At 42.3% G+C, this 288,358-nt stretch overlaps 5 protein-coding genes and 1 long non-coding RNA gene across 21 annotated transcripts; 3 read left to right on the top strand and 3 right to left on the bottom strand.

Annotated features, from left to right (window-relative positions):
• Positions 1-46,913: 46,913 nt before the first annotated feature.
• On the bottom strand, positions 46,914-48,579 carry FOXD1 (forkhead box D1). The gene has a single exon (XM_062612446.1). The coding sequence runs from the start codon at positions 48,475-48,477 to the stop codon at positions 47,224-47,226; it is 1,254 nt and encodes a 417-aa protein (XP_062468430.1). The 5' UTR covers positions 48,478-48,579; the 3' UTR covers positions 46,914-47,223.
• Positions 48,580-56,194: 7,615 nt separating this feature from the next.
• Positions 56,195-62,377, top strand: BTF3 (basic transcription factor 3). 2 transcript variants are annotated; one of them, XM_062612444.1, is made up of 6 exons: positions 56,195-56,218; positions 56,506-56,574; positions 58,460-58,573; positions 58,792-58,993; positions 61,418-61,474; positions 62,010-62,377. In XM_062612444.1, exons 2-6 carry the CDS (start codon positions 56,506-56,508, stop codon positions 62,054-62,056), a joined length of 489 nt encoding a protein of 162 aa, XP_062468428.1. In that variant the 5' UTR covers positions 56,195-56,218; the 3' UTR covers positions 62,057-62,377. The 2 variants fall into 2 exon arrangements, with proteins under 2 accessions (XP_062468428.1, XP_062468429.1); XM_062612445.1 differs by lacking the exons at positions 56,195-56,218; positions 56,506-56,574 and adding an exon at positions 56,651-56,675.
• A 14,477-nt stretch (positions 62,378-76,854) lies between these two features.
• Positions 76,855-87,935, bottom strand: ANKRA2 (ankyrin repeat family A member 2). 2 transcript variants are annotated; one of them, XM_062612443.1, is made up of 9 exons: positions 87,856-87,935; positions 86,721-87,122; positions 84,521-84,679; positions 83,160-83,225; positions 81,698-81,795; positions 81,385-81,510; positions 80,927-80,993; positions 80,750-80,830; positions 76,855-79,712 (listed from the first exon to the last, which is right to left on the bottom strand). In XM_062612443.1, exons 2-9 carry the CDS (start codon positions 87,019-87,021, stop codon positions 79,657-79,659), a joined length of 954 nt encoding a protein of 317 aa, XP_062468427.1. In that variant the 5' UTR covers positions 87,022-87,122; positions 87,856-87,935; the 3' UTR covers positions 76,855-79,656. The 2 variants fall into 2 exon arrangements, with proteins under 2 accessions (XP_062468427.1, XP_062468426.1); XM_062612442.1 differs by lacking the exon at positions 76,855-79,712 and having other exon boundaries at positions 79,986-80,830.
• Positions 87,936-87,963: 28 nt separating this feature from the next.
• UTP15 (UTP15 small subunit processome component) lies at positions 87,964-97,376 on the top strand. Of its 2 annotated transcripts, XM_062612441.1 has the most exons (12): positions 87,964-88,170; positions 88,693-88,785; positions 88,870-89,054; positions 89,673-89,851; positions 90,641-90,766; positions 91,268-91,403; positions 93,172-93,256; positions 94,550-94,699; positions 94,936-95,037; positions 95,240-95,373; positions 95,817-95,875; positions 96,383-97,376. In XM_062612441.1, exons 1-12 carry the CDS (start codon positions 88,081-88,083, stop codon positions 96,598-96,600), a joined length of 1,557 nt encoding a protein of 518 aa, XP_062468425.1. In that variant the 5' UTR covers positions 87,964-88,080; the 3' UTR covers positions 96,601-97,376. The 2 variants fall into 2 exon arrangements, with proteins under 2 accessions (XP_062468425.1, XP_062468424.1); XM_062612440.1 differs by having other exon boundaries at positions 88,693-89,054.
• A 13,940-nt stretch (positions 97,377-111,316) lies between these two features.
• ARHGEF28 (Rho guanine nucleotide exchange factor 28) lies at positions 111,317-229,308 on the top strand. 12 transcript variants are annotated; one of them, XM_062612450.1, is made up of 36 exons: positions 111,317-111,357; positions 131,433-131,580; positions 133,460-133,744; positions 147,653-147,836; positions 149,151-149,331; positions 152,692-152,764; positions 156,615-156,661; positions 158,794-158,854; positions 178,057-178,187; positions 179,047-179,321; positions 181,394-181,535; positions 182,818-182,929; positions 185,119-185,199; positions 186,059-186,098; positions 186,948-187,071; positions 188,388-188,520; positions 188,902-188,957; positions 190,228-190,279; positions 190,863-191,010; positions 191,144-191,265; positions 192,111-192,251; positions 192,718-192,968; positions 193,899-194,021; positions 194,417-194,534; positions 195,341-195,595; positions 196,265-196,341; positions 197,003-197,181; positions 197,863-197,957; positions 198,825-199,007; positions 201,998-202,126; positions 202,837-202,904; positions 206,302-206,340; positions 206,427-206,474; positions 208,213-208,692; positions 211,610-211,910; positions 228,208-229,308. In XM_062612450.1, exons 1-36 carry the CDS (start codon positions 111,325-111,327, stop codon positions 228,366-228,368), a joined length of 5,076 nt encoding a protein of 1,691 aa, XP_062468434.1. In that variant the 5' UTR covers positions 111,317-111,324; the 3' UTR covers positions 228,369-229,308. The 12 variants fall into 12 exon arrangements, with proteins under 12 accessions (XP_062468434.1, XP_062468435.1, XP_062468433.1 ...); XM_062612451.1 differs by having other exon boundaries at positions 133,460-133,747; positions 202,843-202,904; XM_062612449.1 differs by having other exon boundaries at positions 133,460-133,747.
• A 24,745-nt stretch (positions 229,309-254,053) lies between these two features.
• Positions 254,054-283,187, bottom strand: LOC134160348 (uncharacterized). 2 transcript variants are annotated; one of them, XR_009963524.1, is made up of 3 exons: positions 283,045-283,187; positions 264,715-264,787; positions 254,054-254,295 (listed from the first exon to the last, which is right to left on the bottom strand). It is a non-coding gene; the product is annotated as an uncharacterized LOC134160348 (long non-coding RNA). The 2 variants fall into 2 exon arrangements; XR_009963523.1 differs by lacking the exon at positions 283,045-283,187 and adding an exon at positions 271,280-271,597.
• Between the last annotated feature and the right edge of the window lie 5,171 nt (positions 283,188-288,358).

Below are 288,358 nucleotides of genomic sequence, written 5' to 3'. Positions count from 1 at the left end.
ACAAAAGGAAAGTCAGGTATGAGACATGAGGTGTTCATTGCATTCGTCAATTAGTAATAGAGTGAATTACATGTCTTTTGCTAATAAAATGGGTACATTGCATCTAAGTAGATCTATACATACGTGTTTGTTTCCAGACATAGAGATGACAGAGAGGAATTGTCGTGCACTTTTTTCTCATGCAGCAGTTTCCCAGGTGGAAGTATACTATTGAGCCTTACAGCTAACATATTGAAAAGTATTAAGAGGATTTAAGGCTTCCATTTATCTTCATTAAAACCAGTTTGAGTCTGAAAGCTGACTTAAGGGTAATTTTTCATATCAGGACTGAGAAGACAGAGGTTTCACCTCAGCTCTTCAGGTGACTTAGATAGTGATTTCAGAAAAATCCCACAAGTTTGGGGCATGAAAAGTGAGGTTAATAGCACATATCTCACTTCAAAGTAGACAGCATTTCAGGAAAAAAAATCAATGAAGGAATAAAATAGCATTGCAAGTGAATTGAGTGAAATTATTTTGTCTAGTGAATCAGAACCTAAGTAGATGGATCTAAGTATACTTAATCTGTATTGAAGTTTTATAAGCTGGGAGAGGGTGTGCAGCTCATACAAAACCATGGAGCGTTTTATTAAAAAAAAAAACAAAACAAACAAACAAACAAACAAAAAAAAAACTGCTGTTTATTTTGAAGTAAATACTTCTCAAAAGCACATGTAAAAAAGTAAAATAATGAAAATTTTCATGTCAGCCACTACTTGGAAAATCACATCTTTCCTGTATTTTTAACAAAAATTATACATTTTCACAGTCATGTAAACAGAACAGTGTAGTGTTGTCCTGCTGGATGAAGGTAAGGAGGAGGAACAATGTCCTCTGACTGCCTTTCCCCCTTCATGCTTTGCTTAAAGTAGCACTGTGTCCCTAAGGCCACCTGGAGCACAGGGTTGGGTGGGAAAGGAACCAGGAGAAAAACACATCCCTGACCCCTTCAAGTCAATCTTGAAAGCAGCAGCAGCAAGCAGGAGTGCCCATGGCAGCCTGCATTGGGTCAGAGTGCAGCACAGGGCACTGCAAAACTGCCCCCTCCATCAAAGCTGCCACAGCTGGTGGCATGGAGAGTGCAGGGGGAAGGCATAGCTGAGGGGGAAGCTGAGGGCTCTCTGTTGGGTCTTTAGCAAAATGAAAAGAGTGTTCAGTTCTTTTTTCAGGTGACAAATAGTCTGTGGATAGATGCAGCTGGGAACAGGCACCCAGCAGAGATCATAAATAAACACTTTGTTCCAAACCTCTGGATTTTTGATCTTTTTTGAAAGAGGGCAACAGGATATTGCATTTTTGCATTCAAATGCTCTGAGAGCACCACTGTGCCTGATGTGAGCACTGCACAATCCTGCCATCATTTGCATGTTGTAGATGATGCCCCAGCTACAGACTAGACTGTTCCAACACCCCATGGGTGCTCAGTAAGTAACACACATGTTACATCCTAAAGGAACCTCAAGAGAAGTAAGGCCAGAGTAAAGATATCTTGAAATGGTCTAAAGTTAAAGGGATCAGAAGGGGGCTTTTGGACAATGCAACTCACAGTGTTTCGGAGACTTTCTGTCTCCATTTTTTCCTCCTTAAAATGGATACAATGACACAGACTTCCCTTGCCAAACACTGTGAGATCTACATATGAAAATGCTCTTTGGGAATTAGGTGGTTTTGTTGTTGTTATTACTGCTGTTGTTTGTGCATTTGCACTGAAAGTAAAATTACTGTGCAAGGCCATCAACAAAAAATCTTACTACAAAATGTGAATATGTGATTAATCTCCAAAAAATAAATTCATATGCTCTAAGTTAACCAAAATATCTTGCAGAATTACATCAGACTCTGCAGACCACACTGCAAAATTCAGACCCCATTTTTTTATTGATTCACACTTTAAACAAATCTCAACTTTTATTTCAACTGCTTTTCAGTAATGCTGTGAAAGAAGCCAAAACACCTTCTCAGGGATTATGCCAAGCAGTAGTTTTGAACAGGTCTGGGGCAATAGTAAATGAACTGTAACTAATCATTTTCATCTTATCGCCTACAGAGTCATTGCATTGGAATGATGTTTGGCTAATTTTCCAAAGAACACATTTGCTATGGGTTGTTCTACATAGCTGTCAGGAGAAACAGTGAGCCAAAACATACTCTGTCAAGGGAAGTGTTTGGTTGATGAAATTATAAATAAGTCATCAACCAAAAGTCTGTTAAAATGAATTGTCATTAAATGTTTCTCTAAATACAGTGTTTAATCTCAAACTCCAAAATAGGAACTGCAAGACTGTCTTTCCCTACCTCATTCACAGATCTCCCCTTTGAACACATCATGAGAATATTAAGTTAGTTAATTCAAGCTATATGTGCATGCGAACACATGCAGAGAAGCAAAGACTGTGATATGTTTTACATAAAGCAGGCCATTGTGCACTGATTATAATGTGTAAAGAGGAAATATGTTTATACCACAATCTATTCTAAACTCAAATAGGCAGCAGTACTCTGTGTTTATAAATATAAATGCAAAACCTATGTTAAAATAATGTTAAGGGTCTGGATTCTAACCACAAAAGCCAGGAAATTCAGAGCAAGCCTTGGAAGTCTGGGCCTGATACCGATTTCATGCTCTAGCCATGTAACTCTAGTGTCCTCAGCAACGGCTTGTACTGGAGAAAACACAATCTGTTGTCTAAGACACTCTGGGTATGGCAAGGCTTGTGCAAAGTATTATCATATTTAGGTGTCTGAAGGCTAGATACACAAAAAATAGGCTAGGTACACAAAAAGGATGTAGGCAGCTGTGATGGCATCCCCCAGGGCTTCTCTTAATCTAATGAAGTGGGCTTATGCATATGTGGGTATGTGCAGGGGGCTAAGGATGAAAATGTGCAGTCTTGGCACATCCTCAAAACTCTCTTTTGTCGTGCAGGACACATGAAGAATTTATGGAAAGCTTGGAGCAAGCTGAATATTATCATTTCTCATTATGCAGAATTTACAACATTATACTACAAGGTTTTAAGGAGCCTATAGCAAAGGAGCACAACCAGGGATGTCCCCATTGAGATAGACAACTGAAATATTAATCAAGAGATTTCAGTGAGAAAGAGGAAGAAAATGATCTAACCCTTCGCAGTCCTGTGTGGAGTTCTAGTACACAGTCATGACATGAAAAGAAATTCTGATACAGGCAAGAACAAGCATGTGTCATTTCACCTAGGTGAGGAAGGGACACAGCAATAAGGAACAGCTGGTCTAGTAGCCACCTTTAACTACAGGAGCACATGTGGCTCTCTTCTGTTGGTAGAAGAAGTCACCCACACGGTGCTGTTGAGACTTTGGAGTAGCTGATAAGGATCCCTACTGTTACAGTGCATTTCATGTTTTACCTTTCTGCCGCTTTGTTCTTCAAAATTCTAGATGTACATCCATTAGCAAAACTAGTTTTGAGTATCAGATTTTCCCTAGCAATAAGGCTGGTGCTCTGCTGAGTGTAGCAAAACCTTCCTTGAGGGATAATCTTCTCTGAGTGTCTTTTAGACAATGCCTTGTGGAGTTCATGGGTATTCGTAGAACAATCCAGTATTTATCTGGAAAGGACAGATAGATGGTTAAAACAAGTCACCAAGTCACAATGGGATGTCTGTCAGTAAATGTACACCCAAGACCATGGGTGAAACTTGGAGATCACTATTTGCTTCCTGGAAAAACTCTGAAAGGGCAACTTAGGTAGAATTTAGGCATTAAAGGGAAAGTGAGCTAACTACAAAAGCACATTCAACTGCTTTGCTTTTAAGGAACTGTAGATGCCTAACTGCACCAGCCATGTGGCCCAGGTCCCATATAAGCTCTGCTCTCATGGTGATCAAGGACCTCTGCCTTGACTGGCTGAATCTGCCTAGAAGGAAGAGTTAACACCCACCTTTCTAATGATACCTGGTGATTGGTGACCCTCCTGGAAGAAAAGAACTGCAGACCCTTTTAAGCCTGAGGTAATCTGCATTCATGCCTTCCCATGCATCCAATGCTTTCCTGCAGACTGCTCAGCTATCCCTTGTGTTGGACCTTTCTTCTGGCCTGGAAGGTAAACAGCATAAGCCAGAAAGGAAAAGATACAATGCCTACATCTGTGTCTTAATAATAGCAGCACTCTGCTGGCAAAGCTGACTCCCTGGTCCAGCCTGGCCTCACAAACCTCCAAACCTCCACTGACAAATATAAAGAGCAGAACTAACAGGCTTCAAAAGCAGGCTGTCCATCTCATTTCGTCAAAAAGCAGCCCAGTGCACAGACAGTGTGAAAGAGAGGAAAAGAAGTGTGGTGAAATAGTGGTGGATGCTGGTAGAGTCCCAAAACACATCAAAAAGAATGAGTATACCTAGAGGAAATATTTCAATAATGGGTATGTTTGCTTAGATGCATATCATTTTCAAAGGAATTACGAAAGGGGATCATGTTAATGCTTCTGTTCCCACTTAATGAAAATGATGTTTCTGGTGTTTCTCTTTTTCTGTACTGTCCATCAAATAATATTTAATGAGACACAACTTCAGCTGCAAATTCACTGACCACCTTTCCACAAATAACACTGACACACTTTATGCAATCAAGGACCATTACGAGACAGTCCTAAAGTTTGTTACTGTAGAAAATCTGAAAAAATGGGCATGTGTCATTTGCCATTAATTCTCGGTTTATTTAAACCCACACTCTCTTTCAGATTATCTTATTCATTGCTCAGTGTCCTAAGTACAGCGGTCCAGTGCTTTAAAAAAATTTAAAAAAATCATGAGTGAGTATGGAAAATAAAGGATTGGGACTGTAGTCTGAATTGGCATACTCTAATGAAAGCCAGTTATCAACTCAACTAAAGTAGTCGTCCATGGGCAAAAAATGACAGGAGAAAACTCAGGATCAGTCCATTGTTCCTACCCCAAGGACAGCAAAGAAAATGCCAGGAAACTTGTTCTTTATTAAAAAGCCATAACAAGACACACTGAACAAATAAGTGCAGATGAGAGCATTACTATATAAGGCTGGGTATAGAAGCCAAATACAGAGATAGAAACCCTGCCTCCCACCAAACACACCAACACAGATCATCTCAAAAGCAACGGGAAGGTCTCAAGTAAATCATGTTGTCCAGCTAGACACACTGATACAAGTAGAACCTCAGCAAGACAGACATCATCCCAAAGGAATCATATTCTTGTCTTTTTGTGAGGAGAGTATGTTTGCATATATTGTAATTGTTGTTAATGTGTCCTAAGAGATCTATATGTAATTTCTGTTGCATCTAGATGGAGTTGTTTCTTTAAGCATGTACTGGAGTGCTGAATTTTTTGATACAAAGAACTCAGAATCAAAACTAAATAATTCTTCATCTAGACTTAGAAAAGGTTTTAATTACAAACTTGTATTTCTCTTATCAGGTTTGTCTGACAAAGATTAGATATAGACGTTTAGGCTGACAGACCAGTAAATATTCTCAAGCTAGAAATCAGCAAGTCTGATTGTCTGTCTGGAGACCCTGGAAATTTCACTCCAATGCTCATCACCTGTGCTGAAAGGAGGCCACAAGACCACAGTCCACAAGTTGCAGAGATGGCTGTCTGACATCCTCTTGGTTATGGTTCTCAGGCTTTATTCTATTTGTCATGGTCATATATTCCAGATATAAAACTGGAATAATTCCATTGGCAATTGGCTATGTTACTGGGTCAGACTAGATCTGCATCTTTGAAAAGTGATTTAGGCTCCTTCTGCATGGAGCCTTAGTTGGTAGAATAGAGAGTAAGAGAGGATGTTCAGACTCATTTATTTACTGCCTGCTCCTGATAAAGCAGTTACTAGCCAACTTCACATACGGAAAGTAATTAATAAAACTATTTGCATAAGAACTAGCTGCAACTAAAAATGATACTTAACACTTCTGAACTGAAAAATATTTATAAAGAGCTTGGCGTTTTGACAGGTTATTTTAATAACAGCCACACACCTGAATCCTTATCAAGTCTGTATTTTTTCTATTGTTTCACCATCACTTTTTTAAGCATTTTCCACAAGTTATTTGTAGATAGTTAAATTTTATATGTCAGAAACCGCTTTGCAATTTCTGCGTCATACCCTAGATTACTTTCCTGTGGAGAAATAGCATAGGTTTTGTTTGTTGATAATCCTCCTTGTGATCATGATGTAGGTCATATTTTCTTGGACTTGCAGGTATCTGGCATTTCAGAGTGGATGAATGCCATCAAGACAGCTCCTTCACCAAAGTAGAGGTGCCACTGTGTTAAATTTGCAGTTTAGGCTGGAGGTAACTTCATGCTGCTCAAAGGCTCAGTTGGAGAAGAAATCTATAATTCACAAATTCACTGAAATCACTGAGACAGAGGGAGATTACACAGGGTCCATTCCAACATGGAATGTCAAGGAAGGTTACATGAATTTTGGAGACAAGACGTGTCTTGCACAGCGGAATAGACAGCGAGCCTTAGATTTTGCCCTGCATTTGCTCAGCTGTTCAGGCATCTCCCACAAAGTCTCATGAGGTATATAAGGTCTGAGAGTTCTGTTTGATCTCTGTGCTCATGCAAACTTTGAACTTTGTCCAGGCTGATCACCACGGTACCACTTGCAGGTTTTGCCAAATAGGTACACTTCCATGAGCAGCTGCTGTGTGACTACAAAATCTTTGCCCAGAAACACCAGAATTCTAGAACCCTGAGTGGTCTTGGGGTTCAATATGTCATCCATATTTAGTGAACTGACACAAATTTCAAGCAGCTCACAAGATACTGAGGTGTTTAAAGTAATTATAGATATGAGACAGGCTGATAGATTTTGTGTTTTAAATTATACTTTTGTACAGAAAGTGGTCATACCAAGCCATAAATTATTCATAATTTGGGATATTTTTTACTAATTTGTGTGGTTCCTTTTTTTTTTTTCTTCCATAGAAAGTCCGAAAGGCTCATTTTTATAGCTGAAAATGCATCCAAAGCTTGTAGAGGTAGTCCCTGTCTTCAGACAACATGGTGCTGTCTTCATTTCCATTTTCCACACTAGTTTCACTCTTTTCTGTCTTTGATGTGGCCGCTGGCACCTTGGAAGCAAGGAAGCTTATCTCAGCTGTTGTGTGCCAGCAGTTCATGCAGCCACTATACCAATAGCATACAGCTGAAAGCTAGGGTTGGAGAGCAGCTGGAGGGGTGTGAGGGGCGTCCTGAATTACATCCCTGCACAGCCTAACTTCCAATTCTGAAACCAAGAGCACAGCAGTTAGCCAGAAAGCTTTACCACCAGACTCAAATAACATCCAAAAAAATGGGATTTACGCGTATGTCAGAGACTGATTGCTGCTTGTCAGACACCCCAGGGTAAGTGATTTTAGAGCAATTTCTCCAATTACCAGCCTTTTTTGTTTGTGTGGACCACCATGAGCAGACACCCAGAAATCTCACCACTCCATTAAGGACTTGGCGTAATATACACGCTTGCATACATACGTAAGCGCATGCACACACAGAATTAAAAAAATACCGTAATGCCTGCAATTTCCTACTTCATTGACTGGATTACTTTTTTTGAGACTGGTTAAACAGACGCTGTGCTGGTGGTTAGTGATTATCATTTTTCTGCATTGTTAGGGTACTTGACATTTTCATTCCTCAGTGACTTCAGTTAAAAACAAATAGATCTACCTGCAGCCCACATCTGATCACCAGATGGTTTCTGTGCCTATGAAGCTCCCATCTCCAAGTGAATTCAAATGACCTCACACATACATCTTCAAACATTGCTATCTGACCACAAAAATGTATGGAAAACACAACATCTGTACATGTCTGCATCTTAAATCCCAGTTGTTTTACAAAATACATTGCTTGTCAACCTAAAGTCTAAAGTCTCTTAATGATGTGCAGGGGGAAATGCAAATGGTAGCCTATGAGTTTAGAGGTGGGTTGGTGCATTAGACCATTTCATTTCAACCAAAGGTCAAAAGATACAAAACTATTCATTTGAATCCACTGAAGCAAACAACTAGATCCCATTAAGTACTCCAAATGGTCCCCAAAGCACAGCTGTGTGTGACTGCATGTCTATAGGTTGTGTGTATTATTCATGTAGCAGATGCATCGAAGCAGTAAAATAAACTTGAGATCTTATGAAGCCATCACTAGAACTGTGGAGCTGCTTCTGCCTATGTAACAAAGCATGATCAGGAGTCATAAAGCCTAAGATCTAGTGTTATTTCAGGGGAATACCTTGTCACATCAACATCCTTGTACACGTAAATCCAACAGGACGGTAAACACAGGCCCACTCAAACGGCAGGATGAAAAAACAGATGGTATATCACAAACATTTTTCAAACTACAGCAGATTTCTAGGCCAATTAAATATGGTTAGCTTTGAATAGGAGAGGAAATAGTTTTCTTTGCTGTTAAATGTCAAAAAAAGAAAAAGAATCCTTGAGGCATAAAAGCCCAGTTCATTTTTGGAAACTTGCTAAAATTAATCAGCCCTGTTGTGAACTTTTAACCAAAACAAAACAACAAAAAAGTAGAACTATATAGGGGAATATCACTGGAAACACAGAAGTGGGGGAAAAGAAAAGATTATGAGTTATACAGTATTTAAATGAGTAAGAGCTTTTCCTCAAGATGCCTTAACCAATCAGCATGGAAACATCTGTTTATTAATCTTCACAGAACATGAAGTTGACAAAAAAACGAAAAAAGTTGTTTTACTATTACTACACTCTTTTAAATTTAAGTGCAATAATGAGAAGCCAGGCTAAGATATTTTTTATGACAAAGTCAATGTGCAAAGCTTACATTTTAAACTTCTTTCCTTTTTTTTTTTTTGCTTTGCTTATGAATGCTTACGTTTTGACACCTGAGAACTGTGATTTGTCTTCTGTGAAATTCATTAAGATGACGGCTTACCAAGGGGGAAAGACCAGTATAAGTTATTTGTCCCTTCTCCTTTTGTGTGACCTCATTTTTAAAGGGAAGAAATTACATTTGAAAGCCGTCAGAATAGCAAGCCACCCCAAAGTTCAGGCATGCCAAGTTTCCTGCACTGATGCATGTTTAGCTCCTTCAAAAGCCTTCACCACACAGCAAAGTCAATAGCGTCCATCAGGAAGAAAAGAAAACACTGGAGAAATTTGGTTAATCTATCCTAGTAGACGAGGTCATGACAGGACCACGTGCATAAATAGCAGAGGTATTATTTTCAGATGCAGATGTCACAAACAGGAATGGGCCAGCTGGGGAAAGGCTTCCTTCCAAGTCCCCTGAATAATGGCAGCTTTTGGTTAGGGAGTGGATGGACTGGGATGTCACCCTTTTCAGTCAGGGTCAGCTCAAGGGAAAGTGGGAGCAAATAGTCACACCACAAAGAAAATCTTTTCCACTACACCTGAGGGGCAGTAGTGCAGAGAAAAGGGGGAAAAAAAAGGGAGAGGCTGCTTTTTTTACCTGCATTTGTTTTCATTCTCATTGTCTTCTTTTGTCTGAAGAAGAGATGTGTATGAATACTCAGCTTGCCGTTTGTGGTGTGGCTTTTTAATACTGAACTCAGATAAGATCCTCCAGCATATACACATAACATCTACCCGATTGCCACGCACTTGAATTCCTTGACAGTGTATGGATTAACTGCATACTCTCTAAACCAAACAAATGCAGTCAGACCTGAAAGGTTTTTCAGTGATTCTGTGGCATCTGACATTTTAACTTGTTTGCACTTAGATTCTTTTCATACTCTGGACTTTCAGCAGCAATCCACAACCAAAGCATTTCCACTCCGTTGAAGCTGCTGTTGCAAACACTTTTTGCGTTGGTTATCAGATGTGAAAAGAGGATGATATAATTGAGTCTGCTTTAAAAAAAAATCAAACTGACATAATATTGCTAGTAACTTGACAGCTTTATGTAAAGCCGTCCTCAGAAAACCCAAGCTGATCACCCCACTGAAGACAAGCAGAAGTTAGGGAGAAGGTTTAGGCTCTAGGACTCCTGGACTCAGCCTTTCAGAGGTTCGGTCATATTTGGCTTGCCCTTTGACATGACCCAGCCTTAAACAATAGCTTTGTGGGTATGCTAAATGGCCACATCTTGCCAGTTGCTGCCAAATTAATGAGCCCATGTCATTTTTAGTTTACAGTTCAGTCATAAAGCAGCCAAGTGGAAAATGAGGCAGGGACCGTTAAGGAGTGTCACGCAAATTTTCAAAGAGTATGGTCCTTAATTCCTCACTGCCCCTTTCAGAAGTCTCTAATCATCGTTCTCTTTCCTCCTCTTGCTTTCTTCAGATCCTCTAAAAAAAACCCTCACTGTGCAAATGAGACTGGCCAGAGAAACTAGGTGCCAGTGGCTCAATGGAAGAGCGCTGAGGAGGAGTAGAATGCAACCTGTACTCATGATTTGCACAAAGCCCAAAACAATCAGAGTGGTCACCTGGCCTCCCCATCTCTCAGTGGGGGGCTATGGGCAGGGCACAAGTGTTTCATACTGGAGAGGACAGAAGCAAAAGGGAGATTTCATGTAGAAAGGGATTCTATCCAGAAAAATGTTCTGAGAGAAGCACAGAGTAATTTTCCATTCCTTTACATCATTTACAGGCAGGAGAAACTTTCTCAATGAAACCTAGCTTCCCACCCTCACTCTCAAAGCTGTTTTCTTGGTCTGTGGTTTGATGAAAAACCCAAAACTTAGTTCAGAGTTGAAAAGCTCTCTGCTTCAACCCTTCAACGATACAAGTCCTGTGCAAGTGGTTTTACATGCTTTCAATCTGAAATGACACAAATCTTGCCAGCTTTCCAGTTTGTCTTTGAAATTTTGAGCAGCTTTGCTCTTCCCCATTTCACTCAGCTCCCACCTGTGGTTTACCTCCTCCAGACTGCTGTACTGGCATACATTTTCATTTTTAATCCTTCTTCTTTCATAACTTCTGTCTCTGCTTCTCAGCAACTGTGGACCTCACCCTTCTACTCCACAGACGGCACTTCTACCTTGAAGCTGTCTCAGCTTCTCTAAATTCAACTGCTGAATTTTCCTGTGTGTGGCCTTGCCTGGACACACAGGACTCTCTCCTTCACAAATGGCAGGGATTCACATTTGGGTTATCCTCAGGCAGCCTCCCTGGTACCCTATTCAACTCAAATCTGTCCTTGCTTTTAAAGTCCTCCTCAGACATGCCTCAGGCTCTCTCATGCAATTTGTCTCTTTCTGTTCCTCTTCTTGCTCTTCCCGATTGTCTAGCACTCTGTTTCCTGTGTCCCTCCAGGACGTAAGTGTATTCCTTGAAAATTTTTCTAGGACTATTCCTTTGAACAGTTCATGCTGTGCTCACACCCTTTTGGCACAAGAGGAGAAAATGGATTTGCTAGCAGGAATATTTGCAGAAGCAGCAAATTAGAAGAATATAGGTGAGATATTCTTGGAATATGAATGCTGGAGCCCTAGATACAAGTACTTGTGAAGAAACTCAGTTCTAGGACGTATGTTCTTCCAATCGGGAAGCAGAGTGGTTGTCACATGACCTCTGTGCCCATCCAAAATTTGAAACACATTTCACATTTTAAACACAGAATTTTCTCACGGAACTTCCTGCAAACCAGTTACAGGCCCTGGGTTAGATTGTGGTGCTCCACCACATCCCCTAAATAGAGAGCATTTCAAGGCCACACAGGAAGAATCAAAGAGATTAAGACTGTCTAAGAAATATTCTTCCCCAGGGCTGCTCCCTATGTGTGGAGGTGAACAGTTTGCATCAACTGGTAAGAACAAAAAGATTTAGCACTACAGAAGAAGTTCCTCAGACTACCCCTGGCTGTCTTGGGGTGCACCCGAGGTCATCCTTCTCCTGATCTGAGCAAGGTGCCCCAGAAGCAGGTATGATCCTGACCTCCTGCTGCAGCCAGAACCCTGTCACAACACCACACCCCTCTGAATCTGATGCAACCTCTTCCAGTTCCCATCTCAGCCTTGTTGCTAGCTGTTTCAGACATTTCTGAATGAAATACCATTAAATTGTCAGTAACCTAACCTTTTCCTTCTTATAGGACAGCCCTTGTGGTTGCTTGAGCAGCAAGCAGATCATCTCTCAGCCTTTGTCTTGCTGGGATAAGCAAGCTGAGTTCTTTTGCAAGATCAGTTCTCTTTTCCCCTAAATACACTCCCAGTAAGCCCTTCTTAGCTTCTGTTCTCATTTGAATTCTTCTTCCTGAAACACAGGTGCCCATAAATGCACATTTTATTTCAGGGTTCCCACTGGTGCCTGATTGATTAACACTGGTCTCTTTTTATCTAAAGGAAAGGCTTCTTTTGACAAACTGTAACCACACTAGACTTATTCTTTAGTATATCATGCTAATGTCTATTTTCTTTTCCTATTATTTTCAACTGACAAGCTTAAATTTTATCACAACAATCCCTGTTTTTTAGCAATAAACACATTATCTTACAATTTGCATTATTTCTATTATTTCAAACCCAAAATAATTCTGGTATTCTTGTCATATATTCTTGCTCACCACCATACCACCCTTCTGTGTTGATAACAAATCCCATTAGCACATTTCCATGCTTTCTACCCTGTCATTAATTCTGTCCTTAATGAAATGCTTAAACAAATTTAGCTAAAGATTAATCCTTGAAGAGGTCTCTCAGTAACTTTCAGCCAGTCACATGCTTCCCTTTTCCATGTAACTCTTTTGGCTGTCTTGTTGATCTCCCACTAGTTCCCATATCTTCTCCACTGATAATTTCATATGTGATAACATGTGACATGCTTTACTGAAGTTGAGATTAAACAGGTCACTCTTATTTCCCTGGTTTAGTAATGCAATTGACTGCTTTGATTTCAGCAGTTTTCACACACCCCCCTGCACTTCTGGCTCTGGCACCTGCCTCCTCACTGCCTCGCTTGGTCTTGCGAAAGGCCTCAGCCTAATGTGTTATTTGCACTTAACAAAATGTTAATGCCCCAACACCTGTTCCAGTGCCTCACCACCCTCACAGTAAAGAACTTCTTCGTGATATCCAACACGAACTTCCCCTGTTTAAGTTTGAACCCATTACCTCTCGTACTGTCATTACAGTCCCTAATAAAGAGTCCCTCCCCAGCATCCTTGTAGCCCCCCTTCAGATACTGGAAGGCTGCTATGAGGTCTCCATGCAGCCTTCTCTTCTCCAGGCTGAACAGCCCCAACTTTCTCAGCCTGTCTTCATACGGGAGGTGCTCCAGTCCCCTGATCATCCTCGTGGCCCTCCTCTGGACTTGTTCCAACAGCTCCATGTCCTTTTGATGTTGAGGACACCAGAACTGCACACAATACTCCAAGTGAGGTCTCACGAGAGCAGAGTAGAGGGGCAGGATCACCTCCTTTGACCTGCTGGTCACGTTCCTTTTGATGCAGCCCATCGGTTGGGTTTCAGAGCTCCGAGCGCACACTGCAGCCTCTCATGTTCATTTTCTCACGTACCAGCACCCCCAAGTCCTTCTCCGCAGGGCTGCTCTGAATCTCTTCTCTGCCCAACCTGCAGCTGTGCCTGGGATTGCACCGACCCAGGTGTAGGACCTTGCACTTGGCATGGTTAAACTTCATGAGATTGTTATTAGCTCACCTCTGAAGCACGTCAAGGTCCCTCTGGATGACATCGCTTGCCTCCAGCGTATCAACCAAACCACACAGCTCGGTGTCATCTGCAAACTTGCTGAGGGTACATTAATCCCACTGTAAACTGCTGCTGCTGTGTGTCCTATGGGGAAGCCCTCTTTCATCAGCGGCATCATTGGCTTTGTAGAGCACTGACAAGGGGCCAGCATATTGGCTCTTCCAGAGGGACAGTAACCTCTGGCATCAGAGCAGAGTGAGGTGGGAGCTGTAACTCCTTGAACAGTTAGAGCAAGAGTTGCCAGAGGAGCAAAAAAATCCAAAACAAACAAACAAAAAAAAACCTCACAAAAAGATCTGTATTATTTGCCCAGAGGAAGATTGACTTTTTCTTCATTTGATACCAAAGACCTTGCTCTCATTGATGATGTCAACAGGCCTGTTGCCTTGATCAAACACTTCTCTGTGTATCTAAATTTTAGACTAGTCACATGTCCAATAGGATGCAAATTTTGACTTATAAAGTTGCAGATAGAGCTTTTAAAAAGTCAATATATCTTTAATGACAAAAGCTCATGCTCAAAGTACTGAAGAGCTGTCAGTGATACTGTATTTTCTCTCAGTGGGTATTTTCTCTCTTACCTTATGCCCTTGACAACTCTGCACAGCAGGTCTGAAGCTACCATGATTAGTTCCTTAGGATCTAGACTGGCATGGCTAACTGGCTGGGCATTCAGCTGTAACCTAAGCAGCTAGATTTGCTTTAATCCCATGAAAAGTAGACAGGAATACAAATGTGCCAGATTATCAGCTGAGGCGAACTGGCTCTGCATCACTGGGTTCAGTGATGCTGTGCTGATTGAATCCATATAAAAGTTTGGACTCAATATATCCTAGAGAAACAGTCTTTCACAAAACTATTCAGTGCAAAACAACGTTGTCATTGGAAGCCTGAAAATGGTGCAAGTTAGAATTACTCGGGTTCTTTGGTGTGATATTTAAGAAGCAGTGCTTGAATTCCAGGGATCTAGAGGCCAAAGAAACTGTTCCAAGTTGGATTTGGTAAGCATGGGGTTTTGTTTTAAAGCCCATTAGTCAGGCAAGTTCAGTCAAAAGTTGTATGTAGGATTATTAGCTCTTGTGGAGGGATTTTCTCATTTGTGTTGGCTCTTCAGATCCTGTGGAAGCCGTACTGAGCAAAACACTGAACAGCTGAAGATGGTTGTGCTGGAGGCAGGGTTTTTCTTTCCATGCCTTCCTCACTGTACATCCGTTTGCTATTGGAATCCCACAAGAAACAAATTCCGTTCTTACAATCATAGTTTGGGAAAACAGTTCAGAAAAAGGAAGGGAAAAGTCCTATGATGAAGTCTCCTTTCTCCAGCTTTCTTAGTATTAAAGACAATGGACCCCGTGGTGTCTCATACACTAAAATACAGTAAATAAGAGAAAGGACCCAGCAGTAATGAATAGTGTAGTCATGCTAAAAGAATTTTCTAATTCTAGAAACTGTGAAATGATCACACAACCTTAACTCTGCCCCTTGAATATACTGTTAGAAAACCCCTACCTACCTGATTACTTATTAACCCTGTCACTGAAACACAATTGTTAAATTAATTAAAATATGATCAAAGCCAGAAAAAAGCAGTGTGTGAAGAGCAACATGTAGCCCTTACAAAACTGGGAGCTTGGCCTCATGTAAATGAGGGCAACCTGCAGGGGCCAGACAGCTCAGGAACCAGCAGAGGCTCCCCAACAGCATGCTGAGGCTCCCTGTGACCGACAGCACTGGAGTAAGAAAAGATCTAGAACAATTACAAAACTTCAGTCCAATTGGCTTGCATGTAAAGACTGTAAAGACAGGACCCTTTGAATGTAGGGCAAGCTGTGAACAGTGTAGCCTGGCAGGTGAGCTACCTGAGTGACTCACAGACCAGTCACATTAGGTCCTCCACAGATAACCCAGTGGCAGGAGAGTCATATGGGAGTATTGCCTTGCTCTCCTATCCTTCGCTGAGTGTCTGTTGTAGGTATGAAACTGTATGGACTTTGGTCTGACTCCATAAACCTTGTATTTTGTGCTCTCATTACTTTATCTCACATGCACCTGATAGGTTGGGTTGGGGCCTAACCCACTTCAAGTGTAGCAGGTATGCTAGAAAAGGAAAGCTAGGCTTCCTGTGTCCTCCTAGCCAGGGAAGGCAAAGCAGCTAAATGTATTTTCCTGCCTCTGACACCATGGCTCCTCTGCTTTCTCATTTTATTTTCAAAAGCTAAGTTCATATCACTAAGCTGTCTTTTCATTAACTTTTCTCTAGATTGGCCCAGGGCTGCACTGCTATTCATAAGCAATGCTGTCATCACTCTTACAGAAGTAAAGAGGGAGCAAGCACCTCTCAGCTCACACTCCCTCTCCCTTCCTCTTCTGCACAGGCAGTCCCAGCTTTCAGCTGTACAGGCTTCCTGAATGGCCTGTGGGTGTCTTTGGGAAGAAAACTCAACCAACCGTTTTGAGAACAGCTTAGGCACAGGAGCCTCTATGAATCTCTTCTGTGCCATCCTCTGCTTTTGTATTCAGCTACAAGTGTTATTTGGCACTAATACTGCAGTGGAAGTTACCTCCACTTTATTAATGTAATTTCAAAGCATGTGGCTCTAGAAATAGATTTATGCCTCCTACACATCAGTGTCTCTCAAGGCATATCTGAAGCCAAAGCTACACTTCAAAGCTGAGTTAAAGGTGCGTGTGAATGCATAAACATATGTGTTTTCCCATTATTCCCCAAGCTCCACAGTTAACTGTAGTGACAATGCCAGCACCATCGTGGCAAGTCAGCATGCTGTCATGCAGTGGTTCAGGGCAGACCCTCTCACCAGATGAGGAGCAAGGCTGCACTGTCAGGTTATGACACCTGCAGCAAATCCTTCTCCTATCCCGAACAAGGGACTCCAGCTTCCTGCACTCCCTTTGGTTTGAGGCTTAGACTTTGGCTCACCTGGTTGTTTTTCTTTTTAACCCACTCTCTAGCCAGCATATGTTGGATATCAGAAAGTTTGGAGCAAGTTGTCTTATGTCATGATTTCACAAACTGCTGGCAGATCTAGCACAGAAATGGAGTCTAGAAGTGAAGCTGTTGGGGTAAGTGTTGATAAGAAACAAAGTGAGTAAGAGAGAAGGTCTTCTTTCTCTGGTTTACAAAAGGTTTTTCTTACCCATTTTTTTTAATAAATTAACAACTGAAGGATGATGTTAAAAATTTGTATATCAAAAACGTTAATAAAACCCCACAGATAGATAAACAAAAAAAAACCTTTCTTCTCTGCTAGCCTTCTCTGTACTCACTAGTAACCAACCCTGGTTACAGACCTGAAATTGCTGATTAGCATCTAGGACTTATACAAATACACAATCCACAAACAAGACTGTCAGTGTATTCTAAGCCGAGAAATGTTAATGATTATCATGTCTACAGCTTGAGTTAAAATGAGAAAGCCATAAATGCAAACCTCTGATAAGGCAATGCCCGCATCCCATTGAACTGGGAGTTTTCTACTGGGCACCAAGGTCTCTAATCTTGTTACTGAGTGACACAGACAAGCTGCTTACAGGAGCGGATTTAACTTAGCAGGACTAGATCTGGTCAGTGGTTGCAGCAGCACTACCGTAACTTCTTGTCCTGGTCAGCCAGTGGTGTACTAGACCTCCCTTTCAGGTGTAACTCTAAAGCAGTGTTATTTTTCCTTTCTGTTTACTTTGAAAATCCAGCAGAGCCTATCTAACAAGAAACGGACATCTCTAAATTACGGTATGCAGCTCGTATGTACATTGGTGCAAACCATGTGTTTGCTTCAGCTACATCAGGCTGTAATAGATGGGCCTTTCATCAACAGCACGAGAAGCAGAAGAACCTGCCAAAGTCAGAAAGGGACCTTTGTCTTCAGATCCCAGACCTTTAGTGGTAACATGTGCCATTGCCTCAAATACTGTAACTGAGGTACCCATCTGCTCTGTAGTGTGTTGCCACAGGTGTAGTTTGTTGTTGTTTCTGAACTTTTACATATGCTCATCTAAATAACCAGACAAGTGTCTTTTTGTTTCACAAATGTTGTGAAGTCAGTTATTTTCCCTGCAGCTAGTGCTTTGTATAGCAAGAACCTCATGCAAAGCTTTACTAAAGTATAAACAAAGATCCCCAAAACTTAGATTGATCACTCTTGCAGTCACTGAAGTTGAATTTGGAATTCAAGCCTTAAAATACAGAAGTTGGAAAGCATGAGATCTGCTAGAAGAGAAAACAATAGCCAGCTGGATGGTATCACCACCGTTGCCCTAAAAATTATAGCTAACTGATTAGGATGAATGATTACAGACAGTGAAAGAAAAATGTAAGGAGTAACTACAAACTTCAGATAAAAGGTGTAATCGCATCACACTTTAGGTAGAAATTGAGCCCTGCAGTATTTTTGCAAACGTTGGCCTGTGTCCAGGGAAAGGATGAAAGCTCTAAGCCCCAGTTTAGAGGTTTGAGAGGTCTCAGGACACTGCAGAAAGCCAACAGCTGCTGCTGCAGGAATATTCATTCCTTTTCTGCATGTTAAGTCTGGAAAGGAAAAAAAAAGTTCAAATAACACAGAAGTAAAATGGAATAAGCAGGCATAACTCTGCATGCAGTAAAGCTTTGGAATGCAAAAGGGCTGCCTTGCAAAAATATGGATAAGGAGAAGGAGATATAATATTTTCCAAGATGAAAAAACAGTTGCAGAAAACATTTTCTACTGTTGCTTCTAAAATCATAACTCTGAAAAACAATAATTGACTGACTGCATGGAAACTATATGGGTTTGTGTATTGGGTTAGGGTTAGGTTAGGGTTTGCTAGTCAACACATTGCAGTGAATTAATTTACTTGCGTGTTTTTGCCATTGAACTACAAGTGAGGAATGCATTTTAAAATTACTTATATCTCTTAAACCTATAAAATATGTACCACATGAAAACTGAGAAGAGCTGTATCTTCAATTAAGGACTCTCAATGGAATTGTATTGTTTTGCACTGGGCGCAGCTGGGAATTGAAAATGTCTTCAGTGGCACAAACATCTTAATTATCAAATGCGAAAGGGTTTCATTACCAATAGTATTTGTCAGTATTTGTCAGTTTATTTACCAATAGTATTTGTCAGTTCCTGAGTAACTAATGGCTATCCAAATTTAAGCAGACAGATGCTGTCCCCATACTGCAAAATCAGCATAGGTAGAAGAAAAATGACTACACCTCACATGCTTGCTCTTCTTTCTTGTGGTCTGAGGACTAGACCATGACATCAAGCAGCAGTCCAACAATTTCCAAGCATGTGACTCCCAGCCACTTGCAGGAGCTGATGTGGGGTTAGTGGAACTTGCAGTTCTTGATTTTGTGTTTTTGGCTGTCATCATTGCAAAGACAAATTTGAAGCTCTATACAATCCAACTTCACAATCTCTTGTAGATTATTAGTAAGAAGGAATGGAGCCAGCTTTTGGGAGTGGAGCCACCAGTGAATGCACAGTAGCTCCTGCATATAAACCCGCAAAGTAAGGCCTGGCATAGGGACAATGAGAAATTCAACAAGGCAGATATGAGAGATATACAGAAGAACCAAATCAGCCAGTACCAAGGCAGCAAATTAAGAAATATAGAAAAATAAATTGCAAGAAAACATACAGAGAAGTATCAAGCGTACTGCGTTAGAAACAGCTACAAATATGTACTCTTCTAAAACCAGTTTTCTTTGCAAATTAATGCGCTAGTTTCCATGGAAATGTTACACAACTATGATAGGGAGGGAGAATGTACAGAACTTTGTTCTGTTTAGATACTGGAGCATGAAAAGTGCATTAGTGCATAAGCCTACAGGTTTTTATGGCTGAAAGCGGAGTCTTTCCTGCTTCTGGCTGGGGAAAAATCTTGAGGAAAAAAGTACGAAAAACAAGGCAAGGATAAAGTGATCCTCTTCTGGCATCATTTCTCTTTTTGTAACCAGCATCCTGGGGATTTCCTGAGCCAGAAGTTGCAGCCAAGCCATCATGAACAATCCTCTCTAGAATGATTTTCATCTTCCTAGCTCTTTGGAGCCTCTTACTGGGGGTTTGTTTCTGCCACACTTTTGCCACTGAATAATGCCTTCTGTGAAAGAGTCCTTGGTATAACTGATTTTCAGTCCATTACCTGACTGCCATTATACTTTGCCCTGGAAATTAAAACAGCTCCCTATGATGAGATGATCAGTAGATAATATGGAGGAAAGCCCAGCTTCTTTATTTAAAGAATTATTCAACTAAAGGAAGTCTCATAGAAGATTTTAACTTTCTCTAAAACATCAGATTCTCTGTTCTACAAAGGAAAAAGTGCAATTATAACACTCTGTAGCAGATCCCATGTTAATAAGTGTAGAATCCTGAAGATGGGCTGAAGCACTTCAGAAGATATTAAGACAAAAGTTATTACATATCTTCCAGTTACAGAAGACTAAAAAGAATAAAAAGAAAAAAAAAAGACAAAGAAAAGACAAAAAACCCCACCTGTAGTTTAATTAGGATTCTTTTTATGTCTGTGAAACAAATCTGGACTGGGTAGATTTTTTTTTTTTTTCAATATAGCCTCCTGAAGAATGATGATTTTGTGTTGTGGATTAGTCAAGAATAAAATACTTATAGAGATATTAGCCAGTTCAGTGTGAATTATTGTTCATACGTTAAGAGAACTAAAGACATTTTAGTAAACAGATTTAGTGAGAGTTGGAGGTGGTTTAATACGCAATAGACATGATTTATAAAGTGGATGAGGAAATCATATAAATCATGTTCTGTGCACAGGTAAAGCAAGTACTATATTCAGTGAGTTCACACAATAAAACACTAATGTTTCTGTCAGCAAACTTGACATTTAAGCTGCACAAATGCTACGGAATTATCAACATAAAGCATGCTTAACAAAATCAATCATCTAGTGTAAAGTTTAGAGAGGAAAAAAATGTACAACTGAAGACAAAATCTCTACCGCTTAGTATTGTGGACAACATTTGTAAATTCATTACTTTTTCTCTCTTGCACCTAGAATGTCAGAATATTTTTGAACTTATTCACTTAATACACAGGATTTCTTTTCTTTTTTTTTTTTACTGGTGATGCCAGATGAAGAGATTGAAAGTGTTTCAATGTAGAGCATCCCTTCTCCTTTATCGGTTTGCTCAAAATTCCAACAAAATACATTCTTCAGCCAATAGCTGCATACATCTGTCTAAAATCTGAATGATTTTTGTGCGTGCATGTGCTCATGTATGTGAGTAAAAGTGCCCACGTGCACAAAAGCCAGTAGGAAGAATGCCTCTGTAAAAAAAAAAAAAAAAACAAAACCAAATAGTATAATACCATCAGGTAAAGTTAACATTCACGTCTGAATACAGATAACTGAAAAGCACCCCTTTGCAACAAAAGCTGAAAGAGCCTTTACATTTAATACAAACTTAACTAAATATATGTTAGAAATTAAATATTAAATAATGTGTGTAGATTACTAAACCTGGATATAGGTGTCCCACACCTATTAAGTAGCATAATAAATGGAAACTGTTGCTATTAGTAACCTGTTCTGATGCCCAGTGTACCTTGTATTCTGTAGCTGAATTCTGGACTCCACCTCTGCATACCAAATGGGTGGAGATGCTTAATAATGCTCAACTAGACTCTTTCATGGTCATAAGAGCGATTTATACTTAACTCTTTATTAAGACCTCAAAAAATCAGGTTATTGTCACTAACAAGAAATAACATGTAAATTATTGACATCTGTTTTCCAGTTCACAGAAGAAAATACCAGGTATATGCTGAAATTATAATGCACTTTTTCAGTTGGTTTTTGATGCTAACATGGCAGAGTAATTGAAATATTATAATCAGACAATCAGGATCCTTCACTGAGGTCTGGCTGGCTGTTGCCATCTGTCCTGTGGGGAAGCAGAAAGGGTGAGATTTCAAACTTGAGCCAATAACAAGCAAAGTGGTAGAGGTGATTTCTTGGGGACTCAATCTTATGACCAGTTAAACAAGGCAAGTCTGAAAAAAAATGTCCCCCTGATTAGGAAGGTCATTCAGACACCAGGATGCCTCAGAATGACCTTCAGAAAAATGGGAACATGGAGCAGAAAAAGGACACAGAAAAAGGCTGGAGTATTACCTTGTGGAAGGGATGCTCCTGGGACTCAGAACCCTGAGATCTCCTTTGGTGACCCAGTTTCCAGCACTTCCTCTCTCCAGATATTTCCCAAACTGTAACATATTTCTGTTGCTTTTCAACTCCAAATGGAAGATAGCTAACTCACTGGCAATGACTCCAGAGAAAGTAAATTCTAACACTAGTAGCAGTAATACTGTCTAGACTTGTGATCCCAACAAATTGGGATGCTCTTGATATCTCCTGTTATCCGGAAGACAATGCAACACAATTCCAAATTTATGAATGTTATTGTCAAGAGATTGTAGTAAACATAGAATCATGGAATAGTTAGGGTTGGAAAGGACCTTAAGATCATCAAGTTCCAAACCCCCTGCCAAGGGCAGGGACACATCACACTAAACCATGTCACCCAAGGCTCTGTCCAACCCGGCCTTGAACACTGCCAGGGATGGAGTATTCACAACTTCCTTGGGCAACCCGTTCCAGTGCCTCAACACCCTCACAGTAAAGAACTTCTTTTGCTTATATCTAATTTAAACTACTCCTGTTTAAATTTGAACCCATTACCCCTTGTTCTGTCACTACAGTCCCTAATGAAAAGTGCCTCCCCAGCATCCTTGCAGGCCCCCTTCAGGTACTGGAAGGCTGCTATGAGATCTCCACGCAGCCTTCTCTTCTCCAGGCTGAACAGCCTCAACTTTTTCAGCCTCTCTTCATAAGGAAGGTGCTCCAGTCCCCTGATCATCCTCGTGGCCCTCCTCTGGACTTGTTCCAACAGTTCCATGTCCTTTTTATGTTGAGGACACCAGAACTGCACACAATACTCCAGGTGAGGTCTCACGAGAGCAGAGGAGAGGGGCAGGATCACCTCCTTTGACCTGCTGGTCACGCTCCTTTTGATGCAGCCCAGGATACGGTTGGCTTTCTGGGCTGCGAGCACACACTGCAGCCGGCTCATGTTCATTTTCTCATCAACCAACACCCCCAAGTCCTTCTCCGCAGGGCTGCTCTGAATCTCTTCTCTGCCCAACCTGTAGCTGTGCCCGGAATTGCTCCGACCCAGGTGTAGGACCTTGCACTTGGCATGGTTGAACCTCATGAGGTTGGCATCAGCAAACCTCACAAGTGTGTCAAGGTCCCTCTGGATGGCATTCCTTCCCTCCAGGGTATCAACCGAACCACACAGCTTGGTGTCATCGGCAAACTTGCTGAGGGCGCACTCAACCTCACTGTCCGTGTCACCGACGAAGATGTTGAACAAGACCGGTCCCAACACCGATCCCTGAGGGACACCACTCATTACTGGTCTCCAGCTGGACATTGAGCCATTGACCACAACTCTTTGCGTGTGGCCATCCAGCCAGTTCTTTATCCACCGAGTGGTCCACCTATCAAATTGATGTCTCTCCAATTCAGAGACAAGGATGTCGTGTGGGACAGCGTCAAACGCTTTGCAGAAGTCCAGGTAGATGACATCAACTGCTCTACCCCTGTCCATCAGTTCTGCAGCCCCATCACAGAAGGCCACCAAATTGGTCAGGCAGGATTTCCCCTTAGTGAAGCCATGCTGGCTGTCACCAACCACCTTGTTGTTTTTCATTTGCCTTAGCATGCCTTCCAGGAGAATCTGCTCCAAGATTTTGCCAGGCACAGAGGTGAGACTGACTGGTCTGTAATTCCCTGGGTCATCCATTTTCCCCTTCTTGAACATGGGGGTTATATTTCCCTTTTTCCAGTCATTGGGAACTTCACCTGACTGCCATGGTTTTTCTACTATGATGGACAGTGGCTTAGCAACTTCATTTGCTAGCTCCTTCAGGACCCACAGATGGATTTCATCAGGTACTATGGACTTGTGCACGTTCAGCTTCTTAAGACAGTGTCAAAACAGGTCCTCTCATACAGTGGGCCTAAGGTCTTCATTGTTACATCCCCTGCATCTGCCTTCCAAGACTTGGGTGGTGTGGTCAGAGCACTACACACACACATCTGCATATCTCTCTCTCTCTCCATATATATATATATATACACGTATGCTTAGAAAACAGTTAAAGTGGGCCTAAACATATACAGAGTATACCCAAATTATGATATACTTGGCAACAGTCAACCATAGCTGTTTATAGAAAACAGTGCTGTCTGAACTAGTCTCCATGTCTATATAGGTCCACCACTGTCTGTGGAGCTAGAGATGTGGAGCTGTGAAGGAATCTGTGGAGCTATCTGAAGGAATTACACAAGGCAAATAATCATCAAAGCAATCTGACTGAGGAAAATTGTCTAACTGATGGTAAGCTGCTTCACACTGTGCTACATTATGTTTTACCAATCAACTGCCTCAGTGGTTAATATGAATTCATTGAGCTCCCCATGGATTAAACAGGCTAGAGTGCATTCATCCTGTCCTTAAGCAGAAGGGAAAGATTTGTTTCAAATGTTGATTTGCAACATGTCAGGAAATGTTTTCTTCAATTAAGTAATCTCATTTTAACGTGAGTTCTGTGCCAGAAAAAGAAACAGTACAACTTTTCTATACATGCGCTGTAGTTGTATGAGGGGTACAATCTTATGATTTCTGGGAGGCTGCTTTTGAAAGCCAAGGAATTTATATTTGTAACAGGATCAAAGCTACAGAAGTATTAGACAAATTCTGCTTTCCATTGGATCTGTATACATCTACCATAGCAAATGCATTTTCAGCGGATGTACACAAATTTAATGATCATAACAAAAAGGCCGTAATGCAAATCCATGTATTTCATATTTCTTTAGTAAAGTCAAAGCAGCCCATAGACTTTTCTTCACACAACCTTCGTTATTTATATTCCTTATATGCAGCTTAATTCCTCACAGAAGTTTTATTCCTCTGATCAGAAACTCATTGACTGAAGCAAAAATATTCACATAATTATTACTGAAAATATAATAAACATGTCTTCCCTGGTCTATATTAATGAGAGCAGAGATACAAGATACTCATGCTCCTAAAATGGATCAAAACAAAACACCACCACCACTATCAGCCAAAAGAACGCCACAGAAAAATAAGCGTTCCTATTTTAAGCAAAGATGATTTTTGGCTTTGTTGCAGGGACTTTAGCATAGCTAAACTGAAAGTAATTAAAATATTTTCACAGGGCTTTGTGATGACATAGCTGACCAGGAATAATGAATGATTACTGCCATAACCCACCTAAGAGGCCAAGCAGCACACTGTTATGCTGCACAGCAGACACCCTCAGAATTCGAGGAGAGGGCAGCTTTGCTTCTCTCTGTAGCTTTGCTTCTCTCTGTAGCTTTGTTTACCTGACAACAACGGCTTGCACGGAGGAAAAGGGGGCTGGGCTCATCACTCCGCTGTAGCACACATGGAACAGCACACCAGGAGTTTGACCCTGAAGGTAGGGAGACCCAGGGAAGTTGGGAAACCTTCACAAACATATGTTCCAAGTCGTCATTTTGCCCTTTGATAAGTTTTTAGAGAGCACAATCTAGGTTTGAGGGGCTTTTTGCAAAGGAGGGAGAAGTTAAGAGGTATGAAAAAGCAAGTGTGTCAGGCACTTTGTTTCATATTTTCTCCAAATAAAATCATATGTGATTTTCTGTTACTTATAATAAAAATAATAAAACAAGCATTTAAGAAAAGTGCAGATAACCTAAGTATCTACCATACCTATCGATTTGCCCTTGCTGTCACTCAGGGGGGAAAAATGCCAGAGAAGCTGATAATCAACTGGGTGCTAGACAGCCCACCAACCAAATCTGATTAACTCTGTTGGAAGCTTTAGAAGCTGGTGGTCTGATCCATCCCCTGCTCCAAGCAGAATCTCAGACATACTGCAATGTCCTTTGCAGAGTCAATGCTGAGCAAGGTTTATGACACACCAGGATTCCCCACTGCTGGCCTTACAGTATCCTTGGTGTAATCCGACTGAGCCCAATCCTGGGTGAACATTATGTATCCACTGGTGCTTTGATTCAAGTGCTTCATCCATAGTCATTCTGTAAACACAGCCCAGGAAACAGGCTCAGGAATGGTCCCTGACCCATGCATGTATTGATACAAGTCTCACAGTTTGCTGTGGCACACAGTAGGAAAAAGCCTGATGGTGTTGCCATATGGAAGAAAAGATATGGTGGCCAGCTTTGACAGGCTGTGAAAGTCCAAGGTTTCCTCATATGTTTCCCAGTTCTGGAGTTTGCTCAGATGCCTACATGTGGGCAGGTATTAAAACACTTTGGATATGAAATAGATTTGAATTCAAGTGCAGGAAGAGGCTTGCATTCATATGACAAGCTAGGTATGGTGGAGTAGCCAAGACATCTTCCAAGAATGAATGCAAGTATTAGTGAGAGCATCTAATCAATCAAGTTATTACTAAATATGCAATTACTCAAGCACAAAATTTCAATGGAATTTTAAATGAAGGTTAAAATTGGTATTGGAAAAGTTTTAGATTTTCTAGACCCCGTGAGATCTTTGAATTTTAGAAAAGTAACAGTTTCTTCATGTAAAAAAGAATTAGTCCCTGCTGGCTACTGAATTCAAGTTGGTACCAGTGCCCTGTGCAGGTAATCTGTCTGAAGTAACACCCTTCCGTGATTCTGATTTGCCTCCAATTGGAGGAAGCTGAGCAAAGTTGGTAGATTTTCTTCTTGCCTGTGACTGGCTGTTTGGCTGAGTTTAAAGCTTTATTTTCCCTTCTGTGCATAGAGTTTAGGTTGCTCTAACCTTTGCCATGGAAATGCTGCATGGACAAAGTGCTGTTTTGCACAGCATCACACAAGATCTAGGTAGAATCCCATTAAGCAGCTGGCAGTGAGCAGTGCAGGTAGTAGCACAGATAGGGCAAGGCTGGTTATCCTTTAGCAATTTCATTCCCCAACAAGTTCCGGTGTTTTGTTCCAGATGAGCTGTTGGGTGCAGAAGGTACAGTCCTGTGAATTTCACCACATACACACACATACCCTTTGACTTCATTTGCAACACTGACACCCTGCTCCTACAGTTTGCAGAGACTGGGATTTTGTTTCAATGGTTTTAACTGGGCCACTGCTTGTTCTCAGTTTCTTATTGCTTTGCTCATGGGTTTCCAGCTCCTCTCAAGTAAGTTGTATCCTCAAAGGTGGATTTTCCCCTTTCCTGTGCTGGGCCAAAGCATCCAAGTGACCTTTAATTTTTATTTTTTATCTTCTACTCTCTCCTTTTTTTTTTTTTTTTTTTAGCTTTGGCCTTTTTTTTGTTTTGTTTTGTTTCTGACTTGCCATATGTGAGATAATTGTGCCCACAGGAATTCCTTTCAGAGTGCCTAAGCACAAAAGAAAAACACCCAGCCAGCTCTTTCTCTAGAGCAGTGCAAACATTTCCTTAAACCTAAGTGTCTCAGGAGGGGCATTGACAGAAGGCTCCTTTCACACGGAAAGCCCGCTCTGCACTGAGCTGACGGTGAACCCTCAGCCTTTTGATGTCACTGATGGAGCAAAAATTTTGCCAATAAAAGCAGTCACGTTCTTTGATTCCAGCTTTATGACAATGGAAAGGAGGCCAGGGCCAATTGCACCATGGTGGGGTTTCTTAATGGAAAGTGCAGTGGGAACCAGTCATTCTCTGACATCTTTGCTTCTTCAACTGCCGTCCCCCTGCATTGCGCTTGGGGAACGAAGAACTGCAGGCTTTCCTCTGCCGTGATAGTTTTCCCTTACTAATAAACTACCCAGTAAGAAGCCCTGGACTAATACTGGGAACTTGCACAACTTCGGGAGGGCAAAGCAGATCTAAAAACCACCTATGTGATTTGATGACCACAAGGAACCATGTTAAGAAAATGTCCCTGTGCTCTGGACTCATCTTATTAAGGGAACAAATCTGATTTCTACTTTGAGCTCTCTTCCCCTGGGGACTGAACTGCTAACCCCTTGGTTTGAATAGACAAGTTATGTCTCTGGACAACGAAACATGAGTTTTAGTCTGATCTTCAGCAGTTTCCAAGAAAATGAGTAGTGCCCTCTCCCAAGCACAGTTGCACATCAGGATGTTCCTGTCCATCACTGCACTAAGAACACATGGGTTACCAGGTAGCTTATCAGGGGGTCATTTTTCCCAGGTTCAGCACTGTTGTACTGTGAGGGAAGGAGATTTTGAGACTGAATCCGACTTTGTGGGAAAGGCAGCTAGACATTGCCCTTTCTCCCTTCCCTGCTCTGTAACTGCCAGCAAATGCCTGAAACTTGTGCTCCAAAGCAAGTCCGTTCCATGGACCACTGCGTAACAGTAGTGATGCAGGGACATCTTCTGTTTCAGTGGCTAAGCCAGCTTTAAAGAGGAGCAAAATCAAAGTCAGAAGCAAGGTAAGATAATTTGGCTGACAGGTAAAAAAGAAGGAGGAAATGCCAACCATTGGGAAAGAAGCTAGCAGAAAGACTAAGTGTCTCCTCCTTGTTCCACCAAGCAAGTCACAGGACATGCTACAGTGCAGAAGCCCTAGGGGCTCCTTCTCTCTCTGCTTTGGGATATGAGGCTCAGCAACAGGCATTGTCAGTGCAGTTAGCAGTCACAAAAGTTGGCCAGTTTTTCGAGGACCTTTGATGGGCAAGGAGGCAAACACATGAACCATGCCCTGAGCAGTACATTCCTGACTGCACCTCTCAAGAAAGCTATAGCCATAGAGGATATGATGTTCCTGCATAGAAGACTTTTGCAGCACAGCCTAAGGTACTATCAAAAAATCTGAAAGAGCACAACTGTGTAGGAGGAACCCATGCTTTAAGCTGCACTTTGGACGCTATGTTTTTATTGCTTTTTTTTTATAAAAAGTTAAAGATTTCATTAGAACTAAGCATCTCTAACATTTGCAGCTGTAGAAAACAGATCTCAGAAGAATCCTTGCAAATAGACTATACAGAAAAGAAAACAACAATTTATTCCTCTTCATCTGAGAAGGAATAAAACATCTCTCTCGTGGAAATCACAGCACTTCAGATAATTAAATTCTTTTAAAAGTGCATAGAAAACCAGTTGCATTGAAATATGATTTATTATTTGGCATGTGTGTGAGGCGAGGGTACTAAATGTCCTGGGATTTGGAATTTTTATAGCATGGAGTCAGATTAGTATAGATAAGTTTGATATATGTAGCTTTTATTTAGGGGGTGGGCCGGGGTTGGGGAGACGATAACTGCAAATGTTCCCAATATGCCATTCAATTTATTTATTGTAGCTCGAGACCGGAATTTATAGAGTGCTATTAAAATGTCTTGGTTGTGTTGGATCTTGATTGCAGCTGGATTTGCCTTTATTTTTATATTTTTTTTTTATAGGACGAAGAAGAGTGTGGCTGTGCATCCCAGCGCGTGAGCGGGTTTATCAAATACAAGGCAGCAGCAGCCGGAACAACAGGAAATCGCATGACAGAGCCCTGCTCCTGGTTGGCAGAAGCACGTTAACCTCTCATACATGTCACTGGTTTAATACTCCAACTTTGCAGTAAAAGCGTCTTCCCTGAGCCCGGGTTCATAAAAGTGTTAGTGGTCCTTGATGTTCCCAGCAGAGGATATTAAGGAAAACACAGCCCTGAATAGGTCACATTGATTGCAGTAAATACGGAGCAGGAGGGTCAGCACCATTTCCCAGCCCAGTGCCAGTGTTACAGAACTGAGCAGCTATTCATAGCCACTGGACCCTCTCCAAGCCGTGAGTGTAAATTTACTCGTATCATCTTTGCAGAGAGGAACTGTGGTCCCCAGTGCCTCCCGCCTGATTCAGATAGACTGTTTATTTGTTTAGTCCTGTAATGATAATATCCACAGGGCTAGAGCCACACAGGGAGGATTAGGAATTCCTGGAGGAGAAGCCGTATGTTTATTACCATGACAGCCCCGTGTGACACAAGCCAACAGTTACTTGTATTTGTTCTCTCTGAAAACCTAGAGCTTACAGACTAGGGGTGAGGGTGTAGGATCGATCTCGCAAAGGCAAGGCGAAGAGGTTTTTTCAGGGAAAGTGGTCGGATTAGCGTGCTGAAAACTCCTTCCTGGGCTATCTGCAAACAGCTCTGTCTCAGGGTGTTTTCAAATGTAAATGACCGGAGGGGGAACATCAGCGATTGAAGTCTTTCTTATAGTGATAACTCCCCCAAACCTGTGTGTTTAGCCTGCCCTTCAAGAACATTTAATAGGCCATGCAGCTGAGATTTTAGCCTTTTCTAATAGAAGCCCTCCGTTTCTTAAACAACAAACCAAAAAAACCACCTTCAAGAAAGATCTCACATGTATGTGCATAAGCACAGAGAAAGGGGAAGAGGGGCCAAGGGCGAGGAAGAAGTTTTTTTTTCTTTTGCTTGATTTTTTCTTTTGGTCTTTCCCCCCCCCCCCCCTCGATTTTATTTCCTATTTTAATAAATATTTAATCATGGAAAAGGAGGGAAAGGCCAAAAGTAACAAAGAACTGTAGGTTGTTTAGATTGCTCGCGAACTCTCTCTTTGCAGCTGACCATTGCTACATGTAGGTTAATTTCCACATGGAACTGGAGAAACTCTATCCCCGGTTTGTGAAGTATGGGTCAGCCGAAGCATGTTAATCTGTTTAGCATGTGTGCTTCGTGGAGGTGCCAGACCACCACCGTGCAAGAGCAGGAGCAGCGGCAGCAGAGGTCCTTGGGGGTAGTTAATAAAGACTTTAAGGGAAACAAGTTTATAAAGGTTTCAGTTCTTGCACAGTGCCAGCTTTGGACATTTCAGGCTTCCAGCCCTGCGGACCAGAAAGCTGAGAAGAGTTTGGGCTGTTTATAGCAGCCTAGGTGGGAGAGCGCCGGTGCCGCAGCCTGCGCTGTCGAGGGCAAAGAGAGGACAGCCTTCATGCTTCTTCTCCCAGGGGACAGGGGGGAAGCGGCACCAGCCAAGAACCCCCAACACTCCAGGGGCACCCTGAATCCCCCGTGGCCCAGCACACAAGGTCGACCTTTGGCCACCCCTTCACCGCTTCGGGCAGCCTGCGATTTTTTTAGGGACCTCGATTTTAATCTGCGCCCTTCCCAGTGCAGAGCCTCAAATCCAAGTGGAGGCTCGGGGCGTCGTGCGAGCCGCTAAAAGAGATGATAGCAAATAAAACTTTATGAGTCATTCCTATAGCCCCACACAATGCAGACTAATCAACGTCTCGTCTCCCGCTCGGAGATGAGCTGAGAGGCATGTGGCGCTCGTGCTGACACTCCGCTTCTTTCTCATCATTTTTTTTTCTTTCCTTTTGAAATGCTAGACACTTATTAAAGCGTTTTTAAATAATCAAAATATTTGCTGATGAGTATTTATTTTGACAAGGGGTTTGGTTTGGCTTTCGACTTCCCGTTCAACTATATAGACTGCAGTATTAATTTACTATGAACCCAAATGTGCTTGAGATTATTCTGCCTCTGCTCTGGATTTCACTCATTCGGCAGAAGTTTCTCTGGGAGATGAAAAGTGTAGCCATGAGCACATCTCTCTCCTTTTCCCGGCGTGCTTCGCCATGTGCTCCTCAGAACCAAAGGGAGCTGAGCGTTGCTCGAGAGGAAAAACGTACCACGCGCAGATACATCCCCTCGTAGTATTCAGAAAGCAGGGGCATCAATGAAGTCCCGCGGTGTCGCCCATCCGGCGTTCAAAGCAGAGCGGCCCAGCGGACGCTACACGTCGAGGATCAGAAAAGACCACGAACAGGACTGCAGGAGGCCCGGCTCCCGGGAGGCACCCCTTCACTGCCCGGGCACCCCGACCCCTGCTTGGAGAACCACCCCTACCCCCCGAGCTGGGCAATCCGCGCCCGGTAAGTCTCTGCCTCTCCTCCACGCCTGGGCGCTCCTTTCTGTTCTTTAAAGAGCTGTCGGCGATAGGACCGCTAGGAAGGGGCCAGGAGGAGCCGCAATAATAACTGTCAGCCTGGGGAAACCTCTGCCCACTTTTCCCGCAGCCGGGCGGACAGGCTCCTGGCAGTCCTTCCAGGAACAGACACATGCACTATGTCCCTTGTTTCTCCTGCGCTAGCAGGAATCACAGAATCATAGAATCAACTCGGTTGGAAAAGATCTTTAAGATCATCAGATCCAGCCTTTAGCCCAGAAGTGCCAAGACTGCCACTAAACGATGCCACTGAGGGCCTCATCTACAAGCCGTGGCAGAGGCCACTCTCATGTGTTTCCCGCTCACAGCCAGGCTGGGTTGGCTTCTCTCGATGGTGCCAGCTCCCCCCGAGCGAAGGAGCCCACCAGCACCAAAGAACCTCCGTTCAGCTTTCCTGCCCGACCGTGACATCTGCAATATGTTACGTTCCTGGCAAAGTTTTTTTTCTCTATAACATTTTGGCCTTTCGTAAGGTTGGTTGGTCTGGGAGTTGGTTGGTTGGTTTGATTGATCGTTCGTTTGTTGGTTTGCTTTACAATCTTGCACGTATTTTTTTTTTCTCAGCGCTCTTTTTTATTGATGATGAAGGAATTGGCCGGAACCTAACCCGCGAGCTGGTTTGTATACCGGCGCTCCTCACCACTCACTCTTACCTGGACTGACTGAAGGTATTTTCCATCATCATGAGAAGGGCGGTGGCTCTTGCCTTAATCTCGCTGCTGAAAGCAGCTTCACACGCCAGTAAAACACAATTTCACGGAACATCGAGCGTCCTTTGGCCAAGATGTGCGGGGAGAAGGTGTCAGCCATTCCAGAACAGGATTTCCTTCCCACTGTACTCTTGAGGGGCCAACAAGCACGCAGATATTTAAAGGGATCACTGGAAAAATAAATGTATGTATTAAATAAAAAGGTTTTGGTACCGAACTACGCCCCACTCTACTTTTCTCGTTGAAACCCCTCCCAAAGTGTTATTTCCTTGGGGACCGTTGGGTGGGAAGGCATCCCTGGTTTAACACTGACTCTCAGAGTGAGAAGCCCCTTTCCACAGAGGGTATTAAATGCTCTGAGATACCCTTGAAAGCAGGGCTGTCCTTCTGGAGGGGGAGAGGAGATCTCCCCTCAGCCGTGTATTGCTTCCGCCCCGAGCAGGCCTCTCTGTTCACGCAAGCCAGGCACGGCTCACAGGAGGTGGGGAGGTCACGGCGACACCCTGCCCGTTCAAGCCACCAAAACCCTCTTTAATGCTCTAATGCCTATTTTTTTTCCCTGAAGGACCCAGTCAGAGCTATTCCGTTTGAAGCAGTGCCTGTACAACCTGACCGCAGGCCAAGCTAGAGTCCCGCAAGAGGAAGTTTTGGGGAAATGTGGATATTATTAGCTTGAAATGTGCTCCTGGTCGCAATCCCTGGCGTCCCCCACCCGCATCTCTGCTTCTTTTGGGGGAAAGCACTGTCACTTTCACTTCGGTCAGTAATGCCAAATCAGGAAAATGAGGTGGCGCCTTCACTGGCTCATGCGTAATCCCGATAGTTGAATGACGCCTGATCCATACACCCGTTGTTTTTGATACCCCGGTCTTTTCGGAGGCCAGAAGCATGGCAGGATTGCGTGAAGATAACAGGCTGGCCTTCTAGTGGCTGGGCAAGCTCAGCCTCCTTCAAGCAGCCTGACCCCTAGCCTGCACTGTCAATGCAGCAGCGGCTGCCGGGGGTTGCGTGGACGGGACAGGTCTTTGTCAGGCCAACCCTCACTGAGAAGGACAAACACCGGGCGACGAGGGGTTCTTCGTGCCGCTGCGGAGAGGGTGCCGAGGCGGGGGAAAGCCCCAGAAGCGGCGCGGAGTGGAGGGGCCCGGCTCAGCCAGCACACTCAGCGCCGAGAACAGCAATTTCGCGGTGGCACCTGGAGGATTCCTGCGAAGCCAACGGGAAGCACTCGTGTGTTTCAAGGGAGAGCCAGGTCGCCAGTGCTGCCGGCACAGAGCAGAGGGGAGCAGAGCCCGGCTCCCGTGGAGAAGTGTTGGAGGAAGGGATGTCCGCACCACTGGCCCGTCGGTAGTACCTGCACTTCCAGTGGAGTACCTACCCGGTCACCGTTCTCCGGGATACCCATCTCCCTGCCGAGCAAGGCTGTTTGGAAATCAGCGCCAAAAGAAAACCAAACCAATGAAAAAACCCCACCCTCAAGATCAGGATATGAAATTAAGCTACGGCAAGACGCAGAGCAGGCAGGCATCACTCACTGCCCGCCGTGCAGAGAGCCTGCAGGTTCACGTACAAGTCTGGGGCAGCTGCAGCCCTCTCAGCAAGCCCACAAGCCGCCTTCCGTGGGCTCTTATCTGCCGACCGGCTCCAGAACAGGCGCTGCTGCCGGGTCCCGCCGTCCTCGGCTGTGCCCACAGCCGGCAGACAGCTTCCGTGGGCCTTTCCTCGCTCCCTCGGCCGCCGTGGGGCAAGGGTGGGGGAGAGAGGGCATATGTGAGAGCAGGCCCGGGAGCACTTGCCGCGGTTTCTGTATGTCTCTTAGGCCAAACGGCATTGGAAAATAGAATAGCCAGGGACTATAAATTCCCTCGGCGCGACGCGGAGCAGGCTTCCTACTTTAGAAGCTCTCTCCATGTAACGAGGTATTTGGGCTGCCTTCGAAATAATAAATCCCAAGAGCAGACAATAAAATTTACTATCACAGGAGTAACAGAAGCCTAAAATATTCCTAACATGTTCCTTGAGCAAATAACATAATCCCTGGCACACTGGAACACATGGTTTGCTTCAAACATGTTTCATTTTGTCATCGCATTGAGTGTACAGTATTTCTCTTTGGGTGCAAGAGTGATTGATATCTTTGGAAGAATTGTTTGTAAGAACATGAAAGTTGCCAAAGCAAACACGTTGGAGGGAAGTGTGCAGAAGGGGAGCAGAAGTATTTGGAGTAGATCTGGGTTTGGGGAGTTCACACAGAGGTGAGACAGCCAGAAGTAGAACAAATAAAAACATTCTGCACACTTCATCTAAATAAATTATATACAGAAATTGCCCTTTTGTAGTCGGCAGCAGCACGGTTACCACACTTCCCTCATGCCCCTATAGAATGTGGGCTAGAAGCCAGCTTTCTTCAGGTAATGATTTGTAACTTTTGCTCCACTTGAATGAATCTATTAATATTTAGATCTCCCTAATTCTGCTCCATACAAGCTGTCAGCATTGTTAAACAAAATAATCTATTTACCTTCTGTTGTACGTGCCCAGAAGTGGCTTGCATGGTTCGATGATGTACGTTGATAGGTTTTTCTTATGCTCCAATGCACTGGCCAAAGGCAAAACTTCACATATTTTGATCTTAAAAATAAATAAATAAATAAATAAAATTAAAAACTTATTAGCTAGCGCAAACTTTGGGGTGTTAATTTAATAACTTCCATTCCTGACGGACAAATATTTATTTTACTTCCCCTTTTATCTCTTTCTGCCATCAACATCTGGGGAAAACAATTGCTCTGGCTGGTTGAGATAGCCAGATCACAAGGGAGATGGCAGGGATTGCGTGTTTTTAGACACGTATTTCAGAGGCAAAGCCCCCCCCCCCCCCCCCCCCCCCCCGCCAGATCTCCGACCTTCCGAAATCCCCCCTAGTAAAGCCCATGAGCCTCCGCGCCCCACTTTTACCGCGGCAGCGGTCCCCGGGGCCCTGGCCGACACCCAACCGGGGTGGGAGGCGTGGGGCTTCCTGCATCAGCCCATTGCCCAGTCACTTTCTGGACTGCTTTTATCCAGAGCACTCTGGGGCAGCGGGGGGGAGGAAGGGAAAAGAAAAGCTCCGTACACCCCGGAGAGTTCCCAGTTCCCGCAGAGGGTCTGACCCTGCGCACTTCTCCGCGCAAGATTTTCGCAGAGGAATGTATTTCAGAGAAGCTTAACCTATCTTCTCCTCCTGCCATCAGACTCTCCAGCCCCTAAGCATCCAACCCCCCCACTTTTTGCCTTCCTGCCCAGGGAGGAAGCAATGGCATGAGTGCACAAGGGAACCCCGGGGCAAGGGTACGGCCAGGACTCGCAGAAGTAGAGGAGGGGATAGGTACCGCGGCACAGGTTTCAGCTAAACCTCCCAACCAGGAGCTCTGACCCCTGTGCTCATGCTACTTGCAGGAATTCTCCATTTGGATTAAAAAAAAAAAAAAAAAAAAATAAATCCCAGTGCTTACAAGGAAAGTTGCTGTGTAACGCCGACGAGGAAAACAATGTGAAACATGTAAAATGTAGACAAATAGTTCAGCCACCTGCTGATTCCGACCGACTACCAGGCACACAGTTGCAGCTCCCCTTGGGTCTGGACGGGGAACATCCTCAGCTCTCGTCTGCTTATTTTCCGTTAGAGAGCGGTCACCACCATCGGGGCTTCCCCTGGAGCTCCAGAAATGCACATACTGGTCCTGGGAAGATCCTACACTCTTAAAATAAAGAAAACTCTAAAACTGAGTAAAACTCATGAAACTTTCAGCTACCCGTCACGCTGTTCTTTGATACTTGCAGGCCTGGGATACTGTCCTGACTGATTTTTGGGCACCTCCGGAGTTGTGTGTTCAGGTGAAGGGCCCCAGAAGCTTATCCGTGCTGGAACTGTGAGGGCAGGGGCACAGCTCATGAGCAGGGACAAGCAACAATGTGGGCCTTGCGGGTGTCCCTCGCCCCGCGGACACCAGCTGAGCGGGGGTTAAATCCTCTGAGAGAGTCGAATGGACAGATGCTCTCTCTGTAACCGAGCAGATCTGTCCTCTGAGCTGGCCTCTATTTCGAAGGGGAAAAAAAAAAAAAAAAGAAAGAAAAATAAGAATAATTTAAAAATTAAAAAAAGAAAGTAGATTTTATGTCCCTTAGGGAAATATTTCATTGGTTTTGTCCTTCGGACTCATCCTGTTGAATTCCCTGAGATTAGACCCATAGCGACTTACAAGGTGAGCAGCACCCCTCCTGGCAGGGGCAGAGGACACTGTTTGAAAGCGGCAGACCCGGGACACGGAGAGGGTCACCCCGTTGCCCAACCTGCCTGCTTACCGGCTGTTTTTCACCGCAGGCCATGCCGCCCGATTGCTGGGGCAGAGCGGAAGACCCTCCCGATACTTTCCCGTTCCCCTCCCAGCAGAGTGACTCTGAGAAAGTGACGCTGGAAGAGACGGGAAGATGCCACTTGTTTTTCTGTGCCTGACACTCCCGTAACTCTTTCTCCCACGCCAGCTGCTCAAAGAGGCCTCTCGTGGGGGAAGGCAGGGAGAAAGGAATGCAGACACCTATCCTTGGTAGATACAACTGTTTCTCCCAAAGAGACCCATGGGGTCCTTCTTAAAAATAAAATAAAATAAAATAAAATAAAATAAAATAAAATAAAATAAAATAAAATAAAATAAAATAAAATAAAATAAAATAAAATAAAATAGTAAATAAAATCTGACCCCAACTTTACAGCCCTCTGCTGACACGTGGTGTGCTGCAATCAACAAAAAACACGGAGTGAAGTCCGACCGCCAGCTCTCCTTGTACGGCACCGTACAAGGGCACCGATGGGGCAGCAGCCCCCTCCCCGGGCCCTTGTTTGCTGTCGCAAGAGGGGTGCCCCCCTCCAGCTGAGCGCTGTCTTCGGCACCGGCTGTCATGGGCTCATTGCTGGCCCAAGTCATGAGTGCGAGCACTGTTCAGACACTTTCGGTCAAATCTACCCGTACTTCAAAGCATCTGGGTGTAGTGGGCTTATGTTGATGAAAAGAGCTTTTTCCCCCAAATGTCCCCTTCAGCACTCATCTTTTATTCCCGTTTATGAGGACAAAAATCCCTCTGTCGTGCGGGGAAGAAGCTGCGCCGCAGATTCGTGAGGTGCTCAGGCTGCCTAGCGCCCCGCCGGGGCTGTTCCCCTCCCCGGGAGCGGGGTGTATGTCTTGAACCCCGGCTCTGAGCTGCTCTCGGTTGGATACAAATGTGTGTCTACTTGTTTGGGTGCTCGGGGTGCTTCCAGCTCCGAGCTGGAGGCCCAGGTCACCCCAGGGGGAGATTTTCAGCCTCCCTTCCTTCACCCCAGTTGGATACTGCCGCTCCTGCCCCCCCTGCGGGCGATGTTTTGGGGACAGGAGTCACCCCCCTCAGATGACCTTTCCCTGCCGGCTCTCCTCCCGTTTTTTACCCCACCAGTGCTTTCCGACACCGTCTCGCAGGGAGGGCAGCAGGGCAAGGTGACAGGCAGCACAGGCCTGCGAGCTGCAAAGCCGGGGCCGAACAGAACTTAGCGCTTGGGGAGCGAGACTTCGGCCTAGCGCCATTTTTCTAGCTTCGTTTTTATAGCTGCTTTATCTCCTTCTCTCCACCCCCCGTCCCCCTTTTCTGTTTTCGAGATGGGGGCTGGGTGGTGGTGGAGGGAAGTAATTCTGCTGAACAGAAAAGCCAGGCCCGGGCAGGAGTTTCTTTTGACCGCTCAGGGTGATCTATCTATCCAGACCCTCTAATTAGAGGGGGATCCAGGGTGGCATTAGTTTCCAAACATTTTAATCGAGCTTTAAGCAGAGCTCTTTTCAATGGCAGGAGATAAATGTAGCAACTGTTACCGTCCGCGTGAATGGCCACCTCCCATGGTGGGCATTCAGCCTTCCTTTCACAAGCCCTAAGCAGTTTAGTCTATGGACCCAGCAACACTCCACATATCTTCTAATTAGTCTAATTAGAAAGGTGGATTGATAGATGCAAGGAAGACACAGTTAAGTTAGGAAGATGCTCAATGCTGCCAATCTGCGCCAGGGAGCAACTTGTTCTCTGTGGGAAGAAAAAGGAATGAAGGAAAAGCAAAAAAGAGGGAGGGAGGGTGGGAGGAAGGAAGGGAGGAAGGAACGGTGGAAGGAAGGGTGGAAGGAAGGGTGGGAGGAAGGAAGGGTGGAAGGAAGGGTGGAAGGGTGGAAGGAAGGAAGGGTGGAAGGAAGGGTGGAAGGGTGGAAGGAAGGAAGGGTGGAAGGGTGGAAGGAAGGAAGGAAGGGTGGAAGGAAGGAAGGAAGGAAGGAAGGAAGGAAGGAAGGAAGGAAGGAAGGAAGGAAGGAAGGAAGGAAGGAAGGAAGGGTGGAAGGAAGGAAGGAAGGAAGGAAGGAAGGAAGGAAGGAAGGAAGGAAGGAAGGAAGGAAGGAAGGAAGGAAGGAAGGAAGGAAGGAAGGAAGGAAGGAAGGAATCCTGACACTAAGGACAAGTCCTGAGGAATCCGACTGGCAGGATCTGCTGTTTCTTAATCGAGGGGGACACATAACTGAAGTGCCTTTCCTGAACTGAAGTGCCTTTCCTGGCCGGCATTGGCTGCTTGCCGTCCCGGGCTGGAAGCTCCCCCCGCTGCACGGCCCCACTCTGGCCCCTCCAGATCGACCCTGGAGCGCGGGGCCCAGGGATAGCACACGCGTGGAGGGGAAGGAAGAGCAGAGGGAATGCACCGAGAAGCCCCTTGTTTCCCCGGTCCCCACCTCTGCCCTTCGCCTCCCAGAAGGTCACCGGCGAAAGAGGAGCCGGGTCACGGGGGGACCCCTTCAAGGCTGCGTTTGTGCAGGGGTGCGTGACAGGGGTCTGCTCGGGGTGCAGGGGGCAGGTGGGGGGCTGGAGAGGGTCTCCGCCCCACATTGCAGCCCACCACAGCCTCCTCGCAGTGAGGATGGTGCGGAGGGAAGCAGCGCGGGTGGCTTGAGGAAGGCTGAACCTTTAACTGGGCGATAAATCAGGGAGAGGAGCACGGGGCAGTGCGCTCAGGTGTCAAAACAGAGGAAAAGTGGGGGTCGGCCGGCACGGCCGCCCTCGCCCCCTCCCCCGCTAATCTCACCCTGGTAAATCTCCTGCCAGCCGACGCGGGGGTGCAGGTTGAGGCAAGGCCGAGAGATCGCGGGTCCTTCCGGGCCACAGGGAGGGACAGGGCCTCCCATGGAGGGCATTCAGCCTTCCTTTCACAAGCCCTTGGGGTCCTTTCCTCGCCACGGCCCGGGAGAGTTTGCCCACAGGTGGGCTTTCCCCTTCGCTTTTTTTCAGCCAGGCCGGCAAAAAAGAAGCCCACAGGAGGAGCATGGCGGGGGTAAAGGCCGCCACCACTCATTTCGGCACCCTGCGGCAACTGAGACCGACTCCTCCCATCTGTTCTCCTTGCTCCTTGCCCCCCTACCTGCCTTTCCCAGCACTTGCTCTCTCTCTCGCAGATTGGGATTATGGACCAAATTCTGAGCTATTTCGAACTCAATGCTTAGCTCGGGAAAAGCAAGGGGTAGGGTTTGGAATTAAGACCCAGCCTGTCAAAGTCCCTAATCAAACTGCTGGCGAAAGGGGATTCGTAAACAAAAGGAAACAATGGAAGTCCCGTTAGATCATTTTTCTGGACATTGTTTATGGTCTGGAAGGGATCAATCGTTTCAAAATGTTACCAGTAAAAATGATCCTGTGTGGAATGTAGCTAATCCTTTTAGGTTCCTGTCAACTGTTTCCACTCAAGGAATCCGATTTTTCAAATCAAAGGTGCAGAACTCAGTTGCCGAGGGATTTATAGCGCTGGCACCGGGCTCCCAGCCCTCCTCCCCCAGCGCCCCACAGTGCCTCCAAAAGCCCCTCGTGGATGCCGAAGGCAGGACACGGCTGGGCCCTGCGCTGTCCGGGTCGCTGCGGGTTATCAATCCGGGGCGCCCCCTCAAAGGCAGCTACGGTCTGCTCTGCCGGCGGGCTGCCGCGTACCCAGGGCAGCCGAGGCAGGCCGGCAGCGTACCTGGGCCTGAAGAGGGCCAGGAGCCGCCCGTCCCTTCCGCTGGGCTCCCCGCAGCGCCCGCGGCTCGCTCCCCGCGCAGCTGCTGCGATGTGTGCCTCTCACACGGGCAAATCTCCCGGTCTCACAGCCGCAGGCGCAGCAGCAGCTCCTGGGGTGGGTTCAAAGCTCTTGTGGGGGCGCTGGGTCCGGCTTGCCGGTGTGTTAGCAAGCTGTTGCGGGCTTCCTCTGGCTGGGGAGCAGGCAGGAGGGAAAAGGAGTCTGTTTAAAAGCAGAGACGTCCGCATCACTTGTCGGTAGCTCCGCTCCTGTGCCTCGGTCTGCCTCACGGGCTGGCGGCCGGGACCGCAGTTCCCCCGGAAAACACATCCCGCTCGGCAGATATCTGAACACGCGGGGAAGAGCCACCGGGAGTCGTGCTGAAAGCTAGCTAAAGAGGTCAATTTCTAAAAGAAGGGCTGCCCTTTGGCTTCTCTTACGGAAGCGGGAAGCAGAGGGGAGGAGGTCTGAGGTTAGGTGTTAGCGGGGCCGTCTGCTGCCGAGCGCATGCGGGACGGTACGAGGATACACACTCGTGTGCTCTGCCCCACAAGCAGCGCCGTCTGCACGGGCTTCCAGGGGGCGGGGAGGATGTTTGATAGAAACCACCGAGCGGCCCTCGGCTGGATTTTGTGCAATCAGAGGCAGGCTAGAATCAATAGTATAAATTATTTTCCAGGATCCTTAATTTCCTACCCTATTCACCTTCCGGAAAGCCACTCACCTGACATACCTGTCCCCCTCGCTCCGCGCTGGACAAGTTTTTCTCTTCAATGGTTCCTTTAACCGTGAACTATTAACCGTTTCTTTAACAGTGAACTATTACATATAGCCATATTACAGGTGGAATTACGTATACACGTATATTAGAAAGCTATCGGTTTCGTCTATTGGTTGCTGAATGAGCAGAGGTGCCAATGTTCATTTTACGAAAAGAAAACCCGAGGAAAACACCTCATTTATCTTGACTGCGTGTATTTAATGTATTTCGTGTATACAGGTCTGCATGCTCTCTCCCGTAACGAAAGCTGAGAAGCAAACCTACGTCCACCGCGGTAGGAAGAGCCGTATTGTCGTGTTTTATCAGGACCTTACGAAGCGTGGGCATTTGACAAAGCGATTACCTGCAGAGTTACAGATGGGCGGGTCTGCGGCAGCACCCTGTCCCGGGTACACGCGCCTGGACGTGGGCACGCGTTTTGATGCAGGCAAATGGTTTTCTATTGTGCGGAAGGGAGAGAAATACCTTCGTATTTAACCGTGGATAAGACTTTCCTAGACTCAGACAACGAACTAATGCAACAACTGAAATCTGTATTTATCCTTTTGCTTCCAACATAAATTGTAGAATTTATCATCTAAATATGGGGTCCCGCAGACTTCTGCATGCCGTTTTGCTCCATCAACGAAAGGGAAACTTAGAATCAATTCAACAGGTCTCTTGTGATTTGGAGAAAGGGCAAGTTTAATTATTTTGATTAAAAAAAAAAACCAAACCACAACTTTCCTGGTGAATTCAGCTCAGCTATATTATTTCTGAAATTGGCCTGACACTGCATTTTTAAAAAGCAAAAATTAAAAAGTCTTTCTCACAGTACAGTACATACTTTTTCCCCTACGTTCTGGGCACGCCGAGGCCTAGTGGAGAGTAGGTTTCTCCTCTTCTCCGAGGTGCAAGCCACAGTGGGAGCACTGTCGCCCATTGCCGCGGCAACCCGTGGAGCCGGAGCCCTGTACCGAAGGCACATCTTATTACGAAGCGCATTTTCCGCGGGGTTCCCACAGTGATCCCCGCTGAGTCACCGCCGGGTGCCTCCCCGCTGCTTGGCGCAGAGCACGGCCGCGGCAGCTCTGTCTGTCTGTGCAGCTGCGCGCATACAGCAGTGCCACCCGCACTGCCGTGGCCTCGCAGCCTTCGCCTCTCTCTCCTCGTCTGGGCCCTTCAGGAGCTGCTCGGAGAGCAGGGCCTGGCGGCAGGGGGGGGCTGGGGGTCTGCGTGGCCGGCAGCCCGCAGCACCCCTCCGGGCGGGCACCGGCGGCGGGTCACGGCGCTCTTCTGCAGGAGGAAAACAAGAACAAGGGTTTTACCGATCTGGATCTCGCCTGCAGGTCTCCGCCTCCCCAGAAATCGATGGGGACCTATCTGCGCAGGGAGGCAACAAACACATTTGCAGCCGCAGTGTGGATCCGAAAGCAACTTTTTATCGTCTGGCGTGCCGTCTTCCTGCACGCACTTACATACACACACACTTGTGCACAAATCTCTTCTCCGTACCTCTGTCGCGCTTTGCAGTGCAGGAAGGGTCAGGGAGTGGAGATCCCACGGCGGCTGCTCGACGTGGCTCTCATGTTGAGGACTGCGGAGGTGAAAGAATTTGAGGAGAAGGGGAGAGAAGCCCTGCAGTCACCTGCGGCAGGTGCCCGGAGGAGGTGGCGAGCGGACACCTACGTACTCGGGAAGCACCCGGCGGCTGGTACCCGGTGGCCAGTGGCTGCCGGTGTGCGCGGCCCGGCGCCACGCGGAAAAGGAAGCTGACAGGGAGAAATTTCGCTCAGGATGAGTAAGCCGCTGGTAACAAACTGAAAAACGGATCTGCTTTGGTTAGCAAGTCCCAGAACAGAGAGCGCTTGGCCACGATAATTTCCATTATTTCTGTCAAATACAATATTATCAGAAACTACTGAAGTACTCACTGTAAGTAATGAGGGAAAGTACTACATACGTAGGAGAGCCTCCGGGCCGTGCCAGAAGACTATTAAACCAGATCCACTTTTCAAAATATTCCCCTCACAGGCCTCAGTCTCTGCAGGAGTGACAGTGAGCTCTACTCTCGCCACCAGCGCGGCAAGAAAAGGGCGCAGCCGAGGGCAGGTGAGTCCCTTGCCTCCCCTTTGCCCCTCCAGAGTCGAGAACAGAGCTGGCTCTGAATGCTTGAAACCAGCCTTCAAGGACGGAGGGTGCACCGGCCGGCACCCCGGGGGTGCCTCTCGCTGCACCAGAAGAATAACCAGGAGCGAATGTGTGGCCCGAAGGAGCTGAAGGTAGGGAAGGTTTGGGAAGAGACCAGCTTCAGGCCCGGGGAGCCACTCACGGGGGCCCCAGGGCCAGGCCGGACCCCTGGGGTGCGCTGCCCTCCTCAGCCTTCGCCACGGCTCGGGAGACCCGGCGCGATGTCAGGCCCCTCTGCACAAGGCGGGGGGAGCGCTCCGGCGGGAAGGAAGGGCACAGTGTGCGGACGTGCAAAGTAATCATCTTCGATACAGGGGAGAGAAGGAGAAACTTCTTTTACAGGGGATATGGGAAGGGCCCTAACGCAGTCCTGCTTGAGACAAACGTTATACAAGATGTTTGAAAAGAAACATTTTTTTTTTAAACCTAATTAAAAATATATAAATCACGCAACAGAAACAAAGAAATATGTGGAAGGAAACGTTTCTGGATGGAGACACTGTGTGTGGTATAAAAAGCGATTGAATACATAAGGGCTTCATTAAATTCCCAATAGATAACATTTGGTTAAATCTATCCCTAGATTAAAACTCTGCATAATAGCACCATAAACTAAGAAGTTTCTTTTTGTGTGGTCCTTCTGGAGGAACTGATTGAAACATTGCCCCCTCATAGAGCAATCCCCTCCCAATTCAGTTCCAGCAATTCGTCTCTCAGCCCTACGGGGATATGATGAGAAAAGGAGATGGGTTAATGAATCCACACTTTGTAGGTGGGAGGAGGAGAAGGAGGCGACACCATCCTGTTTGTCCCACCAGATTGTTTCTTAGGGCCCAGCCTATTTTTGAGGAATTGTTGATCCGGGCTCCGTCCCTACGAGGACTACACGTCCCCTCTGTTCGCCTGGAAAGCCCGGGGGGGGAGGGCGGGGGAGGAGGTGAAGGCTTGAAGAGAGGGTATGGCTGGCCGTTTGCATGAGAATAGGTCGCAGCGGCCCGGCGGTGCTGCCAGCCCATCAAAGGGCTGCGGGGCCGGTGCCCTTTCTAGCGGTACCTGCTCTGGGGCACTGGCGCGGGTAACCTGGACCGCTGGGCCCTGGGGGCAGAGCCTGGGAGGCTTCCTCACGGACTCGGAGGAAATAAGCGCAGGGGCCTTCCCCCAGCACAACAGACCCCTTCCCAGAGCCCTCACCTCAGCGCCTGAACAAAAAAAATCCAAACAAACAACAAAAGAAAAAGCTACATGAGGTATCGCAGTTAGCTCGTGCCAGCTTCCCCACCAGTTCCCAGGTGAAGGCCTGGGATGCAGACTATTGGCATAAAGCTCGGAAGGAACAAGTGGCAGAGTTTCCGGCATAAAGCATGGAAGGAACAAGTTTCCTTGCCATACAGCTTCGAACACGGCTTTTCTCTGAGGACATCGGAGGGAAGGGCGACGGGCAGGCTCAGACCCCGGGCCGGGCCGGCCTCCCCTCTGGGGAGGTCGCCGGTCTCCCCAGGGTTTGCTGCGACGAAGCCAAGAAAAACAAACACCGGGTCGCCGGAACCTGCTCTTCCCGCTGACTGTACAGGGACGCCGCAAGGACTCACATGGCCTTTCGTCTCCGGCCGCTGTTCCAGCAACCAGACCGACGGCAAGCAGCATCCCTCCTCGGGAGGCCCGGCAGCGCCGCGCTCACGGTTACAGCCGTCTCCTCCCTCGCAAAACCTCCCCCTTTTGATTGATTTTAGTCTCATCTCCGAGGGGTGCCTAAGCAGAGCTTGGTACCCCGCGCTATCCCAATGCCGCAGCCCGGTGCATGCGGCCAGGCCCAGGGAAGCGAGTTAACCGGTCCCTAGTGAAGAGGATGCGCCCCACCCCAAGGGTAGGTTTGCGGCACCTCTGTGATCTTTTCCCCTTTAGTTAGAAATTCAACTTGCCTTCACTTCCTTGTCCTCTAAGGGACCAGGGACAAACGAAGAGGCACTCCAGCTGCAAACTGCAGATGGAGCCTAGCAGAGATGTTGCGCCCAGTCTTCCCGCTTATTGAAAACCAGTGATTCAACCCTGGGTTGCTACAAACTAAACAGAAAAGCATCACTTTTCTATCCCTGATAGTATTTAAAATCAAGGCGATGAGGTTTTTCGGTATGTAAAATCAGGTAACCACACAACCTTCCCCTCCTCACTCCAAAGAGCACTAAAAGGCACCACTTTTTTTTTTTTTTTCCTTTTCACTATAATTCACATAATTTATCCGTGAATCTACTAAATTGGTATAAATATTCGTACTTGAAAAGCTCCGCCCTGATTTGAAAATTCGTGTTCAGAGTCCACAACAAGCGATCACACGCCTGCTGTTAAACCCTGCGATTCAATCTTCATGCCTAAGATCCGAATATTTGAAGATGGCTTTTATGTTTAAAAATAATTTTAGCCTATGAAATAGGTATCTATCGATCTTTTACAGGTTAAGATAAGAGTTCACCCTCAGAAAAGCAGCCTTCACGGTTTGTTTCATACACTTACACATCCTTACATCATGCATCTAATCAGCTCGTCACATGAGGATATCCCAACGCTCATTTTATATTATGTGTATTGTAAAGTAGAAACACATGTCCCTGTTATCGTCACAGAAACATAAGTGTCTTGGTCAAATCTCTCCGAAGTTCAGTACAAGCTGCTTATTAGCAGTATTTTAATTTAGGCCTCTTGGAAACCAAATTGTGATGCAGTTGTAATTTAGAACACACCCAAAAGTATAAAAACAGTTTTAAACCGTCTTTTTAATCAATCCCCCGATTGGTGCCCTAAGGAACTGGGATTTACTCCCCCAAGAAAGATTTATTTCTATTTATTCCCTCTGCTGTCCATTATTTATTTATTTGTTTGTTTGTCTTTCATTCTCCGCTATGTTTAACAATGGTTTGACTGCAAAGCTCATATTCTGATTTGCTTCTTTGCGGTCAAATCCAGTCATAACAAATTGCAAGCTTTATAATTCCTTAGCTATTGTACTATTAATCCCCAAGAAAAAAATACCAATGCCCCAAAGAAGGAAGAAGCATTAAGAAGGGAAGGGTCCGAAGCCAATTGTTTGGCTGGGCTCCTCTGGTCTTTGGGTTTGGTTTTGCACTTCTTTTTTTTTTTTTTTTGAAAATTAAAAATTTTATTTTTGAAATTGTGTAAAAATTTTACATTAAAATGGTACAATAATACTTGCCAGTAATTTTTAACAATATTCCTTGTAAAGAATACGCATAAAGTACAAAATAAAAAACTCCATAAGTCTATTATAATACAAAACACAGGTTAAAATAAGAAATGATAACCTTGACTTTCGTCTGTGTAAACATGTTAATCTTTTCTTTTATAAAAGTATATGAGACAAGTGTACTAAAATGAAAAAGTATTGCTTTGCTGTCCTCCCTCAAGCCTTTTTCTTTTTTTCCTGTACATCACTGTTTTCAAGTTCCTAGACCTGAGAATCTCTGAACTTTTAACGGTTTAGAGACGTTATTTATCACCATTATTTTTGATTTTTTAAGGAATAACGAGTAACTTTGCTATAGCGTGACCGCCTGCCCGTGCGGTCAGCCACCGCGGCGGCTCCCTCCCGAGTCCCACCGCGAAATCCCCATGCAAAGCCCGCATTCCCTCCGGACGTCGTCTGCTGGGCGTCCATCCGAACGGCAGAGAAAGGACATAGATACCCCAGATCCTACCTTCGGAAAGACTCCCACACCCTTAACAGTTAGAGATCCGTGCCGCGAAGCCGGGCGCGGCGGGCAGGGCTGCGGCAGGGGGCAGGCCGCCCCCAGAGCTCCCCACCGAGCGGGACAGCCCCGGCGCCGCGGCCGACTGGGAAGCGCAGCTGCTGCCCGCGCCGGGACCAGGACCCTGGGCGGGCCCCGCACCGATGATGCTCTCGATGGAGAAGGGCGAGCGGGCCAGCGCCGCGCCGCTGCCAGGCTTGGCGGCGTGTAGCGAGGCCGCCAGCGCCGGGCCCAGCGGGTGCGCGTAGCCGAAGGGCGTCCGTGCCAGCTCCGCCGCCGGCAACAAGGGCCCCGGCGGTGCGGCCGCGGCGGCGGAGGGCAGCGTCGCGCCTGGAGCGCTGCCGGGTGCGGCAGCGGGCTGGCGGGGAGGCGGGGAGGAGTGGTGGAAGGTGAAGAGGGCGGAGTGGGGGTGGTAGGGCTGAAGCTGGAGGCCGTAGCCACAGCCGTAGGGTCCATAGGCGCAGGGCGGTTGCTGCGGGGGCTGGGGAGGGGGCTGCGGGAGGAAGGCGGCGGGATCCACGGCACGCAGGAGCAGCTCGGGGGCCGGGAGCTGCTGCCGCTTGAAGCGCTTTCGGCGGCGCAGGAAGCTCCCGTTGTCGAACATGTCGGCGGACTCCGGGTCCAGCGTCCAGTAGTTGCCCTTGCCCGGATTCCCGGGCTCCCGGGGGATCTTGACGAAGCAGTCGTTGAGGGAGAGGTTGTGGCGGATGCTGTTCTGCCAGGCGGGGAACTTCTCCCGGTAGTAGGGGAAGCGCCCGCTGATGAACTCGCAGATCTCGCTCAGAGTCAGCCTCTTCTTGGGGCTCTGCAGGATGGCCATAGTGATGAGGGCGATGTAAGAATAGGGCGGCTTCACCAGGCTGTTCTTGCCACTGCCGCCGCCTGCCCCGCCGCCGCTGCCGCCCGCCCCGCCGCAGCCCGCTGTTGCTGCTTTCTGCGGGTCGCCCCGCGAGGGGGGCCGAGCGCCGCCGGCACCGTCCCCGCCGGCCGCCCCAACTACACCGCCGCAGCCTCCGCCGCGCACGGGCGACCGCGGCAGCAGGGCGTCGTCGTGGAGGTCACCCACATCCTCGTCTTCTTCCTCCTCCTCCTCGTCCTCCGCGTAGGAGCGGCGGTGGGGCTGCGGCTCCTCGTCGTCCTCCTCGTCGTCCTCCTCACCCACCACATCGATGTCGGTCTCCTCAGCCAGCGCCGTCGCCTCGGACATCTCCGAGCTCAGGGTCATGGCGCGGCGGCAGGGCAGCGCATCGGTGGCGGCCGGCGCAGCGCGGCGGGCGGGCGGGAGCCCTCCCCGTCGCCGCCAGACCCCCGCGCCGCTCCGCGAAGAGCCGCCCTGCCGCCGCCGCCGTGGGCAGGCGGGCCGCTCCGAGCCGCGCCGGCCCCCAGCGCCGCCGCTGCCGCGCCGCGGGAGAGCTCCCGCCGCCCGCTCGGAGGCGGCGGCTGGTTTGGGTTTTGTTTCGGGGTATTTTTTGCAGCTGTTTGGGTATCTGTACCGCTCTCTTTCTTCCTCTCCCCTTTTTGGGGGGTATTTTGGGTTTTGGAGGTTTTTTTTTTGGTTGAAGCCGGGGCTTGGAGGGGAAGGGGTGGCTGTGCTGCAGCGCCTGGAAGTCGATTCCCCCTTCTTTCTCCTCACCTCAGCCCCCAGACATTAATGGATGTGGGGCCGGAGGGAGCGTGCCTAGTCCTGGGAGGAGGAGGGAGGGGAGGAGGCTGGCGAGGAGGGAGGGCGCAGGGGGCGGTTTGCCGGGGCTTTGGAAAAGACAGTGAAAAGGCTGGGGCCGAGTCCCAGTTGAGGGCAGCCTTCCTCCCCGCCTTATAGCGAGGGGGCCATCACATGGCTCCCGGCGTCAGAGCGCGGCGGGGAGAGCGGTGGCCTCGGATGGTGCTGTGTGCCCCCACCGCGCGAGGCGCCTCGCAGCCCGCCCCATGCCCCCGCCCTCAGCCCTGCAGGAGGGGCTCGGGGCGGAGAGGGGCCACCGGGGCCGGCCGTAAGGGAGAAGAGGGGAAATAAAGACATTACCCGCCTTCCCCCACCCCGCCCCGGGTGGATATAAGAAAAGTTAGAGCCTCTTCCAAAGTGCTGGAGCATCTTCCCAGGAGCGGTCTGAAGGGTGCAGGGAGCTCTGCGGCTTCCTGGGCTTTCCCCAGCGACCGGGTCCCGCTTCCCGTGGGAAGGAGGGGAGTTAAAAAACAAAAATCAGGCCCGGGAGGGAGATGGTGAGTTAATAAACTTCAGGCTTCTGCCTGCGGGATGATTTAGAGACATCTCTCTCCCTCCCTTCCTTCTCACCCTCCAGAGTTTAATTCACTTAAGAATGAAATCACATAGCTCTCGAAGTCGACCTCTCAAGCTCGCCTCCAAAGCACACCGCTAATCTCACGGTTTATTTGTAAGGTTATTGTTTGTGAAGGGAGAGAAGCAGTTCCCTTCATTATGGAAAACACTAACAAGAATTATCGTTATCTCTTTCACGTGCAAAGGAAGACAGTTCACCCGCCTTTAAACTGTGAATTCTGCTCTAAGTGTAGGAGGAACACCTCAAAGAAAGCGACACAAAGAACTGCTTTCTAATCAAGTCCACCGTTCCCAGTTTCAGGTGATACATGCAAGGACAGCAGAAGAGCGAGGACCCCCTGTATGCGAGGTGTGGCAGAGAAAGGACAAAACCAAACTTAACAGAAATGCAATCACCGTGGTCTTATAAAGAAAAGCCTTAAAAATCCCCATCCCTTCCAGTTCTGTTAGGATAACCCACGATGACGATCCGATTGGGATGGGAGGAAGAGGAGGAGAGCATTTCGAACTCCGGTAGAAACCGGGGTGAGAAGGGCAGACTGATGCCTAGCGTCCTCACTGCTCAAATCTCGCTGCCCAAACAACTCTCACACACCGTTTTCTTGAAATACGTTTTCGATATATCGTCCTAATTCAAAGGACCCAAGCCACCCTCTTTCAAACCCAGTTCCACGGATTTACAACATAATCCTTTCTACTATTTCCAAATAATCCTATTTACATTTTGTTCACTACTAAATCGTCTGCAGGAGAATACCACCAAATGTTACAAAAAGGGGCGGGGGGGGGGGGGGGGGGGGGGATGAGAGGGAAAGGAAGAAAAAAGAAGTCCGAAATTCGTAATGGGACTACTAATTTTTCCTGTAGAAAGATTGATAATATCACTCGAGACTTACATCTCATAGGAAGTAAAATGCCCCTTTGAATTAGTTTCGAGTTCTAGGGCAAGTTACTATACAGAAGGCATAAAGAGAACTTTTCCTCTCCAAGAATTTTCTCATCGGTACAAACAGTTAGTATTTTTCCTTTTAACTCCTTTTTTATTCGTGTTATTCTTGCTCTTCTTCTGGCCTGAAGGTTTGAAATCATCTCAAAAAACAAACCCTCACGCTCTTATAACGGAAGAACAGTGAAGCTCAGAAATTTATGGGGAAGATCCGCGGTAGCAGCAGAGCAGAAGAGCTGCATCTGCCCGCGACCTACTGCTAAGCCCCACGCAGGACGCATCAGGTCTCACTGACCGTGGGACACCAGCGGGTCTGCGGTAGGACCGGCAGCACGGGAGGGCCCCCGGCTCGGGTCCTCTTGAACGCGGCCGGCGAGGGGGATGGGGACGCCCTGGCAGACCCGGCCAATATAGCAAGCCCTCGACTGTCGCCGCAGAGGGGTCTGAGGGGCTTGCCTTCTTGGGGGCAGCTGAGCTAGCCCCAGTGAAGACAACTGAGACCTGGTGCATCTTCCACTCGCTCCCGTCCCAGCCCGGTAGGTGCCTTCTTAAATTGGCAAGAAACAAAAGAAGGCAGGCGAGCAGCAGAGGCACAGCCGTAACGGCTTTCCCCTACGTCGGACCACGCGGTCGCGGGGTTTTGCCCCGGTCCCTGTCCCGCGGCGGCTCCGCTCCTCCCGGCGACGGTACGCTTCTGGCGGTGCTCTGCGCGGACGGTGGATGCCACCTACCGGTAGGGAGCGCCGGGACACGTCGGGTCGGCCGGCTCCGGGAAGCCGTGTGCCAGAGCAGGGTGCCCAGCGTGACCCTCTGCCCCGACCAGCTCCCGGAAAGGGCAGGGGCTGAGCGAGACCCCGAGACCGTAGGGAAAAGCAGCGTTCTGGGGGGACATGAGAAACTCCCACGAAAACGGTGTAACTTCTCCGGGCGCCATCGCACCAGGGCTCTGTCGCCCTTCTTGGGCCATACACACCCATCCGCGAAACGGCCCCTAGGACCTCGGGGGCACTAGTCCGTGGTTTCTCTGCTTGTGAACGATATAAATATAACACAGGCCTAAAACCACAGTAGCACAGAAACAAGATGTGAAATACAGGTGCACAGATAGGGTTTATTTATTTTTTTTTTTATCGCTTGGGCTCACTGTCATCCATTATAAATTTTAAATTATGCACTACACACAAAATTCCTGCATACTGATACAGAACACTCCACATTCTGTTGGTGCTGTGGATGCATGGGATCAAAGCACTCTGGCAATTGGTACAAGCAGTTCTGCTCTGCACCCAATCCCTAAATTTACTTTTATAATTTTTATTTAAACTTTTTATTTCTACTCTTTAAAGCCAGTGCTAGTGGAGGGATACCCGATTTTCAAAATAGAGCACTGGCCATCACATCTGGTATTCATCATAAGGACAAATCATGTTTGTTTAGGTTACATTTGATTTTATGACTCCACTGACTATTGGAAAACTTTCTAACATCGTCTGAATAAGCCCTGAACTCTTTGTTGTAGACAAGCTCTGGCAAATAAGGAGGGAGATCCTGTAATTCATGTCTCAGACATTTGGCATATTTTTCATTTAATTCTGTAGTGATGCAAGTAATATTGGCAAGTATGCTCTTTGTTTACTTAGAAATCATTGGGGACAGGATATACTGTGATTGAAGTTAAGAGAAGATTGATTTTTCCATCTGAAACTAGGGGGGTGGTGGGCTCCTGCCAGGCTTGAACAGAAATAACAGCTAGTTGCTGCAGGAGGAGGAAAGCCCTTGCCCTGTTCAGCCTTCCCACCCCTGGCCCACTGCACTTGCATCCTGCTGAACACTAACCTGGGCCAAAGGCAACCTATGAAGCCAAAGGCAAAACAGATAATAAATCGCACCTTCACAGCCACCAGGATATTGGCCAAGGTGGTGCATTGACAGCTACACATCTAACTACTCAGGGTTAAAAATATTTCTGTATTTTCTGTGGCTTAAATTATAAAGTTCTCTTGAATTCTGTGCATAGGAATAAATTGGTTTGAGTCTGATGTCTGCATAAATTTGAGATACCATCTTCACACACAGCCAGTGAGGAATATTGTGACTTCTGACTTTTACCTGTTCTCTAGAGAGATTTTAATTTTTAACAAAGACTAACACTAAAGCCTTCCTTGGTGAGCCTTTACCAGTCCAATTAACATGAATTCCCAAGTATTTGGCAAAGCCTATTTGAACCATGTTCAGTGAAGGCAGGACATTCTTTGTGTAGCACTTATCGGACTATTCGCTAGTCGGCCTCTGCAGGGTGTCATAAACAGAGAGAGGCAACCCACCACTCATGAAAAGCTTGGAAGGTGGCTTGAAGCCCATGTATTTTGGGTTGCTGAGTTTAAGACTTACAGGCATGGTGACAAAAGGACACCGTTTGCTGAGGAGTGCTCTCTTCCCTGACACTGAAGCCTATTATGGATAACTCCATACAACTCACCAGCACATGGTACAACACTACATTATATGAGGTGAAAACAGCACTGCAATTAAGATCAATCTTCCCATGCTCCCATTCAATGTTTAGATATGTTTAGTATTTCTTAAAAAGTTCTGAATTATTCAGTGAGTCCTATGTTTAGACTTTCTAAGATTATTTCTTTTCCATTTATATTTCTCACCACTTTTGCTTTTGTACCCCATGATGATACCGCTTTCCTCCCCTAAATTACTAACATATATGCGTACTTTTCCAAATAACTTAACACTTTTCCCCTTATGTCCTGGTGCTGAACACAGCATTCTTTTGAACAAATGTTTTTGTTTTTTTTTTTTTTTTTTTTTTTTTTTTAATGAGATTTTAAATATCACATTTCCTCCACTGTCTGAAAATACATTGTGTTGTTTGTAGTCACTGGCAATCTGGACAAATAATACTTCACTTTTGCCTAATCACTTATGTATGACCTGTGATTTCTTTCCTGAAAATGACACTAACAACACCTTTTCTCAATGTACTCTGCTATTGCTTATACACTGGCCATGTCTTTTAGAAGACCTTTTCCACTGGCATTTAGACAGCAAATGCTGTCATTCTCCTACCTTCAAATTTCCACATAATTCAGGAGACAGTTTTTGTGAGTAACCAATTTAATGGTCTCTTTCCACCCTTATGCTGCTTCCGTGCAGCTAACAAACTTTGCTTTAGCAATGTATATTCTTTGATCATTTTGAGATCTTAACTTTCAACCTTTTTCAGAACTGAAAAGATGCTTACTGAGCACAGGCTTCATTTCAGTGCTACGGGCTTTGGATCTGTTTCATTTCCTTAGAGAAGTTCTTCAGCTACACAGAATCCAGGTTTAGGTTTATGTTTCCCATTATGCAATTACAGAAAAAGGGAAAAAGAAAACAAGCCAATACTACTTTAGCATTCTAAAATACTTTTTCTCAGATGCAAAGTTTGTCTTTTGAAAATCTGTTGTTTGATCCAAGAAACGTAACCAAATCTTACAGAGTCCTTTAAGCTGCAGTTCTTGAACTGCTTCAGTTGATTCCTGATACAACTCAGTGATGTGGTTTTTCAACATAATTTGTCTTCACAATCTCACAAGGGAATATGAGATCATACCTACAGCCCGATTAATTCTAGGCTGAAAACTGGGTCAGCACTTTCTACAGCTTCTACCTTGGAATGATCTTTCTGCAACTCTTTCACATCAGTATTTCAGCCTACAAAAATATTTTGCATGTTAGTAATCATTTGGCCTAGTAATCCAGAAATCTTCCTTAGATATTGTTGGCAGACTGATAAATCTGAAGTGGAAATATTTATTGCTTTTACTTTCAATAGCCAACAGTTACTCAGGTTTGGTTTAGGTTTTTTATTTATTCTTTTTTTTTTCTTTTTATCTTGGCACTATTCTCTTTTGCTGCAGGTACATTGCCAGTTTCATCTTGCAATAAGTTTATAAACTTCACTTTAAGTTCAGAACAAACTCTGTCCTCCCCAAATCCCTCCTTCTCCCAAATATATTTTGTTCCTTTCCCTCCAAATTAGGTACTGGGTTTGCTAGTTCAGATACAGTAATATGGGCTTCCTTCCCCCTTCTTATTTAAGCAAACCAACTTACTACTCCAATTTTACAGATAGGGTGGACCAAACTTCTGCAGGTCCCCAGGTCATCCTTTATAGCTGTTTGATTTAATTTTCAGCCATGATGTTGTTCTGTTGGGAGGTACAGGCTGCTTTTCAGCAGCACCTCTTTAATCACCACCAGCTGGAATAACTTTTGGTTGATCATTCATTCTCACTAATTACAAAAGTCTCAGTTTTAACAGCAATCAAAATTTTCTGCACAAATTAACACTCAGCTACAACGTAGTGAAAACATATCATGAGAGCAAACACACACATGAAAAGCACTGCCTTGGCAAAACCGTGGCTCTGGAAATTACTATCATGGGAGCTTTACCATTAATCAGTAGAGAAGGAAAAATTAATTATTAACATAATCTTACAGAAACAAGAACAAAGGTAGCAGTTCATTGAGGATATTCCAGAGAATAATTGGTTTAGAAGGCATTAAAATACAGGATGAGATGATGGCAAGGTTGGTAGTATTATACTGCTGCCAGGAGGCCAGTTGAGGTTGGTTGCAGTGATGATGGGGGCAGGACCACAGAACAACATGACTTCCCCTTGTGCTGCATCACTTGATGAACACTGATAGAAATGTCAGGCTTCTTTCCCCCTAAATCTGCTCCTGCACCTTGCTATGCAGCACAGGTCAGAAGCCAAAGATTGCTAAGCTCTCTGCATACTAAGAATGAGAACCCATACGTACGAGCTCCCGATATCTAGATTAGTCCCACCAGGCTCCTTTTGAGAGAAAAGACTGAAGTACATTAGTAAACCTGGGGAGGACTGAAATTGTACACTGTGAATTACCTCTACCCTGAGGAATATGGTTTACAAATACTCAAATGCAGCAGCAACTGCTCAAGTTAGGCCTTGAAGGCTTACATTTGATTCTCAAAAGTTAGATAACACAGGGACAGTACAGGCATGTTAGTTAAGACCTTGGTGATGAAAAACACTGCTGCAGAAAAAAGGCTCTGCGAGAACCAGCGCTCAGCAGCCAGCAGAAAACCTGCTAATGCAACGGAGGATACAGAGCCAAAGAAAAGAACACCCGAGGTGAAGGTAAATAAAACGAGATCAGAATTGCCCCGTGGGCAGCGGTGACAGACAGCCTGCCTTAAAGAAATCAGCCTCAGCAGGCTGGCTTCGAGCAGGGCAGCCGGAAAGAGGATTGCCCCCAAACCCACACGTGGAACCCCTGGGCCAGAGATAGCGGGTAAGTTTGTGCTAAGAAGACAATAAGGAAAGCACAACCCGTACACGCCTTCAAGGAGTGAAAAACCAAACAAGGCAACACTGAGGCCACCCGCCATCGGGGAGTGAGGCCCCGGACGGCGGCAGGAAGGGCCGCACAGCGAAGCCAACCGCCAGGCCCCAGGCGCGGCTGGACCACACAGCACCAACAACGCCCGACCGCGGGAGGCGCCCTCTACCGACCCGGACAACTGCGCATGCGGAGTACGCCTCGCTGTACCTTCCTTCCTTCCGGCCGCCATCTCGCTTCAGGCAGCTCCGCGTGTAACGCCCAATCCCGCGCTTGGCCCCCGGTTCTCGTCTTTTATCCCTCTCCGGCTCCGCCGCTTCGCTTCCGCTCTGGGAAGGTATAAAGAGGCGGCGGGGGGTGACTGAGAGCTGTAGGTCGGCTGATGCGTGGTAGTGGTAAGGGGAGGTGGTTACGGGCTGGGCTCGAGGGGCGCTGAGCTTCCACTCAGGTAGGAGCGGGTCCTTTCCTACTGCTGTGATGTGGTAGGGTGCCCTAACTTGTGGCCTGTGGGGCTGGGCACGCACGTTTGTGGTGAGGGGCAGCTGTAGAGTCCTTTGCGCCCCCTTGCCCTCACACCGACGCCTAGCGGCCCGCCAGTCACGGGTGCTCTTGTTGCTTCCACAGATGAAAGAAACAATCATGAACCAGGAGAAACTCGCCAAGCTGCAGGCTCAAGTGCGCATCGGTGGCAAGGTAGGAGCCGAGTTCTTACCCTGTCCTCGGGGCTGTGTGTCTGCGCTCGCATGCCAGGCCTAGTATGAGGGATCCAGAAAACCGTGGTGGGAGCAGCACGCGTATGTTTTCCTTGGCTGGGAGCTGTGCTGCTGGTGCAGGGATCTCCGGAGTCAGTTCTGTAGAAGTTGTGTGGAGTAACTGAATCTCCAGCCTTTTCAGCTTTACTGTAATATATTGTAATATATTTCAGCTTTGCTGTAACATACTGCAATATATTGTAAAATATTTCAGCTTTGCTGTAATATATTGCAGTATATTGCCCTTTTGCTTGTATAGGTGTGTGTGGTTTGAAATATGTGGGTTTTACAGTAAATAAGTTTGGGCATAGTTTTTATAACATATTGTAGAGGTTATGTGCCAGACTCTTTGTCGGAAGGCTTTAATGTGCCCATGGCTAATTCTTGCTTTTAGAACGAAGTTAGAAATTCCGTGCTTTCCATACTTTTGCAGTTGTAGACTAACATGTTCGAAAACCTCTCCATTTTGTTATGATACTTGAATATATGTAGCTGTGTGACTACTTACAATATGAAAATAAAGTATTCGTAATATAGTTGTATGGTATAAACATTTTAATTACAGTCTCAGTTTTAAGGCAGGAATTTATGGGGGTTTTTGTACCTGAGGAAGTGTACTCACAGTATCTTAAAATACAAGCTGTTCAACAGAAGTCTTGCTGATGGGAATTCCAGGAACTGTCTTGATTTTATTTTTTTTCCTTTAGCTGGAGAGTTAGGCAGCAGTAAACCGAGGCTAATGTAGTAATTAACTGGCCTGGTGATTTTGCATATTCTTTGTATGGGCTACTGGTTAAGTAGAGAATTTCTGTGTTCTGTTAATGATTGTATGCATGTTACCAGTGTGTGTTTATTGACTGTAGAGGTTTGTAATCTTTACTGTGTAAGAGCATGCTTTCAGATTACAGTTCTTGTAGCTCCCTTGTCAATATAAGTCTTCTAGAGGCATTAGGGAAGTGTAGACCATACTGGTGGTGCTGTCATTCAGTTTAGCATTGGTGTGTGAAATACTTTGAATGCCTGAAGTTTTTTTTTTTTTAATTTGTTTTATAACTGGAAATTATTAAGGGGATTCTTCATGACATTGTCACCATATAAGTTGAGATGACTGTAGAGGAGTTTTCAGACGGGGAAGGAGTCACTTCTTGTGTGAAAAGGTTGCACATTGCCTTTTACTGGAAGATTTTAATGGTGTTGCAAGTCTGCAGATTTTACAAATAATCTAAAGATGATATTTAGGTGGAGGGCTGTTGCAGTGCTTTGTTGTGGGAAGTTTGAGGTTTCTGTGTAGAACATACCTATAGGTAATGCCATGTGTTTTTTTCCAAGTCTTTTTAGAGGAGTGGCAGATGAGTCTACTATTCTGTTGGTGTGACCTACATGGTCTTTGACTATTACAAGAATTACAACTACAACTTAAGAAAGATGATAAAAAAATAATAAACTTCAGAAATTACGTACACCCATGCCTATTTTTCATTGTTATTGCTGTGATAACAGGCAAGGGTAAACTTGCAATTTTTCTTGCAAGGTGCTGCAGAAACCCCAAGAGAATTGCAGAATAAACATTCTCTGGTGCACTGCTTCCTAAAACTTCACTCTTGTGACAGACATGCAAAGCTTGCCTTCTAGCAAGAGAGACTGCTGCAGTGCAGTTGGAGGGGTATGGTTGCATGCACTATAACACAAAAGTAGAACTTTATATGGTAAGCTGATTTGTAGATGGCTGCAGAGTAGTTATACAGTGCTGAGGATTAGAGTTTGTGAAGAACTATTTAAGTAGTAACTTGTAGCTTGCCCCCCCTTTTTTTTTTCTTTTGGCAAAGGGTACTGCCCGCAGAAAGAAGAAGGTTGTCCACAGAACAGCTGCAGCAGATGACAAAAAACTTCAATTTTCATTGAAGAAACTGGGAGTCAACAATATTTCTGGAATTGAGGAGGTAATTGCTTCCCATGAAAAAATACTATTTTCAGGAATAGAAAAATTTATCAGTACAAGTATTCCAGGTAAATAACGACCTAAACTTTTCTGTAAATTATCAGTAGGTATTTATGGACTCAGTTGCCTGTTAAATTGAAAATATCTTGCTAAACTGCTTCAAATCTATTTTTGTGTGTGTATTGTTTTGTGTTTTGGTTTTTTTTTTTTTTCTTGCAGGTCAACATGTTTACTAACCAAGGAACAGTCATTCACTTCAATAACCCTAAAGTTCAGGCATCTCTGGCTGCTAACACTTTCACTATAACGGGCCATGCTGAGACAAAGCAGCTAACAGAAATGCTTCCTAGCATCTTAAACCAGCTTGGAGCTGACAGTTTGACCAGCCTGAGGAGATTGGCAGAAGCCCTACCCAAGCAGTGTAAGTTGAAACTTGAATGCATTTCATGCTGGCAGCTGACATGAGGCTTATTTGTATAGCAGCAGTGAAATTCAGTGCACCCTTGCTGTCTGTAAGCATATTATAAAATACTTACAAAGAAATGGAACTCTTGCATCTTATTTATAGCTCAAATCTGATGAGTATAACCAAGTACAGCAGGGGCACCTGTTGGTGTATCTTGCAGCTGGTGTCAGACTGGAAAGCTGTAGCCAGACTTTATTTCATGGTGGCTTACTTCTTGATCTGCCATATTGTGGTTCATTAAAGTTCTGCCTTGTTCATTAAAGGTAAGTAGATGAGTTCTGGAAGAGTTAGGGTTTAAGAAAAAAGAATTTGAGTGTGTCAGTTTTGACACTTTGAATGGAAACATAAGTAATGAGAAAGGGACTTGAGAACAGACATCTTGCAACTGCTTTGCTGCTTCACAGGTGTGGTGGAGGTATTTCTTGCACGGGCTTCTGATCACTAGGAGGGAATTGCACAGTATTTATAAGGAAATGCATTATAATTTCTGTGTGTAGAGCAGTGTAGAGAACAGGACTGGCATTAAACTAGATACACCAACTTCCTAGTTCATTCTAAAATTAGTAAAAACACATGTGCTTTTTCTTCTTAAAACTGTGTGGGAAAAGTAGAGGAGAGATTTAAGTATATAGTGTTTAGAAAACATGCTGCTGCTACAGAGTGATTATTAGGAGTGAAACACAGGCTTGTTGGCACTGGAAACACTCATTGGGTTCTGCATGTACTGTCTTCTTTCTGAAATATCTTAAGCCCATTCCTTTTAAGGTATTGAACATCCTAAACAGAAAATAGAAGCGTATTGCAGTGTCCAGTTTCTGGTAGTTCTGAACTTGCTTGCTACATTTTTTCTTCCTGTACTTTGCTGCCAGCTTGTATTTCCATTCCTAAAGTTTAAGACTTTCCTTCTGTCAATTTCCACTGAAAAAAATCTGCTAGAAGTGGTCTTCATGAGGTGGGCTAAACTGCTGCTTTCCACATGGAGCTTAGGTCCTTCCTTCCTAATGTTACCTCTGTGGCTTTCTTGTGGCAGTAGGGCTTGAAATGTATAAAAAAACAACCTAAAATGATCTGCAAAGATCTCTGTTCTCATAACAAGGTGGGTTATATTCGGGGTAAACTAAATCTTGCAATTTAGTATTAGGTAAGCTTGTTTAAGTGCTTGCTTTGTATGATCTAGTAAATGGCTATTCCTTGCCAGTTTGGGTGGTTGCCAAGGTAGTCTCCCAAAACTTTCCATTCAGCATTGTCTGCTGGATTTGAAAGGCACTGAAAAGTGAAGTGTCTGTGGTGATTGCATTTGCAGGTGTTAAAGTAATCTTAGTATGATACTGGATGAGAGACAATGCAGATGGTGTAGAAGGAAACAACAGGGTCGCTTCTAAAATGTGGTATTTGACACTGAGATGCACTTAAGCTGTAACAGGTTTCTGCTGTTAAAAAAACAAAAGGAGAGTTAGTGGCAACATTGTCCCATGCCCTTTCACACCAAAGGTTATTCATTCTTCTGATTTTTGGTTCTCTAGAAGTCAGGATACAGGTCTAGTATAAACCCATATGTTGCCTCATGCTTTTCTTGAAAACTGAGAAGGATTAATTAAGATAAAACTGAGGTGATGGAGAGTACAAGACAGCTTACCCTTGGTAGTACAGCTGAGAATAGCAATGAAAGTAGTGGTGTAGGCATTTGGGGACCTGAGATATCTGTTCTTAGTACTATACTGCTGCAGTTTAACAGATGCTCATTGGTCTGCTACAGTAGGTATGGTTAAGTCTCAGTAGCTCTGGCAGACAAAGTGGGAGTAGTTAAGAAACAGCTGAGTTGGCAGAGATGTGGCCCAGAACACATGGTTACCTCAACCACATAAGTGTAAAATTGTGCATCCAGTTCCATGTTCCTCTGAGCTTGCCTGGGAACAGTAATATGTTTAATTAATGTGTGACTGCCTGCACCTTCACAATTACACCTGAGTTTTCCTCAAAGTCCTAAAATACAGGATCCTTTATCTTCTTAAAGCTTGATTATGTAAAACGTGTGAACCTGGAGTAATCAATAAACCAAGCTGCTTCTAATAGAAATTGGTAGAATCACTTGTAGCTGAAAATTATTACCATGCAAGGCACTCAGGATACCTAGATAGAAGACTACTAGTAAGCTGGTTTAGCCTGCATCTTCTCATTACCCTCCTGGGCTGTTTAAGCATTATCAGTAACAAAGGAAATGTGAACCTGCTAGATTAGTTCAACATTTTTATTCAGTCCAGGAACTGAATAAAGTATTGCAGTTCAGCTCAGAATCCTTGATCATGCTTTCAGAAATACAGTTAATCAAGATGCCTATGGTGAGCTTGACTGATGCTTATTAATTGCATGCTCTTGCAGCTGTGGATGGAAAAGCACCACTTGCTACGGGTGAAGAAGATGATGATGAAGTTCCAGGTAAGAACAAGCATGCAGTGGAGGAAGAGAAGGTGAATTTTCCTGAGAGATAATATGTAGTGCTTGGGGCAAGCACGTTAAGAGTGTTGACCAGTCAGTTGCTGTCACTGAGTTTCTGTGGGCAGATTATTTCATTGTTTCCAGGCAACATGAGAGATTTGTTGGTTTGAGCTAGCATTTTTGTCCTCTATAGAAGTAATAGCTGTGGCTAAGATGATTATTTAGTATTAAGTAAGAAGGGTAGGAAGAAATTACCTTCTCAATGTCACTTTGCTCAGTTGTGATTATAATGAAGTTAAATGACTCTAGAATTGTGCTTTATAATGAACCATGCAAAACTTGGTTGAGAAAGAAGAAAGAATCATAAAGCTCTTAAAAGTTGCTTGTTCTGATTTTTTTGTAAGCTGAAGCTTCTTTATGTTGTGAGCACTTGATATGAAGTAGAACTTCAGATGGGGGAAGTAAAACAAGTCCAGAATATTTGGCAAAGTGAAAATTTGTCAGATTTTAATTTCAGTGTTCTTCTTTTCCCTAGATCTTGTTGAAAACTTCGATGAAGCTTCAAAGAATGAGGCAAACTGAACTAAGTGTCACTTTCTAAATAAAGTTAAAACCTGAAAAGGCAATATGGAGCTGCTATTTTATATTGTGACTGCTTTGATTTTATTTTTATTTCCTGATGATATATCAACATCTGTGATATTTGAAAACTCCTTGAACCTGCAGCTCTTTAGTTACTGCTTGTACACAATATTATTTTTGTGGCCTGATTGAACAAACTTATGCTTTGAAATAAGTTGGATTGCTAATGAATCTCTGCCTAGACACAGTTTTTGAGTAACTTGTATACAAGTTAAACATCATCTTTACTGACTTTTGACATACAATAAAAATATAAAGAAATTTTCTGGTGTGGCTTTTGTGTCAGAAAAGTAGGAAAAACTTTTCCATAATTGGTCTGAAATGGCCTTGCTTTTCTGCAGAATATCCTCCTTTTGCTGTTAAACTGTCTTCTAAACTTTTCCTGTGCATAGTGGAGCATTTTGGACTGAATATATTTGGAATAATGGACCTGTTTGCAGGTCAGTTACATATGCTGTAAGTCACTTTAATCTACTGAACTTCACAAATAGGTCTGTGTTCTAGAGACAAGTGTCGGTGGTTTAATATAACAAAATGTGCAAGTTGAGGGAGACCTTTGGCCTTAAACAGTGGCACCTTGGAGGAAGCAATGTTAAATCTTCAGTAAGTTTAATAGGTACTTGCAGGTTGTAACTATTTAATGAATTAAATAATGCTTTCCTGGTACTTTATTTACCTGAAAATGTCAGTTACATGGAGGAAGTATAGGAAGAGGAAAGCCTTAATAGAATTTATAATGGCTCTTAATCAAGCCTGTGAATCTATTAACTAATAATTATGTTTGGATGTTTCAGGAATATGTTCTTTCTGTTGCTTTTGTGTGTTCCAGAGGAAAAGAGAATTTGGTTTCTGGGCATGAGAAAGATGTTTTTAAGTTCCAGTCTGACCTTGGCATAGTTGGAGCTTCCAGGGGTGAGGGCTAAACTTTGGTGTTAATGATGAATTGGATTGTTTCCGTAACATAAGCTATATCTAGGGCAGAAGAGTATTCACCAAGGCTGTCTCTAAATACTTCTGGAAGTGGAAATTCATCCTTGTGAGGTGAAAAATTCAGGTTAAAACTTTGCTGTAGCCATAACAAAGTTCTCCTGTGCCTGGAAAAAGGTGGGGCTCTTTGATTTGCCAGGCATGTTTGTCATGGTGTAGTTACTGTTGGGAAACAGTGGAGGAACTTGTTTGAGCTGTGCACTTCCTGTGCTTTGATGTAAGACACTGATCTGATGTGAGCGTGACATGGCTGGAGCCAAGTGCAAGAACTTAGAGTAACAATATAAGTTTGCAAGTACTTTATCAGTAAATTACACTTTTAGCGTTTAATTAGTTGAAATAAAAAAGTGCTTTCATTGACTTGTGGCCGTAAGATAGGAAAACTGCAAATGTGAGTTTTGAAATTAAGATGGTGACTTGAAGCTAATTGCCCTGTAAAAGGTAAAAAAAAATTAATTTTAGAGAGTTGTTTACCAACTTCTGTGACATGTTGAGTCAATAAATGGTGTGCTGGGTTTCTTTTGAGAATCAGTAAATGCATTGCCCATTCTGTGACTCAAATATGTAAGTCCTCAAAGATAGTTCCTTTAAGCCACTGTAGATCTTGCTTATGAAGTGTTTCATACCAGTTTCTGTCTCATGAAGTGACTTGGCATCTTGCTTAGAGATGTAGGCAGTGTTAGCTTTTTCACCACTTGCAGACATACTTGGTGCTTAAATAATATCCATGGTAAAACTGTGTCTTTGAAATGCAAAATAATGCTAATACAGTGGTAAGCAGTCACGTGACAGGTCTGTGTAAGTCTCCATGCTAAGTATGCTCCCAGTCAGGAAATACTGGCATATCTCTGTCTCCCCAGACTGTGACTTGAGGATCAAGATATTATCAAAATGTGTTCTTGATTATAGCAGATTCTAAGTGGAAGTTCGTACTAGTCTTCATGTCTGACACTTAAATGCTCAGTCCTGGACTCAATGCTGTGATTATTTTCTCTTAAAGAGTTTGGTTATGGTCTTCCTAGTCTATCATTAACTGCTAGAAACTCAAACCAGCTGTGTTGATGTTTCTCATTAGATTAAACTTCTGTGTAACCATATGATAATTACACCATTATGGATTCATATCTGTAGTCTTGCTCAAGGAAAATACCTGTGTGTCTCCATTTGAAATATCTTGCACAACTGAGAAAAGAAAACAGATGCCTGCACTGAAACAAATGCTTGCTTGAGCTTTTTATTTCTGAAAAGCTAAGGGAATGTTCTGAACCTGTCACATTGAGCAGCTTGACTCCAATGGAGTAGAGGTTTGAGATTTTTATTCACCATTTTTGCAACAGATCTTTAGAAATATCTGGCTTGTTAATATGCTTTAAGGGCTTTGCTGTGATTTAAAGTAAGTGTATGCTTATAAAAAAAAACATCAAAATCTGTTTGGAAAATGGTGGAGCTACCTTAATAATACAGTCTGGTGCATTGTCATGGGTTAGGCCCAGCCGGTAACATGGCACTATTACAGCCACTCACTCATTGCTCTCTTTCTTCCCCCTGGTAGGATGGGGAGGAGAATTGAAAGAATGTGAGCCCCATGGGTTGAGATAAGAACAGTCCAACAACTAAAGTATCATACAGCACTACTACTACTAATGCTAAGGGAAATAACAAAGGGAGAAAGTATAGAACTAAGGGGGGAGGAACCCCCCCCAGTAAACACAAGTGATGCACAATACAATGGCTCACCACCTGCTGACTGATGACCAGCCCAACCCTAGGAGGAATCTGTGCCTTCTGGGTGACTCCACCCCAATTTATACACTGAGCATGATGCGCTGTGGTATGGAATACCCCTTTGGTTAATTTGGGTCAGGTCTCCTGTCTCTGCTTCCTCCCAGCTTCCTGTGCCCCACCTCACTGGCAGAGCATGTGGGACTGGAAAGTCTCAGGTAAGATCAGGGTAAGCATTGCTTAGCAACAAATAAAACATCAGTGTGTTATCAGCACTGTTCTCAGACTGAAACAAAACACAGCACTGCACCAGCTACTAAGGAGAAAAATAACTTACAGCTGAACCCCAGACATGCATATGAAAATAAAAAGCTCCACACTATGGTTTTAAAATAACACTGTTGTTAAAGCTCTAGAAGCCATCTTGAGTTATTACACGTTTTTTTTTTAAAGTCTCTTGAGTTTGAGGTTGTGTCTTTAATGTTCTCAGTGAGAACTCCACAGTAGTAATGCATATTTAATATATGTGACTAAGGAAGATCACTTGTTGGTTTAAAACGTTCACAGATCAGTACCTCAAATACCAAATTGGTACTCGTATATCTTACATGGATTTGCTGCAGGTGTGTGGGAAGCTCATGTAGTTTCCACTTCTGTGAAATTTTGTGCTAATAATGTATTTTGCAGATAGAATATCATATAGACACTTCACCTTCCCTGAAGTCTCCCTGCTGAAAACTTAGATGTCACATTATGGTACAGGTAGAGGTCATATGAAATGAAGGTAATAGCTTGTATTTGTTGTCAGAGGTCATGGAAGAGCTAAAATTAAGATGTGACCAGAACACCAGCTGGGAAGAAACTGAGTGTTTGTGAATGTTACGGGTGGTGGGAACGAGTTGGGGAAGTTTCCCAGGGAGGTGGGTGGGGTGATTGAGAAGCCAGAGTGTGGAATCTGCCTGATTATCCCGTTTGTGAGAGTGGATTTGAACAAGCTATGAAACAAGAGAGTTAACACTCAGCACAGATAGCCAAGCCTGCAGGGAGATCTGTGTAGATGATGACTAGATTACAACTTAAGTGACTGGCAAGATAATGTTATATGTGAAGAGAGGGTTTCTTAAAGCTAAAATACTGAGTTAAAATATTAAGTTATAATATTAACAAGTACTCAACTAAGTCTTGCGCTAATACCTGCAATGTGGCTCCTGATTTTTCTAAGTTGAAATAATCTAAGCAGATTTATAGTTTCAGTTGCATTCAGCAATTTGTGAGCGTTGCTGAAAATGTTTGTCACTGGATGTGATGGTCGAAAAATCCTGAGCTGTAACAGGTACTGGGCTCTGTGAGGAAGTCCTCCTTACAGAAAGGGAGCTGACTGTGCAACTGAGCCAAGCTTACTTAGCTAAAGTAAATAGTCTATAGCATGAGGGAGTATGAGGATTAGCTTGACTGAATTGAATTCAATAACTTTAAAGATAGATTAAAAAGTGGATACATATAGAAGCTTTGAGAATCAGGAGAATAACTACTTTAGTCTATTCTAATCAACTTTAAGCTGACGTTTCTTGGTAGTGTAAACTCTTTGCAGTCTCAACATGAAAGTCCATGCTCTGTTAATATTCTGCTTTGTGCATGGATTATTATTAGAGAATAATGTTCCTGAATAGAAGGAAGACAGCTTGGCCAATACTGTTGCTGGACTGTCTTGCTGTAATATGTTGGGTTTTTGTTTTTTTTTTTTTTTGAGAAATAGATTTAACAGATGTAACTTGCATGTTGCCTTTACATTGCAGTGAAGGTATCCTGGCAGTGAAAAAGCTGTTCTGATACTGTTTGTGTGGTGTGTGGATTAACAATACTTCTTACACATGAGCTACAGCCCAACCTTTTGCATTACTAATGAATTTGAGCAAATCAGAGCAATTGTTGGATGAGTCTTGTAATGGTGTAAAGCATTAATGATTTTTTTTTATAGCATGTGTTTGTTATGTCTTAGGTAGGGAGAAGGCAGTGTTCAGGCCTGACAGTGTTCAAATCAAGATTGGACAATGCCTTGGGCACCATGGTCTAGTGTGAGGCACACTTGCCTGCACTAGGAGGTTGGAATTAGATGCTCTTAAGGTCCTTTGTAACCCATAACATTCTGTGATTTGATGGTAAGGCAGAATTCTCAGCATCTTGCTGCTATTCAGATACTGGGGTGGTTGAAAGTCAGTTTGATATGTAACACAATGCTTTTGCTTTTGATATCAAGTAACCAGCAGTTGCAACACTTCTGACACAGCCAGGGATTTGATGTGCTATGCAGGATATTGGCAGATAATGGTTGAAGTATTTGCTGCACTTGAAATCCCTATTCTATATTTATAAAGTATGTGTAGTGCTTTGTTTTGTTTTTTTTTTTTTTTTTGTTTGAGTACTACCCTCCCAGTTTTCAGGAGACACCTGAAGTTGGGTTAAAAAGGTCTTTCTCTGGTTAGACCTGTAGAGCTTATGGAGTTGCACCTGAGATAATGCCTGGTGGGTTTATGCTGGAATCATGAAGATTTAAGTCATGTATATCTGAGCAGTCTCCTGCTTCACAACCAACACGTAACTTGTAGCAAGTGTTTGTACCTGCTTCTTATCAGTAGGTTTAAAATGATGCTATAAGGTTAAACAAGATTTGAAGATGCTGAAAGTATCTACTGAAACAGGAGAAATTCTGGGTTAAGCTGCAGCTCCAGGTACTGTGGCTAGTCCTGCTATGCTTTCCTCTTACATCCAGCAACTGCATCAGACAATTGTAGAGATAACTGAGTATGGCTTGAGGGTCAGATCTTCTGTTGGCTCTAGTATTCTGTGGGCTGCTGCTCTGCAATGAGTTCCTAATAACTATGTGTAATAAGGCTCCTGCCATCTTTAAGTACCCAACTGAGATCCAGAAGGGCTTCCTTGCACTCTTAACTTATTGTCCTGGGTTCAGCAGTAGCAGTCATTTTTCTCCTTCTTGGTAGCTGGTACAGTGCTGTGTTTTGACTTTCGGCCTGGGAACAGAACTGATAGCGATGTTTTGGTTTGGCCAAGGACTTTGTGAGCCTCATGCTCTGCCAGGGAGGAAGGGAAGCCAGGAGGAAGCAGAGACAGGACACCTGACCCAAACTGACCAAAGAGGTATTCCATACCACAGCACGTCATGCCTGGGATGTAACTGGGAGTTAGCCGGAAGGGCTGGGAGACAGCAGGGTTGGAGGAGGTATTGGTCGGTGCTTGGTCGGGGCTGGGGGGGGGCAAGTTATTGGTCAGCTGGTGATGAGGTGTTGTATTCTCTTCCCTTGTTATTTCCTTTATCATTGTTATTACTGGTGGTAGCAGTAGTGATTTGTGTTATACCTTAGTTACTAAACTGTTCTTATTTCAACCCGTGGGAGTTGCATTCTTTTCGATTCTCCTCTCCGTCCCTCTGGGAGTAGGGGGAGGGAAAGAAAAAGGGGGGGAAGTGAGAGAACGAATTACCTGACTGGGTTTAAACCACGACAATTCTTTTTGGCGCCCAACGTGGGGCACAAAGGGTTGAGATAACGACAGATCTGACTGGATTAATAGTCACTCATCACAGTGACGATTTATTGGCTCTCAGAGTTGTTTCTCTTGATCTCACAGCTTCAGAATGTTGTAACTTACGTAGAGCCGGTATTTGCTGTGATAGTGTTTATCAAGTGTGGGGCCTGGGCTAAGGTTCTTGTCTCACTGTGCTTTATGGCAATGGCTTGTAACACGGGCGGGCTCCAGCAGCAGGGCGGGACGGACGTGGCCGTGGACTTGTACCTGGCCGTCCGGCTGCTCTTCACCGTCCTGGCCCTCACCCTACTCTCCATCTTCGTGAGGCTGCGGGGAGCCGAGGGGGAGCGGCCCCGGGAGGCGGCGGCTGCTGAAGCGGCCCGGGAGAGCGGCCCCGGGGACCAAGCGGCGGCGGGAGTGGGGCTGGAGGCCGCGAGGGGACGGCTGCCGGTGGAGGAGGTCGGGGCGGTCGAGGAGAGGAAGGAGGCGGCTGCCGAGCAGCGGGAGAAGGCGGCGGAGGAGCCGAGCCCCGCGGAGGAGCCGAGCCCCGCGGCCGAGCCCAGCCCCGCGACGGCCGAGAGCATTTCCCGGAAGCCGCCCGCCGAGCCCCAGGAGGACGCAGGAGACCACGCAGCATTTCCCAGCAAGGCAGAGGAGGAAGAGCTGGACTCAGGAAAAGAGAAGCTGGCGGTGGGAGAGCCGGCAGGCACAGCAGCTACACCAGCCCCAGTGACAAGCACAGCAGCTACACCAGCCCCAGTGACAAGTACAGCAGCATCAACTGAGAGTTCTGAAGGTTTTGAATGGCCTTTGGGTGTCCTTGGGACCTGCCTGCTGATTGTGATGGGGATCAGCATGTTGGCACACACACAGACTGTGTTTTACCCACAACCATTTTGTCTGATCTCAGAAGTTAAGCAGAGTCCGGTTTGGGTCTTGTCTGGGGTTAGACAACAATACAGGGGGACCAAGAGGTTTTCCCCAAGGCTGGACAGCCAGGAGTGGCAGGGTGTGTGGGACAGTATGGGCAAGTATCTACTCCACTGGGCCCCCCCAGTGCTTTGGAAGCACCGGAGATGGAAGGCAGCTGTATGGAGTCCCCAGCAACAAGCTGCAGAAACTGCCTAAGGGGACAGTGAATTATTTTGAGCCTGGTGGGCCCATGGCACTTCAGGCCATCAGAGCAGAGATGCAAAAGAGATGGACTCATGATCAAGGACTTAGCAATGGACACTATTGCCCAGGTTATTCACAAGCGTGAACACTGCACACAGTCTCTCCTGCTCTGGAAGACTGTTACAAGAGATGGAGCCTGACATGGACCAGATGGACGCAGCAGCTTTATAGGGACTGGTCCATGCACTAAGATAAGAGTGCGCCGAGATAAGAGTGATGGTATATTGAAAATGTGGGATCTGAGCATGACGTGAATGGTATGGAATAAGGGGTGGATAATGTCCTGGGTTCAGCAGTAGCAGTCTTTTTTCTCCTTCTTGGTAGCTGGTACAGTGCTGTGTTTTGACTTTCGGCCTGGGAACAGAACTGATAGCGATGTTTTGGTTTGGCCAAGGACTTTGTGAGCCTCATGCTCTGCCAGGGAGGAAGGGAAGCCAGGAGGAAGCAGAGACAGGACACCTGACCCAAACTGACCAAAGAGGTATTCCATACCACAGCACGTCATGCCTGGGATGTAACTGGGAGTTAGCCGGAAGGGCTGGGAGACAGCAGGGTTGGAGGAGGTATCGGTCGGTGCTTGGTCGGGGCTGGGGGGGGGGCAAGTTATTGGTCAGCTGGTGATGAGGTGTTGTATTCTCTTCCCTTGTTATTTCCTTTATCATTGTTATTACTGGTGGTAGCAGTAGTGATTTGTGTTATACCTTAGTTACTAAACTGTTCTTATCTCAACCCGTGGGAGTTGCATTCTTTTCGATTCTCCTCTCCGTCCCTCCGGGAGTAGGGGGAGGGAAAGAAGGGGGGGGGGGGGTGAGTGGACGAGTGGGTTTAAACCACGACACTTATGACAAAGATAATGTAAAGATGGCTGTGTGGGCCAAAATCTGTGCTAGATCTGTGATGTCAGTGTTTGACAGACATCTGTGGCATCTAGCAGTCACAGTAGAATGGTTTTGGTAATGCATGTGATGACTTTTTTCTTGTCTCTTCAGTATTATTGCATCTGCAATACTAAAACCAGGAGCAGTGGTAGCCTCATTAGAGCCACTTATGGTGAGTGACATGGCGTGATACATAGCAGATGAGTGAGTGGGAACTGTGTTTACAATATGTATGAACAGCTATGTATAAGGACTGCTGCATTTGTGCTGCTTTCTAACATTGCTTTGCTTCACCTGTGCAGGTTAGTCAACTCATGTCTTGTTGTGTTATGGTTGGGAGAGTCATCTGCCCCCACCAGGTACAACGCATATGCATATGGTAAGAAGCAGCTACTGTCTCAAGGGTCCTGATCCTGCAAAGGTAACATGATCATGTATGTTTGTGGGATTCATACCTAAAGTAAAATCAGCTGAAGTGAAAAAATGGAACAGTAGTGGCAGCAGAGTGTCAGGCTTTTTGGTTTGATGTGCCTGTTACAAGTTTTTGTCCTTGGGAGAGTTGGTCTGCAAAGCAGCAGGGAGGAGTTAATGTAAAAAATCATGTATTTCTCTTTGGGTGCTTTGCACCACTTAGTGTTAGGAATCAGAAGATGGTGCAGTTCTTCCTGGTTTTGGGAAGTTCCTAAACAGTGTGAAACCAGCATGGCTAGCTGGGGTTTGCCTTTAGCATATGCTGGGGTAGCATTTGGATAAACAACCCCTGTGTACATCAGCAGCATTTCATGCTCCAGTAATTCCTACCTGGGGGTGATAATCTTTAAGATTTTTTTTTTTTTTGCATGTGTTTTACTGTTTGTAGAAGCTGGAGTAGCCTACAGTTCTGGGGATTCTCTGAGTCGTCTTCCACCAGCACATAAAATTCAGGCTTGCTTAGATGTGACCTTGTGCACGTATTACACTGGTGTCTAGGCTGACCTCTGTCAGGAGCTGTAGGCTGGCTGGATCGTCATTCTGCTTTAGTGTCAGCCCTCTTACATTTGTATAATAGACTCTCCACTCATGTTATTTGTCCCTCATATTTTACCATTGCCCTATTTTAATTATGTGTACTTTAAAGATTAAGTGCTATCGTTTGTTTCAAAATGTGGAATTGCTTTTATGTTTGCTTTTTCAATTATGTCCTATCTTAGCAGCTCTCTAGTTTCACCAGGAAATACAGTATATGTTACAGACAAACTGTGTCAGCAGGCTGTGTGTTGAATTTCAAGGGGGGCTTGAGCTTTCAAGGGTACCAGTATAATTTGTGTGAGGCTGTGGATCTCCTTGAAACCTTCACATTTTATGTGAGCAGAAAACCATAATGATTCCAAACAAAAGCCCTTTTTTGAGGCAATGGCAACGCTATTATGCCTGTGATCTTACCCTATATTCATGACAGACATTATGCCACAGATGCAGAGTAGCTAGGCGGGCTGGTTTTTGTGATGCAAAAATAATACAATCTAGGCGTAACCTAATGGCTACAAATGCAGGGTACAGGGATTGATAGGATTTAGCCAGAGCTTGCCTGTATTTATTTTTGTCCTGTGCTAGAAGCCTGGCTAAATGCTGGCACATCAAATTTGCCTGCAGATTGCACATCATCTTCTGTCCTCTAGTTGACAATAATACAGAGAGTTTGAGTCAAGCTATTGATTGAATTGATAGGTCCTCCTGAAATACTTGCCAGTGGTATATAGTGATATATACTTGTTGTGGTTTAAACCCAGTCAGGTAACTTGTTCACTCACTCCCAGTGAGTGGTACCGAGCTGACAGCAATCGAGGTCCGTGTCCCCCCCCACCGGGGTTCTCCCCCACTCCCGGAGGAACGGGGAGGGGGATCGAAAAAAGAAGTGCGACTCCCACGGGTTGAGACAAGAACAGTCCAGCAACCAATGTACAACACAAATCACCACCGCTACTATCAACTACAACAATGATAAGGGAAAATAACAAGGGAGGAGAATACGATATCACTGGCCAAGAGAACGAGTCCCACCCGGAAGCCCCTGTCCTTCCGGGTAACTCCCAGTTACCCCCCACCCCGGGCATGACGTGCTGTGGTATGGAATACCTCCCTGGTTAGCACGGGTCAGGCGCCCCGTCTCTGCTTCATCCCAGCTTCCCCTCCTCCCTGGCAGAGCGTGAGCCTCACAAAGTCCTTGGTCAGGGTAAACATCACTTAGCAACAACTGAAAATATCGACTTCACCAGCACTGTTCCCAGGCTGGAAGTCAAAACACAGCACTGTACCAGCTACCACAAAGGAAAAACATGACTGCTACTGCTGAACCCAGGACAATACTATAATTTGTGTGAAAATGATACTGTCTGTATTTTCTATTTATGAAATACAAATGCTGATGTTCTAGACAGGCTTGGGCCTGTGAAAAGCATGTCATGTGGTTGGTTTTGCCGTGATTTGATTTCAGTGTTAAAAACCAGAGCATATGCAGTTTATTGCTGTAATGAATCAGAACAATACTCCCCACAATGCAGGTCAAGATTATTCAGAGATTACTTAGGTTTCTTTTTGCAGGAAAAGGGCGAGTTGTACAGTGCAGTCCCCCAGCTGTAATCCACCTTGTTGCTGTGCCCAGTTTACAGTTGGGCTCTGCAGCCTTTCCTGCTGATTTTTGTATGCATGGTTGGCTTCATCACTGCTCATCTGTTGAAGAATGACTGACATGCTTTACAGTCATGTATTCCTATAGAGTTTCTAGCTTAATTTGGTGGCAAATCACCCTCAACAGAAAGATCTACTCAGACGTCATTCCTAGGATTAACCCCTCACAGTATCTTTGATCTTTAAAGTTCCAAGTGACTGGATTCCTAATTCACCCAGTTGTACATTCAGTGGCAGACAGAGCAGTGTACTTTCTGAAAGCATTATGTGCTGCACAGCAGGATATGCATGCAAGCGGAACTGCTGTAACAATACTAATGATGATTATTGTAGTGATGGTCTGTGTCTGCACTGCAGTGATTTACTGTTGTTGTAAAGGAAAAAAGGTCTGGTCTACAATGTTCAGGAAAAACTCTGCTGGAACTCCCCTAACAATCAGCTTCTTAGTGAAAAATGCAGAACAGACTTAAGTCTCTCATGCCAGTAAATAGCTTCTTTCTCTTCTTTTCTATCCCTTATCCTTTACAGTTTCATGAGGATATGGAATTGCATCTGGTTCACGCTAGGGATTAGATACAGGTGTGACTGTGAACTGCTTAGGTTGAAAAGCTACCTGGAATTAGGATAAACTTTCGTGGTCCCTCTACTTCTGACAGTTTTTGTTCCAAGTACTGCTCTAACACAGCCATGGAAAAGTAGCTGCAGTTCTGGCCTTAGTTTACAGCTGTCTCTTCAGGCTGCAAGTTAGGTAGTATCATCAGGATTTAAAGAAGTGAGTGTCAAGACTGTTTAGAGGTTACTGAAAGAACATAGGACCAAGGGCACAGTAAAGCAGCTTTGGAAATCCAAAACTGATGAATGCTGTAAGTAGAAGTTTGTCTATGTTGTTTCTTAGCCAAGTAAGATTAAGGCTCAGAGGCCGACTTCCATTTCCCTGTGTTTGAGTAACAGTATTACTTTCTACAGGAGTACCACTGAGATGTCAGCTGCTGGGTTCTCTGAAAGAAGTGTCACGAGGGAAGCCTTGTATCATGGCCCTGAGACAGGGTTTGCCTCTGGTTCCACAGCTGGGGGCTGTGTGGACCTTGGAAAAGGTAGAGAGCAGAGGGGCTATCTTTGATCTGTTGGCCCCCTGCTGTGGACACCAGCTCCCTGTGTGGCATGAGTAGGTGTAGGACACTGTTGTTTGGGGTTTGCTATTGTGTGTGTGTGGTTTTTTATACCAAGGAAAACCCACAGGCAGCTAAAGGGAGATGGGGCTTTACCCTGGGAAGGTTTGGCAGGAGGCTGCTGCTTTCTGTAACTGTCTCAGAAATACAAGTGGGGAATTCAAAGAACAAGACTGATGAACAAAGAAGGCAACAGAGTGGAACCAGTAACAGCCCCAGGGAAAACCAGAAGAGACTGGGGAGAGTGTTACAAAGTGCTCATCAGATTTACATGCTAATAGTAGGGCTAACATTGTACATGATTAACACCTCACTTGATTGAATCCTGTCTGTATGAAAATGTATAGATTTAAAGTTACACTTCTGTCACCTGACACTCAGGGGACAGAGAGGTTCTTTTTAGGGATCCTTGGCAGAATGGTAACAGCACTAAGTTACAGTTACAATTAAAGCTTTTTTTTTTCTTTTTTCCTTAAGATACTATGATTAGTATAGCACAGAATTTATGATTAGAATGGTACAGGATTTCTCCAAGCAGAATCAATGTAGTACATCTAAGTGGCATAATACAGAATCTATAACACAATTTAATTTACAATTTCTAATCACCTGGACCATCTGAAGATCAGGTGTTAATACCTGGTTTGCTGTATCAATATACAATCATTATCTAGCTTCAAATCATACAAAAGAATGAGTCACTCCTTGGAGGAAGTAGAAGACACAGTGGAGGTGTCCTGGGCAGGTCCTAGTCTCACTCCCTGTCCAGCAGCAGTTCTGGTCCATGTTCCCCGTTAGGACTTGTGTCTGATTTTACAGACGGTGCACTGGTGCTGTTACCATCTTTGTTCTGTGTCAGGGTCATCAACACCACCAAGCTGTCTGGGTGCCTGGGACCTTCAAGGACAGTAAGGACAGGAGTAGTCGGCCTCATGCCCATGAACCAAGGCTGGTAGGAAGGGGAAGGAGAAATCTGTTTCCTTTGTCTACTTGGTGCACAAGACCTTCAGGGCCTGAAAATTATGGGAAAGGGAATGAATACATGATGTGGTTGACCCCAGAGGATGGCTGCTTCCCTCATAAAATGGCACTAGTTACTCTAATGTCAGTTATGCTAACTGCATTGAGTAGGGTTTAGGAGAAGGGTGTGTACTGGTCACAGTTCCTTTGAGAATCAGTATCTTAACTTCTTTTAATCAAATATTAACAATCTGGTTATTCACTGTCTCTGTTCAGTTTCTTAGTCACTGCTCAACTGAGAGAAAGTAGAAATTCTTTGAGCAATTACAAAGTGGATGTGTAAAATTTTGTTCTCCGTGGTGGAATTTTTGCTCCTGTACTGCCCTCAGTGAACAGAGCTGCTTGCTTCTTCAGCTTTCTTTTATTTCCCTGCAATACAGATAAAGCCTGTCTGTCTTGTACTGTAAGGTTTCTGAGCAGTTGCAGCCAGGGTGTTAAATCTGACAAATGTCATACCCACTGTATTGCAGTGTTTGTTGTGTACTTGCCCTGTTTAAACCAGAATACCCTGCAAAGTCAAATGTGAAGGAAGAATGAGACAAAGACTTTCTGTAGCTCTGAAGCATTTGTGTTATTACTACATGAAACTGCTAGGCAATCTGCTTTGCAAGGTGGAGTTTATGACATCTGTGATTACATGCTGCATACTGAATTTGGTAAGAGTTAACTGGGGAAAGCAACTTGCTTGCTAACACTCTGAAATATAGTATGCTGTCATTTAATATCAAATGTAAAATACTGACACTTCTTTGACACTTCTGTAAGAAATTACATTGTCAAGAGCTTTTGGTAGACTGTTTAGAGAGAATCAACTTGGAGTTAAGATTTTGACTGCCCCTGGTCTTTGGGATGCCATGGCAAGGAAGCACTGCTTCCTTCAGACCCATGGCTGTGGTTCTAAGGTAACTCCTAGTGTCATCTCCCTGCCATGAAAGGCTACAGAGATGGTTCACTAAAACAAAATCAGCAAGCTGGTGTTTCAGAACAGTTACCAATGCTGAATCAGAGGCTTTACATTTTTTACCACTATAAACAGAGAAAACTGAATACTGCGAAATATTTACACCAAGAAAAACAAATTTATTGCTGTGCCTCAGAGAAACATGAAGTACGTGGAGTGAAGCATGCTGTTAATATTGCATAATCAAGTTGTCTGGGCTTTTTTGACAGTGATTTTTTCCAGTGAGTAAAGCTTTTTCTTTGCATTGATTTTTCCCCCCTCTGCTCCCAATTTGCTAACTCTAAGTTTTCCTCAGGGTGCCTGAATCATAGCTTATGAAATACTGCTCGCTGTTCCCTGCAGGGCCCTCACAAAGAGCCACAGAAAACTTCAGTTCCAAGTTCACTGCCTTAGCATACTGTTATGCTATAGAAAGGGCTCTTAATGCAGTGAATGGCTTCTGAAAGATGATCATTTTCACCCCTGTGCCCACTTTTGTGGGATGTGTGGTGATGACTATCTGACAATCGCGTGAAATTCTGCAGCAAAAAGAGGGAAGAAATTTTATATTTTGCTGTCTTAATCCATGTTCCTCTATTTCAGTATCTCTGTGTATGATACATTATCAGGCAATAGTTTAGAATTAGTCAGTTTATTTCCTATATATTAACTCAATGCTTATTGAAGTGGAAGACAAAATATAAAGCAGATACAGAAGGTTCATCATTTAGAACAAGTATTTTCCTGTAACACAAATAATACAAAAAAAGCAAATTCCGGTACTTACACACACTTGTATAGCATGTCCATACACAAAGTGTCTTAAAAAATAATCAGAAACAGGTCAGGTTATGATGTTTCCAGAAAAGATGGTTTGCATTATTTTTGCATTGCTTTTCAACATGGAAATTCGGTATTTGTTTTTACATCAGCCATTAAATCTCAGTATTTATAATATGCAATTTTTACAGTAATGGCTACTTAATGTTATTTTAAAATTACTCGTAGGAAGACACATTTTTCTAGACTTTAATTACGAAACAATTCCTTACGAAACAATTCCCTACCTTGCTTTCAAGGCATGCTGGATTTACTGTTTCTTTCACCTGATTTAATCATGCATGATACAGTAAAACTGTTGTAAAACTGTACATAAAAAATACAAGTGTTAAAGTCTGGGAGAGAGAGAATAGTCAAAGGCAGCAAGGATTTCACCAGCATCAGCAGGTGAATTACATTTTCCTGCTTCACCTCCCTTCACCTTAGGTTCATTACATTTCAGTTTTCAGCTTCATGAAAGAAATGAATCTCTGAATTTGCTGTTGCACAACCTTTCAGAGGTTAATTTTGGCCCAATTTACACCTTCTATACACCGATGTTTCAGTAAAGTTATAGAGAAATCTGGTTGGAAATTCAGATTTAATCCATCTAAATCTGGATTTTTTTTCCTTATGTTTTCTCCTATTGCATATCTAGTCACCTTGAAGTAACAAAATTATTTTGAGTTATTTTTCTGGTCCTGGCTCAGAAGAACTCGGCTGGATTATGCCCCAGCCTTCCAGTATCCTTGGTCAGGATCATATTGCACATACTTTAAACAGTACTGATTTCCTTTGTGTATGGAATATTTTCAAATAGAAACATTACATGGAGCAAGGATGAAAGGCAGGGGCTAGGGGTGCATGGATGTGCCTGGATGTGCCTGGATGCTAGACCTCTAGTGGACACAATGGAGAAATGCTTATGAAAACATGCAAACTCTCCATAGAGGTCTGTATGTACAGTCAGGGAAAAAGCTTCTGAGAAGTCTCTTCCAGAAGTTTATCTATTATTTGTTCAAAACTGATACCTGTCCCATTACTCAGTGCAGGGGACTCAGAAAATCAGTGCACATTGCCTAATTTTTAAACTAATCTTAAAATCATAATTGCTGTTCTACTTGAACAGCTGTCAGGACATTCTGCCAAAGGAAGGGATGAGAGGCTGGGTAGCAGCCCTGCAAAGAGAGTTCTGTGGGTTTGCATTGATGGCAAATTGAATGTGCATCAACAGTGTGCCCTGGCAGCCAGAAGGGCCAACTGTGTCCTGGGGTACATCAAGAACAGTATAGCCGGCTGGTCAAGGGAGGTGATTGATTGTCCCACTCCAGACTGCATTAGTGTGGCCCCACCTTGAGCATTCTGTGCAGTTTTGGATACCTCAGCATAAGAATGACATCAAGCCATTAGAGTGTGTCCAGATGAGACTGACCAAGATGGTGAAAGACCTTGAGGGTAAGACTTCTGGGGAGCAGCTGAGGTTACTTGGTTTGCTCAGCTTGGAGAAGACTGAGGGGTGACTTCATCACAGCCTACAAGTGCATCAAGGGGCAGCAGCAGAGGGAGAAGTGCTGATCTCTCCCTGGTGACCAAATGGAATGAAGCTGTGTCAGAGAAAGTTCAGTTTGGACATTAGGATAAGGTTCCTCAGGCAGATGGTAGTTGGTTGCTGGAACAAGCTTCCCAGGGAACCAGTCATGGCACCATGTCTGTCAGAGTTCAAGGGCCGCCTGGGTGACGTTCTTAGTCATATAGTTTATTTTTAGGTAGTCCTGTGAGGAGCAGGGAGTTAGACTTGATGATCCTTATGAGTCCCTTCCATCTTGAGATATCATATGATTCTACGATCCAAAGGAGCACACTTTGGCTGAAGAAGGCTGGAATGCAGTAGGATTTGGCTTGTCTTCCTATACAGCTGATGGCTGCTTTCAGCTACTGAGGGGAGGGTATTTAGGAGCTAGGAATTCTGCACTTGTAATTTGGCTTAATTTTATCAGAGAAGTTTCTACCTAGGATGCTCTAGCCTAGCTGTTTCAGGACTACAACAGGAAGGGACATGGGAAGAAATCAGGTAGGAATTAAACTACCACCACCAAAGCCCTTCAATTTACTACCGAATTAAAAATCAGATAAAGCCAAAAGCTTATGCAGTAGCATTAACTGGAGATCTTGAAAACAATCACATCTGGTGCATATTTTATTACTGCTAATACTAAAGATGCGTATCTTCTGTGGTATCACACCTCAATTATCTAAACAAATTTCGTCCTGGGAACATGAATCAATGACATGAAATGGGACACATGTCACAGTGCCACCCACTGCACTCAGTGTAAACGTTTAGATGGTCGAAACTGCTTATTCACAAATATTTTCATGCACAACTGACTTTTTCTTCTAAAATTATGTAAAATATTTTTAAGAAAAGGATGACATTGTATAATTTTATGAACGACATGAAAAGAAAGACAAGGAAGAATATTAAAAAGCTTAACTAAAACCAGCAAGTAGTTGAACTGAGGTAAAGTTAAAAGCAACTAACCCTTGTCACTGATTATAGGGCTAAAAAGCAGTACAAATGTCCAAGCCAAGAACTGACACCAGCAAAAGAGCCAACCATTATTCCTTGATATTTTGAAGTAGCTGTAATAAATGAGACTCAATAACCTGTTGAACTAAAGCAGAGAAAAAGATTAAGTTAATCAGTGTTCAATGTTTTTTCACATTTTTAGGGCTGTACTATTTTTTCCTGGTAGATGCCAGCTTGTCCTGTACAATCATTTAATAAAAAACGAACAGGAATAAATTCACTGTGGGAAGAGAGTTTGCATCCCTTCAGAAAATAAAAGCCTCGTATGTTGCAAAACCAATACACCCGGTAAGAGAGATGATAGGGTTTTGAGTTGATGATGTGTTCCCTAGTTTGAAAAGGCTGATAGTATACGGGAAACAAATTTGTAAGCCTATAAATGGAAAGTAGGCAAAATGTTTACTAAAAACTACTTCTGTAGAATGTTTTGAGACTGAACTCTTGAAGTAGTCCTATATCTAGACATTATTAATGTTACTGCCACCCTAAAAGTACAGGGCCCTGGTTGGAGAAGCTATACATGCAGTGCTGGGCTTATTTCAGAATGCAGGTCATTTCTGTAATGGCAGGCATTTCACAGCTTTCAAAATGAGGGCAGCATGAGGAAAAAACATGAAGAATCCCTTCTTTGCCTCTTTTTTCTAGAAACAAGTCAGGTAGCCTAATTCACTGATCCTGGCTGTTACTGTTTGTCTCCAAGAAAAACTGGAGCTAATCTGACAGAGAAAGAAGGTTTTGCAAGCTATATCACACCATGCCAATCAATAAAGCGCCAGGGTGAGCAGGTTAGGAGGGCTGCGGGTCTCTTATCATTGTCTGGTGCAACACACACCCTTTTGTACAGGGTGGGGAAGCAGCTAAGGACTGCATCAGCCCTGCACACCATTATCTGTGCCCACAGATGCAGGCCCAGGTCAGTGACATTTTCTTACTAGGTATTTGGCTTTCTGAGACAGGGACAGAAATTCCTACCCATTTTGGGCCAATACATTTAGGTGTAATAAGACTTGTAGGATACGGATTTTTTAACAGCTGCAAAACTTCTATTAGATCATTGCAGCAGCTACATAAACAAGGAGCAGTAAAAATCAAAATCAAATAATTTATATTTGCAATACTCACCACTTCGATAGCCCAAGGCTACAGCCAAATCCATGGAATTATAGCCAGCATCTGTTTCGATAGTTGGATCAGCACCACTTTCTATGTAAAACAGGAAAAGAAACTCATACTTCTGACAATGAGAACTGGCAATACTCAGTATTATTATTGATAATAAAGTTGAGACAGTCTGCTTACCAAGGAGAATTTTTACACATTTCACATGGTTCCCATGTACTGCATATAGTAGAGGTGTGCCTCCATTCTGCGAGTGCAAAGAAAAGCCTTAGAAACTTAATGATTGAGCAGTCTGCAATTGTAATTCATTAATACACCAGTATACTTCTATGTCTCAGTAAGAAACTTAATAGGTTTTATACAAAGGAGATTCTGTTTTGGAACTCCAATTTATTCTTTTTTTGTCTACTGTTTAGACTGCAAGCTCACCCTTCTAGAAGGACTCAGTGTTAGTCTTATTCTCTTTTTGCCAACAAGTCAGAACTAGTAAGGCAAACTTCTCTTATCTTATAGAAGTTTTGAAACTCAGGTTATTTTAGAAGAGGCAGAATAATTCTAAAACCCGAAACAGTGCTATGCCCTGGTCCAAATTTCTGACCAAAAGCACCCTCTGACATAAATTAGAGCTGGAGTCTTACCCAGTCGTACTCATTGACATCAACTCCACAGTCAAGCAGCATTTTGACAATATCTGTGTATCCTTTACTGCAAGCCAGTGAGAGGGCACTTTCTCGTCCTTTCCCCAAAATCTGAGGATCTGCACCCTGAAATTATTATAATAACAACAACAGCAACAACAAATCAAACTAACCACACTTTTTTTAAATGTGAGATTTTACACAGAACTTAACTAAAACTTTTAAGTGTATAGCAGCTTTGAAAAAAAAAATCAGAAGGCAAACTGAACTAAAAAGTAAATAAATTTAAAATGAGGTGTGTTTATTTCCTTACATTTTGGAGGAGAAATTCCACTATTGCTATCTGCCCATGAGCTGCAGCCCACATCAGAGGGGTAAATCCTTCTTCATCCTTATGGTTGATTACATTTTCTGTGTAAAGATAAATACGTAATTTAGTAATCCCTTTCGCTAATGCACAGTAGAAACTCGTGAAATCCATTGATGATTTCATGGTGAATGGACTGAGGTATCAGTGTGGCCTAAAAGTCATTCTTACCTTAACTTTAAAAACAAAATTCTATTGCAATGATGGTGCAAATATCTTTGTCCAGAAAGAAAAAACATTCAACTAAGCAAAGTAAAATTTAAGAATTGGGTTTATTAATTTTTTAAGATCTATAAATCAAGCTCTGTTTCTACTCAGAAGTGTTACAAGTTGTCAGTAATCTGGGCTTTATCTTTGGAAAAAAGAAAAGGGCTGTTTGAAAAACTAAGAGGGACAGTCTGTACTACACTGCAGAAAGTGGTGTTTGGTTGTTTTTTTAAAACAGAGTGAGCCACAAATTCTTAAAAGGAATTATCTTGTAAAGCAGTATAGATAGTGTATCTCCATTCCCCCAGAGTTCATGTAATCAATAGGGTGTTTTGTGGAAACAATTAACGTCTACTTCTAGTGCAGCTGAAAGAAGGAAAAAAAATATTTTAACATTTGGCTGGCTGAAATAGTTGAGTTGGAATTTGTAAAAAATATTTAAGTACTTAAAAAAATCCAATGCTTATCACAGCAGTAGAGTATGCATTTTTTACTGATACTCCAGAATCAATTTGTTTGCTACATACATTACAAAGTATATAGACTCAAGAGACTCATTACTTGCTTTCCAGCAAAGTAATTGCTTGCTTTTCAACAAAGATGCACTGAAAGCATGGCTGATTACTACTAGTATAATAATATACTACTAACAATATATTCCCTTATACTATTAACAGTATATTACTCAATTCAATACGCTATGCATTATGGACATGCAAATGTCACACTGAAAACTATCACCCAACTCAGACTGAGCAGGACTATTATACCGTGGGTGTGAGCCATGGTTTAAATTACCAACATACAGCTCTATACATTGATTGATTAAATAAATTTGGAAAGCCATTGTTTTAAATTACAAAGATAGTAACAATTAAAAAGTAACAACTCTTCTGATAGAACAGATTCTCCTCTCTCATTGATATGGATTACATATATAGCTGGGGAGCAGGGGGAGGAAGTGATTTACCTACAACTCCTATTAATGCTAATGTTTCACTAAAACCCAAATCATAGGAAACAGTGAATAAAAGACAGATGAGAAACAAAAGTCCACATCTGCAAAGAACAGATATGTGAAATTTCCTTCAATTTGTTCCAGAATTGAGGATTTTTTTAAAATGTTTTTTTTTTTGAAAAGTAAAGCACAACAGGGTATAAATGCCCCAAAGAAAAGAGATTTACTCTCCTTCTGTCTCACCTTGTTCAATACGTGTGGCCAGATACAACATTTCTCCCTGAGCAGCCAGCTGATGAACTGATAAAGCTGAAAAAAAGGAAGCAAAATCATGTGTCACACATACCAGTTTTCATTCTGCTCTATTTGGAATTTGGCTTAACCAGTACAGAACATGGATTTGAGAATGTAGATAAGTTTCACATTATACTCTGAACTAGAATCACTATTTTAAAAAGTTTTCAAAACGTTCCACAGGTTTATGGAATTTTTTAACCAAGGTAGAAATTGTACTAAAAAGCAGAAGACACTTCCCATACTGACTCTTTACAAGGCAACATGATCCCTGATGCTTGGCCAGCAATCCAAGATCATATTAAGAACATTTATGTAATGAAAATAAGCATCTTTTGGTAAATTGAGGTTGTGTAGTTTTAAAATGATACCTAAGAGATCACATGTCAGGAGACCTGTCACACTGCTCAGTGAGCCTGTGGCACAACTCTCACTCACTACAATGTAGAATACATCAGGCATTACAAAACTATTAGAAGACATGACATCTGCATCTACATCTACAGGGGAAAAAATGGATTGTGGGCTTGTTTTAAACTTATCAAAGCTGGTCTTCAATACCAAGAGCTTGGAAAAGTGGTCAGGAGGGAATATATAATAAATTATCCACATTATATAACAACAAAATTAGCTAACGAGTACATACCGTTATACATACATACATAATACATACCATTCACTGTCCTTCTCCTATTCGCTATATGAAACATTAAAGTTTTATTTTTTTCAGAAAGACTGTCTATTTTGTTCACGGCCTATGCTGCAGCTCCAGATTAATTTTTCCAATGCAAGTGGCCTTTTTTTCTAACATTGAATTTATAATATATAGATGAAATAATTTATAAATGAATTACACAGAATTAATTTATAAAGAAAATACTTACCAATTAACAAAACCCCATAAATTGTACTGCCTTTCAAGATATGTGGCAATCATGACATTTGCAGTATGAGTTTGTAGCACTTACCAATCATCTAATTTTAATAAATTTTACAAGATGCGCAGGTTCTTAGAACAAGTACAAGAAGCACATTGACTTAAAGCTCAGAGAGGATCAGAAAAATCTTTACCTATTTTTTTTTTTAATCAAGAATTGGATCCTTTCTGGAAAAGACACTTCAGACATGAATTCAAAACAGCAGGTGGATTACTATTTCACAGTTGGAACCATGTGAATTAGACAAGACTATCTCGATGTTTTCTCCTTATATAGAAGTTTATGAAAACACCGAAGGAAAAAAATAGAAAAATCTGTCAGCCATCAAACACACAGTCCACAAAATAATTAACAGTAAGTCAGGATACTTACAGTTTACAAGCAGAGGTGTTGTAGAGACTTCATTTCCCCTGTGTTTGTTAGTTAGGGTAGTTGATTGTTTTATTGGTGAGAAATGCTTAGTAGTTGATGGAGTATAAACATGTCTTACTTGGATACCAGGGGAAGGAGATGTGTGGCTGTTGCATTCAGCTACATTGAACACAGAAAACGGACAGGATTTCAATACTAGTAAGAGCATTAAAAGCAAGCCACAGATTTTAAGTCAAACTAGAAGGCACCAGTGTCACAAGATCTTTAAAACCCATGTTAAGTAAGCTTTGTGACATGTGCTTTTCCACTGTGTATTGTCAAACAGCTGTTTTCATTTCTAGCATAAAACAATGCTGCTACCCACATGTTCAGTACTCAGTACAGCCTATGTCACACAAACTGGGTGTCTAAATGAGGTTAAGCCTTCATCTAGATTTTCAACAGTGCCTGGCATGGATTTATCAGGTACGAGAGCCCCACACAGCCTACCACATCCTTATTAATGCTCTCCAGTGCAATAACATGATGCAGCTTCAGTCAGCCATGCAGTCAAGTCAGGTAACTGCTCAGATCATCCCTTTGCCTGCTCCCCAAGACTACCGTCACTAATTTTCTTCACCAGGACTTTTTACACTTCTGCTGGATAAATCTGTAACTGCATTAGGAATGCCTTATTAATACTTTTCCAGCAGGAAGAGAGATATTCCACAGTAACTTCCATAAAATGCAACAGCAAGTCACCACTTAGAATGTGGAAAGTTATGCACTGCTGCTATGTTAATCTGCACTAACTTTCCCAGCTTTCTATTAGAATCTAATGGCATGTTATTACAGAATACATACATTATCTTGGCTTCTGCTTCTCAAAAGTAACTATTAGCTTTGAGAAGTACCTGAGGAGCCAAGTAATTTTTAAGAACCTAACTGATTAAATACTAGAAATACATATTGAAAGATTAAACTCCATTACTGGCTAAATTGACATCAGTGTGCAACAGTAATTAATGACTGAAAAGTAATTAACAGGCACACTGAACTCATACCATAGAGAAACTCACGATCATAAATGCAAGTGCAAATTCAGGGAGACAACCAATTACAATTAGAAGGTAACTGGATGAAAATGAAATTACATTTTGTTTGCTAATCAAATTGCTACAGCTGACTTGATCAAACTAAGAGACCTACCAGGGACTTTTGACCTGTGGTACCTGGATCTGCAGGACTACTTCTAAGGGGTTCACAAATATCACCTAAGAAAAAACACCCTACTGCTGATGGGTCTAAATCTGCCGTTCAGGTCTGCAGCTCCACTAGTAAGCACTTAGGGCCTGCAAATCAAAAAAGTTTGAAAATTACAATGTCTACAATGAACTGCAGCCAACAATACAAATCAGAAAAGCCATCAAAATTGACAGTAGGCCCGTGTTGTAGAAAACAGGTCAAATTCAACCTCACGAAAAGATACATCACTAAGAGTCTGAAATATGACAGCAAGCACCAGAAATCACAATTGTTAAGGAGAAATAGATAGAAGTCCTAATTCTGTTCTCTATCAGCATGTTCAGCCACGAAGAAGCACGGGTCAGTTCTGATGAAGCTGACCAGCAATGGCTGGAGATCCAGCTGCAGCGATCCATAACTGGAGTAACATTCACTTTCAAGTCATGTGAAGCTGCACTGGCAAGCCAATCACTGCAACAACTACAAGCTTTGTACATCCACACTGATAAAACAAAATCAATGGTATGAGCTATGCTATTTTGCCAGTGGTACCACTGAAAGGATAACACATGCTGCAGGAAGCTACTGAAGTTGAAACGATCATACAGTGCTTTCAGTAGTGTTCTGCAGATAAATGCTCTCAACAACATGTAGCATGTGGTAGAACATGATGCACAAAACAAGTAAACTTGTTTTCGTGATCAGCATCAGCTCTTATTAAATTAATCAGAGACTTTTTGTGCCACTACTTTTTCAATTAAAAAAAAACCAACTAAAATGTTTCAAAAATAATATGGAGGAAATTAGTTTTATAATAATAATTCATTAAGTATATAATAAAAATAGATGGGTAAGAAATTCTAGACAACTATTATTGATTAACACATGTATAAGGCAGAGGCTTTTTTTTAAAAAAAATAGCAGTTTAACAGGATGACACAGTTCACACACAACAATTTGTACCATAAAGTTCAACCTTTAAATAAGACAGATGCCACTTCAAGGTCAGAGTTAACTTGGTCTTGAATATTTTTACTGTCCTCTTCATTCAAAGATTTCACAAATCGTGAGCAGACATTCATATCAAATCTGTTGGGCAAAATGAATTTCATTCCCATGGTAACGCTCTGAGCTGGGCCTTCCTCTGTGCTAGAGTCAAGCTGATGCTCCACTTTGATGTCCGGCATGGACGGAAGGCTATAGCTAGCAGTACATTCTTCCACAATTAACTGGGCTGCAACGTCTAAGTTTGTTGAAGATGCCATGGCCCCTGCCATGTGAAAATTTTATGCAAAAAGTTTCTTCATGGCTTCTAGCCACTAGCAGTTCCAGCCAATGAAGCTGTACCTAGAGAGCCAGATGTTTAAATAACCTGAAACTGAAAACATTTAACAGGTTAACACCACTCTGGTGAAGTAATGCATAAAAATATACCAAGCTTGGCTTCACTGAAGCTGATGGAATTTGGTTCTGATAGTCCAAACCGTGGTGAAATACCAATCTCACTGCTGTCACAAGCAGTACAGGTCGTGGGTATGGATTTAAATGGAGGGGACCAAGCCATCCATTCAAATTTGATCACGTGGATATTTAAGCCAAATTCCATAATGAAGCCACTAGGAGCTCCTTCTAAGTAGTGTTTCATAGTATTAGTTCGGTTGCAACAAAAAAAAAAAAAAAAAACAACAAACCCAGCACAACCAACCACGTTTATACCAAGACAGGAGAAAATGACTTTATTTCCTAAAAACATGAGACGTGAAGGAAAATTTACAGTGGCTTTATGCCATTTTATGACTCTTAAGCCTTTCCATAACCTGAGTAAAACAAATGTCTTCTACCTTATGCGCGGGAAAACAACTCCATCTATGTCGGTGACACAGAACACCCCAATTCACCCTGACAGCGCCCGGGCAGCCTAACGCCACGCGGGGCTCCGCGGCCTGGCAGCGCCATGCCCTCCTTCAGCCCGCCCTCGCCCCTTAACGCAGGCCGCCGCCACAGGCACTGCGGAGAACACACCGCTCGGGACCCGCCGGCGGGGAGGGAGGGACGGAGGGAGGGAGGGAAGGAAGGGCCGGGGCGGGCCGCGTCCCACGGCATCACCTCACCTCGGCACCACGACCTCTCCCGCTGACAGTGAGGCGGACGTGACGCCCTACAGCCCCGCCGCGGTGGCCATTGGCTAGGTGAGAGCCGCCTTTTGATGACGTGTACGCACACGGCTGGGGTGGCTCGCTCGGTGACAGGCGTGGGCCGCGCCATCACGGCAGCGCGGAGGGGTCAGCGTGGGCCTCGCTCCTGCGGAGGCGCGGTCTCCCCGCTCCCGGACAGCCATGGCCTTGTACAAACCAGTGGTGGTTCAGACCTGCCCCAGGCTCGGGGAGAGGATCACGCAGGACACGGTGTACTGGGAGGGGTACAAGGTAAGGAGGCAGCTCTCGACCGCGCTGGGGCAGCGGGCTGGTCGTGCTCCGATGCGGCTGGCGCTGGCGCTGGCGCTGGGTCTGTGCTCGGCCTTGCTCGGCTCTTGGTTAGAAGCGGTTCCTTAATACCGTGTTAAAGCTACTAAACGGCTTCCTATGCCCAACCGGCTGACCTTTGCCCAAAATTGGCCCAGCAGGTGTATTTTTTTGCCCTAAAATATATTTTTCTACTGTTTTCGTGCTATTGATAAAGTAGTTTTAATCTTGTGTGAGTGAATACGGTTATTTTTTCCCCGTCGGAACACGTAATTAATGGGTTAGTTGTAATGCGCGAATTGAAAAAAAAATACGTGAGCAGAAGTAACCTGAGAGAAGAGAAACTCCATAGGGTTGTATTTAAAATTGATTTGGGTCTGAGTGGAGTTTGGACCTCTCTGCAGGAAGAAGAAATTTTGCTTTGCTGTTTTGATTTTTGATGGTGTGCTTGTATGTATTTAATGATCTTCATTGCAATTGCTTTAGGCACCTCTTCAGATAAAGGAGTTTGGTGCAGTAAATAAAATTGACTTCTCACCGGTTCCTCCGCGTAATTATGCTGTCACAGCTTCCTCAAGGGTAAGCAGCTTCTCTGAGGTTTTCACGTTTGTGTCTTTCAGTTGGTATCATATGAGCAAACTTAACGTCTTCTTGTTGTACCAGATCCACATTTATGGTCGTTACTCTCACGAACCAATCAAAACGTTTTCTCGCTTCAAAGATACTGCTTATTGTGGCACATACAGAGATGATGGCAATCTGCTTGTTGCTGGCAGTGATGAAGGTATCATTCGCCTCTTTGACATCAGTGGAAAAGCACCTCTGAGACAATTTGATGGTCATACCAAGTAAGACAATGTTGGGTTTTCCTGTATGTGCATAAACTTGTTTGCTGTGTTTGCATATGTTTCCTTTGCATTTTGCTGTAAATCTGAATAATACTGGTCTGTGTTGCTTGTTACTGTTTCTTGTAGATACTACTCAAAAGTAGATTTTTAAATTGAATTAAAAATTGGAGTAACTTTTAAATTCCAAATATGAATTGAGTACCTGGAAAAATAAATTTACTTTCTAATTTAGGTAGGTGTCTGTTAATATGTTGTGTAGGCACAGTCTTTTGACTCCGTGGCACTGATGAGCACACTTAGACAGTGATAGTACACAGACAGCTTAAGTAACAAATGCAGCACTTACAGCTTTTGATTGGACATCTAGTAGACCTATACAGCTTTTAAGGCCAATCATATCAATGCTTAAGTAAGCATCGGTCAGCATGACTCTTTTCTGGCTGGAAATATAAAAACTAAAGTGTAACTAACCTCTAAAGTGAGGCTTTATAACTTCCAGCAGTGAGGACTTTGCATGTTTAAGTTAGAATACATAATAAGTAATCTCTTCAGACAGACTGACTTTTCTGGAAACAAGTACATATTTTAACTTTGGATATTGTGGACTTTGGTTTCTAGACCTGTTCATGTAGTGGGTTTCCTGTCTGATAAATACCGAATATTCTCTGGTGGTGATGACTATTCATCAAAGCTGTGGGATATTCCAAGTGGTTCAGAAATAGTCTCATACAGAGAAAATACTGACTACGTTAGATGCGGCTGTGCAAGTAAAGTGAATGCAGACGTCTTTGTAACAGGTTTGATTTTATTTTATCAATATGCTTTTTTTGTACTGAATTGAAGAAAAATGCAGAAATAGTTTTTGATACAGTAGGATCTCGCTTACTATATTTTAAACATGGAGGATCTGGCTTCCTGCTTGGTGCCTCCTTTGCTGTTACTTTTTTGCTTGCTTTTTAAGCCTGACACTGATGTGTAGAGAAACTCAGAATTTCCCTAATTTTTAACATATCTTTGCTTTAGCCTGTTAGGGTTAACAGTGGTTCTGACTGGCCTTTGAAAGGTTTTAGAAAATTCTGTGAATATATACTTTAGTTGCAGTTGACTGAAGGTTTCCAGAGGAGGACACTAGTTCTGTTGTAGTTCGTACAGACGAAAACTCACAGACTCAAAAATGGAAGGTCACATGAGTTATTTGAAACCACTTGCTAGCAGTAGCTTTCTGTTAATGTCTGGTAAATTCCTAGAGAAAAAGTGGTATTCCTTACTTCAGGAGGCACACGAGACTAAAAGTTTCATCAGGTTGGCTAAATTTACTGTTGCAAATACACTTGATTAATGGAAGGGAAATAAAATTAAGACTTAAACTACTTTTAAGGCCTGACGTATTGTTGGTGCTAGAATTAGAAGACTTATGTTGCCTAAAGGCTGTAAATTAACCAAGGTAAACCAAAAGGTGTTCTAAGTGCACAGTTTAAAACTGTTTCTGTTTGGCAGGAGCTCCTTTAGATTGTAGCACATGGTTGTTTTAGTTCATGAAGTAATTGAAATGATGAAACTGAAGCTAATAATGGTGTTGTTTGCAGGTTCCTATGATCACACTGTTAAACTGTTTGATGCCCGAACAAAAAGTAGTATCATAACAATAGATCACGGTCAGCCTGTGGAGAGTGTGCTTCTGTTCCCTTCTGGTGGGCTTCTAGTATCTGCAGGTACTTCAGCAAAATCAGATTTCTTTTCTGTGGCCCTAATGTACTTGAACTGCTTCCTTCTAGTATTTTCATTTAGTAATGAGGTGGTAAGTGACATAACAGCTGGATTTCTCAAAGATCTTTAGGAATCAGTTGATCTGGAGGGTAAAAGTAGGGGTCTTTTTTGTCTCTGATTAGATATTACTGTAGTTGATCCAAAAAAATCCACAAAAAACCCTGATGTTTTTAATGGCAAGATACAGACTTTAATTAACCCAGTGCTAAAGTAAAGGAACTTTAGGTACTTTTGGTAAGAAGTACATTGAATCATTCGGCTGCAGAATGGCGTGAAAAAGAGCATGCTTATAATGTGTCTTGTCCCAGGAGGTAGTCATAATGGGTGGTGAGTAGGTACAGAAAACAAGATGTTACAAAGGAGGCACTATAACTGTGTGAGAACTTCTCCAGAGAAGTGGAAATATGTATGTATATCAAACTGTTTTGTGTGTTTCCTTCTCACAGGAGGTCGATATGTCAAAGTTTGGGATGTGCTAAAAGGTGGACAATTACTAGTATCACTTAAAAATCACCATAAAACTGTAACTTGTTTATGCCTGAACAGCTCTGGACAAAGGTTATTGTCAGGATCCTTGGACAGGTTAGTGTATTTTGCCGCAATTTAAATTCTTCAGGACCATCATGGTTTAAGACCAGCCAGTAACTCAGCACCACACAGCTGATTGCTCACTCCCTCCTTTTCCACCCCACTTCTGGGCAGGAAGGGGAGGAGAACTGATAGAATGTAAACCCAACTGGTTGAGATAAGAACAGTCCAATAACTAAAGTATAATACAAAACTACTACTACTACTACTAATGATAAGGGAAATAACAAGGGGAGAGAGTATAAAACTAAAAAGGGAAGGGGAGAAAAAACAATAAGCACAAGTACAATTGCTCACCACCCATTGACCGATACCGAACCCGACGGAGCAGCAATCTGGGCCTTCCGGGTGACTTCCTCCCGTTTATATACTGGGCATGACGTGTTTCACGGAATACTCCTTTGGCTATTTTGGGTCAGGTGTCTTTGTCTCTGCTTCCTCTGGGCTGCTTGTACCCTTCCTCACTGGCAGAGCATGAAACTAAAAGTCCTTGAGTAGAGTAAGCATTACTTAGCAACAACTAAAACATTGGTGTGTTATCAGCGTTGTTCTCAGATTAAATCTGAAACACAGCAGTGCACCAGCTAATAGGAAGGAGAAAAATAACTTTTAAAGCTAAACTCAGGACAAGGACTTTTTTAATTTTGAAGTTATTATACATCAAGTGTGAATCTGTGCATGATTTTTTTTGCTTAAGCACTTGTAACTGTTAATATAAAGATATAATCTAACTGAAACTGTGTGTTGGGGTCAAGGTACATATTGCAGTATCCATTAACCTTTTCCTCCCATTAACTTGAATGTCAGTAAGGGTTGCATGTGCCATTTGGGAATCTCTGTATGTGGAACTTCTGAATAACCATTCGTTTTTTTTTTTTTTTTTTTTTTAATCTCTAAACTGACCCTTGCAGTCTCTATAAAGTACCTATTCTTAACTTTAATACAGTTTAAATAACTGAAAGGGTGTTAGTATTCATCTTTAAAGAGCCTGGGTTTTGTGTCTCTCTGCCGTTGCTTCTTGTAGCCAAAGGGCATAGCTGAAATATCCTTGCTTTTTTGTTTGGGTTGAGTTGCTGGGTACTGGTGTTCCATCTATTTGTCTCTGAGACATTAGAAACACGAAGTGGTCTGAAATGTCAGTGGTCTGTTTTCTCCCTCCTTGCCTCCCTTCTGTACTTCCTAGGCTTCCTCAGGCTTTATTGATTACAAAGCATAAACTAGAGGATCCCACTAGCTGTGCAGCTGTTTGTCATTCAGTGCTCACAACGTTAAAGTTCAAACTTGTTGTAAGAGGATGTTTTGTTTTCTCATTTGTTAAGGTATTTCCCATCTTCAGTCAAATCATTAAAGAGCAGCCATGTACAAGAATAGTTATGGATTTACTTCCAGAAATTGTCAATAGATCTTAACATTTGAAACTTAAGAACAAATTTCAAGAAATACTACTGTCTTAGTGTTTCCTGTTAAGCGTTGCTGAAGTCAGATAGTCACTGCATATGTATTAAATTTCTTCTGCTCTTGCCTCATTTTCATCTTTTTTGGGTAGGGGTCATCCTTTCTTGACTTTTGTTTGTTTTCTAACAGAACCATTCTGTTGCAGGAGAGGTAGTAACTAAGAAGCTCAGTGGTAATCTGAAGACTACTTTGTATAAATACTCAGTTTTCTTAAGTGATGTATAGAACTTGAGAGTGATGAAGTTCTTGTAAAGTGTCTACGATAAGACATTACTAATGAGATTTTAATCATTACCCTTCTGTATAGGCACGTGAAGATTTACAGTACTACTTCCTACAAAGTAGTCCACAGTTTTAGCTATGCAGCACCCATCCTCAGTCTTGCGCTGTCGGTAAGTACATTAGAAATTTTTCTAGGCAAGGTAATTACCGATACCTTTTACATCAGTGAAATAATTAATTTTTGCTGTTTGGTGTTTCAGAAGAATGGTGTGCATGCAAAGTAGGATGACTGAATATATTCCTCCTAAGTAAAAAAAAGGCATTACAAGGTTCTAAATGTAATATATTCAGACATCAGATATTACCTGATCAGATCTGCACAAAGTTGTCTGTTTGTCAGGGACGATATACATCATAGGGAAAGTTTCAGTCTTTAAGTCCTTTGACTTTAAGAGGATTGTACTAATCTTTTGCCTTTCAAGAACCTTGTGTGGCACTGATAAAAGAAAAAAGTTAGTTCATTTGTTGAGAAATATAGAATAGGGCGCACTTGTCTTAAAAGTTATTGGCATCAGATTGGTTTGAGGAAGAAAAGAGGAGAGGCTATGAGGTATACGCCTAAACAAACTTCTTTGCCAATGCATGTGTCTTACTGTCTTGGAAACAGAAAACAGACTCTCATTGCTCTGGAACATTTCAGTTCCAATGGGTAAGTGACCTGCTGGTCAGATATTTGGAGGCTAGCACCGCTTTTTAAAACAATGGTGTCGTCACATGGTTGCCCTCTTCTGTAGCCTCTGAAAGACATGTAAAAGTGACTGTGAGGGATCTTTTTTTAGCAGCATTTGAGCATTCAGCTAATGTTTAATGTTTACATAGAATTACCTGTTAATAGTAACAGGTCAGATCTCACTTATGTATGTGAAGTCAGTGTTTTTCTTCAGTGTATCCTTTAAAATTATGACCTTTAGCATCAAATACATGAAATCTTTGTTATTTAGGTGAAATTTATGCCAGTGACTGGTATTTTGGACAATTCTCACCTATTTGTCAAAATCTTGCTGTTCCAAAATAGCTTTCTCATAGTTGATGTTCATGTCGGCTGTATGGCATGTAATAGCTGAAGGCAGTTGTACACCACTCAAGAAAACCAAAACCTGTCATATATACTTACATAAGGATGTTAATGCATATTTGACCTTGCTTAATGAGTCCATCTAGGTATTTGTTAAAGGCTTATTATATGGATAATGTTGCTTACCATTATAGTCTTGAAGTTGTCCCTGTTTTGAGCAAGGTATTTGACCACATGGGACCTCATGGAGGTGGCTTCCAATTTCACTTAATCTATAATACTGTGATTAGAACCTTGTCACGAAGCATAAAAATTTAAAAATCTGCATGGTAGAGGATGCATCATTAAATAAAACCATGTTTCTAACTCTGTTATTTCATCATTTTAGCCTGAAGATGAAACCATAGTTGTAGGCATGACCAATGGGGTGCTAAATATTAAGCACAGAAAACCTGAAGAAGGGAAAGAAAAGTCTCAGAAGAAGAGGCAACCAGCATATAGAACCTATATGAGAGGAAAAACTTACATGCCAAAACAGGTACAGAGTGGTGAGAAAATGCGTACTGAAACAGTCCTCAAAAATAATGTTTTGGTGGGGTTTTGGGGGGTTAGTTGTGTTTGTTGTGTTTTTTGTTTTGTTTTGTTTTTATTTTGATGAGCTAAGTTGAAAGGGAGGAGAAGGGAAGATACAAAGCCATAAAAGCTTGTTAATGGTGGTACATCTAATCCACTCTGTGAATATCTCTCATTCTGAACTCATTTTCTCAATTCTAGGAAGATTTCTCTGTCAGTAAACCTGTAAGACGTGCTTTGAGGAAATATGACAAGCTGCTGAAGAGCTTTGATTCTTCCAAAGCCCTTGATGCGGTACTGGAGGTAAGGCATGGGTTTTTTTCCATCTGAATTGTGTGCTGTCATCTGATGTGGATTTTTTCCATATGTTAAACTAATTTTATTTTAATATCTCAGTAGAAAGGATTCAAACTCGTATGGCTTCCGTTTTTCTTTTGCTGGTATCAACCCTTTTTTGGGTGTAAAGATGTTGCTTTGGTACTAAATTCTTCTTATATATGCTCAGCCATCCATTCGGCTTCATACTCCTGAGGTAACGGTTGCAGTCATGCAGGAACTACATCGTAGAGGAACCCTGAAGAGTGCACTTGCAGGCCGAGATGAGAAGCAAATTAATCTCCTACTTACCTTTGTGGCAAGGTATTATTTTAACCTGAGTTCTTTTTGTCTGTTTTGAGACCTTTTGCAGCAGAGTCTCAGCAGGTCACGAGTGGAACACTGGTACACTTGAAATCTCATGTACCTTCTGCTTTCTGATAGTACTGAAATTGTTAGCAGAAAACAATTTTGCTGATAGTATGAGGGAATATATTTTCCTTCTGTGCTAGATATTCCGCCTTTAGTCTGTTATTTTCTGCGCCTCAATGAAACTTGTGTCTTCACATGTCTGAGGCTTTTGCCAGTCCTCCATCTTCCACTGCCTACCTGAAAGAAAGGGTTTTTTGGCTTGCTTCTCTGACTGTTTTGTGATGTCTTTTCATGAATCAGAGAGTGTCTCTGTGCCTGTATGAGAAACCAGTTTGTTGTTTGGAGGAGTGCAGCTGGGAAAACCATTAAAATGGGGATATTTTCTAATTTTGCAGGCGTGTGATTGAGCCTAGATTTACTTCTATACTGGTGACTGTTGCAGATATGATCACTGGTAAGTACAGCACAGAAAAGATTCTCAAAAGTTACATAGCTAGCTTGGAAATAAAGTGAAAAGTGTTACATCTTTAAGAAACCAGACTTTTATGGCTTTGCTTATAAGTATGATCCAAAAAGGGGTATTGGCAGATAACTTTGATATTTGAGTATTTGACAGATAACGCTGTCAGTATCTGACTTGCACTGGCTGCAGGAAGCGCCTCGTGGTCTCTTTAAGTATCTTTAATATCTCATATTTCTACACTTACATAGTTCAGGTGAATTCCACTTCTCCAGTGAGGTAAAAATACTATTTGAGGTCATAAAACTTTCTGTTAGTATGACTTAACTATAAGTACATACCAATAATTAACACTGTTTTTAGATCACTGTTGAATTTGTCTTATTTGTCCACAATGTTGGACTTGTGTGAGGCCCTGTAAATGCATCTCTGACTAGATAATACGATTTTCATGTTTCCATAGATAAAGTGAATTCTTAAGTGATTTTTTTTTCTTTACAGACATTTATCAGCCTGTGCTTGGGCAGTCAGCGATCGTTGATAGGCAGTTCTTGAGACTTCAAGAAGCCATAGGAAAAGAGATTGACTATCAAGGGGAACTGCTAGAAGTTTTGGGAATGATGGATACACTGTTTGCTAGTTTTGCTGAGAAAAAAGTTACTTGTCTAGAAGAGAACAGAAGTAATAGTCCTACAGAGATCATTGAAACAGATGAATGACTGGCAACTGTCATGACAAATTTTCACAAAAATAGCGTGGACTTGAAATACATGACCTGTTCTCCTGATAACTTTTTATAATAGTGACTTTCTGAAAAAACTCCTCTATGTTGAAGTTCTGTCTTCCAAATCGTGTTTCTGAATAGGCTTCATTACTGAAGACAGAGAAAGAAGAATGTTTTCAGGATTTTCCTTGCCGTATTTTCCAAACAATTGAATTTTAAAGTTTTATTCCAAAGTTATGTAACTTTGAAAGAGTATTTTGTGCATCCAGTACTAAGTTGTTATTTGACTTAGAGATATAGTCAACAATTTTCATTTTTCATTTACTGGAAAATAATGAGATTTGTTTAATTCTAATGTGCCATTGATTGTCCTTATTTAAGGTTAATGTCCCATATCGCATACGTGGACATAGGAATAAAACCACATACGCATTTGATAAAATTTGACTTCATTGTCTTTTCTCCACCTGCTTCATCTCTATTTCCGACTTCAGTGAATTTATAGAAAACAGCAAAATGACTCAAGAAAACGAGTACAGTTGTTAGTTTTATTAGTTTAATTTTTTAAGTAGCGCATATGCATTTGTGTTACAATTCTCTAGAAAGTAGGTCATTCTTGTTTCTAAAGGGAAATTAATTCACATTAATTTAATGTAGTAAGTAAGCTGCACACCAGGGAGAAAATCTTAAGTGAAAAAGCTTAAATTTTGTGTAATTCTTTCACTTTAAATGAACAGTAGATGCAATTAAAGGCTATGTTGTTATCAGTAAGTATTTGAATGCTGGGGTATTGATTTATTTTAACTTCAAGCAGTGCTGGAGAAGGATGCTATGCTTTGGGAAGGCAGGTGTGCCAAAGGCTCCTCAACACATGTAGGATGACAGTAGGTGGAACTTTGTCCTTAGCCTGTTTTCTTGACTTGCATTTTCCCCCAGAATTTATGTGAGATACCATGAATTTCCTGAAAAAGGATTTTCTTAAAGTTGGCTCAGTGACCAAATGGAGATCTGTGATAGGTGGTCTCCCTTGGGGGTCTGTATTGGGACGAGTACTGTTTAGTATAATGATGAATGGAAGAGACAGTGGGATTGAGCACACCACAGTAAGTTTGCAGATGATGTTAGGCTAAGTGGTGTGGTTGACATGCCTCAGGGATAGAATGACATCCAGAGAGATCTGGACAAGCTTGAGAAGTGGGCCTGTGTAAACCTCATGAAGTTCAATAGGGCCAAGTGTAAGATCCTGCATGACGGTCAGGGTGACCCCTGGTATCAACACAGGCTGGTGGATGAAGGGATTGATAGGAGCCTTGCAGAGAAGGACGTACGTGCTGGTGAGTGAAAAACAGGATGTGACCCAGCAGTGTGTGCTTGCAGCCCGGAAAGCCAATCACATCCTGGGCTGCATCAAAAGAAGTGTGGCCAGCAGGTTGAGGGAGGTGAGTCTCCCCCTCTACTCCACTCATGGGATCTCAGTTGTAGTACTGCGTTCAGCTCTGGGGCCCCCAACATAAGAAGGATGTAGATCTGTTGGAGTGAGTCCAGAGGAGGACCACAAAGATGATGGGAGCGCTGGAGCACCTCTCCTATGGAGACTGGCATCAATGAGAGTTGTTTCAATTATGTTATTTTCTCAAGGTTTGTGCGTACTCCAGCCCTTCTCAGATGAAATAGGTTCTTACTTACAGAGTTGTCACTTTTATTTAATTAGAATCATAGAATCGTAAAATAGTTAGGGTTGGAAAGGACCTTAAGATCATCTGGTTCCAACCCACCTGCCATGGGCAGGGACACCTCACACTAAATCATGTCACCCAAGGCTCTGTCTAATCTGGCCTTGAACACCGCCAGGGATGAAGCATTCACAACTTCCCTGGCCAACCCATTCCAGTGCCTCACCACCCATGGATGGATTTCATCAGGTCCCATGGACTTGTGCACGTTCAGATTTTTAAGATGGTCTCGAACCAGTTCCTCTCCTACAGTGGGCACAAGGTCTTCATTCTCACAGTCCCTGCATCTGCCTTCCAAGACTTGGGTGGTGCTGGTGAAGACTAAGGCAAAGAAGTCATTAAGAACTTCAGCCTTCTTCAAATCCAGGGTAGCCAGTTCTCGTGATAGCTTCCGGAGAGGGCCCACATTGTCCCTAGTCTGTCTTTTATTTGCAGTGTACTTACAGAAACCCTTCCTGTTATCTTTCACATCTGTAGCCAGGTTTAATTCTAACTGGGCCATTGCTTTCCTAACCTGGTCCCTAGCTTCTCGGACAACATCCCTGTATTTTTTCCCATGCCACCTGTCCTTGTTTCCACCTTTTATAAGCCTCTTTATCATTTGAAGTTTCCTCAGCAGCTCCTTATCCATCCAAGGAGGTCTCCTGGCCCTCCTGCTGCACTTCCTTCTGGTTGGGATGCAACACTCCTGAGCTTGCAGCAGGTGATCCTTGAATATCAACCAACAGTCTCAGGCCCCTCTGCCCTCTAGGGCTGTATCCCATGGAACCTTCCTAAGCAGGTTCCTGAAGAGGCCAAAGTCTGCTCTGTAGAAGTCCAGGTCAGTGAGCTTGCTGCACGCTCTTCTCACTGTCCTGAGGATCTCAAATTTGAGCATCTCATGATCGCTGCATCCAAGGCTGCCCTGGAGCATCACATTTCCAACGAGCCCTTCCCTGTTGGTGAGCACGAGGTCAAGCATGGCACCTCTCCTTGTCGGCTCCTCTATTACTTGCAGAAGGAAGTTGTCTTCTACACAATCGAGGAACCTCCTGGATTGCTTGTGCCGGGCCGTACCGTCCTTCCAACAGATGTCAGGGTGGTTGAAGTCACCCATGAGGACAAGGGCCTGTGAGCGTGAGGCTTTTCCTATCTGTCTATGGAGTGCTTCATCCGCAGGTTCTCCTTGATCAGGCGGTCTGTAACAGATCCCCACAGTAATGTCTCCCATCGCTGTTCTCCCTTTAACCCTGACCCACAAACTCTCTGTGGACTGCTCACCTGTCCCCACACAGAGTTCCATACTCTCCAGCCTATCCCTAACATAAAGGACAACTCCCCCTCTACGTCTGCCAGGCCTGTCTTCCATTACTGATGGAATTTTGGAATTGAGACAACATAAATCACTTCATGTGCTTGCAACAGTAAGTGGAAACATCACACACCAAAAATGTGAAGTTTTGTTGCAGAATAGGTTTCTCAGTGCTTTCTGATCATTTAATCTTCTGCCAAGAATTTCTGCTTTAGGTTTGAAATCGCACGAGTTGACTAGGTGTGAAAAAGTGGCCTGTGTTAGGAAAAATTCTGCACACATTAAAGCAGGTTTGAGACATCCCTTACTTAAAACAAGCAAACAAAGAAATAAAACATACCCCTTCATAAAGTCAAAAGAAATTTCCTGACCCTGTCCAGATGGAGCAACTTTCTTATACTGCAGAAGTCCTTCTGGATGGTGAACTCGGCATTGCTGTTGCCAGCAATTTTACATTGTTAGTCTTCAGACTTTCAGGTTTCTGGATTTAAAAGCGAACAAAAAAAGGTTTGTAATGACTCTAACAATTCTTGTCCAACATAAACATATCTTGCCAAATATTTGATTTGCATGTGTACTTGGCCTCTGAGTTTGTGCGAAGGTTACAGTTACAATACTGAAATGAAACGTTTTCAGGTTGTTCTGGATAACCACAGTCTTACCTTTCACTGTTGTTGCATGGTTGGAACCTGTAATCTTAACTACTGAAATACTGCAGAACACACAAGTCGGAAGTTTTTTGGAAAACGTATTTTATAGTATGCTGCAGTTTATGATTTAAAATACAGGTTTTGTAGCTACAGAGCAAATTTTCAGTGAAGATAATTTTCCCCTTGAAAAACTAAAGAAACACACCAAGGATCCCACACCTCCATAGTTTGCAATACTTGTTTATTCACAATCCTCTTTAAAAGAGAAGGAAAAGGCATACAGGAAATGTCAAAAAACTGTGTTGTAAAAAGATGTGAGTGTAAATTGTGATTTTAATCCTTATCTACATAGCTATTTGTAGCTACAATGATATAGTCTGATGGAAGATGACGAAGTGTCTTGTCTTTTTTTTTCATGTCTTCAATGAAAGTTACTTTGCTTTCTGGAGCTTATTGTACCATGACTTCTTACACTGCCTTTGGTCTTCAGGCAAGGATTATTTCAGCAGTTTTCTTTACTTCAGTAAACATTTATTAAGACTGTAATTTTAGAAGTTCACTTGGAGAAGTTTCTTCAAACTGTGTCACTTTGGGGGCAAGGGAAGGGAGAAAGAGAGTAGAAGTAGCAGTAAGTAAGTACTAAGTCATTAGTGGTAATATCAGTAAGCTCAAGAAACTGCCTCACTGTTTCCTTGCCTTTGATGCTTTCCATTTTTGTAATGTTACTTTCTGCATGTATGTGTTGAAAGCCAAGCATCCATCTAAACATTCCAATTCTTATTAATTAAGGTAGTGGTTGTCAGGTCACAGGTTCATTGCTTTAGGCTGATTTTAACAGCCAATATATTCAAGCAGAAACCATTCTGCACATCATGCAAAATTAAATAAACATTAGTCAGTGGCATACAAGTCCTGGGCAACAGTCACTGATGTCAAGATGTCCTATGCGATCTGAAGACAGCCTCTGGAATGTCTGTGATTTTTAGTTTTCCTTTGATACTCAAATGTGGTCTAGCAAAACTCACTTGTCACGTCGCATGCATGGTCCCAACACATACAAAAACTTACCTAAATGCTTATTTACATGCTGGACATGCAAGAGGTGTTTTCCTCTGGAATTGAGTTCTAAGTATTTTAGAATAATAGTAAACAGTGCTGGAAATCATACAAATTAAATGACAACTCTTAACTAGTTACTGAAATAACTCTTCCAATTAGGAAATTTTGGAATTTAAATCCTGAGGGTCTACAGCTGCTGCAGATACACTTATGCTTGTCTTCTTTTCTTAGATAATATGCAGTTGGGTAGCTTACTATATTTAGTCGTAAGTGAATATAATAACTGAAGTAAAGCAATCCTTAGGTGTGTTTCCAGTAAAGTATGCTTGGGCTGGATGTAGAGGAAAGTGCTGTAAGATGGTTGCAAGCTACTCCTAACCAGGCTGCACTCCATCAACCTTCACCTCTTATTTTTCTTCCTTACAAATTTAGCTTTCCAAAGTCCTGATCACACCGAGCCAGTGGATGTATTACCTTTTCAACCTCAGAGCTGTGGACTTGTTCTGACAAGCACAGCACAGAAAGTCCTGCTTCCTTGTACTCCGTGCAGATGTTTGTGTGATAAGCCACCCAAGACAAACCAATGAAAAGGTTCAAGTTTTAGACATGGCCACACACCATGTAAAGCCATGAAACTCTTGCTGAAACACAAAGGGTGGTGATGGGGTTTTACTGGCTTCTTTCCCTCCTTCAGGGAGGTACCTTCATGACCTATGCTCTGTTTCAGAAGTCTAATATTCTTCCTTTTTAAAAATGCTGGTGAAACTATCATGCATTTAGGTGCGTGAAGGTAAGTGAATTAGATGGGTTTAGTTGCATTAAGGACATCTGATAATACAAAAATAACTGAGAAGCTTGATCTTTTTTTTATAATGAAATGTGAGGCATTGTGATCTTGTGCTCTTAACTAGGACCTTCTAGTGTGTTTTACCAACTTAGCTACAGTAGCTTTTCCGTGAAATACGCAACTTACAGGTCTTTGAATATCAGCTACGGAAAAGATCGGTCTGAATTGTGTTGCTGTTTTCTATGTACAATTTTTTAAAGTATCAACACATATTATTGAAGATAATTTGTTTACTATTCTCATTTTCAGTTTAAAAGTCAGGATCTGCAAGTATCCTTGTGAGTATGACAAAAGAGTACCGTGTGGAAAAGAGGTATGACAACAGATCACTCTTGTGATGAAATGGATTAGGATAACACTGGGACTAAGAGAACATGTTTTTTTTTACTGCTGGTTTAGTAAATTTCAAGCTGGTAGCATTGCTCAGTAAATTGGTACTTGGACCCTACTTGAACTCTAGTTCTAGACTGAACAGATCCATCTCTTGTATGTTTTTTCTTCCTCTCATTACCAATAAAGAGAATAAATTCATCTGTTTCCCAGTATTGGGGAAACAGGAAATACACACCTTCATAGTGTTCTAGCTGAGCTTTACAGTAAGACTCTAATTCTTTCATGATTGCTTAGAGCACTAGGGTAAACTTTTTTCATCTCCACAGCAATGTGCTATGCTGTACAAATAAAGTATGCTGTCCATCTACAGTAGCCAGGACATGAACTAATTGCAGCAGAGGGAGCTTGGTAACCGTTTCCACCTCCCCCAATCTGATGATGAACACCACTTCTTCGTGCTCTGATGTCCTTACTGTTGAAACTGGTTGTCAGAACAGGCTTAGGGAGTCAGCATTACGAGATGATTTTAAGAACAGCCTAAGTTGTGTATGTGCAGCAGCTGAAAAGCCAACACGTGGTGTAGTCTGTCCGTATCAGAGCACTGCCGCATGAAACACGCCTGGAGTGACTGGGCAGCAGTGTGACCCGCTGGGTGCTGGGATGGACGGGTAGCCCCGTCAGCTGTCCGGGAGCTCCTCGGTCCCGCCGCAGGGCTCGGGCCCCGTCGCGCTGCGGCCGGGAGAGGGCAGCGCTCGCCTCCGAAAGACACCGCTGGCCGGTGCTCCCCCTCCCGGGGCCGGAGCGCCGTCGGGGCCGCGCAAAGCTCCCCGCAAAGTCCTGCCTTCTTCCCACATTCCCAGGCCCCGTCGAGCAAGCGCCGGTGCCGGTGCGGAGGGCTGCCACCCGCGGCTGCCTCGGTCTCCGCTGGGGAAGGGCTGCCCTTGGAGCTGCTCCCCGGGAGGCAGCACTGCCCTCCCGCTGCGCAGGGCCACCACTGCTTCGCTTTGTCCCCGCGGCCCGCGGCTGCCGGGGCCCAGGGGCGGTGCATCCGCGGGGTTGGCCGCGCCCTGCCGGGTTCCCTCCCGCAGGGACGGCGCCGGCGGCGCCTCGGCAGCGCCGCCTGCTCCCCGGCAGCGCTGCGGAGGCACCGGGACTCTCTATAGGTAAGGCAGCCGCTGCCCGCGGGCTGGAGCGGGGAGCCCGGTCCGCCTCACCTGCTGAGCGGCAGCTCCCGACCCCGCGGGGTGGGTGAGCGCTGGTGCCGGTGCGCCGGGCTGGGAGCAGCGGGTTGCCCTCTCCCTTCCTCAGGGAGCGACGTCCAGCTCCGGTTGCTGCGACGACGGCGGCATTAACGTTGTTCTGCCGGCTGAGGCGCGGCGCGGGCTGCGCGGTTCGGGCTCCGCGGTGCGCGATCGGGCTCCGCTGGTGTCCGGGGAGGACGTTTCCCGTGGGCTGTCAGTTGCCTTCCAAGTCCTCAAAGTTGGGAGACGGAGGACTTTTTAAACTTATTTTTATACATGTATTTTATATGTATATTCTTGTTTGTTCATTATTTTGCCGTAAGAGCCACTCGTTTTTTCAGTTCTCATCCCGAAATGGACAAGGTATTTGATTTTAATCATGATTGTTTGCCTTTTTCAGCTGGAGCAAAGTAAGTTTTTGACTTACTTGCTTTAACTTCTTTAACAACCCCAAAAATGTAAAGAAAACGACAACTTTTCTGACAGTACAATTCTGAGAAACAACTTTCAGAGCAGTTCTTGGTAGTGTTTTGTTGGGACAGTGGTGTGTGCAGTTTAGGACTGTGCCAGTTTTCAACTTTCCCAGTGATTCTTATACAGAAAAAAGTCTTCAAAATCCGTCTTAGTTTTCATGGACTTACTCCTGCCTCTGTATTTGGCCCTGTACAAAAATTGTGTTAGTTATTCTTGTAAGTCATTATAAGGCACATGGATGTGATGGAAAGTCTTAACACGTAATACAAGTTTTTTCTTTTGTAGAGGTAGTTTGCTCTCTCCACACTTTGTGGGAATGGATTTCAGGAGCCATTTGAATAAGGGAGATTTTCCACAAAGGTGCAAAAAATGAGCTCTCTTCTGTGACCCCTTGTGTCTTGAAGAATTAACAGGACAAAATCTGATGAAAAGATTTGAGTACTGAAGTATTTTTGTTTTTCCAAAGGGGTATTTGAGTATCAAGTGCAACAAAGTGATCGTGTAGATGCATCTTAATAATAACCTACCAGGAAACTCATCTGGCCTTCTCAGTTGACTTGTGAATTAGACATTTCTGCCAGCATTTTGTTACGTAATATCAGGGAGGAGTATTCCTTTTCTCGATCTGAAACTGCTGCTGTTACTCAGGAGAATTTCCCATTGTCTCCCCCGAGAATAGCTCCTTTGTGGGGCAGTTTCAGAAGGGTATGGTGTCTGAAATGGTCCGACATTCTTTTGATCTGAATAACACATTGAAAGAGAATTTGCACCAGGTTATAGGAAGGATAGCCTATGACTAATACAGTGACTCAGAAGATCCAGTTCCAATTTTTGGCTTTGCCAGCTGAAAACCAGCTCTCTTCATGGACAAACATCAGTCAGTAGGCACCTGCACAGCTCAGTTTACCAGTTATAGATGGGGGATATGGTAATCTCAGGCCAGGAGCATACATTCTCTGTACCTACTACAATTAAGTGGTTTTGGTTCTAAGGCACCTCCTGGAAGTGTAAGCAGAATTTGTATCACTTTGCATGTCTTTGCCCAAGCACTGAAGCTAAGTTTCAGTCTTTCTTTGCACCAGGAGTTTCTGTACCTTCTGACTGGAGCACTCCTTTTTTCTCTTCTCTATTAGCTTGAATTACTAATGTGTTAGTTACATCTGCAGCACCTTCTCACCCCCTGTCTCAGGAATGCTTTTAGGATTTTTCTCAGTGTTGTTTTCTTCAAAATTAACAGACTCCTCAAAAATGTACAGATTTTCCTGCTGATCAGTTGAACTGTGTGGGTTCTATCTTTCAGGCTTAGCATTATTAAGGCAAGCAGGTACTGCTAAACTACAGTAATAATTAGAAGAGGGCTGTAAGGTGGAATGGTGCCCAAACTGGGGAGTAGTAAATTCTAAAAGTCATTAAAAAATGCATTAGAAAGCTACTATCTTGGTCAAAGCAGACATTAAAAGGAGAGGTGAGACAGGTGTATGGCAATGGTACCAAACAGATTTTATTTTGTTTTAGTGACATTACATATACATTTGATTTTGTTTTTGTCTTTCAGTAGTGTGTAACCCATGTTTCACATCTCTATGGTGTCCAAAATCTAGAGCCTTGTTTTATTTTTAGTTGAAATGAAAATGCTACATGAAGAATGTTAATGCAGGAATGCATAAAGAGTACATTTTGACAAATTCTGGAACAGACTTCTGTTTAAGAGGTATTTTCCTAGAGCTGTTTTTGCATTTTAAAAAGATATTTTTAAAAGGCTAAAAACTGTGACCCTTTTTTGGAGACTCTTCAAATATTTTCCCTGCTTAGGAGCACAAAATGGCTGTGGCTTTAACAAATTACAGAAATACAACAGCCATGAATTGGGCGATGTTTTTTGGAGGAAGATTAGTTTCTTTTTGTCTCAAGATGTTGAAAAAGAGCTTTTTTTGAAAGGTGTTTAGCTTCATTTCTTCTGTTCACTTGCTTCAGGAACAACTAATGTACAGTGAAGTAATCAACACTAATGCAAGCCTCTTCATTATAAATTTAATAGGCAAGGGTTTATTTTACCTGTCAGTTTGAATACTGTTCGAAGGCAGTAAACGAATGTGCTTGCAAAGCTGCTAGCACTGCTGAGGGTTTTGGTTTGTCCCGTCCCTATCCCCCGTGCTCTAGATGTTCAGGAGAGCCACATGTAAAAATGAAAGATCAGAAACCTTGGCTGCAACAGGTTAAAATTCTGACTTTGGGAACCTAGTATTTACTACAGGTGTATTTTCAGCTTACTACATTTTTCTTTTCATTTAATTCTTCCAAGGTCTCTTAATCCTGTCCAGAGCAAGGATCTCTATGTAAAAGAATGTTCCATACCACTTTCAGCCTGATCCTGGTGTAGTGCAGTTCCTGGTGCTTGGGAAGCTGTGAGTGAGCTTTAGGTGTACATATGTAACGTAACTCAGATGGAATCTCAGTTCGAAAACACAGTTTGATTCAGTTGCCATGCTTGTTGAGGGAAGCGGAATTAACATTGTTAATGGAAACTGGCTGGTCAGCGATCACTACACTGGAATCTCACTAATTTTGAAAGGTATTAAGATCTGGGAAGTATAAAACCAGTATGTATGATAATTTGTATCCATCTTAAAGGCTGTCCTTTGGCTTGATGTAGCACCTACCTCGTACAGGCTATAGCATGGTAAAAAAGTAATAGAACAGTGATAATGGTAATTTGTAACTCAGTGATCCAGTGGATGAGAGTGCAGTAGAAGACCACTTAATATGCATGTGCTGCTAGGCTTTTACAATGCACAAGACATTTTGCTTAGACAAAGATATTAGATTTTAAAACATCACTAATGATGCTCTGGGGATTCCTGCCTACCTTCCAGTGGCCTCTGGGTGGATGCATCCTTGCTTTCATGTCACTGTAGCAGATCAGAAGTAAAGATTTAATGTGCTTGTCCTGATGGTGGTAGTAAGACTGTAATTCTCAGTGTTTTATAGATACAAGTTTTAATGTAACCATCACCAAAAAGAAATATAATTAAAGAAACAAGAACTGAATTTCAAGGTTCCTGCAGAGCATCAGCAGGGGCTTGTTTACATAGCTTGACAGCTTTGATGTTCAGTCAGTTGCTCTGCAGTGTATGAAGCAGCAGCTGTGGTTGTGGCACAGAGGTGTGCGATTGTGGTCTGAATGGAAAATAAAGGGAGCAGGGTCCAAAGACCTCGTGTTTTGTTATGTTTGAACTGATACATGGAAGAGAAGTATAAAATATGTATTTTATATCAATGCTCTTACTTTGCAGGCATTTGCAAGGCAGTGATCTGATGCTGCTTAATGAGCCATGGAAGCTCTTTATGGCAGCAGCAGAGCCTTGAGTTCAGTGAAGTCATACCAGTGGCTGCTGGGTCACAGAGCAGCATCAAAGTCCCTCTTCACCCTCTGTAACTTTCTCCTGCAGTTCTGTGCTTTATTTACAGGGAAGAGGAGAAAGGTTGCTGTAGGGTATGGAAGTGTCCTTCTGTGTTTAGGAAAATGGTGATGATACACAGTATCAGGTGTGAGGACAGCCAGATAGTAGTCACATTGTCGGTTAAAGGGTCACCTTGTCAATCAGCAGAAATACTTTTCTGTTGAGATTTAGATAATGCTTTCCGTTACCTAATTTCTCTGCTGTGTGCAGAGTAAATAATCTGATAACTGATGTCTTTTCCATTAAAATGCAGTTAGGTCATTACCTGATGTTTTTCTTTTCCATTGGTTTATTTCTCATTCTGGTCCCTCTTAAGATGTTTTGGTAACAGGGAAAACCATACAATAAAATGCTAAAATTTCTAATGTTGAAAGAAATTGGATATATGACAGCCCTGTAATTTACAGCCAGTAAATAAAATACTGGGTGAGGAAGAGCGTTGGAGGGATTATTGTAATGTCTTCGTCGTTGATAAAGCCAAAATACTTGTTGATGTTCATATCAATATGAATTGTTCATATCAATATTGTTCATATCAATAACTTGAGTTGATCAGGAGACTGCCAATTTGTCACTAGATTTAAGAGGAGACTGTAGATTGAAAAAGAAAAAAAAAGTTAAAGAAAACTATTTTCAAGATTTTTTTTTGTTCTTTTTTTTTGGATATTTACCTCCACTTGACTGAAATCCACAAGTCTCTCCAGTTTTGCAGGTTTCTCCAGAAATCTGCTTGTCTATTGCAGCATATCACAATAGATGTTTTCATTAAATTTACTTCTAAACTGGATGCTGAAAAGGATTTCTTTTTTCTGTGTATAGATGGATCCTGCTACTGCTGAGGCTGGTGTGAGCTCAGGATTTGTGGGCAATGCCTGAAACTGGACCTGTTTGGCTGTTAGATGGCTGTCCTGCTGGTTTCTGTGTCAGAGGCACAGATGTCAGAGGGAGAGATCAGTTGTTGCTATGTGTAATGATGGGTATTCACAGGCTTAGGCAGCTGAACCCTCCCCTTGCTTTGCCGAGTGGGACTGCTCCTCAGCACCTGAGAGTGGTTGTCTGTGTGGCACCACTTGGCCACACGGCCCCTGCATTTTGGGGAGCTGAGCATCTCTTTGTCATACAGAGGAGGTGAGTGTATACAGAGGGTGCATGTAGTGTCTCCTTCAGTCCCTTTCTCTGAAATGGAGGTTGTACAAGAACTGCTCTGTAGCCAGAGCTGAGTGTTTCCTCCCTACGTGTATCCTCTTCTTCCTGCCCCTCCCAGCCACTTCCAGCATCCAAGCTGTTACTGTAGGTCCCAGAACCATTCATGTAAAACTTATTTCTGAACAACAAGCAGTCTTGCAATTGTGAGAAAAGCAGTGCTTAATGCTGTGTTGACATTCATTGGTTTTTCTGCAGGAAGCAAAAAGGCTACCATTAGATACACTTTTGTATCCAGAGAACACCATTAAAGTTGTTTGTCAGGGCAGTGCGTGTCAAAAGTACTGACCGTATTTCAGCGTGGTTCTATCCAGTGCTGTGTGGAAAACATTCATTGCATATGATAAGCTAAATCTTGAGGTTATTTATCCATATTGAGTTAGGTACTTACTATTTCCGAAAGCACAAGCTCACAGGGGATCCAGTGTGAAACAAACAAAGGGTTAAGGGAACTGAAGTCAGGATGGATCATCTCTCCAATGAGTTGTGTTTGTATTATCCAATACAGAAGAAGCTTATTGTACTGGTGGTGCAATGGTAATCCCCCAAAGGAAGAGCTAAGTCATGCCTTCTTGCATAGACTTGCGGAAGTATAAGTAGACTAGACCGGGTACCAACCATTTGCCTTTCTCATTCTTGCAGAGGAGGAAGATCTTGAGATATGTCTCTTGAGGCTCTGGAGGTCAAGATAATTGTATGACAGAAGTAACCAGAAGTAGATCTTATTCTGTTGGTGTGGCATAATGATTTTCTTGCAAATGAGATGGTAGAGTATAGTTTGAATGTGTTGCTTTAAAGATGGAGGACTATTGCAAGTGAAAGGATTATACACAGCAGAATAGAGTGATGGTGTAAAACGGCTGGCTGGTTTATCTATCACTGCAGCTAACCATTAAGGGTTGCCCTGTATATACACAGTCTGTATGTGGCAGTAATTGTAAGTTGGTGACAGGTCTGGGGTAGAAGTTAATGTGCTTCATTTGTTCTGTAAGGTGACATTTTAAAAAAATTCCACTTAAAATACTCCTTGTGGAATTAATGTTACAGTTTCTTAATTTCTCTTATGCCCTCTTTTCTTCTGTAGAAACAGGACTGTGCTTCCCATGCTGCAGTCTTTAAGGCTGGGTTCAGGATGCTGCTGCTGGAAACTACAGAGCTTTGTCAAAGTGAGATGCCCTGGAGTCAGCTGCGGGTTACCTCCTCTCTCTGCAGAAAATAAGAAACCCTCTCTCTGAGTCTCACTGCTGACTAGGGTGACTGGATTAGTGTTTGTCTTGATAGCCTTTTATTACAATATGAAAAGTTTGGGGTTTTCTGGCTGAACTTTTGTGGCCAGTGATTTTGTAAAGGGTTTTGCCACCTTTTTGTAAATTACCTGTCAAAACACAAGAATGTAGGTACTTATGAAGTAGATTAATTGATGGGCAGCAGGAGATGAGTATTAGCAAACTTGTGGTTTAGAAGGAGGGTGTTTTGGGGTGGTAGGTAGATCATTTTTTGTTTTGATTGACGCTGTACATTTAATTTCTGCAGTTTGTAGGCAGGTAACTTCTCAAATCCTATCTGACTCATATCAGGCTCTACCTATGAATTAACAAGCAATGAACTGCACAACTGTGTTGTTCTTGGAAACTGTTCAGCTGTGAAAACAAGGCCACATCTGAGCTGGGACAGCCTCCTCTTAAGACAGACTTTTTGTTGTAGCCTGTTTCAGCAAGTAGAAGACTTGTGTGTAGTTGTTGAGCCCACCTTACTGTTGTGAAGATGTGGAGTTGCTTCTGGTATGCTTTTCTCATTTGACAGGAATACCATTTTTAGAGTATGAATTTTGAAGATGTAATGAGTTTGAAATACAGCAATAGGAATCAAAGTTGCTATGATGACCAAAATTACAGTAATTCCAGTGATGAGTTGTATCTGTAGCTTGCTGTTCAGGGTAGCTAAGGCAACCTGCCTTGGTGATATTTTCTATGAAGTTGCTAGAAAAACAGTACTAAACACTTGGGATATTGGTGTGGAGTAAAAGTTGCTACAACTACATCTTGAGGTCAGGTTTTTTGCCTCTAGAGATACAAAATGCTGCAATTCCCACTATTTCATTTGCTGCAACTATGAAATGTCTCTGGCTGTGCTCAGCCTGACCTGTTTTGTTTACTGTGTCTATCGTATGGAAAGCACACAGCATATTAACAAAGATCCCTCCTCCAGCCTTCCATAAACGTCATTATACCAGTGTTTCCTCATTCTGGGGAAATTTGGGGCAACTGGGTAGCTGATAAGCTTGATATTTTTCCCCCTTTCCCCTGCTTATAATTGTGGAAGATGTTGACTTACTTTGCAGACATGAATGAGGTATAATGACATCAATGCCTTCTGATGGGTGTGTAATAATTCCACTGGTCTATTCTGTTTCTAGATGCTGTGACAATGGAGTTGAGCTGCACTGAAGTACCTCTTTATGTAAGTTCTACAACACTAGGCTTCTGCCCAGAGAGTTGCTTTCTTTTGGGTAATGGCTCTTTCAAAAGCAGGGTGAATGAAATCAAAACCTATTCTCTGGCTATCTGAGACCACAGGCTGTTCAGTGTTGCTGTCTGAGGCAGGCACATATGCAGATGATGGTTTTCAGTACTGTGGCTCAGTTCTCTGAAGTAAGTTTAACCTTATTTTGCCTTTACGATCATTATTTTATTCTCCTTCAGTAGTCTTAATAGCAGTTTTCAAAAGCAGAGTTACTTACTGCCTACAAAGAGACACCACTCACTCTCTCCCACAATTTACAGCTGTCTTTTTCCCTATAAAATTCCAAATTACCATTGTCTCTACTTCCTCAGAGCAGAAAATTGTATATCACAAAATGTGTAACTTGAAGTTTATACTCAAATGGATTGTTTTTCTGAAAGAGCTGAAACAATTGGTTAAAATAAGTTGACTCAGAGTTAAAAAACAGGTAGTAACATGAGTGACGACATGCATTAGATAACTTTCTTGGTGCCTTCAGTGGGATGTGAGTAGGGGGATTAAAACTTGGGCAGTCTAATAATTGTTATTAATAAATCATGGTGGGTTTTTTTTTTGTTTTTCTTCTTCTGCCATTGTTTGCAACGAGAATGGTAGTATCAGGGTGTGTGTAAATGTTAATGTTTGGGAAAGTAGTGGGAGACACTGAATGTTTTCAAAAGGGTGGTAAAAGGTGAAACAAAGAAACAAAACAATTACCTGTTTATTGTGGTGAGGTGGGGATGGAAATAGAGGAGTACAAATAATTTGTGCCCTGGAATACTGAAGGAACATGGGATTGCTAATGCACCAGCGGGAGTTTGCATCGTATCTGTCAGCTTGGGAGTGGAATCCCCCAGCTGGCAAAAATTAGATGCAGTATCTTTAAAGGTGAGGTGTGTGTGTATGTCTGGGGAGGGGGAGGAAGGGAAGAAGGGAATTTGTGAGGTCTGTTTGTGTGGTGTAAGGTTTTAAGAAGAAAGAATAATAAAGGACGTAGTACTGATTGATGAAATTCAACATGGTTTTGTCATAAGCAGCTGCATCAGGCTGATCTGATATTTTCCCATGATAAGATAACTGACCCTTAGATAAGGGCAGTGCAAGATACTTCATCCAAGTTGTTGCAAATTAAACATTTGATACTGTGTCTCACAGGAAATTCTTATGGAAGGAAGTTGTGAATGCTCCATCCCTGGCGGTGTTCAAGGCCAGGTTGGACTAAGCCTTGGGTGACATGCTTTAGTGTGAGGTGTCCCTGCCCACGGCAGGTGAGTTGGAACTAGGTGATCTTAAGGTCCTTTCCAACCCTAACGATTCTATGATTCTGTAAGATAAAGAAGGTGGAGATTAATATAAAGACAGTAGGGGTATATGGATATTGCAAGAACAGTTACTAGGGGAGAGAGGAAGATAACTACAAGTGGTACTCCTTGAGGATCATACTTAAGGCCAGTTCTGTTTAATATTTTGATTATAACCCTAAGAGCCAGGTGTATCCTTGTGGAACCTGTGTAAATTTGTGGACATCGTAACACTGGAAGGTGTTGGTTAGTGCTGAGGAGAATTCAGTTATTCATAGTGATATTGAAATTTCTTGCCTTTTATTTACTACAGTTAATAAGAGCATGGTACAAACTTGTGCATTTTGGGACCAATAGGGATACATCTCTTACTAGAGACTCATCAGAGGGAGGCAGAGAGAGCATGGGTGTATAAATTACTTGTAGACTGATGGATATGAGAATGTGATTTTAGTTGGGAACATTCACCCTAAGCTTTGAGCAAGCAAAGCTGTGTATTGTACCTGAGCTTTCATAACTTGATAGTTGTGGTCTGCAGCCTCTCAGCAACCTAGGTAAGTAAATCCCAGAGGGGTCTTATAACTTGCTAGAAACCTGATGAGAGTTATTTGGATTGTGGTTAGGCAGTTACCAACTTGTTTTCTTGAGAGGGGAACAAGTGGAGGTGGTGTTTCTCTTCAGGGTCTTCAGTGTCCTACTGAAACTATGGATAGTGGCGGAATATGGACCTCCAGAGACTTGCAGCAGTACCACCTGGAGTGAGTTTCCCAGAAACTGGGGCTGTAGTAATTTTTTAACAGCTTCCTAAATATTGTGCAGGTGAGTGTGTGTATGTTGGAATGAGGGTATGGAAAACTTTCAGGGCTTCAAATGGGAATGAGAAGGGGCTACGTGGACACCCTAAGGTGACTGAGAAAGGTTCAAGCTTGTCTCTCAATGCCTATCTGAAACTTGTAGTTGTTCTGCTGAGTTAGTGTCTGAAAGAGTTGAAGCTTTACAGGCTTGTCCCTCACAATACTGCTCCTAATCTGAATACTTCTCAGTGCATCTGGGAAGGTCAAAGAGGTCTGTTCATCTTGAAAAAGCCCTTGAGTCAAGGCATTTCTTTTCTCTTAGTTAGGTTCAATTACTTAATCAGTTCTGGAAACTCTTCCAACTGCTCCTGCTTTATTTGCATGACTTTATGGGGGAACACAATCAAATCAGCTTTTATATTACATGTGGAAGTCGTTTCTTTGTGCAGTTCCTTAAACAGTTTCCATTAAGCAGTTCTCTGGCTTGCTGAGCTTGTCTAAAATCTCTTGATTGTTCATGTGTAAAGAGGGATAGAGAAAGCATCTCTTGGGAAGACTGAGGGAACATGACAAATATTTGCACTGCAGTGAATTTGGGTATTTTTGTGATGTATTCCTGACACTTTTAAAGGGCACAGTGGAACTGTAGAATACCATGTCATGGCAATTGCATACTGTTCCCACGCAACTTTAAAAATGTCAGCATACAGTTATAGCATTATTGTCCACAGGAAAAGTGGAACTGGTCTAAAGGTAGGAAGTAATCCGTTCTTTGCAGCATGTATGAAAGCATAGACTTCTGTTCTTTGAGAGATCTGTATGCTGGGTCCAAAATTAGGATGCTTTTCAAACTGTATTTAAACATGGTTAGCATTTATACCGAGTGGATTTTACACTGTTTATTCCAAGAATGTCTGTTTGAGAGGCTTGTCCTTCCTGTCAGATTGTCTGAGAATAACTGCAATTCTGTGTTTATAATACACATCTTAAAGATTGTATGCAAAGCACTTTGTTGGCTTGCTGTGTGTAAGCAGTTGTTACTCATCTGGAAGATGTATCCATACAGTGCTGTTACTTCAAACTGCCATGCTTTGTCAGTACTGAATTTCTTTGCAAATCTATAATAGTATGCATAACCTGGTTGGTTGAGTGACGGCTGTTTCTTTTTGTTGGGTAAGAGAGAATGCATTCAGAAAGCCCAAGGACATTGCTGGGTAATGCAATTTTTGTGAAATATAATTTAAAGATACTCTATGAAATTACTCCATTTCAGAAATGCATTATTTTGATACATTTCTCTTTAGATGTAATTTTTGTGGCAGCAATACATTCAAATGTAATCACAACACATAAATGTCATGGTTTAAAGAATAAATATTAATGAAACAGAAAATTAAATATTTGAAGCACATGCTTTTCAGTTAATTTGAGGAGCCAGTTTCTGGCTTCTAGACAGCAAAATGCTATTAACCACATCATAAATTTTTTCCTTTTAAGCCAGTGTAATTTTCAGGATTGACTAACCAAGCATAAACTGAAACATCATATATGTTGTCTTTTCTTTCACTGCTAGCAGTGCATTGTTTAAGTAAATAGAACTTGAATTTAAATAGCTTTTCCTCTCCTAAATTATGCTTTTTAAACCATAATTAGAGCAGCAAGCTGAGTCTTTTCATTTCGTAGTGTACTAAACACACTACATGGAATAAGACCATGTTGTCTTCAGGCAATCACTGGTTTCATTGTAGACAAAAAAAAGACCATCTGTGAAAGATAAAAAGCAAAATACTTGAGGAAGCACTTTTCAGATGTAAAAAAAATATGTGTGGAAGTTGTTTCTCCTATTGGAAGCAGTTCCCAATCTGGAAAAGCAAATCTTTCTCATGGGAAATCCTTCCTTATTTAATTGTAGGTGACTGGTTTTTGTTTGGGTTTTTTTTTTTTGTTTGTTTGGTTTAAAGTAATGTTATTGATGACCAACATTGATCTTTGACGTTGGCAAAGAAATGTCTTACTGCCATGGGGCAAACATACTGTGGGAGTAGTCAGCTCTCAAGAACAGAAAATAAGTGATCTCGGAAGTTTGTAAATTATTCTCTGCTGAGAGCGGATGATTGTTTCCCATGGGAAATAAAGGGATGCTGCGCCACATAGGATATCCACAGCAGTTCCGTGCAGACATCAGAGGGGCCTCATGTCCAAAGGAGACGATCCTGAAGGTTATGTGTGGATTCTGTCTTTTTAAAGGAGTATTTGGATGCTAATTCTCTGGGAAGAGGTAGAAACATGGACTCTCAGCTTCAAGACTCAAGATCTCCTGGAAAGTAAAACTTCCACTTTGTGCTGTACGGTATATTGCTTACTGTTCTCAAAATTCACTTACTTAAGTTTCCCATGCTCCTGCCTACAGCCACTGAAGTTAGCTGAAAGTGCTCAAGGTCAAAGCTTAATTAACCTCTCTGTTTTCCTGCTAGACCAAGTCTCTCTCGTAAATGTCTCCGCTGGTTTGTTATTGTTTGGGGTTGGGTTTTGTTTCTTGAACCTCTTAAAGATTCTTTGGTGAAGTGTACGTGCCAAGGAGGGAAGGGTGCTTATATTTTCACTGTTTAATAACAATGTATTGAAGTATTCCTACAGACAGTGAGGGTTCAGCCGGTTTACCTGGGACTGGGTCAGGGAGGGCTGAGAGTAGGATATAGCACCAGGTTGCTTACAGCCACAGAGCATCCAAATGCCTGAAGACTGCTCTGTCTTGAACAAGATAGGCATTGGTCTTTGCCTGGGCTGGGTCTGCAGAGTGCCAAGCATGCTAAGTTTTCTAGGGTTTGTGTTTCCCAGTTTTTTTTTCTGTCCAGCATATTTCCTCTTACTGGTCTTTATGGAGTTTGCTTGGTCATGCCAGTTCTTTGCTTGACTGGCTATTCGTTTGTTTTTATTGCTGATTTGCTCCACATGATGCGATACTGGCTTAATGCTCTCTAGTTTAGGAGTTTATGTGTTCCATCACTGTAATGATGTCAGTGCCTGGTGATCTCTGTAGTGCACTGTTCTTTAATTCTCTTTTGTAGTTAGATGTTTAGCTTCCCTTTCAAAGAATGTCTGAAGTGATGTAAGTGCAGTAACGTGCCTAAAACATAAGAAAGGTGTGATGCACTCCAGTTCAGATTTTTTCAGATCCTATCCTAGGATGGTGAGATGGGGCAGCATCCTTCTTCTGTAACCTATTTAGAAGTTACAGATGTCTGTATGAAGAACATTTTTGTGAGAGGTCGTTTGCTTTGCTTTGGCAGTAAGTGGTCTAAGTGATAAGTTAGCTACTTCTAACGCAGCTTGCTCATGACACATCCCATCAGGAGAGGTGCATCCCGTCTCATTTACAGTTCCAAAGAAAGGAGTGCAGCCACACTGGGTGGAGACAGAGAGAGGGAGGAGGTGCATCAAGTCTGCATTCACAGCCACTTCCCCTCCAAGGATAAGTGGGAGCCAGAGGAACCATGTCTTGATGTTCATCCCCTTGTCCTTCAGTGAAGTGGGATGTAGGCCAATGGCTGTTTCCGTGGGAGTCTGGAGCATTTGAGGCAGTGTGTCCTGAATTCATATGCTGGTTCATATGAATATGCAAGTGCAAACCTGGGCCCCATCCACATCAACATTTCCTTTCACCATTGCAGTGCTGGAGCTCAGCCTTGGGAGTAGCAGAGGAGGAGGAGTAGTAGAGGAGGAGGAGCAGTGAGGTCAGCTCCATGGCTGTGGCTGGCCTTTCAGGTGGACTTGCTCCGAGCAAGCTGAGATGACAGTGTAGCTTCCCTGCTGCCTCCACAGTAACTGCAGGCTCAAGAGGTTGACTCTCTAAAGTAGAAATGGAAATTGGGAATTAAATGCTGGTGTAGCAGAGTCTGGCAGGCTTTTTTATCGCATGTAATATACCTGTAGCTTATCTCCACAAAAGTATGTTTGTATTACAACCTCAGTTAAGTATCCCTTGGATCCATGCTGTTTTATTTCCTTCTGTCATTAAGGAACATTTTTCAAGTTCTTTTGATCTTTTGTTATTTTTTCAAATGATATATCCTTCCTCCAGGAGCTTTTGGTCAAACGCTTGGGGTTCAGCCATGTTCATTAGCATCTTCTTAATCTGCAGTCTTGTGATTCTTCAGGGATGAGTTGGCATAATTCTCTAGAACCCAGCTGAAAACACTACCGCTTATTTACAGTTACCTTGGCTGAAGAAGGTACCTGAGTAAGGAACCTTCTGAGAGGAGAAAGTGAAATAAGGGATCTATTTCATACCCAAGGGATGAGACAATAACAGGAAATTCATGGCCTGATTTTAAGGTTCTTCAAATCAAAGCCTGCTGCAGTGATGGATGGTTTAACTTCCTGGATCTCTGTAGGTGAGAAACATGGTGAAACAAGAATTAATTAAAACATATTTTAGTTGGCAGATAAGCTCATTTCATTATTCAACAAGAAAAGACATAAGCTGGTAGACACTGGCAAAAGAATTAAGCAAAGTTGCTCTGTCCAGCCAGCTGCCAGGGCCTTCTTGCCTTGTCCCATTGCTGGCTTTCATGTTCCCCTGTTGAATTAGCTCTGGTACTTACTGTTGGACGACCAGTGCCACTCATGAGCAGTGGCATGGAAGGGGAAAAATAACTGGACTTTCTTAATGGACATTTCATAAACTATTTCGAGGCAAGCTTCAGGATACGCATGGCTGCCCTGCAGCAGAGGAAATTAAAAAACAAAAGTTTCAGATCAGGATTTAAAGTCCTATTGAAAAGATCAGAAAGCAAAGGGTGGTAGAAAGTTCAATTCAAGAAGAGGATTTTAATACATATCCAGGGACTGGGCTGATTTGGTACTCTGTTAGCAACCTGTAGCTTCCTGGGCTGTTTTTACCTCAAAGGTGAGAGTTTTCCCAACTGCTCTGTGTTGGTTGATGTTGCTCCAGCTGAAGGCAGTGGTAAAGTGCACTCTGAAATCCACATAATCCTGAATGCCTCTGGAATGTTCAACTGCACTGGGGCTCATGCAAGAGGTAATTAAATAAACAAGTTTTGTTTGTACTCTAGCAGCATGTCCAGGAATAATTTGAGCACATCTACTAGAAAATGGTACATAGCCAGAGGGACTCTGAAAACACCTGGTGAGACAGTTAAAAAGTTGTGAATCATCTTGTTTGGCAGGAAGAAAGTCCAAATTTTCTTTCTAAAGTATCTTAGTTTGTGTGCCTAGTTAGAGCTAGAGGGACAAATGAGCTGTAATTTTTGCCTTCTTCACAAATGCATGGTTTTCATGTGCATGAGAACTGGGAAACAGAATTAACAGAAATAATTCAGTAATGTTTTATATTTTTTTTCTAAATGACTGAAGTGAAGTTCAAATTCATGCATGATTTCAGCATGCTTTTGTGTGACATGAGTAGTAAGAGGCAGTAGGACTTATATATTGATCTCAAAGTGAGTAGTTGATCTTTTTCCTTGCCAAGCTGTGTGCCTTTCCAGTTCCTTCATGCTGAAGAGCTGAGAAGAGTTGAGGTGGGAAGAGGGGTGGGAAAGGATAGTTTTCCATGGTGGGATACAGTGTTTGGGTCTTTAGCTCTTACTATGTGTTCAGTTTTTGCTAGCCAGCACTTTGTGGGAAGAGCCAGCTTTTAGCCCATCTTGCTCATCCTATGCTTTCATGTTTTTTGCTGTTGAGGTAGGGTTGGCCGTATCACAGGCCAGTCTGTGTGTTCAACCAGGCTGAAACCACTGTAAGTTGGTTCAACCACAACTTGGTAAGATGGTGATTTCAAAACACAAAAGAGAAATGTGGCTTAAAATATAAATGTGTGTTGTGTTTCCAGTGTGCATTTGCTAATGCATGGAGCTGTGCTTGCTGGCCTGATCCAGTGCTGGCTGGAGACATGAGTGTTTTGTTGTTGGCCCTTGTGGGAGCCTGGTCAGGTCCATTGTGGGTGGCTTGCATGGGAGCACATGGAATGGTGTGCACAGGCTGTCAGAATGAGACTGAGGAACTAAATGTGGAAGAATGGGATATATTTTAAATGGTATGAAGGAAAAGAATGGGTACTTCAAAGCATGTCCATCAGCAGTTGGATCATTTTTTGCTCCCATGGTGTATTATTTTTCCTTTTTTTTTTCCTATTTTTTGTTTCCCTGTTCAGTCCTTAGACTGGGATTTTTCTCAGCAGGGACTTTGTGCTCACATGCATTTGTGTAGTGACTGCAACAGTAGAGTCCTGATGTCAGACAGGACGTGAGAATACTATGTTATCTGATTGACATATTGTAAATCAAGTCAATGGAAAGGTAACTTTTGTTTTTTTAGTTAACAGTTACATGTCGGAATGGATGCTCATTTTCTATTAATATGCCTTACTGAAGAATTTTTCTGACCTGTGCATGTGAACAGCTCTTTCCCAAGCTTCTTAATTCCTCTGTATGTTTATATGCATGAACATTGATCGTGTTGCCATTGACAGCAAAACACTGAATTATATTTAATGACAGACCAGCAAGAATGTTAATGCATGTTTTGGCACTGTGTAATACTTGCAAAGATATTTTTTTAGTTTTATTCTTTCCTTTTATTGCCCCTCCCCCCCCCCCCCCCCCCCCTTTTTTTTTTCTGATAAGGGCATCAGGCTTTTTTTTATTTTTATCTAGCAGTTCCAGAATTAGAAGATTCTTCAGTATTGGTTACTTTGCTATATGGGAGACTGAAAACATTTCTCCACCTTACCCGTTGTCACAGTTTGATGATACATTAAACACAGCTTTAAAACTGCTGGTGACAAGTTAAATGAAATAGTGGCTATGTGGTGCAAAGTACTGATCTGCTGTAAACTTGATCTCAGGTTCAGATTGTTTAAAAACTTTTGTAGATTAATTTTTCACCAGCAGCCAGATCAGGTACTGTCTCTTCTCCTGCTGGTGACATACAGCAGGCATAAAAAGCACAAAGCTGGCATAAGCTTCTGATCGTGCACTCTCACATTAGTGAGATATCAACACTATCAACAGCAAATATCAAATTGAGAGCCCATATCTGGGGTGGGTCAGGTTAGTGTTGCTGGATGTTACTTGTGATGTGTAAATGGTCTTGCTGCCAGCTGTGCATTTAAATTAAAGGTTAGTATTGCCAGCCTGTGCTGAGGAAGAAGTTAGTGGATGCTTTAATTCTTTATAATTTGCAGAGTCACTGGGGGATTTCTTGCTCTTGGCTGAGTTCCTGCAGCCACCTACTCGTGATCATATAAAGTGTCTGAGCTTCTGTGCTTGGCAGTAGATTACCTTTCTGAAATGGCTGATTATTTGTTATACTATGATTATGTGTCTTTTGATTTTCCATTGTAAATTAATCCCTACAGTACCCTAGTTGTTCCTTTCCTCCACCATCACCCTGTATACTAGTACAGCAGTGCAGTATGAAAACTACATGACACGTGCATCACAGCATTATGCTTTTTTTGACTGGCTTTTTGTGGCCTAAGATTGTGCCAGGCTTCCTGTGCAAACTTGGTGACCGTAAGCTCCTGCTGTGTTGGTGCTTGACATCTCTTCAGGCATGGTGCTTTGCAGCAGGGGTGAAGAGCTGACAGAAGCTAAACAAAAAGCAGAGGGTTAGGTGAGGGGATGCAACAGGAGAAACAGGACTGAGGAGGGTATTTTTTTGTGATAAGAGGATGCTATAGGATATAAGGACTTGGGACCTGCATTCTGGGCATATTGCATGTGCACTGAGTGAAATGCATCAATACATCTAATACATGTTTCTTTTTAAAGTAAATAATATTAGAGTCAATTTAACAGTGAAGAGCAGCATAGAGACTTGCAGACATATATATATATATCATTGCCTTTTACTGGGTTTCTTCATTTTAGAGGGATTGTATTTTGTTTTGCAGTAAATAAGCAGTATCTTAGATGCCTGCTTTTTCTTTTTCTTTTTCTTTTTCTTTTTTCTTTTTCTTTTTCTTTTTCTTTTTCTTTTTCTTTTTCTTTTTCTTTTTCTTTTTCTTTTTCTTTTTCTTTTTCTTTTTCTTTTTCCTTTTTCTTTTTCTTTTTCTCTTTCTCTTTCTCTTTCTTTTTCTTTTTTCTTTTTTCTTTTTCTTTTTTTTTCTTCTTTTTCTTTTTCTTTTTCTTTTTCTTTTTCTTTTTTTTTTTTTTTTTTTTTTTTAAATTCTGCTGGATTCTAATTCCTTTTCCTGGGGCCTGATCTTTCAGTTTTCAACAAGAAACATGATCTTCTGCCTGTGGCTGTGAAGAGGGTGAGCTTGTGTTGAGGCTAGTGAGGAGACAGAACGTGTAGCTTTGGGAAATGCAGTTTCAGGAAGTCCAGGTACAGCAAATGTACTTCAGTTTGTCACCAAGGAAGGAGTATTATGATAAGCTTGACTGAAAACCTACAAGGTTTAAGGCTGATCTCCTGTAGAATCCAACAAGATGAAATACAGGCCATATCTCTCCTTCTGTCCAAAGCAAATAAAATAAGTAATCCATTTGTGAAGTCATTAGCAGGTTGGAGCTCAGCTTGTGCATGAAAACAGCTGTACAGAAGTGGAGGCTGCAGTGAATTCCTTAGCGCGGCCTTCTCTGGCACATTGCTGTCCATTTCATCTCACCCAGCTACTGTATTATCAGGGCCAAAGAATGTTAAGCCCTAAAAACCCCGAAGTAGGTACCAGCTGTGGAAGGTGGAGAGGCCAGGCAGGGAATTCTTTGGGTGGGAAGAAGATCCCAGTGTTGTGTGTTAGGTAACTGAGTGAGAGGTGCTTTCAGAACAGGGTGGACAAAACCTCTCTGATGAATAAACTGGCAGTGTCAATCCTGCTGTGAGGCATGGGGGTCAGCTAATTGACTCCTTAGGATCTCTTCCAACCTTCTTGTTCTTTTCTGCCTTGAGTATACTTTTGTCATCTGTTTGGATGTAACAGCATGCTTGATTTTTTTCCAGTTTATTTGGGCTACTTAGCAGACAAAAAGGTGGTAATAGCTTCTACCAATACTTACTTTTTGTTTTAAAAAGACACTGCATCTAAGCCAAAGTTATGACTTTGCTGATATTTCATATCAAAAGAGGGACCTTGCTAGAAGCATCCTTCAGATTATATTCTGGGAGCAAATGTTACTGAATACTTTTTTCAGAGAGCTGCCTCAGCTGCTTAGTTGTTGGGCTTCCTTGTGCTGTCTTGCGTTAAGTGGATGTGGGGGAGATGCTTCTTACTTGTGCCCAGAGGTGTCTGTGAAAGTACTTCCTCAGTATTTCTGACAAATGTGCCTCACACTGAGGAAGTACCTACAGATAGATACTTGGCTCATAAAGCTGATGTTATTTGGAGTATCTGCTGTGGCACGTTTCCTGTGTGCAGGCACTGTCTTGTGCAAAGGTGTGGAGGCTGAAGGGTGGTGTTTGACCTGATGTGAATGAGTGAGGTTCTTGGTGTGCTGGTGGAGTTTGTCAGTGTAAGTCAGCACAGGACTGGCTCTTCTCAAAGCAGCCATACGTGCATATTTATTTTTCATAAAAATCTACGTGTAGGCTTTTGGGCAACGTGTAATACTAAATATGTCCATCTCATCACATACCTCGTCTGTATGTGGAATTATGCTTTTTCTGTTACTGTGGATAGAAAAGAAATTAATCATACTCAGTTGCTTCTTCTCTTTACTCATTCAATTGAGGAGCCCCAACCCCCCCTTTTTTGTTTAATAAGTTTTTAGCTATACAGTTGGATAGTTAATGCTTATAGAGAACTGCTTAGCTTTTATCTCCTATTTTGTTTTTCAGTTTGTTACCTCCTTTCCTTTTCCTTTGTTACTCCTTTCATTGTGCATTTAGCCTTGAATTCCATTGCATTCCATTCAAATAGGGCACATGCTTTCTTAAACAAATCCTTGACAATGTTAACTGCAATCTGTTGACAAGAACTGTCTGGTGGATGTTACAAAAATACACTCAACATTAGGTGTGTATATAACTTTGTTCTTGTTATTAATAATATGAGTATGGTTGTTTCGTGTTTATTTACAGTTTTCCCACTGCTTTCTTGGTGCCTTTTGTGTAGGATTGTTTGTAGCTGCAGCTAAGATGCAGCAAAGGTATTGAAAACTGTATGGCTGCTCAGGGAAAATACTTGCCACTATTCTTGTCTAAAGACAAGTACAATATAATTAAACTATTCACCTTAAAATACAGAGATTTTCTGAAGCTGGTCTTTTGAACAGTGATGGAATATTTATGTTAAATTGTAGTGGCTACTGGCAACTTAAGTAGAGGAAAGAAGCCCAATTATTGTTAGCAATACTTGGGGGCTTGCATTTACTTTGAGATGTTGGGACTTGCATTTTGGGAACAAAGAAACCGTTCTTTTTTGCACATAGATATTAGAGCATGTAATTACAAATGTGGTGTCTCTTTGTAATAGTGTATTTAAAGATAATATCCTTGAAGATGCTGGATAAAGCATTATTCCTCGAGGTATTGTTTTGCTTATATAGTTTGACAAGGACATTTTTAGCTGCTTTAGAATGTATTATTTTTATGGTAAAAGGCTGTTGGGAAAACAGATTTATCCAGGCAGTGTATGCAAGGATAGGGGCAAGCTCTTGAAGTTTTTAGTGTTACCCAGGATGATGGGCTGGGTCTGGAAGTCCACTGAAGGTCCTTTTGCATTGCATGTGTTTTGCTGGGGCAGGTTGCTGGTGAAGAAGATAGTGTGTGAATTCATATAAATGAATTCAAAGTGGAAGAAGCTCACTTAAGGTTGAAGTTATTTATTAGTGCGTGGGATGACTTGCAGCAGAGTATGGGTCAGGCACACTGGAAGTGCCACAGTTGACCCATTATCCATCCCTTCCTGCTGGCCTGGATACTGCCATGCCTCAACCGTGAGGGTTTACTACTTCCTTTCCTCTCTTCTCCTCACAGGCAGGCTGCCCCAGGCTGGTGCAGAAAAAGGTCAGAGCAGGACTGTAGGTGGAAGCTCCTCTCCAGAGGCTTTGGGGAGTCTGGTCTTTGCTGCTCTCTACCTGGGGTGTAGGGCTTGAGACCCTGCTCCTATATGCCTGATCTAGCTCTTGAGTGCCCTAGAGAAACAAAAGGAAAACCTGTTTCATTGCATTGAAAGAGTGCATAGACCTATAAATCCTGTTAAAAACACAAACGTTCCTAATCTCCTCCTTGGCGTTGGTGCCAGGTTAGGGTTTTCACTGGTAATAAAAGGTATGCTTACTTTTATGGATCCCAGACAGATCAAAGCTGCCAAGTACTTGATTAGCCACAAGTTTAATACATTTACAGCCAAGTTGATGTCTCTTAATGCTGCCATAGCGGCAGCCTCTTCTCCCCCATTTCTCCCACGTGCCTCTTTTATTTCAAGGATTGCAATGATAATGTTGGCTGTCATTAAATTCATGGCAAAACTCCACCTGGCTTCAGTGGACCAAGGGTTTCTCCCATGCTTGTTGTCTTCTGTCAGCTTCTTTTTGCAGACATAGAGGTTGATGTGGCTGCCTGAAGTTCTCTGCTGTTACAGTCCTGGGTGGCATTTGAGGGATCTTCAATTCCTGTGTGTCACTGTGATTGTCGGGTGGAGTTGGGTACTTGTTTTGAACACCATTTACAGGTGTAAATGTAAGTAAGGTAATAGCTGTCTGGTCTCAGTAAGTGCCCTTTGACTTTAAAACTTGCTCATTTTCCAAGTTTGTGAGGATATATAAAAGCTTGTTAGTGAGAGGAAAGAGTGGGAGAGAGGTTGAACTGTTGTTAAATAGTGAACTTGTGAAAATGGTATCAAAGACACCTACCAACTAGTGGATTGTCAGGAATCTTGTGCAGTGAAGTCCTCTGGGGCCATGCTGTTTTCAGGCCACTTGCCTGAAAGCTTGGCTGGTTTTCTAAAGATGAGTCACCTGTGTGACTTACCTAGTTTGGGTTTTGGTACCTTGAGGATGAATGTTAAGCCTAACTTGGTTCTGTATTTAGAAATGGAGAAGAAACATGCTAATTGGGATGTATTTCCAGCTTCAGTGTCTGGAACAAGCTCAGAGCAAACATTGCTCTGTAGCAGCACAGTGTCCCCATTTCAGGTAGTGAGTATATCATAACACGCTTGTGAGGTGGGCTGATGCCAGCCTTATGAAGTTTAACCACGCCAAGTGCAAGGTCCTACACCTGGGTCGGAGATATCTCAGGCACAGCTACAGGTTGGGCAGAGAAGAGATTCAGAGCAGCCCTGCGGAGAAGGACTTGGGGGTGCTGGTACATGAGAAAATGAACAAGAGCCGGGTGCAGTGTGTGCTTGCAGCCCAGAAAGCCAACCGTATCCTGGGCTGCATCAAAAGGAGTGTGACCAGCAGGTCGAAGGAGGTGATCCTGCCCCTCTACTCTGCTCTCGTGAGACCTCACCTGGAGTATTGTGTGCAGTTCTGGTGTCCTCAACATAAAAAGGACATGGAACAGTTGGAACAAGTCCAGAGGAGGACCACGAGGATGATCAGAGGACTGGAGCACCTCCCGGATGAAGACAGGCTGAGAAAGTTGGGGCTGTTCAGCCTGGAGAAGAGAAGGCTGCGTGGAGACCTCATAGCAGCCTTCCAGTATCTGAAGGGGGGGTACAGGGATGCTGGGGAGGGACTCTTCATTAGGGACTGTAGTGACAGGACAAGGCAGTTTAGATTGGATATAAGGAAGAAGTTCTTTACTGTGAGGGTGGTGAGGCACTGGAATGGGTTGCCCAGGGAGGTTGTGAATGCTCCATCCCTGGTAGTGTTCAAGGCCAGGTTGGACTAAGCCTTGGGTGACATGGTTTAGTGTGAGGTGTCCCTGCCCATGGCAGGGGGATTGGAACTAGATGATCTTAAGGTCCTTTCCAACCCTAACTATTCTATGATTCTATGATTTGTTGGGTTTGCTTTTTAGCACCGATACATGAATGAGTGGTTAATTGCGTACTTTTAAATGCTGATAACCGTAATTTTAATCTCTTCATGCTTTAGTGATAGGTCCCTGTCACAGTTCTTCAGCAGACTTCAGAAGGTGTTTTGGTTGGGCCTTGCAGAATGGGGCAGCAATCACTGGAGAAGTGCTTTTACCAGATACAGTGAGAGTGATACTGAACAAATACTTTCTGTGAGCATGAATTTCTCATGGAACTCCGGCAAATATGTTTCCCTGTTTACAAGCAGTATTTAATTGTTGTAATAGTCTAGTGGATGTATGTTTTGATTGAGAGCACTCAGGCTCTGCCAAAAAGTTTTGTTACAGAGAGGTAGCAGCTCCCCAAAAGCTCTGGGAAAGCCCCATGAAGCAGAGAGGAATTGCTTTGGTGGAGGGATACATTACAGAGTGTCATTGCAAGATCCAGCCCTCTTATCTCCTTCCTGTGTGCCTTGCTAGGAAAGGAGGAGGAGGATGGAGCTGGACTCGCTCCCACTTTTGTTGCTCTCTGAGTTCATTTATCTGCAGGGGAAAGATCTGTCCAGGTAGTTCCTGCTTCAACCTGCTCCCTGGGCTGGGCTGGCCTTGCCTGCGGGAGCCAGGAAATAAATGCCTCTTCAGGGAACGGATATAATGGAAACATATAAATGGTCCCTCAGATTTAAGCTAGTAAAATAAGCCCTTTTCTCACAGGGCTAATGTATGGCTTCTGGGTTTCTGCCTAGGTGAACCAGTTATGTATGCACAAAGAAGAGGAGAGAGATCAAGTTCGTACATGTTTCTGAAGCTCTGTTTCAGTTTTCTAACACTGAGCTTTACTGATTGCTACAAAACGTAATAATCCAAAGCAGAATACACTAGACTATTTCAGTTGGAAGAGGCTTAAAATGATCATCTAGCCCAACTGCATGACCAGTTCAGGGCTGACCAAAAGTTAAAGCATGTTATTAAGGGTATTGTCGAAATGACTGTTAAACACTAATAGGCTTGGGGCATCGACCACCTCTCTGTTCCACTGTTTGACCAAAATAGTTGTGGCACTGAAATTATGTTTTATTTACAATATATATATTTTTCAGCACTTTATATATTATTCTTTCCAGGCTGTTCTTATATTGCCTAGGACACCGTAAGTGGTGCGTTTTGGTTTGTTTCTTTTTCCTTTTTTTTTTTTTTGCTTGTACTAAAGTCCTCTGCATCAGTCTCTTCCCCAGACCTTCATGTGATAAGTGCTGGGTGTATCATTCTTGGGAGAAGTTTCTGGCCCAAAGCTCTTCAATGAGTTAAACAAAATTGTGGAGGACATGTACAGTCATTACGAGTAAGATTCGCAGCTCTCAATAAAACAGCATATTGTCTGTGTGCAGAGCTGCTTAGCACAGTAAGTCAATGCCCTTGAGTGATCTGCATCTAAATGCAGCTAAAGGTGGGGTCATACATCCAAAAACAGAGTGCAGAGAACTAAATAAACTGGCAGACTTTTTCCTCATTTCCTCTTCCTCCTTCTCCACCCTGAAAGGCTGCATTTTGGTCTGGCTCAGAAGCAGGATGAATCCTTCTGCCTTTTCCAGCTGCAGAGTCTGGAGGAGGGTCACAGCATGCATGACTGTCTCCAAGTATTTTTCTACCTACGAGTTTTCTAGAATGGACTGCAGATGATCTTTGTTTGAAGGAAAAAAAAAATAAATTAAATAGTTAAATAGTTTTGGTAACAAAGTTGGCTCTACACAGAGGAAATGAACAGAGTGCTAATTACAGTGCTGTCTCAGGGCAGCTTGCTTCACAGCTGTCAAAAAGAATAGGAAAGCACCTTTGATGTGTGCATAGACATACACAGACACCTTTTGTGGCAGCAATTAAAGCATCCTCAGAGTTCAGTGGTATTTTTGTTTTCACGTATGTAGTGGATGAGCCTCTGCCAGCAGTGTTTGGAGGGAAGTACAAGTGATAGTAACAGTGGGAAAGACTGATCTGCCAAACAAATGTATTTTGGCAGCAAATGGATTGTGAGTGCAGCTATCCCCATCAGAGTCACATCTGTTTGTGATACTGTCTAGCTGCTTTACAGGATCTTTGTTTTAATTAGTTTGTATGTATATGTAAGGATGTAGGTTATATGTATGGTACGTATGCAGCTTATCTAATAATTATATTAACTGTACAATAACTTTATAGAAATCTAAAAAAAGATTTTGCAAATGTAGGGAAGGGTTGATCAAACATAGTATGAGGTTCTTCTTTCTGTCTTACGACTGCATTTCTTCAGCAGCATATGGATCCTGAATGCTTTTGTTGGAGGTATCACTTTACTTTCAGACCTGGCATTAAATAGATGTAATTCAGCACCAAAGGAAAACAGTTCTGAAGGAAAAGACACTTAAGTACAGGCTAAGCTAGGCTCTGTCACATGTAGATCTGAAGCCAGGGTGAAGGCTGTAGCTCAAAGGAGAGGGTGAAGGGAGACAGAAGAACTGATGTGCGGTAGAAGTTGTCCTGTGAGAAGGCAGGCAGCAGGGTGGCTGGCTTGGGACACGGCTGTACAGGACAAGTGTTGTGCAAAGTATTGGAGGGATGGGAAGGGATGAGTTAAGGGGTGAACTCCAGCGGCAGTAGGATGCAATTGTGAAAGATTTTCAGGAGGTGAGAAAGGAAGATGACATAACTGCACCAGGGGTGCAGTTGAGGAGGAGTAGGTGAGAAGAAAAAAGATCCTTTGAAACCAGAGCAGAAGGCATTTGTGGTGGCCTGAACAGCAAACTGATGCATGTTTAAGTAGTGGCAGCAAGGATGAAGTTGATGGAACTGAGCAACATGAAATGCGAACGTCTGAAGAGAGGATGGAGATGATGACAGGAGCTTGTCCTTTGAGAAGTAACTGTTTCTGATGCCAGGTGTGGTAACCACGCAGCATCAAAAAAGGTGTAGCGTAGTCCCCTGTGTGAAAGTTACTTTCTCTGTTATCTTTGAATCCTCTCTAGTAATACAGGGTTTCACCCTCTTTTTGGATCACATGGGATTCTCAAAATGAATCACTTAATTGCTTGGCCACATACAAGGTAGCTGCTGATTTGCCTTCCTTCTGTAAAATCTTTGGTTAAGTTAGCAGCAATTTCTTCTTCTGGAGGGTTGAAAGGAGTGGATTATGAAAAACTTTTATTCTAGGCACATGAGCTTTCCACTCTTTTTTCCTTAATCCATTATAAGACAAGGAGTTACGAAATTCTCCCTCATGCCTGTACATTATGCAGTCCAACCAGTTCAAGATGTTCCTCTGTCCTCACTGATTCTAAGTTAACATTTTAAGAAAAGGAGCAGTATACAATTTGAGCTTGATTTCCCTCACCTCCCCCCCTAGAGTTAGGCTTAAGAAATCAGAAATACTACTACAAAATTTCTCCCTTGTTTCACATAGTGCAAAGAAAACGCAAAAGCTGTTGGGCTGTATAGTCCTTCAGCTTCGGGGTCCAGAGGGTATGGAGGTGGTTTGGGAGCTGTGGCCACAAGTGCCTGTGTGGGAGAAATCCTGCTGGACTCCTGTGTTCCATGCTGCTGTTAGGCACGCACCAGAGCAGACTCTGCAATGTCGTCAGGGTCTTACCCTGTTCTTACTTCCCCCAAATAGCCATCCAGACAGAAAGGGCTATTCACAGCTAACATAGAAGGATTAAAAAACTTAAATATTCTGGACAGAACAGTGCAAAACCCAAAGAGAAATAGGAGAAAACACTTGGCAGTTATAACAAAACTTTAGGCTACTTAGAAAAGGTGCATTATCAGTTTCTGGGGATGTCAGGCATGTTTGCTTTTGATACTGGACTCCTAATATTGTTTACATCTATCCTTAAAGAAACAATCCTATCTAAGGAAGATTTTGTGCCTGAAACTAGCCTTTGCCTCTTTACACATACTTAAAAAGACTTGCCTGTATTTAAGAGGAAAACAAATGCAGGGTTCACATTGTTACAAGTGACCAGAAAGATGTCCTTGGGGAAGGAAGGTGAAGATGTAATGCCGGGGGGGAGCAAGACTCTCACTGCAGTAAAATGTATGTTTGCTGTATAATAAACAGGGAAGGAGCTGCTGGGTGCTTGACAGGACTGTCAGGGGTATAACTGCAGTTTTCAAACCACTGAAATTTCTACGCTGCTGAACTGTGCTTTGGTTTTTACCAGACTTGTTTATGGAGCTGGTGGAGCCAGTGCTGTACTAACTGTTTGGAATAGAGGCAAGGCAGGCGTCGTTTGGAGGTGTGAATGTCTGAGGTATTACTCTTCTGTAGTGTGTTTTCCAGAAAACACCATTTCTGCCAGATGTTGGAGCAGTTCTGTCTTAGAACAACCGTGGCAGCTGTTGAGGCACAGTGGAGCACACTGTCCTCCAAGAAAATGCAACTTCCATCTAAATTTCCTCCCTCAGACATGTCAGACATTTGTTATTGTTTGCTGCTTCTCAGATTGCTTTCCTGTTCCTTTGTGAAGCTATTGTATGACAGATTTTTCTTGGCTGGTTGCTTTCTATTTACTATAAAGAAACCCACAGGCAGATATCTGGGAATTAGTATTCTTTGAAACCAGCATAGTCAGTTGTAGAATTATCAGTGCTTATGTTTTGTAAAATTGATTCTAAGATAACTTCAAGCACTTCTGATTTTTTTTTTTTTTTTTAAACCACAGTGTGGTTTTTGAATAACAAAATACTTGGGTTCACTGACTCACTTTTTCCAATGCATTTCAAATGAAAAGTTATATTTGGATCAGGATGAAAGGAATTAGTTGAAAGGCATTATTTAAAAGGCATTTTTTAAAATCATCTTTGCTTGTCAGCATAAAACTAGTGTTATTTTCTAAGTGGAAGTAGAAAACTGCAGATTTGTGGTTTGGATCACAGCCTCTGTATAGTATTGTTGAAAAGGTTGTAATAAATTTGCGTCTGAAATACATTGGAGATGAGAAATTCACTGCATGCTTCTGAAAGCCCTTTCATTTTCCAGGGACAGGTGACTATACATGCAAAATTTGACAAAGATATTTACCTCCCAAAGGATGCTGAGTTTTACTTTGTTTACGATGGATCCCTGAAGAGACATGTAATGTTTGCAGAGCGAGTTAGTGACAGTGCTCTTCGGTCTATTGTTCCAGGTGAGTGTTAACTACTGTTCACATTTTTGCTCTCTTTGCTGTGCCCTACATCCATGTCAAAGCTGGGCACAACTGGATGATTTGGTACAACTCTGGTTTATGGCTCTGTAATGGAGGAAATGCAGGAATTGAATGATGGTCTTTAAGGATCCAGGCTGAGTTTGGCTGACTATAGGTGTTCCTGCCTTTCATAGAAATGAACCATGATACCAGTGCAGTATCAGGTGTAGACAGTGTTACTGGGCTTGCACAGTTGGGTATGCATTAAAGTGCAGTCTTAAAGGATAGCATAATTTTCAATGTGAATGAATTCTGTTCCACAACTGTTCGCCTCCAGGCATCCTAATGCCTCAAAAACAATGTTTTTGTCTGAGCCTTCCCTTGGTGCAGCAACCAGCCCAGCTTCCAAGGCCCTCGTGGTGGAGGCATGAGGTGCTTGGAGCTCTGCTGGAGCTATACTCAGTACAGAGGTGTCAGTGAAACTGTTCCAGTGGTGCCTTGCTGCAAACAGGGGGATTTATTTTGCCTCTCAGCTGGCTCTCTGCCTTGGCGTTTTCCCCCTTATGGATGTAACCCCGGTTGTCGTCTTTATTGTGTGCTTTGTGACCTTTCCATTTGTGAGTAGGTGGCTATAGACATGGTGTACCTGTGCAATAGGATCTGCTTGTTATTTTTTTCTTGTTTTCTAAATGGGATTTAGAGTCTGAAAATAACTACTGAGTATAAAAAGGGAGTTTGCTGCTGTTACATAGTGGCTCCTTTGATCCTGTGAATGATAAATGATTGTCGGATTACAACTGGAGAAAATGCAATGCTAGGCTTATTCCAGGACAGCAAAGTTTTGTGGGTTTTTTATTTATTTTTTTTTTAAGAGGCCTGAAAAGACACTGTTAAATGATTGCTTCTGAGCTATGAATAAAAACAGGAGGCTGCAAGTAACACTTAATCCTCTGCCTGTACCCAGCAGACGCCATTAACAGATGAAAATCAAGTGTGAGGTTAAAATATAGTCCTGCTGATCTTAGTGTTGTTTCATAGTGGCCAAATTAAACATAAGGGAATGTAGAGCACTTTAAAAACAACTGCAGATGTGGTAAGTACATGCTTCCTTCTGCAGTTGCTAGATTGCATATATACTTGTAGTTGTTCAGGGATATTTTTGGGAATTTAGATTTGCACCCATAGTATGTCATGATTAGCAATCCTGTGAGAGTTACAGCTTGCATTTCTTAGATATATGATAACCACCCTCACTTAGATCGAAAAGTAGGAGGAGGAAAGCACAAGGTGCTTAAGAGGTTTGAGAGACAAACTACCTTGGACTTTGAGGGTCCCAACTATAAGTTTGAGAGTTGATACAGCACTTAGTCAAGTCTGCTGGAAGCATGAATCATGCATTAGTTAAAAGCTTCTAGGTTTTGGCCTACATGGAGACACCAAGTAGGTACGAAATGGGTGTTAAATAGATACATTATTCAGAGTTTGTGCTGCAGGCCATTGTGCCACTCTTGTAATGAGTATCTCATTTTTCGTAGTTCTTATCCAAGAACCTTCAAGTTTTTGATTTGTGGGATTTCATATTGATACAGTTATCTCTTCTTTCCATTGTTGTTAAAGAGCCTTCACCTAGAAAGACTGTTCTTGATTTAAGTATGTCAGTATAACTGGGAGGACTGGCAATTCACAGTCTAGTCAAGTCCAAGTTCATCACCAGAAATGGTTGGTGGATGCCCTACAACAAATAGATGTGATTAGAGGAAAGAATGAAATAATGCTGAATAAATAGTCACAGCTCTTAGAGGCAGGGGGGAATGAGGAAAAACTAATGTATTTTCTGAACATAGGAATTGTTAGTGAATAATCTGCATTATAATTACAGGTCATGGATGCCAAGAAGCAGTTGCTGTCTCTGTGTTAATGTACACAAGGGGATACTCACCTGTGGTCCTTGGCAGCTGTCCCGTCAATTACAGGGAGAATCTGTCTTGCAAATTGTCTCACTTTCTGGTTGATCATGCAGAATGTGTTACTAGTCATGAGCTGTTGCTGGATAAATTTGGGCTAAGGACAAAAGATCTGCAGTCCCTTGATAACGATTTGATGATGGCTGTTGCTTATGAAGAGTTGCCATCGACTTGGAACATCCTTGGAAGCTGCTCAGAAGGTGGTAAAGTTTGATTTTCAGTTGGAAAACTTTTAACAGTGGTTTTGCTCACAGTTCAGAGCAGGGTGTCTCATCATTTTATCCCAGGTTCTCAACTCTAGTATTTTATTTTGTGGTTAAGATGAAAAATTGCTCAAATCTGAGAGGGGCAGTGAGCAATTTGGTTTGTGCCCAGAGGTTTAAAAAGGATAATAATGGTTATTGTAACTTAGTCTCTCCAGAAGCTTTTTGTGCCTTGACTCAGTGTAAATGCAGTTCTTTTATTTATAAATAGACCCTGCCTTTTCAAGAATAAAGAGCTGTTTTAAAAAAGCAAGGATTGTAGAGGTGAGATATTGCCACCATGTTTCCAACCAAGTGAGATATTTTAATTACACAAGACAAAAAGGAGATGGTCATAAAACAGAAGAATGTGTTACTGTAGGCAGTGATGTACAGAGTTAATACAGTTTTTAGCACAGTTCTGTCAGTCTGTTTATGCTTTAAGACTATAACCATTCTTTGGGGAGAGTATCATTAAGCAAGCTTCGTGGCTTTTATTTTATTGTAGAGGAAGTGGGATAGAAATATACATGAAACTTTACATTAGGCCATGCTGTTGAAAATTCTGTAACAAGATCAAGTGAAATTTTCCTGGTTTCAGGTTTGACTGCAAACAGAAAACTGTAGTTAAGTTTTGCTGAATAGTATAATTTTTTTTGCAGACCCACCTGATTTATAGCTGAGGTTGGAAACTCTTAAACTTGATGGCTTTGTATGTTTTTCATTGAAAATTTGGTACTTTTGGCTGTTTTTCTTTTAGCACTTTAAATTGCTAAAAGCTGGAGGACAGGCAGTTTCCATGTGAGCCAAACTGAAAGAGAGATTCATGCAAGCTTCTGGGAAGTAAAAGCACAGCACTTAGCCCGTTTCTTTGGGTGAGGGCTTTTTTCCCTTCTTAAATCTTTCTAATTCTTAATGACAGCTTGAAATCTGCTACTGCCTTCTTCAGGAGAAGGATGGGTTTTGTCTGTCTGTTGTAAACAGCTCTTTCAAGAGATGTAAAAACAAATACCATGTCTCATTCAAATATTGGCTAGACAGGAGAGAAAAAAAGAAAAGGCTGTTACTTGTTTCATTTTGATGTGTAGTAAATATTTGTTCATGTTATTCAGCTGCTGGAATGGCTGTTGGATCTTAGCAATGAAGACCTTGATTCAAAGTCTGAAGAAATCAACTATAATTTTGTTCACAGACTTGGCTTCATCAAAACCAGTTGAAGCCCAATGCAGAAGCATCGGCAGGATAACAATGGTACTGAGAGATGATTGGGCAAATCATCTAGCTGGGTACCTACTTGCTTGAAACATGGGGGAGTTTATGCTGGGTGTATTGTGGGCTCAGAGATTTGGAGATCAGCTCAGCTGGTACCAGACTGCTATGCAAACAGGAAAATTCTTAAGTTTTAGTCATGCTAATTGTTAATTTTCATATGTGCTGCAACATTTGTGTGGAAAAGAGTATGTTGCCCTCATGATACTTTTATAGGACTGGTATTTTTTATGTTTCTATGTCTTTTCCAGTCTTTGTTCACTTTTCAGATTTAAATATTATACATAAACAAAATTTGAATACAGCGAAAAAGCAGGGGTGTGTGCTGCAGTTACTGTACAAAGTCTCTGTGAAGGTTTGAAATGTTATACAAGCATGCCTCATTAGAGACTGCCTCATGGGCACTGTTGCACTGAAGAGGTGACATCTCCCTTTGTGCCCCAGTTATTGCTCTTAAATGAAGCTGTGCTCTTTCCTTGTTTCTGAATAAAACAAAACCGGGGGGGCTCGTAGCCACAGCAAGGAGCTCTCAGTGCAGTGCAGTCCTGCCTCAGCAGTGCTTACTGGCCACCCTTGTTGAGTGTGGAGCTGCTGAAAACTTTCTGTACAACTTGGCCTTCAGCCTAAAGGAAGTCAGGCATTTCCTTTGTCTCTCTGGGGTCCAGCTTGGGCTGGGCCTGACATATATTTTGGTACCCTCTAAGCAGTTTGTGTAATTTTTTTGGCTCCTGTATCCTTCTCTCTCCTTTCTGAAAATATAGTTTTGATTCTTCTTTCATACAGCTTTATTTATTTGATTCTTCTTTCTACAGCCATATTCTTTCACCTGATTTTGAGAAGCACTGACTCTTGTTGCTTCCTCATGCTGTCCCCATCACTGTGTTTTTGTCCCCAAAGCCAAGAAGCCAAGCATAGTTGAGGGAGCCCTGTGCATGCAGGTGAGGGAGAGGGAAGGACAAGTGGGGGGATCAGGGCAGGAGGGCTTCAGATCTCAGCACAGTTGAGGAGTTGATTAATCATCTTCTACCATGAGGTGATCAGGAGTTGTCCCAGCACTCCATTTCTTCCCCATGTTCCGAAAGATCAAAATGGGTGGGAAAGAGAGACTTTATAAGGATTTAGAAAGAGGGTGAGACTTTCTTTCCCTGGCTGCTGTACCTGCAACTCTTTGCCCCAAAGGTCTGATGGTGTCATGATGTGTGGCTTTTTTGTATTGGTGTTGTGAAAGATGTGGGTGCTATCATCCTTCACTAGTTAGGACCTCATATTTGTGAGATTCTGTCAGTTTTCAGAGCTCCTGGGCTATTTGTACTGGAAAAAATGTGCTTGTGTGTGACACATGGCTGGAGAAAATTATTGCACCATCTGGTGTTTTGGACCTCATTCATTTTTATGAGGATTTAGAGACGTATGGGTTGATGGAAAGATAGAAGAATAATTCTTTCATAGGAGTTTTCATATTCAGAAGTGTTTGTGTTTCCTTTATAAAGTATAAAAAGGATTGGATAAAGAGAGCCTGGATTGTCTAGGGAGCCTTGCAAATAATTCAGGAATTTAGTGCAGTTGCACAGGTCAGGACTTGTTAGCCACATTGTTTAAAAGCTCAACAAAAGAAACAGGAAAGCATGAACCTTTCAGTAATCTTCACTTGTAGTGAAGGGCCTGTGTGACAACCATGTCAGACGCTGCTTACTTACACAAACTGGTTGGATTTTGAGATCACCTGGCCCACAGGCAGTTTGCAGCTAGAGGAAGCTGGGGACCTAACCGAGGTGCTATGCTCACACATTTATTTGCTGGTGGGTTTGAAGAAAGGGGAAGGAGGGTTAGTGAGGAGGGAGAGGGAGAAGCTAATTTTCTTTTTGATTGCACCTTATAAAGGATATTTTCCTTTTGAAAATTGTATTATCTGATTTATGTATTAAATTGTATCCGATCAGTATTGAATAATAAGCAAATAACTTGTTAGAGCTGCTTTAAAAAAAGAATCATTTTCTGCCAACATTTTTTTGGGTTACTAAGAAAAAGAAGAAAGATGGAGTGGTTTAATGTGGAAAAGAAAAATGCTTCCAAGTAACCTTTCCTCCCATAGTACCATCAAGTTAGGGCAGTGTTTTAGGAGTGTCAGCCCCCAAGGACCATCAGAGATAGGTTTTGCATCTGCCCTGCAACTTTTTTGTCCTTGACACACTTATTACTTTCCTTGGCTGTCAGAGAGGAAGCAGGAGCTCCAGAGCCGTCTGCCTTGCGCACAGGAGGCTGAGGGCATTTCTGTTTCTGGTTGTTTTAGGGGCATTGCTGGGAGTGTGAGTGCAGGTTGTCTGGGTGATTTAACTATGCTGGTAATCAAACAAGAAGGTTGGCTGCTGGCTTTGCCACTATTTAGTTATTTTCAAGAGAAAGAGTGCTCTTTTAGGTTTAAAGCTATCAGTAGAAGCAATAAAATTATGACCTGAATTAGGAAAATTAGGTGTGGATTATAGGGAAGTATCCATACTTGTTTAATTCCCTTTCATGAAGAAGGAGAATTTCCACTTTATTTCATAAATGCTTCATAATTCTTTACTAGGGTTAGGTCTTGTGGCATGAACTGAAGTACCCAACCTTGCTGCTTTATAGTCTGCCTTTAGGGAGCACTCTTAACATTTTCTGTGTCGAATTTTGACTTTGCTGCCCTCTCCCTGCCCTTTTCTTTGTAAATCCTGGTACTATTTCCACTTGGTGTTAAACACATTCCTGCTAAGCTGCACCAGTTCAAGCCTGGCTGATGCAGGTTGTATTTTTGATCTAAATTGAATACTATCTCTATCTTTTCCTCAGTAGGAATTTTCGGTTTCTTTTTCCTACAGAAGGAAAGGGAGATGATGGCAAAGTCTGTGTTCCCTTTCATGGAATTAGGAAAACACTAAGAACAGCAGATAAGTATTTCTAGTTATGGTAAGATTTGTGAGGAGAGGTAGTATTTTTTTGGTCAGGCAGTTCAGGAGGTTAGAGAAACAGACAAATCTTTGGCCCTGTAGGAGTTTGCTGCTTTGGAAACTGCATGGGACAGAGGAAAAACAGTAAAGTCAAGTGAAACTCCACCTGACAGTGTAGGTGGTAGCACCATCCACAGCCTTTACTGAATGGGGCTAGTGGATGGGAGGCTTCTGAAGCCTTCCTGATGCTAAAACTGCTGCAAGACTCCTTACAGTCCACCCCTGAGATGGGGTTTAACCTTCCCCCCTTTCCGACTCTTCTCAAGCAGCCTTGATGCCAGCCTGTGGGTGTTGATGAAGGTCTGATGAATAGGGGAACTAATTAAAGAAAAAGGGGATGTGCCAGATATGAAGTAAATGGAAAGGGGAGATATCATCACAGCCGTACCCTCTGATGGGTTATGTACCTGACTTTGTGCATCACAGTCACTGTCTATTCACAAAACCACTTGTGTGTGTTTTTGCAGCAGTGAGGTGCACTGAAGACAGCTTTATAAACAATCTCATAACTAATGGAAAAATGAAAAAATGAATAGCAGTGTGTGAAAACATGAAGCCAGGAAAAACTGGAATTTCTCAGCCAGTTTTGATGTCTCCCTTGCTTTTCCAGTCACAAGTTTTGTGGTTTTTAGTCTTCTTCCAGGAAATGAATGAGATTCATAGCCCAGAAAGGGCTTAGTCATTTCTGTCAGAGAGAAATATTTGTTTATTGTTTTGGACACAGGAAAGGATTCAGGTGCAAGGAAGAACAAAAGGATTTATTTAATGTTTAAAACAGACTGTGTTTGGCTTAGCTCTGTGTAAGTCAAACGGAGTGTTCAGGCTGGAAAATCAGGATGCGATGCTAAACAATGTCCTGATAGTGCGTATCTTTTACAGCACCACTTGCCTTGCAGTAGCTGACCCTGTATGAATCAGACGTCTTTCAGATCTTAGGAACTGTCGGTTTTTTGTCTTGATGGAAATGGTGTTTTATACCATCTAAATATGAATATGTTGAAGAAGCCTTATGTTTTCCTTTTCCCATATCTTCTTCCTGTTTGCCGCTGAATGCAGTTGAATTAACGATGTTTTTTCGCATTTTTTAAATTCTTGATGGTTTTCTTTTTGTCTCTTTTTTTTTTCCTTGTTTTCCAACCCATTGTGCCACATTTGAAATCTACCTTGGGGGATGGGGGAAGGAAAGTGAAAAGTGTGGGAAAATGACATTTGTTCTGTCAAGGTGAAAAGCTCTTAAGAGGAGGTTGGTGGGCTGAATATTGTTCTTAAAAGTGCTCAAGATGAGTTTTTTCAGAATGTTAGCTTTCTTTTTACTGCAAATATTTTGTTTTTAGGGTGTCTATTTAAATAGCAGTCGTTATGTTTTGGTTTTTTTTTTTTTTTTTTTATGTTGCACAATTTGGATGGAAGGGGTCCCTAGCAGTGGCTTGGTCCTACCCTCTGCTAGCTTTGAAGTTGGATCAATTTTGAGCACCTGCAAGGATAGACAGTTTGTAACCTATCATCTGAGTGACGTGTCCCAGTGTTCAGCCAGACTTGCAGTGAAAAATACTTTTCTTCTATTGAAAGAGCATATTTACTTTTACATTTATCGTTTCAACTTTACAATTTGTATTTCAGATTTTAGTATCATGAAGTTATTAGTATTTGCTTTATGTCATCAGCTTCTGCTCAATCCTGGGCAAGCCAGGTGGGAGTAGTAAAAGGATAGTAGTGCAGCAAACACAGTCTGTAGAGGTGAAGGATGGGGAGGAATGTGAGTTGCTGTTTCTAACGAAGTACATCAGGGGTGAAAACAGCTGGTCGAGCTTCCTAGTAGTTCTGCTACCACGTGCATTCAAGCTAGCCATGAACAAATTTAGCTTAAGCTTACATGGAGGTTGTTAGGTCAGGCAGGTAGAACTTTGTTACTAGAATATTCAGGGTGAGAGAATAGAAATTACTGTTGTAGATGGTGTTGAAGACCACAAAGATTAATTACTGTTTATTAGTTATTTCTAGAACTAGGTTCTTTTGGAACAGACTTGCTCATACTGCATTGTTTTTAAGATTTAGCCACCAGAAGAGTAACTTTATTTGCTGCAGTGTCCGAGCAGAGAGAAAGCTATGCTTCTTGCTAAGGGCCCCCTTTTTGCTGAGTGGAAAAGTCCTGATCTTGCCTGCCCCAGGGCAAGTTTATCTGGCTTTTTTTACAGTGTTACAATATACATTGAAACCCAGTGGCCCCAGGCCAAAGTTTTAATCAGAGGATGGAGTTCAGATGAAAGTTTGTCTTTTTGTTTCTGCGTTTTTAATCTGAGGGTTGGGGTGTGGTTAGTATGTAATCAGATACTTAGTGTGCTTAATACTGGTTGATATATTTGCATGTGTTTTAATTAGATGGATTTACATGCTGGCTGCTTATTAACACTGTATATAATAAAATTGGTGTAGTTGGAAGCATCTCAAGAAAGTACTTGGATGTCTAAAGAAGGACTTCAAGCAGAATTTAAGTACTCCAGACTAAGGAGCAATTTTGAAAGCTCATTTTTTCATGAGCATTTTAACCTGGAAATGGATAGTGTTTGCTCAAGGCCTATGTTTTGGACATGCTCATTTCCTGGACATCTAGACTTGAACTTCCGGGTGTACACATAAATATGCCAGACAAGTGCTGGTGCCTGATGTCTGGTGATGCTCTGCCAGGGTCAACATGGTGGCATAGCCTTGAGTTTCCTAGAGTCCTTGTTGGGGAGACTTTCTTAAGCATAGAAATAGCACTGGGACTAGTGCAAAGCACATATGATGCTATCAGTCTCTGGGGAAGAAAAATAGAAACACAGAAAGGGAAGACATTGGCACACATGTTTGTACTGTATCTGGTTAGGGCATTCTCCAAGCAAGTGAGGCAGAGGCTCCCAGCATTTTTATTATCCTGCTTCCATATTCCTTATGTGCTGACTTTACCCAGCCACTCACTCACTGTGTGGGTTCTGTTCTTGTGAAACTGCATCTGGTGTACTGCATCCAGCTCTAGGATTCCCAGCACAAGAAAGGCATGGACGTTTTGCAGCAGGTCCAGGGGAGGGTCACAGAAATTATCAGTGGGCTGTGACATTTCTCCTATGAGACTGAAGAAGGGAAGGCACTGGGGAGACCTCATTGAAGCCTTTGAATATGTAAAGGAGGCTTATAAGAAACATGGAGACAGATGCTTACCAGGGCCTGTAGCAACAGAACAAGGGGCAACAGTTTTAAACTGGAAGAGGCTATATTTAGATTGACTACAAGGAAGGAATTTTTTATGATGAGGGTGGTGGGACACTGAAACAGGTTGCCCAGAGAAATTGTGGGTGTCTCATTGCTGAAAGTGTTCAAAGTCACGTTGATGGAGCTTTGGGCAAGCTGATCTAGTGAAAGATGTCACTGCCCATTGCAGGGGGGGTTGGACTAGATGATCTTTAAACGTCCCTTCTGACCCAGGTAATGCTATGGTTCTATGTTGCTGTTTAGCAAAGCAGTTCTACAAATGCTTGAGTTGGATTCAGTGGACATGAAGGTTGTATGTGCTTGAAGACTTTGAAACGCATATGCCATTTCACTTGATAGATATGTAAACACTGTAATTCATACTAATGTTGGTAACTAAAATGCAGCAATGCTCACTGCCTTTGAAGACCAAAACTAGAAATATTTTGCAGACCTTTGAGGGAAAAAAAACATAGTTCATTACTTTTCTGTATGGCCTAGGAACCCGCAGCAGATCCTGTGTCCAACTGGACGCATTTTGGCCTAGAATCTGAAATGGGGAGACAAAGAAAAAAATCTGTTGCCCAAAACCTGTGAGGATTAAGTATTGCATGGACATGCTAATGCACTAGATCACATTTTGGCTAGCCACAAGTAAGAGGAAAGTCTGACGATGACTTTATTTTATAAAGTAATGATGTTGCATTTTACAAGTGTGTTCTAGAAATACTTAGGTACATACTGTAAATATGTTTAGTGATATTCTGGTATAAAGAATTCCCCCTGCATCTTGTTAATGTGTCTGCTTCTGTTAGAACTGCAGTGAAACAGGTTTCAGATGCTACATGCAGGTTTGCTGGCTGTTACAGTGTTGGAGTCTTGTGTTCTGAAGCTCCCTTTTACTCTGATCTGGAATTTATTTCATTTACTGAAGGAAGCTTTACCTGTTTTTTCCTGGATTTGATGCTGTTGAAAGTTTTAATTCCACTTGAAGTGGAAAGGTAGAAGTCTGGATGGGTTGCCACCGAATAGTCGGGGCAAAAACTCATCACCAGTGGAGATTATGCAGTAATTTTTCCCTGTGAAGTGGTAGAGCAAGTTCTTAGGTTCCTTGCCATTCTGGCTTTATGAGATAGGAGAGCTAGCTTTTTTTAGTAGTACAACATTTCAAGTCCAGTGTTTTCAAAGGAGAATAATGATTCCCCCCCCCCTAAAGACAGCATTCCAAAAGGTCCACCTCTGGGAAAGTCAACTCTCCTGTTAATAAGATGTCCAGAGAGAACATACTCAACTGAGGTGACAAGCAACCTTTTGCTATGTAAAAGGAAGCTGTGAAAGGAAAGGAAAGATGTGGGTCTTATGCCTGTTTTGGATGGGACAAGAAGCAGCAAGCTTATATTGGGAAAGGGTGAGCTAAGTTAGGCATTTGAAGTCTTTGTAACTGAAAGGATAAAATTATCCCTTGTGTAGATTGCCTGTAAAGTTTGTGAAAGCCTCTTGTATTTGGAAAGTTTTTAGGACAGATGAGACAAACATCTGTCAGGAGCTATTCAAGTTGAACCAATCGTGTTAAGGCAAGGAATGGATGAGAGACCTCTTGAGGACTCTTCAAGGTTGGTTTTTCTTTTTTTGTTTTTTTTTTTTTTTTTTTTTATGATTCTATAAAATAAATATTCCTGACACTTTCAGAGGAAGTATTTAAACTGAATAAGAGTCAGCTATGAGCCACTGTATTTGTGTGTGACTACACAATACCTTTGCTCTGTGCATAAGTGTTTCTGAAAAACTCTTGTATTAGCTTTTGGCTATGTAACTGATTTTTCTGCTGTAGGACTGCTTTCCATCAGACAGTTTTATCTTGTAAATATTGATGCAGAGAGGAAATCTGACAGCAGTTTGCTATTGATTTTAACTGTATTTACACAAATGAGTGTATGTACCTATGTATGCTTAGGTGCTTTGCTTTTCCTTTGCCATTGGAGCGCATGATTTTTAATAATGTGTTCTGAACTGGTTGGGTAGCAGGGAAGAAAGAGTGTGTTGAATCAGGATGATAAATTTCACTGGAAACCTAATAGGTTTCAGCCAGTTGTTCTAAGAGCTGTAGAGTAACTGCCCTTAAATACTTGACCTTTGTGAATGTACGCTTACATTTAACCTCATACCAAAATGTCAGCCTAGGGAACAGGTTAAGTGGCTCTTGATCTTCATTTTATTTATTGCCTTTAAATTGCAAAGGCTTTGTGTTTGAGAATACATGTAGACAGATAAACCCATCTTTGAATAAAAGCCAAGGAAGGGCTTGGGTAGAGAATCAGCATCTAGTGACCAACTTATTGTTGTGTACTCATTTATTTTAAGCTTCATCCCATTGAGCTTGATGATTATGTGCTAAAAAGTGAAGAGGAAGAACTGGCAGGTGAGGTCACCTTTCTGAAAAGGGAGACACAAGAATTATCCTGTATATTTTACCCAGATGATTGTCAGCTTATGGCTTGCTATACTGCTAAGGGTCTCTTGCAGTGATGCCTTGAAAAATCATCCCCTGCCTCCTTTATTTAAGTTTTTTTTTTTTTAAATTTTGATACTTGGCCATGCTGCCAGAGGTTTTATGTTGCTGAGGCAATGCAAAGCAGCTGCAAAATTGCCTGAAATATACTGGGACATGTATTGTGCTGAATGTTGTACTACATGCAGGGAAAGAGAGAAATGCTGAGATTATCTAATTAGAATCATAGAATCATAGAACAGTTAGGGTTGGAAAGGACCTTAAGATCATCTAGTTCCAATCCCCCTGCCATAGCAGGGAAACTTCACACGAAACTGTCCTGGGTTCAGCAGTAGCAGTCATTTTTCTCCTTCTTGGTAGCTGGTGCAGTGCTGTGTTTTGACTTTCAGCTCGGGAACAGAGCTGATAGCGATGTTTGGGTTTGGTCAAGGACTTTGTGAGCCTCATGCTCTGCCAGGGAGGAGGGGAAGCCAGGAGGAAGCAGACAGGACACCTGACCCAGACTGACCAAAGAGGTATTCCATACCACAGCACGTCATGCCCAGGAGGTAACTGGGAGTTACCCAGAAGGGGTGGTAGACTGCAGGGTTGGAGGAGGTATCAGTCGGTGCCTGGTTCTGTTGGGAGGGGCGAGTTATCGGTTGGCTGATGGTGAGGTGATGTATTCTCTTCCCTTGTTATTCCTTTATCATTGTTATTATTGGTGGTAGCAGTAGTGATTTGTGTTATACCTTAGTTACTGGACTGTTCTTATCTCAACCTGTGGGAGTTGCATTCTTTTCAATTTTCCTCTCCGTCCCTCCGGTCATAGGGGGAGGAAAAGAAGGGGGGGAGTGACTGAACGAGTTACCTGACTAGTTAAACCATGACAAAAACCATCTCACCCAACCTGGCCTTGAACACCACCAGGGATGGAGCATTCACAATGTCGCTGGGCAACCTATTCCAGTGCCTCACCACCCTAACAGGAAAGAATTTCCTCCTTACATCCAATCTAAACTTCCCCTGTTTAAGTTTTAACCCCTTACCCCTTGTCCTGTCACTACAGTCCCTAATGAAGAGTTCCTCCCCAGCATCCCTATAGGCCCCCTTCAGATACTGGAAGGCTGCTATGAGGTCCCCACGCAGCCTTCTCTTCTCCAGGCTGAACAGCCCCAACTTTCTCAGCCTGTCTTCATCCGGGAGGTGCTCCAGTCCCCTGATCATCCTCGTGGCCCTTCTCTGGACTTGTTCCAACAGTTCCATGTCCTTCATATGTTGAGGACACCAGAACTGTACACAATACTCCAGGTGAGGTCTCACAAGAGCAGAGTAGAGAGGCAGGGTCACCTCCTTTGGCCTGCTGGTCACACTCCTTTTGATGCAGCCCAGGATACGGTTGGTTCTCAGGGCTGCAAGCACACACTGAAGCCGGCTCATGTTCATTTTCTCATCAACCAACACCCCCAAGTCCTTCTCCGCAGGGCTGCTCTGAATCTCTTCTCTGCCCAACCTGTAGCTGTGCCTGGGATTGCTCCGACCCAGGTGTAGGACCTTGCACTTGGCATGGTTAAGCTTCATGAGGTTGGCATCAGCCCACCTCACAAGCATGTCAAGGTCCCTCTGGATGGCATTCCTTCCCTCCAGCTTATCGACTGAACCACACAGCTTGGTGTCATCGGCAAACTTGCTGAGGGCGCACTCAATCCCACTGTCCAAGTCAGCGACAAAGATGTTGAACAAGGCCGGTCCCAACACCGATCCCTAAGGGACACCACTTGTTACTGGTCTTCAGCCGGACACTGAGCCATTGACCACAACTCTTTGCATGGGGCCATCCAGCCAGTTCTTTATCCACCGAGTGGTCCACCCATCAAATTGATGTCTCTCCAATTTAGAGACAAGCACGTCCTGTGGGACAGTGTCGAACGCTTTGCACAAGTCCAGGTAGATGACATCAACTGCTCTACCCCTGTCCATCAGTTCTGTAGCCCCATCATAGAAGGCCACCAAATTGATCAGGCAGGATTTCCCCTTAGTGAAGCCATGCTGGCTGTCACCAAGCACCTTGTTGTTTTTCATGTGCCTTAGCATGCCTTCCAGGAGAATCTGCTCCAAGATTTTGCCAGGCATAGAGGTGAGACTGACTGGTCTGTAATTCCCTGGGTCATCCATTTTCCCCTTCTTGAAAATGGGGGTTGTATTTCCCTTTTTCCAGTCATCGGGAACTTCACCTGACTGTCATGATTTTTCAAATATGATGGCCAGTGGCTTAGCAACTTCATTCACCAGCTCCTTCAGGACCCGCGAATGGATTTCATCAGGATCCATGGACTAGTGCACGTTCAGGTTCTTAAGACAGTCTCAAACCAGATCCTGTCCAAGGTCTTCATTCTTACAGTCCTTGCGTCTACCTTCCTAGACTTGGGTGGTGTGGTCAGAGCCTTTGCCAGTGAAGACCGAGGCAAAGAAGTCATTCAGAACCTCAGCCTTCTCCAAATCCTGTGTAGCCAGTTCTCCTGAGAGCTTCCTGAGGGGGCCTACATTCTCCCTAGTCTGTTTTCTATTTGCTACGTATCTGTAGAATCCCTTCCTGTTATCCTTAACATCCCTAGCCAAGTTTAATTCTAACTGGGCCTTAGCTTTCCTAACCTGGTCCCTAGCTTCCCAGACAACATCCCTGTACTCTTCCCATGCCACCCGTCCTTGCTTCTACCTTTTATAAGCCTCTTTTTTCCACTGAATTTTCCTCAGGAGCTCCTTATCCATCCAAGGAGGTCTCCTGGCCCTCCTGCTGCACTTCATTCTAGTTGGGATGCAACAATCCTGAGCTTGTAGCAGGTGATTCTTGAATATCAACCAAGAGTCTTGGGCCCCCTGCCTTCTAGGGCTATATCCCATGGAACCTTCCTAAGCATGTTAAAATTCAAACTGTTTTCTGCACATGGGTGAATCCCAAGCATGAATACAGGCTGGGCTGAGACTGAATTGAGAGCAGCCTTGTGAAGGACTTGGGGGTGTTGGTTGATGGAAGCTCAACATGACCCAGCAGTGTGTGCTCACAGCCCAGAAAGCCAGTGTACACTGGGCTGCAGCAAAAAGAGCGTGACCAACAGGTCGAGGGAGGGGATCCTGCCCCTCTACTCTGCCCTCATGAGACCCCACCTGTAGTTCTGCATCCAGCTATGGGGCTGCCAACACAAGAGGGACCTGCTCGAGTAAGTCCAGAGGAGGGCTACAGATAAGATCAGAGGGATGGAGCACCTCTCCTATGAAGACAGGTTGAGAGAGTTGGGCTTGTTCAGCCTGGAGAAGAGAAGGCCCAGGGGAGACTTTAGAGCAGACTTTCCAGTACCTAAAGGAGCCCTACAGGACATCTGGAGAGGGACTTTTTACAAGGGCATGTAAGTACAGGACAAGGAGTAATGACTTGAAACAGAGGGTAGATTTAGATAACATATTAGGAGGAAATTCTTCACTATGAGGGTGGTGAGATGCAGGAACAGGTTGCCCAGAGAAGTTTTGACTTCCCCATCCCTGGAAGCGTTCAAGGCCAGGCTGGATAGGGCTTTGAGAAACCTGGTTGAGTAGAAGGTGTCCCTGTCTGAGGTATGTTTGAACTAGGTGATCTTTAAGGTTCCTTCCAACCAAACTATTCTATGATTCTGTGATTCTTTGATGAAATTAGATGGCATTTGGATATCGTAGTTTAGCTCCATAGGTGGAATTTAACTCTGTTGATTTTATTGAAAGATGTATTCCGCCAAAGTACTTTTGTAGGTCTGAGCCTGAGCTGTAATATTTCTGCAGAGGATAACAAGTTGTTTTTTTTTGATGCGTCCTACCCAAGAAAATGCTGGAGTTTGTTACACATGATTTTGTTTGTTTATTGTGTTTTCTCAGAGCCTATACATAAAGAAACTCTTCTCCACCTTGTGATGAAATTGGGCTTGGTTAAGCTTTCCCAGTTCTTAGCAGCCCAGCCTGGAGGGTCATCAGCATTAGCATTACCTAATGATGATGGAGCAACACCATTAGATTTGGCTTTACAAAATGGACACTCTGAACTTGTAAAGGTCTTCACAAAGTGAGTATAACGGTTTGCCACTTCCCCTAAAAAACTCCTATCAGTTAAGCGATGTTGAGGAGTACTGGTGTTAATGAGAATTGATTATTTTGTGTTGGTTTCTGTTGCTTTTTGCCTTTATTACCATTTTAAGTGGTAAACTATTTGCAATTGAAGGAATTTTATGTTTTGCATCCTTCATTACATTTGCAAGTCAATTAATAGTCAGTTATGTGACAGAGGACCAGCTGCACCATCAGGTACCTTTCCAAGCACTGTTTGTTGTGGCTGAATCCTGACACATTACCAAAAAGTAAGGACACCCATTAAAACACATGTGGACAAATATTTATTTTTATAAATATATGTAAACAGAACCACAGGACCTTACTTTCACAGAAATTCAGCATACTTTGTGACCTGTGTAGAGCTTGGGTATGGATGGATAAGGGATGGATGGGTATCGTATCCATATGGGTGGATAGGCTGCAGCAAACCCAGTGCTGCAGCTATGACTATTTTGCCAGAGAGCTGCCACACTGATAAATGACTTGAAGTAATTTCTGGAACATTTAAATTGTCTGGAGTTTTGTATATATGGACCTGAGGAGCTGTGTGGGGTATATGTGTGTATCTTGGAGTATGAAATGTTCAGCATCAGTTGCCCCTTCTCACTGTTGGCTTTTATTTGTAAATAGAAATATGCAAGAACTGGGTTACATTTTTATTTGGTATGTGGCTCTTTTGGTTCTGGCTCCATGCAGCTTTATACTTTATGTGAGACTTAACCTGTACTTCAGTTTGAGAAAAACCTCTTGAACACTCGTATAGTACATTATGTTCTTGTATGTTATCCTAATGAATGTCTCATTTCTTTGTAACATACAAACAGTGCTGTGCTCTCTTGAGATACTTTATGTTCTTCACAGTTGTGGGATAAAAAACCTGCTAGCTGCCAGTTGTGTCCTACTGCTATACATGGCAAGGTTAACACGAAAAGGTACTATTGCTAATTTAGGAGAAATAGGTGTTGTCAAGGCTTGCTTTTGTGGCTTATTTTACTAATGAGTAACCATCTAGTGCTGACAATTATTTCCTGCTGATGGCTAGAAGGAGCTGTGTGTTCTTAGGCCTGAACAGAGTAACTGGTAAGTATTGTTTGCCCAGCTGTGTTTTTGGTGGGTGTTTCAGATTTTCTGCCTCTATTTTTTGCAGCAGGTACATTGAGATGCTGTTGGGATGTGTCAAAGACGAGACAGAACCTTGCTGTGGCTGTGCTTTCATTCTACCTGTGCGCAGAGCATCTGCTTTGGTTTAAATTGTATGTTGTTCCAGTTTCCAGGGCAGTCACTCGCTTGACATTTCAAGAGCGGAGATCAGTGAGGGTGCTTGTGTGCAGTTTATTCATTCATCAGGAGCTCTGACACTGACATTTAGCCACACCACACAGCACTTGCTGGAGTCAGACATTAAGCTCTTCAGAAAATACTTCTGGGACAGACCTCTTCTTTACCAGGTAAATACCTGTGTAGCTCAGGGGATTGTCCAGAGATTTTATTCAGTAATTTCCAACTATAGACTGTTTAGGCAGGATTTGTTTTTCTTGAGTAGCCTATCAGTTTAAGCTGCCTCTGTCACTAATGGCCCGCGTAATCACAGGATTACTGTTGTGGGCTTCTACTTTGCGTAAGTGTAGCACACTGTGTGTGTGAAGTTGGAGGATAAGAGCTGTTGAGCACTTTATCAAAGCCTCCTTTACCTCCCAGGTTGTTTGTGAATCAGTGTGGACTCTACAGTGAACCTTTCCTGCAATCTGTATGTCTTTAATTGCATTGCCATTGTATTCACGTTGGTACTTTGAAATATATAATTTAATTCTGTTCTTTTGTCTGGTAGTGTAATGCCTGGAAGCCTTTATCAAGAGCCAACCCCACTGTATCATTTACAGCAGAAATACAGAGTGCAGGCTTTTGCTACAGAGTTTACTTATGGCTTAGAAGGTCTTATTTTACTGTAAGGTGTCTAGAGCACTGCTGTGGTATTCTTCAGGATGCCTCTCAATTTCTGTGAAGTAAAGAGGAAAACACTTGAAATCACATGAGCTTTTTTAATAACAGTGCAGGTGCTCACTTATGGTTTTAGATTGATAATACATGACTATATAAAATTAGTGAAATAAAACCGCACTAAAAATAGGCTTTTTTTTTTTTCCTGGTCTTAAAATCTTTTACTTTCCATGCTTAAGTTATGCTTTCATACTTGGATGCTGATTTTCCTTGGGTTGTCTTTATTGCATTCTGTATGCTTTGGTTGGTTTTGTTTTAGCTTAGAGTGTGATCCATGTGTTACCTTTAACACAAAAACTTAAGGTGTGATGTATTGTATAGACCTTATGTGTAATCTTGTGTATCTACACTGCCAAGATTTTGATTTGTTCAAATACAAAGAAGTTCTTCGGTGTTTGTAGCTTGCAGAATACCTGCCGTTTGTGTGTAGCTTTTCCATGGAAACAATACTAAACTCAATAGCAAACCCAAGACTGTAATAAAGAATGCATTGTTATTTGTATCATTGACTCTTTCTTGCACTCATCAAATCCTTGTTCTTTTTTCAGTCTTTGAAATAGCAAGAGAAAGTGTGGTGTGGTAGATGTTTGCAGGGCTCTCAGAGACAAAGATTGTTTAAAGGCTTCAAAATTCTTTTCTTGGTGTTTTCAGGAAAAAAGCTACTACCTTTCACGCGTGGGTTTGCCTTTTGCTTATTCCTCTACTTGCAGCAGTCTAGATCCTCCATTGTGGAGACCTGTCCAGTGTTAATATCACACTATTTTTAATAAAGCAGAAATAAGCCAGAATAATTGGGAATATCACATGGTTTAGTTCATTTCCCATAATCAGAGATCATCCTGAAGTGATGATATGTGGGGGGATGATCAAAGTGTCACGTTTAGACTGGGGGGATGATCAAAGTGTCACGTTTAGTCTATGTGTTACGTGCAAAGGGTAAGGTAAAATTATTTTTTTTCTTGGACTTGCAGCCCTTACTTGGATCCAAAGCATAAGATAGCATTAGAAATTTCATGATACATAGTCTTTTTAAAATAGAGGTAGAATTTATTGCTGTACTTGAGTATTCAGCAGCAGACTAAGACTGTACATCTAGTTTATTGTATCTTGAGACTGCACAAATGACCACATTGCTATTTTAGGCTTGCGTCAGACATGGACTAAAGAGAAGGGATTTGTCTCAGTTATGGTGGCATGCAGCACTGTATTTGTATGCGTCAGTGCATGACCTAGGGATCAGCACAAACTGTTTTTGCATTTATTCATGCAAAAAAATCCCAATCTTTCTCAAATACGTTTTTTAGTCCCTGCTCTGTGGGTTCTTAGTCCCTTAACCAATCCTTACAAGTCTAAAGAGTAATGGAAAAGTTAAACAACTTGTCAGTAAGATAGTTACCCATACGGGAGCCATGCTCTCACTGGAGACCTGCAGGGGCTCTGCAGTTTAAAAAGTGTAGACCCACAGGTTTTGTGGCTGTGCTAGGCAATACAGAGGAGAGATTTTTGGAGATGATGAGGAAGAGTGTGGAATTGCTTGAGCTCTGTGGAACCTCCTTGGGACAGAAACTGCAGTGGTGGTAGCAGCACCCATCAGTGAGGTTGCATGGTTCATCATGCACCTCTAGCAAAGCCCTAAGCAGCATGTGGAGGTGATCCATTTGACTGTCTCTGTTGCTGGAGACAGCACAGTCAGTGCAGGGGAGAGGCACTCTGTGAGAGGAAAAGAAATCCGGGAGTAATGGACACATGTGAAATAGTGTCAGGGTATTAAACAAAAATAAAAAAGGCCGAACCAGGATAATCATCCAAAATGATCAAGATGACTTATGATAGTGTCAGTTATTTTGTTGCCTGGCGGTGGGCAGACCTAGTTGCCCTGGAAGCAGTTGATTTATTTCTGCCTGGCAGGTACAGGAGTAGGAAGCTGTCTGACACACAAACAGAGGAGCAGTGAAAAATGTAATTATCCCCACTGAGGTGGGGGTTATAGCTCACTTGACTGCTTTCAAATCAGTTTGGCTGCAATATTCTGCCTAGAGTCATCCTTCACTTTCATACTCAGGTTACCATGCCTCTTTTGCATTTGTTGCTCTGGTAGATGGCAAATACACAGCAACCTGACTAGAGGGAAAAAACTAAAAGCAAGCAGAGTTGTAGATGAAACTACTCAAAAGGAGACATTCTCTCCTCCACACCCTTTGCTTATATTCTTTGAAGGTGCTAAAATAAGGCATTAGATCTTAGCCCCCTCTTCCTCTTGAGCAGGAGTCATTAGTCAGTGTGTTTATCTGAGTGAGGGGGTCAGCCCAGCCAGGGGCCACGGATGCAGAGAGGGAGCAGCTCCTGGATTCCGAATGGGTTTACCACGTAGTTAGTGTTTAGTTCTGGTTTAGGTTCTTTGTATTGCCCACCCATCAAAATTTCTTGCTTTATAGAGATGCTCTCAAGGTTAACCAGACTTCTCAACAGAGCTGTTACGCAAAGCTGCTGTGCTGCTGTTATAGAGAAGGAGGTTATAAACAATGCATTGTAAATGTTAAATCTTATCCTTTGGCTTCCTTGTGTATTGTAACCAGGAGGTAATTTCTCATCTGCAATTAAAAATATTTTACCAGTTTCCCTCTTGAGGAATTGCTACTGGTTTCCTTTGGAGGGTAACCGACAAAATACTCTCTGAAATCTCTCTCAGTCATTTTAGTATTGCTTATAACATATTTGTTTGCTAGTCTTTGATACTGTTTTTGAGTTTTCAGATAAATGTCATATACATCAAATACAGTTATTGTAATTTTGATTTTTTTTTTTAATAGAGTATTAATTCAAACCAAGTTGAGATGATGGAAGGTCCAAAAATTGCCTGCACTACAACAAGCCATGCAGAAGGTACAGTTTTTATTCCATAATTTTAATTCCATAATATAGTTTTTATTCCATAATTTGCAGACTTTAAAAGCTTTAGAAAGTTGGCACAAATTCAGATACTGTTTATTTTTTCAGGAAGATCATGTTTCATGACACTAGAAACCTGTAAGTAGAAAACAGTGAAATACACTAAGAGTTGTGTAAATTGTGATACTCCCTACAGAGTGTATCTTTTCCATGTCAGACTAAAATGTGCACAAAATAGTATGTCATTTATAGTGACCAGAAATAAGTCTACTTATTTTAAATGACAGAAAAATGTCAGAAATTTCCAGGAGAGGGCAGTGTTTAACTGAATGAACACTCCAGTTTGCAAAATCCAGTAAAGCCAAACAAGTTGATAAAGATAGGAGCAAAATAACATTTGGTATGAATAGTTTTTGGGATCCAGTCCAGAATTCTTAATGTGGAAAAGTTCCCATTAGACATTCAATATTTTAGTGAGCATTTTACCTCCGTAAGTATTGTGGGATGGTGATGCTTGGTGATGAGAATGCCTTTTCATTACCAAAATATATGCTGGTATGCATTGGACATACAAGCATGTCTTACAGCTAAAAAGAAAACCACAAAAAAAGCATCAGAAGTATGACACTTTGGGCATTTACGTATGATTGTTAGAAACTAATTAAAGGTTTTCATCCATCAGTTGGCCATTTGCTTGTGTGACTGGTGCTGTATATCTGGATAAAGCAACAAGCTGGAAACCGTGAGCTCTGAGAGAGGTTCAGTGTGGCTCAGTGGCGGTGCTGGAGGCAGCCGGTCTGTGAGCACCTGCATAAACTGCTGATAGGACCAGGGACAGACTGAGGAAAAGGACTGCAGTTCCAGGTGGCAACTGCTAGAAACTTTTACATGAATGAATAAAATGGGGACATAGATGTCATGTAGCTCTTGTTTAAACATGTAGGCTGCCTTTTTTAGTTCTGGAAAAGGGAGTTTTATACCCAGTGTTTCCAGCAGCATTCTGCTATTATAAGGGAAATTTATAGAGAAATTATAAGCAGTTGTTAGTAGTTGCAAACTATGCATCTGTTATTTTAAGTGTAAGTGGCAATTTACCATACAAGGTTTGTGAATTAGTTTGCTGATGCAGAGTGCAAACATTGCCTCTGGGTAGTCATCTCCCCAGCATGATCTTTGTGCTCCTCCTCAGGGATAGAAAGTGCATGGCCTGGATTGGTAGCACTATATGTGGCAGTAGCTTGGGCAGTACAACTTATAGGTGATAATTACTTTGGTGTTTTTCACTAAAAGCAGTTTTAATTATGGCCAATTTGGCACAAGCAGGTAATGAACATCAGTGGATATTGGTTGTCCAGAGGGAGAATCACCACTTCAGGACATCTAGTTTCATTTTGGATTCTGATTGTAAAGTTTCTCATCCCCCCTTTACACCAAAGATACTTGACATAGATACTGGCATAGGCATATCTACCTATTTCTGTTTTCAACAGAAGTTACATACTTCTGTGCCTTTATGCATCAGAGTTATCTTGTGAGTGTTTAAAAAAATACCGGTAGTTCAGCAGCAAGAAGCAAAATATGCCATGTTTTGGCAGTATGCAGGACCTGTATACAAACACGCTGTAGTAATCATGCTTGCATGCTTTGCACTCTGTGTTAGGTACTTGTAGACATCAGGAACCTATAACTACTGTTTGTACACTGGTGAGCAGCAATGTTTTTAATCTGCTTGGGTTTTGATATTGTTATTGGTTACCGTGTTTCTATAAATGAGACTTTTTTTTCAATTTATTTTTTTTTTTACCTCTTTCACTAACCACCACCACATCCAGATACTGAAAAATCATGAATGATTGCTACTGGTGGCCAGTAGGCTGTCTTACACTATCCATTTGCCAGCATTTTCAAGACAGAATTAAAATCATTGCTACTAGAAGCAGAAATGATATGAAATGATTGACAGAATACTTTTTACTACATCTCGGTTGCATTCAGTGTATTCCTTTATAAAATGACTGCTAAGCTTAAGACATTAATTTGGCTCATTCATGTCATGAAAGGATCCCCCTCAGATTTTAAAACTGCTGCTATTCCAAGAAGTAGTAAATGCTCACTTCTGGGTGGACCTAGAGTCAAGGTAAATGAACTTTTAAAACACAGTGCTATCAGAAGCCCTGGGCTATTATCGAGTGGAGGTTGCTATAGCATTATGTTGTTTCATGTGAAATGCTGTCATATGAAAGCAGTGGGTCAGTGTAAGATGATGCTACTAGCTTAGCAGTGAATCTCCTATACCAACTTAATTAAATTCAAATACATGGAGTGATACATTATCCAGTAGGGATCCAGAGCAAAAGGTGAAATAGATGTTACTTTGCCTAATTCAGTAGTTTGTGCTTTTTTCTGTTTTCTGACCTTGAAATTCCATGCCAATGAGTTGACTGAATACTCTTAGGTATTGAGCAAACAGCTTTTTATTTCTGAGTATTGTGAGACTGAATAATAATACTAACAACAATAACAATAACATAATAATAATAATAATAATGCCAGTTATATGGCAGTACTGATTTTTTTTTTCCTATTGAAGTTTTTAAAGAAATTTTCTGCAGTTACAGTTATAGGAGAAATAGTCTGTTCCTTATAGCTGAAAAGCAGTGCCTGGAATGCTTTGTTTGATGACACTAGTGAATTTGTGTTCTGTGATTGTTACAATGCAAGGGGAGGTATACATGTGACTACTGCAGAAGGTTAATTAAAGAAGGTGGATTAATTAAAAATGATCAAGATTCTAATCGACAAGGACTCAGTCCTGACTCCTGCCAGCATGAAGTGGCACTACTCGGGTGAGGGACATCAGGCGTACTGGTTGCAGTGGGCCCATAACAGCACCTCAGAACTTGGTCTCTCAGAGACCTGCAGGTTAGGTAGGGTTGCTGAATTGTTGCTGAAGATTGTGTGGTCTCATTAATAGGCAGATATCTTTGAATTGTTTTTCCAAAGATACACTGATGCAGCTCTTTTTTCTAAACTCAAGTATAGACATTGTGCAGTGCCAAGAAAGGACAGAGGTCCCAAACCCCCACATTTCTTGAGACAGTCCCCCAGACCACCCTATACTGGCTGCTGAACCGTACTTAGTTCAACTATTTGCTGCAGCTTGAGAACAGAGGGGGATTCATGTATCTTGGAACAGATGTGAAGCTTGAGTTGGGAGATTCAATATAAAATAAAACATATTTACCAGCATAACTCTGGCTGTATAATTATTATTATTTAAAATATGTTCACTAAAGAATGAGGCTCCTGGAAGCCTGTGATGCTTGTGTTCATTTGCATTCCTATAGCCAGGTAACTCCTGTTTGCTCATTCACAATAGTCCTTGAGGCTGAGTCTGGGCAAAACTTGCGAAGTGCGTTCCTTGTTTTGCACATGCTGTGGTCTTCCCAACAGGCATGGGACAGAACCATTAGAAAAAAACACACATGAAAGCCCTGCAGAAGAAAAGCAGAGCACAGCTGCTCTGCAGAGCTGGTGTGAGGAATGGCAAATGATTTTCTGAGTCTGTGGGGGTTAATCAGCAGCTGGCTGAGAAATCGTGGTGCTTGCCTAGCCTGGACGTAAGTGTGACAATCACATAGCACTGTTGTGCATCCAGCTTTCACACTGCCCATGGAAACGCTGCTGTGGGGAGATACATGGGCTGCCAATATCCATTGGTCTGACTTGCCTGCCCCTTATGTCCCCCATCTATTTGAAAAATGAAAGTGACCAGCAGCAGCAACCAAAGCAGACCCAAATTGACGTTGCTTGTTACTAAAGGCAAGAATCTTCGCTTTTACAGGTCCTGTGAACTTGGCATATAGTGAATTGTCCCAGGACGATACAAAGGTATGGGTTTCTCTTTATATTAAACTTTGTTTAGGTTGAGAAGCAGCAACCTCTGCTTGGGTATCTGAGCACCTCTCAGAGCTAACAACTAAATAAGGTGACTAATGCCTACCAGACAACATTTCCTGCCCATTCCTATCCTGTGGGAATAGTTACATGCGGAGATGATTATTATTTGAAAGAATCTGTTAATGTGGTTGTGGGCTGGAAAGCTGGGCTGGAGAACCAAGCTGTGCTTTTGGACCAGACAGCTCTTGCATTTACGGTGAACCTTAGTGCACTTGGACGTTCAGCTGCCTGCCAGTCTGGGGGGAGCACAACCTGTTTTGACCAAGCGTCATCCTTAAGATAGCATGATTCATTACATCTGAGGAGTTAGTCTCTGAGAGAGATCTTGTGGGTAACTATGAGTCTTAAACTCGTCTTAACTGGAAAAAATGCCTGATGTAAAACATATGACAGTTCCCATTGTCATTTACATGGAGGTATCTAACAGCTTTTGGAGGGGAGAAATATTGTGAGAAGTCTCATTAATGGTTAGTCAGTTGTATTTGATCTCTAGTCTTCTATTCTGCCTTTTATTTATATGTATCTGCTTACAAAAACAGAAAACCTTTGTCTCAGTGTTTTTTTTATCACCTTTCAAAGCAGGAGGTAGGTAACTAGCTCAAGTGGGTGTGAAGCTAAAATGATGGTTCATTTTGTGAGAAACATCTGGCAAAAAATCTGGCAAATCTGATAAAGGTGTGTCATGGTTTTAGTCCAGCCAGTAACTCAGAACTGTGCGGCTGCTCCCTCACTCCCCACCACACCCTTCTTCCTCCTCCCCTCACCCCGCTCCTGGAGGGATAGAAACGAGAATCAAAGGAATGTAACTCCTGCGGGTTGAGATGAGAACAGTCCAGTAACTAAGGTATAACACAAACCACTGCTGCTGCCATCAATAATAATAATGATAAAGGAAACAACAGGGGAAGAGAATACAACCACTCACCACCCACTGACCGATACCCAGCCTGACCCTAGCAGTGATCTGCGCCTTCTGGGTAACTGCCCCCAGTTTATATACTGGGCATGACGTGCTGTGGTATGGAATACCCCTTTGGCTAGTTTGGGTCAGGTGTCCTGTCTCTGCTTCCTCCCGGCTTCCCCTCCTCCCTGGCAGAGCATGAGGCTCACAAAGTCCTTGGTCAGAGTAAACATTACTGAGCAACAACTGAAAACATCGGTGTTATCAGCACTGTTCCCAGGCTGAAAGTCAAACCCACAGCACTGCACCAGCTACTAAGAAGGAGAAAAATGACTGCTACTGATGAACCCAGGACAAGGTGATAGGTGGTAGTAGTAATAATAGCTACTAGCTACTAGTAGTAATAATAGTAATAGTAGCTAGTAATAATAGCTAGTGTCTATTGATATTAATAACATCTGAATTTAGTGGAATGTTGTTGGACAACCACTTTTGTTTGGTCGTTATTACAGAAGTGATGACTTTTTTTTATTTTTTTATAATTGCCAGCTGTGCAGAAGTTTGACCATTTGTTTGGGATTGTTACTGTTGTAATTATATAATCTCAGAATTATATGTCTGCAGTACACATGCATTTTGGAATCTATGTTGAAAGTGTATGTTGGGGCAGAGTGTTGCAGTTTACAAGTTTTGCTGAGGGGAAAAGGTTCTGTTAGCGTATTGACTGTCTCTTGTTTTGATCTTCAGAAAGGCCATAATTGACTATAAAGAATGAACTTAGCTAGGATATATCTATGGGTGTGAACAACGCTGGCATTAGGGAGGCATCTTAGAAATACATTGCTCTTTCCTGCAAAACACTGTATATTGGGTAGTCAGGGCACTGTTAAACTTTGTAAGAGGAGAACAGACTGAAAACTGGAGTTTGCTTGGGAAGTGATTTATTGTTTGGGGTCCTCTTCAGTTGTGTTTAGAGTTTGAGCCTATAGGGTTAATGTTAGAGTCTGGGAGTAGTATGCTGTATTTGTTGCATTTATTAAAATGGATAAAAGAAAGTGACTGCTGCTTGATAGTGTTTGAACTGAATATTGAAAGCCTATAGCACAGCTTACAACTAATCACAAATGTCTTCAAAGTTATAGCTCAAGTTTTCTGTTTCTAGCCTTTCCTAGACTCCATGGTTCCTTCTAAAGAAAATGAAGAACATGTCCTTTCGGGTATAGGTAAGAAATAATTAATAATTTTGATTTCCCAAAAGCTGTTGATGTATACTAATGTGATGCCAAATACTCATAGGGCAGTTTCTTTAAAAGAGGTGAAGGTCACCGACACTGCGGCCTAGCTTGGCGGAAGATCAGTTTGGTCTGTGTCAGAGAGAGAACTTCTTCCGAAGCATCGCTAGCATAGAAGGGTGGTGTATCCAGCAGTATCATGATACCATAGGATTTTTCAGTAGTATACTAACTGCTGTAGGAGCAATAATCTTGAAAATAATTTCTGACAGAGCCAGCATGTGACTGAAGGTGAAAAGAAGCAAGTAGAAATGTTTAGACTGCAGAATGGTTAGTTGTGGGGCTGGTAGAGGAATATAGCCAGTTGCACTAGGCAGTACATTTAGAGATTGAAACTCAAATGGGAGGGTCAGTATTTTCAAGTCTGGGGAAAGCTGCAAGAACTATCTGCAAACATAGGCTCATGAAAAGCACAGCAAAAGACAATGAGTAACTAAGCTCTGCCAGTGGGAGCTGCTGTGCCAGGCAGAGACAGCCAGGATGGCATCATTTGCCTGTGGTCCAGTGCTGAGCTCAGAAAGAGCAGCCCAGATGGTGGCATTTAGACAGTCCATATGCAGACTTTGGTGGCTGCAAAATGAAGTGTCAGTCTCTGTGTAGAAAGGGAGAGGATATATGTGCATGCATGGGGGTGGTTTTTGTTAGAGGGGAATGAACTGATGTAAACTCAAGAGGCACAGTTGTAACGTAAGAAGCTGGCATATGATTATTTTAATAACCTCATTCAATTATAATTCAACAATTATGTTATTAATGAATTAATAACATAGATTAATTCATCTATGTTATTAATGAATTAATAACATAGATTAATTCATCTAGTTATCTGTTTTTCTAGTCACTGTTATGCCAAATGCCTGTACTTCAGCCATGTAAGTGCTTGTCTCACTCTCCCATCCAAGGGTTACCAAAGCTCCTTAAGGGAATTGTGAGTATTAGCAAACATAGTAGTACTCACAGTTATCCTGACTTCAGTGCTTTTGAGCATAGGACAGCATAGCAGTCCTTGCCTTGCTCAGTAATGCAGTGCATGTACATGAGATGTTACTACCCATATGATAAAATTTTTTTTTGTCAAGTGAAACCAAAGTGTTGGACTGTATCTCAGCGTAGGAGGGTGTGGAGCCATTGGGGAGGGATTATGGTTTGCTAATCTGAAATCACATCTGCTACAGTCTCTGCTGCACTTATACCATCTGGAAGGAACATAAGGTAGCTTGAAAGTTGACAGGGTGAAGTTCTCCACCCTGAAATTATAGCTGATTCTTTTTCTTAGTTCTGAAAAGCCTTTTCCTTCTAAGGCAGTGCTGCTTGTGACAGCTGGAACAGGAACCAAGCTCTCTGGCTTCAGACTAGCTCAGTCTCCTCTCTGGTGCTTGGATGGGCAGCTGTAGCAGATCCTGAGTCCTCTGCAGACAACAAGCAAGCAATTTTGGCCATGGTTCCTACTGTTAGGAGTGTTTGAGTATAGATTCTTAGAGGAGCTTTGGGGTAAAAAAAAGTGGTGAATTTGCGTACAACTTCAAACAAGATTTAGGTGCTTAAAATTTTATTTAAATATATTTTCTTAGAATCTTACGTATGCATGACTGAAAATTCTAAATATGGATATGAACATGTAGATACACATCTATCTGTACATATACATGTATATATAAATACCTTTTGTCCCATGCACAGGCTCAGTTAATATTAAACCAAGAAAAATCCCGTTTTACCTCTTACCTGAAAAAAACCCATCCCTCTGTCTCTCCCCTAAATTCTAATTACTGTGTAGTACATTTAAGAAGTTGACTTGTTGTGGGGAAGCTGCAGTGAAATTGGTTCTGCTTGGTTTAGATGTACATTGCTGTAACTGAGAATTCGGTTGCTCTCTGTAAGGACTGGAGCATGGACTCGCTGCTGGCTGGACTGTGGGCTCTCCTTGCCTATCTCCCCATTGCATACTCAAGTTGGCTGTAATGCTCATAACAGACATCTGATATGATTTTGCTACTGACCGTGGCAGGGCCTGGGTGCTGCCAGTCAACACTGTGTGTGAGATCTGATGGGGCTGAAGTGTAGGCTGGGGGGTGAGTGGGCTATTGGGCATGCAGTAAAAGGTGGAAGGGGAGGGATGAGGAAGGATGGAAATAGAGTTTGGTGACAACCAGAAATTTATAACTTAAGCTGGTTTTATTGGTTTATTTGAATTTAAAGATCAGTATATGTTCTAACCTGACTCATAACGCATGACTAAATACCAGTTTTATTATCCTGGATTGTTTTAAACTACTTTTTAAAAAATTGCTTGGCAATGTTGTTAAATGGCGATGTTTTTGGCAGGAAGAGCACACAGTGGGGGATAAAGAGAGAAATGGAAACGGTTGTCAGTGGGGGAGAGGAAGAGGGAAAACAGCTAAGGGGGTTTGAGTGAAGAAGAATGAATAGAAACAAGCAAACTCTGGAAGCTCACTGGAAATTTGAGCCTAAATCAAAGAGGACTTTTAAGAGTGAAAATGTGAATGCTCTTTGAATGGGTACAGATCAACCCACTTGTGCTTCTAACTTCTTTTTCTCTGTGGTTGTTGCTTTCTGAAACCTTTACCAAAAATCAATCTCATCGTGGAATGCTTTGGGTTGGAAGGGGTGGCTCCTGGAAAGGCTTTGCTGTTCCTGCTCTCTATTTTCTTCCCCAGCCTTCCTTTCAAGCATATTGACCATTCTGTCTCCCTACAGCCAACAAAGTTTTGTGAGTATATTTGCAGGGGCATTTGCAACAGTCGGTAGGATGCTAAAAGCGTAACGGTTTTCCTTGCTCCCTGTGTTCTTCATCACTGGGTTGGGACCTGACAGGCACCAGCTGAATCTTGCAGTTCAATTTTGAGAACTGTAGTTCAATTTGTTGCACAAGAGGCTTCTAATCCTCCAGGAGAGCCCTTGGGGTCCCACCCTTGTGAGTGTCAGGATAGGGATGGGCCAATAAGAAGCCAGGAAGATGATTGTTTAGGGGTTTCCATATTCAAGTATTGAAGAAATAGGAATAAACTGTGGCACACAACAGGATACTAGACTATGCTGGACAGGAGTTCTATGGACAGTCCTGAGTTCAGTGCTGTTCACACCTGCCAGTCTTTCTCCTCTCTCTGTATCCCCTGGAAATTGTTAAAGATCTGTTTCTCATTAATGAGAGAAAAAAAAAAAAAAAAAGGTTGTTTTTTTTTTTTTTAAATTCATTGAGAGAAAACACACTGGAAAGATTGAGAGACAAAAGCAATATCCAGTTGGAGTGGCTGAATGAAAGCAACAAAAAAGAAAGATTTTTTTTTTTTCCTTACAATGTTAAAATATTGAAATATTATGTATTATTGCCAGGCATTGTCATCCTCAGAGTCAGCAACCCTGTACATTTTGGGAGAGAGACTAGGAGGTGACAGTTGAATGCTGTTACTGTTGGGCATGTGACAGTGTTAGCTGGCATGTGTTTTTAAACATTTATAATTCCTTCCTCTTTTGCATAGCTGCTTTGGGAAGAAGATATTCATATGGCCATTTATAAGGTTTCTCTTTTAGAAAAATCTAACCCCTGTTTTTTCTCCCAAGGAAATACAGTTTGTTTGTTTCCTGTACTTCAGGAAGGGAGGACGATGGTGTTTTCTTCAAAATATTTTCCCTGCTCTCCTAGTTACAGTGCCAGTTACCTAGTGGTGTCTGTCTAATCTATTGTACTTGCTCTACCAGCGATGAAAAAGTTCTACAAGCCGTGTTTTGCAAGAGATAAAAATACTGATGCCAGATTTTTGGCAGTTTGCCTTATGTGACCAGGCAGCTACAAAACGTTTTTAGTAGAGTCTGCATTTTGATTTTCATGGCTCCACAGAAATCACAGTTCAACCACAGATCAGTTTGAGGAACAGAACTTAATGATCTTCTCTGTGTAAACCAGTAGGGCTGCACTGTAATCTGCAGGAAAATCTAGTTTCAGTATTGATGTTTTGTTCTTTTTGAATTAGATTTCCTTACCCTGATTGGCCAGACTTAAAAAGGTGAGTTTGTTAAGATAGAAAAAAGCAGGGTCCTGCTCTCAGGAGTCCCACCTCTGTGCAGTTTTTGTTAAGTCTGTAAAATGATTAGTTTTTGTACTAACTGCAGTCATGTTTTTGACATGCAGGCTCCCTTTTAGTGTTCATTTGCTTTTGGTTTTTGGTGGCCAGCATGTTTGCATTTGGAAGTGTTTTGAGTCAACTGTGCCCATTTTGACATTGGAACTATAGGCAATAATTTTATACTTACTGATAAATAAAAGCAAAAGTTACATGCTGAGAGTAGCCTATTTGAGACTGTTACAAGTATCTTATGATTAAGACTATTCAGATCTTTTCTGTTTGTGGTAATTTTTATCTTTTTCCTGGCAGCTTTTGATCTTATCTTTCTCTTATGTATGCTTCGAGAAAGGTTGGGTGATCCCGATGAATTATCTCTAGTCCAGGAGCTGCAGACCTTTGCTTCAGTTTCTCTCTTTAACAGATTTACAGTAGGACCGTGGGCATGTCACTTGTCTTTTCGCAATGTCTTAGTTTTTCACCTGAAACAAGAAAGACAGAGTGAGGTGAGAAATGGGCACTGCAATACTTAGATGATTAGAGATGTGCAAATACTTAGACTGGTTGTGCCAAAGACATTCTGGAAGGTCAGTTAGTAGTAAAGGAGGCTTTTCTAAAAACTTGTAATTATTTGAAAAGTAGGTGGTCTGAAAATTGCAGAGGAAAATAATAGCTGAAGAAAGCTGAAGGTTTGCTGCAGCTAATCACTGCAGCAATTGCACTCTGCCCTTTCTTGCTGCAGCTTTCAGAGACCTTCATGTAGATGCTTCAGCTTCTGCAAATCATTTGCATGGTTCCTTGCACCTTGCAGAGGACTTGGGGTTGATCTGTCACAGTCCTCCCAGAAACAACCTTTAAACAATATTTAAACATGGCAGTAGTTTATTTCAGTAGAAAAAAAAACATATTCTCATTTGTTTGGAGTGTCTGTAAACAACTAAATACTGAAGACTGTAGAATAGTTGAGAGCTACAGAAGATGTGGAAAGTAAGATCTTCCTGGGATGTGAGGCTGAACTGGGATCAATTAAAAAGCCGTGAAGAAATCTCTAAGAAGCAGCATTAGGCACTAAAACAAGCTTGTTCTTGTTTCTTGAGTTTCCTCCGCTCTTGATTTTCTGAGACATTATAATTCAAGTTAACCTCAAAAGGAAAACAGAAAGAAAAATGAACAAGTTACAAATGTGCTGTCTGGCTTCCCAGAACTTGTCCTCCTCCTCTGCCTGAAATGTAAAATAAATTTGCTCAACAAACTAATCCTTCAAAAAGAGGCTTGCTATTTCCTGATGTTTAAATGTTGCCTGTCTTCTGCCTGTTCTCATTTCATGTTAACATAAATAAACAATCTGGGATATATCTAATGTCAAGTTAGTCTTTTAATGTAAAATATAATCCAGAAATACATTGTGAAGAAAACAGTGGTAGTCTTGAAAGTGTACACATGAATCTGCTTCTCAGCTGGGCTTAAACCACGACATCAGCTTTCTTCCTCCTTGAGAGGCAGCCCTTCCCTTGAAGTCCTCCCTAAAACATGGAAAATTTGATTTTTAATGAGAAGGGGGTTTGATGAACTTTTTGGTGGTGCAGTCTGCAACAACCATTTCATTGGTGAAACGTCAGTAGGAATGAGGCCCAAGTCAAACTTGGGTTTGCTTTCAAGTGAGGTTGCATGCGTTCTCTGTGTTGCTCAGGCTCACACTTTCCTCTGTGGAACTGTGTGAGGAAGAGATTTTTATTGACTCTAGCCCCGTGTTCTCCAGCTTTAGCAAATAAACTCAAGCCAGCTTTTCATCAGGGTACAGGACAGAAAGCAACAAGCTTTCCACCCACATTTGCGCTGCATATCCCAGCTAGTCTTTTGATGTGAACAGATACTGGACAAGGAGAGCATTCAGCCAAATTACATCTTTATGTACTCTGTTGGAAGTACTTAGTGGTTACTTCAAGAGTCAGGGCATACTGACCGCTGTCACATGAAAGTAGTACTAATGAGCTTGTTATGCTAAACCACATCAGGTGAGTGATGTGGTAAACAAAGGCGGGGGATGGGGGTAAAAGGAAGGACGGGAGGGAAGACAGAAATCTGTAATCAGTCATGAAGCAGAGATCAGAAACATCTGAGTCAGAGGAACACTGAAATCCTGACAGTAGGACAGTTAACTGGGCAACATGAAGAGTCTGGAACAATGTCTGAGATAATGCAGTGTGCAGGCCCACTGACTTTTTGGAGCTGCATTGAGTCAGCACTAGGCAGAGGTCATGTTTTTGCGTCAGTTTTGTAAAAACTCTGAGCCCTTCCTCGTCTCAATATTGTGGGTGTTCTCCAAGGATCTTCCAGGATGAGTATAGTTTATGTAAAGCTGTTTCTCTTAAATTTTTAAAGGTACATTGCTCCTTTAGTTTATCAAAGAAACAAGATAGAAGTATCACTATGAACAGTCACTTTTCAAAAGAAGTGAGTGTTCCTAACAGCTCTCTGTAGGATGCTGCATCATCCATTGAATATCGTGAACGTGACATTTTTTAGTGTGATTTTTTAAAATTTTTGCTACACCTGTTCTAACTGTGGTTGTCACCTTAGTTTCAAATAAAATATTAAAAGAACAGCCTTAATTAATTTAATAATTCACATTGTGATTAGAAATATACTTGCTGGGCAATAATAAGCAGTTAAGTATAAATTTAGATGGCATGGTCTCCTCTCAGTCTGGGTGATTTGCAGCAGCTCTGTGATTCCATGTGCTCTGTCTAGGGTTAGTAAAAGGATATATCCATGTGGAAGTAAAAACAGTGGAGCATAAAAACTCTTGGACTGGCAGTCTAGCTTAAAGCAATCCACAAAGTGGCACAGATAAATTGACTGCTTCTCCTACAGCCTGCCATGACTGCGTAGTGTTTCAGTAAACGTTGGGGTCTGCATAGAACTGTGTTTTTGGAGATGGGTAGGGTGGCCTGCCACTCTCATCAGGGTGTCTGTGAAGGCAGCAGCTGTTCTGTGTTAATGTCCAGGCTAGTGTCCAAGAAACTGCACAAATAAGTCAATGAAAAATTGACCCAAATTTATAGTACGCTGTCATTATTTTGTATTTTTCATTAATATTTCTGGTATTTTATCTCCACAGCATCTATAGGAGACACATTACAGAAAAGGGGTCTGTAGAGTGAGTGAGGTTTTTCATCAGCTGTTTAAATGCAAGAATAGAAAACACCTGCATGAGGGGAGGTGTGAGAAGGAGGGTTGTCAGGGCCATTTAATCTCATGTGAAAATGTGCCTGGGTTTGATACCTCAGTTCACCCAGGACTACGCTTTTCTGGGAGAGCAAACTCTGGCACTTCAAACTGGTAGTGAGAGGAAGATGCTGAACACTAGTGATCTCTTATCCTGTTGAAAGCTGTGCCTTCATGAGTTTGTAATGGAAAGCGTGCAGTGCAGGAACCTCCCCGTTCCTCCTTTCCCCACTCCCTGCCTTTCCCAACCCTGCTCTCCTCAGGATGATCCAGTATGGAGAGCTAGTGAGAGAGGTGGGATCCACCAAATACTGTCATATGTTGGGCAGTGATGATGGGCAGTGACTGCCCTGGACCTTTTGGGATCCAAACAGCTGTCTTGCTTGTGGGAGGTCTCAAGAAATCTCGGTTCACAAAATAAGGAAATAAACGGGCCAGTTTGCTAAACTGAATGAATGAATCGCCCATCAGGAATTTAGCAATAAGGAAGATCATAAAAACAAGTGCGGGAGGTCATCTGCCAAGATCTTAGAGATCTGGGCTTAGTTCTGTGTTTTTCAATGATGGGTTCATCAGTGATTTGGGAAAGGGAGAGGGGGAGAACAATGATGTGGCAGTTTCTCCTGACTATTCTGGTATAAACTTTCTTAAGAAAGACCCAGGTCTTTGGTAGAGAAGAGAGGTGGTAAAGATAATGCGTGTCAGAAGGCATCCTATGAGACCTGTGAGGCTGTTGCCAACAGCACTCTGCACAGCCATCATGTCATTGTTGTGTGCAGGTGTGAAGAGCGTTAAGAACTGGAGGGTGCTTGATGTGTGGGATCTGGTGGTAGCGTTTTGCTTTTAGTTGCGTTCGATTCACATTTGCTGAGTTTTCAACATGATTGTTAAGACAATTGTGTGGGGTACTGCAGATACTTTGTTGATGTTTGTTGGCTGATTGTCTCTGTGGGAAGTTGTGCTTTAATTAGTAAAAATAATGGAAGGTAGGAAAGCCACATGTGCCTGTGGGCCACAGAGGCTGGTGGAGATCATCATCTAGCCCTTTCTACACCGTATTTCCTTATCGGACTCTTCTCTGTGGCTTAGGGAAATGATTGCAGGTCTTGGGGTGGAACCAAGCTTGGGGGAATCCGCTGTCAGGGATGATTGGCTAGAGCAAACTGCAAGGGCAGTTTTGGCAGAGCCGTTGTTCAGGCAGCTCTCACCAAACCTGTGTCCAACAGTGACCCTCTCCAGCCTTGTTTCTGGGGTTGATAGCCCAGCTTTACATCCTGTGTACATCCCTTCTCCATCTCGGGAGGGGGTGCTGGGCACAGAGGGGTTGTCTGCCAGACCAGAAGGAGATCTGCATGAGGGAGAGAGCTGCCAGCTCCTGGTTTAGTAGTGTTTGGCACTTGCTCAGTGCTGTGGGGCTGTCCTCTGAGCGTGCTGGGGAGGCAACAGTGGCTTTCCATGGAGACTGCAGATGCTGGTGACATTCCTCTGCTTCCTTCCGTCTTGCCATGAGCTGCAGGAACATTCAGACAATAGACAATAGACTGTAATATCTCTGAAAAACATGTATATCATTCGGATATGTTTTAGCAAGCACTGGATGAGAGAATTTAATGTATTACATTATTTATTAAAAGCATTAGCCCTAGGTAACGCACACAACCGCCCTATTTGTTCTTTATCTTCACATCTATACCTAGGTATACATAATTGAAGACATTATTTACAGAAAGTAAGGTTAATGTTTTCCAGCTAGAAAGCACCTTTTCTCTTATAAGCTGCCAGATCTCTCTGCCAGCTGCATGCAAATGCCACCACTTTGGGAACAAAGAGTGTCAGGTGAAAAGTGGGTTGGACCATCCCACAAAGTGCAAGAATGGGGAAGAAAAATATTTTTAGCCAAAGACTAAGGCAAAGCCCTTCTTTGTGGCAGAAAACCAGCATGAGGTCTTTCATGGCTGCATAAAGGAGTTTTACGAACTAGAAAAAAACCCACCTTTCATGAGGCCTGAACAGAGCAAATAACATGAGTGATATTCAATTAACCCTTCAGAAACAGGGGTTAAGGTTGATAATTTATCTGCATTTTCAGACTACCACTGACAAATTCCTGTGCGAGATCCTATTCAGAGGAGATAGTTGTAAGCGGTGAAAAGTCCAAGAAATTGGCTGAGAAATAAAAGATAAATGGCAGGAGTAATGCTCAGGGTTTTATTACAGCAGAAATTTGGTAGCTGATTCTCTTGAGTGTTATGTAATAGGGCTGCTGTTGAAAAATTATTTAATAATCCTTAATTACTCATTTGTATTAGAATGCTCTAAATTAATGCTGCTAGTTTGAGAGAGGGAGCAGGCAATAGCTGAGCAATGAAAACATTTATGCAGCATACAGAGGTCATTCAGGAAAGTAAATGTCTCGGCATGTAAAATATTTTAATGCCATTAAATACATGGGCTACATTTCTGCATTGTGAGTGTTTTGTTTGGTTCTAGTTAACCCTTGCTGGGCTAAATAGAAGTCCAGGAAGACCAATGGGAGTGAGTGTATTTTAGTTGAATATGTAAGTGAAAAAATCCAAAATTGTTCAATTTAGGGAAGAGATGCACTAATGGACTTATCATAGATGTAAACCAAATTTACCGTTTCTCGTAAAACAGAACAAAAGAATAATTGCTAAAATAAAAGATGTGAGATGTTTTAAAGGCACTGTAAAACATATCCTCTCTCTAAATGTAAACTGTTTGTTCATGGAGCACTGCCTTTTGTACATTGCTGAAGTGATGACTTTTATTCCAGTTGGCATTAAATACATCCGATGGGTGAGACAGCACACTTATGAAGGGAAAATTGCTGCATAGACGGGAAATCTTTTGTGTTGGAGCACTTGGAAAGACATTTCCTAAGCGGACAAGTTGCCCAACAAAATATGCTCCATCCTTTCCTTTTCTCTCAAACTGTGTTCATGATGGGAGGCAGGTGAGTGCCCTTGATGGTGTGCAGGTGGGAAGGTGTATGTCAGCACCTGCGTTCCTGTATGCCCAGGGGATTTATCAGTGCAATTTGAGCCTGACATTCCAGGGAGTGGAGATATTTTGAAGTGGATGCTTAAAGCATGGGTTTATATCCTCTCTGTATTTTCAGTCATCCATTGTCTGTTGTAATTCCCTGGGGCTGTTAATTGTATATATAAATCAAACAAAGTCTATGGGAGTGCCTAATATTTAAAGTGAAAGTCTAAGGTTTCCAGCGTCTGGGGCGAATTACTCTTTTTTAGGCCTAACAAAGCTGGCAGAACTTCAGTTAAAGGAGGACAGAACAATGATGTGTTTCAACTGTGTTTTATGTCCTTTGTGCGCTTTATGAAGTGCTTGTATAATAATTATTTTATCCCTGAAAACCTGATAGATATTTTTCTAATGGGTTTTGAATTTAATTTGCATTTGAATTGCATTATTTTCTTTCAACAAATACTTTGTTATCTTTGACTGAAATGTTGATTGAGGAATCACTTGAAACATAATATAGAAGTAGCGCTGCAGACCTTAGCAGCCTGAAAAATAATTGAAGTGAAATAAGGAGTGTTAACAAGCTCAAATGTCATCATCTTCCAAAAACTGGCATTTAAGCTGATTCACATTCCCTCTTCTCCTTTATGTGGAATACAAAACCACATACATTGTGGGGAAACTAAAAGAAATGTTTGGTGGAGTTGGTTAAGAAACAGTGAACATGTTATTTTTGTATTAGCTCTTGTATAGCCACATTTGAGCCTGCTAAAAAAAAATACAGTTTTTATAGTGTAAAGATGTTGGGGGAAGGGATAATGAGTTCCTACTGAATACTAATTGCCTACTAGTTGTTCAGGGAGACTGTATAAGAATGGAGGATTTGTTGTAAATTAGTCACTAGCTGTATTGTGCATTGCTGTGAGGTTAGAACCAGAGTTGTAAAGGTGCCAGCTCTACAAAGTCCTTATGATTCACTAAGTTGTTGTCTGTGTGAAGGAGAAAATACTATTCAGACTAAATATTATTGGAAAGAGAGCTCCTCTAATGACAGTGTAATCTTTCTTTATAACACAAGCTTTAAGCTCATTTGAGCCGGAAAGATGGGAGCAACAGATTTTGAGTGGGGGTATTGCTGCTTTTGCAACTGCAATATCCCAAGGTCTGCTGCAGTTGTAAGTGCTGAGAGGAGGGGTATTACTCCTTAGTAATATATGGTACAGCAGAGTGATTAGTGCTGTTAGTTTTACGGTTAATCTTTGGCTTCTTTAATTCCAGCATTTGCCTGTCCCTAATTTGAGAGTCCTTGTAAACCTCACTTTTAACATGTAAACAAAGCTTTGAAAAAGCTTGCAATGTTTTTTTTACTTTTGAGATGTATTTTCTCATTTTTACTCAACTCCTGTTGTTTTCATTTACATCAAAATTGAGAGGTGAGTTAATGATTCATTGTCACACTGTGACCTTTAAAATAGCTGTGGACCACGATGCAACAGCTCCACTCAAAGCTCTCATACTTTAACCTCATTGCTACTGCCGTAATATTTGCAGCCTGATCTGTCTACATGCCTGGACGCCCGAAGAGAGCAAACATTTACAGCTTCTCCCTCCCCTGTGTTTAGTGGGCAATTTGATCCTTCTTTGTCCATTCCTTTATTTTACATCATTCTTAGACTTGACTTGCTATTGAGAACAACAAAGTGCAACTTTGGGAATCTGCTCTCTGTTTATTTAGCACAAAAATGGACTCAGATTCTGATTCACCTTTTAATTACTCTTGGCCTTCCTTACCTAAAATGAGGATTCGAAGAAGGGCACCCAAACCAGGTAGAAAAAGCTATCTTCTTTTAACTGACTCTTCCTTAATAGCTCTGCCTCCTTTTTGTTGTCTGATTGTGTGCAGGTGGCTCTAAACAGCTCACATGAAGTAAATTTTCTATCAAAAGTCTACCTCACTGTTAGTTATGTTTTTGTAGATAACAGTGCTGGAATTTGTTGAGAAGAAAGTGTTTTCTCAAAATTTTGTACTGTTCTTTAAAATTATTTTTATTTCTTTCTTATGTTCTTGGTTTTATTTAATTTTTTTTTTTCTCTCTTCTGCATGCATGTGTAGCTCTCACTGCGTAGCTCTTACTCTGGGAGCTGCATGGCACAGCAGTGACTACAGAAAGCTCTGCTGGCTACAGTTTTAATTTAGGGAGAATTTGGTAACTCAAATAAGCCTCAAGAGCTAACAGGAATTATTGTTATTATTATTATTATTATTTATATTAGAAAAATCTTACCAGAGTGAAGAGGGAATTCTTTTGCTATCTGTAAATCAAAGTGAAAGGGTCAGTTACTGTCTTTTGTGGCAGGGTCAGTTACTGTCCTTGCATAGTTAGACATTGTCCTCCCTTGTTGAGAAGTCTTTGGGAGGTAAGCATTATGAATGTTGTCAGTATCATAAAGGAGGTTTTAAAAAGGTTGAAAAGCACTGACCAGCAAGTTTATGTTAGGAAGAATTAGCACTGAAAGCTTTAATGAGGAAAGATAAGTTTTTGCTACATGCAAGAGCAAAGAAATGAAGAGAAAGAATGGCAACAAAATGTAATTTGTGCTTCCTTCCATAAAATTGCTTTTTTGTGTTTCAGAAAGGGAAAAAACAAATAAGAGAAGCAAGATCCATCAGTGTCATTAAAGTCAGTGAGCCAGGAGAACCATGTTTACACAGACTGAGACTTTGACCTAGTTTTAGAGAGAAAAATGTGTACAGAACGCACATTTTAACATGCAGAACACTTTTGAACTTCTTACTTTTATTCATGGGGAAACCCATTGTTTCCCAAGTGCATAGGAGTTTCTGCAATATGTATGGATGCAGATGCAATTTGCAGAGAAGATGAAGTGGGTTATATGTTGCATGGTGTGTGTTGTTTCCACAACCATCCACAGCCATCCTCCATGGCATTTTTGTTGTGATTTATTATGCCTTAGGCAGCCTTTTATTTTTCTTCTTTTTTTTTTCCTTAACACTTCACCTGTGGTAAAGCACTTCATACACATCTGGTGTTTGCATGTTGTAGTATTGGATCTGGTTTCTCATCCCTGCTAACAGTATACCAGCACATGTGGCTGGTATGCGGAGCTGATCATGTATATGGGATTGTTGGAGCAAGAAGGTGCTCTTGGATGCATGTGCATGTTTTAGTGGTAAAGTCCAAGGGTTCACCTGTGCTTGAGGAATTGAAATCCTGGCTGCCCATATGATGGGAGAAGTGCCTCTGCCAAGGGGACAGCAGGCTCATGGTCTGCACTCATGATCTGTTTCTTCTTGGTCCTAACTGAATACGGCCAGCAGATTCTGGCACTTAGGTGTGGGGTATGTGCCTCACAGCTGCATTTCCTTCATGCAGGAGTTCAGGTCTCAGCAAACAAGAGGTTTGTAGTGCCTGATAGAAAGTGGTGCAGGACTCCTTCTCCCCACCCTGAAAGTCATGGAGGTTTTCTGTACATGTGCTGGGTGCTCTGGCTGACCTGGGCAATGGAATGTCAGCTTTCTCCCTTACCCTCTGAACCGAAGGCTGTTGGTTTCCTGTTCTGGGGTTGGTCCCCCTGGGAGCTGTGCAGACCTCTGGTGGGAGAGTCTAAGGCGGACTTTGCACCATACACATCAGTGTTTTCCGATTTTAAGCTCCCTGCGTGCCCCAAGGTCAGCTTTTGTCCCTGCTTGGGGACCTGCAAACTGGGTGGTGGAGCCCTTGCTGTCCCCCTCAACTCCTGGGGGCTGGCAAGAGCCAAGAGCAGGCTGTGCACCTTTGGAGCCATGCATTGCAGACTCCCTCCATCCTGATGAGGCTGTGTGTGTCTGGCATAATTAAAGGTTAATTAGGCTTAGCAGAGAATGTGAACATGACTGCATCTTAGTGACTGGGCCGGGGAGGGTGTTCTAGGTCTTCTTCCTTGCTGCAAGACCCCTAATGGTGTTTATTACATTATTTAATGTGAAATGACCGTAAACCAGGTCTCTTCTCCACTCCTGTTGCACTGTATAGACCTACCTGTTCAGAGGCAGTGACTCTCAGAGCCTTTTTGGAGGCTTTAACTTCAGGGGTGCCGAGAATACCTGTCTCTAGCAGGTCTGTCCTACTGTGCTGGGAACTGGGGGTTATGCACCAAGTCCACTCAGGCAGAGGTGGGAACTGAAACTGAGTGTCCCATACCTTGGGAAAGTACTTTATCTGTTGTGCTTTTGTACAAAATGAGACACTAACTTATTTCTGTTTGTATATCCGTTTGCAAAGTAGGTAAGGCCCCTTCTTCAGTGAGGAGGGTCAGGGCTGTGAATCCCATGTTGAAAAGTGATGCTTTCTTGCGTCCCATGTTTAGGTGGCAAAGATCAAAGTCAATGATTGACAAGTGCCTTTATCCTCAGTGTTTCTTACAGGTTACTTTAGGATCACATGTTGAACATGATGGTATGGTTTCTAGCATGTGGATGTCTGATCCTTTCCACACAGTATATAGGAAACAGTGCTTTGGTTTCCACTCCATAGATTTAAGACATTAAATGTTCATCTTTATGAAAACAGCACTTCAAAGCCTACCTCACTTTACCCTCCCTTTATTACTATTCTTATGTACTTGCTAAATTTTGCTGTCATGAATAATTACACTGTCTCAATGAAGCACTAAGACGCCTGAATTAGGGATGAAGATCCCTCATTGGAAGTGGTTGTGTGGTCCACATCTAGATGTTCGTGTCACTTAGGTCAGCTCCTTGCCAGGAATGTGAGGACTTCTTTCTCTAAATTCAGGTGACCACTTCTGGATTTAGAGGATAGTGTATCTGATGTGGTTAGCAGTCTGCATTTTTGCTGACTTCATAGCTCTGTTACTTCCAGTTATACATTAACCCCTGCACAGGTTGCTGGGGGTAAATGAGATTAGCAGTCTGAAAACTATTCATTGTATCTGGAGAAGGAAATTTGTAAATTCTTTCCTGGCTTTTGGCTTGGTCACATCAATGTATTTCACTTCTATTTTGTTGTGTGCTCTCACAGAACAATTTAAGTTTCTGTATTTTGTGGAAAAACAGTCAGTGTTATGTTTTTGCCATTTTCCAACATAGGTCATTCAAGGCTATACATTTTCTTATGCCAGAAAGCATGTTTTGAATTACTGCTATGATGATCATGTGCTTTCTTTTTTAAAAGCATTTTTATAAGCTTTTTGTGCCTGGTAAAATGTGCAGCCTTTGCTATGTAACTTTGAAGACAACATCACAGAAGATGTAGAGAACTTGTGCCTAGTTATTAATTGGTCAAGGTCTTTATTTTACCTGTGTTTGGAGATTCTCCTTCCCAGAACTGTGGTTTTTGCTCACCTCTATCTAAATAATGCATACATCTTTCTTGAGTGTTTATGAGGCAGATGGCAGAGAGCTGCAGCTTCTGCTAAAGGAAACATGCCTTTATTTTATTCTTCGTGGTCATGGCACAGTATACAGCTAGAGAGCATTCGGCTCTGGCAAGAGGATCAGCTTGATGAGCTGTGCATCCTGGGTGGTTTCAGTACATATTTGGGTCATTTTTACCTTAGCATCTTAAAGTCCGTTACTGACACTTTATAGAGCTAAAACTCTTTGGGACACTGTCACTCTCAGATGTAGTCTGCCCTGGCGGTCTTATCTGTCTTTTCATAAGCTGTGCTAAACTTCTGTAGCTGCAGTAAGAATAAACATTTTGAATGGGTAGTGGACATTTTTAAGACATTTTGTTTGAAAAGGCATGTTGTCGATACCCCTCATCTTTCAGACCATGTTGTCGATACCCCTCATCTTTCAGGCACTGGTACCTAAGGTAGTGGCTCTTACCTGCTGCAATATTAACCTAAAGGAAGGTCTGCTGATGGTCCCTGTAAGACCAAGATAACTTGTAGCCAGCAAGGCAGGCTGGGGGCAATTAGTGGGGTTGTAGAAATGCAGTGTGATGTGGATGTTTGTGACTGTTTCATCACTTTTTAAGCCATGTAGGCCTGTCCAGTGGAAATATGTTACTAGCACCGTCATTGTGTAATTAATAATGCTCTTCCCTACATTCAGCAAAGTCTTTAATTACTTCTCTTGTTACAAATTTAGTTTGATGTAGTTGTCCTTTCACGCATGTTGAAACTGGGAGTGGAGGTAGGAATAAGGAGGTACAGTGGGGTCATGTTGAAACATGAAGACCAAAATAACCTGCTACCTTTCGTGTTTTCATTTAAACCCCAATGAATATTTATTTAGACATTTCAGCTTTAATAACAGACTGACTGGAGCATTGCCAGAAAAACATATGGCATTTAGCAGCGGTAATCAGTTAAGATTTACTGATGGAAAGTACCAATGGAAAGTACTGCAGATAACGTATTCTGGGATACGTTGTTGTATTTGCACCAGCTTTCTTCAGAAGCTGTTGCTCAGGTTGTTACTGTCTTACAGAATTTTAAAATAATGTAAAATGTAGTATTAGAACTTGATATATAAACAAAAATATTAAGTAATAGGGGGATTTTGTTGTTTCTGTCTCAGGACATATAATTCATAGTGCAGTCCATTGACTGCAGGGACCCCAGCAGTGGGGACTGTTGCTGAAGTCAAGAAACTGTTTCCATAGGCTTGGGTTTATGCCATGAAGTGTGAATTGTGAATCTGTAATGCCTGGGCTTTTTTTCAGGGATATGTATTGAACCTTAGCTGCCTAGCACTAGAGCGGAATACCTCCCTTGCCAGTTGTACCCAGTGGATTTATATACAAGAGGGGATGTGCTGGGGAAGGTAATAAGCATGCAAGAAGCAATAGAGAGCCTGACGTGTTTTTTATTCCTGGTTGTTGGTTTAAGACCAGTGCTTGGAAAGCTTTACTTGCCACAAGAAAGTATCACCAGTTTTGCCAAATCACGTTTCCATACGATTTTAGCTGCCAAAAACTTCTTTAGAAAATAATGCTTTTGTACTATTTATAAAGAAAAGCTTTGGGATCTTGGCAGACATACAGAAATGGCTTGTAGCATTAGTAGTTCTCAAGACGGCAGTCACTAAAACTATGTTAAAAGCTAAGGAAGGAGAAGCAAAATGAGAGGCATAGGGATGTTTTAATGGTACGCGATACTGCAAGGCCTGCCAGGACTGGAAGTGAAATAATACATAGTATACTGTTTCTAAAATGGGAATTTCCAGTTTCCTCTAAGTATAGAGTTCCTGTTCTTGTGCTTTATGAGATACCATCTTAAAATGAAATAAATGCTGTGGTGTAGCATGGAAGTTTTGGCAGTGGTCTGGGTTGTTTTTTTTTATTAATTTTTTACTTTTTAAGAAACAAATACCTCAGACCTTGACAAGTGTAGCTTCTAATCCAGTCCCCGGCACGCATGGCAGGGTGGTTGGACTAGCTGATCTTTAAAGTTCCTTTCTAGCCCAACCCATGCAATATAATTCTGTGGTCTTCAAAAAGCAGTTACATTGCTTTAGGAATATAGACTGGGGAAAATCTTTAGTGGTGTCTTCCCATCTTTGCAGAAAGTAAATCTCTGATGCAGACTAAGGATTTTTTCATAATTTTCAATGACAGACAACCTGGAATGAAGTTTGTTGAGAGTTTTGATTTCAGATATTTTGCTGGTTATACTTTTCTCTGTCACATCATTCTTATGCTAGTCTATCTCAGTTCATTTCCAAAGTCAATGCTTGACTTCCAGCATCCTAAAACAAGGAAAATTACATTACAACTTTGGTGGGTTTTTTTGTTTGTTTTTTTTTTTTCAGCCTGTTTTCACACAGTCCAGGGTAAGACTGGTTTCCACTTTGCCAACTTTTGCTGTTTTTACAATCTGAAGATAATATGAGGCCTTGACTACAACCTCAAATGCTGGGATAGGTGTATGCTCTTCAAGTTTGTAAGCAGCTTTAAGAGAAGTGGGTCTGCAGGACAGATTGACAGTGTTTTTGTAGCACTTGGCTGTCTGCTGCTCAAAGCACTGAAACAGTCAGCCCATGCAGCTTTTTATAATATCTGCAGTCATGAACACACTATTGAAAACTAAACTCTGGACTTCTGTTAATGATTTCTGGTGAGACTCATAACTTATTTTAGTACTAAAAGAGGTCAGATGCAGTCTTCATCCCAAATACCTTGTTCATGGGTCAGATCTTGACTGATTGCTGTCACCCTGTAAAGGCACTATTGGTGGTATTTTATTTATATTCCTCTTATAATTTTATTGCTGGTTTTTGTTTTAAGAACAGTAATCTGTTTTATTGGTTTAAGATTAATATTAATGTGGCTTCCAGTAGGTAGAATGCTTTAGGAGAGTCATTAATTGACTGCAATTGAACAGTATTCTGTTCCTATGATGTATCAGATGTTGGGTATTTAATGTATAGGCCAGAAACATGCGTATTTCAACCCAGCCCATAAATCTTGTCCTATGTACTTCTGCAACCACACATCTCTATGAAGTTCTAGCTTAGATGGAAAATAGAAGGTTTTGTTAACCAAGATACAAGAACACTTATTTTTAATTTCTATAAATTATTTGGGGGTTGGACTAGATGATCTCCAGAGGTACCTTCCAACCCTAACAATTAGGGTTGGAACTATAGGCTTCTTGGAAGATACAGCAGGTGTTAGGCAATTACAGAATGGGTAGATTTTTGAGTGGCCACACAAATACTACTGCAATTGTAATCATTAGATTTGGTGCTTAATTTTTAATTTTGCCATTTTTGTAACAGTGTATATATACATGAGAAGAAGTTGGCTTAAATTTAGTGACATATTTTCCATATTTTTTTTTTTCCAGATCAGAGACCGTCTACCCTTGATGTTCTCAGGAAACTCAAGGCTCCACCTACTTTTTTTACTGCAACCAGACTTTCTGCCATGATGAGTGGAAGTGATGAAGTATATGCAAACTGCATGGTAGTAGACCAAGTAAGCTTATGGTTTGATCTTTCGGCAATTTTTTCATCATCTTCTGTTAAAGTAACTTTTTTGTGTGATAGTGAGATCTTTTGAATGTCAGCAGTGGTGTATGGCCAATTAGCAAAGTTCTAAAATAAAACCTGTAATACCTAACTCTTCTGTACTTTATAACCCATTTATGAGATCCCTTTTAATAGATCTAGTTGGTGAATAATTAGGAATTATTCTCCCTAGCCTGTAGGAAGGAAGAACTCTAAGGCAGCTCTTACTGTCTTTTCTGTGTGTTTGTGAGCTAAATGGTGTTTGCTTCTTTCTAATAAACATTAACGCAATATAACTTCGTCACGTGCACTCAGATTTTCTGAATTCTATGTACATTCACAAAAAAGATAAGTCTGCTGATGCTGGCTAATATTAGAAGCAGCTTAGGAAATAGGTGCTGGAAAATCAAAAATGCATGATATGTAGGCTGATTTTTCCAAATTAATTTGCATAATGTTTGAGTTCTCTTCCATATGGCTCCCAGACTAATGTATTATGCATATTTTTTGCTTGACTCAAGGCTATTTTTTAATAAAAGCTATAAATATATGAATCAATATATTTAACAGAGGGCATAAATATGAGCGAGAAATCCAGTAGACTTGCAAATGCAAATTCATTGCTACTCTAACTATGGAAAAATCAATGCAAGGTCTAGAATCTCTTACCATATAACTTGCCTTCAACTCATGTGCTCTAAAAGTAATAGGTGAAAATAAAAGGCAAAACATATAACCATAAATAAAATGGAAAACTAATCTGGTCTTTGTTCCTTGACAATATATCTTATTAGTGCCTCTTACCAACATTATTTTTTTCTCTGCAGGCTGGAGATTTAAAGACTAACTATGTGAAAAGTGAAACATGTCTTAATCCCACCAATTCAATCATGAAGGCTAAGAGCTCTTCATCTCCTTCTCTTGAGAAGAATGACCAACATATGTATGTTCCAAAGGAAGAAAACCAAAGGCCATTGAAAAATGTAGAAAATGCAGGTGTAACACATACTGATGCATATAGAGCAGATTCATACTTTTCATTCAAGACTCATGGATTTATTAAGGATAGGGACCAACTGTATGCTGACATGAAAAAAAAAAGGTATGGAATTGACTTGATGACATGGCCAGAATAAGGATTATTTTTTATAACATTTTACTTCAAAATACGTAGAATATGTAGTAGTGGAATATGTAGTGATAAATATTATTACTGAGATAAAAGCACTAGTTTTAATCACTGATATTTAAATTGTCCTAATGATCTGTTTTCGTAAAATAGTTATGAAGACATTTTTAACAAAAATCTCACCCATGCTTCCCTCAGTTTTATTCTCTGTTAAGAATATAGACTGAAGTCTGTTGAACTCTCTGGGAATCTTTCCATTCGTTGCACTGGCCTGAACCAACTTGTTCCTGAGTATGCATATTTTTACCTCAAAAGACACAGTATAGAATACAGCCCTGTGTTTCTGATAGGTTCTGGCTGTTTTCTGCTCTTCTGCTGGTGTGCAGGTTCTGTTTCCAGGAAAGACAGTTCTCTGAGGATGCTGCTCCAGGTGGATTTGAGTTATGGTTGGAACTGGTTGGATTCAGGAATGCAGAGAGCTTTGAAGATGAAACTATAAATTTTGTTGTTACCAATTAGTAAATTTCTGTGATAAAAGGGCTTTACTGTTTCTCTGTAAAGAAGGGATGTGAAATAGTTCCTCCTGCAGAAGAGGAAATTTGAATCTGTCTCTCACCTTTCAAAAGTGTTCAGACCACTTGGAGGTAGGACATCAGATCTATGTAAAAATAGTAAGGAAGCAGTAGTATCAGTTATCATTTAAAGTGGGGAATAACATTTTATCTACCTTAATTCTGAGTTTCTTATGCAACTATGAAGTCCCTCTAGACAGAATCTTTTAACACAGGTAATACAACACATATCAGACTATGAGTTATTCCTTCCCAGATCTTTTCTTTTTGCTAGCTTTTATTTTTTGCTATGTGGCAAGTTACTTAGCAGGTCTTTAAACCAGCTTTTTATGTCAGAAAAGTTCCCTGGGTAAGTTACCCCAGTAAGACATGTATGCTTGACTGCTGACATAGGCATGTATTACTTTTCCAATTTTAAAATGCGACAGTAACTTAATGCAGTTAGGTAACTCTTTTTTGAGATATCACGTGGGCTATTATGAGGAAACATTGCGAAAGATGGTCTCCAGAAGTGTAATGAGGATGTAGTTTTGGGCAGTATCGGTATATTTGCCCTTCAACAAACTGTAGTGGTGTGTGAAGGAATTGTGCTATTATTCCTGGAAGGAACTTTGGCTATTTAGAAATACCACACATAATTCAGTGTTTTATGTTGTAAGGCTGGAATGTTGTTGCAAGCAGTCAACCGTTCCTTCCAGTCACTCTGATGGAGATCATGAACTTGCTCTTGCAGTTAATAGGACTCATCCTCCTGCCTGGGAGCCTCGCTAATCAAATAGTGTCTAGGTGTTTGAAGTACTGATTCAGCCAGAGATTGTTTAGCCTGTTTATAGTTTGGTATGTTTTTAAATTTATAGTTTTTTAAGTGAATCTTAATGAACTGTCTCAGACACTCCTTCATCTCTTTTGTTATTTCTCTTTCATCCTGGATCAAGTCATGGATGTAGAAAAGATATATCTTTGAATAGCCATATCATATCTTTCAAATACACACATATTCATATAATTATTGAACAAAATATTTGTATATTATTGCACAAAATATTCATAATACCCATGTCTTAATACTGAAATCTGAGCTAGTTGTCTCAGTTCTCCTTATCATTGGTATAGATGGGAGGGTTCATGTGTGGAATAAAATATCTAATTCTAAGGGAGATGCTAAACATGTGTCTGAAAGTCATCCTTCACATGTGTCTGACAGTGGTGGGAATTCGTGTGGTAGCAAGTGATGCAAATGTATGTACTGGAGATCCAGAAGGTTGGGTGAGTCCTATACGGGGTGACTGAGAAACTTGACCAAGTGACTTCAAACCTGAGAAGGGCCTCAGAGTGTGACTTAACCTGACATAATCATGGTGTTTTGGGTTGTCACTGAACAGAGTATACAGCAGTATTTTGATTGTTGCATTAAGGTTGAGATGTATTATTACTTGAATTCATGGGAAATAAAGACTTCATTGTCTGCTTCAGTTCAAGTCTTGATGACCTTGAAGTTGATGGCGGAAGTGATGTTTCGGACAGATCCCATGTTTGCTACCCTCCCCTCAGCTCTTCAGAAGCCATGCCTAGTAGCAGAGATGGATTGGATTTATCCACCAGTCTGCAGCCTGAGGTATTTGATACTATCTTGCTTTGCATTGTTTTTCCTTTTAAGTAATTCACTGAAAAAATCTGAGAAACATAGGAATCTGAAGGAGAAAAATAAGTTCCCAGTTAGCAATTCTCGTCCTTCTGCTGAGCAGCACATATGGGGGCTGTGGAGCTGGAGCTCCCCATTTGTTGTGGGGAGGCTTGGCAGCAGCCATGGGAAAGGTCCATCAAAGATTTACTTCAGTTTTTAAAAAAGCATCATTTATTTATCAGAAGCATTTCAAAGGAAATATCTCAAGTTCAGTGATTCAGCATTTTCTAACCAAAACCTATTTAGCAAGCAAATGTTTAACCAGCTTTAGTTATGTGAAAGGGTAACATTTTTGTAAAGTGTAAAACCAGCCTGGTGCCTGTTTCAAAACAGTTGCTAAAGTCAGGGAAATTCAGAGGGGTTTGTGCATTGACGAGTGCAACTCTTTCCTCTTCATTATAGTTTTCTAAATTTTCCTGGCTACATTAATTTTCATTAGATAGTGGTGCCATTTCTGAGATCTTCAGACACAAAGAGTGTTTTTTTGTTTGTAGGGTTTCTTTATGCTTTTATTAGACAGACTTTTTCCACTGTTGAGCTTTATCTGACTTTCAGCAAACAATTACATGAAAGGAGAAAAAAAGTCCAGCACGAACACTGAATTCTGCTAGGGCTGCTTTTAAAAGAATTGCTTTTAAAAACAATGAGGTAAGCAGTTTAGTAGTAGGCTCTGTTGAAATACAAGTGATGTATCAAAAATCAGGCATGTTCCTTTCAAGATCAGGAAATCTTTTCACACACAGTAAAAGAAGAGAAATAAAAAAAGAGAAGAAGGCTAACTCCTTTCTTTGGAAACTCAGGCATAGACAATTACCAATGCAGGGTGTTAGTCTTCAGGAAATAATTGCGAGGTATTAATAAGATCAATGGCTTCTTTGGTAAAAGAAGATAGCTTGGGCATTGGATATAATGGCTGCAATGCTGTTTGGATGGTGCTTGCCACCAGCCTGGAGTAGAATGTGAGCTTTTTCTTAGCCTTTTAGTCTAACTTGCACCCACAGATTATTTCCTGTAATATACAAAGATTTATCGTCGTGGAAGTATGACAGACTTCAAGTCATCAGAAATTGTACTTAAACCTTTAAAGAAACCAAGAAAACATGTGTATGGTCAGTCACCTTTCTTCCAGAAATTCTGTCACTGCCTTCTTTTGTTTATGTTACTGATGCATTTCAAAATTATACAAATTTTAACTTGCTGCGATTTCTTGTAGGAATGTGCAGTATCTGGGATTCGGTCACGCTCCTATTCCTGCTCCTCTCCCAAAGGTGTATTAGGAAGACCTCACCTTCCTCGAGACTTTGCAGTTGGGGATCCAAATGAAGGTCAGTGCTCTGGCTTTGCACCTGCACAGCCTCAGCCGTTGCCTGCCTGCTTCAGGTGCAGTGCTGATGGCTTTACTCAGGCCTATCCTGTACATGGATCTTGCCAATATCCAGGAAAGCAGAGTCCAATTGTCTTTTAGTACCTCTACCATTGTCACGTGCTCTTTTCCCATCTACTGCCCCATCATGCTCTCCCCTGATGCAGGAGCTGATCCTCGGGAAGGCACAAACAGGGAGACTATTAGTCAGAAAAAGTAATGCAGGCAAGGGCAGTAATCTTTTCGGAAGATCCTTACCCCAGCCTCCTGCTGGGTGCCCAGCAAAGACATGAGGAAGCTCTGGATGGCATAGAAGAGGTGTCAAAGAGGGTGGATGGCCCAGCTTCCTGCAGATCCCGGGGAGCATCTGAAATATGGATGGGCTATTATTATCTCCATAGGAATAAAACCCACCCTCTCCATTAAGTAGAGTCACAGATGTTTCTGCAAGAAGCTTGTAATGTTTTACAAACTGTTTCTAACATGTTTTGTTTCTGGACAGTAACTTCATATTTAGAAGACAACACACTTTTCGCAATGATGGCATGGGTTATGTTCGAGAACCATACAAAGCATGAGATACATATATCTGATGGCTTTTCATATAGATCACATCACTTAAAGACCCCCCCCGCATTTCAAGAGGCTTGGCCTCTGTCACTGTCATACTTCCAGCTTGTCTCTCCCTCCAGTTTACCTTTAGCTTTCCGCTAGTCCTGAGCAAGAGGCAGGATGTATCAGTTACATCAGAACCAGATGTGATCAACACACAGAGAAGTTGTGGGTGCCCCATCATTTTAAGTATTAAGGCCAGGCAGGATTTGGCTTCAAGCAACCTGATGTAGTGAAAGATGTCCCTTCCTGTGGCATGGGGATTTGGACTAGGTGATATTTGAAGGTCCCTTCCAACCCAAACCATTCTGTGCTACTATGACACCAAATATAAAAACACACAAAAGTTGTGGAAATTTTACATTACCTTTGAAACCAGACAACAAATTCAAAAGCCATTGGGAAGGTGAGATGGAGAAAGCTGGTGGGCAGGCATACATTGTCTGCAGACATCTTTTTTTCCTTAAGAAACTGTGAAAAGCAGGTTTGTGATTGCTCAAATTAACTGTAAGATTCCACGTTCCCTTGTAAGGAGGAGCATGTACAGCAGGCTGCAGCATGCAGCTATGTTGTATTTTTCCACATCACTTAATGTATTTGTAACCATTTGTATCTAACAGATAAGGTGAGAAGTGGGGCAAAACAAGGCAGAATAAAAAGAGGAAAGTATGCCACAGAAGTAGAAGATGGGCAGATCAGCAAGCGCAGTTCATGTTCCTAAAGTTAAACCAGAATTCCTTTGAGCTTGCAGCTAAGAAACTGTTGGTCTTTCATCCATTACCTGCTCTGATCTGAGCTCAGGCCTCTGTTCTCTTCATTCTCTCTCCCCTTCCTCCTGGGTCAGACAGTGCTGAACCTTTAGCTGTCTTGTGGAGAAGGCGGAAACTCTTTTCTGCCCATGCTTTGGAAGCAGTCTGTTCTGCGGCCTTCCCTGCAGGTGCAGTATACTGCTGGGATGGAGGGTGGTGGTTTGCTGAGGTTCCTGCTGGTGCATCCCTGCAGCCAGCACCCCCTGCCTTGTCCCTTTCATCTGTAAGAACAGGAGCATTGCACAGTGTTTGGCAGCTGGCTGTGGTGGCTACTGTGTGAGGCAGGCACAGCTGTGCTTGCTTTGAGCAGTTGCATCAGAGCATGGGGCTAACCCAGGAGCTTAGTCCAAAAAGCTGGGTCAGGCAGTTTATCCTGATCTCTATGGGCTGTAGTGTGCTTGTGTCTGGGCCTGTGCAGGTGTCTGCACACCAAAAACCTGCCTGTTCCTCTCTGCCCAGCTGCCAGCATTTAAAATATCTCTCTCAGGGTTTAGCTATTCAGAAGCGAGGTGCTACTGACCTTGTAAATTGAATCCTAAGCCAAAGCAGATGAACACAGGATGGCAATAGGAAGGTCTTTCATACATGAAGTATGAGAAAAAAAGTGGGAAATCACTCTCCATTGCTGATGAAAGCTTTTCAGTATGCTCAGATTTAAAACAACTACCTGCTTTTATTTAAGAAGGTATTACTAGGCTGTAACAGTAAAGGATTTGTCCCTGCTCTGTAGATGGTGTGCTCATGAACAGTGGTCGATCCCTTCTTCAGGCTCTTTCACTCTCTAAGTCAGTGTCTCTGCTCCACCCTTGTAGTAAGTACAATGCCAACCCCACAGCGCCGTTTTGCATGAGGCTGTTTGCGTCTCCCATGGGTACATGGCCTTCATTTCTTCCAACAACATCCTGAGGCACCTATTGTGCCTGACAACTAACTGAACTGCCCTTTTAGTCTTGCTGCTTCTTTGGTGTCTTCTGAACCATACCTGTAATAGCTTTGCAAAATATGACTGGAAGATGGAATGGCTTCTAATGTGGAAATGGTAAAGTGGTGTGTATTTTATTATTTCTTCCGGAACAACCCCGCTGAATTGCTTTTCTTTAATTTTGCTTTTTAGACAGTTTGTTGGAAAGTATCTGTTTGAGTCCTCTCTACTGTTTGTAGGATGTAAACTTACAACACTACATACCCTGTGCATTACACATACTAGTAATAATCCTCTTCATGTAAAGGGATTTATTATTTTTTTTTAATACTGCAGATAAAGCTGCATAAGACAGGTAATTGCAAATGTTAAAAGAATGTCATTAAGGTATTTTACAACAAATTATGTGAAAAGCAAAATGAAGTGTGAATCATTCAAGTCTGGGTTATTAAGAAAAAACAAAAGAAATACTTTTTGTTATTCTTAAAACCAGACATTTCCTCGGAAACTGGCTTTCACTGATACCCATCTCAGTTCTGGCAGATTCTGACAACTAAACAAAGCTTACTAGGCAGCGGTCTTATCCTAGGAAAAGCTGCTTCTAATGTATATATGTTTTTGCTTTCCTAATTTTCAATGACATTGCAAGCCTTTAATAACAAGCTTATGGCCTGGTGGAGGTCGCACGTTTCAGATAAACGTGACGACCTCGCAGCCTGAGTGCCCTACACCTGTTCATGTCTTGCAGAGCGAGCATACAGTCTTCCGGAGCACTGCCGGGACAAAAGGTACTAGCGCCTGCCGCGCCATACCGCGCTGAGGGCGCCGGGAGCGGATGCAAGAATGCCATCTAGGGAGCGGAGAAGGGAAGAGGCCGAGGCACCTCTCGCAGCGGGGTTTTAGCAGCTGTTTAGGGGAGCACTCCGTGCCCGCTGGATCTGTAAACCCATGCTTGAATTCAGCGCTCTCCTTGCTGTCCTCACCGCGCTGCACAGCCCGCGGTGGGCATCTGCGGCACGCCACAGAGGGACCCGCGCGGCCGGGTGCCTGTGTGCCTACCTGCCTTTGGACCATTAAGGTTCAAAACACCTTAATGAAAGCAAGGGATATGTGCTACCAGTTGTGAACTACACATGCTCGTAACACATTGCACATTCAGAGGGCTCCACGGGCTAGTGGAGCAAGACAGGACAAGAGGTAACAGCCTCAAGCTGCGCCAGGGGAGGTTTAGACTGGATATTGGGAAAAATTTCTTAACTGAAGGGTGCTCAGGCATTGGAACAGGCTGCCCAGGGTAGGGGTGGAGTCACATTCCCTGGAAGAGTTCAGAAACCGTGTAGAAGAGGCCCTTCGTGGCGTGGTTTAATCCTGGGCTTGGCAGTCCTGGGATAATGGTTGGACTTGATGATGTGAAAGGTCTTTTCCAACCTAATTGATTCTATGATTCTAGTGCTACTCCTTTACTTAAAGAGGGATTGCACAGTTTTTTTAATAACATCAGCTAAACCCTCAAAATAACAAATAGTTAATTGTAAATGTTAGGTGGAATAATCACCATCCAGATTCTACTTTCTTTTAAGGGACTGTACCCTGCTGGAATGAGTTTGTTTTTTTTTTTTTTACTGGTCTTGTTTTAGGATTCAGGAGGAGGAATGGAATAAATATATTGTACCCTCAAAAAATGAGTCTGAAAAATGTAAAGTGAGTCGAACTTTCAGCTTTCTGATGAACAGAATGACCAGCACACGGAATAAGTGCAAGGTAATTTAGGATTTAAATCCATGTTATTATATATAATTATGTCACTGTAATTAAATTAATTATATATGAGAATATAATTTTTTATGTAAAGTTGTTTATTACAAAACCACATAAAAATACTAGGAAGAAACTTTTTTTTTTTAAATTTATTTTATTTTAAAACATATGCAGGATACCCTGAAATCGCCTTCATATTAAAAACAGCTTTCTTTTTAAACAGTAACCTTGCTGAACATCATCAAGTATTTCCCTTGCCATTATTTTGATGTTATTAATAATCTCATCTGGCCATTTAGCCAAAGTTTAAATGCATTAATTTCTTTCAAAAATAATTCTGTTCTTTAAATAAAGAGGTATGGACCTGTGCTTGCAATTGCTTTCAACAAATACCTGAGTCTGTAACTTCTACATTGGCATGTAATCAGTTGAATTTGCCTTACTTGAAGTTAATGGGACTTATTGCATGAGTAAGCACTACTTAGAGTTAAATAATTGCAGACTTGAGGTCTTCACATTTGAAACAAACTTACTACCAAAGGTAGATTAGAACATTTGTGGTTTAATTTTGAGACATCTGAAATTTAGATTAACAGCATCAGTCAGCAGCTTGAGAGATGGATCTGGCCTATGGGATCTTTTAGCTGGCCTTTTGGCAATTTTGCAGTCTTTCTAGTACACCCTCCCATGCCCCAGGATATCCTAAGGTACATGAATTTTAAGGTGGTTGGCTGAGGCAGTATCTTCAAGAGTGTCAGAACTGGCTGTGAATATGTATGTCCGGTCCAGCAGCCATACATTAGCCTGTGTCTGTGTGGTCTCCTAAAGGATAACTACCAGGGCTGCTCAGAGATTGTGTACTGACATCAATAGAAGTACTGTAAAAATAGGCGTTATTAAAAATAGGTTATTTCTAATGTCTTCTAAGACCTAAAGGCAAGTTGTCTAAATTTACATAACTGCAGCTTTAACTGCAGAGGCATGAGTTTGCATGTATGCCTCAGGGAGATGGAGGCATTGGTATCTGTGTATGTGTGCAGGGAGTCAGTAACACTTCTTAAATTTTACCATCTGACCCTTCCCTTTTTGCAGCTTTATGAGTGTATTTCTGCCAGTCTTCCATGATAATGCTGACTGGCTTAGCTGCCAGTGAAACCAATTCCTGTATCATTTTAGGACTTCAGCAGTGTTGGGTGTAATGATAACAGTGTACTGTTTACAAGACTTCTAGGACAGGGAATAAGTATTTTAGAATTATTCAATTGCTTCTTTTCTAATGTCCCTTTTCCCCCCCGCCGCCTTTGCTCTTGGGGATGAAGACAAAAAATAAAGATACCAAAGATAAAGAGAAATTGAACAAGCACAATTTTACAAATGGAACCTTCTCAGGAGTTATGCCATGTATGGCCTGTGAAAAGGCACTTCTAGGAAGAGAGTCACTGCAGTGCTCTTGTAAGTAGTTGTTGGCTTTTGTATGTGAACTTACAGTGCTCTGAATCCTGCCTTGAGATTCTGATTCAGTGTTTTGTTTCAAAAAGAAACCTTACTTAGATTTGGATGCACCTCCTTTATGTAATTGGATGCACCTCCTTTATGTAATGATCTGAGGTTGGCAAGGGAGAGGGAGGAAGGACAGCAGATGATGGATTCAGAAGAGACCACCACCATCTCCCAACACATTAGGCAAAAACTTCTTCCTAGCAAAGGGGCTGTAACATGAAAGCATTCTCAGGGAACTGGACCTGCAGGAGGGAAAAAGGTGAAGCCTCAGAGTAGTATTTTCTGCAGGCTGGAGACTTTGTGCTAGGTTTTGAAATATGCCTTCTCTTTCAGATTGCAACGTGATTGTGCATAAGAGCTGCAAGGAATGTGCTCCTGTGTGCACCAAGGTAACCTCCTACACCACACTGTTCTTACTAGAGCACATCTGCTTTCCAAGGGGTATGAAAACATCACTAAGAAAAAACAGAAAGTGCACACAGTCTGCCAAGATCCAGTGTCTGTATGCAAAAGTCTGTAAGGGTGTCAAAATATCCACTGTGGGCAAACAAAGCAAATACTGTACATGAACAACACTTTTTAGAATAGGGTCAAAAAAAGAGTTTAAAGTGATATTTCTGTTTTTGAAGAGTTGCAAACTCAAATTGTGGTGTGCCAGGAGGGATGCAAAAGGGGTTAAAAAGGAAGGCTCCTCAAAAGCCTTGTGTAGCCGGGTTCTGCGTGGGTGGTGGGTTGCAGGGAGAACATGTTTCCTTACAGACTCTTCAACATAAACAAGACTTAAACAAGCCTAAAATAAATCAGGTGAATTTTTGCTATTTTGGTTATAGCTGTCATGTCATGTATTTGCACACATTTCTGGGCAACTTTAGGGCATTAAGACAGCTGAAGTGGCAGTTCTCATTACTGCAGCAGATAGATTATTTGTGAAGAGGAGACAAGAACCCACACCACTCGTGACTTACCTCAACAAGAATGAGGTGCAGAAAACTTTCACTAATGAAATACATGCCTAGCACAGTAGGCTTTTGCTATGGGTTTTGCAAAACTTCTGTTTGAAAGGGGGATTGATTCTGCCTCTGATAAGCAGGATTCCTTGGGTAGTGCCCTGCCTATGCTTCAAGCTTATTTGACTGTAAAGCCTTGAATGGCAACTCCTTTACTTGCAGCATTCGCATGCAGTATTTTTATAGGGAAAACAGGGTGCTGTAACTCAGTGGCAAGCTTCTCTGTTTCGAATAAACAGATTCAGTTTTGTACTGTAGTAAAATATTATAATTATTCTTTGCCTATTGTATTATTATCTACCATTGTTATCTACCATTAACTAGTAAACCTGCATTTATTAGTTATGAGTAGAAATTAGGACTATAATTCAGGACCACTTTCCTGAAGCTGTTTTGCGTGATGATACATGGAAGTCAGTTCCTGACTTGACTACTCAGTATTATAATTCTTCTTTGCCTATTGTATTGTTATCTACCATTAACTAGTAAACCTGCATTTGTTACTTATTAGTAGAAATTAGGACTATAATTTAGGACCACTTTTCTGAAGCCTTTTTGTGTGATGACACATGGAAGTGAGTTACTGACTTGACTACACAGTGTGTTATCAGCTGTGATTTCATTGCAGTATCACAAAGTTCTTTTTTTTCAGAAATCCCAAGAGAGGTACCATAATAAAAGCAAAACCTCCGCTGGTGTAACAAGTAAGTTAGGAGATGTAAACCTAGCACTTCTAAGTTAAGCTTTGTTAAAAACCTTGGGACTGACAACATGAACTTTCCTGCATCATTTTTGTGTCTGTTTTCATTTCAATATCTATAAGAAAGTGTGTGTGTCTCTAATACCAGTAGGATTTTTAAAAGAAATTACTGTTGAATTAACTCATCTTCTACTAAAATGAATTGGTGAGAATGAAAATTGAAGGTAGTTAGTTCTGTCTTGTGCTTGTGAGTATGTTGTTCATTGGATGCCCAAATATTTGAGTCTCCTATGTTCAGGTTGCAGTGTTAGAGCATGTGTGATTTGAGACTGTTTTCAGTAATATCCATGCTGGACCTATTCTACTTTGCCTACAGGCTTATCTTTATATTTTGTGGGAGACTGTCATGGTCTTGTACCATGGCAAGTGGACATTCTTTATACCCAGTATGGGTATATGTATATATATATGTATGTGTATATATATATATATATACACACACACCAGGTAGTGTTTCTCAGTATAAGCGTGCTGTTGATGACATACTCGAGATTGTTTATCAAAATGTGTTGTGCTTTGCCTTACAGATTCCCTGCCTGGAGATGCTTCACAAGCAGTGCTCTTCCCAGCACATTCTTCTTCCTCTATGCCTATCGGACTGTCTGCTGGAAGGAGGGAAGCCTCACAACAGTCCCAGTTCTTGTCCAAAAGTGTCCCTAGTGCCAGTTTTGAAAGGTAAAGGGGACTATGCTAAATAGTCCCCTATGCTAAATAGTACCTCCTATGCTAAAGACATCAAATTTCTAGGAAAATTGGTACTATTAAATAAACATGGGTTTGTTGGTTTGTTTTTTTTTTCCTGCTGTAGAAAATCTATGCCATTTTCTGAGCAAGACTCTGAGACTAGCAGCTGGAGGTCTAAGTCACGTTCAGAAGAGATGTTACAAGCATTAGGGACTGTTTCTTCAATGGATCCTTTTATGATGGAAGGTGAGAAGTATTGCAAAGATGTTGCATTTTATAGCCTGTATTAGAAAGTACAGAATAGCAAAACTCTTTATTAGATATAGGAAGTAACTTCATCTGCTGAAAGAACACCTATTTTTTACAATTACAGTCGTGTCCCTCATTAAAATGTTACAATCAGATATCTTAGTCCTAAAATACAGATTTTCCTTTCTTCCTTGTAACTAAATCTTTGATAACTTTTAGAATATTTTTATGTGGTGTTAACATTTTAAAATAACAGGGATAAATGTATTTGGCATCCTTGCAGAACCAGAAGACCGACACATTTCTGCACTTATCCATTCATCTCCATTGATGGTATACATTGCAAAACATAAGCCTACATCACTTGTATTTCCCCAGTGCCCGCAAAATCTTACCTCCCACTGGTAAGCTGCCCTCCTAAATTGGCTGCCTATCCTTGTGAAGTGAGTAGATACAGGCTTTTTATGTAGCTAGGTGTGAGACTGGATTCCAGAGCCAAAGGGCTTTCAGGCACAAAGGATAGTGCAGATATCTCTCACTGGATATCTCCTTCCAAAAATGTTGGATTTTATTTTTAAATTTAAAAAAGTTTCTTTAAGAGAAGAAGTATGAAAAGGATTTAATATGATAAAAGAACTGTTTTTTTTTTTTTTTCTCCTACTCTCCCCTGTCACATTTGCATTTCATCACTTTGATGGTGATATTGGCATCTGGCAAGCTTCCCTGTTGTAAAGCTGCTGATGATGTTTGCAGCAGCCTTGTCTAAAGTTCATGTTTGTGATGTGTTGCCCTTACTGTATGAGTACATCTCTGTGTTAATGAGATTATATATTTTGTCACAGATTATGTGGATTTCTCTCAGTGGACTGATCTCCACACAGATGCACAAGAGTTTGAGGCAGAGTCCTGGAGTCTTCTTGTGGAACCAATGTTCTGTAGAAAGCAAGAAAAGGATGTCATCAAGAGGCAGGATGTCATTTTTGGTCAGTATTTCAAAGCTTCATGTAGGTTTAAAAGCAATTTGGCTTAGAAACTAGAGAGTGAACCTGCACATTTTATGCTCAGAAGAATGAGTGCTTCAACTCAGAATAATCAGAAGGTTCAAAGAACATTTTGGTCACAAATTACAATATATCCTAGAGCTAAGGAAATTGAGAGTACTGACTACTAGTGACATTTCTACCCTGTTCACAGAACAGTTGAGGTTGGAAATGACCTCATCTGATCCCCAGCTCAAGCAGTTGTAATCCCAGCTTGTTCAGTGGGGTACAGTTGAGAAAACTATGCCAAAGCCAGATAAACTAAGTCTTCCTACTTACATAACCTATTAGATTTGAGGCTCACACAGAAAAAAATACAACTGTGAATTTGAATGTTGCTAAAGTCTGTCTTAGGTGTGCAAAATGTTCAGGTGGTTACAATACTGTGCTGTTTTCTCTTATACTGCAGAGCTGATGCAAACTGAAGTGCATCACATCCATACCCTGTTCATTATGTCTGAAATATTCAGGAAAGGGATGAAGAAAGAACTGCAGCTGGATCACAGCACAGTGAACAGAATATTCCCTTGCTTAGATGAGCTACTGGAGATGCACAGGCAATTCTTTTGCAGAATGAAGGAGAGACGGCAGGAATCATGTGAGGCAGGGAGTGAACGTAATTTTGTCATCAGCAGAATTGGAGACATCCTTGTGCAGCAGGTAGAAGCATCAGCTCTGTTAATCCTTTATGTACTTAAGTTTCCGAAATTGAACAGTTTATTTACTTTAAAACTTTTGTGGGCAAGAAGAGGGTTATGGTTACCTTATAAAATTCAAATGCTGCTCCCTCCAGATTGTTACAGGCTATTGAAACAGCAGTGAGAGACCGTTAATAAGAGGTAAGTGTGATGAACTTGGGATGAACTTCTACCTATGTGGTACAAGTGACAAGGAAAGTGATGAACTTGGTCCTGTTCACAGTAGAAGGCCGCTGCAGTCCTATCATGGACTCCAAAAATTAAAGCAGTGGAATCACTTTTCTAACAGCTGAGCAAAAGTGTGAAGAATTGACTGGAGAAGAAACTACTCTTTCATTTCTTTTAGTGATCTGGCACAGTGCATCTTGAGTTGCTGCTCACTAGAGAAGGGGTGGTGACAGCGTGTCTATAGACCTGTATAGGTGGCTGTAGAACAGCTGACTGCTTGCTGGTCACACTTCTAGCACTTCACACATTCCTTGCAGTCAGGAGAGTGTGTTTTTTCACCTCAGTCAGTCAGTTTTCACTCCACTGAATAAAGCATCTGAACCATTATCTTGTCTAGAAGTTGTGTGGAGATCAGACAAATGCAAATAAGCCTAAAGGGATTGTGTTTGCACAGAGGTGAAGGAAGCACTGTTACAATAATTGTTCTAGCTGTTACTGGGAAGACTGTAGGGGAAGTTGCTTGTAGCTCTACCCAGCCTATGTTCTTCCTCTTGCTCTTAAAACCAGTTTATTCTTTAGTGGCGGGCCCTTTTAGTGAAATTCAGAGAACTTGAGAAACAAGTAGCATAAAAGTTCTGTATTTTTACAAAACACACGAATTGAAGGTACACAATTTCCTATTAGGTGCACTAATGAGCATAATTCACTTAACTAATTTCTTCAGTTTTCGGAGGAAAATGCAACTAAAATGAAGAAAATATATGGAGAATTTTGCAGCCATCAAAAAGAAGCCGTTAATCTCTTCAAAGAGTTGCAACAAAACAAGAAGTTCCAGAATTTTATTAAGGTAAGTTTATGTGGAAATGGATCACTATTGACAAAATGCTCAGGAAAAAGACATGTAGCTTTTACTTAGATTTAGGATTGAAATAATATTCAGTAACTCACTTTTAATGGCCGATAAAAATGGCAAAAATTTTTCCTCCTTAACCAGTGAGCCGATAAATTACATTTTTCTTTCAAATTTTAGAAAGCTTTGGCATCCAGTGTGCATTACACACATGTTCCTGTTATGGTACACCTCGTACCTCAGGGCTGCAACTGTTCCTTGGGGATGGTTCAGATAACCAAGCATTTTGCTTTAGTTTATTCTAATGCATTTGGATCATATTTCTTATTAGTCAGTTGGTGGTTTAATATGCTTTTACTACTTAAGGTATGTATTTGTATCTGTATCTGCAGCTGAGAAACAGTAACCTGTTGGCACGACGCCGAGGAATCCCTGAGTGCATTTTGCTTGTCACCCAGCGAATCACCAAATACCCTGTTCTGGTTGAAAGGATATTGCAATACTCAAAAGGTGAATGTCTGGAATCCTAGCGTATTTCTAACTTAAGGAATATACACTGCTGCAATATTGCAAAGGGTGAAATTCAGTGCTCTGTAGAGAACAAGGGCAAGGTAAATATCTCCTGTTCAGGCAAATGCCACCTAAACGCGGTGTCTGGTGTATGTAGTCTTTGTCAAGGCTGGGCTGTGAAGAATTTCAACATTCCAGCTGAGTAAGCCATTGAAGTCTAGAAGAGAATACTTGTTTTAGGAGAAGACCTTGACTAGAGGATGTGAACTAATTCAGGCATACATCTGCACCTTCTTGGAAATAATTCTAGTGGAGTCTCTTGTAAGTAGGGTAGGTAAATGTTCTGTAAATGACTTGCCAGTTTTTCAAACAAAGCTTGAAAGACCTCTGGAATTTTGTAGAGCATTTTAGAAATACTAATAACTTACAGATATTCCCCCCCTAAATGGGCAGTAAAAAGCATTGGAGAAAGTTGTATAACCAAATGCAAACCCTTTATGCTTCCAATCTTGTTTCAAGGGTTCAATATATTATATGATTTAGTTAGTAAGTAAAATTTTTTAAATGCTAACAGGTCATAAATATGTCAGGAACTATTCAACATGCTGGTTTGACTTACGAGTACATCCGAGGTACCTGTCATCTTTTAATAAGCAAGTCAAAGTAAATTGATTGCCAGGTTCAACTTAAAATGGCGTATTTATCAATTTAAACTTTGCATCATGCTAATTGCTCACAGAAATCAAGGAATGATATCTATCTTGAATATCCTGCCCACTAACGTGTTCATTTTTTGTTTCATACAGAAGGGACAGAAGAGCATAAAGACCTATGCAAAGCCATTTGTCTAATAAAGGATGTGATTGCAGAAGTAGATTTGAAAGTGAATGAATATGAGAAAAAGCAAAAACTGCTGGAAATTCTCAGTAGAACTGAAAACAAAACATACACCAAGCTGAAAAATGGCCATGTTTTTAGGAAGCAAGACTTGATGAGGAAAGAGAGGATACTTCTTCATGAAGGTTTAGTGTACTGGAAGACAGCAACTGGTCGTTTCAAAGGTATTCCAGTAAACCCCTTTAACTCTTTGTTTACAAATAATGTATGAAAATTGATTTGTTTAAGAATTAAAATAACTTTATGATGATGTACTGCAAACACAAATTTCTGAAGCATTAAAAACATGCAATTAATTGCTAGAAGAGTAGTTGCAGAAGCTGCCATGGTTTCTGGGTAATCCACTCTATATGGGTAACAGGAAAAGTTCACATACAAAGCCATCAGCTGCGTTTCTGCTTTCTGTCCCTTGCTTTTAGTTCATCAGTTTGCAGTTTCATCCCATAAAATTGAGTTTTGACTTCTACAATAGTACTGTTCACAGTACTGGCTGTTGAAATCAAAGCATGAAAAATCAGATGCTGTCACCCCCCTCGACCTGCTGTCCACGGTGCTTTTAATGCAGCCCAGCACATGGTTGGCTTTCTGGGCTGCAAGCGCACACTGCAGGCAGGTCATTTTGAGCTTCTCATCAACCAGCACCCCAACTCCTTCTCAGGTCTGCTTTCAGTCCAGACCCTGCCCATATGCCCATATAATTGTATATACTTTAATTGTACTACATATGCTGTATATATAGTACTAATTTTACTATAATTGTAATAACTTTAAATAATAAACAGTTATTTTCCTTTTCAATTTTAAAAACATTCTTTTCCTTTTCTCATTTTAAGACACCTTAGCTCTGCTTCTAACTGATGTACTACTGTTCTTACAAGAAAAAGATCAAAAATACATCTTTGCAGCTGTTGTAAGTATATTACCAGATGTTTGAATATACACGTTGCACATTTATTCATATATTTCTCAAAAGTTAAGTCCTTTGATAGGTTATACTCAACTTTTTTTCTTCTTTTCCCATTCATAGGTTAAACCCTGCTAATATTTTCAGAACAGTAATATATCAATATATGGAAAATTACATTTATTTTCAAAATTAAATCATTTTTTGAGGAAGAAGGATGCAAATTACAGAATGATATTTTTAGTGTCATGCCGCATTTGATTATGAAGGCTTGAAGTAAAGCAGACTCTTTCAAGTATCTAAACCAAATTTTAACTTCTGGTTCTGTAAAACAAGCCAGAAGAATAATTTTGACTCCAAATGTAGTAGTAAACACACATAAAATGTAGGAAAAGTCATGCAGAGATGTTCCCAAATTATAAAAATGTTACATAGATACTGTACCTCAGTATCGCTTAGCCTCTGGGATTTACTTTTTATCACATTCCAAGTGCTTTACTTGACACCTGAGTACTCAAAGTTTGCAGCGTCTTATACCTGGTGAAGAAGTGTAATCTGACTATACCATGATTAGAATTAGTCCAATTAATAGAAAAATCATGCTCTTTTAAAAGTGTGATGTTTCCTAAGAAAGTAATTTATTATTTGCTGTGACTGTTTCCCCCAGGACCAGAAGCCTTCTGTTATCTCCCTTCAGAGACTTATAGTAAGAGAAGTAGCCAATGAAGAAAGGGGGATGTTTCTGATCAGTGCTTCATCTGCAGGGCCTGAGATGTATGAGGTTCATACCAATTCGAAAGAAGAACGTAACAACTGGATGAGGCATATTCAAGATGCAGTAGAAAGGTAGAGCAAAAGGCTTCTGGTTTTCATCCTGGCAATCCAAAACAGATGGGCGATTGGTTGGATAGTTATGGCAGCATTCTCTCTGTTCTGCATTGCACTGGATCCATCCTTTGAGGCTGGGATTTCCACTGAGCTCAGGATTCACAGACCCCAAAACCTCACTGTCACTTCTGCCAAATTTCCCATGTTACTTCTGGTTTCCCACTGGATCAGCAGACCTTTCCCACTCCCCATTAGATGTCCTTACCAGCCATTGTAAGCTTTCTTCACCTTTACCTTTGGCACTGGATGCTTCCCAGAGTCCTGCAGGTGTCCATACAACCATTTTGGGGAAATCCTCCATCATGCCTGTTATCTTGGTGTCAGTTCCTTAAGAATGGCAGGGAAAGCATTGCCCCTTATGGGGCCCAAGCTTATGCTTAGCACAGCAAACCTGCATGAGGGCCAACCACCTATTTGCTGCATGATGCAGCCTTACCAGAATTAAAAGGAATCCTTCAGTCTGGTTTATGTCAGTTGCTGATTTTTAAAAAAGCAGACAGATGGCATGCTTCTGGATTGTAACAGAAGTTTTTGCTGATGTTGTGTTCTGTTTATTATGAACAGAACACTGTACTGAAGACGAATATGTGATGTGCAGATTTTGGTTTATCCATCTTTGTTTTTCTTTCATGTTTGAAGTTGTCCAGAGGAAGAAGAAGAAGGAAAAATGAGTGAATCTGATGAGGACAGACGTATTGCTGAGGCCAAAGCATGCAGAATTCAGAAATGTCAAGGTGTGATACCTTCCCTGCCACTCTGATAGCTCCTGCATCCTGACAGTTCAGGATGAATGAATCATGCTCACATACTTACTGTTGGGTTCAGAGTGGCTTGATAGGCAGAGCCACAGTGGAAGAAGCTGGGGTGGTCTGATGGTATAATGTGAGTTTATTGAAAGAGAACCACTTTTTTTCCCAAACACTTCATATTTTTGCCACATTATCGTAAGTATGAAAAAGAAAAATGGATGCTTTTGGACTAAACGGTGTATTTCCCAGATTAACATCAGGGTCAGGTAGTTTCATGTTCATGGAAATATTCAGATCTTCAGTGATTGTGTGACTTTCTGCTTGTTTATGGCATTTCATCCTTTGCTGGTATTGTTTTCATCTGATAATGTAGCTAATAGGGATCAATTCTGCTTCTTTGGTTCCCCTACATGTGAATTCCACATCTTTATCCTGCTGTTGGGGAGAGAAATAACAGCCATATTCTATCTGTAGAGAGTCAGAGGAAAGTGCATCCTCTGCTGAGAAGTGTTCTTTGATGTTGAGGTACTGAATCAGTACATCTTCTAGCTGCCTGAGTGAAGAGCTATTCCAGCATCGATCATTATGAGTACACAGGAGGTAGTTAGGCCCCAGAGTGCAGCCAAGACCACTTCATAAGGGTAGAGCGTTGGCCTAACTCTCTGCCAGGGTCTTTGCCAGCTTTTATAAGGACAGACTAGGGAATGAATTTTGGTTCCTGGCCACTTAAAAAGGGCCTAGCTTGAGTCAGCAATGTTTGTGTTGTGCCATAAGGATTAGAAGAGTGATTTGGAACGTGCTTTGCCTGCATGATAAAAGAATATTAATATGGTGTTCAATTTTGATTGACAGAATCACTGAGTAACCAGGATCACCAGATCTTTAGCTGTTTGGAAAAGAAGTTTCATATCCATGCAGAACTGGTAAATATGAGTGGGTTTGAGGATGTTCATGTGGAGCCTTACCTCCTTATCAAACCTGATTCTGGAGAAACTCCACAGGCTTCTGCATTGCTGGCAGCAGCACTAAAAGAAGGTGAGCTTGCATGGGGAGTGTAAGCTGGTGGCTCTTCACATGGGGAGATAATTCAAGGTACCAAAGTACAGCCATATTGGCTTGTGCTGCTGTTCTGTCAAGTCTGAAGAACTGGCAGTGTCAAAACTTGGCAAAGGGCATTGAAGAGATGTATATTTGTCAGATGCATGAGATGGTATTTGCCAGGTTGTAACATAAGAGGTATGTTTACTGCATAAACACATATATAAGTAGGCAGGGACAGGTTGTACCTGATGATTGTTTCCTTAGCTGTCCTTGCAATACAGCCCTGTGTTGCAGATCACAGTATGATATTGCATCTGGTTCCTCACCTTCACCTACTTTGGTGGATTTGATGATAGATAGAATCATGCAGGGCATATACACACCAAACTGCAGATGATGTGTCCCTGCCCATGGCAGGGGGCTGGAACTAGATGATCTCTTTAAGGTCCCTTATCATCCTGAAATCATTATATGATGCTATGATCTGGACAGATCTGCAGAGAAACACTTGCCAGAATTGCTGTAGGAGCCATGTTTTTTCTGGATACTAACAGATGATAGCCTTATGCTACCTACAGGGCTGTCCTCTAAAGGAAGGAAGGGAAGGGTATTTGTGGGTACCTTACCTAATTGGAAGTTCAGCTAAGCTCAGCTGAAAATAGTCCTGGTAAACTAAGCTGTATCCAGCATGGGACCTGTGCTTTTGAGAAGGACTGTAAGATTTCAGCAACTATCACCTAAATTGAGATCTGTGGGCTAATAACATTTCAACCAATAAAGCGATAAAGTTGTTCATCATTCTAAAGTTAGAGAGCATTTTGTTGATAAAATTGGTAAAACTTGGCAATAGTATGTTAGTTAAAATGGCAACCTATACTTACACACCTGATTTGCCCACTTTTAATTTTCACTTTCTGTCATGCTGATATTGGTGATGTCTTGGATTGCTTACAATATAGGCAGTTTGCGGGGATCATTTTCCAGAAAAGAAATTCTAAGTGCCTGAGGTAATAGCAGACTCTGTAGGAATAAGACATTGCTCACACTAGAGAAGGATAGAATTAGGGAGTGCTTAAGCCAATTGGATATACACAAATCCATATGAGACAGGATAAATGAAAGGCTGCTCAGGGACCTAGCCAGTGTCATTGTGACACTGCTTTCTGTCATCTTTGAAAGGTGACAGTGATGAGGTTTGTGATGACTTAAAGAAGGCAAGCATCACACCCCTCTTCAAAAGGGAATATATAGGGAATAACAAAATAGTCAGCCTCACAGCTATCTCTGAGACATTAATAGACCAAATCGTCCTGGAAGCCATTTCAAAGACCATGGAGGAAGTGACTGGGAACAGCCGACATGGATTCATCAAGGGCAAATTGTGTCTGGGAACCTGACTGGTCTTATTAAGAGAGGAGATCAGTGTGTGTTGTTTACCTTGACACTGGCTGTGGTATCTTTACAGCTGAATTGGTGGGATGTGGACTGCATAACTGGGTGGAAAATAAGTCTGGACTGCTGGGCTTATAGGACTGTGATCAGTGATAGGACGTCCAGCTGGCAACATGTTATTAGGGAATTCCCTAATAACTCCAAATAACTTCCCTAATAATCTCCAGGAATAGCCTGGAGAAGATAAGGCTGTGTGGAGACCTCATAGCAGCCTTCCAGTATCTGAAGGGGGCCTATAAGGATGCTGGGGAGGGACTCTTCATTAGGGACTGTAGTGATAGGACAAGGGGTAATGGCTTGAAACTAAAACAGGGGAAGTTTAGATGGGATATAAAGAAGAAGTTCTTTACTGTGAGAGTGGTGAGGCACTGGAATGGGTTGCCCAGGGAAACTGTGAATGCTCCATCCCTGGTGGTGTTCAAGGCCAGGTTGGACAGAGCCTTGGGTGACATGGTTTAGTGTGAGGTGTCCCTGCCCATGGCAGGGAGATCAGAACTAGATGATCTTAAGGTCCTTTCCAAGCCTAACTATTCTATGATTCTATGATTCCCATTTGGGAATTTGAGATCAGTACTGTTCAATATATCTATTAATGAAGTTTACCAAGGGATTGAATACACTCTTGGCAAATGCATGCCTGTCAGCAAATGAAGTGAGCAGTGTGCTAGAGAGACCTCTACAGATTGGGAAAGTGGGCTAAGAGAAACCCCTAGAAGTTTGACAAAGACAAGTGCAAATTCCTGCATCTGGGGTGGAATAACCTCATGTGTTGGTACAGGCTTGACATTGACAAGACAGAAAATAGCTTTGCAGAAGTGGACCTGGGCGTCCTACTTGACAGCAGATTGACTGTGAGGCAGCAATGGGAGCTTATGGCAAAGGAGGCCAGCTGCTCCCCAGGCATTAGGAGAAGAGTTGTCAGCAGGTGGTGAGGGAGGTGATACTTCCTTTATTCACTCCTGGTGAGTCCTGTCTGGAGTGCCATGACTGGTGCTGAGCATCGATAGAAGAGAGGCATTAACAAACTGGAGCAAATCCAGTGAAGAGCACTGAGATGACTAGGAGATTGGAGAACATGACCTCTGTGGAGAGGCTGAGGTAGTTGGTCTGTTCAGTGTTGAGAGAAGAAGGCTTGGTGGGCTCTCACTGCTGTCCTCAGCTGCCTAATAGGAGGATATGGAGAAGTCATATTTTTTGTGGAGGCACATGGTGATAGGACAAGAGGCAAGAGGCCTCATGTAGAATACATGCAATTCCAATAAATGAAAGGAAAAATTGTATACCATGAGGGTGGTCAAAAACCTGAAAAGGTTGCCCAGACAAGCTGTGAAGTTTCCATGCTTGGAGATGTTAAAAGCTTGTCTGGGCGAAGCTCTGAGCAACCCAGTTTAGTTTGACAGCTTTGAGTAGGGCATTGGACTACATTACCTCTGAAAGTCCCTACCAAGCTAAACTGTGGTCTGGTGTCATTGGTTTATACATTAAGAAGCCATTTAATGGGTGTTTGTAATTCTGTGTCTTTTCCTCTCTAGTTGAAAGTCTGCATGTTGCTGTAACACTACAAGGGAGTGAAACAGACAGATCACCAGAAGAAAGTATTGAGGAATTAAGTGTGAGGCACAGACTTAGTGCTGATGAAATCTTGGAATCTGTTCCTAGTGGTGAGTAAAATTTGAGGCTTTTACGTATTTAGAGTGCTAAAATAATGGATACTGGATTGGAGTTTTTTGGAAAGCTTTCTCAGTCTGTGGCAGAATGAATAGAAAATAATGTAAGAAAAGTTGTCTTTGGGCAAAGACAACTAAATTGTCAGTGTAACTTCGTTTAAGTAAACAAATGGTTTGCATCCACTGCACATGCCTGCATTCAGCAATATTGAGAGAGATTTGCAAATCTCCATATACTTTCTTATTTCTTATTACTCAACTCAAAAGCAAATCTATATTGCAGTATAGGCCTTTTCCCAAGTCAGCTCATTTTTGACGGAAGGCCTGAAAATTGGTAGTGATATTCCAGTAATTTCAGTTGTAAAAGCTAGCATGAATTTTTTATAACTAGAATGCAAATAAAGTCCTGTAAAAACTATTGCTGCAGAGCATTTTTCATGGTACAGCTATACTTATCTCTAAACTTTCGTAAGTGAAACACTACTAGTTTTTAAGGTGGGAAAATTGAATTGTCCCACCTGTGCCATCTTGGCTTCCAAATTCATATTTCCCCAGCTTAGAAACTGTTATATAACTCCAAATTATGTAAATCTCTATTTTCAGCATCCTGCAAGAAGCTGTAAAAAAGGTTTGCCCTTTGTCTCTCTAGTTAGAATATGCTTTGATACCTTTCTCTTGCATTTTATTGGGGCTTTATTTGTCAGTTGCAGAGTCATCTGAAGTTGATCTCAGTGCTGAGAAGGAAAAGGCAGGTGCCAACCTGGAGGATAAGGTATTGTAACTGATTTTTCTTCCTGTGCTGCACACCGCACTCTGGGCACTGAGAGTGTAAATGCTGTCCAAATTTTTCCAGGGTATCTAAAGACTGTTCCAAAACACAAAGCATGGGATAGGCACATTTCACCCAAATTCAGATAATTCAATTTAGTACAGGTTACTGCAATTAATAATGAATTTTTAAAAAATCAATCATGAACAGTCAAAATGCAGAACAGTTTTCCTACCAGGCTTACAGATTGGTGGTTGTAGTAACAGCCACAGTGTTTCCATGCCGTTTGTATGGGCCACTTAAGAGTCTAGTTCTCTGCTGTCATCATTCAATACATCCATCTCTATGGATCTTAACAGTAGTATTCCCTTTACTCCCTCCTCCTATTCACATGATGATGAAAGTCTCCTGCAATGATAGAGACCTCAGCTAATGCAAGCAAGACTTACGCACTGGGGAACTTTGTCCTGAGAATAAGGATTGTTTTACACCAGCTTACTTCAGAGTTTTGAATTAAAACAAAGTGGAGTGATTGGAGAAGAGAAGAGAAAGTGCCCTGTTTTTTAAAGTCCTGTATCTCATAAGCAAATCTGGGGAAAAAGGAGGATCAAAAGGCAGTTCTGGACAAAATGAGGAATGGCAAATTTAATGTAGCAGCAGAGATTGGAGTAAGAGTAGAATGAATTACTGTGTGTAAATAAAGTGAACTGTAATTGTGGAGGCCTTAGTTGGAGAAGCAGGACCACAAAAGGAATAAAGTGGAGAGACAAGAAGAGAAATACATGACTTGAAATGGAAAGCAAAGTTTGCTAGAAAAGGGAATACTTAGCATTAGCATACAGTCTTTGCATCAGATCTGAAAGAGGGCTTGACTCCCTGAAGCCTTATTTGGTTTTTTCCTAGCTATTTCTGGAAGACTCTTGCTAATACACTAATCTCCCTATAACCTTGCCTGATGTTCAGCTCTAGATCACCTTACTTACCAGGCTGCTGTGTTAGAAGGGAGCAGGAAGAGGAGTGTGCGTGGGAAAGCTGGAATGAAAGCAAAAGTCCAGGTGAGGGAGCACAGAAGCTAGGTGAGGGAAAATAAAATAACCTAGGGGAAATAAAATAACCTAGTAGAGGATAGAGGGGCTCATTAAATGTTCCACGTGAAAATATTGCCAATATTGCAAGTTGCAGCAAGGGAAATTCTTACCATATATAAGGGATAAAAAAGGAAATATGACCATGAGGGTGATGAAGCAGGAACAGGTGGTCCAGAGAGGTTGTGGTCTCCATCCTTGGAGGTTTCCCAGATTTGCCTAGAAAAGGCCCTGAGCAACCTCATTTAACTTGGAAGCTTTGAGCTGCATGTCGTTTAGAGGGACTTGTAGCAAACTGTTCCACGGTGAGTTAATATAAACATACAAATTCTAGTCTGCCCTGTTACTTGCGCAAGGCTCATGTCCGTATCTTACCGTGTTAGAATCAGACTTACCAGGAGGTGGCAGAACGAGCAAACAAAACACGCAAGGCAAGGGCTTTCAAGGGCTGCTGCCTGCCTTCGGTCGCCGGGTGTGCAGTCCTGGGGTTGTGGGGCGGCAGCGCCGGGCTTGGGCCAGCTAGCCTGTGAAACCCAGAGCAGGGCACCCGGAGCGGAAGCCTCCAGCTCGGGGGTTAGGAGGTTACGGAGAGCTTTGTGCAGCACATTGGGTCCCAAATGGGCAGCTGTGAGAGGTAGTACTTATCTCATTCCCCTGCTCTTGCCTTGTAATCGCACCGCTGGGGGATTGTCTGGGGCACTGTGCATGCAGTCTGCCCTGGGATCTGACTGTCCTCATCTCCGGTGCTGCTCATCTCTTTGAACCGCAGTGCTAGGGCAGTGGCAGTGACCCACAACACAGGTTAAACAGCCGAATATGTTGGTTTGGACCTAGCTGGGCTTGTGCTGAAGCTGTATCTGTGCAGCGGCTGTTACCCTGGCTAGTGTGACTAAACCTGCTTTAGGCTCATTGCACTCTTTGGGCTCATGCCAAAGCCAGTTAAGCCTTCAATCCCCATGTACACGTCGTGTGTTAAATTTAAAAAGGCTTCAAAAACTGAAAGAAAACTCACTCTTGTTCAGCATGTGGACTGTGCTTTGTGCAGTTCCTCACCCTGCCAACATCTCTTTTCCCTCTCTGTCCCTCTTGGCCCTGCTCTTCCTCCTTGCCCACCGATCATTTTGGCCGCTCAGCAAAGGAGGTGGAGCTGTCTTGTGTCAGTCCTTGTGCTCTACAGAGGTGTCCCATCTGCTGCTCACAGCAGAGCTGAGCAGTTGTGTGTCTCAAGGGTGCAGTGAGGAGAGGAGAGGGTGAAGATGCAGAGAGGGAGTGGAGGGAAATACTGAAGGCAGATAATGAGAGAGAGCAAGACAGAAGAGAACGGGAGGAAATGCTGCAGCTGCTGCTCCCTTTCCCCCTAGCTTGTCTGCGTTGAGCTGTATTTTGGGGCCTGGTCTTTCTCATCTTCATTTTCAGTTATCACAGCTAAATGGAGCAGCTGCTGTGCTCTCTGTGGTGGAAAATGAGACTCAGTAGAGAATTTAGGAGAATCAGACTGAGAGATTGAGAGTGCAGATATTCCCCAAACCCTCCTCTGCTCCACTGAAAAAAAAAAGAGTGAAAAATCATACAGGAAGTCTTTCAGTGTGGCCTCAGAAGGGATTGTGTTTTATTTCTCCGCTGTTTCACTGTATCTTTCTCAGAGGAGCTGTTTTTCATGCTGCAGGGATTATGGGTGGCTTCACCCCATAAACTTAGAAAGCTTCTTTGGAAAGGGGTGCAAGGTGGAAAGAGTGAAATGTCTGAGCCTTGCTGCAGTGAACAGCAGTAACCACACTGGTGTGTTTTGCAGAGTATAGCAGGCACGCAGCCTTTGCTCAGCACCTCACAGCACCTCTGAGGCATTCGCCATAGTCCCCTAATGTGACTTCTGCTAGCTTCTTGCTACATTAATATCTCTGTTTTTGAAGAGTCTTGTTCTGTTTCATCTTACTGTAAGTAATCTAAACCCGCTGTGCTGTATATGCAGAAGTCTGGTTACTGTATTTCAAAACTGTCAGGTAAACAAAGAATGAATGGAAATGTCTTTTCTGTGTAGCATTAGTCACAAGAGGATTAAAATTGTGGATGAAATATTTTTGTTTTTACAGTTGTGCTTAGAATCCCTAGTGATTTCCACGGAAACTCCAGTGTTGATGAATTATTAGTCTTTGTAGGTTATTGCTTCTGTCTTTTTTCACATTCCCACAAAAACATTTGACTCAGCACTGCATATATTAGTGATATGAATGTATCCATTAGTTTAAAAGAAATACCTAGATGATACAATTCTGAAGTTAAAAACTACTTTATAAAGCAACATGTGTTTATTTTAGGGAGGAAGTATGAGTTTCCCAGGATCTAAAGGGACAGAGGTGAGTTTATTTAAACCCCAGACAGAATGTAGTAACTATTTAATTTACAGTGGTCAAACCTTTGAAAATCCTCCTTTATTTTCTAGATTGTACAAGCAGTCCACAACTTAACCCGTCTCTTGTACAGCATGCAGGTAACTACTCCACTGTTAACTTTGTAGAGTAATTAGTCTTAATAATTTACGTCTTAAGGTTTGTTTGCCCTACTTTTAGATATTATGTCAGTATATACTTACCTCTAACAACTGTTGAATAAATTGCCATACAATATATTTTATTCTGTATCGGTGGGTGGTTTCTTTTAAGAATTGAATAATACTTGCTTGGAGATCAAGCTACCTCCAAGAAGATGTGTGTACAGTCAGAAAGTTTAGGGGGAAAGTAATGATAGCTCTAGCTGAACTGATGTAATTACATGTACAGATTTCTGAAATTATAGTTCAAAATACTGAAAAATTTTAGTATTTTTTTCAGAATAATATCCTGGCTACTGGTAAACAGTGCGTCTGCCACTTAGGTAGCAAACTCAACCCATTTGAGATACTTCAATCTCAATTATTGTGTATATTCTGTAGGGACTTAGTCTCACATTTTTGCCTCTTTCATGCCAAGTTTGACTTATTTTTTCTTATTTAGGTGCAGTTTTAAATATTTCATTTGAGTATGTTTAATTTTTAGACCCTCTTAACATTAGCATAGTTTATAATAATCCTGGAAGCCTTGGTCTTAGAAGTTAAAGAGATGGAAGCAAAGTGATAACAAAATAAAAAGCTTTCAATTCAGGCAAATTTATTATTTTTTAATTGAAAAATGAATAGCTGAATACCAGAGGGGCAGTAAAATAAGGCTTGGGATCATGTCTTACTTGTTCAGACCATGAATTAGCCTTGCCCTGTTTATAAATCTCTGGAACTGACTCAATACTGGAGGGAGAGCCAAGAAAAGTGGGAATTGCACATTGCATTAAGTTAAAAACTCTGGGGTGGATGGTATGGGGTAACGGGGCTGTGGGAATTTTCTGGGAATGTCTGCTGAAGTAAATTCCCATGTCAGCTCATGAAGATAGGCTGTGCAATAAGTGCCTCAGCAGATCTAGGGCTTTCTTGCTTTTCTTTTTTCTTAATCCCAGCTATTTATTTTTGTGTTATTGAAAGATGTCACGGTCTTTAATGCAAACAATGTCACAACATCCTTGTTAAGGGTGGAATATAGCGCTCTCGGTTATAAAGTAACTATTGAAACGTGAAAACTGAAATCATTACTATACTGTAGATTTCTGCCAGCACAGATACCTGCGTCAGGTGCAGGTAGCAGTACGGTCTTGATGACATGACTATATTGGCAGGTGCTTGTAGGACTGATGTTAGTAGGACTGTGCTGTTGCAGCTTAGCAAGGAAAGCCTTAGGGTTGGAGTGAGCTGTACTGGAAACAGTACAGTTTTAACTGTATAAGCCACATCTGTGTTAGGAATACTGTGGTGAGTGTAGCATTCCCTGTGCCTTAATGCCGTCTTCAACCATGAAAAATCATTTTTCCTATGTGTCTTAACATCTTCTGACAGAACAGGACCCCAGCTGTAAGTGAAGTGCACATGCACAGCTATAACATAAACATATATAATAACACTAAGTGTAAACCAGAAGCTGTGTTAGAAGTGCTTGAAATGGTTGAGTGCTTTTAGAAGCATTTCTTGGTAAAGGCATGAACGCAGAATTTTCCCTACTTCCATGAGGAATAATATCCCAAAAAGTGTTAAGCGCTGATATTGTGGGAGGTTGAAGCATTTTTACATAATGCTGCTACATAAAAGTACAGAAATGGATTAATGTTAATGTTTAAACATTTGTGTCTGATTTTGTTGTGGTGTCTAGGCAGCATTAGCTATCCAGGACAGCCACAGAGAGCTCCATAGGTTACTCCTGCAAGAGAACGAGAAGATTGGTCGGGGCCATGGTTCTCGGCTAAACCTCCTCCTGGAACAAGAGAAATACCGGAATCTGGAGAAACAAAGGGTGGAGCTGGCCAACATACACAAACTGAAGCAGCAGTTCCAGCAGGAGCAGCAGCGGTGGTTGCGAGAATGCGACCAGCGGCAGCGGGAGCAGGAGGCGAGGGAGGACCGGCTGAGGCAGCGGGAGAGGGATTGCAGGTGCCAGGAAGAGCTGCTGGACGGGAGCCGACAGGGGCTGGCGCTGCAGCTGCAGGAATACCAGCAGAGTTTGGAGAGGCTCCAGGAGGGCCAGAAAATGGTAGAGAGAGAAAGAGACAGTATGAACATGCAGAAGAAGCTCCTCTGGCACTTGAAACATGGTCCTCAAAGTAGCCTGTTGTCATCCACAGGGAGATATGAGGTGTGTGGTTCCCTGCTGTAATTACATCCCCACTGCAGACCTAGAGAGACTTTTCTTGATGAATAGACTAGTATGTCTGGGTTTCGTTGGCTGGTAATGTAACGAGTGAGCATGTGCAAAGCTGAGGTTCAGGCATATCCAAGGGCTTTGCTTGAACCTCATGAAGTTTTACCAGGGGAAGTGCAAAGTCCCGCCCCTGGGAAAGAACAACCCCATGCATCAGTATATACTGAGATGGGCATCCAGCTGGAAAGCGGCTTTGCAGGACCTGTGGGTCCTGGTGGACGCTAAGTTGAACGTAAAACAACGTGCCCTGGCTGTAAAGAAGGCTAGTTGTCTTCTGGCAAAGTATTCCTAGTAGCTCAGGGAAGGTGATCCTTCCCCTCTGGCCACAGCTGGATGCTATGTCTAGTTCTGGCTCCCCAGTACAAGACAGACACAGAGCTACGGTGTATGCGATAGGGGGGTGGGTTGGAGGGAGGCAGGTGGGTGAAGGTCCACAAATCTGTTTGAGAGACTGGGCATCTCTCTTGTGAGGAAAGGCTGACACTGCTCAGCCTGGAGAAGAAAAGGCTTATCGGGGTTCTTATTAATGTGTATAAATACCTAAATGGAGGGTATAAAGAAGATGGATCTAGGCTCTTTTCAGTGGCAGCCAGTGACATGACTAGAGGCAATGGGCACAAACTAAAGTAGAGGAAGTCTGAAGATCAGGAAACACATTTTTTCCTATGAAGGTGACCAAGCACAGGTGCAGGTTAGCCAGAGAGGGTGTGGAGTCTTCATCATTGGACATACTCAAAAGTGTCGTGGTTTAAATCTGCGTGGCGCTGCTTGAGCAGAGGGGTTGGGCCAGATAGCCTTCAGAAATCTCTTCCAGTCTCAACCATTCTGTGATTTTAAGATGGGTGCCCTACAGAAGTCAGACTGATGGGTATTGAGGAGGTGGAAATTGCAAGTGTTATATTCTGTGTTTTGTTATGTTTTGCCTCTATGTTTGCAGGATACCTAGTGTCTCCATCTCTTGTATGAAACCTAAATTGCAGTAATGCTTGAGGCATATAAAGCTTTTAGTGAAGTCTTTGGCTGCTGTCCTTGTTCCTGGACAGCAGCACTGACTCCAGTGAGAAAAAGTGACTGCCCCAGGAGTGTGAAACGCAAGGCTCCCATGTGTCAGGTCCTGCTCTCCTGCTCCTCTGAATCAAGCAGCCCTTTAGGGGAAGAGGTTGGTGTGTGGCTCCATCCCTGACGATATTATTCCTTGGAGATGGTCATTATTAGGGGATAGAATTTAAAGTAGCTCTGAAGCTGCTTAAGCATGTAATACTAAAAATTATTAAGTTTTTGTTGATGGTGAAGGATAGAGGCTGACTCTGAATTCAGATGCCTAGGTGCTTACCTGCCTCTACTCCCTGTCCTGGTGGGTAAGGTCATGATTTTTATTACTGTTCTCTAAAGCACCTGAAAATCAAAACATTTAGCCTGGCTTTAGCATATATTGAAAGCTCTCTGACCCAAACAGATTTATCTTTTTTCCCCTCAGGTTTTCATTTTCACAAGAAAATCTGTAAAGCCTTTCTTCAGGCCATCACCTGCCTAGTTTTTCAGCTGGCACTGACCCGTAATGGGCAGTGACTGTTCAGCATTTAAGCCTGTGCCTGCATGAGGGGGTGAAGGATTGGCCTCTGACCTCCCCCTTTTCATCCAGCTTCTGTGAACACTGTGTGAACATGACTTTTGCATACATGCTTGCACAGCCTGAACAGTGAAGCCACTTCTTACTAGTAAATAGCTTGCAGTGCAATTTTGACTTTTTAGGCTGTGCTTAAGAAGTGGATGATAAAACCAAATCAGAACTTGCATGTCAGCTTTCATGGATGGAACTTTTGAAATCTTTTGAGGAGAGTAAGTGGAAGGATGGTAGCCTGATGTAGGGATAGCCAGGATCGCAGAGATGGAGAGGCAAAGTAATGAAATGTTGAGTATCAAAGAGTAGTAGTTCTTAATCTGGTATTTCATGTGTGAGACTACTTGTATTTTTATTTCAAGTAAACTGCATGGTTTTAGATACATTCCAGGCCTTTGTCCTGCGTTTTGCACTACCATGCTCCCTGCAGCAGCAGAGCTGGCTGAGTAGTTGCAAGTCAGGCAGTATTTCCAGGCTAGTGTTTATGCCATTGCACTGAACCTAGCTGGTTTTGAAAGGCCAAACATTGCAAGAACTCACACTGCTACTCTAGCTTTTCTGTGAGCTCAGGCTTGATAAACACCTGCAGGCAGGGAGTCTTTGCAGGAGTTGCATTTTCAGCCCCTGGAAGCCATGTCCATTTACAGAATGCTGTTTGTCATCTCCAGCTTCAGTGCTGCAGTCCCGTTCTGTATGATTACCTGTCTACGTGAGGTAGGGATGTTATTTTTGGATTGCAGTGTACACAGATTTACATATGTGAAGTGGTGCCTCACTCACCCATGAGGCAAATACTAGCCCTCTGAAAGGTTAATATTTTTAAACAGCAGAGCTCAGTGCATCCTAGGTAGTGGCTCTTTGTTATTTGCTATTTCACAGTTATTACTGAGTGCCTGTTTTTTGTGGGGAGTTAAGGCAAAAGGTTCTAGGTTACTGCTGTTTATTCCTGAACACACATCCAATTTAACATGTTTAACTTCTGCGAAATTATGTGACTATTTGCTATAAATCCCCATCTGTCTAGCAGTTATTTTTATGTATCCTGGTATAAGGATTCTTCAGGGTGATGCTCATAACCATATATGGTGTAGGTAGTCCTGTGGGGAGCAGGGAGTTGGACTCAGTGATCCTTATGGGTCCCTTCCAACTTGAGATATTCTGTGATTCTATGATTCTGGTGCTGGACAAAGGTGAAAATGCTATTCTCTGCATTTTTTTCCTCTTCTGCAGATAATGGGAAATAATAAATTGGACAGCTTACAGGATGAAAATGTGTTATACTTAAATGACGCTGTAGTATGTGTGTCTCTAAGCAATCTCAACGGATCAGATTCTTCTCTCATTTATGAGGATGGTGTTTATGGTCTGAACATCTCAAATTCTGATATAGCGTGGACTAGTGAAAATCAGGTGGACCTCAAAATGGACACTTCTTGTCAGCCAACATTAAGCAATGCGCTGTGGAAATCCACTGGTCCTTACAATCAGATGTCATTTTCCTGCAAAAGCAACAAGGATGCCTTTAATAATGGTAATTAACACTTTAATTAACAGATAATACAAGCAGTTTGCCGCTTCTTAGAATGTGTAGTCCTAGGAACAAAAACAGCTTGGTAGTGGTGGAAGCAATAGATTTTGCTAAAAAAAATTGCGTGCTTATTTGCATATTTGTTGAGCATAGGTGAGAAAATGGGCAGAACAGAAATACAGAAAACTTTTGCAAAAAGAGAAAAATCACAAATTCCTGTTTGTGTCTGCATAACGGTACTGAGAATGTAGTTCTCTCCAAATCCTGTCCCAATGTTTTTTGACTTTTATTTTTTTTTTGAAGCTGAAGTCACTCTTGCTGTTTCAAGTGCATTTTTTGGCTGTTTTAGAACATGCATCCATTACTCAATGATTTCTAGTTAGAATAGCTTTTGATTTACCATCTTCAAATGATAATCAGTGGTAAAACACCTTCTTTCTTCATGTAGAATGGGAGTGTCTTGAAAGACCCTGTAGTCATGGAAAGAAATGTACATCAGGGATAATATAATCTTTGACAGTAAGTTTCCATGTTAGTAAAATAGCTCATACTGCGTTACCTTTCTTTATTCTTGTATTTTACTGTAACTCCCAAAGACAGTAGATTGCATGGCAGTTACTGATAGTGGCTAACAAAATGGGTGGAAGAAGCCACGTAAGTACTGCATTGCACTGAAAATGCCCTGAAGATTGAAAAACACTCTAATGACAAACTCTTAAGATATCTGGGGTTTATTTCTCATGTTACACAGTGCTAGTTTTGATCTTACTTGGTGTTTTCATTCTTTCATTGTCGTGAATTGTAGAGCAGCATGTAAAAATACAACAGCTAAAAAGTCTTCAGGGATAATGGTGTACTTCTGGTGTAACAGAGTTAGCAATTTGGTGGTTTTTTTCTGCACACCTGTGAAATTCAGGTGAGGCATGGCAAATCAATGCTGCAGCAGTGCCTGAGCTTTCAGGCAGTGCAGCTGGCATTGCAGGTTAACTTCTGTCTTCACACCAGTTGTAAGAAAGTAAGGTCACAGCAAAGAACAGTGGCGGCAGCAGGATCAGGAGTTGAAAACATGAACAGATGCAGTGTTTGTTTCTTTGTCGTAGGCCAAATCTTGAAGTTGTTTAAATGAAGTCGTTGATTAAGGAACTTGCTCCTTTGCACTCCTTGTAATGTATTAAGCAGACATCCACTACAGACTTAGTAGTCCTTGGTATGTGGATTGCCAAACTAGCATTTTATAATCATAGGGCAGGCTATTCTCATCACCACAACCAGCAAAACAAGCTGATCAGTAAAAGAGATTAATATTTCTAAAAAATATAATAAGAAAAAAGACTAAACAATTAGCCTGATGAAACTTGTTCTGGTTTAACTGAAAGTGTCATTTTAGTGTTAGCTACGCTAGTGCAAATTTGAAAAGAAACACATATGTGGGTTTAAACCTCTCAAAAGCAAATTAGCTTGCACTGCCAAACAGTCAGATGCAAGCTAACCAGGATACTTTCTATTGAGCCCACATAAGAGCATCTGGTTTAATTAAACTGGCTTGTACCGGTTTAATTGCACTGATGCTAAGATAAGCTGGTGGAGCTTCTGTGTGTAAAGGTGCCCTTCACCTACAACGGGCCAGCTTTGTGTTCAGCTGTTGTCACTGCATCTTGTGTAGATATCCTTATCTACCCTGGTAACAGGGCACTGCTGCAGTCCTAGCAGCTTGGGGACCAGCTCTGGCTATAACGCCTGTTCAAGAGGTAGATTAAGAGGCTAGTAGAAGTCTCTCTGGCTAAGTCACGTCTATAAAATCTGCCTTGATCGAGTCACAGGGTGCCTTTGGCAAAGCAGTACAGCAAGTCCTTGCAGTATCCTGATGGTGCAGATGGTGCTGTGAAGCTCCCCAGCATATTGCTAGAGCAGGCGGGGCTGGGAGCCTCCTCCGAAGGATGTGCCATCACATTCCACAGTCCCATTTGTGATTTGGAGGGTGACAAGTATTTTATGCTCTGATCATGCAGTGCATGAGTTTGCATGACTCAGACTTGCTTCTGTCATGTGTAAGGAGCCACTGTATGGGGAACAGGGAATGAGAAGAACGCTAAACTTCCCCCTGAAAGACAGATGGCATCAGAAGCCCCAGCAAATGGCTCTGCACGTGGAAATGAAGTAAATACTTGTTCCTAAACAATGTGAATCAAATTGAGCTGTAGGAATATTTCATGCAAGGGACCTGATTTAATTTTTGTCTTTTTTTTCTTTTTGGCCATGTTTTTTTCTTGTACCTCGATTTTCTGACACTTCTGTAGGATATAGTGAGTTCCAATCGCTGTGGACGTAAACCAACAGAGGTGCAATGAGAGAAAGACTAGAAAGAATTTTAAAGTTAGCTGAAACTTTTAACATTTAATGTTTCATGACATTTTGCTGCATTTTTCAATCAGATATATGTATAAAGTCTCATAATAATATTTAAAAAAATATTTCTAAATGTAAGTCAAAAGAGAACTAAAAACCAACACTGATTATGGTTTACCGGAAATAGCCATGTACCAAATACATACATGGCCAGATCTTGCATATATTAAGCTATACAAAAGGTATTTCTTAGGTTTGATTTATTTACCTAGAATTATTAGGCATCCTGTAAGAAGTCTGGTCTGTCAAAAAACCCCTGGATTATTTAATGAGAAGCATCACCTGAACTTGTTGTCGAGGAGTTAATTGCACTGCATTCTACTGTATGTTAAGTACTATGCAATTAAGCTTCATAAATATAAAAAAAAATGGAAACTGCTGCATTCCTTCACTGTATAATTTTCCATTCATATTTTCTAATGTAAGATGTATGTCTCTTCACATAGCTAGCATCATGATTGCATATCATTGTTTTATGTGTATGGGAGGGAACTTTACTAAAGACCTTAGGGGCAAGTTCCCACAAAGCTGAAACTGGCACGAGTACACTCGCTAGAAAAGGTGTGTCAGTCAACAGGGGGAAAATATGATTGAAAGAAAAATGTGTTAATGCTTTACACTAATGGTTATGAAATTATCTGCATGAAAGAAGACAAGTACTTTGGCTAATTAGGAATCGGGAAGTATAGGTTTTGTGTCAGACTAGACGGAGAATTGAATAAATTACTCGTGCATTTAATTGATATGTCAGGTTTACTAGCTGAAGTGATGCCTAAGGATTTACCTATGGATTCACCTCTTTGATTTCAGGAATCAGTGCAATTTTAATGCTTTGAAGCTTTGAAGTGAATGGTATTGTTTGCTGGTACTGCCTTTCTTTTATTTTATTTTATTTTTTAAATTCAGATGTTACAGCTCCAGGAGTAGAGTTGAAAAGTGGTAGATCTGGAAAACTGCACTGAAACTTCATTGTGGGGGGATTTTCCCAACAGAGGTCTGCAGTGTTAGCATGAAGGATCTTGATTCATGATGTAGTGAAAAAAAAACAAGAAAAAATCTGTGTGGGGACCATAGAAAAACCTGTGATCTCCATAAACAGCCAAATGCAAAACCAGGGAGCAGAAATAGGGTTCTGTTTGACTAATGTGATTATAGTCTTTCTTAAAGGACAGAAATTTGTACATATATACATGCAAATGAGAGAGTTTGATTTTGGTAAAATAATCAATTTAGAGTGTTTTTCATCAAAGTGGTTTCTAGAGGTGTAAAATATTTAATTTGCAATAGAAAAAGCAAAACCACCAGAAACAATGTGTAGTATCCTGTAACTCCCTATTTTTTTGTTATTCTTTACAAGAAATTTCCTTCCTGTTACTTCAGGCAGATTGTGTTAATGGTGATTGTTCTATTGAACCTGTTCTTAAAACTGTAGATGAGATTAATTTGTTTTAGTTTCCCATTTGTAATTGAGATGAGTTTAGCACAACATGCTATTTTTTGGCTACCTTAACATTGGTTATGGCCTAATGGCATAGTATAAAAGTACCTGCATATGTTTACATCAGGGAGGTTGAGGATGGCACTGTAGGGGCCTGGCTCTTTTTCTCCTATTTGTGTAGGATGAATTTGTTGTAAGCAGAAGAGGTATACAACGTAAAGCTGATGAAAGTGTGATAAAAATAGGTGAAATACGCTTTGCACTGCAGCGTTAAAAACCATCTGAATATGTACAGCCTGTTTCCCTGTGGTTCTAAGTTAGCAAGGATTTTGGCAAGGGTTGAAGCTCAGTAACTCAGAGCCATATTCAGATAAGCATAGTTAACTGCTGACAGTACCAGCGACAGCTAATGGGATTCCATATTAAGGACTTTGTTGAATAAGATCACTTTCATCACTTGAAACCTGTTAAATAATGACTAGCTCCCACAGAAAAGTCATCACAGTTCCAGCTATGTGACTGTTGTGAGAATTTCTCTACTACTGCTGCTGTATTCTGAGTACTTCTGACCCACATGTCTTCTGAGCTGGAATGTAATTGTGCCTTATGCAGCACACACTTTATCGTGTTCAAATGGCATCCTTCATAGCCATGACAGGCCAACCACTTACCACCTGCAGAATGGAATGTGAAGATGCTTTTCTGCCTGTTCTGAGTTTTTCTGGTGTGTTTCACAATATTTTTAATAGCAACATTTTTTCACTGTTTACCCTGAACAGTGAGGAAATTCTCTGTTGTTCTTTTACTTGAGAAAAGGGTCAGAGAGAAATCTTTTAGAAGTAAAGAATGACATGACCAGGGAGCTCCTGTTTTTTGAGTCCTGAGCAGATGTGTGGTTTTGAGCTGCTTTAAACTTTTTGTCTTTTTTAATTGAGTAGATGCCAACTTGAGAACATGCAGTTAATTTGTAATTGCCCTTTCTGGGTTCGACATATCCTGCTACTCTTAGGATGGATGGCTGCATAGGTGAGCACAGAGCCCCGTTCAATGATCAACATAAGTTACAGTGAGAATAAAATGAAATGGAAAGAATATGAAGTTGAGTAACATCAGCACTTGCATCTCCCAAGGTTTATTAGAACTAGTAAGATCTTACTTTTAACTCTGCAACAGGTAAAAGCAAATTTACCTCCTCTGCCTACCACAGAACACCAAGTTTTATGATCTGCCATAAGACGTAAGTGTTTGAGGGATACTTGGTGCAAGTGAATCACAGGGGAAGTATTTTTTTCCTCTTGGGAATAACACTGCCATTTGTTTAAACCAGATGGCAAAAGGGATTAAATCACATGGCAGTGTGATACTGAAGTGAAAAATATGTCATTATATGTCATCTGCAATTAGTGTATTTCAACAGTTGCTTTTCAGCTTTGCAGCACTAGCGTTCTGTAGCCTGTTACTAATTTTCTCATCTCAAAATACTTTTTGTCATTTCTGAATATAACCACAGTAGATGCAGCAGTATTGCATAACCTTTTAATTAAGGCAGTTAATGATGTTCTGGTTTTATTCTGTATGCTAATATAAGTACAGAATTTCCTGTGCTGATTTTATTCTTTCTAAAATCTTCTCATTTAGAGCTCATTCCTGAGGAGGGAAGTTTAAAATAGTGCACATTTTTAAGGTGATGGAGTGAAGAGATTATCCATCCCTGTCTTCTGAGATAGATAGCACTGCTGTTGGTGTAAATCTGTGCACCACACTCAGGCTTTCTTTGCCTGCAGCCTTCTTAAACAACAGGATGATGGCCAATCTTTCTTGTTTTTGTCATATTTACAGTTCCAGCAACTTCCATGCAGTGGTTTTTGAAATCAGTAGAATTGCTGGCATCAAAGAAACTGGAATTGTTTGGACCCTATCTCTTGCATGCATTTATTCTTTACTTGGGTAAGGTTGTTGCAGTAGATAACTGGTTTCAGGGAAACAGGAGGAAAAGGAGCAGGTTTTGAAGCCGAACACCATGTACAGGGTGTCCTTTTCCAGATGACTTTTGCTTTTAGTGAACCAGCTCCAGTTCAACGTTGTGCAGAGCTGTGACATTGGCAGTGGGTCTGGAGGAAAGAAGGTGATCTCTCAGGAAAAGCAGTCACAAAACAAGAGTCTTGCTAGTTGTTTGATGTCAGGAAGATACCTTGTGAGTTCCATGGTTTCCTCACGTGATGTGATGTGTGGGTGGAGACCTGGTTGTGTGCCCTGCTTTAGTACATAAAAAAAATGTTTTGAATGTTTTGTAATGGAATTAGAACCTGAAATAGATGCATAAGTGTGAGTAAATAATGCATTCTAATGGCTGGGAGAAGCTGTTGATGTATGATAAAGTTTTGCAAGATACTGAGTATGCAAACACACCCTGTAAAATCATGTAGGTGAATCACCAAGTGTACCTGTCTGGCTTATTTTTTAAAGTACAATCTCATTTTAATTATTTAGTAGAATACTTTACATATTCCAGGAAACGGCCTGTAGCGTGTTGTGTAAAAGTAATATGAAACCTCCTCAACAGCATCTGCTGTTAAATATTTATTGAAAAACAGGGGAAGACTGTCTGTCTTTTACTGGCATTCATCACAGGAGCACCCAATTGCCGTCCACATAAATTATACTGGCTGTAGCCAAACTGCTACGGGAGATTTCATGGAGTATCTTGTTCTGCCTTCTCAGATGCCATAGAAAACTTTCCTTTGGGTGTAAATTTTTGGCAGGGCTGTAGAGGGAGGAGCCTTGTTTCTGGTTTGAAAATTGGTTTCGGTTTAATCAAATAGGAATACTTCCAACAGTCACCTGCTGAGATTCCTTGAGTGTCCCTTGGAAGTTTGATTTAGAGCTGGAACGTAAATGATACAAAAATAAATGTGATTTGACTGTATTTATTTAGGATCTGCCATAGAAAAATCTAAAAAACCTGTGTGCCTTTAAAAGTCATTGAATATATTCTGCCTTAAAGAATACACGGCAGATAGGGAAACTAGTATATTTGGAAAGGATGAAACGAGATTTTTTTTAATTGAGGTTGAGAATTTCAGGATAACTGTTGATGACAGCAAGAACTGAAGAGAAGCTATCCCCTATGCAGAGGAACTTGCCATTACAGCACAGTGGCAATGGGAAGAGGAAGATTGCCTAAAAAAAGGCTTGTGTGTTAAACATAGTCAGTTTTGAACTGAAGGTGAAAATGTTGCAGGAGGGTGTTTTAAAACATAGCATTGTTTTTGTTTTTTTGTGCTGTGGCCTGCTCTATGGAGTGGTGGGATGGGAACTGCTGCAGAGCTGCAGCGTATGAATCAAGGAGGTCAGATGAGAAGAGAGTCAGACCAAAGCAGAGCCAGGGTCTGCAGAAGAAGGTGGTGGTGAATTCACGCTTAAGGGTAAGACCTGTGTTTCCATAGTGGAGACAAATGAGAGCAGAAGAAAGGAAAGTAGATCCAAATATGTTCCATGCACTCCAGGAAAACACTTGGCTGAAGCAGTGGAGGCACATGCTGCTTTGATAATTGTGCTTTTTTCTGGCTTTGGTGTATAGTTTTCCCATTAGCTTTTCTGCAGACCGTTTTCACAGCAGTTATATGTTCACAAAGCATTTAGCAAACAATTAAAAAGGGCACCCATTTCAAAATATTCACACCCTGAAACTTCCTATGCTTACAATGCAAAACTTGTAAATGTGCAAATTGTCAATTTTTTCTGGTGTTTTATTCAGTGACTGAAAGAAGAAAACATCAGTGCATGTATTTCCTGCCAGTCTGACTAAAAAAAACAGTTAAAAATATTTGTGCTAATACTCAAATTGCAGTAAAAAGATTATCAAGTATTTCCCTGTTTTGAGCTTGGGGAGAACAAGTATCTAACTGGCAGGTAAGAGGCTTCTTTCAGGTATTCACTCTTACCTTAATGCCCATATATTTTCCTGCACTAATCAACCAGCAGCAGCTTCTATTAAAGGGTAAGATTAGCATGTAATTGATTTGAAACAGGTGCTTTGCCTTATTTTTTTTTGCTTCTGCAGCAATTCTGTTGCCTTAGTATTTCTCTGCTACTTACTTTGAGTCAGCTTTTTATGAGTAAGAAGTGATGGATCTGGTCTGTTGTTGGGAAACATATAAAACAAAGGTGCTTAGGAGGAGGCTTGAGGGTGTTTTGTAAATGACCTTCCTGTTTCAGCTTTTGTAACAGAATTGTGCCTTTCTGCTACTCAAGATAACGTTTGCCGAAGTCCCGAGCATGCTCCTTTGTGTTGCACCTGTAAGACTGGCCAAGAGCTGGGGATTAAGCCTATTGTTTGCCAAGGTCTCTGGTTTAATGTTTATTTCAAAGCAGAAGTGTAGTTTAAAAAAACCCAACCCAAACCCATCCATAAAATATGAAGCAAAGTTAATCAGCACAATAATGTTTGGCTGTGGTAACAGAGAGTTCAAAAGAATAGTTTTGATGTGTAAATGTCCCTTTTTGTTTCAAAGAGAATGAATTCATGTGCCAGAGACACTTTTTTTCAAGGTTAATGCTAGCAGTTTCTCTCTTTGGGAGGGAAGGAGAGGAATCTTCAGGGAAGTGTTTCACCTGTGGGGTGCAAATAGAGACAGTGGGTAAGAGATGTGTGGGGATATGCTGGCTGGTGATGGAAAGGGGGGCTTGTTTCATTGCCTGCCAGGTCTTTGGAAATGCTGTTTGGGTCTGTAACTTCACAGGATTTCCATTTCCCCAGCAAACATTCAAGCAGCAGCATTACCCACTGGCTGCAGTTTAATTTGACTTCAGTCTACTGGCCAAACCTCTTCTTACCCCAGATTATGGGTGGGGGTGAACAGTTGCAGCCCACTGGAGATACACCTGCATTAGATGCTGGGATGAAGAGGCTGCAGGAGTTTTCCTGTGCTTCTCCGTTGTTGCTGTCAGCGGACAGACATTCATGCTGGCCCTGGGAGAAGTGCCCTGCACCACTGCCCTGGGTGGAGCAGTGGCTCCATGCTGGCAGCTGGTCATGTTCCTTGTGATCCTTTGCAGGAAGGGTGTTCTTGGGGTTTTATGGTTATTTTCTCTTGATCATTTGAGTGCAGCTGTGTTTAATGAGCTGGAAAAGAAGTAGGTCAATAAAACATGTGTTCATTGTTAGCAGAATACCTGTTGGACCATGTGTGTGTCTGTAATGACCATCTAAAGCTTCAAAGCTTAGCACAAAGACAATTTAATAGGGAATTCATGCCTAAATAAATTAAGCAGAAGCAGACAGCTGGGAGGCAGTATGCCCTGCCAACGTGAGACTGTGGGTATTCAATGCACAGACAAGTTATGGCCTCAAGTCAGACCTATGTTCAAGTCTCTCTTATTGATACGTGTTAAAAACCAGCATGCCAAAAATAGCTTAGAAGCTGTGTCCTTTAAAGCCAGCACAACTGATAACATAACCATGTAAGTAGGTTAAAATTTTAAATTATTTCAACCTAGGGGCGTGCTATGAACTGGATATTACATTGGCAGTGACTGAGCTTGAGATGTTTTTGTAACCTTTTCTCTGATAACACCAGTGTTAGAACATTGTGTGTTTATTGTGCTTTAATAAAAGATGGCTGCATCATCACATGACTACAAAACCTGGAGCTTTAAGGCAAGTTTCAAATAAATGAGTTGGAGCCATTATGGAACTTTATGATAAAGCAGTTTCAGTGAGTTAAATGTATGTTTTGTCCTAGCCAAGAGCTTGGTCCGAATTCTCCAGACCAAACTTTCTCTAAAAAATTGTGAGACAAAACCTGAAAACTGAATTCATTGTTTTACCTAAGCCAGCAACTAAACAAAGAACAGAAACACGCAGAATAATGGTATTTCCAATTTTACCATGATCAAAATTTCAAAGTACGCACTTGAAGAAGTTATGTTGCTGACCTTATTCATCATAGACTTTGAATACTTTGTTTTCTGTCTTGTCACAAAAAAAATGCTCCAAAACCTGATGAGACTAATTAACGTAGGATCTATTAAGATCTAATTGCTCATCTGCTTTTTGTGAAAAGACCTTTTATTCATGAAGGTGCTTGTTTGTCTAAGAAATGCAGCAGCTGCTTTTTCATAGGGTTGGGCTGGTTAAAAGTAAATAGCGTTGAAATTCTTAGATTTATTTCCTGCCTTATTCAGTCAGCTGAGAAATGGATTAGGCTTCCCCCTTCCTTGGCAGCTTCAGGGTCAGAATGTTTTTCCCAGTACCAAATGTAGTTCCTGCTCTGAAGTCAGATTTACTGAGGTGCAGTGGCCTCGTGTCTGAATGGTGTCTGAGTGAAACTGCTGGGAATTGTCCTCAGATCTTCAAAGCATATGGAGACCTTTTTTGTACTAAGTGGTCTGAACCCATGTGGCAGCAGGGGTGTCCTGGTTGATCTAGGCCAAAGGGTGCTGCCCATGGTTTTCCCTGTGTCCCACCAACCATTAGCTCTATAAACAACTGAACCATCGCAAATTGTGAAAGTCTTAGTAGGCATTAAAAACATGCTATCAAAACCAATCATAGTGCCTTCAACCAGGAGCAAAGGGAGGGAGGCCGCGGTGCCTGGACTACCCTGGGGAATCTCCTGTCGCTAATGAACCTGCATGGAAACTGCTGGGAGCATCATTAGAGACAAAGAGGTCCGGTTGGATTTGCTGGTGGGGACTTTTCAAGGGAGCTCATGGGAGTTAGGCTGCCACTTGCTATTGGACTGTAATGGCAAAAGAGAGCCCATTACCCTTGAATTCCTTTGAATATCCCAGACCTGGTAGACTAAACATCAGTTTTTAGGTGTCTGCTTGTGCTTTGCGTTATGCATGAGTGCCAGTTGGGGGATTAAATGCAGCAGCTCTGCCATTTCAAATAGCTTTGGCCTGAAGTTGATGTGTCAGCTGTCAGTCCAGATGAGCTTGATATAAAAACTGGTACCAGTTATTATAAATAAGTGGTAAACCCAAAACTACCTCTGTATATTATTGTCAGAGGAGTAATGGTTTTGACAACCTTTACCACATTTGTTGCTAAAAATGGCATCTCTCTTAATGAAATTTTATTTTGTAAAGAGGACCAACATGTGACAGAGATACCTGAAAGTCACAGCAAATTAATTCAGTGTGTATATGCAGTTTCTGTGAATCCATGAATTCGTGTGGTGTGTTTCTCCCAAACCTCCCCATTTTGGTTTGGTGGGTTTTTTGGAGGATTTTGAACCAGAGGCCTTGTAAGATCCCTTCCAACTTGAATTATCCTGTGATGCTGTGAAATTAGGGTCAGAGCTGAAGGAGAAAAGCTGAGGACTTCCTGCTAAGAACACAGAAACTTGAGAGGTTGTGTTGGTTTTGTTTGTTTTTTTTTTTTTTTCCTGGAGTGTTTCCTAGTGCCTGGATAATGTCTTCCTTTCCTGCCCAAAATCATCATTGTAGGCACTCCAGGCTTACCTGAAGAGCTCTGATCCCATGGGGAGGGCAAGGAGGGGTGAAGGAGAAAATCTGTGGCATTTATTTGATGTGGAAGTGCTTGCATCCTATGACAACAGACAGAAGGTGAGAATCAGTGTGACTAATGAGTTGTTTACTTGGCTTTTGTATCCCCCCCCACCTCTCCCGGAGCAGGGGCTGTGTTTGTTTTGGTATGTGTTGATCTTGGATTCCTGCAAATGCCATTGCTTTGTCCTTCACCTTCCCAGCAGTTTAAGTGATGCCACTAATCTCATCTCTTAGTGCTACAGGAAGGGTAAGGTATGGTAGTTACGATGTGGAATGCCACATTTTTCCTTTTCATTACAACATTAGCATGTTTTCAGCCAGGAGCTGTCTTTCTCTGAGTTTGGACCCAGACACCATTTGGAGAACTGAGGTCCCCTTAAAGACTCCTGTGAAAGCTGGCCCCACGTGCTGCAGGCGTGCAGTCTGCCACTACTCTTGTATTTATGTTGCCTAGGAAAGTATTTTTATCTGGGGGGAGTAGAGTGTCTGCAGTTTCCTGATTCCTATACTCCCCGTGAACTGGAGCTAAACTGATGTAAAATGAGGGGAAAGAGGGATTTGTCTTTAATGTTGCGTTCAGCAGTATGTGTCCATGTGCATGAGACCATTTGTGATTTATTATCTCAGAATTTGTTAGAAACAGCCTCTAACTCCTTTTGAAAAAATTGGTGTGTAAGAAAAAGAGAATGCCCGGATTTTCTTTCTTTAATGAAATTTTGTCAGCTGAGGTAAAAAGGTGAAAAAGCTGGACTTACTTTGTGCTATGATGCGGCACTGCTGCGCTGAACTAGCTACACATCCCCAAAATGTTGAAGTGCTGTCACAGGTCACCTAGTACATGGTCTGCAGCCTCAGCCATATCCCTCTTGGCTGGGGTGTTTGACCAGCCTGACATTGAAAGAGTGGATTTTTCTGGTCTGCTGTTCAGTTTTGTCTAGAGCACACAAGGTATGGATGCAGACTGGCTCTGGCTCTTTAGGAAAGAGATGCCTGGAGTTTTGTAGGAGAAAGAAATTTTGCACACTGGAGAAGCAACTAAAGGGTGTTTCAGTTTGCACATGAACTCCAGGGGCTGGGGTGCTGTGAGAAGCCCACGGCCCTTGGCTGCTGCAGAAGCGGGAGGGAGGGGGACTGGGAGTCTCACAGAAGACCCGGTGGAAGAGTCTGAGCTACAGCTCAGCTTTGTTAGAGCTTTGGAAATCAGGGAATAGCTTCTGCACTTAGATAAATATGAAAGAAAAATTGTATTCCTTTGATGTAAATTGTCAGGAGGAAGGTCGTGGCTGGGTAAATTCACCTTCGCTTGCCCTTTTCTGCGCAAGGGGTAGAGGAGCAAAGACAGCCCAAGCAGGAGGGTGCGGGCAGGGGCAGTGGGAGCGCTTTTGCTGAGTGCTGGTGATGTTGGTGCTGGTCTGGTGGGCGTGCTGTCGACATGAACACAGCCTGCCAGAGTGTCACTGGGCAGGTAGGAAGGGAGCAGAAGGACAAGTAAATGCTGGATTTGAAGAAAAGGAATAATACAAAAATGATTTTGTGGCTAATGCTGGCAGGTGAGTTACAGACAGAATGAAGGGGACTCATAAAAGGCCCATGGTCCTTTTTCACCTGGCTCTTGATCCATACCAAGTTCTGAGTGTCAGCCGTAGTGCAGCAGAGAAAGCTCCTGGAGAGGAGCTGGGGAGGTTCCTGTGGGTGCCCCAACCTGGAGAGCATGGGAGAGTTTCTCAGCCATTGCTTTCCAGTAGCAGCCTGCTTTGCCAGCCCTGTGCTTTGCTATTTGCAGGGATAACTGGTTTGTTTCCTACCCCCCTTTTATTTTGTTTGAGCATCCTAAGCTCTAAGTGTGCCTTAGAAGGCAGCAGCTGATACTTTCCGGGTTCGTTTTGGATGTGTCTTCCCTGATTTGGGAGAGGTTTCTAAGAGGAGGATTTCTCCCACTGTTCTTCTGCTTGGGGCCAAGGGCAGCTGGTTTCCCTGTGCTGTGCTAGGGAGCCCAGGTGAGGCTTCTTGGCAGCTCTCTCAGCAATGCATAACAAGAACCAGTGCTGGCTGGTGCATTGGTCCCCTTTCCACACTCTCCCTTCACCTGAGGCTGTTATTAACAATTCTGGCAATTCTTCTGCCATCCCCGAGCAGCTGTTCTGGGGCGCATCTCACTGTTGCCTCCAATACCAGCTGGTCTCTTGGCTCAACTACTTCCAGCATTGCAGTGGGCAGGCAGACAGCGGTTACCCTTTCCACCAGCACACTGAGTATGTTGGCCCCATGGACATATTGTGCTTTTATTAGGCAGAGCCATGTTGAGTGCCACCTGAAGACAGAGCCAGCCAGAAACAGCACCTTCCCTCCTCAGTTGGATTAAGCACAACCTTTTCAGTGCATAAAGCCACTTGTCACCCCCTGGCAGCTGGGCTCTCACCTCCTGGGTGCTCTCCTGCTGTTTGGTTTCTCTGAATGCAACAGAATTTAAAATTCATAGAATCATAGAATAGTTAGGGCTGGAAAGGACCTTAAGCTCGTCAAGTTCCAAGCCCCCTGCCATGGGCAGGGACACCTCACCCTAGACCATGTCTCCCAAGGCTCTGTCCAACCTGGCCTTGAACACTGCCATAAAATGAAATAAAATTAAATTGAATAAAATGAATATAAAATCAGCTAAACTACTGATAAATCATTTATTTATATAGTGACAGAGTCTGATTTGTTTTTCCAGAACTCTGGCAGTTTCCACTCCTCAGCTCTGCTGTGTCGAGTTGTAACAGTTAATGAGAAATGGTTTGGAAACAGCTACTGTTTTAATTGGTAAAGCAATTACTGTTTAGTTTTGATGGTGGAAAATAACTGCATGTAAGGTGTTTTTCTTTCTTTTCTGGGCTGTTTTCAAATTTGTAATTAGGCTTCTCCAATTATGTACTTCATAAACTTTGGAAACAGATCTTTCAAATAACTGCTTACTGCATGGTATTCTTATGCACATAACTTTGTTAAGGTAAATAACACAGAACTTAAAAGGAATATTAATGTGGGTAAGATTACCCCAAAATATATGTGTCTGGAGATTGAGGACCTTTCACTGGTAGGGCTCTTTTAAATAAATAAATAAAAAAAACTGGAGTATCCAGTTTCCATAAAGAAAAGCAGGCATAGGATATTTTTGGTTTCTTCTGCTGTAAAAGGTAATCTTTTTCTAATATGGCTATCAAAAAGAAAGAAATACAGAAGTCATATTTAATAAAGCAGGGCTGTTCAAGTAAGTTAGGAAGTCAAATCCTGCTGTGTTATGTATTGCAAATAACTTCCCTGCAATCAAAATTTACTCTAGATTTTCATCAAGACCAAAACTTGATCCTTTAAATGGGTGTAAAACAGTAAAAGAAGGGGAATTTGGGATTTATTTTCTTAGCATCCTGTGTTACTGCATATGACAAAGCACCACTTGTGTATAAATGCATTGCCCCTGCTGCTGACCCTGCAGTCTCAGCAGCAGTTATAACATGCATGTGACTTACACTGGGAGCTGAAGCCCCAGAGCCTGTTTGTTCTCTCCCCCAAGCTGTGTGAATATCAAAGAGGAGAAGACACTGAAGCAGGAGCAGCCGTGTGATGTGTTCCCACTTGCCCATCGCATAGTCCTCTCCCACCACTACACACACCCCGTGGCAGGGAGCAGCCAGGGAGCCTAGGCTTTGCAGGGTGCCAACAAGCTTGTTTTGTCTTAAACTCCTGCCTCAGTGAACAAGACTGGTGATATCCCCATGTGCTGGGGTATGCTAAATGTGAGCAGGTGTCAATTTAAATTGCCACCAGTTGGAGCAACAAGGTATGTAAAAATCCAGACATCTCCTTTAAAAGAGGTTTTCATTGCACATACATATGTGAAGGGATAGGGACCACAGCAGGAATGAAAGGCCTTTTTAGGTCTGCATGAATGACCAAGGCTTAAAGGAAGCCATTGCTTGGTTCGCTTGCTTCTGGCATTACGCATGCTGTGGGAGAGGTGCCAAGCTCTCCTTTTTCCTCAGAGTTCTTTTCGCAGTAGGGAGAATGAGAACTTAACACTTCTCATGTACAAGCAGCAGTCATTGGTTGGGCTAAGATTACAGTGAAAAGTATTGCAGCTTGTCTGTTGCAGACTTTTCCCTTACCTAGGTACGAGGATACCTGCTCCCTTGTTATGTAGCTTGTTTTTATGGTAAAAATTGCTTTGCAGAAATACGGATGTGTGGAAAAGCTAAGTACTTAGGTGTAGTTCCTGAGGGCTTGAAGTGTTACAGAAAGCTGACTAGGGAGAAAACCCAACTGTGGTTATGCATATATTTCTTTTTTTCTTTTTGAAGTAGAGCGCAGATCATCACAAAAACCTTCAGAGCTCAATGCTGAAAAACAAGTACCTGATTCTCTGCATTTGCAGGAGAAAATTGGAAAGATAACTAATCAAGATCCTTGTGAAATAATTTCTTAGTATTTGGGTGCAGATATCTCCCCATCAAACCTTAAGGACTGAGACAAGAACAGAGTAGGTAGTTTGTGCAAATAAACACAGGTAAAGTTAGTAGAAAAAGCTGAATGGTTATACATCAGTTACATAGTGCAAGTGTTAGTCACGTAGGCTTTTAACTGGGTTTACTCAGTTGATTCTTTTTCATCCATAAAAAGAAGGCTTCCAGATAAAATTCTGTGTAATGATGGAAGCTGTATTAATTTTACAATTATATTATTACTAATATAGGTACTAATTAAGAACTGCATGTTTCCCTCCAGCCCAACTCTGATCGCATTTATGCCTTCGCATTATTGTATGTCTGGTTAGTGAAGCATGGGTATAAATTTCTTTTACTGTAAAAACAGTGACAATGATCATCCCTTGGATGACAACGAGCAGACTTGAAGAGATATCATGACGGAAGATGCATTGTCACATGTCTTTCTCTTCTACAGATCTGAATACATCACAGACCCAGGGTCCCCAGACAAGCATTCCAAACCAGGGATCCATCCAGCCATCACGGGTAGATGCACTGCTGCTGAACCACCAGCCTGAGAGCCTGCAGGATGACAAAGATGAAGACAGAGTAGAGGAGAAGATTGTGTACCTCTGATGGCTCGTTTTCTAATTTTGGTTGCACTTTGGAAATACAATTGTGTTTGCTTTTCTAAATGGCTGTAGTTGCTCTCTGTATGACCAAATGGCTTTAAGGATAGTATTTAATATTCAATGTGAGATTTTCCCCATGACAAATATCACAATTAAGTTATTTTGAAGCCTTTGTTTTATAATCTATAATTTATGACATGATTTCAAATGTTTTGCATGAGGCAAGGGGATAGCAGGGAAGGTGTAGCATTTTGGAATTGTAAAGATGCCACTGAGAGCTGTGAAAGCTGGTGCTGAATTTCTCCTGAGTCCTCTTTTTAAAAGGGCAAGCTGAGAGAGGTGGGCCTGCTATTTGAGATTGCAGAATGTGGATCAGTAACCTTCTAACAGCTGTTACATAATGTGAGAAGACAGCAAAGTAAGAATGATGGCTGAAGTCTTCGCTGAAATGTGCTGTGTACCCTTAACTATGGTGTTGTTTTCCTTATCCTCTGGCTCAGGAACTGTTCAGAAGAGGATGGTTTTTATGGTCTCAACATAATTGCATAATTGTAAGTGTTTGTTCACGTCCCAGTGCTTATCATCATTTTGGTACCACTGCCAGTTTCAGTGAAAAAATGCTGTAAATCAGCTTGTTATTGTGTTATAAGTGTATCTCATTTCAGTAAGTGCCCTTGTGCATAAAAATCCACCAGATGAAACCACCTCACTGGTAAAAAGAAAAGAAAGGGGAAAAATAGTAGGCTTTTAGGTAACTCAACCTTTTTGAAACTCCTCTGCTTTCTTATGTAAGAACCAGCTAGTTTCCTGCTTTCAGGTTCATGGGATTTACTGTGCGTTAGGCAGTAAGAAACCAGGACCAGTTCTGTGTTTCTGTCTTTCGAAAATATTTGTACACTTCTGGCAAATTGAATAAATGTTCTGTGCATTTCTGCAAAACTGTACCTTTGGTTCATTGTCAGGTCCTCCAGAGAAATCTGAAAACAGAAGGGACACAGAAAACCCCACTGTCCTGGGTTCAGCAGTAGCAGTCATTTTTCTCCTTCTTAGTAGCTGGTGCAGTGTTGTCTTTTTGACTTTCAGCCTGGGAACAACGCTGATAACACCGATGTTTTTAGTTGTTGCTCAGTAACGTTTAATCTGACCAAGGACTTCCTCAGTCTCTGCCAGGGAGGAGGGGAAGCCGGGAGGAAGCAGAGACAGGACACCTGACCCAAACTAGCCAGAGAGGTATTCCATACCACAGCACGTCATGCCCAATATATAAACTGGGGGCAGTTACCTGGAAGGGCTGGACCACTGGTCAGGTCAGGCTGGGTATCAGTAGGCAGGTGGTGAGCAGTTGTATTCTCTTCCCTTGTTATTTCCCTTCTCATTATTATTATTGATGGCAGCAGCAGTGGTTTGTGTTATACCTTAGTTACTGGACTGTTCTTATCTCAACCCGTGGGAGTTACATTCTTTCGATTCTGCTCCCCATCCCTCCAGAAGCGGGGGGAGGAAGAAGTGAGGGGGAGTGAGCGAGCGGCTGCATGGTTCTGAGTTACTGGCTGGGCTTAAACCACAACAACCCCTCCTTGTCTGGTTTGCCCTCTGCGCTGCTGCATGTGTGCCTGCCCTGGTCCAGTGCAGCTAAAGCTGTGTGCAAAGCACCTGGGCTGGCAGAACCATGGACATGGCTACTTGAGGGAGGGTGAGCAGCCATCTGGGTTGTCCAGGTGCTTCTTATCCTGGCTGGCAGGTTGGCAGCAGCGCCGAGGAAATGCAGATGCACAGCTCCAGAGGTGCCTCACATCTGCCCAGCTCACCGGTCAGATACATGCAGGTTTGCCCCTGCTTGTTTGTCTGGATAAGCCTCAAGCATCACATGCTTTCCATTCACCCTAAGCCTTGTGTTGTGCAAAATCTTTTTCAGGGGGCAGAGTTTTAGATAGTAGATGTTTGTCAGCAAGGGTTTCCAGATGTGGAGGGTTCTCTTCCAGGGACTGATGTGCTGTTGGCCAATACTCAAAAGCAGAGCTTTCTGAATTGCATCTGTCTGGGTTACCAGACTCGTTGCTCAGTTGGTGTCTTAGGCTAACAGCTGAGCAGGAGCTGAATCCCAGCTGATACTAACTGGTGTGCCAATGTCATCAGGGAAAGATTTGGTCTGCCAATACATTTTTCAGTTGACATTTCCAGCTTTCAAGACTTAATGTTCACCTGACAGCACTTCTTTAATGTATCTCCCTATTAGAGAAAAAACCTTTTTAGACTTTCTGGAAATGTTTTACCTTCTTTATTTTCACAGGTAAAGTAAAATTAAAATGGGAATCCAGTCTTACTAAAGGTTCTGTAATGAGGACAGTCCACTGCCTCTGTATTTTACCAGTCACAGTGAATTCAGGGTTGCTATCTAGACAGCTTTTTGGCAAAGTTTTGAATAAGCAGACCAGTTCCTTGGGATGCAGCATGTCCTGGGATATGTGCATTGCCTAGGGACTAGTAGGAACCCAGGAACAACTGAGTAGTTTTCTCCACAATTACTCTTTCTGCATTTTATTATGCCTTTGCTGAAACATCTGGTAGTGGTTACTGTCAAATCCAAGCTGCTGGATGGATAGCTGCTGTCCCAGCCTGGTGTGGGAATTCCCATGTAAGCGTCTTGCCACTGGGAGAGGAAGAGAGGATACTGCTTCTCTCATCAGTTTTTATTGAGGGGCTGGGAGTTGAAAAGGAGGGGGGGGGACAGGACTTCAGCTTTTGGGCAAATTCCTTGAGTCCCCTCACATCAAGCAGTATCTTATTTTGCTCACCTGTGTTTACAGTAAAAGTTCAGGCACTCAAGGAAGGCAAAGGCAGGAAACAGGTGGTCCCTAGATTTAGGTATTTTAATTGTAGAAAATGTTTAAGCTATAGACCAGTGCAGTGTCAGCAGGTGCTCCTTATAACAAGATCTATTATGCACCCAGGACCTCTGTCCATTATTTAGGCATTTCTTAACACCTAGCATAAATTAGCCCCTTTTTAGCAGGCTGCATTTTCAGTTATCATCAAGCATATATTAATGATTGGTCTTCTTTCTAAGTAGAAAAATATATTCACAAATTCTCCCCTTCACCTTCATTACAGTATTTTAAAGTGGACTTGTTCTCAAGGCCTGCTGGTTTTATTTTTACCTCATCCCATATACTGTGGGTTTGGGTTATTTTTTGCTGTGTTTCTCAAGGCATCTTGCCTCTGAGAGCTCAAAATTGAATTTAATCATTCATTTCAGTGTTTAAATTAAAGAAGCCATTGCTGTACTGCAAATCTCTGCTGCACCAAACTGGGCTTTCTCTCAGGTTTTTCCTCTTTAAGCTTTCTTCCGTCATTTAACAAAGTGGGAATTTCTTCACAGTAGTACCTAGACTTCATCCAGCATTTTCTCCTTGATGTTGTTGTATGCCAGTAAAGCTGTCATATCTAACAACTTTGAGAGATTTTTAAACAGAACTCACAACAAAGCGCGTTTTCAGCAAATCTGAAACATGTAAAGAACCAATTCCTGAAAGGCTCAAGCTTGCAGTGGGCTGGGTCCAGAACCTTGGATTTATGCTATCATTCACAGAGTGAGGCCGGAACAGAGCAAATTGAGTATTAAGGTAAACAACACAGCTGCATTTTTAAGAGAATTTTCACAAAGTTCCTCCATGTAATTTGCAAATTACTGGATTAAATACAGATTAGGCTCTCAGCAAAATTCACCAAAGGTTGCTTACTGAAGTGATTAAAAAAGTATCTGTTAATGTTTGCCATGTAAGGAACATGAATCGTTTTACTTAGTGCCCTGTCGGCTGCATTAATTTATGTCCCACCTATTCAGGTTAAAAAAAACATCTAAGATTTTCACTGATTGTTAAGTGCAAGTAAGTAAGTGCAAATTCTGTAGTAATGTGCCATAACACTGGTAAAATCTTGTTCGTTCAGAGAAAAGCAAAGAGGCTGTGCCACTTGCTCTGACTGAATTTTGAAAGCAAAGGAGAGTTGCAATGAGGCAGTTTTCCTTATGCATTTGGTAACAAATGGGGAAATTGTATGACTGCTCAGATACCTTCTGATTAATACTCCATTTGAGAAGAACTCCAAACCCAAACCCTTCTAATCCAGAGCTTCCACTGTGCCCAGTTAGTATTACAGAGGTAGAAACAGTATAGGTTGTGGGGCGTCAGTGTGCTGTAACAGGTTGGATATTTGCTCTTTCTTATGGAATTGCAGTCACTTTGTGACTTTTTTTGCCAAGATAAATGGATGTGATTGTTGGTTCCTCATCCATAGCAAAGATCTTTATGTAGAAGCACTGCAGAAGTAGCTGTGAATATGCTTGGTATTCTTAAGGACAGCTGCATGTTCATCTCCAAAAAAGTTTTGTTGTCTTGCTGTCAGGTTCTGAAATAACACTGTGAGGATGGCCTGTATTCAGTAGCTCAGTTTTTTTGTAAAGGATCCCTTTGGCAGGCTGATGTGAAACCAGTGTTTAATTTTTCAATATAAAGGAAAAACTTCAAAGGGCATTAATCTAAAGTATTTCATTAACACCACCTTTTGCTCTGAAAGAATGCATCAGATGATAGACTACCAGGTTTCTTGTAAAAGGAGATCACCAAAGATTAAGAGATTGTGGAGGGATTTTCAAGCGTTTTGTGGGCTATGGTGGTGAAATGGTCCAGGTACTTCCGTCAGCTGAGAATGCCATATGAATGTTTTCCACCTGTTGGCAGCAGCTCTATCCAGGTGAGTAACCGGATCCCAAATTCCCAGAGTGCTATGTTTTCTATCCTGAGGATCAGCTATGCAGAATTTTCTTCCTCTTCTCATCACTTGCTTGGTCTCAGGCTCAGATAAGGGTGTTCCCACCGCTTACATGAAATGGCTCTGCTTCAGAGAACTGTCATTCCGGTGCTGGGTCCTGAAATATCCTAGGTGTGGACCAGGAGGAGAGAAAAGAAATATCAACTGGTTATATAGAAGGGAGGGTTTCCCCTACCATGGAATGTTTTCTAGGCTCCTTCATGGAACAACTTTTTTTATTCAGAGGAAAAAAACTTGGCTGATAAACTGATAACTGGTTAGATGCCATTTTTTTAAACCCAGTGCCAGATGGAGTGCGGATCAGATATTTATGAAAGTGACAGTGAAGCATGCAAGTTGAAACAAATAACTTCTCCTATGGAGGCTGCCTAACAGACCCAAGGGAACTTTTCTTATCAGCTTTCTATAAAGCTGCCAAACCATGCCTACAGGAGCTGTGCAGGGGTGTGAACATTTTACTAATCCAGGTTACCACTGCTACCAGCCAAGCCCTTCACAGATGAACAATCCCCTGACCTGAAGGAGGTTTGTCAAGACCAGCATGAACCCCTTGCCTTCCTTTGCAAGTGCACTGGCAGGATGCTGGCATTCCCTGTGTTCAGCTGATTGGGGATGCTCAGGTCAAGCTGTAAACCTACTTGTGCTCCTTTGGAGTAGTGCAAGAAACAGGAGAAATTGGTGTTGCTCCCGGTTTAAGTAATGGCTCACCTAAAACTATTTTTTTTATGTTTTCCTACATGATTGCACTTGTCCTAGCATTGTTGAATGACTGCTACAACAAATTATTTTGGGTCAATTATAAACTCATCAAAAGAAGCCAAATCCAGAAATAAAGGCAGCCCATATGACAAAAATAGCTTTAATATCACAACTGAGCATCTCCTGCTTTCAGTCAGTTGAGGATAGCCACTTACAGCCTCCAGGGCCTCCAGCTTTTGATGCTGTTGCCTATGTGATATTGATGTCCCGTATGTGTAAGGAGCAAGGTTTCAGAGTGATGCACTCAGATTGTCAGTGTAAGGGAAAATGTCAGAAGGAGAAAAATTGCTCTCTGCTGGCATTGCTTTCCTTTGCAGAGTCCCCCATTACCAGATGTGGTCTGATTTTGAGCATGTGTGCAGCCACCAGGTAAACTGACAAGGTGACATGGACATAATAAAATTATCTGCAAGTGCCTGATGCTTAAGTAATATCAAAACAGCTTTTATCTCAATGAAGGCTGGACAGTGTCGATGCTGCAGGCAAAGGAAGGACTTTGAGGATCCAAAGTTAAGGTGTGCCCTCCTTTGAAGTGCACATCAAATCAGTCACTTGCTTTGAGATCCATCAATGCTTCTAGATGCCCTATGGACAGAAAAAGCTGGCACATAGCTGTATCTGTAAGTAATGTTCCCTTCCTTGTTCCAGATGATTTGAAGACCATTTCCCATCATGGAAATGATGTCCTGGCCTCAGCTGACCTTCGTTTGATATCTAGGCAGTAAGTCTTGAGACTGTAGGAAATCCTGTTGCTGTTGTTGAATGCTGTGGAACACATCATATGTACATAAGGCTACCTTCCAGTTGCTGCCCAGTCTTTCTGTGGGTAGATTTATTAAGATAATATTCTTTAGTTTTATGTCCTCAGTAAGCATCTAAATTTCCAGGCTAGAGGGTATGGTTGATATTTCTCTATGCCTGGCACAGCAGAATTTTATACCATCAGGTGAAACTCAGGGGTTCAGGAGGCAAAGTTTGCTTGCAGCTGATCCATAGATGAGGAGTGAATTCCCTGAGAAACTACAGGTGCTCACGAATGTTTCAGGTAATCTATGAGGGATGTTCCTCTGGATGGCACATAACCCGGGGCTTCTGTGCGTGCAGAAGGAAGAGTTCCAGCCCTGGGGCTAGTACATGGCTGTCAACTGGATGGTGCTGGCAGCTTGTTTATCTAAAAAACCAAGCAATCTAGAGGTTATGCAGAGGACCAGGCCATTCAGAACTGCTGAAGCTGGTGCCACGGGTCGTACTGGGAGCCAGCTGCATGTACAACCCTGTTTTGCCACACAAAAGAGTGGTGGGGCTCAAGGGGATCCTGTGCACTGGCCACGTTACTCCTCTGTCTGGCTCTCATCCCTCCAGCACATATCTTGAGATTGAGTGGTTGTGTGCAGGTTGTGAAAGGTGGCTTACAGCCCTGGGAAGCCACTCTTGGCATGTAAAATGAATGCTGAGTGCTGAAGGGTATTTCAAACGAAGTAATAATTGACAAAAGGCAGGGTGCTTCAGCTGTTTTACTGAAAATCTCGGTTTGCACAGCAGAAACAGTTCCGTATCTAATTCTGCCTCCAGCTGTTCTCATTTGATTTACAGCCTAATTCTTCAAGGATAACAACTTTCAAGGACAATATATCAGCATTGAATGAGACCGCCAAGAAGAGAATCAGTTTATTTTTAAGGGGTTAGTCACTTCTGCTGTCCTGCAGGCAGGACTGCGTTGGAGTCTCGTGAACTAAAAACCCCATGAGGTTGCTGGCACTTCGATGTGCTCCTCGAATATTCTGAACATGACTAATGCAGTATGGCTCACAGACACCAAACTTGAAATGCTTGTTCTTCTGGGAAATTGGGAGCTCAGAACATCTGGGTAACTGAAGCTCCCCAAAATACAGTCCTTCCATCCATAATTTCAATTAAATGTAAGTCAATTAGTGCTCACCATTTAATTTCCTGGTTGCCTTCTGATAAGCAGAAACATTTCCCTAAATGTTACTCAAATGTTTCCAACCTGTTATTTCAGCAATTTCTGTCAGCAATTCTTGGATAATTACAGAGATGGGCCTGAACATAAAAGAGATCTGAAGGCTGTCAGGTATTTGGAAAATGCAGACCTGAATCCAAGCTTGAAAGACTAAGACAAAATGCTCGACTTCAAGACAATGTTTTTCAAACTTGGATTATGAATTGCCAGGCAATCGATATGGACTCAAAACAAAGCAATTGGGGAAATAAACAGCACAAGAAATAGTGGAAACTGCTTCTTCTGTGCAGTGTTCAGGGAGTTGCTGATGAAAAATATCCATACAGGCATTCCATGAAATTACGTTATTATAACAACAATTTGCCATTATTTTATTGGGGGTTTCTTTAAGTGATGTTCATTATATACTTAAGTTACTAGGTAGCTCTAGTGCTGAAAGTAAAGCTGAATATGATGGACTGAGTTTAATAGGGTGCAAGAATTCACAGCCAGTAGCAAGAATGATTATCTCCATCCATGGAGAGGCTTTTCATGGACCAAAGATCCACAGCTGGCAGAAGATCATGAGATCATGTGATCACGAGATGGTCGAGTTTGAGATCCTCAGGACAGTGAGAAGAGCGTGCAGCAAGCTCACTGCCCTCGACTTCAAGAGAGCAGACTCTGTCCTCTTCAGGAACCTGCTTAGGAAGGTTCCATGGGATATAGACCTAGAGGGCAGGGGGGCCCAAGACTCCTGGTTGATATTCAAGGATCACCTGCTACAAGCTCAGGAGTGGTGTGTCCCAGCTAGAAGGAAGTGCAGCAGGAGGGCAAGGAGCTGCTGAGGAAACTTCGAAGGGAAAAAAAGGCTTATAAAAGGTGGAAGCAAGGACAGGCAGCCTGAGAAGAATACAGGGGTGTTGTCTGGGAAGCTAGGGACCAGGTTAGGAAAGCTAAGGCCCAGTTAGAATTAAACTTGTCTAGGGATGTGAAAGATAACAGGAAGGGACTCTATAGGTACCTTGCAAATAAAAGACAGACTAGGGACAATGTGGTCCCTCTCCGGAAGCTATTGAGAGAAGTGGCTACCCTGGACTTGGAGAAGGTTGAGTTTCTGAATGACTTCTTTGCCTTGGTCTTCACTGGTAAATGCTCTGACCACACCACCCAAGTCTTGGAGGGCAGACCCAGAGACTGGGAGAATGAAGACCTTGGGCCCACTGTAGGAGAGGAACAGGTTCAAGACCATCTTAAAAACCTGAACATGCACAAGTCCATGAGATGTGATGAAATCCATCCACGGGGCCTGAAGGAGCTGGCGAATGAAGTTGCTAAGCTGTTGTCCATCATATTTGAAGAATCATGGCAGTCAAGTGAAGTTCCCGATGACTGGAAAAAGGGAAACATAACCCCCATTTTCAAGAAGGGGAAAATGGATGACACAGGGAATTACAGACCAGTCAGTCTCACCTCTGTGCCTGGCAAAATCTTGGAGCAGATTCTCCTGGAAGGCATGCTAAGGCACATGAAAAACAACAAGGTGCTTGGTGACAGCCAGCATGGCTTCACTAAGGGGAAATCCTGCCTGACCAATTTGGTGGCCTTCTATGATGGAGCTACAGAACTGATGGACAGGGCTAGAGCAGTTGATGTCATCTACCTGGACTTGTGTAAAGCGTTTGACGCTGTCCCACACGACATCCTTGTCTCTGAATTGGAGAGACATCAATTTGATGGATGGACCACTCGGTGGATAAAGAACTGGCTGGTTGGCCACATGCAAAGAGTTGTGGTCAATGGCTCAATGTCCCGCTGGAGACCAGTAACGAGTGGTGCCCTCAGAGATCGGTGTTGTTTGCCGATGACACCAAGCTGTGTGGTTCGGTTGATTGGCTGGAGGGAAGGAATGCCATCCAGAGGGACCTCAACACTCTTGTGAGGTAGGCTGATGCCATCCTTATGAAGTTTAACCATGCCAAGTGCAAGGTCCTACACCTGGGTCGGAGCAATCCCAGGCACAGCTACAGGTTGGGCAGAGAAGAGATTCAGAGCAGCCCTGCGGAGAAGGACTTGGGGGTGTTGGTTGATGAGAAAATGAACATGAGCTGGCTGCAGTGTGCGCTTGCAGCCCGAAAGCCAACCATATCCTGGGCTGCATCAAAAGGAGCGTGACCAGCAGGTCGAAGGAGGTGATCCTGCCCCTCTACTCTGCTCTCGTGAGACCTCCCTTGGAGTATTGTGTGCAGTTCTGGTGTCCTGAACATAAAAAGGACATGGAACTGTTGGAACAAGTCCAGAGGAGGGCCACGAGGATGATCAGTGGACTGGAGCACCTCCTGTATGAAGACAGGCTGAGAAAGTTGGGGCTGTTCAGCCTGGAGAAGAGAAGGTTGTGTGGAGACCTCATAGCAGCCTTCCAGTATCTGAAGGGGGGCTATAAGGATGCTGGGGATGGACTCTTCATTAGGGACTGTAGTGATAGGACAAGGGGTAATGGGTTCAAAGTTAAACAGGGGAAATTTGGATTGGATATAAGGAGGAAGATCTTTATTGTGAGAGTGGTGAGGCACTGGAATGGGTTGCCTAGGGAAGTTATGAATGCTCCATCCCTGGTGGTGCTCAAGGCCAGGTTGGATAGAGCCTTGGGTGACATCATTTAGTGTGAGGTCTCCCTGCCCATGGCAGATGAGTTGGTACTTGGTGATCTTAAGGTCCTTTCCAACCCTAACTATTCTATGATTCTAAGAGGAGTGTGAGATTGCACTGTTCCCTCTGGAACTGCTGAACTCTCTTGGAAGTGACAGGTCTTGCATTTAGGTCCATTGGTATGCCATGATCATCCCACCCCAGCAGAAACCCAGGATGTTCTGGTCTCTTTCCTGCAGTCATCTGGCCAGGTCTCTTCTCTGTAAGGGTAGAGGTGTGAGCATGTTGGAAGCTAGCCCACAAGCCTAGCTCATATTGGTGAGAATGGTTTTCCCATGCTGCCCCTGTCCATTCTGGGCTAAAATGCGGATTTCTTCTTGTCGTGGTTTAAGCCCAGCCAGTAACTCAGAACCATGCAGCCGCTCGCTCACTCCCCCTCACTTCTTCCTCCCCCCGCTTCTGGAGGGATGGGGAGGAGAATCGAAAGAATGTAACTCTCACGGGTTGAGATGAGAACAGTCCAGTAACTAAGGTATAACACAAATCACTGCTGCTGCCACCAATAATAATAATGAGAAGGGAAATAACAAGGGAGGAGAATACAACCTCTCACCACCCGCCGACTGATACCCAGCCTGACCTGAGCAGCGATCTGGGCCTTCTGGGTTACTGCCCCCAGTCTATATACTGGGCATGACGTGCTGTGGTATGGAATACCTCTTTGGCTAGTTTGGGTCAGGTTTCCTGTCTCTGCTTCCTCCCGGCTTCCCCTCCTCCCTGGCAGACCATGAGACTCACAAAGTCCTTGGTCAGAGTAAACATTACTGAGCAACAACTGAAAACATTGGTGTTATCAGCGCTGTTCCCAGGCTGAAAGTCAAACCCACAGCACTGCACCAGCTACTAAGAAGGAGAAAAATGGCTGCTACTGCTGAACCTGGGATACTTCTGTATTGCAGAGTAGCTGTGCACTACAAGTAGCACACAAGCAGCTTCTTATGTATTTGGTGCTCTCTGCTACATTGCCATTTCAGCTACTGTCCAGAGACATGTGACAAGGATATGAAGTAGCGCCTTTTGAATTGCAACATCTCTGTGAAAATTCAAAATTCATTTAAATTTTTACAAAGCAACAAGCGTTAAGTATGGGTATAATAACTAATGACATGTGTGTTGTTTAATCTTCAAAGCAAGTTTTACCTTTGGAGGTCCATAATTTACTCAGTAAATATTGTTCCTCTTACTTCAAAAGGAAGCAGTAATTAGATTATCCCTGGACTCAGATTCACGTTTGGTTTATACATACCTTCAGAGCAAAACTGTTGTCTGTCTACAATAGCAAAATAATTCTTTTCAACTTTGTGCATATGCTGTCAGCATTCAAAGTTGTGATTTAACACCCAGAGAAAAGATATGGTGGTGTGAGATGCAAACAGTGGTTTTCCAGCCCAGCGTGCCCTCCATCCACTTTTCACCTGCACAGAGTCGTGTTCTGAAGCTGCCTGCTCCTGCCTCTCCCCTCACCACTGCTATACCCAAATCCCTTTTTGAGTTACTTATCAGGGGACTTTCTGCTCTTTTTAGACAGTGATATTTTCTGGGTTTACAGGATGACAACTGGTGTATGCAATTCTGGCCCCACGTAGAACCCTGCTCCAGCCACACCAAGGGCTCTAGGGTCTTCTGCTGGCCTCTTCCCACTGCCATCCCTGGGAAAGGGACATTGTGGGCATAAGCAAGATGGAAAACAGCAGAGTAGCTCATGCTTCCCTCTTTGAGGCTGGTCTAAGAGGTTTTGGCCAAACAGCCTCCCAGTGCCATGCTGGTATGGTGGAGGCTGCGTTGGCAATGGGTTGCTCCTGGACTTTGGCCATCAGGACTGCCTTTGCCATGGGGCTGAGATGAGTTTTTCATTCTTGGCCAGCAGGGAGTCCTGCCACCCGGCTGGCAGAGCAGCCTGACACCATCATGGTGGAGACACCCAGTCCAATGCCTCATTAAATGTAGCTAGAGAAGGTGTGGCCAAAACATGAGAATGGGGGTCTCTTGCCCACCCAACGACTGAAATAAGCAGCTGCTCCAGTAGCTGTGACAGCTGCTCTTACCCCAGCCTCTATTAAGATTTAAATAAAGGGCATCACACCTTATGAAAACACATGCTTGGAGCCTAATTGACAAGATAGCAAGATTAGAGAGATAGGAAATACCTTTTTTGCTATTGATATTTTCATAATCACCTTTATGATACGAGTTGCAGGTGCAGCACTGCAAAATCTTCTAATTAATTTTATGAAGCCTGATGTTTTTATAAACATAAAAGTGGTGATGGGCTTTTTTATAGGCTTTGGGGAAAAAAAAAAGGGTGTCTGCTTTAATATGACTTGGCTTCATCACCATTATACATTTTAATGAGGTGATGCAGGAGGAGGGGTCAAGTAGAGCAAGGGCTCATTCTGTTCCCATCAACACTGACACTACATTGCTAACACAGAAGTAATTCTGTGGCTATAATTTGAATAAAATATGTAGTGTAAGATGCTCTATTGAATATTCCAAGTTAGGAGAGTCTGTTGAGCATCGTTGCCATAGGGACTGTGTGAAGGTTGGATTAATTAAGGCCTGAACAGATGCTGTGGAGTATGGAATGTCATTTGTGCTTTCTGCTTGTAATTAGTGTGCGTAGGGTGTGTGTGTGAGAAACAAGGGAAGAGAGAGATACCCACCTTAATTTGTTTGTGACAGCTTTTCAGGTAAAACAAATTATTGGTATATGAAAGGTGATGCCGCTATGCATGCTAAAAATACAGATTAGACAAGAAAGAAAGAAGAGACTATCAAAATCAGTATCTAGCTGGGTCATTATGTTCCCCATGAAATGGCCAGAATCAAAGACACAATCTTCCCTCCTTGTTCCTACAGAAATGAGAAATTCACAAGAGCTAGTTCACATGTGAAATACATTAAGATTAAAGAGTCACATTTAATGTTAGCCTAGAAAGCTCAAACATATCATAGCTGGGAGGCATTTATATGCATACGTAAATTTATGCATGCAATGAAGGAGGGGACAGCTTGTACACATTCATGTGTATGTAAAGTTCAGGCCTCCTTGCTGTTTTACTGAAGTCTGCTGTGTACTCAAAGGAAGCACTGAAACATATTCCAAACAGCTTGCCTTTCCCTGTACTCTGTGAGCATTTGTGCTATTGCTATAGCAGGAATTGAGGTCTTTAAGATGGTGTTAAATTCTTTCCTCTTTGCCTAAATGTGAGGGTGTTTTGCCCAGTTCTCTACTGGTTCTTCAGCATGTACCCTGAGCTTCACAGGGGAGGATTTTTGGGCATAAAGGACCACACATAAGAGTGGCACCTTCCAAAGAGGGAGATGGACGTAGTGGTGGAAATCTGCTCTGCCACTGCTGCTCATGTTCTCCCTCCATCTTTGCAAGAGGAGGTCCCAAAATCTGGGAGGATGGCCCCAAATTTTCAAAGCATCATCCAAAAGCGAGAGGGCGAAAAGCCATAATCTGTCCCATGGAAAAAATATTACCTGACTTTGGTCTTCTGAACCTTTAGGAAGTGGGAATGCAGTATTACAGAACAGACATAGCTCATTTATGAATAACTGGTTGCATTGGGACTGCCGCTGCTTGAAAGAGAAATGCGAAGAGTGCTCACAATGTTCTCTAAGAGTGTTTAATTGAAAAGAAATCAGCTTCTCAGAACTGCATTTTCTACAGTGGAGGAAAAAGTCTCTGCAGTACTTCAGAGTGAAATTTTGCAGAAAACCAACAGCTCCATGTTTTAAGTGGACAAGTGTCCAGCACTCCTTGATTAGGAAATGTGTTCCTACTGCTGCTAGTAGTAAACTAAAATAAGTCATTTTAATCTAAAAAGGTAGAGGGCAAAAGAAAGGATATTAACTTGCTGGAAGATATTAAATGAAATATTTCTGTAGTGCAATTCTCATCCTGGATCCTATTTAAAAAAATTATTTTCTAAGCACTTCTGGCAAAATTTCATACCTTAGTCTGCTGCTCATATATATACTAATCAGGCACTTGAAATACTTCCTTTTTTTAAATAGAATTATCTGTAGTATAAAACTCACTAAATTGTCGGTGTGACTGAGGAATGAAAAGTGATGGATGCTTTTTTTCTAGATTGTGAGAAATAACAGCCCGTCCAATGAATGCTGAAGCATGCCTCTTTCCCAGGTGCTCAATCCTCTCTTTCTCTCTCCAATTTGCTTGTTAAATCTGCTGCACTTTCCACTCGTTTCTTAATATTCAAGGATTATCTGAGATGCTCTCTTGGGAAATGTGGCTTCCTTAGGGTTATGGAAATAATTAGAAAAGATTACAGCCTGTTTTTGAACGAGTCTAGATTTATTTCTGTTTTTCTTGTTGATAATGAGAGGCTTGCTTGTTCTTACTTTGATTTAAAAAACTTTTTTTTGCAGAAAGAGAAGTACAATCTAATCCGCAATAAGAAAAAATGAATCTTTGAGAGAACATTGAAAAATCAACATACATAGCTGAATGGTTTGATCAAATGAGTATGTTTAAATTAAGCATAGATAATCTTTTAAATAGAAATGACTGAAATAGACTGGAGGTATTGATTCAGCTATCATGTCAGCAGGAAAAGTCAGAAATTAAACAAACCATCTAGCAGGAGTGTCCCCAGATTTGTGATGAAATTCAAGTGAATTTAGTTCAAGTAAGTTTACTCTTGTCTCTGCCACAGGCCTGAACCTTTGAGCAAATGACACTTTGTAGTGTTACTTTAAGTGCATGTAAACTTGTCTCTTTAGACACGTAGAGAAGTTTAATCCAGAGCATACCTTCCTAATATACTACTGCGGACTTTCCTTACGTAGTTTCTGAACACATCTATTTAGTTACCAGCTACTTGATTTCAATGGCAATTTAGATGCTTTCTCAGTTTTAGGTAGATGCCAAGTACCGTTTTGCCCCAGGTCCCTGCTCCTTGACTCTGGGGTTTTGTATGTTGTTGGCAGATCTTACATTTTTTTCCCCATCTTTTTCTTTCTAGAAACATTTTCCCCTTTCATTAGTAATACAAAGTTAAATGTTGCATGTTTTTATGATATTTACATTAAATCCTTCCTGCAATTACTTATTAGATCACTTTCACATATTGTTCTCACCTTCTGGCCTTCAAATTAATCTTTATTTTCCCCGTGGTCCTTAATTGTCTTAATGAAATGATAACTGAATGATCTCTTGTATCTCAAGGTTCTTTGAATATGCCTTCATCAACCAGCACAATTAAGAGCTTTCAGCTAAGTATCAATCAACTATCTGGGACACTAGACAAAATGTAGCTGTGACAACCTCAAGCCTGCTAAGCTCCTTGTCAGGGAAAATGACCTGTAGTGACTGCCATGCAGCTGTGTCTGAAGTGTTTGTGGTATCCAGGCTAACTTGCTGAAATAGAGGTTGGACATCATTAAGGCATTTTGTACCTTCCATGTCAAAAAAGTGCAGGACTTTCTTGGGAGTTGTTTGGTGCTAAAACCATTGAATAAGTCAGAGATGGGCAATCATGTTCTGTATTTATGCCTTAATTTCTTTGCCTAGCACTTATTACTGAATTTGTGACTTGACTTCTTCAGCAAGGCTTTCAATATGGCTTCTCCTATCACCTCTGAAACCAGACTGGAGAGGGTATTTGTTGATAAATTCAAAGTCTTGCATCTGTACTGGTGTAATGCCAGAGAGCAACAGAGGCTGGAAACTGAGAGATCCAGACCTAAGGTATCTAGACACACAGAAAAGGATTGGTATGCCCTAGTAGACCAGCCAAGCTGAGTCAGCAATGTACTCTTGCAATGGGGACGGCAGAGCAGCAAATTCAGCAGTGTTAGCAAAAGCATAGCCAGCAGGTCAAGGGAAGCAATTATTTTGATCCTCTAGGTACTTGTGAGGCTGTTTCAAAGATACCGTGTCCAGCTTGGGGACCCAGTTCAAGAGAGTTTCTGGAAATTGGAGTTTGGGGGTCCAGAGGAAGATGGTGTGGATGCCATGAAAGGGTACTTAATGCTGTCTTCACCTGCCTAATGGACAATATAGAGGAGATGGAGCCAGACTTTGAGAGTTGCCCAGTGAAAGGACAGGATGCAGCAGATTTGAACAGCAGCAAGGGGAATTCCTATTGCATTTAAAGTAAAAACTTCACCATGGAGGAGGAAACATGCTGGGACAGCTCGTGCAGAGAGGCTGTGGCACCTCCATCCTTGGATATTTTCAAACTGTATCTAACCAAGACCCTGAGCAAGCCGACTTAACCTGGAACCTCGCTTTGAGAAGGATGTTGGACAGGCCACTTCTAGAGATCTCCTTCAACTTAAATTACTTTCTGATTTTGTGAGATTTACTATTAAATCTATCCTGGCCCATCCCATCTATCAGCATCTAAAAGCTTTATTGTCTGCATCGTTCCCCTAGAGCCTTGGTGTTTTATTTGGGTTTCATCTTAGAAGGCACATAACAGAGATTTACTGCTGTGAACAGACAAGTTTCTACCCTTATTTCAAATTGCATACTCTTCCATTGCACAGAATTATTTTCTATCAATACAATTCTAGTGGTCACCATTGTTTAACCTGGATTTCATTACACACCCTCTGTTCTCTGTAGAAGACAATATGCAGCTGTGTTACCTTAAGTGTAACACCGAAAAAGAGTTCTGCTTCTCTGTATTATTTGTTTTGTTTTACCCTCAGTTTAGCTGATCTTCTGCAGATGATACGTTCAGGAGATGGGCTAGGATGTTTTTTCTTAATGTATTCTTTTTGGACTGGAAAACACAAGCCTTGGCTTCACATGCTGTCTAGAAATAATACCTAAGGCAACTGAGGATCTGAAACATGATAAATGTCAGTCCACATTGACTCCTTTGTTTATCAAAGCTACAGAATAAAATCTTAGCTAACATAGAATTTGCTGTTGAAAACCTGTGATCTCAATAGGTATTTTTGTACACAAGCTACGATATACCCTCAAAGCAATTTGTGTCTCTTTTTTTATCACTTAAATCCTGCTAATTATTTTTAAAACACATGGGATTGAATTTCAAGTTCTTTCACTTGAAATAGTTTGAGGTTACATGAGTTTTTCTTTAAGCTGTTTAAGAAACCCGTTAAAATGAAGGGGAAGACTTTCATTGGTTTTAGTGGGCCCAGAACAAATGCCCTTATGAGCATTTGGGAAAGGTGCCAGCCAGACATGCAGGTGTCCCTTTATTTACAAGGGACAGAAGAGCTAGCTGTGCAAAAGCCATTGCCAGACCACACAGTGTGTTACCCATGGGGGTGACTAAGAGGGTAGGAGTGTTTGATCCTTTTTTCATTGACCTTGATGGGGCTGCCTGGGTCTGCTGCCTGCAGCCATGATGGCTCAGGGAGAGGTGAGCGTCTGCCTCCCAGGAACAACATGGAGATCCCCGGCTCCCATATGGAGCTGGCAGAAGGAGATGGAATCATGTTATTTAATGACTATCCAGGCAGAGTGTGAGACATTTCTTTCTCAAGGAGGTTAAAGCATTTGGCCAACACTGCTGGGGCTGGTTCCAAAAGGCAGAGCCTGAGAGCCAGATCTAGCACCATGCAGCAAAAAGAATGCCAGATCCTGGACGCTAAGACAGCTTCTGGGGAGAATTTTTTCAGACTCCTGCTGCCGCAGTGTGAACCTTCTACACTGGGAGTTAGTTACATGGGCACTGGGAGACGCTGCTGAGCATGCCACTCCAGCAGTTGGGTACAACACTGTTCTTAGCTGATGGTTTCAGGATATGCTGTAGGAATGGATGTGGTTTGGTAAATAATAGCAGAGGGGAGATAATAAACTTTCTGACAGACTGATAGCAATTAGCAAAACTTACTGGAAAATCAAATCACCTCTGATATTTCTTGGTATGAAGAGCAGGGTTGCAATGACCGGAGATGATGTTGTATTTAATATTTTCAATACGGCTTTTTATCATTAATCATGAAAGTTGTGGGTTTTTTTCAGCATTGCTTAAGGAAAAGAACAAAGTCTAAGGGGGACATGTCTGGTGTCTGTCACATCTGAGGATGATGTACCCATTTGTTCAGTTTCTTCAATGTCACCACTTCTTTGATATTCTAGTGTCAGGATCTGAATGATTTTCCCTTTTGACAGCCAAAGCAAATTGCAAAATATAAAGATACATAGAAGTCTGGCCAACATATCTGCACGCCTCTTCCCTTCAGGCCCAAGTGAACTAACAACGTGAGAAAGAGAGAAACTGGTTTAGTAATGGGGTGTTATTCAGCCATCCATGTGCTAGAAGGAAACGAGGGACTTCATGGTTTCAGTCTTTCAGTGGCTGCAGAAGGCAGATAGGGAGGCAACTGCCTCGTTCCTAACTCATTCTGGCCATTCCTTGTGTAACGTTTATCCTACCACCAGTGCTTCTTGCCTGAGGGAAATAGGGGGTATGATCCCCTTCAGGTTACAGGGTTACCTGGACATCTCACTGCAGAGCCAAACTGGGTGTAACTGCAGGAACAAGGGGAGCTCATTTCCATTTTATGTTCGGGAGTTGAGGAAGCACTGATTTACTAAACCACGCGGTGACAAAGTTTTCAGCAGCACCCATGACCAGTCTCAGAGGTCTGTTCATATTCATCACATGACCCTTCCCAAGCACAAAGACATTGGGAGGCCATGAATGCTGCATGCTAAGAAAGCAAGGGCCTTGGGGAGTTCTGAGGCCACTGAAGGGCTAACAGCCAGGAAATCTTCTATATGGATTTCCCAAGACTCGCCTGTCTGTCTGATCACAGCCTAGCTCTTTGGCATGTCACTGTAGCAATTTTTCAGGCAAGCACAGAGATAACTCACACTCTGGGAAACAATAAATTCAAAGTCCAGACTGAGGAGGTGTAGCTTTGTCCTTTCACAAACCAGGTGCATTTTATTTACATAGAGAGAATACATATAAACAAACTAAAAATCAGGAAAAATCCAGGCTTGCAGCCAACATCAAGCCCCCCATACCTCCACCAGCTGCAAGGTTTTTAACCTGCCTATTGCAGAAGAGAGCTGATGGCTCTGACTATTTACCATTCCGCTAATTCAGATTAGCATTGCACTGGGTCTGCTGGACCTGCTGGCATACAAAGGGCATGAAAATTGAAATAGATACATTGCTCTGTCTGCCTGCCTGCCTGCCTGTCTGTCTGTCTATCTGTATCTATATCTACATCTATATTTGCTTGCCTGACCGTATTTCTCTGAGCAGCTGTGGGACCAGAGTCTTGATTATGTTGGTATAAGCCTGTAACTGTATCTTTGACCTCAATGCATTCATGCCCATCTACGTCTCTGGAGCTGAGAGTGAGATTTTTGTCTCATTAGTTTGCCACTTCTCAAGCTACCTCCTGTCACCCCATGTGGAAGACATAAAATAATAGACTAGTATCTCTCCTGTGCTGCTTTCCCTCAATAGGATATCGCTTGGGGAATTTATCTCAGGCTACAGAAAAAAAATTAATGATAATTGTTTCTGTTTCAACAGTTCTTCGTTTTGTTGCCTTTGAACTGTGTCTGGAAACAAATACCTTTCTTCTTTATCTTGCTCTTGGGACTGTCAGTAGATCTGCTTTCAGGTGGCTTAATGAGAAACAAACCTCTGTCGACAATGTTTAAGGAGCATGATTAATTGCTTGAGTTGAAGGCTGTAGCCTGCCTCCATCTAATACCTAGAAAAGCAGGAGTCAGGGGCAGAACTGTGCCCTTGCAGCAGTGGGGCTGTTTCTGTGTGCAAAGAAAGCCCAAACAGCACCTCAAGCTCTAAGCTATGCTGTTGCAAATGGGCAGCTACTGCCAGTTCGGGTCCCATCCCCACAATCTTCTCTTGCAGACTTGTCACCTGGATGTTCCTTCACCTTGCAGGCTTGTAGCTGTGGCTGCATACTGAATGTCCAGGGGAGGGTGCGACAGGCACTTTGTAGTAGCCTGGCCACAAAGAATTGAAAAGCAGCTTAAAAATCCTGCCTGCACAAAGAGGAGACGGCATCCTTGGCTCTTCCAGCTCAGCCAACAGCAGGAAGGGAGGCTCAGATCAAGGGCTGTAAGTCTGCATGGGCTCAGGGATGAGCTGAGTAAGCTCGTGGTCCTTGGTTACAAGGATGTGATGTGGTTTTGCTCAAGGCTGAGGCCCCCTCACTGTGGGATCATTTCTGTTTGCTAAAGCAGGGCTTGGCGTAGCTCTACAAACAAGCACCATGGCAGCAGAGAAGCCTAGTGCCAGTTTGCCCTCCTCACCAGGGTGACTTCAGAGACTAAAAATTGTGGAAAATACTAACTACTTTGATGGCCATAGGGCCTTAAGGGCATATCTTCAGGCCATCTCTTCTGCTGCTCTTTGCAGAAGTCTCTATGCTTTGTTGATGCATGATTTTCTTGTCATCACTGAGGTGGACGGGAGCCTGTAAGTGCCTTAGGAAGGGTCCTTGGTGATTCAAAAGCCTTTTTCATCCAGGAATCAACTCCCTTCAACCCGTAACAAAGATTTTCCACACACTGGGAGCCAAGTCAAAAGTGCTGAGATGTACTGGTGGGGTTTGAATGTTTTCTGACCCATCTCCTCACAGCGTGCATGCCTGGCCCATACCTTGGCACTTCTTTCCATGTGGGTGAGCACTTTTTAAACCAGTTTATCGGTTTTCCTTCCCTCATGGCAACATGGCAACATGGCCTAGTGTTTGTATTCGATTGCTGGCCTAGAAAATTAATGGCCAGTTACGATACTGCTGGGTTAAAACTGTGGCCTCAGATTGTCATCAGAAACATTGACACTCATTTTCATGGAGACCAAGTCTTTGCCATTGCCTGAAAGGGTGTTATAATGCTTTGAGCTTGGTGAAAGCAAGCCAGCTTCCAGCTACTCAAGCCAGGCTGAATTTGTTCCAGCCTGAGGAAGTAAGTGTCCCACTCTGTTCTTCTTTGGGAGCTGAGCCTGAATCAGAGCAATGTTTTCCAAGCAAGAGAAACTCCCAAATAAGGTGGATAGATTGAGAAAATAGTAAACCTCCTTAGAAAAATAGGAGAGAAACATATTTAGGGAAAGAAATCACTGCTTAGTGCTCTGCACATGGTTAAATTATTGTAAGGGACCAGGAGATGAACCTTTACTTTTATCATAACTCCATTTAGCTTTATGAGGGCCAGTCTGAAGTAATTTAGTTGTGATCACCACACATACTCTTCTTCAGAAAAAAAAAGAAAGCAGTAAGTCTACAAAGATTCACTGTTATTCATGTTCCAATTTTGGATGGACAGCATAATATGGTGCTTAAGACAAGTTGTCCTGGCCAGCTTGAATTGGAGAAAGGTGCTGAAAAAGAGGCTACTGAAAGGGCAACATTTTCTCTCTTGCCAGTACTGCCACTTACTACTGTGATAAAGCAAGGAGTGCTATAAGGGAAATATAAAGGCTGTGAGCCGGCATAAAGTAAGCAGGGGAAAAATAACCCAAGCATTAGGTCTGAGGGAAAGTGTGGCCAACATCCTCTGTGTCTCAGTTATGCTGGATTAATTTACCCTAGTGTTTTATTGCATGGTGTTTTAAAATTAGAAATTATATTGCAAATGCAGGCAGTAAGCTGTTCAGAGCCAGCTATAGAGTTTGCTTCATTCTGGGGCATTCATTTAAGACGTAGGCCTTCAGTAGTAATTCTTAGATATTTACTTCTGATTCATTCACCTCGTTGTATCATACAGAGTTATTTACACTTTTGGGAAGAGTGAGCTCTGGCTGTAAAACATGTCACATCAGATTGGTGAGGTGTTACATGAATTCTTTCATGGACTGAAGAAACCTCAGAAATCAAAACCATGAGTATATGCATTATTTCTGTATGAATTATATCCCCTGTAAATGTGATGGCATGTGTACAAAGCTTTGATTACTCATCCCACCTTGATCTGGGAAACTTCTGATCCCCACAGGAAAAAGAGAAGGGTCTGAAGTCTACCAGCACTGACATTTCATAGAGTGAATGAACCTGAAAGAGAAGTGCAAGTCCTTACTTCTGATACAGTAAAAGGCTGGCAAGTTCCTACAGATTTTTACTCCCAGATGACATCAGTTTCTCTCTGGCAACTTGCAGCTTGTCTAGCACTGCAAGGTAAATATAACCATGCCATGGAGTGCTAGGTCTGTGCCATCACCTCTGAGAGCGTCTTCCCATCTTCCTGTTCTTAATGTGGGAAATCAGCAAACTACAGAGCAGATGAAGCATGAACCTGCAAGGACAGACCAGCAGTGTGTACTGGCGTATCTCCCATACAAGGGAGACAGAAGGTATGCTGATTTCTACCCTTTGAGAGTCTAGCCCAAGGTAATGGCATGTTCCCTTTTGACTTCAGTAGGAGCAGACTCTGGTGTCAGAGCAAGGCTTCCTTCCACTTGAGGAAAAACACAGCTGAAGCATGAAGTTGAAGGGAGAGAAGCATCAAAAGCTGCCTCAACAGCAGTGGTTAGACTTAAACACTGTGCACACCTTTAATGTTCTTAAGAGCCAGGTTTCAGATGTGTAAGTGCATTTTTTTGTCTGATGCCAAGAAAACAGATGTGAGAGTTGTTTCCTAATAGCCATAGGCAGCATCACATGACTAATTCAGCATCTCCCAAAACTGGGTGCCTGCCTAGGCGTGTGATGGAAAGGTGGGAAGAAATAATCTGAGTATGTACATTCCTTGTGGTAAGGCAAATTTAGCTCATAGAAGCCCATGACTAACAAATACCAAGTGCTCAAGATTTCAAATTATAAAATTACAGCACCTTGAGACTTGATAAGCTTTTACAAAGCTTGTAAAGTTTGATGAAAAGGGAGCGTTACAGGGCTCAGGCAGAAAAATTCATGACGATCAATAGGTGTGTACCTTATATGTTCTTTTTCGGGGTTCAGGCATAGCAAAATCTTTCTTAAAGAGTAAGTACATTCTGTCATTCTAGCTGGTCTAAGTAGTAATGCTGAAAATAAGCAACCAGCCTCTTTCTGCAGGTTATTGTCTGTTCTGTAATTGTCCTGAAGCTGATATGAGGGAATCTGATTGTATCACTGCTGGATCTGTGAGGGGGAGATCACACTCAGAACAAACTATCTCATAGACCATTAAAATAATTTTTGGCTTTTTCATTGTAAGAAAATACCTTAACACTAAGGAGGATGTTCTGCTGGAACTAGAACATCCTCCTCTGATACCCTTGCAATTTGTCACCCCCTAATTACCCAGTGAGGTACATCCTTCATGGATGATCCTGCTGCCTCATCGGTTTTCTGCGGTACCTGTATAGCTCTGCTGTTGGCTGCCTTCTTGTTTCTCCCCACCTTTTACCTCTGAGTAGTCCTGGCCAGGAACATAAACTTAACCCTGTCAACTCTGCAATGTTTCCTCAGCTGTATTTGTGCTGCAGAATTATCTCCTTCAGTACAAGCTATGATTTGGGCTACATCTCCTTAAAACTCCTTTTTTCCATGATGTCCTGCAAAGACATGACAGCCATTAAGCTGCCAGGGGGCCACAACCAGTGTATGTAATGTTGACCAACATTGTCACCTTGTTTCTCTGTACCCAGCACCTATTTCAATGTCTCTTGCTTTTATATTTGGCTTGATGGTTTTCTGGGATGACGATTGTCTGTGCTCTAGTCTTGGTCCCAAAACAAGGGTCACCAAATGGCTCTTGGTTTGGGATTGCAGCTACCTAGTATTACAGTAACAGGAATAACAAGTAACCATAGAGTAATATTAACCATGCAGTTGAAGTGTGTGAATCTAATTTGTATGTCACACTCACACTAAGAAAGTTTGCTGATCTGTATTTGTGTAAAAACCAAGGAATTTTTCATTGAAACTCATTCCTGAAAAGCCTAGTCTTGAATTATCCTCACAGGCATATGGGCAAAAATATCTCACCTTAATGCAAGAATAAAATGAAATGCTTTTGCTTCGCCTTTTTTTCACTGTGCAATAAAGATGAGATGTATACAAATTGAAAATACACCTGATGTGACCTCGCAGATCATGTTGGTCTCATAAAGAAAACCCCACATACAAATAGCTGGTATTGCAGCAGTTTCAGTATTTTCACTGAGAATAGACTACAAATTAAGTTCCCTTTAATAGAGTCTTTTAGTCAGTTACCTATTGAACTGCCTGTAGTGTAGAGCTGTGCTGTCTTTTTTTATTTATTTACCTTTTAGTTATATCAGTTAAGCTACATAAGTCCCATTCGAAAGGCAAATGAAACAGGCTAAGAAATCCCACCCGTATGGCCTTTTAGGCAAAAACAGTCTATGGCCTTTTAGGCAAAAATAGTCTATGGCCTTTTAGGCAAAAATGCAGGTTATGTGCCAGGACTGCTGCAGCAGTTTAGGGTGCTCTTTTGTACAGTTGGTGGATTCAGACAGGTACAGAGAGATTTTTGCCCTGGCAATTGCTGTACTTGTCCCTGCCTAAGTAACCTGCAGAGGCAGGCAAGATGGATCAGGTCTGCACCAAGCCAGAGGTGATGGTGTGGACTCTGTCATCACCTATAGATGGTGAAGGGCTTGAGGACTGTGCTTTTACTAAAGCTGGGGTCTGTGGCCTTTTGTGTTGACTGCAGGACTGGAGAAAATGAAAAATTGGCAACCTCAAGGCAAAAAGAAGCAAACTAAAAAATACCACTGGGAGGGACACAGGGGAAGCTAAGGACCATGGTAGCATGGGCTTGCTCACCATGCAAACTTGACTTAGGGTATCATTCTAAGCTGGAGAAGTCAGTCTCCAGTAGAGCGCCAGGAATCTCTGAGGAGAGGGCATCTGGGTTGGGAGGTTTTATGCATGAGGGCTATGTTATTTTTTCTAATAACATCTGATCTCTTATGCCTTTTTTTTTTGCAAGGAAACACAAAATGGTCTCTTCAAAGGCAGTTTTTATCCACATGTCTGCTTGCTCCTGTCTGTCCAAGACCTCACAAAGTTATTTTGTAGGGCAGAAGATTCAGCCTTTTGGGTGAAGATGCACATACACTCAAGAGATAGGACTGCACCTGGGAAACATAGAATAGGAAATGCTAGGCAGATGTTGCACTGTGGTCATGCACTAGGGGCCCCAGGGTTAAAAGGCATGTGTCTTGACATGGGCTAGACCCTAGATGTCTGCAGACTCCCTAGGAAACAGGGATTAGCTAGGTGCTGAGCATTAAGGGCATTAGGACAGATGCCATCACAGCTGCATCATTCCTCAAAGCTGAGTCATTATCAGTTTCATTTATAAAAGTGGCTACTTCAAGACCACGCACAGCTTTACCCCATTTAAATAAACAAACTGGCATTTGAAAGCAATTGTAGCTGCCTGCATTCATACCCTGCTACACCATTGCATACCCAGCAGTAGATGAATGAGCACAAGTCAAGCAGTCACTTCTGAAGGATCAGCTGTCATCAGTTAGTGGTATCTCACAAGAAAGGGGAAACTGAAAAGCAAAGCTTGTCAAAGGAGAAAGGTGAATGTGGTGGTCACTTCCTCCATGGCCATCCTTTCCTGTACTTCCTCCTGGGACCATCTCCTCAGAGGTGCCAAGTCAGTGTGGAAGCTCTGTGAAGGACTATAAGGTGGTCTTGATGTGCCTCCTAGCTCACAGACCTCCATACTCTCCTCAGAGCCCTGACAAGGGAGCCAGCTCTTCTGCAAAACAGCCAAACAAGTTGGTTAGTTTAGCTCATTCTCTCTTAAAACCCTTTTAAAATACGTTAGTAGGTGATAAAACAGTAACTCACACAAATTTATTGTAACCCTTATGGTCTAAAGGCATAAGAAGGACTTAGAAGAGATAATACAGTAGGGCTGCCTTTTAGGAGACTTTCAAGTGAATAATAATTTTGATCAAACAGAGATCACATCCCACTGGGTTTTATCAGGTCTGTTTTAATCCTGAAAAATAATAAATCTGTAGAGAAGCCTGAAAGTGTAACCACTGGAGTTTGTTGTATTATCATCCAGAAGTATGTTGTTTTTAAAGGAGATGGCTTTGTTTTGTTTCAAAACTCAGAGGGTTCTTTTAAAAGTACTGTAGTGGCTTTGTTTAAGTTACAGACTTTTTTCATGCAGTGTGTTTCATCATTTCTGCTCTTATGCATAATTTTTCAAATCTTCGCTCATCAAATTACAGCAGCATTAAGGGTCCTGAAGAAATTAGAGTAATCACTCATTGTAATGAAATGTTTAATATTTTATTAGACACTGCATGCACTATGCAGCATGGAGATCTCATATGAAACCTACCATATCTTTATATATATCTCTCATACACCTGATTGAATCAGTTGGGACAAAGATTAACAACTTTTGTATTGTGGAGACAATGTATTGTATTGTGTCAGGGAGGTTTTGTCATCCAAATTGACAGCTGCCAAGAATAGCATTGGTTATGTCCAAGCATGAGGGGATGGGCACAGCAACAAGTCATGTTGTATTGGCAATGTCCAGCTCTTCTCACCAAGATGAAGATAATAAAAAGGAACAGAGGAAAGTCCCACAAAACCACGGACCTTTGCAGTGCAGCCTGGTGCAGCCAGCAGTCCTTAGTTGAAACTCAGAACGGCTCTAAAAGGGAGCTTTGTTTCCTCATACAGGGCTCGGTCAGCCAGGATAAACAATTAGAATTGTCCATGTAAGTCTCAAAGAACAGACAAGAAGTTAGAGTTTGGCACTGAATTGTATCACTGGGTCTCAGCTTTGTGGTCTCAGCTTTCAAAAGCAGAGGTGTCATTACTGAATTTATGGGGGTACTTTGGATGGCAATTTTCACTGTTGAAACATAAATTATTGAGAAGCCTGAAAGAATTAGCTCAGAAATAAACTGAATAAGTGCCTGCAACCAGCAACTCATAAAGAAAGGAGAGAGAGTGATGTTAGGTATAAATGCCTCATCTCCTGTGTTGGTCCTGAAGGACCTGCTCAGGAGTTTCTGGGAAGTGATGCTGTTGCTCCAGAGGGATTGAGGCTCTTTCCCACACTTTCTTATGCCTCTGGATGTGTTCTTTGATTTCCAGATCTATTTTTCTTCAAGAGCCACATGAAATGTATTTATTGAAATCCTGATCTCCAGAGAGAGACACAGGAAACCATGCAAACCACCCTGTCAAAAAAAGAGAGTAATTTAATAAGTTGCAACAGAGCAGGAAGTTCAACAACAACAACAACCAAAAAAGTGAGACACAACTATAAAATTCAGAGTGAAAACAAAGGAACCACGTGAAATACCTATTCCAGCACAGAAGAAGAAATAAAAAAAGAACAATCATAAAGGAGATATATTAAAAATGACCTTAAACATAATGTTGAATCTATACTGCTGCACTAGGTTGCCTGGGACCTGTATTTTGAGACATCTACACATTAAGCTCCAGATATTGCCTTGGAAACCTGAGCTAGCGCTGTGTACTTGGACAACCATGTCCATGTCATTGCGCTTGAGGTCCAGTGTGTGCTATTGAGAAGGTGAGCATTTTCCTTTCCGTGCACAGCTGAAGTTCTCAGTCCTTCTTTGCAATGGAGGAGACAGTCATAACTTAGTTACAGTGGTCTGCTTGAGCTGCAGGTTGCCAGTATCGTTAACAAGCTGGTTTCCCATAATAGTGTATATCCTGAATATGCAGCATATATTCAGAGGATATACACAGAATAGTGTAGTCCTGAAAGTGGCACTGAATTGAGAAACAGGGAACCTGCCTGCTCTACCCAGGGATGCCCTTGGCTAGTTACAGGAATATGGACACATTATGCCATCTTCTTAACAGGATATGTGCTATTATTGTGCTCTACATGAAACACACAGAGACATACCTAAATATGTGCATATGTATGTATATATATATGCACACATATATGAATGCACAAAGTGTTATATCTTTGGTCTTCTTGATGCTTAATGTGAGTTGTTTGTATTAATAGAAAACCAAATCACCTTGGACCAAAGTCAATTTTAATATTTATTTTAAATTCAGCAGATTTTATTTTAAATTTTAAATATTTATTTCAAATTTAGTAGCTTTCTTGAATACTCAAGAGACACCACACAGCTCCAAGACATGCCCTAGATATTGCAAATCTCAGCAGCCACCAGATCATGCCCTCCTGCAGCCCTTATCCACACTCCTAATGCCAGCTGGAAGTGACGCCATGCCATGCTCCAGCAAGATGGCACTGAGGCCCATCTTCTTCTCCATGCTGGGGGCAGCAGGGAACAAAACTCAGTGACCTCCATTGCTCACTACTCCATAGGTTTTTCACCTAGAGTGAGCAGGTGAAAAAGTCCCAGGTAAAAGATCCCATTTCCAATGTCAGTTCCATAACAGGGGGAAAACTAATCAGTCATTTCACAGCTGGGGTGCACACATGCCATTGTGACTGACAGCAAATCCACTGTAGGCAGAGACGGGGGCCAGTGTTGAGAAAGTTGATGGCTCAGTGGGTAGTGACAAAATGCTAATTTTAACAGTTCATCCTTTTTTGATGCATTTGAAAAGCACACTGTGGGCAGAATCTCACTGGTGGGAGAGAGTTTTAATAAAGCCTGCAGCTTTGCAGCTCTCCCTCTCTGTGTTGCTGAGCAGGCTGGCGTACGTTTATTTCTGTGGAACAAGCACTTAAACCCAGGATATTGTATTGGAAACCTGAGCTGCCTTATACAGCAACTCTGCATAATGCTTTCCAGAAGAATGAAAAGGCAGCAACGGTGAGGCTGTACAAATAATATGATGAACACATGTGTATCTTTTTTCCTCTATGTTTATATCACAACATACACAAAGACATATAATCATGCTAAAGCACATTTTTAAGATTGTTGTATCAATCAATCAAAATCTAGGAAATTCCAGAATGAAGGTTGCATATATGATCTTACACCCGTTGCTTTCCTGTCTTATGCAGCATGTACAGTATTAGGAAGCTCACATATTAATTTTCCCATATACCTATGCCTTATTAAGTGCATGGGGCAGATGAATCCCCTTACTCAGCAATTATTCACTGTTTTATCCCATCCTTGCTATTCAATATTAGGTTTCATACCTTATTTATTACTCATCCCTATAAATCCTGCTGTGAGGATGAAGTTATTAACTACTTTATAGGCTTTTCTGTTGTACTTACCATTACGAAGCCTGAATGCTTCACAAACAATAATGGATATATCCTCCAACTAACTCTCTAGGATGATGGCATGAGTTATCACCGTTTTAAAGCTGGCAAGTTGAAGCACAGAATGATTAGGATCAGGAGTATTCCTTAAGTTTAGACACTTATTTTTGAGTATATGAGGTACCAGACTATTTAAGCCAGACTTTTCATGTTGTTATTGGAAGAACAACAATTGGTATTGTTTCACTCTTGAAGTTGCTCTGTCTTGCACACTGTTGTTTCAAAAACCAGATGCTGTGGAAAAAAACAGATTGTGACCATGTACCCAAAGTTTGTACTACACTGTAGTTGTTGCCCAGATGACAACAGAGAATTCCTTACACTCCACTGCTTTTGGGTTAAGTTTGGTTTTGGTCCCCTTATTTGAAAGATGTAGAGGATGGACAGTGAGTACTTAGGTGACAGCTGTAGTGGATGGCCAGCTTAGGGTTTAGACCCAGAACCACTCATCCCATCTCTAGTTCAGTGACTTCAATCGGGGCTTTTTCCCTGTTTGAAACACCAGTCTCTCCCTTTGAGCTCCTCATGCCAGCTCTGTTTTTGCCCAGTCTACTCTTACTGCAGCCTATAAACATAGCTAAGAAAAAATACTTAAATAAGAAAACCACTGTTACAAGGCAGCATTGGCATGAGAACAAATGGTTACAAACTTCCCACAAAGACATTTAGTCTGTAATTTAAAGGAAGATGCTTAAACATCAGAGAAATATGCAGTGGCCTTCTACCCAGAGAATGGGTCAAGGTAGGTATTTTTAAAATGCAGATGCGTGAGATCCCAGATGAGCAAGTATATATGTGGTGTTTGCGAGGGCTGGATCCCTTTCACTCCTGTGAGCACTCATCCCTTGTGTGATCCAAAGCAAGTTCCATTGTCTCATCAGGTCCCTTCTGTCTCAAGCAGGGTGAGGGCTGGTTAGTGTTGAGGTGCATGTAGCACAGCTGGGTGGCAATCAGCTTTCTTGGCTTGTATCTAGTATTCAGGGCTCTGAGCTCCTGGTGAGGAAGGCAAAAGGGGGAGAACTGTCCCCCCCCCCCCCCCCCCCTTGATCATTCAGCCACGGAAGATGGATGGACAGGGGCTTAAAGAACTCTGCAGGTGTGAACACACCATGATGTGTATAGGGCCAGTGTTGCTTAAAGGATTTCAGTTGATAAAATCAAGGTCTACACCCCGTAGAGGTGATTTTTAAACTTACAAGGTGGACAGATTTGGGAACAATTTCACAACATGGGAGAAAACAGATATGTAGGGTGAAAGCAGTCTTATTCAACTTGTCAAATCTTTCCAAAGGTGACAGGATGCTTCAAGATGCTCAGAGCAAACCTCTCAAGAGTATTTTTTTGACAAATGCAAAGGAACCTGTCTTCCCAGTTGTTTTTCATTTTAAGTGCCTGAACTACAGCTATCTGCAATTTCTACAGCTGCAGAAACAAATACTGAAGAAACATGATGCAAACGTCTGGCACGCATAAATAGAAGTTCATGCAGTCAACATATTGTGTATAAGGAAAACAAGCTCTTAAAATGGGAAGTGTCTGGTAACCTTAAGAATGGGTGGAGCTACCAGCCCTACCTGTAATGTTTAATTTCACTGTTCCAAAGTGTGTTGCAAGCTCTCTCATGTCCTTGCTGCATGTTCTGTCATGTTGTTACACACAGGAAGATCCCTCATTCTCCATACAATCAAGACACCTGTATTTCATTTCTGGGGCTTACTCTGGCTACTGGGGTTCACCAGTAGCTATGCACTGGATCATACCTGCACAGAAGGAAATGAGGGTGTGTGTATATGTGTGGGTGCAGGTACATGTGAGTGCATGTGTGCATACACAAGTATGCAAGGATGCTGAAGATGCTTTCCACATGACTGATTTCGCTTTGGAGCTATGACTGTGTCATAGCATTTGACAACAGTTCTCAGAGCACAGAGTTTCGCCTTGCTGTCCCACTTTCCAGCGAGAACATGCCTCTTGTTGATTGGGGCAGCTCCTCCACAGTGCCCCCCACACTGATGGGGGCATTGCCTTGGGATGCAGATATTTCCCCTAGGCAAGGAGATATGATATGGCCAAAGCAGCAGTGCACTGCACGTGTCAGAGCCTGTCTCCATGCTGGCTACTGTTCACACGGTGTGAGGAGGATTGCTAAGGGAGAGGGTCAGCTGTGTCACATTTTGGCCTTGCAACCCCTGCATCAGAGATGCAGAGATGGGGAAATCTCTCTTATGGGATGCCGCAAAGCAGCATCAAAGTGGTGCAGAATCAGTGCCAGGCTGAAGATGTGGGCTGTGTACATCAGTAGGTGGTTGTTTGTTCAGTTGCTGGATGAAGGAGGAGCCCCAGTGCCTGTCTGCATCACCCCAGGTCTTGTTCGTGTCTGGGGGCAGCAGCAGCCACTCTGTATGGGTCTCGGACAGGAGCTGTGGGGTCCAACAGCCACAGCCTGGGGGATGGGGGCAGAGGAGCAGCTGGACAGGCACAGCATCACCATGTGAGTGAGTTGCTGCAGTGCCCCAGGCTCTGAGGCACACTGTGGAAACTGTGTGTGTGATCCCACCTTTAAATGACAAACTTGCTGGAAGGCAAATGACACAGACACTCACACAGGAAGGGACAAGTTTAATACTTTCTTCACAGATGTATGAACCCTCATTTACCATGTCTCAGGAGACTGTCCCAGCTGATGTCCCCAGTCTAGGCCATAGGAAAACTGGTGGCACTCCCCTCTCCCTTGCGGCAAAGAAACCAAGATTCACACAGTGAGCAAGAGAAGTGCCCTGTGGAGAAGACTCAGGGAAGGGAAAATACCAGCCTGTGGAACCAACACCTACTTCTATATTTTGTTGATGACTGTTCTATGTAAAACACAGGAATAGTACAAATTTTGCTTAATTTGTGCTTAACCAAACAGCACCCCTAAATGCTTTTACTGAATCTGGCTCTGAATCATATTGCAGATTTTGACCAGGTAGTGACCTGAGAAGGAGTCTTTTGACAATATCCTCTAAATGCCTTTTTAAGGTAAAAATCAATTTTTTTTCTACAAGCAGAGTAAATTACTGGGCTTTGTTCCTGGCACAGTGAATACAAAAATAGCCTGGCCATAGTCTCAATCTATAAACCTGTAGCAGATGAGAAATAAAATTGCTTAAAAGTAGATTCTTTATAAAGCATCTATTTGGGATGGGCTGAAATGAGAAAGAATTGCTTTATCTAATCTTGCCAGGAAAAGCATTTCAGGACAGAGGAGCATGAAAGTGAACACTTGACCTTCCTTGGAGGCCAGGTTCCATATGAGGTCAGGCAGAAAGACAGCACCTGAAGATGGCTGAAGATAAATCCAGGGTAGAACATGGAGGCTGACTGAAAGTTCAGGCTCTGTGGTTTATTCTTGAGCCTTATCACTGCTGAAAGAAAATTGAAGTGATTGCATAGTACTTTGAACTTAACGGAAATAAGAAAGATAGCGAATGGTTGATTACATCTCTTACTGAAGTCATTCAAGTACAGGCCATTGCCCGTTAAACTGTTGCCAAGGCAGCATTAGCTGGCAGCTAGATAGCTGGGGATGCTCTCTCTAGCCTTCTCTGGTAGAGATTAACCGTATCATCTCACTTGACTTTGTACTCAGAGCAGGTCAAAGCAAAAAGTTCTGCAGTAGGTTTCAGTGCTTCTCCATTAGCTTCAGCCTGGGTTGCAAGGAGGCTGCAATAAAAACAGTGGAATGCATGAGCTCCCCTACAAATGAACACTCGGTGGATATAGAACTGGCTGGATGGCCACATGCAGAGCTGTGGTCAATGGCTCAGTGTCCGGCTGGAAACCAGTAACGAGTGGTGTCCCTCAGGGATCGGTGTTGGGACCGGTCTTGTTCAACATCTTTGTCGCTGACATGGACAGTGGGATTGAGTGCGCCCTCAGCAAGTTTGCCGATGACACCAAGCTGTGTGGTTCAGTCGATAAGCTGGAGGGAAGGAATGCCATCTAGAGGGACCTTGACACACTTGTGAGGTGGGCTGATGCCAACCTTATGAAGTTTAACCATGACAAGTGCAAGGTCCTACACCTGGGTTGGAGCAATCCCGGGCACAGCTACAGGTTGGGCAGAGAAGAGATTCAGAGCAGCCCTGCGGAGAAGGACTTGGGGGTGTTGGTCGATGAGAAAATGAACATGAGCCGGCTGCAGTGTGTGCTTGCAGCCCAGAAAGCCAACCGTATCCTGGGCTGCATCAAAAGGAGCGTGACCAGCAGGTCGAAGGAGGTGATCCTGCCCCTCTGCTCTGCTCTCGTGAGACCTCACTTGAAGTATTGTGTACAGTTCTGGTGTCCTGAACATAAAAAGGACATGGAACTGTTGGAACAAGTCCAGAGAAGGGCCACGAGGATGATCAGGGGACTGGAGCACCTCCTGTATGAAGATCGGCTGAGAAAGTTGGGACTGTTCAGCCTGGAGAAGAGAAGGCTGCGTGGAGACCTCATAGCAGCCTTCCAGTATCTGAAGGGGGCCTATAGGGATGCTGGGGATGGACTCTTCATTAGGGACTGTAGTGATAGGACAAGGGTTAACGGGTTAAAACTTAATTAGGGGAAAGTTAGGTTGCATATAAGGAAGAAGTTCTTTACTGTGAGGGTAGTGAGGCACTGGAATGGGTTGCCCAAGGAAGCTGTGAATACTTCATCCCTGGCGGTATTCAAGTCCAGGTTGGGCAGAGCATTGGGTGACATTGTTTAGTGTGAGGTGCCCCTACCCATGGCAGGGGGGTTGGAACTAGATGATTTTAAGGTCCTTTCCAACCCTAACTAGTCTATGATTCTATGAGGCAACCTGATTCACAGGAACATAAAAGCAACCCTCACACTTTTCTGTAAAACAATTTGCAAGCTGAAACTCCAGAAAATTTTATAAAAGTAAAATTACAAAGAATTACTGGGATTTTTTAGGAGACTGTCACAGTGCTGAGGTCTGACTCATGACTGTGAATGCTCCTTGCTTGGCAGGATGTGGCACGTAAGGAAGCAGCCAGAGACTGTGTGCTGCATGAACTGGTTGAACTGATGCAGGAAAGTGTTTGCCTGGATCCTGATGTGAGGACACAGCTGGGAGCAAAAGTGGTGAATTTTAACCAAAACTAAGAATAAAATAAGTTGCCATACAAGTTGTGTAGCCATCACTAATTCAGAAAGATGGGCTACAGACTTGCATATGCTGGAACTTGCAAAGTCATAACAGAACTGTAGTAGACTGGAGAGACAGCCGAAAGAGGACTGGGATTATAGTGACATTTTGACTGTGATAAATCACTGCACCTTCCTTCCCAGGTTCACCCTATAGGGTCAGTTCAATGCCTAATACTGGTACCTATCGTCAGTGTTAATTAGGTCACTGCAGAAAATGCAGCAGCTGGCCATAAGATGTCCTCCATGGCTCTGCAGAAAATGCTGTCCTGCTGGGAGAAAAAAAAAAATGAAGCTTTTGCTGGGCATCACTTCACAAATGTTCAAAAGTGTTCAGGGTCCAAATGATGGAGAGCAGAATAACTTTGTGCTGAAGCAGGCAGAACACTATTGCTAAAGCTGATGCCTAGGCATGTATCAGAGCTTATCATGAGCAACAGTGAATATTGGAGCCTGTCAATCAGAGAGAAAAGTGAGAATGCACCCACTTTCACATGAAGAAATCAGAAGTAGTTTTGATTTACTAACACTGGATTGTACTGTTTGTAAAAGACTTGACATGGAGCTGGTCTACCAGTCAGCAAGGTCCCCTTGCCTCCTGTTTCAAAAGAAGGGCACAAAAGACACTTCCACTGCATTTCCTTTCCAGACTTCATGGAAAAGATGCTGCAAATTCAGATCCACATTCAAATGCCCTAATTCAGTAATGCAGTCAACGTGGCTCTCAGAGCCTGACATCCCTGATGTGTAGAAAACCTCACATTTCATCCCAGATGAAAGGTAAAAGTCACATCACTAATACTGTGGCTTCTTTCTCATGATGACCTTCTTGGTTTTACAGTCACATTTGCACTTCCAGAAAATGTTCACGGATCTTGACTCCTAGAAGCCAGTACCTTCTACCCCTTCTGAAAAAAATCAGGTGTTTGTGCAACTGCTGTAGCCCTGGGCTTTGTGCAGTTAAGCAATGTGTTGTGCTGGAGGTCATTCAAGGCGCTGTTCATGTAACAAGAGTTTCACCTTGGCACAAGAGGCCAGGGGATGCACAAGAGCTCTGTTGCTTAAAACAACCTCAGAAGTATTTGAGGATGAAAGGTTGAAGAAGAGATGAAAGACGTGTCTTCCTTCTGTGATGGCACCTTTGCAATGCCAGGTACATCTGTGCCACACAGAAAGGACAGTGGCTAATCTCTTCTCATCCTGGGCATTGGTCACACTCCTGACAGTGTGGAACCTCTGAAGCTGGTACCAGAATTTCCACCTTAAGTGCTGCTGAGCCTTTGCTATTGCTTTTCAATGTCAGGAATTTTGAGATGGGCATTTTTCAGTTAAACTGTACTCAGCAGCTCTCTACTGCCTTGGAAAATGCTCTTCAGGGCAGCCATGCTTTCCACCCTCCCTCATCCCACCCCACCTCAGTGGCAGCCTCCAGAGACTGCCTGTAGGGATCTCCTACCAGAGGTGTATGTAGGCAGTGGACTCGCTTGCTGGGGATGTTTGAGCGTCCAACGTGCCCAGGAAGTTGGTTTTAGCTTCCACCAGGACTGCTGCATCTGTGTTGTGTCTGGGGCAGCCAGGACTGCCCTCTAGATGCAGAATAGGCATCACCCCCCATATTGCTCCCTCTTAGCATTTTCTTTGTTAATGTACTTCAACTCCTTTTAAACCACTGATGTGTCCAACAAGCTCAGCATTATTTGGCAACAAGGAGTTAGCTTGGCTTACCTGCTTCTTTCTTTATATTTGACTTATTCCCAGGCCTGCAGGACTCTTCTTTGTTATCTACACATGCAGAGCCCTGTTACACAAATGCAAACAGAAAAATGAGTAGGTGTGCGGTAAATGAACTCCTGCATCAAACTGGCATTCTTAATTGTCAAGTCATTTCCCAATGGGAGGGTAATGAAAAGAGAAGAATTAAAGTTAATGAAAAAAATCAGGTTGAGAAATCAAGCCCTGAAACAGGAAAGATATTCCTGTAGTGAATGTTGCCAACTGCAGAACAATTATAATCTCTGTGGTCTTGCTACATGTTGATGATAAACGCTTCTCACAGAAAACAGAAACATAAGTGGGATAGAATTATTTCTGCAGTGGGATCTCTGATTTGGGAGATTTTCTGGGATGTGAATGCTCTATTTTTTGTTCTTAATGATAGTTGTTTACTTTTCTTTTTCTGTTTTAAAGGAAGAAAGAAAGGAACATCTGAATTACTTGGCACTCATAATACATATGTTACATTGGCTTCATCTGATCACAAAGGTTACAAGCTCCACCAACTACGCCAGGAGACCTTGTAAATTTTCTAAGTTAAATGAAGAGATTAGGTCTGCTGAGCATGCAGAAATCCATCATCTTTGCCGATAGAGCTATTAAACTCTTTGATCTACAGCTGTTTGGCCTGAAGTCTCTCCCAGGCAAGCTGATCTTCATTCTCCATCCTGCCTTTTGCCAGGCAATTCTCAAAAGCATCTGAACCCCAGAGGAGCCCAAGTCCCTGTGGCCTGGATCTTTGTGTGTTAAGATCCACATGGTGGGATTTGTCTTAGCTCTCATACATAGAATACGACATCTAAACTGGGTGTCTGGCTCTCCCTGTAACCAGCAGATATACCTGTGAAGATGGCTGGCTGCTCTGCCCCAGTGTGGGATGAGTGCAGCAGATAGGAGGGCTGAACCACTCATCTCATTTTACTGATCATGGGAGCACCTGGGGAACCAACTTCCACTAAATGCTGCCTGGTGACCAGGCGAGGTGAATTCCACCCAGAATTGATGGGCAGATAAGCTGGCCATATGGACACCCATAACAACATGCATGTGCGTGTGGGATTCACTAGACGTGTTTCTTTAAATGTAAGTCCTCTGAAGGATGTGATCCAGGCCTCATTTCGTCATGTGATACTATGCACAGGGACACATCCATTTCTTTTCCAGGTCTTCTAAGGAATTGTCACATATTTATAACAAAGACCACAAAACAGGTTGCATTCCTGTCTCCAGGAAAAGGCAAACTCTTAACAATTTATTCCGGTTTCCTAAGGTAACAAGGCTCTGTTTGCTCTGCCTGCCTATCTTCTTCTCAGTCAAGCCCTCTTAATAAATGTCATTCCCTCTTGCTTGTTCCTTCCATACCGTCACAAATATTCAGGTTTCAGGTAGCCGGTGGCATGGCTTTAACACAAAATGTGGACTATCTCCACATGCCAGATTCATCCACAGCTTATAGGTTAGGATCCCTCTCTTACAGAATGTAGGAAAACACGGGTGTGAGCTTTCCAGGCTGAGAAGGGTACGCAGCCAACCTTGCCCATTGCCTGGACTAGTACTTTAGACACTGGGCTATTATGTCAAAAACTCCCTAAAAGTCTCCCTATTTCAGTTTCTTAGATTAAGAAAGCTCATCCTTAGATCTAGCCACTAATGTAGAATTCGTGTCCCTTACTTTAGTCCTCTGTAAGACAGCTGATTTCTTGTACTCAGAGGTTTTAGGTACCTAAATCCAAGTATGATTAGAGATTTCAAAGCAGTCTCTCTGATTACTGCATCCTTTTATCTTGTGGAGGTGTCTTCATCCCTTCCCAGGTCTGATAGGTGAGGAAGTCCCAACTTGATAGAAAACAGAAGATGTGTTACCAGAGATGAAGATAGGCACCATCAGGTATACACCTTCCCTCAGACTGCTAATATCTTAGAGATTTCTGAGGAAACTAGGACTAGAAGATGAGAGCTGATCCCTAGGAAGGCATATTTGCAAGGAAACCTGTTTTTTGCATCCAGAATGCACACTGTATTATACTGTCTACTCAACCAAGACATTGATATTTTAAGCACACTGGAGCCTTGAGTTGCTAAGTGAGTCAAAGTCTTTTGATGCAGAATAAGGTTTTAATCTTATCTCCTCCATAAGAGTTTCTTGCCTGCAGAATCCCCTGGGTAAATCCCCAAGCTACTGCAGAAATCCTCCTGTTTGATACTAAAGACATGATCTTGAAATGGGTGTTAAATTTCACAGTCAAGTTTCAGGTTATCTGTTTCTACCTGTACCACCTTCAGATGACTTCCATGCCAAGTTGTCTCCTACAAGTGGCTAATGAGCAAATTTCATTAACATGTATCTACTTTTTCAACTGTAGTCCTTCATGTAAACAGCTGAAAAGATCCCCTGGAAAATGCTACAATTTTCCCTTCTGCACAGCTGACTCCCATCTCCCTTTAAAGCCATTTCTTACCCTTGCTACGGTTTGTGTGCTTTTTGTTGTCTTCCCCTCCATTTTAAGTAATGATTTCCCATATCGTGAGTGCTTCTCTGATGTTCAGACAGCTTGACTTGGCTGCAATTACCTTCCTTAAAGCAATCAATGAGCTCTCTTGTACAGGAAGGTGTTAGGCTGGCTTGGTACCCTCCAGCTGGCAGGCCCAGGCTGTTCTTTCCTTGATTTTTCATTAATCATCATGTCAATAATTATTCCTTTCCTTTAAAATTCACCCCGTAACCTTGCATACAACTGCAATCAAGCTAACGTGCCTTTAGATGCTAATTCACTTTCTTAATTATGGTTACTATATTTACTGCTCTCAAGTCACATGGATCCCTCTCCTTCATAGCTTGACAAAATTACTTGGAGCGGCTGCCAGCTCTCCGGGTGTCCTGTGGTGAGGGATCTGCTCCCTATTGGCTGAGTGCATCCAGCTCTCAGTTTTGATTCTCCCTTGAGGAGGTATTTTCAATTTCCTGACGTTCATCCCATGTCTGTCTTCCTTTTCTCCAGAATTCAATGTTCTTACAGAACCCCAAAGCTGAGTTTCATTTAGGTTATTCACACACCGATGCCAGCTCTAATCCCCTCAGTATAAAAACATTACTTATTTTCTTCTCCAAAATCTTTGTGTTTTAATAGCTAAATAACCCTTTATGATTTCCTTTTATTATTACTATTTAATTTCCTCTGCAAACTTTTAACTTGGTTTTACTTTTGGCAATGTTTACCCCAGTCCTGTGCTTCCTGGCCTCCAAAATGAAGTTTTCATTGCTGGTTAGCTCTTTTCTCCTTTCCAAATGGATGCTGTGCTGGACTTTCTAAGGTAGTACTCCATCCATTTTGGTCTATAGGCTCTTTCCTCCTTTCCTTATGAAGTGAATTCCAGATAGCTCCTTACAGCTTTTATTGAAAATAAATTATAGGTCTCCTTCAGCTGAAGTATCTTATGACTCTTTGGCCTGACTGCCCTCAGTAATCAGTCCTTCTTCTGAAATCTGTGCTTTCAAAACTGCAAATCTGACTTGTTTTCATATATGCCCTCCTTTCATCCAAAATGAATCAACTTAGTTTGGCTAATGGCTCAGTTTAGTTCTGAAATTAATGTTAGTCTTTCCATTGGCTGCAGAAACTTGGATCTGCCCTGTTTAAATGTTCTCCAGGGCTGAGGGTGTAAACACAGTATTATGGGCCATGGTTTCAGCTGGTTTAAATTGCTAAAGCTCTGCTGGACTCTGGCCATGCAAGTGGAGTCTCCCTTGTCAAGAAGCTGAAGTTTTCATCAAAGTATTTTGGAAGCAAATACAGTCTCTTAAATTACTAAGAAAAGAGATTTTTTTTTTGCCATCTTTCCACAGAAGAAACTGCAAGAAAATGTATGTTCTCACACTCCTTAGAGTAGTCTTGAAATTAATTTACTATACCTGTCATAATATATTATCAGTATGCATTACCTCATTTGAGAGCCTCTTCTTGTTGTATATAGCAAGTGGCAGGAAAAATATAATGTGATACAAATAACCTTTGGGTTGATTTAACTCTGCATGCTGAGACTGTCCCAGTACTCCTACTTGTGTTGATTGCACGTTAGCATTCAGACAGCGGCAACAGTAATGACAGAGGGAGACACCAGAGCCAATCTTTAAAATCTCCAGTGAGTTAAGCAAAGCAGGCTACAAAGGGGCCAGAGGCTAATTATCATATCAACGTTTGACTTGGTGGTAGCACACTGAATTGGACGGCAAGATTACAGTCTGAGAGTATTAGATCCTCATTGCTTCTTCCCCTCCATTACAGTCTATCATATCCCTACCACCAGGCACGCTTAAAGACACACCAGAGGAAAGAAGAGGAGGATATAGAAGTCAAAAGAACCATAGCACAAGTAAAATGTGCCAGTTGCATCTGGGGGTATTTTGTACCTTAGGGCTGAGTGATAGATTTCCATAGGGTAAGGTTATTCAATGCAAAATAATAATAACAAAGCCTGTAATGGCGTTCTGTGTGTCCTCCACCCCCCTACCCCCCATTATTATTGTGTGATAATGCGCTGTTACTCATTCAATAATAATACAGCTTTAGCTGGTCCTGAATAGCTGCTCACACTTGACATGCTTTGAAGTATTTGCATGGGTAGCTCCTCTGTACCAAGATTTAAACAAAGGGAGGCATGAATTCCAACATTAAGTTTGTCCTTTACTTCCTGCATCTCACAACCTATACCTGCTCTTAAATACATACCAACCTTATCGTGGTCTGCTCAGTTCATTGTAATAGGTAGGGTAAGAGAGCAAACACAGGTTTCAGTGATTACCTGTCCGGTACAGGAACACAAGTCGGCAAACATTAGCTTAAGAACAAGCCACTTCATTTTTGACAAGCATTATAGACTACTGGGGAAAATAAACCAGCCCTTTTTCTATTTTTAACTCTGATTGACACAGTGCCCACTTCAGACTGACTGCAAGCCTAACTGCTGGGCACTGAGTGATGGAGAGGGGGAGTGCTCACACTTCTGACTGCTGCAGGGCAGGAGGAGGGAGCTGGAGGCAGCAGTGTGGGCAGGAAAACAGGCAAAGATGAGTTCCTTGAAGGCAGGGACAGCCCTTTCAGTGGTGGATGCCTGCTCACGCCCTCTGCATGCTTCACGATAATATTGCTGTAGACATGGATGAACTGAGGCTGACCTAAAGAGAAATGCTAGAGTCCAAAAATGTGCCTAGTTGGCTTTTTTTCTTCCCTTCAATCATTCCTCTTTTAATGTATTGAATTCAGTTCAATACTAGACTAGAATAACTCAAATAACTAGAATAACTACTCAGACCACTCCAAAACCAAGCTGCACTGTCAGTGGTTGAGTGGTTCATCCCCACTTAGGGTATGCTGTCCCCCTGAGGCACAGGTCATGCCCTGTTTTCTAAACATTGAAAACCCTCAAAATAAGTATGAGTTTCATCCAAACTCAAACACTTCTTGACCCTCTATAGTTTATAGTGCATTCATTTCTGACATGGACTGTAGATTATTATTAGCGTTAAAGAGCAAACAAACAAAAGCCCTCACCCACTTTTTCTGTCTTAGGGCAAAACTTTCTTTCCTCTTTGGAAGAAAAACGGAAGTCCCAAATGCACACAAAAAAGTCGCTGTAGTTATTTGTTGTTTTCAGTTGTTGGTGGTTTTTGGGCGGTTTCACTTTTTTTCTCTTTTTGGTGAAGGTATATGTAGCAAATTTTAGCCTGCTGACATGGTCTTATTTTCTCAGACTTTCTCTGCAGACTGTGTAGAGGTAACCCATTGATTGCCTTGGGTTTCTGGGGTCATCACTGCAAAAAAAAACCCTACTGCACTATGCAGAAGCAGAAAGTTCAGGTGCACTATGGTTCTGGATGCTAGTTTTGCAGCAATGATAGAAAGCTGAATTGTAACCTCTTTGGGTGGGGGATACCTTATTTAAAAGCTGATAAGGCTATTGTATTTGGAAGCTAAGGTTTTCCTTTCCTTACCAGGAGACACTTTGGGAAAATGGAGGAAGTGATATCACTAGGGTTTAATGAACCTAGATAATTAAGGATAGTGAGGAAGTCTCACAGAATCTGTTGCTTAACATGCTGGGTTTATGAGCTTGGTTGCATGGGATATTTAGGAGACTGCTAGTGCATTAAAGGTGAAAGTGGGAATTGAAAAGCCTAGTAGCTATTTCTATGCACGCGTTGATATTACTTCTTTTCCCTATTATACTGTGTTATTTGCATATAGTTTAATGCGGGTTATATTTATGCATATTCTGTAGTAAGCACAGAGTTTAATCTAATGATCTGCTGTCGTTTAGCTTAATCCAGTTTGGAAAGGCCAGCAGAAGACACTGGAGCTAGTATGTTGCTGGCTGTCCCTCATCAACTGTCATGCATTTTCCCCACTGCTTTTCAGACAGAACAAATACATCAATTCCTCATTTTCCCGCACTGATGCCAGCTGCCGTGTTGAACACGCAGCTCTCAAGAGCAAGCGCATCTCTCAGGCTGGAGGCTTACCAAAAGATGGCTGCTGGACAGTGCTCTCCTCAGAGCTCTGGGGAAAGGTTTCCCTCCAGCCAGCCTGGGGAGGCAGTGAGCCCGCAGAGCTTGCCAGCACTCTCAGCAGAGGCTGGGTGGAGGATGCAGCGAGTCTTGGCTAGCTCGCTCCTGCCGTCTCCCGCCTGTGAGCAACTTCCCAACTGCCCTTTTCCCTCAAACGATTGCTTACTGTTTGCAGAGATGTGAAAATGTTGGTGTGCTGCTCACGGGGTCAGTACACAGCCTTCCTTGTCTGACAGTTCACACTCGGCAGTAGCTCCTGGAGGGGGAACAAGTCACTGCCGTCTAAGGCAGGGCGTCAGCCTGCGGTGCATCGGCTGCGCTGGGGAAACCGCGTGTCTTGCATGGTGGCTCTTGGCAGAAAAAGGAAGGTAGTTTCTCGCCCTGGGGTACAGGGCTCTTCTCTTTCTTTGTATTCTGTGATGTGGGGCCTAGAAAGCTGCCTGTGAGCTCATCTGGCCATGATGGCAATTTGAAGCCTTACAATGGACGTCTGATTTCCTTTATTGTCCTTTTGCTATAGCTTGCTGTGTTGCTGTCATGCTGCTTTTTACACAAATGGTATCAGTGTGAATTTAATTGTGGAATCTTCCAGCTATCAGACTTGATCTTATTGTTGTCTTAAATTGATATTCTAGCGCCTTATTTTAACCAGCATCTATTGCTAGAGGGGTTTTTTAAGAACAAACAAGTATTAGATACAGTCATTCACTTGCTTGTAAAATAATTTATCTGATAAATATTTGGTTTTGTATTTTTTTGTCCTTCTTCCTCAAGAGGAGGGGTATTACAACTCCATAAAATTTGCCTCGTGCCTACTCACAGAATAGAAAACACAGCATTTAAAAGCAATAACAAGCCAGCTTTTGATATCCATCTTCTTAATGGCCCTGTGTTTAATCATAGCTCTGAGATAAAGTGATAAAAGATTTCCCTTGGAAAGTTGGAAGCATTGGCTCTTTCAGCATTGTAAACGATGCATGTGAAAAGAAAATGCGCACACTTTCTCTTCTGCAGGTACCCGGAGGATGGAGGAACTTCTAGTCATTCCTGCCACTATTATTTGATGCGAGCTTTTTGTTTTTTTTTTTTTTTTTTTTTTTTAACAAACACATAATAATGCTTAACCAGATCCACAGTTCCAAGCTGGAAGCTGCAGTTATTCTTAGTGATGATTAAGCCCTTCTCAGACTCTCAGACTGCTGTCATGTTTTTGTTCTCCAGCTCATCACTAGAAATGAGTGCTGAGCTCACTGCATTGAAGCCAGATTTAAAATCTGACATCATGGTACTTTTTTCTGTGATTGGGTTAATCACACTGGTGCTGATGCTGTGTCAGACACTGGAAAGTGAAGGATTCACATGTACTGTGAACAAGTCTTCAGTGGGAAGTCAGCTATGGAAGGAGTGGAAGACCTCAGTCTTGGTGTGATTAATATGACTCTGCTGGAGCAATGTGTGTGACTGCCAGAGAGCAGTTTACACTCATGTGGCCATAAAAGGATCTCATTCCCATGTATATCATCTCTACTTTGAAGTCAAGGAAATTCCATTAGAAGGGAACAAGTGTGAGATCAAAATCAAACACCAAAGAGTTGTGATCTTCTTGCTTCTAAGAGGCAAGTGTAGAGATTTCACTTTTCAGAGGTTGCTGTTGTGTGAGCTGACAAGTTTGCTTTGCATAATTATGCTTGACTACAGCCATACCAAGGAAAGGGAGTGGTGATGTTCAATGCAGGCGCAAACATAACAAAAGCTGAGGGCAGGCGTCTGCAGAATATTGATAACAGGATAATGCTGGTTGGCAGAAGAGTAAATGTGTTGCAACAAATCTCTGAATCTCATTCACATGTACTTTGAAGGCCGTTGGCACAGTGGGTTATGGAAATGCAAAGTACTATTACTCTATGGCTCCTGTTTTCTTCTTCCTAGGTTGTTCTTTCAGACAAAACACTGCACATGTGCCAAAGTACCTACATCACACAAAGAAATGCAGTGTGAGGATGGGGTCACCTGTTCGTATCTTATTCATACATGGATTGTGAGAGAAAACATACTGCATGAGAACGCATGAGAAAGGATCAAAGTCACAGCAGCAAAGCTGCTCAGGATGGAAAGGTCAGGTGCAGTGCTGTCTGAACAGTCTGTTTAAAAACCAGCAGCTCTAGGATGGTCAGAAATCCACTTATACATCACTGAGTATCTAAGCTGGAATCCTCTGCCACCCTGTTCCAGCACAGACAGCTCCTGGCAGATTTCCCTCCTTTATACCCGGTATGAGAAGCAGGAGCACTTCAGGCCAAGACAGCATATTTTCCAGACATTTTGTAAGTCTGCTCCAGGGGATTCTCAGTTCCTGATTGCTTTTCTCCTTTTCCTTAGCCGTCCTGTCAAATCTGACAGCCGGGAGATTTGAGGGAGAGCTTTGTTCTGTCTGCTCAGACTTTTTTCTCATTTCTTCTCGAGAAACTCCAGAAACACTAAATGCTGGTCCCCTCTCCCTTTACAGATGACCAAGACCAATGCAAACACTGGCAATGGCTTCCTCAGCTGGAGCTCCTCCATCTCAGCAGAGCTGTGGCTGTTCGCTGACATTCCCATGTGGGGAGGGACCTCTCCCTTTGCGGGATGCTGGAAAAGCCCTTAGAAGCATCACGTGCACCTTGCTTTAACTCACCACAGATAGTTTTTCTGTCAACGTGGACAGTGGGCATAGATCAGATCATCTTCCAGATTCTCCTAGGGTTCTTTGGGGCTCAGACCAAAGTAGCCTGTTCTGAGAATAGTTTTGTAAAGAGCTTTTTTAAAATATCTTTTTATTTCCTTTGGTTTTCTGGCTAGTGGGGGAGAGCTGGGGCAGAGACTGTGCTTTACTGCTGGGGTGTTCTCTTCAGGAATTAAGAATGGAGGTCTTTATTTTATCCCAGTAGCGATGTAGGATTGAGGTTATCATGAATTATGCTCTAGAGCTCCTTATATTTTCTCACTGCTAAACAGAACAGTTGTTCTGACCCCCACACCTGGCATCTTGTTGGGGTGGGTATGTGCTATTGTCATGCCTGGTCCTGCCCCAGGGAGGCTAAGGAAGTCCCAGCATCTGCTGGGGCTAGGGGCTGCACACAAAGGGCAGCCAATAGCCCTACACCTGTGGCCAGTCATGACACTTGTGCTTTCCCCATTTTGCAGGTTTTGTAGCCAGTAAAAGGCAGTGGGTTGCCTTGCTAAGAGTGAAGGGGCTGTAGGGCAGTAACAGCAGCATATGGTTTGAAAAATGAGACCCTTAAATACACTTGTAAGAGCCATGGTGCATGAGTGTTGCTCTGGCTTTGAAATGGGTGGTGTTGCAGAGTGGGCTATGTGTCACAAGATCTGGGGTGAGCATCCCAGGGCAGGTGCCAGCAGCTCTGCCACTGTCCTGCCTCTCATTAGACATGACGACAGGCAGGGGGTCTTGGCATGGCCCACAGTCAGGGTTTCACCCATTCAGGCTGGGTGCAGCATTTTTCTCCCAGCTGCTTGCAGCATCTTTAATTGGTGAAAGAGCTGCTGGTACAGTGCTGAGGATCTCCCTTTATTTACTGGCCGAGGACTATGTTCCATATAAGCCACAGTAAGAAAAGTAAGAAAGCAACAGCTCATATTGAGAGACGATCTGAACAAAAATAGTGGGTTGTATTGAATTTACTCCTGGCTTGCAGGGTTTGTCAGCAAGAGTGGCTGTCATAGGAGTTGGCTGTCATTTTGTCTCATTTTCTTGAAGCACTGTGTAAATGATTGAAGGAGGAGGTATTGACTTATGTCGCTGTCACCATTCTAAAATACGTGGCAGGTGAGAGAGCTTTCTCTGCAATTTATGGTCCCTCAGAAGAAGATCAAAATGATGAAGATTAAAAAATCTCCAACAACAAATCAGAGGAAAGGTAAGACTAGCTCCCTGAGAGCTGGCTATCTCTTTGTACCCATCTCCCTCCTTACAGTCAGATGAATACCACCATCTGACTGTGGTTCCTAGATGAATGGGTGTGTTCATCTGTAGAAATCAGCTTTTGTTATACAGGGTGTTTGTGAATTTTTCATCCCAGAAAGTTTGCTTACTATGGGTGTAGTGATCAGGCATGCTAATGAGAGATGTTTTGCCTTTAGTGAACAAGTTTCTTTTAAACAAACTGAATGTTGTCTGTGTCAGCCCATTCCCACCCAGCATTTTGACCCTCTCACATGCAGTCTCAGTGACAGGAGGGGAGTTTCAGAGTGTCCTGCTTCTCCTAGTCCACCCACCTGCATGGAAGTTCCCAGGGTATCTCACAGCTACTCTTTTTTTTTCAACTGTGAGTAGTATTTCTATCTAAGACAAGTGATAATGACATCAACACTGGCACTTTCACAAATGGAATAACATTCTGTTTGCTTGAAAAGTAAAATCCACTATCGAAAGTATTTTCAGTGAAATTGATTTCTTCCTAGAATTAAACCACAAAATGCTGGGCAGACATGTAGATAAAGATGAGATTTTAATGATATCCACCATGATTTACTGTAGAGATAATAATGAACCCCTGCTCCTAATGACTCAGGTACAATTTTAATTTGGTAAAATATCAGTCCTTTTACACCTGCATTATGAAGAAATGCACAGCAAATTCTGTGAGGAATACCTACTTCCTGTCCTACAGACATCCAAGGAGAGGTCCTCACACATTAACAGAGAAGACGATAAACCCAAACGTGTTATTACTTTATAGCACTGGCTTCTGCAGTTTGACATAGCTTGTTTTTTATTTGAACTCTTTCTGCATAAAATCAGAAGCTTCTCCCAAGCATGAGTGTTCAGTGTCTTCTTGTGCTGTCATGTATTAACATGACAGAAGAAATTTCAGGGCGGTGTCAAACCATAGTATTATATGATTTTATACAGATCAGTGGTACCGAATATTTTGGATGAAGAATCAGAATTCCTCCAAGGTTATGAGACATTTTTACCATTAAACTGTGAGACCTGTAGTTCTGCAGACCAGCTGGAAACCACTTGTGTTAAACCTACAGCATATAAAAACCTTTGACTCCACTTACATAACTGAATAAGGGATAATATTTACCTGCTCTTCTTGTCGTGTGAGTATTGTAAAGATTCGATCATCCTCACATTGTTTAGCGCTTTGGAAACTGTGTCCACATATGGAAACATATGTCCACATTTGAAATACTTGAATACTACCACTATTTTTTGCACAAGACACACCTGGACAATATTTTTAATGGTAGTGCTTACTATGTCATACAACGCAGGAGGTGAATTGAGGTTCATGAAAAACCGGGATACTTCCTCTAAAGGTTCAGGATCTGAAGAGTAGGAACTGGAGAAAAACAGAGTGGAAAAGTCTAAACAGATCTTTATAGACACCTTCTGCTGAGGAATACAGTAGGTGTTGATTCACCACCATTATGTTGAGCAGCACATTTTATACTATTTTTTGAAACATTACTTAGATTATAAAACCCTGGAGCAGCAAAGGCCCTTGTGCTGTACCTGAGAGCACCAGAGCCCAGCAGGGTGCCTTCTCCTGTTTGATTCCCTAAGGACCACTTCAAGTCCAATGCATCAAATTATGATAATCGTAATAGGATATAGCAGAAATAGCAAAGCCTTTTCCATCAGGCTATTTTGCTGAAATTAATTTTCTAAATCTGCTGGCTAGAGCTGAAGGGCATGAAATATAAATTTCTTTCCTTTAATTCAAAGATTTCAAAGGAAAAGTTATTGCAATGACACCAAGGTTGTAAATATCCCAGCATGAACTTTCCTAGAGAGGTTACAACATGTAGGGGAGGCTTCATCCCAGAAAAGTAACATGGCATTCCTTGCTCCCAGATGGGACACAAGGAAGGATGGATAATTGCTTTCTTCAAGGTTGTAATCACAGTGAGACTGGGACCTAAATATTTACCTTGTGCTTGTCATTTTCCAGCAATCAGCTAATCCTGCAGGGTCACGATTGATTTACTTTTGCTTATGTGTGCAGGAGAAAGTGAACATGGGGAGAACTTTGTCCTTTGCATCTGTAAGGTTGGCCACACCTGGAGTTTCGGTAAACCCAAGGCCTGAGCACTGCTGGCCTTTGGTATCCTCTAAACACAAAAATCCATGCCATACCCTGGATTTTTTTTGCATTGGCTGTTGGTCAGTGCTAAAGGCAGCATATAAAAGATGCATTACAAAAAGTCAGAAGCTCATTTAATTCTGCATTAGTAATGTTATTGCTCAGTTGGTGGGAGTTCTACAGATCCTGTGCAAGCTCCCGTTTCTATGCAGGGACATGGGTTTAAGGGACAACACCAGTTTTTCATCAAAAGTTTTCATATTTGAATGCAATTATTATGCCGAAACCAGTATAAAAGGTTCCAGCCATTACACAGTATTACTAATGTACCTGGAAATTTTCACTTTAAATTGCCATCCTAAATTCTTATATGGGTGTCTAAGTGACCAGCCTGGGAAACCCTTTGGGCAACCAGCAGCTCACGTAGGATAACAGCAGATCACATGGGATATGATCTGATCCATGCTTTGAAATCAATTACAAACTTGCAGCTGCACTAGCATCTAGAAAACACACATGGATAAACTACGTGTGGTTCTTCCCTTTTGCTTTAGTATTTGGAGAAGTTCAGAAAGGTCATCTTCCTTGTGGTGCTGGAAGTGACAACGTTTCCATCTGGGGTCAGGGGTTAGGGTCAGGGTCGTCCTAAGTTGCAGTGACATTTCGCTATACCCAAAGTCAGGTGACGGATACTGTTTAAAAAATAGTTTACATGTCAGCAATGCCACGCTAATGCTTTAGGTACATGGGTGAGACATGGGTGCGTCTTCCTTTGTTCTATTAATAAACACTGAATAGCTTTGAATTAAACATTTCCTCACACTGTGAGCAAAACCATGAAGAAGCTATGCTGCTGGCCAGCCTTAAACATCAAAGTGAAGGTGTCTTACCTTAATTACCAGGTAAAACAGACAGCAGGTGACGAGATGCTACCTGCTTTGAAGATAACGATTGAAAATCACAACTCTTTGTGTGAAGCCAACACCCTTTGCTTTACCTCCTCATGACTCTGATTGAGATGACAAAAGGGAAAGGTAGGAGGCTTCTGCTCTGACAGCTACATCAGAAGAGCATCCTGCCTTTGGGAGATGAGGCTGTTAGTACTGGAATGACACTGAGGCAAGTTCATGTCTCCTGTCTTGGCCTTCGAATTGCTGTAAAGGCATAAGGTGTTTGTTTCCCCAAGGTAAAGAAACACTGAGTTCTTTTATGTTTTATGACAGCAGGCTATTCTGCACTTTCTTATGCACACAGAGCTTAACTAAGAGTAACTTTGATCAATAAACCCGAGAGATATTTTTAAAATAGCTAACCAAAGCTGTCCCTCTACATGCAATTTTCCAAAGAATTAACTATTGATAGTGAGTTATGAACATTGCTGGCAGGATTAGCCATCAACTACATAAGAAATCACTATTGATACAAAATGAATTTACCATGGAAAGCCCATGCTTCTTCATTACTTAGGATTTAATTTATCTCACCTCCAAAAACTGCAATCAAAATTCTTCCAACTCTTTGGTTATTTGATTTCAGCTTTCTGCAGGACTGTTATGACAAGCAGGGAAAAACTGCAGCTTTCAAGCAGGTTCACACATACTTGAACTGTCTTAATCCCTAAGGTGGACACATTTCAAGATCAGTAGAAATTATCTTCAAAGGGTAAAGAAGGAAGAGGGCTGTCTTGAGGCACTGAATAGCACTTTCGCTGGAATAGGATTTTATTGCTCAAGATTGCTTTGAAAAAACAATCCTTTATTTTTTAAACTCCAGCTACACTATGCAGAATAACTCAAAATGAAGGTCTTAGATCTGTATTTCTTGGCACAGTTTGTGCCATATGATGACTTTGCTGCAGAGTTATTAGCATCAGTTATTGTATGGAAATTTTGCCTGAACATGGTAACAACACTTTCCAATTGCACACATGCCCCAGTAATAGTTTGATTAAATCGTTGAGGACAGGGTAAACACTTGCATTAACACCAGTTCAAGTGAACTGTCTTATACTTAGTTCTTATTCTGTCACCATAAGAACTAAGTAAGCATGTGAGAAGATATTCTGACACCTTACTACACAGAGGTTAATAGGAGACAGGTACCTATGTCTGTTTTAAAAACAGATCCTGCAGGCAACGTATGAAGTACTTCTGAAAATATTCTCTGATACTCACTTGCGCAGACTCTGAGGTCTCTCATGCAGGTTTGTCATGTTAGTGCCTTCCGCAGGCTCTGGTCTAGAGGTCAGGTTATAAAAGCATGTTGTTAATTGTTTTTACTTGCACAGTCTCTGTAGTGCAGCTAAATCTGCATCAGAGCCTGAACTGAGTGGTGTTAAGTGGTCACACTGTATCAAACTGCGTTTGGAAATTTAAACGAAGGTCTTCTAAAATGAAAAATGTATATTTGTTTTGCTTTTTACTTTCCATTACAAGGTTGTAATGATTTGTTAATGCTGTTTATTTTAACTGCTGACTGGGCCCTTGAGAGTGAAATATTTTTTGCAAGCCTGCAATAGAGAGCAGCAGCACAAACCTGAGTCCTGACAATGTCCAGTAGTTTATTTGATTTATACAAGCTACGTGGCATTTACAGAACATGCAAGAAGAGGCTTGCCCAGTGGTAACCTGAAACTGCCTTTGACTTACAGTGGAGCTACATGATCAGAACAAAGGTTGTTGTATAAAAAGTTACGGTATAACTCATATTGAAACAAGCCAGAGACTAAGGTTTCAAACACGGGAGGAAAAGACATAGGTGATTAAGAAATCCAATGTCTGTGTAATTAAGGCTCTTGCCAGACTGAGAAGTCCTAAAAGAGTATTTGCAGTGATACTTCTCTGCTCACTTACTGGATTAACATAACTAACAAGCAGCGAAAAGGAAAATAATAGTAGTAGAAAAGACTTAGTGGATCTTTTTTATAATTTGGGACTGCTCAAGAGCTTTCTCTGTCTGGTAATGCCAATCTTCCTGAAAGTGAGAATGTGTGGCTGTCACCCTCATAGAGCAGGTTTAGTTTTCAGCTTCAGTGAAATTGTTTTTTACACAAAGTCAAGCCCAAGACAATTACTTATGACTGCTCTACCTGATGGCAGTCCTCTGGGGGCTCTTTTACAATTAGATACATTTTCAAATCAACTCAGACAAAGAAATAAGGCAATTTGCTGCTACTCTGCAATGCCTTTTCTTGAAATAAATGGAACAGATGCCACCTTAGGGTCTGAATTTTATTAATTGCTTTATAAAGCACGCTTTTCTTTTAAAAATACACTCTCTGCATTGGCCTGCTGACCCTGAGAATTCAAACCTTATTATTCCAGTTTAAACACTTCACAGTGCTTAGACAGTTAACAAAGCTAAAGCCTCTCCCAGCTGAACACCAGATTCCCTGGGGAATCCAATCAGACTACTTTATTCTGGTCTTTTAAAAAGTCAGGTCAAATAGCTGTTTGAATTGTAATGATCTCCATGTGAATTCTGGTTACGATAGCAATTGCTGATATCCTCTTAGCTTCCAGACAAACATACTAATTGCATATCATCTTCTGACACATGCAGTGCAATGCTGTTGCTGCTGACCATGATTTTTTTACTCAGATCCAGACTTCGAACTGGATAAACAAAACAAGTATGATAACCATGAGATGCCCTACTTCAGTGAAATTGATACCTAGTCTCCTGCTACGCCTACAAGAAATTTTAAGACTTGTGACTGGATAAGTGGTTCAAAGGTGCTGTCTATATCCAGAAAGCTGCAGTTTGGAAAGACCCAGAAGTAGCTCTTGAGTCATTTCAGCTGCAATTTCTCTAGGCATGGTGTGAAAAACAATGTCACAGAAGGATCCCAAATACGGCTATAGCAACCCTTAAGAGCTTCTGAACAGACTGTAGGAGTGAGAAAGCTTTTAATACTTTTTTTTTTCTTTTTTACTTTTTATTATTTTATTATTTTTGCCTCACTCCATCCTACCCTTTCAGCCAGCCAGCAAGTGATGGAGGATGAGCAGCCGAGGGGCATTCATAGTCTGGCAGTTTTCACTCACTAGGTTAGTATTACAGCCTTGAAAACAGGAGTAATCTATTTAAGTCCCTATGGGTATGCCTGCTCACAGCAAGGTTACATTTTTTTCACTTTTTTAAAATTATCTAGCTGTCTCTTTTAATAGTTCCTTTAACAGTTGTCGCCATAGTAATGTTCTGCTAGATGGGAGTCTAATCTTCTGCAAACAATGAGAATATCTGCCTTTCTTCATGCCAAAATTGTGCAAGTTAACTATAATTCCAGAAATAAAATTATACAATCCCTTTAAAAGGGTAAAAATACATATAGAATCATAGAATAGAATCATAGAATCGTTAGTGTTGGAAAGGACCTTAAGATCATCTAGTTCCAACCCCCCTGCCTTGGGCAGGGACACCTTACGCTAAATCTTATCACATAAATATATCTTTCTCTTTTTGCTTTTTCATTTTACTTGCCTTGCTTTTTTTTCCCTGGAATAACTATTCTGTTACCTGTTCAAAGGAGTATTTTCACTAGGCCTATTTGTCTGCCTTTTATCCCAAATCTTTAAAAAAAGTGGTGATACGTGTTTTTTTTTTAATTAAGTAGTAGCTTATATGCTTTACTGAACCAGGTCCTAAATAAGGTTGGCCGTTGTTAGAAACCTACTGGAGGAAAAGGGTGGGTGTGACATTCTCATATGGTAGGTTTTGTAGGAGTATAGCACAGTAAGCTGGGGGACAGCTGTGCATCCCAAGGAAATGCTCACCAGAAACAGGCACCTAAGGAGTTAGGTATTGGCCTTTACTGTACTGGGGACATTTATGCTACTGGAATGTCTGCTATATTTACCTCCTTGGAAGGAAGGCTCCAGAGCACTTGATGGTTACTTTAAACAGCTATGCTCAGTTACATAACAAAATTTGAAAGGCATTAACTTTACTGATAATGAAATACCCCATTTGAGGAACAGTGTTACCATTTTCCTTGATGTTGCAGAGAAAACATCTAGCCAATGACATAGAGACTTACACTGAGACCACTGAGAGTGTTGATAATAAATTTATCTAGGAATGTATATGCTGAGTGTTTTCCTAACTCATGGTACTGCTATACCTTACTTGGAGTGAATTCAGTGTAATTCAAGAAACATGGAGACAGAAGGGAAAATACTTTGTAATGCTCCGCTGTTTCATTTACAGTGACCTCATAGATGTTTAAGATGCTGAAGGGCCATAAAAGCAGAAGTTGCATACAGAAGCATATCTTGAAGGGCTTTCTAAGACTAAGTCAGTGTCTGTTAAATGTAATTTCTCCATCAGAGTACATCAGCACTGACACTGGAAGGGCTCAAGTGCTACAGTCCAACTTCCCAGTGCAGTGCAGCCATACCCTGCAATAGTCAGTAGGCATTGCCTGATGCCTGACCATTCCTTGAGCCAAAATACATACCTGCCACACCCCCCTTTTCATCCCTGGTGCTGGCAGACCATAGTGTTCAGAAAACTTGGAGGTCCCTGATTCACTGTAATAAGTGACCTAAATATAGTCAGGGCCATAATCTCATCTTTGCAGATGGGGCTATTGAAGGCTCTCTGCATGTCCCTGTTTCCACTTACCAAAGGTCTGCAGCTCAGTATTCAGGAGTAGGAGGATTGTGATGCATCCTTCGAGCCATCTGAGGTAAAAGCTGTGCTTTGTCTCTTCAAGGGTTTTACACAAGTGTTTCACTTGTGCCACTGTTAGAAAAAAAAACAACAAAAACCAACCAAAAGCAGAACTGAAAGAAAAAACAAACAAAAAACCCCACCCCAAAACACCAAACAAACAAAAGAGAGAGTTAAATAGCCCCCTGTCTTATTACCAGTATACAAATTCATTTTGGCTTCCAAGTTAGGCAGTTTAGGAGCAGCAGAATAGTCTGGACATTAATTTTAATAACCATGGATTACTGCCCTGAAGATTTTGTTCAAATTAAAGCAACTTACTTCTCACCCAACCTTCTGTGCTGAATAATAGTGGCAGATGGAGAGAGGAAAATCTGGATTTTTCTGCTTTCAAGGAACTACAAAAGCTAATGAGGTAATGTTAATTGTTCTGTGGCTGTAACTGAAAGAGGTCTCTGCACAGCAAGTACATTGCTTCCTCTTTCTCTTGAGGGTGAAGAGAATAGTGTGTGAAAGAAGTGCAGCTGAGTCACTCTGTTAGGGTGTGATAAATCAGATACTCTTGGTCAAAATTATATACTAGGGTAGGAGGTAAGGAGCAATTTTGATTTTATTTGTTCCTATTATAAGAGCTAGTAGCACTTTAAGTGCTGCTGGCATTACAAAAATGGCTCACACAAGAAAAAAAGTATTTTCCAGTTAACATTAGTACATTTTAGGTCTTTGAAAAAGTAGCTGAGACGTCTTCTCAGAGTATCAGTGACATAACCTAGAATTATCTGCCCACTTTTCACATGTAGCCACTTTATCTGTGCAGTTGAGTATTCTAGTCAAACACAGCAATGAATATTATTTCGTGACAAAATCCTCTAATTTCAATAGCCAGTTTGTTGTCCCTTTTTATCATGGGGCTGTGATATGCAGTCCTTTCCTGTCTTTAAAGGGGAAAAAAAAAAGAACATCATGATATGACTTAAGACTTATTGATAGGTGTGGGCAAAGTAACATTTCCATCTACATTTCATCATTCTCTGATGTCTTTAGAGGCATGGTATTTTACAATGGTTGAAGCTTTCACCGTTAGTAAGCGGTTGTTTCCTAAATAGCCGTTCACTAGATTAACTAAACAACAGTTACAAGCCAATAAAGATTCTCTCAGCTCGAATTGAGAGAAGGACATGCTAACGTCCCCAGGCCAAATGCCACTGAAATCATGTCAGGACTGATCACAAAGACTTTGACCTGTAATTGTGCACAGAGAGTTCAAAACCATGAATGTTTCCAGGAGAGCAGAGCGGAGCAGATAGGCCAGAGCATTCCCTGCCTGCAATTAGGGATGGGTTTTCAACAGAGTGAGCAGGCACCAACCAGCTACCAATTGCTCTCAGTGGGAGTTTCTAAAAAGCCTCTCTCCAAACGCTTTGACAAGCAGGCGTCAAAGGTGAATTTTGAAGACCTAAAGGCTTGACTGCCATTCTCATGTGTGCCCGTGGTGCCCCCGCCGCATCTCCCCAGGGGATACGGGGAAACCAAGTTAAGGATGGGATAAGAGTAGCTCCTTCTCTCTGTGCAACCACAAAGAATAATGGCCCAGTGTGTTGAGGTTTCCTCAGTGCTAAAGTTATGTGGCATTTGTTATCACCTAGGATTTAAACCCTGAGGGTTAAAACCAACGGTTCCCATGGAATAAGAGCTGACTGAAATTTGCGTTGAAAATTCAAACCAAATTGAACATTAGTAATATTTTAGCATACCTTAAGCTAGTGATCCTGAAGTAATTTTCTGTATGTAATAATTTCATCACGAAAATGCAGCCAATTCCAGCATAAAATACGGCAGTACGACAATATTACAGTGGAATGTAGAAAGAAACAATCTTAAACACAAGGGCAGAAGGAAAACTGAGAGAAACTGGTGCTTGGTTACAGTTTAGCTTGAACAATTCTACTTGCACTGCACGTACCACACAATGACTACATGCAGATAGAACTTTTGGTTACTTTTTGTGAAACCTGACATATCCAAAAGCTGCTGTCACTAGCCCCATGCAGAGATAATCGTCCAATGCAGAACTGGAGACGAGACGCTTATTAAACTACTTCCAGCAGTAAGAAATTTACCCAACTAGGTCTGTATTTTGCTGTTGCTCCTTGTAAGTACTACCTATTTTTCTAAGGCTCTATCTCTTTATCCATCTCTTAAAGTTATAATTGGTATGGACACATTAAACTTCATTTCACCTATCTGCATTTTCCCTACTTGGCTAGTTGGACTCATGCTTCTTTTGTTGAAGAAGTGAGCTGCTAAACTCCAAATTTTCTTCTTCTGTAATTTGCAGCACTGAAGAATGATCCATTAAGTGGTTTCTTTCATTGTGCTGATTGCTCTCTCCAAGCTTGCCATGGAGGAGCAACTGCAGTTATCTAAACAGCAGACTATTCAAGGAAGCATGACAGGTACAAACCATAGTTTGTGGGGTTCTTCATCTGTAATGCTTCCAAGACATGCTTTAGAAAATGTTGTTGTTCTCTCTTAGACTGACAGATACTGCGTGCAACCACAGGCAACAATTTTCTGACAGGTTTTCAAGATCTCGGACAGTGCGGTGTCTGTTCTTCATTCACAGATTTGTAATCAGTCGTATCCCAGCAGCTACAGTTGGGTATTTGGAATTATCATCTACAGTTTAGCCATCTACTAAGGAGAGTGACAGAAAGGGAAGATGGGTGTATTAATATGAAAAAGTTACAGACATTTGAGTGCAGGATGTTACAAAACTGCAACAGGGTCAGTTCAAGGATTTGCATTTGACCAGACATGCTCTAGCTTGCAACAAAATGCTTCGTGTAGCTGTGAAATTTGAGGAAACAAAATGCTGAATCTTGGTGATGATGCACACTGAAGAGCAAAGCAGTAAGAAGAAGCCATATTTTACAGGTCTGGCTTGGGAAATGGTACATGCAGTCATGCTCCAGCACAGTCCATATGCTGAAGTCCTGACAATGAAAATGTTTGCATAAAACTTCATATTCATAAATTTTCTAAGTGTGAACCCAATCTTGGATGCAGGTTTCATTTTCCCTTTAGATTCTTTCCATTCAGAAATGGTCTGTAAGTTTTAACCCCCACCCTCTGCCCCTCCAGTTCCTGCCTCTAATACACACAAACAGCTTCCCTAGGATTTGCCAGTAATGAAAGCAGAGTATATTTTCTGCGGAGTGCCAGATGGTGCTTGTGAAGACCAGACGTGCAGGAGGTTCTTAATTAAAGCTTTTAACCTGGGGAAGGCAGGTGCAGTCTGGTGGGTGCCCAGATAGTGGACACACAAGCAGGCTGCCTAATGACCTTCTTGAGAGCACCCTCACATTTATCCTCAGGGAACTCATAATGACAAGAGGCAGTTAATTTAAAGCTAATTGAGGAATCTCTATCCAGTCTTCACACAATAAAAACAAGGTGCCAGGCCTCAGCTGGTGTTCCCACCCTGACAGGAAGAAAATGGCCAGAATGGGGCTGCAAAAGCTGCCACCTCATTCTCACTCCAAGCGAAGTGACAGAACGCTTGGATGTTTATAGTTTCAGCATCCCTTCAGCCCATAAGTAAGAATCACTGAGGGGGAGCGCCTGTGGCTAGGAATAGAAATGAAGCCTGTAGCTCTTTAAAGACTGTTTCTTCAGCAGTAATTCCTCGCAGAGCAGAGGTACAAAGTAAGTTCAGTGCTCTGAATAGGTGCCTACTGGGACAGGCTGAGGTCATGCCGCCTGTAGGTAGGCGAGACCCTTGGAGCCACCGTCTAAAGCATTACAATTCCCTCATCTGTTGAAAGCTTTGGGCTTTATCCTGGTTCTTCTGCCCTCTGACACCTTTCCTATCTTTTCTATGGCAAACAGGACTTCTGGTGCCACTTGATGTTTCAAGGCAGCAAAGAAGGAGAGATGCTTGCACTGGCTTATAAGCCAATGTGTTATAACACACAACTACCGTTAAATCCTGCAACACCAATGTCAACCTCTCCACTCTAGAGCCAGTCTCTCCAGTGGGTGCTGCCACAAACAGCTGGAGGTGAGCAGATGCCAGCAGAAAGCAGTGTCTCTATAGCATGAGCGCTCACTCAGCTGGCTTTGGCTGCCCAGGCATTTTTCACAACTGCTGCTTTGCTTTGCTGCAGAGCAAGAAAATGGCTACTGACTGAAGGTCTTGACCTGCATCACTGAGATCTGAGGCAGCTTTTAAGACACCTTAGTAAATTGGTCCTGCTCCCCTATAGCTCTGTGCTTTCATGTCCCAGAGAGGTCCTCACCATAGACCAGTTTACCTCTTTAAATTGTACTATTTGAGCCTCTGAAAATTGAAGTTCTCCATCTGTATCAGTTGGCAGGAATCAAAGAGAAAATAGCTTAGGGGCTGGTGATGGATTCTTGCCCCCGTAAACTGAGATTATGAGCTCAGTAACTCATTGAGGAGAAGGCTGTTTAGAAGCATGTAGATCTTTGCTTATTATCACAGCGTAGTTGAGGATCCACTATAGACAAGCTATGCTCTTCCCGAGTCTCTAGTCTGCTAGTAAATTTCTTTCCTTGATTGCTTTTACTCAGTTTTGCCCAGTCACCAGCCCTCACCACAACTTTGACCAAACCTTCATATTTTCTAGAATAAAGTATTCTTAGTAAATGTACTAGAAATATTTCCATGATGAATTACTAGTTTCTCAGTCCTATATCCAAACACCAATTTGCCTAAAGGCCTTAGCTTTCAGGGAGAGGTTGCCCGTTGACTCCCAAACACATTGGTAAAATGTGAGATGAAAGGGGACTTTTGCCTTGATTTTTTGAAGTGGTGGCAAAATCTGAGCCATACCTCTGCCTTGTGCTATGAAGTAGTCACAGCTGCTGGATCCTGGGTGTAACTAAGCTAAATCACCAGTACTTACTATGGCAGAGAAGTTGTTTTATGTAACCGCTTCCCTTCACCCAACTGAGGGCATAGCTCCTTCAATGTATTAACGTTGAAGTTGGATTAAAAGATCCCCACCTTTTCCTGGCACTGGGAAGGAAAGGTGCTCATTCAAAACCCTTAATAACAGTCTCACTCACTGCCGGGCCAGTGATACCATGGTGCTATGCTTGATGCTAAGTCAGGGATTCAGGATGAACCTTGCAGCCCCCTTTCTGTTTGTTTGTTTTGGAAAACACAACACAGAGCAACACTTTGGAAACAGGATTTTTCTCTTTCTGAAGAAGCCAAATGTTTCTGACTTGTCAGTCT

This window comes from Pezoporus occidentalis, unplaced genomic scaffold, assembly GCF_034315485.1.
Source record: "Pezoporus occidentalis ecotype Australia unplaced genomic scaffold, CSIRO_AGI_Poc_V1 ctg16, whole genome shotgun sequence".
Taxonomy (NCBI): domain Eukaryota; kingdom Metazoa; phylum Chordata; class Aves; order Psittaciformes; family Psittacidae; genus Pezoporus; species Pezoporus occidentalis.
Note: the sequence above shows the minus strand (reverse complement) of the source record. Positions and strands in the feature narration are given on the sequence as shown.

Bases quoted from the DNA above. Each gene is read 5' to 3' on its own strand.
- FOXD1 (XM_062612446.1), bottom strand. From the start codon at position 48,477: ATGACCCTGAGCTCGGAGATGTCCGAGGCGACGGCGCTGGCTGAGGAG.
- BTF3 (XM_062612444.1), top strand. From the start codon at position 56,506: ATGAAAGAAACAATCATGAACCAGGAGAAACTCGCCAAGCTGCAGGCT. The intron at 58,994-61,417 runs GTAAGTTGAAAC...ATGCTCTTGCAG, and splicing joins AGAAGCCCTACCCAAGCAGT to CTGTGGATGGAAAAGCACCA. The intron at 61,475-62,009 runs GTAAGAACAAGC...TCTTTTCCCTAG, and splicing joins AGATGATGATGAAGTTCCAG to ATCTTGTTGAAAACTTCGAT.
- ANKRA2 (XM_062612442.1), bottom strand. From the start codon at position 87,021: ATGGCAGGGGCCATGGCATCTTCAACAAACTTAGACGTTGCAGCCCAG. The intron at 83,226-84,520 runs GTAAGTATCCTG...CCTTTTTTTCAG, and splicing joins AACACCTCTGCTTGTAAACT to CTTTATCAGTTCATCAGCTG. The intron at 81,511-81,697 runs GTAAGGAAATAA...TAATAATTTCAG, and splicing joins TGGAATTTCTCCTCCAAAAT to GGTGCAGATCCTCAGATTTT.
- UTP15 (XM_062612440.1), top strand. From the start codon at position 88,081: ATGGCCTTGTACAAACCAGTGGTGGTTCAGACCTGCCCCAGGCTCGGG. The intron at 90,767-91,267 runs GTACTTCAGCAA...TCCTTCTCACAG, and splicing joins TGGGCTTCTAGTATCTGCAG to GAGGTCGATATGTCAAAGTT. The intron at 95,876-96,382 runs GTAAGTACAGCA...TTTTCTTTACAG, and splicing joins TGTTGCAGATATGATCACTG to ACATTTATCAGCCTGTGCTT.
- ARHGEF28 (XM_062612449.1), top strand. From the start codon at position 111,325: ATGGAGTTGAGCTGCACTGAAGTACCTCTTTAT. The intron at 133,748-147,652 runs GTAAAGTTTGAT...GTGTTTTCTCAG, and splicing joins TGGAAGCTGCTCAGAAGGTG to AGCCTATACATAAAGAAACT. The intron at 197,182-197,862 runs GTAGAGCAAAAG...TCATGTTTGAAG, and splicing joins ATTCAAGATGCAGTAGAAAG to TTGTCCAGAGGAAGAAGAAG.